The sequence below is a fragment of the Oxyura jamaicensis genome, chromosome 2 (assembly GCF_011077185.1).
Source record: "Oxyura jamaicensis isolate SHBP4307 breed ruddy duck chromosome 2, BPBGC_Ojam_1.0, whole genome shotgun sequence".
Taxonomy (NCBI): Eukaryota; Metazoa; Chordata; class Aves; order Anseriformes; family Anatidae; genus Oxyura; species Oxyura jamaicensis.
The window spans coordinates 16,637,784-16,926,141 of NC_048894.1; the positions used below are offsets into that span (position 1 = coordinate 16,637,784).

The window sequence follows — 288,358 nt, forward strand, 5'->3', positions numbered from 1 at the left end:
GGGGCCTGAGGACACAGGGAATGCCAGATCAATTTCATATTGCAAGCTGAAGTCCTCCTTTTGTTCTCACTTGCAAATGTTTTGCAGATACAAACCTGCCAGTCTCCACACTGTAATAATCCCATTGTATAACTCTGTGAATACTTCTGCCTACTGACCATAAGATAAAACCTGGCAGCATGTTACTTCCTTGCATGAGACCTGGTAAACTCTGCCCCAGATCTGAAAGGAGAAGAAACTTCACAGATTCTCTTTGAAAATTCCTTTTCCTGCTTGTCTGTAAAGATCAAGGACACAAAGGTGTAAGAGTCCAACCTCCAGCACTCAGAGGGCCCGGGGAAGCTTTTGATGTGGGGAATCCCATGCAGAGATGTAGCTCCTGCCTTTGCAATTACTTTCCACTCCCATTAAATTCTTTCAGGTTCATCCTTTCACGGGCAAAAAGCCTCTCTGGGGCCTTGTCGGAGGCTGAATGAATCTTTGCATCTCCTTTGGAGAAGTCGCAGCACCTGGTGGTGGGAAATATGGGAAGAGCTGCTGCCTGCACCACTGTCATCAAAGCAGAGGGGACTCTCGGGCGCACTGTCTGGAAGGAAGAACTACCTCGATGGAAGAGGTCCAAGAAAAAACTCTACCTGCCTGGAGCAAAACCTGAGAGAATTTGTGATGCCTCAGCCCAAACGAACAATTGCAAAAGGCTCTGTTTATGTGCCTGAGTTTATGGGCACCTGAGCATCATCTGTATCTAAACTTTTCCTGCCGCACCTGTCCAGAGATGCAGCCATGTTGCTGAACTGAGCAGCTCCGTGTCTTCCCATCTATGAATGCAGAAACCGTGACCACTTTCTTTTCAAAACACACCAGGGAGTATCTTCTGCTGTTGGTGTAACAGCCCAGAGGGCAGGGCTTGTGCTCTGGAAATAAGAGACCATTTTAATTCCCTTCTCAGCTGAAAGGATTTAAATCAGTGGTTCCAAAAAAGTAAGTCAGTAGGCTACAAAATGATACAGGAAGGGAACAAAGTCTACCTCTCTTTTGTACTCTAGGTCACTGCAAGTCCAAGAGTGACATGGTTGGAAGGAGGGGAAACATAATGGAGCCAGTCTGCAGCCCACAAGTTAGCCATTGAGCTGGGAGTGCAATCCCAAAGCAAAAGACATATGGGAACTATTCCTGTAAAAATACATAAGGTATGTTTCCATGGCCTTTGGAGACCAGATGTGGGTTTGTACTGCATTGCAGAAAGCAAGCTCTTTGTTGAAAGAAAATTCAGAAAGATTGACTGGCATTATATCAAGAGGTTAGAAACTCTTCAGAAGTCATAATGTAAAGTCAAATCCAGCTTTTTACTGCAGAGTTCACAAACTCCCAGTTGGAGTTCATTTTTTAAGACCATGTCCCCCTTCTGTTCCCTACAAGCTCTGTATCTGCAGCGCTGCAGCACGTCAAGTCCTCGCAGCCCGCAGCATCTCAAGTTCAAGAAGGGTTAATCCCAATTTTTGGGTTACTGAAAGGCAACACTGATGTAAAATAAGCAAACAGAGTTTCTAGGTCACGTGGGTTTTTATTTCCAGCTCTCAAATCTTAGAAATAAAATGCCTGAGTACTTATTTCCAAAAGAACTGCAATTAAGGAAGAAAAATCAAAGCTGATTATGGGAAAAATATTTATAACCTCCCTCATGGATCCCTGTTGCATCTCCAGAACTTGGATTGTGTACTTGTAAAAGCCGTGCATACTTTCTCAATGAGAAATTTGCTCCTGGCCTGTGCCTTGGTAGTCACAGCACTCTTGAGCTGCTCCAGCAGTTCTCAGTCGTGTGCTACTGATGAGCATGGGAGGGAGAACACAAGGGCACCATGCACGGGCTCCACTCCTCCTCGTCCCTGCCTGACTTCATAGAGCTGTGAGCTGTCAGACCTTACCCTTCCTGGGTGCCTCAAGGCACTGCTGGAAAACTCCACGATCCTCTTTGAACTTCTGTAATTATCTATGCTTTATTTCCTTTTAACGTGACGAGTGGGAAATGAGCTGTCCTTTTTGAGCTTCCTCCTGCCTGATGGTCCCAAGGGAGGTGGGAGAAGCTGCTTTTCATAGACGGGCAAAGTGCTGGCTCCAAAACTCACACTGCTCCTAGTGGGCTGAGATCCAGGCAACCCCCTGAGCACGCAGGATGCTCTCTGTGAAGCTGTATAGTGCAACATTCACCAGTCACGCTGCTGCAAGCAGAAGGCCTGCTTTTAAAACACAGGCTTCTAAAAAGCAAGCAGTAGAGGTAACGTAGTAATAATACTGCCAGGCTGTTATTTGCTCTGAAATTCTCAATCGCAGTTATCGTGTGTCTTGAAACATCATTCTAGCTGAGGCTGGTGTATGTGATGAGGGACACGGGGCTCTGGGGCTGTCAGAGGCTCATTTACCCTTTATCTGTGGCAGTGGGCAATGAAAGCTGTGTCTGTGGCTGCTCCCTTACAGAAGTGCCAGTGTTATTGCACTCATTGTAAATTCATAGGTTTTTTAAATCCATTTTTTTTGTTTTCTTTTGAGAAATGCAGACATGTTTGAACCAAGACATTCCTGCTTCTTTCAGCTGCCGTTACAGCTTTACCCTGCTGGTACAGCTGTATCGCTATTTATTATGGTAACAGCAAGAATTACTGCACGTCAGCCTTGGCACATCCGTGAAGAGGGACTGAGCTCTTGGCTCTTTGGCTGCAGAAGCCACGTCTTTGTGGAGCGTGCAGGCACGGCTGGACCAGCTCCTTGCTTTCCCCTGGCACAGCTGCACGCGGCCAGCAGCAGGGAGTCAGCAACCAGGGGCCTCAGCCACAAGTTTTTCACCCAGTTTTTTTCCAGTTTAGTTTCTGAAACAGAGGATTTGAAATCGCATGTGAAGAAAAACAGGAATTTTCTCCTCTGGGTTGTTAAGGGGGACTTGGCCAGGAAGATTAAGAAAGGAGCCATAGCTGACACACTGGGGCTGACCCTGGAACAAGAGGAGGCTAAACAGCAGTATAAATATCCGTTTGCACAGGCACTTGAACCGATCACACACAGCAGTTCTCACATATAATTCTTCTACACAATACCTTGGCAGTGAGGAGCCCCTTTTTATCCCACTTTCCCTGGGAAATGCAGCCTCTATGCTCCGGCCGCCTGCCTGTCACTTCTCCCCCGCCCTCCTCCTGCCACCCGTCATTTTTCTGCTTGCTGGCTGTGACACAGCAAGCCTCAGAGTGGGAAGTTCAGCAAAACCTGGCAGTTTACAGCACAGGTGAATCCACGGCCTCCTCAGAGGGCAGAGCTCGCCCCCAGAGAGGGGGCACCCGGGGATGCTGCAGGGAGGAGCAGTGGCACCGGGACACGGGAAGGAACTGGGAGGGTAATGGGAACGCAGGAGAGAAATCCGTAGGAAACCGGCTTTCACGGGCTCCGCTGCACACAGCAGCCAAGTCCTGCACAGGACAGGCTCTAAACCAAAGCCCTTTAAAGAAACATGTATTCTTTCCAAAGTATCTGCTGATAAAATAAATCAATCCGGTTAAGCTAAGCTGCCATGGGGCAGCACCGCTCTGATTCACCAGTCTGCTCGACAGCAGCAGGCAACGTGAAAGCAGCGTTTCAAAACATAGGAGATTTGATTTTGGTGGCGCTTGACACGCTGTGCACAGATCCCTGCTTTAAAGAAATGGGGAACGTGAAGGTGTCCGCTCGCCCCTGGAAAAGGAAATAAATATTAACTTATCTGCACAATGCGCAAGCGGATCTAGCCCTGTTGCAGGAAACTCATTAATCTCACATGGAAAATAAATAAACCAGGAGAGAAAAGGATGGGTGGGATTTTAACTTCCTCTATTTCCGCAAATCATTATTTTATATGAACAGATGCATGCCAAGGGTTTTTAAAAGGAAAGTTACTGCAAAGGGCAAATAAAGGTTCTGGAATCGTTTAAAAGATTTTCGGTGGGGGATAGTTTTGGGTGGTGTTGGGACAATTCACCTGCTAACTGCTGCCCGGTAACTCCCACTGTTAGATCACATTTTCCACTGCCTATAACATTGTCAGACTCGAGCCACCAGGACGAAGATTTCCATGGCAGGTGCCTGCTGGAGGCTGGATAGGTGTGATATGTGTGTACGTGTATCACGAATTGCCTCAGGCTGAGCACGTATAAAAATTTCAGCCAAAATGGGATTGCTTTTCAGCAAGTGCAAGAAAATATGTGCTGTTCCCCTCATATTAAAAAAAAAAAAAAAAAGGCAACCTCTTCTTTAGACAGTCCCGAAGGCCCTATAGTTGAGAAGAAAAGCTTGAAATTTGGCAGGACAAGTGCTTCAGTCACTCTGGAAATTCACCTCAGTCTGACTGGCTTGAGAAAGATCAGTTTGCTCTGATAGAGCCTCGGAGCTCGGCATCCCAAATATCCTGGCTTTGGTGAGGCTGTGCTAGCCTGGGGCTGGCCGAGGAGTTTTTCTTCTGCCAGTTTCTCCTCCTCTCCTTCGGAGCCTGCTGCTGGTGTCAGGCAGCCCAGAACTGGCCACCCACAGCAGCAGGGCCAGGCTGTGGAGGAGAGGGGAGAGAAGAAATGGGGGGGTAGGAGCAACGTGGGACGGGGGAGGGAGGCCAAGGGGGAGAAAGCAGGGATGGTGAAATAGCTGAGCTGGTGCAAGACAGGATGGAGCAAAAGAGGCCTGGGCTGGGAGAAACGCCCAGGCTCTGGCTGGTGTACCCAGAGTGAACAACAGGTCTGTGTGCCACAAGATAAGATAGGGGCAGCTTTGTTTGCTGACAGGGAAAAAGTAGGTGGCCACTGGCAGCCCCCTCCGAATTACACCATTTGGAGAGTGGCAGAAAGGTCAGGGTCATTCTCAGTACAACCACGGAAAAGTTGCACATACGGCCTTATACAGAAGTGAGAAGAACTGGGAAATGGACGTGGTTGACCCTTACCTTCCAGAAAAACACCACTTTGTATCTAAAAACAGCCACTGCATCCTTGCTCTTCGCAGGTGGGGGAGATTGTTGTCCAATGCCGTGAAAATTCCCTCACTCACTTTTATTTTAAAGCCTTTTTATATGGCTTTAACTGCTGGCTTTTCCCAAAGACGGACATCTGTGACCAGGGTGGTCAGCGCTGCCACCATCACCCCTGTATTGCTCAAGAAGTTTGCAGAATTCCAGACTTGCTACCACATCATTTGCAAAATTAGAACCAGAAGGGAAACGCTGTGAGCGTTATGCACGCTGACTGACTACCAGGTCTCTCTCTGAGCCCCGCAGTTTATTCTCTGATCACTAAAGCAGCTTAAACCCGAGTAATTTGTATGGCATTCACCAAGCCTATCCTGCCAGGACGTGTCTCTTTCTTCACATTAATCTATAATCTTTGGCAGTCCAGGATTTTTAATGGTAGTAATTTTTTTTGACAGCAAAATATTGCTATAAATACTCTTCTTTCACGGTTTACGATGTCCCGACCATTATGGACTAAGGATCTCGGAAGATATTTGTCAGGATTCAGAGTTATATTTTTATAAAGACATAAAGCTTAGAAAAACAAGCGGTTTTAGAATATTTATGAGAAACAGAGAATGGTAAAATTAAGGTAAGGATTTTATTAGTGAGAATGCCTATTCATGGTCAAAGGATGGGTGCAGCACTCATTTAGACAAATGTGGTCCTGGTAAGAACAGGGGCTGGAAAAGGGAAGGAGAGCAAGTGTGAATGAGACACAGATAGCCTTAGGTGAGCGCAGGAACAGTGCAATCAAATTAAAATAGCAAATAGCATATGACCACAGGACAGTTTTTTACAGTACATACGCAGGAGAGTAGGCATGAGGTAGTTGAATTGTTGTTTTGGATGGCAAATGTACAAAATCTAATTCAGGTTCCGTACATTTCTAGGCTGGAATGAAATTTCAGGGGTGCTACTCAGGGAGCCTCAGGACAGCACAAGGCAGAAAGGAGAGGGGGGCACACATATGTAATGGTCCATCTTTGCTTTTATATTGGTCAAAGAAATGGCCATAGCACAACAGTCTCTAAACCAAGCATCTGTATTAATTGCCCGTTGTAATGGGTTTCCATCCAAGCAAAGCTCTGACGGAAGCTTTTCTTATGGTTTGGATGCCGAGAAATGTTGCTCCTCCAAACAGATCCCCTGACATTTAATAATAGTCGAGCTCTTGTAGCCTTTTGGTGTGGGATCCCCAGTTTGGGTGGCTTTCCTCTATCAACCTGCTAATTTCATGAAACTAAAGCTACCTGTGAGTAAATGCAAGCCTGTCTTTGAGACCTCTGTCAACTCCAGTCGATAGAAACTTGCTAATAAATCTAAGAATTATTGGGAATACACACAGACACATATGCCAAAAATAATAAGAATAATTACAGTCTTTTCCTTAATGTCTGAATATATAACATAAGTTTGTAATATTAGCTAGATGTAGAGTTTAAAATAAGTGACATAGTTTTGCTGTACCAACTATTTTGGTGAGGGATAAAAAAACCTGTGTCTTACCCAGACGGGTGGATATGACTGCTCTGGGTTTCAGCTGTCTTTAATTTAGAAAATTTAAAAAAATGAAATTAACTATACTCTTAAGTTTTTGATCTCTATCTGGAGGATCTCTGTGAACATTATCTGGTAGATGCATAGTGCCGAGTCCCACAACAGAGGAACTGGAACTTTTACTCAGGGGTGCGCGGCTCTTTGATTCAGGCATAAATGTTTCCGTATTTATTAAAAGTGGGCTGGGGGAAATCAAGAATTCTTGGAGAAGAAATTTTACATATTTCTGATCATGTTGATATATGTCTGAAGCTACTATTCCCAAAACAAAAATGGGTAATTAAAAGTTATGCTTTGTGACTATGGAATTTGAAAAAAAATCGCCAAGAATCTAATTAATGTCTGCAGGATTACTTTCATGTCTTTTCTCCGGGCTCAGATATTTATAGCCACACACAAAAACAAGAAGAGGGCTTAAGGGAATGCAAACAAAACCCCACCACCCAGCACCTTAAGTGCAGCATCTGCAAGGCAGCGATCATGGAATACTTGATGAAGTGCTGAAGGCAAGGAAGGCTGATAATGAGATGTCTTTTAAGTACACAGGGCAGCACATTAAAGAGACGCTGCCAACCTGATTCTGAAGGGAAAAACATCACAGAGCACTCACGAGATGACTTTGTTTTTATAGGAGAGGCTTTTTCATCAGCATTTACCAGGGTCTAGAAGAGCAAACAGGTTGAGCAAGCAGCATATTTGGTCCACGAGTTTCCCCCAGTGTTTTTCTTCTATTTGTCCACCTTGTTTGTAATGCTTCATTTACAGGTCTGATGCTGTGTGTGGCCCCAGGGAGGAGAGTGGAGCTGAGCTCCCACTCGGTGCAAAAAGCAGCAGCTCCCTGAGATGTTGTGCAACCTTAAGCAGGTTGCACCAAAGGCCACCTGCACACGTTGACACCGACTGCATGCAGGGTGTGTCAGGTGCACAGCTCCAACAGCCGGGAACCAGACTGTTCCAGCTCCTCTCTGACCCACTCAATTTGCTGCAACATCTGCTCTGGCATTCCAGAGTTACACGTGAGTTAGCTGGTTGAAGAAAAGTCTAGCTGGCTTTTTAAATCTATCTGTAAATACTGTTTTGTAAAACAAAATAATATTTTACTGGTGCAGAAGCCTTGTATAGAGGGACTATAACCTTTTTTTTATAAAACTGCTGAAGTGTAATCTTACATTTATGCCAACATAGCTGCTTCTAGGAGCTTCTCTGTACAAATGTCCTTTAAGCCTTTCCATTTGGCTTTCCCAATCTAAATGGAGGTGGTAAGGCTGGCATATTCCAGCTGCCTGTGTGGACTAGTCCAAATTAGCACAACCTTCCTGTTTTTTCTCAGCATCCTCTGGGAAGAGAAAGAACATGAGCTGACAAACATCTAGAGGACATAAATGCAGCTGTTTTCAGAAGAAAAAAAAAAAATGCATTCAGACAACACTACTAAAGTCGCACAGCCAATCATTAAAACTTGGGAAAGCTAATTTTGTAATTGTAACTTTTAGCGTAGTTTCTACTTACAAAATCACGTTAGCTTTTCAGTCATGCTGTGGGTATGGATCAGTTTCTGAACCAAAAGCATCCGTTGCCTGCCAGCCCCTTGTCCCCGTTACTGCTGAAACTGGAAAACGAACAGTGAATGATACGGGTGTAAGGCAGGAAGAAACATGATTGTTTTACAATTAAGATAGCAGGATGCTTTCGCTGGAGAACTGCAGTCTGCTCTGCTTCTGCTAGACAGTAGTTGCAGAGGAGTGCTCGTGTTAGTCTCTAATTTCACATCCCTCCTCCTGGTGCCAGCTCAGTAAGCTGGGAGCTGATTTGCAGACGCCCTCGGATAGCAGTAACCGGGGTGTGCAGGCACTGCTCTCTAAACATACAAGGTGATGCATAACCCTACCCTAAGTACTACCAAATAAAAAATAATTTTAAAAAAGGTCCTAAGTACCACAGACTGAAATTAGTCTGTGCTTTTCATCTAGTTTAATGTGCCGGTTTGATGACATTACGCTGTAATTGCTGCGGAAACTGGAAGAGAAACACTCGCACCGCCTGTCTGCACACCCAGCTCACGCTGCCAAGCTGGATTCCCAGGACAAGGCAAAAAGCTACAGAAGGCAGAGAGGTGTGAGGGTGGGCTTTCTGCTGCCCTGCCCGGTGCTCCCTGGGCTGCAGTGACACGTGCCCTGTGCAGGTGCTCCTGGCGGGGGGATATGCACCATCCCTGGAAAGGTCTTGTGGGTGGCATCTGTCAGATTTCCTGCCAGAATGAAGCATCGTCAGGGTCCCGTTTGTTAAATATGTTAACAACTGACTGCCAGGAGAAAGAGAAAAGTGAAGCTGACTGCACCTCCGAGTAACCCATGGTACCCCCTGGCATGCTAGTCCGCTGGTCAAGGCTTGAAGTCGTCCTCCCTCTAGGAGTACCAAGGACAACCGAGGTGTTACTCTGCAGTAAATGTTTTCACAGGACTGTGGGAATCAAAGCCATCCCCGGAGCTGCAGGGCAGTGATTCCCACAATGCTCCATGTGTTTTGGATATTCATAGTCTACAAAGCACCACATAAAAGAGATTCCTAAATGCTGATGGTACCTGGTTGATCTTGAATGACAGTAACTACTGAAAGACTGGCACGAACCCAAACGGTGACAGGTCACTGCAGAAAGAAATGAGGACCCATCCCTGGAGGTGCTCAAGGCCAGGCTGGATGGGGCTTTGGGCAACCTGGTCTGGTGGGAGGTGTCCCTGCCCATGGCAGGGGGTTGGAACTGGCTGGGCTTTCAGGTCCCTTCCAACCCAACCCATTCTCTGATTCTCTGTTTCTGTGATTCTGTGATGCTAAGGCAAGCATCAAGTATGCCAATGTCTGTGCAGGCTAACATGCTCTGGCACACAGAAAGCCTGGAGACAGCTGGAGTTTTTGTTAAACACAATCCGGAGTAAGAGGATCAGCCCAGCCTGAGCACTCGCAGGTATGGTCATACCCGTTGGTCGGAGGACGAAGATCAGGAGCTATTTCCAAAACAAGCCGATGAGTCTGCCCAAGAAGGCAGCACTAGGTACAATAATCATTATCTGCTGGTCACGCAGTGAGTCCCGTGGCTCATGAAAGATTTCAGCCACAGCAGATTTCACCATGTTTATCTTACCGTGATTATTATTATTATTGGTAGATTAAGATCAGAAAAAGCCATATAGTTACCAAAACCTCCCCACTGGTACCTGGCATCAGACTGCATCCCCCAGCTGTGCACACAGAGCAAGGACAGGTCCTGGTTGTGCTGACAGATCTGGAGGAGCCTCCCTGGGAAGGACGCACAGGCAGCAGGTGACACCTCCTCAGTTCGCCGTGACACCGCCACCAAGCCTTCCACGTCCCAGTCCCCCAGGCACACTGGAGGAGCCTGGTGTGGGCACGCACGAGGTATGAGAGGACATTTAGGGGACATTTTGTGTTCTGGCTGGGCCCCCTCTTGCCTTCTTGGACCGAACGCTGGGCAGCCTTTGACAGTACGATCATGGAGCTGCTTTCAGTTTTGTTGCAAGTGCTGCCTTATTTGTTTGGCTCGCCAGCATATGTTGAAAACAACCCCTCATATTCAAGCTCCCCCTGAGCCTATGCTCCCTGTCTCCTTGGCCAGGTAATCCTAATTCCCTCCTGCCCCTTCTCCCTGGCTCTCTCCCATCCCACTCCGTACACGTGCTGATGCCACCCTCCTCCTCTGCTTTCCAGTGCCAGTCCTGCATGCTCCTTCCCTCTGCATCCCAGCCTCCTTAGCAGCTTCTCTCACTTGTGTCCCAGTTTTCTTGGCAATTTGTTTCCTCCATCCTCCGTCCACCCCCACCAGCCCCGTAGCCTACAGCCCTAACATCTGGAGCTTCAGCCTCTGCCCGTCTCATTTCCTTTGCTGGCTTCAAAATGCAGTATTCCTGTCCTGCCAATCCTGCATATCTGCCTTCCCTGCAGGTCCCTGTTTTCATCCCACGTGTTCCTGATTCTGGTAGCCTGCTGGTTCTCCTTAGATCCAGCTCTCATCCTACCTCTGAATCAGATAGCTTCTTCCTTCATGCTGCCTCGATGCCAGCAGAGAGGTCACCAAGAGTGCAGCAAAGTGTCCCTGCTCTCGGTTCGTTGCTCAGCTCCAGCTCCACTCGTAGCAGCTGGAAACAACCAGTACTGGGAAATGCTGTCTCCATCGTGTAATCCTGGGCTGGGGTGTGTGTGGTAGCTTTGTGAAGAGAGTGCGTGTCCGGGTGCGGGGCTGCGAGAGCCTTATGTGAACCGTGCATGACCAACAGGACTGGGACTGCCACAGGCATAAGCTTGCTCTGGGACATTCTTAACCCTTAAGTAGCAGCAAGTGTCTCTGTAAACTGAGACTTAAAATACCCTAAAAGTTGGCTGAATTTGAGTAGATTTTATTTGGAGCATTAAACAACTTCTGACAAAAGCCTCCTTTGCTCAACTTCAAAGCAAACTTTTTCCATAAAACATTTCATTCCTTTTTTTTTTTTTTTTTTTTTTTTTTTCCCTATTTTCCTCCTGAAAAACAATGTACTCTTCCTGTATTTAATTCTGAAATGCCAAAACACTTTGGCTGATATTTTCCACAAAGAAGCCCCCTCACCATGCAGACCATCAGTGTTGGTGCCTGGACCGGTGTAGCCGTGCCGTGGAAGGGGCTGCCTGGGCTGCCCCTTAAGCCCCGCGAGCTGCTCACCCTATCTTGCTCCTGCCTTGGGAAGCAGCTGGAGGGCTGATTCCCAGCAAGCTGATTTAAATAGGATTCCAGCTTAGGGAGAGAAATGGGAGAGCTGCTCCTTCCTCCCACCGCTCCCTTAGATGTGCGCACACATGCACCAAAATGAGCAAAAAGGGGATAAGGGCGCTTTGCAGGCGGAAAAGACTGCTGCTCTATGGAGGCAGAAGAGCACTTTTGGCAGACCTGAAAGGTAATAGAGTTTAACTGAGTTGAAAATAAAAGACTGATAATGAGATTTTGCACTAGATCGGCTGGCTTGTGCTGGCAGGCAGTGAGCACAGCCAGCCTGCTTACAATTCACCCTAGCTGAGCTACCCAAAAATAGAAACCGAAGAACCACAGTGCGTTATCCAGTCTCGAGTGGTAAAAATGTTGACTTGGAAATACCCAGACGAAATCAGAGCTCCGAGCTGCAGCCGCTTGCCTTTTTCTCAGTGATGTTAAGGTGGTAGCAGTCCTCCAGGAGCAGCAGGAGCCCCTGCCTCAGCCCTCTCAAGGGCCGGCACGAGGGGAGCATGAGGAAGCAGAAGCGCGGTGCTCACCAGCTCTGGTCTGATTTACGGTCCTGTTTCTGCTGGTCCCAGCTGTCTCACAATCCTGGTGTGTCCACATCTCCTGCCCAGGCAGGAGCTCCTGCTGGAGCACGGTGGAGGAGTTCTGGGAATTTCGAGAAGTGATGACTGCTTTACCTTGCAGGGAAGAACAGATTTGCCAGGCAGTTTAAGCAGCAGACACCCACGATCCACTTCATCCTGGGTGTTAGCTCTGCTGCAGCCCGAGCTCAAAGCATCTTTGCTTATACTTAGGAAGAGGTAAAACTGAGACTATCTCACTACTGCCCGCGAGGCATTTGCCTGTGCTTGAGTCATCCAGATCAAGTGAATGAGCACAGGAGCTGGTGCTGAGGCATCTGGCACGTCAGGAAGCCATTCAGCTTGCACTGTTGTGGCCTTTTGGTACGAAGTGTAACACAGCTGGATGCAATCCTGGCTTCAAGAGTAGGCTTGACTACACCTGGCTAGGTATGTACAAGGAAGGTGTAGATCTTGCTAGGTCATGGAGGAAAATTTATGTTAATTTTTGGTGTCTTTCCTGGTATCTGGAGGATTACGTGGGTCTCAGTTTTTGTGAGGCAGCTGCTGTAAACATCAGTTTAACAATTTGGTACAGAATGAGTATGCTTTATAATAACTGGTAGCACAGCAGATTGCTAATGAGCATCTTACCGGTAATAAGTGCTCGTTTCTCAGCCTGAAATATCCTCTCACTATGCACTAAGTGCACAAGTGCTGGTGGTGCATGTCAGGCATTATGGCTGCTCTAACTTTGTTTTTAATTGGGAGACATCCCAGAGCTGGTAACTTTTGCCTGTTCTGCACTGCCCTCTCCCCAGTTCTGATATTCCCCAATGTTGGCCACATCCAGAACATTTGTGAATGTGGAGGGCCAGGTTAGCTCCAAAGCAAACATCCTTCCTCTGGAACAGCTTGCTATAGGCACTCAGCATCTGTTACTCCATTTTCCTGTTAGCATAATATCACTTGTTTAGTAGAGATGTTTTAATTTCGTAACATGCCATAATTGTGTCCCAGGTTGTGAAAAAATATATCTGGCTCCCTGTTCTTTATTAGGTAATGTGCTTTTGTGAGATTATAGTTGTATTTTTCCTGTTATTCTTGGTGGCATGTCTGTACCTGAGCAGTTGCCTCTTTTATAACGCACTCCCTAAAGGTTATGCTCAAAATACTGACAGCTGCATCTAATGATAACTTAAGGTAATGCCAAAGGGAAATCTGCTTTCCATTGCACAGCCGCTCACTGCCCAAAGGGGAAGGAGCAGTGGCTTGTGCTCCTTGCCTTAGCTCTGTTTGCACAGGTGTTCTGCACTCTGCCTCCAGGCTGCAAGAGGGGATTACGCAGGGTTTAGGGGAGAAAAAAAAAAGGAAATTAGATCAGTTTAGAGGAGAAAATATAGGGAAATGAGATTAGGCAACCAGATAGCAAATGAAAACGAAATGATAGCTGCTCATCCAACCACAATTTAGTTTTCTTCCTTCTTCTGTCTGCTATGCAAAAATTCATGTGTGACTGGTGGATCACGCTCCATAGCTTCTGACGTTGATCTCTCAGCATCAGAGTTCTCTTTATTCTGTGAGTGGAAGAATAAAATGCACACGCAGGATCAGTCATAAAACTGCACATTCTTGGCTTGCAGCCACATCCTAATTCATTAATAACAGTAGTTCTCTGTAACTGCCAGAAATGATAAAGAAAGCAGTGACATTTTAACTATATTGTGAAGCAAACAAAGCAGAATAAAGCGCAACACTAATTAGGGGTGATGCATCCTAAACTTCCCATTCGTTATGCTTTTAATTCTTTCACAACTCCTCCATAAACTCTGAAGTTGTCTTGAAAGAAACTTTAAGATCAGTGTTTAACACAGAAGTACCCCTTGTTTAGAAGAAGAGCAAACACATTTTTGCTTCTCTTAGTTTTAACTGTATGTTTTTCTCCTCTCCAAGCACTGTATTAAAATATAGTATGAATATTAAGAAGTATAAGGGACATGCGTGGCTTTGGTACATCAGTGCCCAACATGGTTTGGTGGCGGTAGGAGACTTAGGCAAATCCAAACCATTAAGCAAGATATCAGTAGGTGTGCCAGGGATCAGGAGGTGGCAGCAAAACTCTGAGGAGAGTTTTGATCTCTGCATGTCAGTAGTGGAAGTGTTTTAACTGCAAACCAGAATTAATAAATGATTAATTTGTGAGATTCTAATAGGAAAAGCAAGGGATGGTCAGACATTTATGATACAATGAGGAGTAGTATGAGAGACAATTAAATTATGTGGATTAGATGGATAGAAGATAAGAGCCTCCATTAATACCTGAAATAATATTCTTAATTAAAATAATTAACATTTCAGAACAGGATAATTACAAATCAGAGAAGGCTCCAATATAAATTCTCAGGTTGGATGGAGTAGCATCACTGGATGTATTGCAAAATTCAGCAAAATTGAACGGTAGCCTGACAATTGGGCAAGTTTCTATATGCTTATATATACATATACACACATATCAGATGCATGTAATTGTGTGAAAGAGAATATGAATTACAGAGCAGTTCATCTGGCTTGGAAGCAAGATCATGAGAAAAACATACATGAAAGCTTTCAAACAGCATTTGAAATATCAAGCTGCCAGTTAGGATTCAGATTTGGAATCGGCATGAGGGAAGTTGTATTTCTGCTTCGTTGACTTTATGTCGTTTCTGCTTTGTAAGTGAGAGGTTGCTGGAGAAGTGAGAACTGTAGAAAGGGTAAGTGAGAGCAGTAGAAAGGATATCAACATGGTTTGCCGTAAGGAAAACTGTAAGTCTGGAAAACAAAGAAGAAGAGGTATTTGGCAAAGGGAGAAAATCTGACTTTGGTCACATCGAAACTATGAATATTCAAAGTAGATTATGCACAGCAAAAACAGCCAACGCAAGCTCATCAAGCTTCGTAATGAAGGAATTATGGAGGAAGTGTGGGGTGGGTGAGCAGAAAGGGAGGTGGACTGAGAACTGGCTGGATGGCAGGGCTCAGACAGAGGGTTGTGCTCAGTGGCGCAGTCTAGTTGAGGCCTATAGCTAGTGGTGTCCCCCAGGGGTCAGTGCTGGGTCCAGTCCTGTTCAACTCCTTCATCACGGACCTGGATGATGGAACAGAGTGCACCCTTAGCAAGTTTGCAGATGACACAAAGCTGGGAGGAGCGTGTGCTGGGAGGAGGGCTGTGCTGCCATTCAGAGGGGCCTGGACATCCTGGAGAGTTGGGCGGTGAAGAACCTCATGAAGTTCAGCACGGACAAGCACAGGGTCCTGCACTTAGGGAGGAAAAACCCCAGGCACCAGTACAGGCTGGGGGCTGACCTGCTGGAGAGCAGCTCTGTGGAGAAGAACCTGGGAGCCCTGGTGGATAGCAGGTTAACCATGAGCCAGCAGTGTGCCCTTCTGGCCAAGAATGCCAATGGTACCCTGGGGTCCATTAGGAAGCGTTGCCAGCAGGTCAAGGGAGGTGATCCTGCATGGTGAGGCCGCTCCTGGAGTGTTGTGTCCAGTTCTGGACTCCCCAGTACAAGAGGGACATCCAGCTCCTGGAGCAATTCCAGAGGAGGGCTACTGAGATGATGAGGGGGCTGCAGCATCTCTCATATGAGGAGAGGCTGAGAGAGCTGGGCCTGGCTTGCTTGGAGAAGAGAAGACTAAGAGGGAATCTTATCAAAGTGTATAAATACCTGAAGGGAAGGTGTCAAGAGGATGGGGCCAGACAGTTTTCAGTGGTGCCCAGCATCAGGACAAGAGGCAATGGGCACAAACTGAAGCACAGGAGGTTCCGGCTCAATATGAGGGGGCACTTCTTTACTGTGAGGGTGACAGAGCACTGGAACAGGCTGCCCAGAGAGGTTATGGAGCCTCCTTCTCTGGAGATACTCAAGACCCGTTGGGAAGCCATCCGGTGCAGCCTGCTCTAGGTGACCCTGGCAGGGGGTTTGGACCAGAGGTCCAGATCTCCAGAGGTCCCTTCCACCCTCTGTCATTCTGTGATTCTGTGACAATAGTTGTGTCCTGAAGAGAAATATGAACATACTACAAAATTGGAACCATGGTCTCACAAAAAAAATACTGAAAATTCAAGACAGCGAAATTTCACAAGATGAAGGAGAGAGGACTGGAGAAAACTGATGTAATTTGAAATTTTTGTAAATATAATGAAAAAAAGAAAGTTAAAATTACCTTGAGTGTAGCTAGAAAAAGATTCAGAAATTGCTAGGGTCTCATAGACAGATTGTTCATGAACATTAAAATATCATAGCCCTGTTTCCTTAGGAAACTAGCCTAAAACAACTAAAAATAATGTTTAGCATATTTTAGTATTTATTCGTATTAATGTATTCAAGCTCCATATGCCCTACATAAACACGATAGGTTTCTACCACATCAGCCAGAAATGTGGAGCCTCTAGAGCACTCCTTTGTTTTTACAAACTAGGATTTAACTGCAGCTGTAATAGGAAGACCAGGCAAATAATGTGTATACATGAATGTGCATGTTCTTGCAATAAAATCATTTGCCTAATTCATTTACTGTACGTAGATGTACTTCAGGCTTTTGCTGAACCACAAGTTTCAGCTTTTGCAATTATAGTAGGAAAAAGTGTGAGAAAACAAAATGAATACGTTTTCAATAAATTCATCTATTTTACATATCTTCAGGTTGCAATGACTGAAACAGACTTTTTGCTGGTTCCAGTTCCATTCAGCCAGTCCTTCGTGCCAGTCACAAGCCTGTCTGTTGAATACCACGAAGATGAAGCAGTAACACAAAAAAACAGCAAACATTTTCAATGTATCAAGAAAAAAAAGTCCAAGTTCACTTGCTCCAATATTGCTGGAATTTGAGACAGAAAAATAAATAATATTGATCATGGCTTTGTAAGACTAAAATCAAGGAATTTAAAAAAAAATGCAGACAGCTGTCATTTATAAATATTATAAAAATTTTGGGAGCCATTCAAATATACGTGTTTAAAAAAAATCTGTTCTCTAGGAAATTCTCTAAATAATCAAGGTTGGTAAACTCTTCTAAAATGTAATGTGATACAAACTGTGTGCCAAAATCTGGAAAGGAACACGGCTCAAGTGCTCTGAAGAGAGTGGGAGACACCTGAGATGGCTCTGTTAAATTATGCAAGAATCTCAGCTATGCACAGCAGAAGTGCCAGTGTCAGGAGGTGAGCACCAAAGCAGGCTTTATACACACACAACTAAATGTATTTAAAATAGGAGTCCTCAGAGTTCTCCCAGGAGTTCTGGCCACATTTTGTAGTGAGACCATCTTACTTTCATTTCCCATTAATGATCATAAAACATCTGTGTGCCAGACACGGCAATTGCCTGCATGGAAAAATAATTTTAGGAAAGTATTTAATACGTTTTAGCTGCCTTGTATCAACAACTTAGCAACTGCAAAGAGAGCGGCCAACACCTTGTGATCGGCTAGCTCTTTAGAGACCACCAGGAAGGTTCTGTGGGTCCTACAGCAGTCTGCAGACATGGAACCACCTGCGTTGTCTTTCTGCGGCTGCATTCCTCCAAGAGAGATGTAGGATGCTGTTTTTGCACATTTCCAACCAACCCTGTCAGCAAAACAGAGGAAAATCCCTCAGCCACGTCAGTCACGTTTAAAGTGTTTTGAGCGCTAGAGTGTCACAGCAGCTTCTCTAGTGCCTTATTCCTTCTCATCCTTTTCCACCAGGGAAAGCCGTAGGAGTAAATCAAAAGTCATCTAACTTGCCTGAATTTAACTCCATAACTATCTTTTGCTAATCTAGCTCTTAGACGTTCAGACTTGGGACAGATTTAATGACACTGGGATGTTTAGTTCTTAACCAAAGTTGTGCTAGAGAACGTCCTCTGGCGACAGTCATCTCCCTGGGTCTGGAAAGAGCACTGAACTGTGGAAAGCTCTTCACTCTCCTTAGCTACACCTCCTGTGCTATCAAATGGGAGTGGTCACCTTGCTGGAGCTGCTTTGTGCTGGGTTTGTGGAGAATATGCCCTTTTTCAGAACGGATGGAGGGCTCAGCCCACTCTTGCCAAACACTGTTTCCTATAATAGGAAAAGAACGGTAATACTTGGATGGGTACGATGGCAATTCATCTTTCTGGCTGGAAGCCTTGTTTTGGAGTTTTGTTGCTTAGAATCTGTCAGCGCTCTCATCCCGAGGAATTTAACTTTCTCCTACAACAGCTTGGCCTCAACTAAAAGCTTGCACACAAAGTGTCAGAACTCAGAACCTAATTTGCCAAATGAGGTTAAGTCTGCAGAAATGAAAAAGTACTTGGGGGGTAGTCAACATAAAAAGAAGGAAATTATTAGCTTGGCACTTGTTTAATCTTGTTTAATTTATTTAAAAGGAAGGTGAGACGAATATTAAAAGTATGGTCCTGAAAAATGCAAAAACTATGGATTTATCCTGAAACTGGGCTGTATTTCGAAGTGTCTAGCACCTCTAGGCATTGTAATTACTCTACATTACAATAATTTATGCCCAAACTAACCTTATATGTTCAACCAGTTTCCTTTCAGAAATGCTTTAGATGCTGATGGATCACAAAAGGAAGGACCACGTCCCAAGTCTTTGAAGATATGGATAAGAAGGAAGTAATTGTTAATAATTTGCTGATATAAACCAAAAATGATGGAGAACATGAACTGTGTAGTTCTGTAGAGTGCCAAAGACTAAAATGATAAATTGAACAGGAAGAACAGAGGAGGTTGAATGAGATTAGTTGCATTATAGTGATAAATCTGCCCCCAAACCAAGAGTGTTCGGCAACTGCTGATGCAGCTCAGTGGGCTGTTGCCACCATCAAAAATGTTCCTCAAACTTCTGCTTGAAGACCACCCTGAAAAGCCCCTCTCCGCACGGAATTAAAGCTGCCCAAAGACACCTGCAATGCTGTATCTCGAGGTGAGCAGAAGCTAATCACACCAGCACAGGCTAGGGCTGCCCTTGTGCGAAGGGGCCCCAAGTGCTGGTCGTTGTGTCCTTCGGACAGCCGTGCTGCTGCACACAGGTGCCTTTGGCACCCTTGGGTGCTTCCTCCACTGGAAGAATCCTCGCCATGATTTGTCACCTAAAAAACAACCCCAGAAGGCAGACACCTGCCCAACACACATTGATTTGCGTAGAGGTGGGAGCACAGTGTGCCCTGAGGAGGCACAGAGCCCTGCCCCACTGTGCCATGGGCAGGCACACGGCCCTGCCCCACGGACCCCACACACGCCACATGAGGGGGGCTCGGTGCCGCCTCAGCCCCTCACACCGCCCGTCACTCACCGCCCGGGAGGCGGGCCTCAGCCTTCCCCATGGCCAATCAGCGCTCCGCTCCGCACCGCCCTCCCTGCCCTTATCCAATCAGAGCGCGTGAGCCTCTCTCAGCCTGGCCTTGCGGGCGCGGGGACGAGCGGCCGTTGGGCTCTGCGCGCTCCCGCCGAGCCCGACCCCCGGGGGGCGGGGCCCGACCCGGCCCGGCGGCGGCTGCGGCGGCGGGGCTGGGGCTGAGGGGAGCAAGGCGCGGCGCGGCTCGGCGGGCACAGGGAGGGCGGGAGGCTGCGGAGTGCTCGCCGCCACCAGGCAGCCCGGCCGCAGGTAGGAGCCCGGAGCCTCCCCGGGGCCTGGGGGGGTACGTAGCACCGTGTGGGGGGGATATGGGGGGAGAGGGGAGTGGGCGCCGGTGTTGTCCCCCCGCTCCAAGATGGCCCCCGCGGGGGGACCCCGGGTGCTGGGCTGTACCGGGGGCGCACCCCCACAGCGCACTCAGCCCCCACCAGGTCCCCGGCACGGAATTTCCTCGCCTGTTTGTCACGCTTTATTTCTTCCGAGCCGGTTCTGGAGTTCTTATTTCGAGTTTTCTTCGCTCCAGATCCCAGTTTTAATGAGATCTGCTCATAATGCGTTGTTAACCCCATCTTCCATATATATCCATTGTAAAATAGTAATTAAAATTTCACTGCGATCCATTATCATCCTCCTTCAGGGATGTTTACTTCTTGGCAGTATTTACAGGAAGGTCTTACTTAATTTACAGCTTTGTTATACGCTTAATGAGAGCAAACAACACTTTGGGGGATGCGGATGATTAAATCTCTAATCTCACGTAGGACCGGCATGCGGATTTCGCTACATGTCACCGCTGGGTTGAGCAAGGCTTGTTGTGCTCCGAACGGCGATTGCACGCAGGTTCTAAAAGCAACAGTTAATTTGGGTTTTAGGATTTAATATTTTCGGGCTAGGGGCATAATAGAGGGGACCCATGGGTTTCTGCTCTGCCTGTGTATTCAACACAATGGAAAGAGTAGAGCAGCAACCGAAATGGTGAAAAGTTGATTTAAATGATCTCAGACTCAGAATAGCCTCGGAGTTTAATGTGAACATCTTTCTACCTTCATATGTACGCTGGAAAGGAGGCGGAGGAGGTCCTAGAGCCGCACATTGCTGTCAAGTGGCAGGGAGCACTCAGGAAGCGTTGCCGTGTGTTTGTGCTTGTTCTCTTCTTCAGGCATCCATCAGCAGTCCCCATTAGAGGCAGGACACTGTGAGATAATGTACTATTACATTAGATGCTTATTTGCAATTTTGTTCAGATTTTCAGGACTTCCCAGCTCCTGATAGGAAACAGTCACAAGTAAGCTTGCTAAGTGACAGCTTCCAGCCCTTTCCTGCGTGCCTGGTGGGAGTCCTGTGGTTCTCACAAAGATGCTGTTGGAAACTGCTGGAACGCCCATCTGTTCTTATGATGTTGCAGCGTTGCCTTTCACGGAAAACTGGAACTTTGGTTGTGCTTTCCTGTGCTGAATCTCTCCTTTTTATGCAACATGCACCCGGGCATGCTTGAGCCTTTCATTTATCGCTAGCATATGGAAGGGAGCAGAAGGGATCTAAGAAAAGAAGTTCAGTGGCGTCTTTCCCCCTTAACTGGTTCTTCCGTGTTAAGGATTACTGTAGAACTTGCTATGATAATAAGTAATAGTAGGAAAAAATCTGGTCTTGCTGCTAGCAAAGTGTCTGTTAGCTGTCTCCCACTGTGCCTCCTCTTGAAAGCTGTTGCAGTGAATTAAGCGAGTTTCACCACCTAGAGCCAGGTGAGTTACGTGTAGAAGTCCTGAAAGCTTCCTGCATAGTTGTGCTAATACAGCTTAATCCTAGCCCGTGGTGTATATATTCTTCCTGCTCCATCTCCGGGAAAGTTTTTCTCCTGGTTGCTACTGTGCATGGTTCATTAAGGCAAAAATACAGTATATTCATTTGTCCTTCCCTAATTTTAGTCTTAGAAATATATAACAACTAGTTTATACCTGCTTTCAGTGGGTCATGGGTATTGACCTCACAAGCAATATCATACTTATGTAATATTTCTTTGACCTGTTTTAGTACTGAAGTACAGAGGCAGGGAGCAAGCATTACTTGGTACATTTCAGATAACATTTGCAGTGCAGTGTCCTTAACATCCCTTGACAGCTCAGAGCACTTGCTCTGTCCCATGTGGTTATGGCAGGTCTGAGAACAGCTTTGGCTCTGCATTGGTGTATTTTCCAGGACCATTTTGAGGGTTACCATGAGGCCTTCAGGAAAATTCTTTGACAAGTGAGTTTCCAAGGACAGTGATTAATGTTGCTTCAACACGCTCTTTCTTTCAGTTAGCAGTCTTGCATTTAGGGGAATACCAAAAATAGCTCGTCTGAAGATGCACAGAACTTTACTTTGATGTTTTTAAAAAATATCTATATATTCTTTATGCCTAACTAGCAGGGAATATAAGTTAAATATCCCCCCCCCCCTCTGGAAGGATAACAAATCCCATGTGTTCTTCAGCAATAGCATTAAGCAGACTAGTTTTGTGGCCCCCAGGTGTTGTCCTGAAAATGGTTTAACAATCTACATTATGAATCACGTTTAAAATGGACTTCATGTCCCAGTTGCTAGCTATGGAGAAAAGATGAGCAGCTAATGTAAAAGGATTTCAGTATCTTTAATCCCTTGGGATCGCATCTTGTTACTGTAGCCCATGTCTTATTTCTGAATTTTCAATTCAGTGCTGTGAAGGCTAATATGAGCCTGCTATTGCTGTTCTTGGGTAACTTGAATAAAAACACAAGTCAAGTTAAAATCCAGTCTCAATAAAAAGATTTGGACAGTGAACCCTTGAAGTATGTAGTATGTTATATCTTAATGAAAGAAAGAGTATTTTAATAGAAAAAAAATAATCAGCTAGGCAATTCTTTGTTAGTTTTAAAGAACAAAACCTTGAGCTTTCACAGATCTTTAACGGTGTGCAGTGTGGTCAGCGGTGCAATAATTCTATCACATACCTGCAGTGAGAAGCTCCTGAAATTAACTCATTATTTACATCTGGCATAACATCTGTATTTAAAGGTAATCACTGAAAGAATCTATCAACTGTACCTACAAATGATACTGTAAAGCCACATAGATTTATACAATGGGAGGTGCGATCGCTGTCATAAGCAACGTGAGAAGGACATGATGAAACAAATGCTGAAAGAGCAGCCCTGTCTTGAGGTTTTCTGCTGTTTTGAGTGTTAAGCTCTTGCCTTGCATGTAGAGGTGTTTGCTGTGGTTCTTTTCCCCAAGCACCCTCTGTGCTGTGTTACGCCGCTGCTGCTCCTGCAGCCCGCTGCCAGGAGGGAACATCAGGACTTGGAACATCAGGTCCTCTGTGTCTGCATGAGGAGTAGGCAGCACACGATGCCAGGTGGAGCGTTGAAAAAGAAACTTGCTAAATGTCAGCATGCACAGCTAGTGATGGTTTTGAGGTTATTGCTGACTCTCCAAAGCAGAATAATTAGTTACCATGTAGCAAAGGAATGAGCACGTTTACTGTAAGCATCAAGTCACGCATGCTTGAAGGGTATTTGAATTTGGACTTGAAGAACAGTAGGAGAAGGCTAACCTGTACTAGTTTGTACCCAGACTTGTGGTGTTCACGTATAAAATGTGATTATGTACATATGAAGTCTTCTGGATGTTTATAAGGTAGACAAACCTTATCTATGCATATTTTGAAATAAGTTTAATTGCTCCTTTAAGATGAATTTGCCTAGGATAGGCATGGATGGAGAACAATTTGCAGCTCCTCATCCCCCCACCCTACTCCCTAACTAAAAGTCTCTTCTGACTTTTCTTATTTTTGCAAGGCTTTGTAGAGAAATGATTGTTAGGAATATATGCTCTTAACTTTTAGAATAAAAGCATGAAGATACTTAATGTTTCCAACACTAATGTCATAATACTTTTCCTTTTTTCTTCAGGTTCCATAGAATCTACAGTCTGGAAAATGTGTATCTTAAGCCCATGTTGAAGTAAAGACGGCCTTGCAGGTAGGATTACTTTATGAATACTCTTCTGCCAATAGTCTTTTGATACTGGATTAGACAGTCATTTGTTTTCTCTGGTCCTCAACAGTGTGTGGATTAGGATGAGAGACCAAGAATAGTTTTATATTCTTCTTAGCATTAATAAATATAACTGTGAAACACTGGTGTACCAATATGTGGGATAAGAATTCTTAATTCTAATGGTGTGCTGCTTTATTGTCTTATAGAGACAGCCTCTTTAAGTCAAGAATGATTACGTTTTCCTATGGTATTTCAGTGTATATGATGGAGTAAGTTCTGAAAAAGTAGGAAAGCGTGTTGCTAATTCAGCCAACTGTTAACGATGACTAACTACAAAATAAATTGTGCTATAAATCATACAACATGTTCAAGAGTAGAGCAAAACTGCTTCAGAGCTACTAATTATTTCTTAGAGCTTGGAAATGTCTATATCCATTTATATAAGGAGCATTGAAAATCTTTATTGCACTCATAATGTATTGTTTGGTGTACTGAGCTTGGCTTCAGCAAATGAATCTGTTCCAAAAGGAACAATATTGTTTCGTATATGAAACCCAGAAGTGCTGTTTCATTGACAGCACACCATGAATGCTATCTAAAGAAATGGAACTGACGTTGTTAATTATAAATAAGAGTTGAGTATAAATATTTCACATACTATGTGTAGCCAAATCAGAAGCTTCAACTGGCTGGTGGAGAGGTTTATTTTTCTTTATTTTTTTATTTTTTTTAAGAACTTGCAAGTTCAGCTGATAGAAAGCTTTGTGTTTTTATCACAGTTTATAAGTCTTGCAGAAGAGAACTGATCTAAAGCAACAGCCTTGAATTTCTTCTCAGGGGCTTAACAGATGCAGTAATGCAGTTTTTCCATGGTCTAGCAGATACAGTGATAGAGGTTTTCAATGAAGTAGCTGTTGGCGAGCAGTTAATTATCTCATTGTAATCTGGGTCATTTGGGAAGCTGTGAACACAGTTAACTTATGTGTTCTGACGGCATTGTGAGCGAAGTGTGCACACAGGAGGAAGCTGAAGCTGCATCGTCCTGACACTAGCAGTGCTGGAGAAGTGACCAAAACCACCTTCTGAAGAGCAGCTTACTCTCTTACTAAGGTGTACAGAGGGCAAAATCTATCAGGGATGTGAAATCTGGGTTGTGTGTGTGTCGGATCTCAAGTTCTCACTCCTTCTCTCTTGCCCTCACTCCCCACTCGCCCTCCCACCAGCCCAAGGCGCGGCTGCTGCTGCTCCCACCATGGGAACAGCAGCCCTTTGTGAGCTGCCTTGTCTGGGCACTCCCTGCCCTGCCCTCCCTGCTGCTCTCTTGCCATCTGTAGATCACGCAGGCTCTGAAAGGAGCCCTTTGCTGCTTAGTATCCAAGGTTATCTGGTTCGATAGCTCCTGGTACACATGTAGGTAATCCGGAGTTTTGGGCAAGCCAACCTCAGTGCTAGCAGGTTCTTTCTGATGGGGAAAGGAACATCCACCCTGCATCACTGAGCTGTTGTAGGTTTCTTATCCAAGGATCCAAATCTGTTAAATAACATCAGAATTAGATGCTAGATTTTTTTTCTAGTGCTAAAGAGACCCTACAAGTGCTACAGCCCAGTAGTCTTACGCTGCTCCAGTCGTGAGTGACTCCCTGCTTTGAAAGCTTGTTATGTGTTTGAAATACGACACGAACTGTGATATGGACCACCGTCCAGCTGCCACCACCAGTCCGAGGGAGGGCATCAAAATGGCAAACGAGCCTCAGGGGATAAAACTGTGAATGGCATGCTTTGAGTACAGGCTGAGTGGTGCGTTTGGCCGTCATCTGACGGCCCTGAGTGTCATGCGGCTGGGCGGCGAGACATGCAGCAAGTCAGGCGAGGTGAGTGTGCTGCTTCTCAGCGAGACCTGCCAGCTTCAAGAAATTGGGATGTTTCAAAAGGAGACCAAAAGCAGCCTGCAGCAGCTGAGTGGTCGGTCATCAGGCAAACTGTTTTTTGGAAGGAGTTTAGGAAAGATGCATGCTGTCACCTGTGTGGAGCTGTGGCTACACCCAGCAAGTGCCAGGAGTTCCCTCTGTTTGTGTCTGCTGCAAAACACTAGCAGTGCTGGAGAAGTGACCAAAACCACCTTCTGAGCAAGCAGCTTGCTCTCTTACTAAGGTGTACAGAGGGTAAAGTCTAGCAGGGACGTGAAATCTGTGTTGTGTGTTTGTCGGATCTCAAGTCGTCGCTCCTCCCCTTGTGCGCTCACTACTTCTGACTGATGGTGTGCACCCAAACCAACAGAGAAAATGTGACCAGAAATAGCTGACTCCAGGACTGTGGCAGTGGAGGAAGATTTCTTCCTGGGCAACTGGACCTGGAGACTTCTCAAAGTGCCGCAAGGGTGGCAGGGAGTAACAGCAAGGCAGTTACTGGAGGGAGCAGCTTGACAACGGGGAGGAGAGTTGAAAACTTCATTACACCATCTGTAAACAGCTTTTGCTTCCTAGAAACTGAAAAACGTTTTAAATGTTTTCTAACACTGTATTGTATTCAGTGAGTTATTTGAATTCCTGATTTCATGATAAATACATGTTTATTACTTAAGAATGAATCTAAATGATCTTTATTAGGGTTTTTCACTGAACTTTCCCACCATGATAAATGCAGACTGTTAAGTACCTTCATTTCATCAGCGGAAAAAAAAAGATGGGGAGGGAAGGGTGTTAAACCCATGCAGAAGCTTGTCAGAAAAGAAGAGTCTGTAGCTGCCATAGCTGTGGAGGAAGAGTTCAAGTATTTTAGGTACAGAAAGACATTGAAACATTTAACTAACTGGAAAAATACACAGGAACCATAATAACTAACGTCTAATACAAAGACAGGTGATCTCGGTCTGGGAACTCTTTACCAGTGGTTAGCTTCTGTTCAGCAAATGAAAGGTAGTAATAGACTTATTTCTGTTACAGTGAAGAATTAAATCATCCTGTAGGAAGGTGGTTTTTAGTTGAATACCCTTTTTACTGCTCTATGAGTAGATGCAGACAGCATCTGTAACATTATGCGTAATTCTGTAACTTGGTTGTGTAGGTGGCCGAGTGTAATCGATGATGACAGTTGATTAAATGCCACTTCACTAATGCTGAATTTCTATTTTATTCCTCAGACTTTGAGCTTTATCACACTACTTAATGAGCTCTGGCTAGTGGTTTTGGCTTCCTATGGGTGATGGCAATTAAATTTGAAAGAAAACAGGCGACATTCTGGGTGCTTTACGTGAGTAGTGAACTCACCATTTTGCATACTGCTGGCTTACTTCAGGGAATTAAATGCCCCACCTTAATTAATCACTTATTCTAAATTCCCTAATGCTTTCATCTAGCTTGGATGTAGCATTAATATTTAACATACATGTATCAGTTCAATAGGTACATACATTACATATCAAAACACTGCAGCTTAGTAAAATCAGCCTGCTGTCATCACAGCTAAAAGCCTTGGGGATGACGTGGAGCCAGCAGGTGCACTGCATGTATTCACAGGATGGAAAATGGGGCCAGTGGTACTTCAGGAGAGAAAACCTCTTCATTTTATGAATGGAATATTTCTAGGCTCCTGAAAACATTGCATGCCCATTGATACAGTCTAACGTCAGGCTAAAGCTAACACGTGTAATGCCACACTCCAGGAATAGGAAAATGTTCATTTAAGTAATTGGACCTCGTGTGGCTGCTCAGTGTCTTTGTATTAAGTTTCTAATATGTCAGAGCAGTTACATAAGAAATCTCAATTAACACATTTGCCCAGCCTGCAAAGATCTAAATAGTAAATGAAGTTACTCCCAGTTGTCCAAAAAGCAAATGTTGTCTTACAGTTTGGTGCTTCTGGCTAAATATTTGCCTGCTGGTTTGCAGCTCGTGCAGTTCCTCAGCTCTGGGATGAGAGGAGGAGTGTTGCCAGTGTCTGCACTGGCCATGGTGGGAGATGCCGTGGTCTGTGCTGAGCACTCAGCACGCTTCCCGTGCTCCTGGCTCCCAGGCTGTAAGGCAGGTGACTCTGGGGAGGTCCTGGAATCATTAAGGTTGGAAAAGCCCTCCAAGATCATCTGGTCCAGGCATCACCCTACTACCAATGTCACCCGCTAAACCATGTCCCTAAGCACCACATCCAGCCTTTGTGTCTACATGTCTTTGTCCCTTTCCTTGCAGCCAGCTGCTTCTGATTCCCTGGCTGGTCAAATGCAAATGCTGATTTCCCTTTTCTTTAAGTGGAATTGGGAGTGCAATAAGCACAGTGCTGAAGTTTCCCTTTGTGTCCCATTAGCGTTGGCCTTGTGACCTACATGCTCTTCTATCATTTAAAGCATATGTTGCCCTCTTTCTCACAGGGTTTCATTCTGCATTAACAAATGTTAGTGCCTCACTCCTGTTGCTGCCTTGCATCTTCTAATGAAATTTTGTTCTCCTTCATCTCTTTTGTTGCCATCAGAGAAACAGATTTCTGCGTTATTCTCAGAACACTTAGAGACCTTGTAAAATGTAGTAACTACTGTAATACTAGCCCACTAAATGTAGTAATACACTGCTCTGAATTAGTAAGTAGTGACTGGGCCTGTTCTTCTCCAGAACTCATTCCTGAGCAGTATGCCCAGATGTTATCTCCACACTGGAATGCAGACTGAAGAGATGAGCTTTGGTATGGGCATAGATGGCAGCTGACAGCCTTGTTTCCCTGGCAGAGAAGTGAGAATGTGCCAGAGCCAGCATGAAAGCTTCATGTCTGGTTAGTTTTTGCCAAATGTTGCATTGTTTTTTTTATTTTCCACATTATAATCTTAGCTGGATATAGACTGTAATAGAAAAAGTAACCTGAAATCTAGTGTTTGCATTGTTGCAGAGACACTTAGAAGTTAGTGTCCAAGTTAGAAGTTACACATACATTGGAAGCTACACATTTCCTCTTAGTTGCAATTACATTTTTTTCCATGAATGTTGGATGTTTTTATGTATAAACTCCCTCTTGCATGCATTTTTGCTGTACATAAACATTATTTTATAGTGTATGTATGTACTCAAGTACAAGACAGCACTTACTGTAAGGAGCATGGATTTTTTTTTGTGTGTGTGTGTACAACTCCTACTTTTGACCTTGAAAGTTGAGATAATTGTTGCACCACTCCTCTCTTACTGATGAGTCTTCCCTGCCTCCTTTGGCAATGAAACATTTCCTAGGCCAAGGTGCTCACCATTCTTTTGATAAAATCAGCACATTTCAGGAAAAAAAATCGTTGGAAGAGAATAGTTATACTGTATCCTTGGAAAAAGTAAAGCTCAAGGGAAAGCTAATGTAATCTATTGGATCCTACATGAATCTTGTAACTAAAAGAGGGATGGTAAAGACTTTAAATAATAAAATAATAATAATAATAATAATAATAAAAACACTTTAAAAAGAGTCAAGGGATGAACTACTTTGGTGTCCAAGTAAGAAACTGGTTCCAGCTCTAGCGTTTGAATTCTGGTTATGAATTAATGTCACAGTACCGCTGTCTAGGTCAGTGGTTCCTAGTCAGTGACCCATCTTGTCAAGGGGCATAGTGTTCTGCGTTTACTTTTTTGTGTTAGGCAACGCCAAAGAGAACAGTATGAGCAGGTTGGCTTGGGCTTCTCCATAGAAAGTTGCTGATGTGATGCTGAGACCTTGTCTCCATGTAGCTCAACCAGGCCGTGTTCTGGAAGGCAGATTTCTTTTGCTATTTCTTAACCCTCATCAGAGGGTCGCTGGTTTGACATTTTGGTGTCGGAGTCTTTAGCTTGTGACTTGGCATGCAATTGTACCAGCTGCCAGAATGATCTATGTAGGTCTGGGAGCTTGGTATTAAATACAAATGAAGAAGGGAAAAATAAACTTGGTATTAAAACTGCAAGTTTACGTGACTTTATCAGCCTGACACTTGGCGTAAACAACATGCTTGAGATCCAGAATTTGTGTACAGGAGTCACCCCATTCAAGTTTCAAAGATGGTATTTCTGAAAGTTTTGTTTCAAAATAATATACTTAAATACACACACAAACACACACCAAATAACCAAACTTGCCACGTTGGACACAGGTTTTTGCTGTCACTGCAGTGACATAGCAAAATCCTCCAGCCTGCTGGAGCCTGGCCAGGGTTCAGCATAGGGTAGTAGGAAGGATGTCTGAGGGGGAATCCTGTAAATTTTCCATGGGTGAAGCCTGGAAGAAGCAGAAGAGGGTAAGATAGTACTTTTCAGATAGGTTTAATTCTTACTGCCTGAATGTTTTCCAAGTGCTAAGAAGTTAGTTTTGTATAGAGAGGTTTTCCTTTTAATTGCTTTGTAATGCTTACAGTGTTTCTGAAGAGTTCAGTGTTTATGTTTTTAGTACAAACATGGGTGAGGACCCATGGGGTAAATAAAGGCAATTTGTGATCCAAAATACTCTTTCTAACAATTCTAGTTTAACTTAATTTTGTGCAAAGGTGAATTACGTTTCAAGCAATTTGTGTGCTTATGGGTTTGTAATATCCAGAGGAATGAAAGCTGTCTGAATGTAGATTTTTCATCATACATTTTAGCTACTTTTGGGTCAGACTGTCAAATGTAAATGGTGGCATGCAGTTATATGGTATTATAGTAATTCTGTAATTTGGTTTCAAATCCTATAGCAAAATAACCAAGCCAGTCTCTGAACTCCTTAGATCTAAAATTTATCGTTGTATCCCAATGTATGCCGTTCTGTTTGTCATAGGGAGCAGTGCAGCTGAAGCTGGGAGCAGTAACCCTGCTTCCTGGTACCAGAGATCAGCTTCTGGACTAAGAGGAGCCTGCTGCATAGGCCCGGAGCACAGGTCCATTTGGTACTTTCAGAGGAAAACTGATCAAAGGCTGGAGGTGGAGCAGCATTAAGGATTTGTAAGTGGTCACTTGAGCTTTGCATCTGTTGCTGAGGTCCAATTTACTGAGATTAGTAGGGTAGGTCAAGTAAAATATGTCCTCTTACGCTTAGCAGAGCCAGTGGGAAGTCCTTGGTAGTATCTTCTTTCAGCGTACTTTTTTAAGCTTGTCTGAATTATACAGTCATATGTCTGGAATATACTATAAATCAGATCTGCAGGCACTTACAGTGAATGTAAGTGTGTGCTATTCTGATGACAAGTCTAAAAAAGTGTTGGTATTCTAGTATAACCATATGTACTGAAATAGTAGAGGAAAATGTGGTGTGATACAAACTAAGAATGGATTGTAACGTTCTCCTGCAGCTACCTTGCTCTGTGCTTCACCAGCAGAATGAAGCTGAAAAAATACAGTTATATTTTATGTAAACTTCACTGCTCAGACACAAGCTTTATTCTTGTTCTGCTAAACTTTTCTGTGTGTTTGACCACAGCAGTTTTGCAAGGGAGTAGGGAGAGGGGAAATCAACTGCAAAAAGGAAGCTGAAATGGTGTGTTAACGAAGGGAGGTCTCCTGATGAGAACGTAAGAGCTGTCATACTTTCTTCAGAAATGACTGGGAGAGAATGTTTAGGAGTAAAGAACAATAATGGCTATACAGCAGCCTGTGTTTTGGTGTAGCAGCCTGGCTGCTGACAAGGATTGTTGTCAAAACTTTAGGCTCTGACAGGCTGTGTCTGCTCTGTTCTGTTCAGCAGCCACTCAAGGACTTGTTCTCAAGATGTCTCAAGTGCTACCTGAATAGACAGGCTATAGCTATTGTAACTTAACCTAGATATTGTATAGAAAAAAATATTTCCTATAGTTTGCTCTTTTGGCAGCTGCCAGGTAATTTCCTTGAGTGTCCCGAGCTTGCATTTTATAAGAAATAGAAAATAGTTGTGTTTTGGTTTGCTTTATGTGTACAGTTCCTGACGAGCACTCATGCTACACCCTCAGTTGCTGCATTTCGGTATGGGCACATAGGAGGGGAACAGTAGATGCGTGATGTGCTCAGTGACTTTGTGCATAAACAGGTGGAGCCAATCAGCCAAAAATATTGTGCTGTTTGTCTTCAATTTCAGGTACGTTGCAATAATAAACAAAGATACGAGATCCTCCTCCCACTCCCCACCCCCAGCCTGGACCCAGTAGGGTGAAATGGTCTCCTAGCTTGAAAGACTCGTAGGTGGAGGCAAATACTCTTTATTAGACCAGCTCGCGTACTTCGTTATGTACATCTTAGATGTCAAGCAAGTGGAAAGGTTGGTGATCCTGAAAGACCATCTGCTCTTCAAATGCTTAGTCTGAAAGAATATGGGGTCTCTGTGAGCAGATCCTGTCTTACCAGGGTGGTCCTACACCACAGTGGTTGCGGCAGTTTTCTGGTTAATGACGTGTGCAGAAATGGCTGTGTGAAGCCTTCAGTAGCAAAGCAGGTGCCAGCTGGTTCCGAATCATCCTGCCCAAGCTGAATGGTGAGTGACTGCAGCAAGCAGAGGGACTGTTGGGTGTGCTGGCCGTAACGTGGTTGTGGGGTGGGTGATCTGCTGCGTGTGTGCAGGATACTGGGCGTGCAGGTGCTGGGGCTGCTAGCTGCGTGAACAGCTAAGCTGAGCGCTTCCAGATGTGGGAACGAGAGGTGTGCTGGGTGCATCTCGTGTTTGCAAAGGGAACAAATAAATTTCTGTTACGAAATTACAGGAAGCGTGGTTGTGAGTCTAAGACATTCGTGAAAAGATCCTCTGTGAAGTTTATTCTTGTCGAAGTTTGTCCTGCTATGACATTCATGTGTTTTTGCTTTCTCTGGTCTAATTATTGTTTGGTACTGCCTGACAGATGGTTGTATCTTCGAGCTGTATCGGAGCGATGCTGTTTGGTTGACAGTTATTGTTCTCTGAGGAATGTGGGACAGGAAAGGACCTCCCTATTCATCAAGTTTATTTCCATGCTCTTGCAAGCTTCAGCATACAGCCATAGACATATGGAGCTCTGCCTCAAAACCAGCTGGGCCTTTTCCCCCACGACTTTAATTAGAAGCCTGTTCCAGAGCTAAATTGTGCTCAGCATGGGGAACCTACTTGCAATATTCAGCCTCAGTTTGTTCAAGATCAGTTGGCAATAACCAGGTCTTGTGCCAGGATTGTCCTTTTAGTTTAATTTTTTTTTCCTTCTTCTTCTTTAGGAATTACCTTGCTGTGTTTATGCCCAGGCCTTGCTTTTCTGCTCAGCTTTTCCCAGCTAGGCTAAGGCCACATCCCTGTTGAAACGTGGAGCGAGGTGAATGAAGGTTTGGGTGCTTGCTTGTCTGCTCTCACATAGCAGGTTTTTCCAGTTGCTTCAGCAGGGTGTGCCTTACTCTTTGTACTACTGCTGATAAAAGGAGCAAATAGTAGCTTCCTTGTTGGTGTGGTGTGCTAATGGAGACAGGAAGGTAGAAAAATCTGTATTTTAAACTCTGAGACTATTGCCTAATCAGCAGGGACTTGGTGAATGTCCTCTCACTGAGAAATGCAGATGATCCTATGGAAGTGTTCAAGGCACCCCTCCAGTGCATGGGTTCCACCTTTTTTCCCCCTCAGGCTGTTAAATGTTCAGATCACTATTCTGTGGCTGATCTGTGCAGGCAAATTCCTTGTGCATTTATAATGAGTTACTGCAAAAATCTGTGATCAGAGATAAGCCAGACCTAGTACACAGTAACAAAAAAATGGATTTAGGCTTAAATATTTCTCTGTATTTATAGATGCTTGCTACTCTTAAGGCTTTTGATAAATTGAAGTGCACTTCAGAGGTTTGTATTCTTAAGATGTTAATGAAAGATGTAAAAGGCAGATGCATTTGGTAGAATTTACAGAAAATAAAGGTTGGAAAAGCTTCAGTAGGAAAACCTGACCTACTTTCCTTCTACTTAAAATCCTAAGCGCTGATGTGTTGGAAAAAGTAAAACAAACACTTAGCACTGTTTATAATGCACTGGAAGGTTTTATATCCCAGGTTTAAAAAAGAGCTTAAGTCTTCTAATGTTCAACACTGCAGCTCGTAAAGATTAGGCTCCTGGCTACAGAAGTACGGAGGCCGGCACATAAGGGCATATGCTGATGGGACTGATGGCTTGGCTAGAATTTGACATCCATACTGCGGAGTGCTGGGGCAGTGAAGCTGGTTAGTAGGAAACTAGGCTGTACCTTAGGCATTCATGTAAGCCTTATATTAATTAGAAACTAAATTCCTTACCACTTCCTGCAGTCTTGTGTTAGGAAGATGCTTTTAATACCTGCATGTTCAGGCTATAATGGGAGACCCAACTATAAAGCTACTTCCCAAGTTGAAGAAACGTTGTTCTTTGTAGTTTCTAAGTGATGTAATACTTGTGTGAAAAAAATCCTTCTCTCTTCAGATAAAAAAGGCAGGGTTACCGAAAATGGGAGATCTTAGAAGGGGATAACCTAGCTGGGAAACTTATTGGCTCTTAAACTTCCAGAGCATTGACTTCCAAAACCAAACTTAATGGGTGTGTTTTCATGTATGTGTATCTCCACGTTGCCTGCTCCCTATGTGAAATGGGAGTTTCATTTGGGCAAAGTTGTAAGAGAATGAAATTCAGCCAACTTTGGCTCTTAATGGGTTATTTACCTTGGAAAAAAAAAAAGTTAACAATTTTACTCAATGAAACCATGGAAATGTTACCTATTGCTTCTTAGCTGAAGCCTATTAGATCTGGAGTTCTCAGTGGGAGACAATAGTTGTCTCAGTGAATGAATAATTTCTTTAGCTATACAATTCCTGCATGCTATGAAACATATGCTGTGGTATCAGAAAAAGGTGCTTTGGCTTTCTGTGACAGTGTGCACAAAAGGTGATGGGATTGTCCTTCCTTACTGGAGAAAGGTGGTGTGTCATGCCCTGAATGGTTCGTATGGAACAGTTGAAAACATGAGGACGGAAACTCAGAGGCAGAATGTATGGGTTTGATATGTGCCCCAAAATTGTGCAGCTCTGAGAGAAAGTGGCATATATTCAGCTTACCTGATTCCCAGGGTCTGTTTATTTAGTGCGCTGCAGCAGGATGCATTATTCATTTCATCTTTGAAAGATAGGCTATAAAGTAAGTAAAGAAGCACTAATGAAAATTACTGTGAACACTGGTATGAGTGCACCCTTTTGGGGTTGGCTGTGATGTGGAAGGAAAATGTGTGCATGTGGAGGGGCATTGTGGGTTTGTTTTTTGTACCCTGTGTTGTCTGGAGTATGGAGCAAGTGCAGTCCATACATCTGACCCGTGAGACATCTTACCTTAGCGTGGTGTAGTTTTCAGAGTTGGCACAGTGCATTGCAAGGAGCACATGTGCAGTGTCTTAGATACCTCAACACATCAGCTTCTGCCAAATTTCACTCGTGTTTCCAAATGTAATATTATGCTTGTGTCCTATCCTCTCTTTGGCACCGGATTCAAACAGCACCTGTTAATGTTAAGAATAAATGAAGTTACTGTAATGTTGAGGATAAAGAGGTTTTGGTGAAAGAAAATTGGATACGAGATTTAGATTTCTTGCATAATTAAATATTTCAAGTGGAGGTGTTCTACTTCAGTTTTACTTACAAGTCAGAAAGTGATACTTTAATGTTAGGACATGCCTTTTTACTGAAATCTTCCAGGAGCTGATGTTTGCTGATACACAGTCCAAACACTTTTAAGTAACAACCTGAGACACACTGGAACATCACTCTTCCATGGGGAGATGAGTACGTTTTCTGGAAGCTTGTAATTCTGCTGTACATCGTCTGATTCTCCTTTTGCATTTTAATCAGCATTTACAGATTTATGTGGCTTATTGATATTCCTCTTCAGTTTGACAGCTGAAGAATAACAACTGTAAGTATGAACCTTAGGTTAAGGCTTGCATTCTGTAGCCAACAATAATTTGTTCTGGCGCTATACAGTAGAACAGTAAAACAAAGCTTTTTTGCTGCTTCAACCAGTGAGCGTTGGGGAATTTATTAAACTCAGTACTGCTTTGGAAACTACAGTGTGAAACTGCTTAAAACCAGGGAATGTCTGCTCTGTGAATGCTGCTACTGCGAGCAGTGGAGGGTGATGTTATAGATGCGTGACTGTTTTTCTGTCTAATGCTCTACCTGTCTTTTCAGAATACAGTTTTAAACTGATGTGTTCTCTTTAAGATTGAAGAAAATCTTAGAAAAAAAGAAAACGAAGTTATGAAGGGTCGTAGATAAAGAAGCATAATGATCTAAGCACTCTTCTGTCTCTAATGGGAGGAAAGGAGCATGAAGGAGATGATGATAACCCTATCAGGATGTAGGCAAGGAAAGGGAAGAGGGCACTGCTGCTCAAAATCAACACTATGCAGCTCTTTGGATGGAAAAGGAGCAGTAGCTGGTTGTTTAGGACCAAAAGATGTAACTGGATCGTAAAGAAGTTGGGCAGTGTCTACCATGCACCAAAAAATGTCATTAATAAGACAGATGTTCACATAAGTAAATCACAGAGGAAGTTGTATTGGCAGAACTGATGTAACGGTGGAGAGCTGATTGCATTTCCAATACCTTCATCTCTTAATAACCATACAAACATTTGAAATTCTCAGAAAGAAATTAAGAGAACTAGCAATTTTAGCTGAAGAACATTGTTTTTAGAAGTTCTTGTAAATGCACATTACTTCCATTGGAATAAGTGGGGTAGAGGGAACCTCTCCCACAATCTCTCGTCATGATAGAAATACCTTGCTCCCCTCCATAGAAAACTAGGCTTACTTCAGTTTGATTTACTTGTGCCTGGTTGTGTCCTGTTCAAATGTCAGTCCTAACTTAGAAGCTCCAGAGGCATCCTCTCCAATAAATCATTAATTGAAAGTAACACAGCGCTAGTTTTATTTTTTATTTTTTTAAATTGAAATGGATCATGATAGACAGATACTGTTTTAAGATTTCTAATGGAAGTGCTTCCTCTTCCTATTTTTTCAGTTGTTCACTCACTGGAGACATGTGAAATAAATGTATTGGATTAGTTGATCTGTTGGGATACAGGAAAAATAAGATAATGGATTCTAGCTTGATCTGAAGGAAAAAAGTAAAAAAAAAAGTCTTATATTAGCCACATTTTTAGCTTTTCATTGAACATAACAAAAGGATAATAATATTGCTTTATTTAATTTCATGCACAAAAATCTGTTTAATTTAGAAAGACGTATTGATTTCTGCCTCAATTTTCCTTGATCATCACTAACACTCAAACCATTTTACATACCTTCTGGACTCAGATTGTGAACTTTGTTCGGTTGGTTTTGCTGCATTGCCATCTTGCTTCAAATTCATTCTCCTGACATGTAGTCAGTAGCTAAAACTGAGTATACCCCTTACAAAAACATATAGCAAATTTTTCATTGGTCTGCTATGTCTGAACGTGTATTATCAGGTTTTCTAAAAAAAAAAAAAAAAAAAGTTATTGTCAAATTGCATTGGAAGATGCTTTATTAGTATTAGTTCTTACCATTAGCAGAGGAAATAAACTATTGGAAACTTAACTTATGATTGTTAAAAAAGCACATTACTTGCTTTCTTGAATAACACAATTCATGCCACAATTTTATCACCATTTCTAAAATTCCTCTTGCGTCCTTTCTTAATTTGCTGTGAATGATGCCATTATTCTGTCTCTCACTTGAGCTCATAAACAGGAAGATGTTTTCCAAATTCAGCATCATGTCAAGGCTGTATTTAAATCCTACTCATTTCAAATCACATAATAATAGCTATGAGATGTGTTCATTCTTATGCATTTGAACATTGAAAACACTTTGGATCGCATTATCTCTTTTGTCTGTTATTGCAGCATTTGTCTCCTAATAAGCAGCATCTTGCCATTCTTATCTCTCCAACGTAATTCAGCTGCAGAGATTTCAACAGGCTGTTGCTTTCATTTTGTCGTTCTCACTCTTCTCTTCTGCAGGATTCCTCTTTCTTGTTGAAGTAAGCTAGCTTGACTCCGACTTAACTTATGTTCTGCAGTGCAGTACTGAGGGATGGTCTCTGCACCTTTTCAAAGCACTTGTTTTGTACGGCAGTCCCTAGAGCATCTTGCATAGCTAGGTAGTTGCTTTCTGATTACACATGTATTTTGGGTTGCAAGTAATGTTGCACTGTAATTTTTAGGGTGTGTACTTTAATTTTGTAGTTCTAATTAACTCTTCCAGCTTTTCAAAGGTGGGCAGAACATAGCTTGGAATTTGAGCGTAATCACATGTAAAATTCTGAAGGAGATGTCTTAAAGCTGCTGACCAAACGTATGATGTCTCTGCCTAAATCTTTCATAGTCAAGGGATCTGAAGTCACAAGCTGCAAAATGAGTTACAGATACTAAGTGATTAAGAATCTGAATGTTTTCATACGTAGAACATAATTGCCTTAATACAACTCCAAATCTAAATTAAATTATTGTTTTCAAATAGTCAACTAAGTTGATCAGGCATGGAAAAAACAAGTTAAGATATACTCATAATTTCTAGTAAATCATATAAGTTCCAAGAAATGAAGCATGGACCTAAAACAGGAATTTTCCAATTTGTTTTCTAACAGTAATTTAAGTAACTAGCTGGTTTTTGATTCTTTTAATAAACCTAAACTTCTATTAATTCATATAGGAGTTGGTCACAAGTTTAACATGAGTAAATGTGTAGGACAGATGGAAAAAAGTTAATTATGTTTGCCATGCTGAGACATTCCAGTTCAAAACAAAAGTACAACTGCAGGGGCAGACTTCTTTTGCATCATGATGTCTGTGTATTAATGGAATTCGGAGAAAAGAAGGCAAACTTAATTTGCTAAGATCCAGTGAATAGATGTATTCAGCTTCCTATTAAGTAATTGCATAAGACGTTTATTCACTTTAATGAGCACTCTGAATCCTTTCTCTCTTGTTTTTCTCTTTTCCCATTAGATATTTACTGTCTTAAATGTTTCTTATCACCTTCATTGATATTGCGTTTATTTCTTTATCAATTAAGTGATTGTAGCAGTAACTTGTAATGACTAGCTTAAGGCAGTGTTGAATTTCAAGGACTTTATTATGTGGTGGAGAGCTGTGGTTTAACGCGTGAACTTGTTAACATCTTTTTTTCTAAAAGGAGAGAATGTTCTCAGGCAGAAGCATCTTAGAGAAAGGATGAAAAAGCAGATCTGTGGTTGTGAGCTGGTTAAAAAGATGTTATGTTGGTCAAAACTTAATATTTAAAGATAATTTCTTTATCATAACATTAATAAAAAGTACTCTGGAAAGATGGCTTGTTGTTACAAATGATCTTGGTCGTTGTCTTCTAGTCTTCACAAGCTATAGATGCCGATTCCACATTTTGTTTGCCATGCTCACCAGACATGCCAGGGAAAACGACTTGTACATCTATGTTTAAACGTATTTCAAGCTATTATTTTATATGTTTATTTCACAGCTGATGACTGTGACAACCTGCATGCTGATACTCGCATTAGAGTTCTTCTGACTGTGATGATTTTCATACGCAGTTAGGAGTTACCGCACGTGGCACCATTATGCCGTCTCTCATCCTGCTGTAAATGGGTTTGTTTCCCTTTTATCTGGGTAAACACAGAAGAATTTTGTGTATGCTCATATGTGTTTGGCTATACAAATGCTGCTTTCATTTAACTTATTTACTACTATCAAAAGATATTTTTGAATTGCACTGTAAATAAGAGCCCCCCATTTGCTATTCTGGTGACAAGAAATAGTTGTGGTTTCTGTTTTTTGTTCTAAAAGGAATTAGGGACAAGGAAGACAAACTGAAGTAGGGTGGTGAGGCTGTGGGCTCTTTCTTTTTCCCCAGTGAGGAAAGACCAAAGAGGCACTGCATCTTGGAATCAGAAGTGGAGCATGTGTCCCTGTTCCATCACCCAGTGCACGTCACGTGAAGTGATGGGTGTTGAATTTGGTGACCTAGTTACTGCGTAGGGGCAGGGACTGGGCCCCGTCTCCTGCTCACTTGCAAAAATGCTGGGAAGTTCCTGAGCTTTTGTACAGGTGGATGGGAACGGAAAAATCCATAGCCTGTTTCTAAAATCCTGGGCAAAACAATATTACCACCAAAATTTTGTCAATGCTTGAACATTTGCATCTGCTCTGGGACTGACATAGTTCTAAGTGTCCTGGGGTATTTAGCCAGTGTAAATGAAAAGTGAGGTTACAGGCTGCATCAGAAATAGGAAGTGCCTTCTCCATTAAAAAAAAAAGAAAAAAAAAAAAGATCCAACTAATTTTGGTTTGGAAAAGGTATTTGAAGGATTACATGAAGGATAATTACAAATAGTGGAAGGAAGTTAATAGTAGATTATTTATTCACTATATCTGAGAACTTGGGGTACCAAACAAAATGCAAGGGGTGCTTTACATGGGGCATAAGTTATAGAACTAATTTTGACAAGGTGTTGTGAACAATCAAGGTTAAAAGTGGCCTTAACAAGGAGCTGTACAAATCTGTAGGTATTATTTGTGGTAGATCTTCAGGAGTGCCCTTTAGTCGAAGTATTGAAGGGTTGGTATTTTTCTTAGTTACTGTTTTTATCTCCTTTTAAGAGGTTGGCTGAAGAGCAAAAAGGTAGTGTCAGGCCTTTGCTAGCAATGGAAGAGTGTAGGTTGGTGGGTTGGGTCATCAAAAACGTTTAGATTACCAACATTTTTTATTATATACTGAGAACATAGAGCTGACTTTCAGGTTGTGTGCATGTTATTCAGAGGTGGATCAGGAAACAACTAAACAGAAACAGTGTAGTGATGACATCGGAAATAACATTCCGGTTCGATAGAAGCCTGAAATAAGTTCTGAATATCTGTAATTTTGTGCTAAACTAGAAGTCAGATATTTCTGACTTCTAGCCAGGCATTTTACTTCTCTTAACCTCCGTTTCCATAAAATCATCACATCAGAGTATTATAAGGACAACTGAAAGCAAGCACTTTCACTGCAGACCCGGAACAGATGTGGTTTTTATCTCTGAGTTCCAGTTTTTCCCAGGGACAGAAGAGGCGGCCCAGCAGCACACAAGCTGGTTAAAAGGTTTTGATCAGCCTTCCTGCCGTACACACCCAGCACTGAGAATTTGGACTGGCAGGTTCAGAGGAAAGACTAGTAATTGTTGTTTCATTAGCTGCATTTCAGACTAGATGGTGGCTAATGAGTGCTGCCTGAACAGGCAGTGTAGGTATTTTACACTCACTAGCATAGTATTTTAAATACTGCTTGTTAGGAGAAATTTTCACTTCTGCAGTATGATTATACTGCTGCTGATTAGAGACAAATGAGCTTGTCTCTAGTGATGGCTGAGTCTCTACACAGCAAAATGCTGTACAAAAAGCTACATAGATGAAAATGGTTAGAAAGCGCAGAGATGTTTGGTGTGCTGACTGGGTAAGATGCACAAGCTTCACATCTGAGCAGCGTGGTGCTTTGCTGTGCTTCTCCCAACTGTTAAATCAAAGCTTGTTATGTAGTTACTTGAATTACAGGAAATACAGAAGATTGGGACAGCTGCTTTTAGGGATACTAAACAAAGTTTTTGTCTCCGAAGTACTGAGATGTTCCTGTGTATTGAAGACGGTGTTTTTAATGCTCAGCGTAAGGAAGGAAGGAGAATAGAGACACCTTGTAAATAATTAATACTGGAATCTATTTTAAAGGGTGGTTGTTCAAATGTAAAACATACTTTTGTTTCTGAGGGTACTTGAGCTTGTCCTAAAACAAAAATGTGTTGACAGAAAATCCAGTTTTTATTCAGTAGCCTTTCTTCCTTGTGCTGTTGAATCCAGCTGCAAAAATAAAATTAAAAAAAAAAATCCCAAACTTCCTGCTTCTGGAGGAGGGGTGGCTTCATGGGAAGATACTTGATTCATAACAAATCAGCCATGAATACGGGATTCAGTTCTGCTTGCATGCTACTCTGTCCTCAAAACGAAATAAAAAAAATGCAGTGGAGGATGTGAATGTGGTTGAAGGAAGCAGCAAAAAGGCTTAGAGCGATTCTGTTCATGTCAGATATTTTTTGATAACTGGGGCACATTGGCAAGAGATTTGTCCTTTTAACAGTGATTTTAGAGAATAATTTTCAACAGAGAGCTTAGGAAAGCTACGATACACGATACAACTATTTTAGGAAATGTTTGTCAGTGGATTCATAGAGTTCTTAATCCCATGCTTGTGAATGTAGTTTGATCCCATCTTTAGGCTGTAAACTGATGTCTCTACTTGTGAAATTAGAAGTAATCCTTTTTTGTCATCTAAGTTTGAAAACATTTTCAGAAGATGAATAATTTCCGTTTTCTCAAAGAGGCTGATGATTTTTGTTACTACATTAGTAATTGACTCGGAACCAAAACGTTTTCATATGCGGCTTTAAAGCCAGGAGTCAACAAGTATTTTCTCTTCCTCAGAGAATTCAGGTTTCTGCTGTCTGCCGTTTAGATAGGAAAATTCTGTTACGTGAACATTTTTACACTTACTTGATTTTTTTTTTTCAGTTTGTGTAACAATTTCACTCACACAGCAATTGAAATGAAAAATGCAACAAGTTCAGGAGACAAAATTCTAGGTTGGATGAAAACTCAGACCAGGTCACGATTTGACCCGGTCCTCAGGGGGCATTCCAGAAGCACTTGGTAATTTGGGTGCTTTACTCTGAAGTTTCTGTTGTGAATTCCCATCCTGTGATACAAATGGATGCTGTGGGATTCTCCATGGAAGGTTCGGCTTCTTGGTGTGTGTCAGAAGGTCAAATTAAACTGCTTTTGAAACACTAGTGTTGAGCTCTGACATACAGGCAGTTTCTTAACATTTTCCTGCACGGTGTTTCCTTCGGTGTGTAAATCCAGGGTTGCTCCCTGGGGTCATCATTAACTTGTTTGTGTGTTTGGATTAACTAACTTGGCTCCCTCCCAGTGCCTCCCCGCAGATTAGTAAGACAGCAAGTCCCGTCTTGTTTCTCAGTCCTTTCGTAACTTTACGTGGGACTTGCTTTTTGCTGGTTGTCCGTGACTTGTTTTCAGCTGGTCTTTTAGAGAAGACATGCAGTTTCCTGCAAGTAGGAGAACTTTGTGTCCTACAAAGTAAGGCAGCCTGTGTATGGCAGGTAAACCGGTCTGGATACAGTTCTCCCCCTGCCTCCGGTGTTGGGCTGATTTGTGTAGTCTTTGCTCTTTCCCACTGCAGAGCTGAACATCCCACAGACATTTGGAAATACAGGGGAAAATAATGTATTTTCTCCATTAGTTGGAACAGATTCTCCTTTTCAGTGCAAGGAGGGCCTTGGACACCAGGAGATCACTGTGGACTATCACTATTATTTAGGAGCAGGCTAGATTTTTTTTTGTCTTTTTATGTTTCTGATTGCACCATATTTCCATTCTTTATATATATATAGTCTATGTATGTATATATAACATATATACAGTTGGTGCCCCCTCCCTGCTGAGCATGTTGGCCAACACCTGATGCTGGTTGCTGTAATGGCAAAGACTCCTGCAAAGGGTCATGAACCACACAGGTGTGGCTGTGTCATACCAAAGCATGCCTTTTTCATACAAAGACTGTAGGAAACTGTATTGCTTCATGACCAGAAAGAAGATAAGTTAAAAGCGGTAAGTCAGGTGTGCTAAAATTGGCACTTAGAGCTTAATTCAGTCCTGTTTGTGTAAATGTTTTGAGGGTCCTGAATGGCACCATTTTCTCTTTGAGCAGATGCTTCAGTTTCGGGTACTGTCAGGGCTGTGGGGCTTACAGCTATTGCAGAAGACTGCGAGCAGGGGAAGGCTAGGGGTTGTCGTTAGGGCAGTGCATTACGGGAGTGGGGAACTGCACTGTGTTCTGCCTCTGCAACAGAGGTGTTTTCTGATTTTAAATTAGACTTTAATTAGTGTTTCTAGGTAATTAAACTTTTCAGGAGTTACTGCTAAATTAACATATTTCAGCTTGAGATCCCGGCGTGAGCCTTTGATAGCAAACTTTCAGAAATGCTCTGTGTGTTCAAGGGTTTATGTTAGTCGTAACTGTGTTTTTTTTGCAGACACGGGTGTTCATTAAGGTATACTTCAATATTAGAGCGTCTCAAAAAGGGCAGTACAGGTTAATCAGTGCTTGGGGGTTAAGTACAGTGCTGTCTTGCATGAATATTTTGAAAATGTATGAAAACAGTAAAACAATAGCATACTGCAGAGCAGTATACAGCAAGCAGGGTTTGCCCTGTACAGTGAGTGAGATGGGGGAGTGGGAAGGGAGGGAGAATGATTACTTGTAACTGTAAAGTATGAGTTTGGATGTGGGGTAACTTCTGTATTAACAGAATATATTCTGTAAGTTGTTTCAATAAGGGCTTGCTAGAGTTTTAGAGGAGGAGCAACCTCCTCTTCGAGGCTGGATTGTATGATGAGGTTGTTGGATATTACAGTTGTCCTTAGTAAAGTTTTCTTATAAACTTGATCACAAATTCAGCGATCATACTCATTTGTTCTATGGTTTCAGCACCTCCTTGGCTTTCAGTGACGGTGAGGACTTCCACCCCCTCCCCCATCCATTTACTTCACGCATTCTCTTTCCCCCTTTCTCACTGGAAGACTTCGTTTTGCAGATTGGCTGAAACCTGCAGGCAAAGGTGGGTTTATTTGGGGTTGGAAGATAAGACAAAAGAAGATACATAGGAAGTATGAATTCATTGTATATATACCTATATAGGTATGTGTATGTGTATAAATATGCATCGTGAGGAATTAACCATGCCTTGTGGCCTTCAGCCTACCATCAAGTGACATCAAAGTTCCTGTTGGGGAAGTGTTGGACAGAAGCGTTGGGTACAGTTTGTGGGATTCAAAAACCTTCACCAAATCTCAATGTGATGCATTTGTAACCTTACCTTTTAGCTCTAAGGACTTTTGACTATGTGACTACAGTAGATCCCACCACTTGACTTGCTGAGCTGTATCTTAACGAAGTAGCTACTCATCAAAGCTCTTGCTTTTCTTGATTTGGTGAAGACCATCATTGGCCTTTGCAAGTCCTGCTTAGGCACTTTCAGGAAGTGATGGCTGCTTTCTGGTGTTGTAAAGCACGAGGGATGGTGGTAGGGCTGGTCACTGCTGGCGTTTTGGCTTCAGGAGTGAAGCTGATCTGCTGCTGGCTGGTTGTCGGACTCCTTGGGTCTCAGCAAAGGGAAGAGGAGAATGGTGGCTAGCTCTAACTCAACCCATCTCCACCCAGTGCTGGGCAGCATTTTTGGGTGCTTTTAATGGTTATGATAAACTTCTAGAGTGCCTGGTTGGTGTGTTTAATTCCTTTGTTTCAAGTTAAATTTACAACTAGGGGCTTTGCTATTTCCATATCCTTTTATTTCTCTTTTTCCGAGTTGCCCCTCATGCAGTAGCTTTCAGACAGGTGTACATTCTCACTCCGTGCGAGCACACAGCGTTACTAGTAACCTTGGTCTTACTCTCTTCCTTTGACATGCCACAGCTTTTATGTCTTTTAGTCTTTTGTGCTGTAAGTACTATACACAATTCTAGTAGTGGTATCATGAGGTGTCTAGGAAAGAACCATGTGTGTGTTAGATATTCTGCAACACCTGTTGTTACTCTCTGACTGTGGGAAGCCTTGATGCCGGACCACGTCCACTGTGGTTACTCTAATATTATTCATCAGTACAAGAAGCGTGTTGGGTTTGCTTTTTTTTTATTTTTTTATTTTATTTTTATTTTTTATTTTTTTTTTGTTTTTCCTTTTTCTGAAAACCACCTATCAGTACAGTGATTCATTTGTGTTGCTAAAACTCCTGATATTTTTTGGTATGTTTGTAGTTCGTGAGGGCCTGAAGGGATTTTGTGTGCAGCTAGAAGAGAAGAACGAGATTAAGAGCTCTTGCCCATCCTCTTTTGTGTCAACATATATGATAAATGTTCAACACAGAAGCATGCTCTGATCTTCAAAATGCACTGTTTCATTATTTACATGTACTTACCTGTATATTTTGTGTGATTAACCTTTGTGGTTTTTTTTTCTGCTTTTTTTTGTTTGTTTTTATTAACATTTATCTATCCAGTTATATGTATGCTCTCTACTTAAATAATATGACATGGCACATTAAAAAAGTTACTACTTTAGTAAGGTGGGATTATATCTACAGCCTACGAAATTACAGGTTTCTTTCCTTCCAACTTGGGACCACTAAAAACAGTGTGAAAACAGAATTTTCTTTCTTCCTCTTTCTGCCTCATTACTTTCCCAGCTGGGGGCTTCCTTGTGATGCGACTGTTGGATATTGCAGGTGCCTTAGCAAAGTTTTGTCAGACCAGCTCTAACCAAACCTGTTATTCCATCTGCTTAACAGCGAAGACTACCAGATGTATTGTGATCGTATTCTGTGTGTTTGGTTGGTTTTTCCATTGGGCTGTTGGATGTGAGCATTTAGAGTACACTGAAAAACTCTTACAGAGTGCCAGATGTGCTTTTGTGGTTGGGTTTCCTTGCCCCTGCCTTGCTGATGGCAGCTCTATGGCTTTCAGCTGAAGGTGGTATCTTGGTTTGGTTCCAGCTGGTGGGCCAGATAGTGAGGAAATAACTGCTGGTATCCGCTTAATAACTTACAGCGAATGAACTCCCAGGCCCAAGTGTTTGTTTAAACTAGTTTATGATGTTATGAGTAAAAATTAAAATATTTGTGGAAATTAAGTTGCATGTCAAAACCTCCTTGGTGTGTTTTAATCACACCACCATACCTGAAATGAGCTGTGACAGTGATATTTTGGCAAATAATACACCATGAAAAATAGTGTATACTCTGTAATATTTTCCGTGTATCTGAAGCCTACTGATGAGTGAGACAAGTAATTATGTAACTGTATGAAATGTAGACTACATAATTATATTGCTATGCTGTAAAAGCTGACAGCAATGTGAAATTTGGCAGCAAATATTACTGCTTATTTTACCCTGTTTTTCTTCCTCTTCTCCTTCAGCACCCCAGTTAAAGGTCAGAGCAGATACAAGGGGAATTTCTAAGCATGATTTTTCTCTCTTTCTGGCCAAATTTCCAGATTTTGTTGAACAGACTGTTGCAGTTAGGCTAGCTTTGTCGTTGATGACTAGATCCCAGCACATATCAGTTCTGCTTTTAAGCACAAATCATTCATTCAAGAGTATTAAGACAGACCAGATGGCTAATTGGTTGCTGGAATATGATGATGCTAAGTTTTAGATTTCTGATTAAGCTGAGAGTTGTGTGGGAAATGCTAATACAGATTTCAGTAAAGAGAAGAAGAAATTTGCTTTGAGAAGAAATCCATTACGTTGCCACTTTTCTCATGGAAAAATGAAACATTTCAAAGTCAGTTCACCATCCACGAGAACCCCAAAGGTTGAGGATCTTAATCAAAACAGCAGGAAAGGACATGAGTGGGAAACCAGAGTGCTTACCTGGAACTCAGCCCAGTGAAGGGTGAAGTATGTGATTCCTATATTCCCAATAAGTTGCATCCTGCATCTTAAAACCTTTCCTCTTGAAACTGGCATAGGTCTTCTAGAGATAAGTTTTCACAGATGGTTTCAATGGGAACAAATTTCTTGGACTTTCTTTACAAGACTTACAGGTTAAAAAAAAGGACAGGCTCAGTCTTGGACATTTGTGTTGGGTTTTATTTCATTTCAATAAATAGTTCTTAATAAAGAAACAGGAACATGCAAGAATTTCTCATGGATGAGTTTATTTTCACTGAAACAAAACACAGGTTATTTCCACAAGTAAGGTATGCTCAATTGCAAACCAAAGAATTCACTTTGTGTGTGCCCTTTGAAGAGAAATGACTTCAACATTCACTGTAGGAAGATCTTTCAAGTACCCAACCCATTATATTCCATAATATTCCATGAATTTTCCCTCAGTCTAGGAAATGTAACTACCAGATTGATCGCAGTGATACCAAAGTCTAAGGAATGTATTCTGATGAAACAGGCTATGAAAAGTTGTGTTTTGTCCCCTCTGACTTTTTTGTGGTCTGAGCTCATTTTGGATAAATATTGCCTTTATTATAAGGAACCAGACCACAAAATACTTTTCATTTATCTTCATTAAAAGAGCAGAAAATGAAATGATTTATTGTTAACTGTTCTAGTTTGAGCCATTTCAAAAAACACTACCTTAAAACAGTTGCAAATATTTAAGCAACATTTCTTCTGTTCCCAACTTTCTTAAAATTAGCAAAATCCAGTTCCTTATTTCTTCTAATGGTAGATAAGGCTCGTGTTCAATTTATTCAGCTTTAAAAGAAAGGTAGGAAAAACACCACTGTTAGAAAGTTCTGTGGGTTTTCATACCTATCACCTGTCGTGTATAGGTCGGGTGCCTTCTACTGATTGAACTGGTTGCAGACAATGTGATTGCAGCTTTGCAGCGCTGTGTACATGATATGAAAATGATCAATTTTACAAGGAGCAGGGGAATAAATCTATTTTAAACATTTTTGATCTTTATCAGTCATGCATTTGCGTTAGTTTCATATTGGATTCTTACTGTATATTTGCTCCTTAAGTGACCAGATGCAAACGTGTGGCATGTGATTGGAAATACTTTCTTGCTAAAGACAAGATTAAATCCATGCTGATTTATTTGTAAAGTGCAGGAGCTCCCTCTTCTGGCTTTGGAATGCTCTAACTTGAAAGTTTATGAGAACGTGCTCTATCTCATTTTGAATACTTATTTGCAAAAAAAAAAAAAAAAAGTTTTTCTGGTGTATTGGCACCCATGTTTTTTTGTTTGATCCTCTGATAACTGTTTGAATTCTGCTCCGTGTGCAAGAGGGATTCATGAGCAGAGCAAACCAGCCCTTTCTTAAAGATGTTACCAAGTTATTCTGATTTTAAAGTACAGAATATGTTAAACCGTGTAGAGAGGCAGCAGCTCAAGAGGAATTAAGAATATTCAATCTTAATTGGTGCAGACAATTATTTGGTCTAATGTAAGATGAAGCTGTTACATATTGTAGTTAATTTCTAATTTGTTTCTGGAACTCCCCATAGCAAACAGCAACTTTTGAAAAGGCAAATATTATTTAGTCTTGCTCTGTACCATCACAGATAGCTGTTGATGTCACATTGCTGTTATGGTCATGACAGCAGAGGTTAATGTAGGTGTGAGTTGCAACTCCAATATCATCTCTTTATATAAGTCCCACCTGAGCTTTTCACAGCTGCTAACAGTAATTTAAGCTCTTGGTTGGGACTTGGTACAAAGCCCTAAAAATTGCTGTAGGTTTAGAAAAGCAGTCTCTTAAGCTTGTGTAAAGCTCTTTACATTTATATGTGTTGTGACCCCATCCCTCTCCTCCCGTCCATCCAGGGAGCAGTAGGTAAGAGGAGGCTTTCTGGCTGTTTGTGTTTTTTCAAGCATTCTCCTTTTGTGGCCTCTTGAATTTTGCAAATCCTCAGACACCATTATAGTTCTGTTGATATTTAAGTTTAGAAGAGCAGCATCTGTCTTTCATGCAGCATCATTCACAGGGGCAGGAAGCTGACTAGAAGATTGGCACTGGGGAGAGACCTGTTGCCTTAGCTGTTAAACAAACAAACAAACCAAAACAAACAAAAAATGACATGGACAGTGCTGTATCAGCATGGATTTCCGTATGAGTGGAGCAGCAGTCTTATCCCTGTATTGGGGTCTGCCTGTGTGCCAAGAAGTGGATCATGTTTTGTTCTGCATAAACAGGATTATCTCCAGCGATTTTGCTGGTGAGGCCATCTGCCCTGCAAGAGGAAGCAAATCTACAGAGCAGGAGGGAGGAGTGCAGAAACGCCCCATGTGTTGATGAAGTCGGTAAGGACAGAGGAAATATCCAAGAAAATAGATGCCTGGTTACCTAGGCACGCACTCATGCTAAAATGTCACTTGAATGAGCAATAAATGACTGTTATATTCCTTTCCTTGGTACTGCCTAAGTGTGTTGCGGGTGCCATTTTAATAGGTATTAGTCAATCTGAATTACCACCACTGTCTGAGATGCCGGAGTGTGTCCACGTTGGGTATTAGTAAGTCAGTTAATTCTGTTCTTTCTTCCTGTATCCTCCTTGTAAGCCTTGGATTCAGAAGTGTCATAGCCTTTATCTTCTTTCTATTTGTGGCAAGGTATCATCCATCTCATTGCCTCTGTGAAGTGTTTAGGAGTAGCAATTTCTGACTGCTGTCTGACCTTTCCCTATCCAATTCTTTCTCCCCATCCCTAAACTGTTTCACTGGATTTTGCAGATCCCGTAGGTTGCTGCAGTCTAAGGGAACCGTAGCACCTCTGGTCTTGCCGAAACAGTCACTGATGCTGTTCCCAGTACAATATTCTGTGGGCTTTCATTTATATTAGCTTTTATGATCTTACTGAGACATTTTAAATATATATTTCTATTTATATTCAACTGATCTCTGTTAACATAGTGCCTTTAAATCATCTGTCAAAGTAGAAGAGAGTGCCAGATCAACACTAGCCACTGTGTTCAGCTCTTTACCTTCCCATCTCAAGGGTACTAATGCAAGGAACACCAACAGTATGTACTGGAAGAGGCCAGTTACCTTGTAGTAACTATAATTTTTGTACAAGTAGCTGCACTTCAGCTGAATTCAGCTACCCGCCATCCCTCCATTTTTCAGAGTTTCAAGTTATTTTAGCTTTTGAATTTAGAGGGAAGATTGGACTGCCTCTTTTTTACCCTCCCATAAGTATACATTAACTGCAGTTTTCTGTTTTGAGTGCTAGTAGGGAATCTACAGTGACACCATCTCAAATCAATGTTTTTACTGTAGAATATTTTCTTTTGCTTCATCAAAATTTCTGTATTCACAATATTTTGATTTTTAAAACATCAATTTTTAAGACGTTTCTACACTTTCATTTAGCTACACTTGCTGAAGCAGGTAAGCTTACTGATCCGTACAGCATCACCACCTTCATGATTGTCTAATAAACTGAAAGATATGTAAGATGGGTATGCCTCTATGAATAACAAAAAATGTCAAAAGCTCATTATCAAACTGCTTAACTCTCTGATTTATACAGATTCAGACAAAATAAGGAAAAATACTTTGGTATCTGTAGCAAATGCCAAAATAGAATCAATGCAGTATTGTTCACCTCATTGAAATTGCAAAATCCAGGAAATGCAAACATTAAGTTTCCAACAGCAACATTAACTTGGACTCTTTGCATATCCTGTGTTTTCCTGGTATACATTAAGGCATAAAGTAATGTATTAAGCTGTGAGTTGAACAAGAAAAACAGAAAATTCTTCATGTAGGTAACACTGCCAAGTTAAGTACTGTTACCATTTGTGTTTATTGACCTTTTATCATTTTAAATGATTTTCTTCATAAAGATTAAATATGATGTTTTTGGCCAAATGAAGTGAAATCTGAGAGTTTGTCTTCACTGAAGTGTGAACTTGACATACGGTTTACCCCTTGCCTTGAATCTGACTCCTCTTCATTCATCCCTATCTCAGATTTGTATGAATTGGTTTTCAAACTTGACAATAAGACTTGAATCTCAGTGCCTAGCACTCCAGTTGCAGTGGGACTATAATCTATAATTTCGGCTAAATAGGTTGGCAAGACAGTTGGCAATCTTACAATTAAGTCTACTCTATTTCTGCCAATTAAGCTCCTACATAACTGCAGTGTGCTGAGTGTCTGTACTCATGGAGTATGTCAAGCTTCAAGCGTTGCAGTAAAGCTCTAACTGTGTCTCTTTGTATTATAATGTGTAACTTTGGAAATGACACGATTGATTCCAAACTTGTGGGGGAATATTCCAGATGTTACTGAGCATTGATAAATATTTAAGCCAGAACATTGGAAAGTATCTGAGTTTAGTTAGAGCCTGGAGATGGTACGGGGCTGCAGGCAGAGGAATCTCCCCATCTGCTACCACTTCCACGTTGTCATAAATTTGAGGTTTGGAGGGTAATAAACTAAGTGCTTGCTAATGAAGAATAGGTTTGGAACGTGAATCTAGGATTGGAATGCAACAGTGTGAAAAATAGAGTGGTAAAGGGCTGAGGCAGTGGAGGGGTGAGTGGAAATGGAGACAGGAGAAAGTAAAAACTGTAGGGGAAGTGAAGACAAACTGTGTCATGTCAGGACGCAGGGATATTTGTGAAGGGGTAAAAGGACGCTTTGTTAGTGGAAGACCATGAATTCACAAGAAGAATAATGAGGACACAGCTGTGCCACCCAAGGAGGGAGTAAGAGGGATTGAGGCCTGGAGCACAAGGAACTGCAAGGTAGAATTGGGACATTAAGGGGGGACCTTCCATTCTGGAAAGAAAAAAAGGAGGAAAATGAAGGCAATGAAAACTAAGGAAGTGTGTCCTGGGTGACAAATCACACACTGGACTAGGTGGAGTGGTGCTCCCAGAGCTTGCCGAGAGGGAGGAGGCAGGGGAGGGCATGAGGAGAGCTTCATGTAGGTATTGTGGAGTCAGTTGTAACCGAGACTGAAGGATGAAGGGCGGTCATAGGGAAGAGAAGGCTGCAAGGAAGGCCTGGTGTGCTTGGTGCACTAACAGTCCAGAGGCCCTGGGAGGTGTCATTGCTTAGCCATTGAGTTTCAACTTTTTCTTTTACAAACTCAAGCATCCCGTGGCAGTTTGGCTCACAAAGCTTGTAGAGTTCTGGAAATTAAATGCGCATACTTCCTCTGACTAGCAATACTTCACTTTTACTGTGCACCTGTACATGTGAGGAAGTTTTTTGTTACTTATCAAGATGCAACTAGTAAATTAACAGTTAATAAATCAAAACATTTTCCAAAACTGAGCTAAAAGCATATATTTTTCATATTGCTTATATTCAATGTTAAAACTTTAATGTTAAAAAAGCCTGAAATTGATTACATTGGAAATTATTGTAGTGACTTTTACGGGGATAAAAATATGTTGAGAAAGTGGATTCTGCTTTTGCTCTCAGAGAAAAAAAATACATATTGTTTACTTTTTCATTCCTGTTCTCCCTCTCCAAATTTTCTGTTCCATCAAAAAAAAAAATCACATATCGACAGAAATGGATTATGGAAAGTTGTGCTGAACAAAGGATAAATGTTTGGAAGATGAGGTAATCTAGAAAAGATGAAGTGGACACAGGCTGTCTCCTGTAAAAACAAACAAAATATGGAAGCACTGTAAAATACCCCCTCAACACATTTGGCTCTAGAGGTGTAAGCATTTTTGAGTTTAGAAAAATAACATGCTAATATTTTGGGGGATGTTTTTGACTTTGAAATAATAGTATTTGTATATTTATGTATTTCTGAGGATGATTTTTTTGGACATGGCTGTTTAACAGACCTCAAAATAGGTGCACAAATTTTTTGAGCCACAGGACTGTGAAATTCAATATATTGCTGACACAAATACTTTGCTAAACTTGACACAAAAACTTTGTGAATACTTTGTAAATAATAAATGAAATATTTATTAATTTATGAAGCATGGCATTAACACTGTTTTTGTTTCTATCAATTGGAGATTTTCCATAAGCTTTGTAGGTGTGGGATCAAACTGCATTGTAATAATCACAGAATATCCTGAGTTGGCAGGGACCCACAAAGATCATCGATTCCAACTCCTGGCTCCACACAGGGCCACCCAAAAATACAGAATCATATATATAATACTAAAATATGGATTATATTTCTAAAATAGGAATTGTAGACCCCTTTGGTACCAGACATGTATAATTGTCTGTTAGGGAGGGCTGAGGTTATCAGATAGCTCATTGCTGGAGGTTTTGCTGAGCTTTCTCTTCTATAGCAGTAGTTATAGTTGTCATCATTTCAGCATTTGGGGGGACTGGTAGGGTTTGTCATTTACTTGAGCTTGCTTAATTTTTTCAAAAAGGCTGTCAAGAAACCGTGCCAGAACAAAACTTTTTGTGCAGGTAATTAATGGAGAGACTGTGGTACCCGCTGACAGGTATTTTCCAGGAAAAGGAATGGTTTGCAGCTAGGGGAAAAGTGTTAAGAGTGTACCCAAACCAGTAACTCAAACCAAAAGAGCAGCCTTTGATCTGAGACATAGTTTAGGTCACATTTTAGTGAATAGCTTTATTAAACTAGTTTATTAAACTAATATTATTCTGTCAGTTGGTACATTTTATTTGCAGAAAATTGGATCTGTCTAAGGATATCTGACATCAACTACACTGATGCTGTTTTAAATTAAACTGTTAGCTTTAGTGTATGTATTTAAGGGAATGTTTTCAAGCATTTGAAGGAATGTGCTCAGTTCCAGCACTGACGTTTAAAATCTGAGGCTGAACAGAGCTCATATTTTGTGTGTGTGTGTTAAAAATGGGAGGTGCAGATTGCAAATGGTTTTGCCACTGTAGCAATTTTACCTAGTGCTGCTTTTTGAGTGTATTTCACACATAACATGACTATGTTTTAAGACAGCAACAATCGAAAACTTCTTCTGTACAGTATATAAAATAATATTTGACATCTTAGAAGCTAGATTGGAGTGCCTTCAAATGTTAGTTTGACTGAAGATCTCTGAAATCAGTGAAGTTTTAATCAAGATCACGAGATTAAGTTTTTGAACCTTTTTTTTTTATCTGAATATAGGTAATAAATCCTTTTTTTGTAGGTAACATGTTATTATTTATTTATTTTATGAGCGCTGGTTATTTATTAAGCATGGAAGTGAATCTGGATTACATACATTCAGGAGACCCATAAACATCAGCCATGGAGGCAGTGAACAAATCTTCCCCCAAAGATAACATATTTGACTGATCAAAAGCCATACTTTTTGATAAAAAATTCTGTAACTGCCCTAGAAAAAGCAAGTCAGTTCACTTCCAAGTTGAGGCATTTATATAATTTAAAATACCATTTGCCACATAGGCGAGGAAATGAGTCAACATGAAGACAGCGTTATATTTTACAATGAAGCGCCCTCTTCAGAATAGTGTCAAGGCAGGCTGGTTAAGCTCCACTGAAAAAAAGTGTTCGTTCTGTGATACAGCTAATTTGATTTCTCCTCTTCCTTCTCTGAAATGAGGGAATTTCAGTTGAATTTAGAGATGCTGGGAGCAATAGGAACCACTAGGCTGAATCAAGTATCCTTCCCAACTGTGCTTAGTTTGCACGGAATAATGTGGTAGCAAATGAGCAGGAGTTAGATAAGTGTTTATCAAACTCATTTGGTCAACATTGTATTACTTGGAGGGTAAAACAGTTCATTCTTATGCTTTTACCTTTTGGCATGTGGTTAGCAGTATGTGGACAGGGTCCCTTCTGTGAAGATTTTAACCATTTTAATTCAGATGTGTGATGGGATTCAGAGTCATTTGGAGTTCTGCAAAAACATTGCTCAGTGGCCCAATTACTCTATTTTTTACACTGATCTATATTTTATTTGTATTTTTATTTTATGTTAGAGTGGCTCATTATTAAAAGAATGTAGTTTCATAGTTGTATTTAGAGAGGGCTCAGATAAAGGTGGTATGTAGATAAACAGGTCTTATGTTATGGTTCCACTCTCAGCAAAGCGATAGCATGGGGGAAAATCAGTCTGGAGGAAGAAAATGGGGACATCAATTTCAGTGTTGCTATTGGAGTGTTTAGGTAAGTGAGACTCCTGCAACTCAGGTTTAGCTCTTCAGGAGGAGGAACATACTTGTTGCTCAGGTTCTGAAGGAAGCAAATCTTATGCTCTACTTTCTCATCTCCCTCTCCTTCCTGTCTTCTGAGCCCTTTGAACAAATACAGTCAAACAACAGAAGAGTTCACAGTGTATCTGGCAAGTTTTCATGAGTGGGTGATGAGATAGTGATTGGAGTTTTCTTCCGGTAATGACCCATTGAGTGAAAGATCTAGTGTGAGCTCATCCTTTATTCTCTTCCTCTTAAAGGCCTAGACACCAAAATTAGGAATAAGCCTTGCGTCATTCTGGTGTTCATTGTAATGAAACCTGAACACATTCAGAAGTAGCCACCAAGCACTAACAGGGACTAAAGTCTTGTTTTTTATTCTCAGACTGTGGTTGTATCTAAAATCCTTATGGTGTAAGCTGAAGATTTGCATAAGTTAAACAAAATGGAAATCACTGATTAAGATACCCTAAAATTCTTCTCATGGTTGAAGATACAATGGCAAGACCAGGAGGATGTCAGTCAAGGCAGCTATTGTCCTTTTCAATTTGGGACACATTTGAGATTACATAGCTCTCATATGCTATGCAATATTTCCAGCTGATTTTTTCTGTGTGTGTGGGTTCCTGCTGGCAGCGTGCACATACTGCCTATAAGGGCAGCTGACCAGTTTTGGATGGCAGTCGAAAGCCACAAACGGATTCCAGTAGTCTGTCAGAGACCCTGTTATGGAGTGGGTGGAAGCTTCCTCAGTAAGGATTAAGGATTCAGTAGATCTCATTACATCTTCCAGAAGAGTAGACCACCATTTTCTGTTCACATTTTGTCTACCAAAGCAGATTTACTTCCCCCAGTCTAGAAAACCTCCTTTGGCAATTTCCTGTGCTGACTAGGTTTTGGAGACTTGTATACATGTCTCTAGTCATTCAATTACTGGAGGCCCCACAATGAATACAAGACCGAATGGCTGTCAAATTTCCTGTCTCCACATGAAATCTCTATCTGGAAGTTCAAATACCATTTGCAGGCATGCTGTTTTAGTTCTGGAAATCCAGGTTATAGTCTTCATAACTGTAGCATCCTTTAGAAGAACATGTTAAGTGTGTTTCTTGTATCGAACAACCTGTTTTTTATGTTTTTTTCCTTGATTCATAACATTATTAGGCTCATACTTTTTATACTTCTAACTGTTTTAAATCAACTGAAATCATCAGCCTGCCTTTTAAATGTGAAGGAAATTTGTTTATATTCATTAAAGTGCCAAAAATATTAACTTATAAAATAACCTTTCAGAGAGAAATATGAAGTTCATTGAGGTTTGGACGGGGAGCCGAATGTAGAACCAAGCCTTGATGCATGCCGTCTCCAGATGCATGCTGCTTGCTATAAAGATAAATTTGAATTGGTTTTCAGAGTAGAAAAAACTAACTTGATGGAAATTAAGTGTACATGTGACTAATGGGGTTGCTCTCATTCAAAAACAACAGGTGATGCTAGAAAGAAGCCACTAAAGCTCGGGCTATGCGCAAGGCACAGCACGCCTTAGCGCTCATGCTGTGTCTCCCGCCCTTGGGTTTGACCTTCCTACCGCTGTCCGTAGTTATGACATGGGTGGCGGGGAGCAGGATTTACCCCCTTCCCCTCTGTCTGTGGGTAAGGGGCCCCTTATTTGTGTGACAGGCAGAAGAACGGTTCCCTTGGAGAGCTGTGACAGTAGGATTTTGCCTTCTGAAGGGTGTTCCCAGGAGGCTTCTGCTGCCCTCCTGGCTATTTATAGCCGGGGCATTTGGCACCACGCTATGTTGTGTTACCGTAATGAACTTGGCGGGTGAAGTGTGTCTGGTTTGGTTAATGTGCTTGTATAGCGTGCAAGAGTTATGTAAAGGCAAGGAAACACATTTTTACAGCCATCCAGGTTTTTTTTTTGCATGTCTGTAGTTCAACCGGAAAGCCCTAGAGATAGGAACGCCCTTCGCCGTTGAGGTAAATACACACACAGTGAAAAGCATTAAAACATTTCCTAGCGTTTCCAGAAGCCCCTTTCCCTCTTGAGCCTGAAATCCCTCAGAAACCCGGCCGTGGCAGCTCCGACCCCGAGCTGTGTGTGACAAAGGCCGGGCATCAGCGGCGGGGCCGGGCCGGGCCCGCAGGCGGCGGCGGGCCGCTAGGTGTCAGGAGCGCCGCGGCGGCCGGGGAGGCGGCCCGGGGCCTGGTGGAAAGTCAGCCGCGTATCGCCGGGCTTCGCATATTTCACTGTTTCCACATGGTGGATGCCAGAAGAATCTGATACAGTGTGATATATAGAAGCAAGGTACAACTGGAATAATGAAATTTCAAAAATAAGCCCTTTTTAAAGGCTGGTTGTAACGGTCCTGTTGGGTATTGTAAATGCCTCAGGTGCACTTGATACTGCTGTTACGTTCCTGGCTTTTGGTTCTAATTTTTATGGAAAGATGGATTGAACTTCAATTTAAGAATATTCGGTAATCCCTCTCAGGACATACTGTAACAGCTGGTATTTCTGTGTTGCAGCAAATCGATTCCATACAGCAGTCAGCAATGCCTATGGCTGGGCTCCGACAAAAACTTCCAAAGCATTTTAAATAAAGTGAGCCAAAGAAAATAACATCATCACTGCAAAAATGTAGCTTAATTTGCAAGTTAGAAAAAAAAAAATCCCTCTTCCATTCCAGCAAAATATTAAGCATTTTACTGGTAAGGATTTCATCAGGTCATTTATTTTTCATTAATATATATTTAGGATCTGGGGGGAATAACTTTATGCCATATATAAGTTTCTTAAATAATAAGGAACTTGATTTTTTTTAATATCAAATGATTTACTGTGAAATAAAGAAAAATAAAGAGTACAACTGAGTTCTGAATACATGACATGTAAGTAGATCATCAAGACTTCCCACATTTCACAATGATTTTCTTTGGAGGCATCCGAGTTTCTAATCAATCCTTACTAATGCGAATGCTGTGCATGTTTGGATGGATTTTTTTAGTAGACAGTGCTGCGTGTAAATTAAAGATGGCCCATTAGCAGGAAATCATTTTGTTTTAACCAGTTTCTAACACACTTGAAAACCTAAAGTGCTTCCATGCGTCCTACGGCTGTAGTCGTGTGCTCACTCTGGGGACTGTAAGTGAGCCTGCAACAGGAGTCCTCCTTTATGGTGCTTGTATGTGGTACAATAAAAAGAAAACAAACAGAATTAGCGTAAAGTGAGTATGTTTGCTCTTAATTTGTACAGTGTGTCCTTGGCTATGATGTCTAGATTTTTTTTCCCATTTAAACGGCACCCTGGCTAGCTTTGCATATAGATGTTTTACAACTTTGTCATCATAAGTTTATCTTTCACTTTGAAGTGCTCCCTTATCTCTGTTTTAAATTTAGTTTAAGCTAATAGACTTTGTATTGTTTTAATGAATATTGATTTGGGAGGAAAATGATGCTTTTTGGGTGAAAGCTTTTTTCTTTAACAAAACCTTTTATAACTCCAAAACCAACAAACAAAAAAACCCAGCCCACAACCAAAACCATCCCTAAAACAATTACGATATATATGTTTTGAGTTTTATTCATTCTTTTTAATAGTAGAAAAAGTTATTTATCGCTGTAACTTTTATTATGCTTACTTTCTTAAAAAAAAAATCCAGAATCACTGGGGTTTGAAAGCTGACATGCAAAATCTTTCTTCAGGTAAAATGTTCAGGGGGGGGGGGAAAAAAAAATCAAAATGTTGCCAGACTATTTAAACTATAGGCTTACACAGAGGGACAAGTTAACAACTAGCTTGTATCTAGTAATTGGTTTAAAAAGGAATGAACATAATCTTATGGATGGCCCTTAATATGTTGCAATAGTTTTTAGCAATGTGTGGATTTCTTTTTTTTTTGTTGTTGGAGAAAGAAACTTTTGAACAGCGTACAGTGTTTACAGCACCTGTATATTACTCTTCCATGAGACTGTTGCCAACTACAAATGTGTCCAAAATATGGACTTTTAGAGCCAAGATGACTTCAAAAGTCATTCTGATTAATATGAATGTGTTTAAACAAAACAAGCAAACAAAACCAACAAAAATCAAATCAGCAGCAGCAGCAGCAAAATGCTCTCTTTTTTGTTTAATTCCTTATGCTAAAACAGAACTATGCTGCTTTCTTTCTTCAAGGACACTTTTTGTTTTCTGAAATCTGAAGAAAATACTTTATTTTCTGTAAGCTTCTACTTCACCCTCTCCATTCCTTCTCCCTGCAAACACATCAGCCCCTGCCCTGCTATTAGTAAACATTTCCAGTCCTGTGCAAAGAGTTTGAGTTTCTTTCAGTTTTATATTTTAACATATGTTCACTTAATTTAAATATGTTCACTTATATTTGAAATTAGTTCATACTTTCGTTACATTTTCTCTGAATTTTCCTCAAGAACTGGTTAAAACAAAAGAGCCAAATTTAATGTCTGTAGGCCTGTGCAATAATTAAAAACTGTATCTTAAAAAAAAAAAAAAAAGTGACTTCATAGTAATGAATTACAGGAAAAAAATCTTTATATAGTTTGCGTGAGAATGATGAGAATGGCTCCATAAATCCAGTTGCCGTTTACCCTAGATAAGTGTTAGCTACAGTCCTGATTTTTATAATTTCAGTTAAAATTTAGTTTATATTTCCAGATTACAAATAAAAATCATATGTCAGATCTTAAATGTACTGAAATGGATTGAAAGGAGTTTGAGTAGAAGCATGGAATAAATTAACATGTAAGCATTTTTTTTTCTGTGAGAAGTAGTAACAAAATTAGAGTGACTTAAATTATTCACTGTTTTTATTTAAAGAACACTTTATTTCCCAAATACCTGACATGCTAGAGTTAGAGTATAATTTACATGAGAGAAATGTGTGAAGTTATTTTTACAGCGGGATGGGATTATAGACTAGACTGAAGAAAACAAAACGTGTTTCACCTGGGGAAAAAATCTTAACAGTTCTATATAAATGCAAAGGGTTTTGTTGGTTTTGAGCGACTTAAATCAAAAGCTCATTTTGTGATAATGATTGGGTTTGGTTAGCTGCATTAATTTACAGTTTAACAAAGTTCTTAATTGTAAAATTCTGTTTCCGTTCTTTCTAGGAGAAACGGGGAGATTGCATAAATCTTTGTAGACAACTTGGCTGCAAGCAGTTAAACCAAAATTAACTTCTGCCTTCTGGCCGCAGAGCACTAGTCTGACGTTCCTGCGTGATACTCTGCAGACTAAATCATGCCAGCGTTATCAACTGGATCTGGAAGTGACACAGGTACGCAAGCCAAGGAGTACTGCGTGTTTCCTCCAGAGCTTATTTGTTAAGTCTACAGTCTCTATTTCAAGAAATCATCAAATAAGATAATTAATTGTGGTCTTAACAGATGCGTAAGTTAGCACTTTAAACATAACCTTTTCTTCCTGAACTTAATGTAAGTAGATGGAACACTGCAGGTTTAATAAAAATAATAGATTACTTTTTAAAAGTCCCACCATCCTTTTCTCCCTATCCCCAGCCCCCAAACAGATACTAAATATGGATCTGAAGAATTTGGATTCACCTCAGAGTGGTTCCTACAATGTTAACTTTAAAAAGGAGGAGAAAAAAAGATGATATCATACATGCCTTAATATTTGCAGCAGTCTAGACTATCCCCTCTGTGAGTTAGTTATCAGCGGAGTTATTTCTGAACACAGACTACTTAGTTTTGACACTTCTTTAACAAATTAGGAGAAGAAAAATACTGTCTCAAGTTCTCTTCCTTCCTTTGCCTTCCAAATCAGAGTCCGGTTCCTATCACCGAGTGCAGGCAGTGGGAGTGCAGATATGTAGCTTTCTGTAGTTTTAACCTTCTTTGTAGCAATAGTAAGCTACATTCAAAGGTGAAATCTAATCTTGCTGTTGTGTACAGTCTCTCTGGCAGTATTTTTGTCTCTGTTTTAGGGACAAGTGGAGTTAGTATTTTTTCTCAAGGGTGTTTGGTAAATAGGTCATCCCGCTGAGATTACAGTAGAAAGATCATTGCTTTCCACCCCTCTGCTTGTTATTCTAGATCACACAGTTTTATGCACAGAAATTAATAGCAAGATTTTGAAAAGGAAGAGGGAGGTTTCAAGTCAGGAAACCAAAAATAATGTAAGGAACTTGACTGAATTATTATTTTAAATAGACTGCATAGTGCAGTGATCTTTTTTTTTTTTTTCTCCCTCACACATCATATACATGTGAAAAGATGAATCGTGAGAATTTGTTGTTGTTGTTTCTTTTACTTTTTCTCCCTTAGTGATGGAGGGGTATGTGTGTTCCTGTGTTTGAGGGATTTGACTACCATCTTCCCAAATCCTACCTATATCTTCCTCACTTTTCTTCTCCTTCCCCCATGGAAATATGTGCTTCACTTCTGTCACAGTTGAAGCTTTTGAGTATACTCAAGCTGAATTTTGGAAGATGTTGTAATCTAACTTAGGCTGATTTTCCACAGTGGAACTTTGCTTCCTTTATCACACAGTCTTTTGTGTCCTTCCAAAACCTGCCATATACTTTTTTTTAGTATTACATGGCCAAATGCTTTCTGAAGTCTCAAGAAAATTTTAAGAGGAATTGTAGGAGGATGTGTGATGACAAGTGCCTGATGCTAATAATATCGCTAGTTTTATTATTTAAAGAATGTTGGTATGTCCAGAAATAATAGCAATGGACATGTTTTCATAATAATGAAAATTATTTGAACAAATTAGAAAAAATACTAATGTTTAAATTGGATGTCTTAGTGTCTCAAAACCCAGTCCTATTTGATGTCCTATTTACTGTCCTATTTGATGTGTGTGATACACCAAATACATCTTAATAAATTACATGGGATAAAGATCAACTATCCTCCTTGTCCCATGAAATCTATAATAGTAAAGTACAGTATGTATCATTAAGATCTCGCTGCTTATATAATACTGAGTGTTTGTTAAATCCAGTTTGTTTTCCACTGCAAGGTATAAAATTGTTTATTTAAATAAACCTTTGCATTTGGAAGGAAAAGAGAATTACTTCTTTCTTTCTGCTTTCTTATTGCTTCTCTTGAAGGGGATGATAGGTATTATTATTTTTTTTTAACGACTACATCAAACTGTGGTCTCTGTCCTGGTTATAGGACAGATGTTTTCTAATCTGCAGCATGATCTACCTCAGAGCCCCGTTTTTCTGGTATAACTCTCACACTTAGATTAAAACAAAAACAAAAACAAACAAACAAAACTAAAAAATGGATTTTCTTTTTTTTTGCTGCTCCTTGTTGAAAGGTGGGTAGATCCCCTTTCCTCTTGCTCTTTCATCCTCACTGCATAAACTGGTGGTGTGTGTGTGTTCATAGAATCGTTAAGGTTGGAAGAGTCCTCCAATGTCATCTGGCCCAACCATCCCCCTACCACCCATGTCACCCACTAAACCATGTCCCTAAGCACCAGGTCCAGCCTTTCCTTGAACACCCCCAGGGACGGTGACTCCACCACCTCCCTGGGCAACCCTTCCCAATGCCTGACTGCTCTTTCTGAGAAGAAATGTCTCCTCATTTCCAACCTGAATCTCCCCTGGCACAGCGTGAGTCCATTCCCTCTGGTCCTATCACTAGTTACCTGTGAGAAAAGGCCGACCCCCAGCTCCCCACACCTTCCTTTCAGGCAGTTGTAGAGAGCAATGAGGTCTCCCCTGAGCCTCCTCTTCTCCAGACTGAACAACCCCAGTGCCCTCAGCCGCTCCTCACAGGACTTGTGCCCCAGGCCCTTCACCAGCTTCGTAGCCCTTCTCTGGACACGCTCCAGGGCCTCAATGTCTTCTTGTACTGAGGGGCCTAAAACTGAAGGCAGTACTTGAGGTGTGGCCTTTGAAAACAGGTGATTGTTCACTGAGAACTAGTTGATAGAAATGCATCATCTGTGGATGTCAGAAAATTCTTATCAAATGTTTAAATGGAAATAATTCGTATGAATGACAGGTTTGTGTTTGCACCCACATTTCTACATACACACATTAAATAGTTTTACTTGGTGACAACAGGCAGGTGATCCTGCTCCTCTCTTAAGGTTTATTGTCCCATCACTGTTGGGTCAAAGTTATCTCAAAGCAACCATCTTGACTGAAGGGCTGAGCTCTGTGGGAGACTGCTTCTGAAGCTTGATGTATTTGTGTTCCACGGTTGAACTCAGTGTGCAAACCCATCACATAGAGTTCAAAGACCGAGAATGAAGATTTGTGCAGGTTTCGCTCATGCAGGTGAGGCAAGTCTGTGAGATCTAGCATTCACTTACCTGTTTAAGAAGATTTGTTTGCTCTCCTGGCTTCACAGTAGTTGATGGCAGCTTCCTTGCTGACTTTGGTGGAGCCAAGATGACATCATTGTGCTTTGTGAGGTGGTGTTTTAGTGTGAAAAACACAGTAAAGTTGTTACAGATTTCTTTCTTCACAGCCCTTTAGTGAACTTGCTCAGCTGACGAGTTTCAAAATGCTTTTTCTGTTTGTCCTTAAAAACTAGCATGAGAATGTGCAAAGCAGACGCTGTGTTAGTGATTCATGTGTTGTAAGCAGGAATATCACACGGAGTGGCCAAGTTTGGTCCCCAGTAAAACTGTGTGAGATTGCTTAAATATAATGAAAGTCAGAAACAGTTCTTGAATTTGAATATTTTAAGTTATAGACAGTAAAAATGTGCAAGGCTTACATTAGCTCCTTCTTGAGGACATATTAGCAGCTAAGACTGTGCCAGATAGTGTTTTCTTTTTTTTTCCCCAATATTATAGGCATATAAAACTGAATACATACTGGTTGTTAAATGGGAAAAAATCACGTTTGTTGCTAACTGAATTGTAAGTCCACACGGCCTTAATAGACTCCCAGTTTTGGTGTTTTCTCTTTTGTAATTATACAAAATAAAGCTGTGAAGCTTGTTTGAAATGGGTATTTCTCTGTGATCCTCCAATAATTACTTACACTGCTAAAGCTGCATACCCTTGATGTGGATGTAGTGAATAATGGTACAAATGCTCTGCTAGACCCTTATGGTGATTCGATGTCTCCATAGTCTGTATCGGGTGTGTGCCAGTGATGAGAGAGCAATGCAAAATTCAAGGATGATTTTTGCAGTCACCTGAACATTGAAAGATGCTATCCTTGCTTTTACTGTTTTGGTGTGGACGTGTTCCCTTTATTTACTACTAACACACTTTAATGAGCTTGCCAGCTTTAGCATAATCTTAACTAAGTGGTTGATAACAAAACGGATAAAAAGGGGGAGAGAAGAAAGAAAAGTACCAACAGGCAGAGAAAGCTGAGCAATTGGCTGAGCCGAGAGGGGGACATGAGAAACGTTTGTCGGGGCTGAAGGGCGAATGAAGCTGAGGTGGCTGCAGATTTTAGCCTTTTCTACCAGTTGCTAGCAGGAGGAGGGAGCTACAAACTAGGGAGTTCTACTTTTACAGACTTCTTAAAAAATGCAATAAAATGGTGGCCAAAGATCTGGGGTTTTGTTGTTACGAGATGAAGAGAAAGGGAACCGAGGAGAAGGATGAAGGAAAGATCTGGGGAGTAGCTGTTCCGCTGGAGGCTGCCAGCGAAAGGCTTGCGGGGCGGCAGAGACCAGCTCCAAGCTGCCTCTGCTTCGGCGCCGATGTGTGACGGGCCCAGTGGCCGGGTGAAAGCCCAGCATGCACGGAGCAGAGCCTCGACGTGCCCGCTGCGCACCGCAGCGCCCGGCTTGCATGGTGGTGTGCCGCTGCGCGCGTAGCGCCCGAGCCGTTGGCTGCACTGCGATCGCAGGGCTGCTTAAATTGCTCCCCGCCTTGAAACGCACAGATGTGGCTAGATTTCATGACAGCCAGGACGTTAGCTGAGGCAAAGCTTGCACTGTTACTAAATAGAGCCAATATTTTACCGTGCTTTCTTGAATTCTCCCCATCTCCAGCTGCCAGAGGCATTAAATGGCTTGTAGGCTAGCGTTAACGTGAAAGATGTGGGAAAGTATGAGGCGTATGGCTAGCTTTAATTGCTATCAGGTTTAATTTTTAAAAATATAACTTTCTGGTATTGGGGAAAAAGGATATTTTGGTATCAACACATTTATGGTGAGTGTTGGAAAATTTGTTCAAAGGAGAATGAAATTTCTCTAAACTCTTCTGTTTTGGCGTAATGCTTTATATTATGCTAGACTGATTCATCCGTGTGGAATCAGAAAATGTGTGCAGTTATATTTACTGGTGGTAAACTCCTTAAAACTGTTACAGTTCTTGGACACAAATTTAACTTCAAATGGTCTGGCAGCAGGAACGTAACTTTTTTTTTCTCTCTTTTTTTTTTTTTTGGTGAGCAATGTGTGTAGTTTTGCGGTAAATTTGAAAGTATGTCAGTCTTTATTGTTTCTAACCAAAGTCTTAAATGTATAGCTACTTCTGTTGGAGGAGAAGCTGTAATTACAGCGAGGGTTGACAATTCCCACTTTTGCCAAAAGTCCTCTGACAAGAGCAGACTGCGATGCTGTAACGCACACGTGCAACTCTGCCAGAATCCAGCTCGGCTAGTGGAGCAGATTGTGTGCATTTGCTGTCAGATGAAAGGTTCCGTGGCTTCTCAGCCCAACGTCAGGTCAAGTATTGCCTGTTTTAATAAAAGCTAAAGCTGTTAATCTGAAGGAAATGTAGTACTGCTTTGAGGTAGTGAGACACTTCCCTGCAAGCAGTTGTTAGTTGCGGAACATGGGTTCAAGTTTGATTTTGCTTTTATGGTAACACATTGGTTGAAAACAAACTAACAAAAAACAAATATAAAAGCCAAACCACACCTCAGTGCAGCATATATTTTAGGGGTTAAAATACGAAATTTTGCCATTCCTAGTTTCCCTTTTTTAGACTTACCTGTGAGACTGCAGAGATGTACTTGACTCTTCTTTATATTCCTATATAACTCTGTAGACTCGTAGATCAGTGTTTGTGTACGTGTCTGTGTATGAGGGGATGGTATAACTTGTTTGGGGCATTAAACTTTAAACTCAGTCACATTGTGGGACACAATAATGCAAGGATAGACTGACTTTAAAGTATTTTTTGGGCATCAGCGCTGCCATCTCTGTCAGACAGATTGTAGGATGTTGTTATCCATTCTTAAGACACAGTATGGGAGCCCGAGCTACATTGTAATCAAATGGTCCTTCCGGTATTTTTAGGCACAACTGAGTTAAAAATAGTCTCGACTTCTGTTGTCTGAAGTCTTCATTTGGTCTCTTAATGAGATACTGCAGCCTCATCTTGCAGATGTAAACCTTCATATTTGGGATTCCTGGCCACTCCTCCCCTGCACCAGGTCCGTTAACCTTGCAGGCTGTGACTGAAGAGTTAAACATGCCGAGCATGCCCGGTGATTCTTTTCTGACATCCTAGTGCTGGAATGAGTTCTTTCCTGACTGCCTGCCAGATACTTGCTATTGCCTCCTCTAGTGTTGATGAAGATCTAGATATAAATACTTAAGACTCCCCAGGCTGACGTCTGTACAAAGGACCAGTCAGTTAGTCAAGGTTATTCAAGGTGTCGTAGTATGCAGGCTTCTTTGGAGGAGCCAAGAGTTTTTGCAAATACGCACGTCAGATCTTTGTACGAGCTCTCCACAAGCTGCTTGTTAATCTGGCTTGATAGGTCGCTTTAACTCAGCTTTGTGTTTGTATTATTCCTGAGGATAACAGAGCTTCTTAAAGCTTGTGAGAGTATTTTTATGAATTTTCAAAATATCTTTGTTGATGGAGTGCCCTGTAAGGATATTTTGAGGGCTTTCAGTTTTGAACCAGGTTTGATGAGCTGTACAAGCAAGAACTTGGTCTCGCACTACATGAATGCGAGTAGGGATCAACTGTTTAACTCGAATCAGAGCGCCGGTATGCGGTATGCTAAATCTGAAATACACATGTTGAGACAAATCCTAAAAGACCAATAACTGTTTCAAACAACTGCGGATTCTTTAGCTTCTGCGGCCAAGTTCCAAAACTAAAGACTTTTCCATTTTGAAGGAAATAATATTTTAAAAAGTGATGGGTTTAAACGATTGCTTACTTTCAGCGTTTTCTGTCATAATGTTGCTTTAAGGCGGGCTAACAAATTACTCTAGCTTGGAGGAATAAAAATTGGGTACAATTGTTAGTTAAAATACTGTACTGCCCTTACTGAATGTCTAATCTCGTTCTCTGAGGGTATGTGTTACAAAATTCTTGTTTTCATTAGGAAAAAAAATAGAACATTGACATTTTAATTGGTGCCAACTGTAACAATTCTAGCATTTTGCTTCTTTGTGAATTAGTAAATAAAACAAAATTGTAAGTTTTTTGGGGGTGCTGATGGCCTGCATGTTACGGTTATCTGGTTACTCAGTACTCTGTATCTTCTGGAAATTAGATCAAATATTTTTTATAGGACACTAAACTGCAAAATTTAAAAAAAAGTACGTGATAGAATCAAATTGAACAATTTTTCTTAAAGAATCAGCAATAAAGTGTTCTTGCAGTGTCAGGAAGCCTACACACTCGGGAATTAAGAACATACAAAAGAACTATTTGTAGCACATCGGACTGAGCACCCAGTGGTCATCGTACAGCTGGAGCATGATAGGGCAGTGGAGTATGTTTGTCAGATAATCCATATCTGCACAGAATGTTTTTATTTGAAGCTGTTCATGGATACTGATCTCAAACCCGAGAGTGCAACAACTTTCAAGATTCGGTGTTAGTGACTTTGATTTTACTGTGCAGCAGCAGTGATGTCAGAACAAGGGTTTCTGTTGCAGGGCTGTTTGCTTTGTGTAAGGAGAGTGTTGTCTGATCCTTTATTGAACTGTAAAGTACAGTTCAAATGTGAAAAAATATCAGCTTCTTATAAAAGGCAGCAAATGGTGCTGATTATTTTACCTTTGACAAAGTGGAAAATTTAAAGGTTGGTGTGTCCCGTTTTATTAATACAATAAAATTTTACAGTGTTGTTCTGGGCTTAGATATATGTTCTTTAGTGTTTATTACCCCTCAGTTACAGTAAAAATTTTTGATTTGAAGTCTGGCATCGTTGTCCAGAATGCTAATTCAGGAAATTAATTAACATACGAAAGCAAACACACATCCAGTTGTCTCCGTTTTTTTCCTTATGCTAACCAAAACAAAGTTGGTGTTTTCTTGTAATGTGCAGGAGTGATGGAACGCAGAGACCATATTTTTTATCATTTAGCGCTAGTTTATAGCTTCCACAGACTTGTCCTAATAATGAAGCTATGAAGGATATGACAAGAATGGTGATATTAAATTTCTCTAGACTAACAGTAAATTTTTCCATTCTGATGTCAAGAATGTAGAGCATCTGGAATCCGCAGTGCGAGTGGTTCAGTCCGGGAACACTTTCATCAATTGCTTAGCCATTTATTCTCCTCCTAGGAACAAGCAGACTGCTATAGAATATAACACTCTGAAGGAAGCAATTTTCTAGAACTGGAAAAATTCTTTATGTCCTGTTGTTTCTGATTTAAAAGCTTTCCATTTCTTCTCAGTCTTAAATCTCATTGCATGCGCAAAGTTAGGTTAAACATTTTTAAATTGGGATTGTCATTATTATACACTCTGTTCCTCGGATCTAATAAAACTAAATTGTATTAATTAAGCTTAGGAAAAACTGAAGATACCCTGAAGACGGGAGCTGCTTAACTGTGTTATTAGAAAAAAAAGTGTGAAATCTATCGATTACCTTTTTAAGCCGGGACAATGCTGTATTTTCAAGCATAGCTGAATTTTTCCCTTGAAACTGTTTCTTTAGTCCAGGCTGGCAGAGAGCTGCAAGCTTTATTTTGCAGCCATTTTGGGTTACTCTGTGAATGCAACAAGTCTAAAATCTTCAGAGTGGTTTCTCTATCCATGGCAAGCTGTTGTAAATTTTAGTTTAGGATATGTGTGTGTATTAGGTTATTGATGTGAATATAGTTAGTAGGGATTATTTCTGTGAGCAAGGTTATCTAGTCATTGTTTTTTAATTGCCTGTGTTCTTTTTCTTGGATGAAATAAACTTCACGGAAAGTGTATCGTATGTCTGGTATTAATTTATTTCTTTATTCTTGATTGAGGCAGTTGGGTTTAATAGGCTATCTAAGCACCTCCTAACATTCCCCAACCCCTTCCACTCTTACTAGGGCTTTATGATATTACCATGTGCAATGCTTGCCCCTTTCACCAGCATTGCCATGCTGCAGGTTTTACTTAGTTCACATCTTAGTTCAACTTAGGCACTGTATCTAATTTATATAACACAAATATAAATATGAGCATACTGGTATCTAAAACTAGGAGTTCCCTTATTTATCTGGAATTGACTCTTATTACTGCCATTGCCTTAGGTGCCCGTGTTTCATCTAGAAAGAGCCCTCTTTCCTCCTCCCATTCAGTGATTTGGGAAAGTCCAGGGGTGATTACATGGTGATGTGAGATTTTTTCCCCCAAGTTGTAGGACTGACCAGACTTACTTCCTTTTTTATAGTTGCAAAATAGTCTTTCATCTCCATGCTTAAACTCATTGTTAATTTTTGTAATGTATGCTCAGGTCATTTGAGACATCTGGGTAAATGTTCTGCTTTTAAAAATAGAAGTAAATGAGTTTTTCTTTTGTAAGTCATGTTTACTTTACTGAATTTTGACACCTGAAGTATTTTGATACTAGAAAATCCCAGTGGACATGAGATTCCTTTTAAATATAAAACTTGCTTAAATTTAGCCAAACTAGACTAAGAAAAATTGTAAGAACCTGAGTAGAATAGCAACATTGTATAAAAAATATTTTCTTTTTTTTTCTTCTTTTTTTTTTTAAAAAAAAATTTTTCAAGGCTCTTTACAGTGTTGCCAACATCAGGCATTCAGAAAACCCATGATTTTTTTCAGCTTTTCATGATTTTTGCTTTTTAAAACAACTTCTAGAGCCTTTTAAAAACTTTTGTGTGTGTGTGTGTGTGTGTGTGTGTGTGTTAGTTTAAATTGTAGACATCTTTCCAAAAATGTGTGCAAAATACTTTTTTTTACTAAGAGCTCCCTGCTTTTTGGATGACTTGGAGGTGTGAGAAGAAAACATCGCCCAGAGACTGATAGCCCAGCTGAGGGGCTGGCAGCCACGCGCTTAGGACAGCAGTGTTCAGCTCTCGGTAGTGGAGCTGTGTCTCGTCCCATGGCTACTGCAAGGAAAAAGCATTTTTAATTCCCATAGCAGCCCGTCTCGGTACAGGGGATATGCCTATGACTATGAAGTTCAGTGCAGCAGCATTTCAGTATTTCTAATTTTTACTGGAAGGATTTAAAAACAATAATCTGCTTTCAATAGCCTGGCTGCAGTAAAACCAGTGAGCTACTTACACTGATTGCAGTGGCCTCTGACTCTGGCCTCCAGAAGCACCTGAGATGCTATTTAGTAGCTTTGCAGGGATCAGTTTGAGGGTGGGCTAAAGCACAGTCTCCTGTGTTAAATTTGGTTTGCTGACCTTGCTGCATGGAAGCAACTCCACGTAGTGACAGCTGCAGGGCAGCAGAGACTTGATTTTCTACTGTTCAGGTGTCAGAAAGGTGGATATGACAAGTTAGCGGTCATTTCAATGAGGCCGCTATGTCTGTATTCAACTGAAGGCATTACTGATTTATGGCAGTCTGACAAATTATTTGGTCCCTGTCCTTACCACAGAAGCACTTGCTTTTAAATCCCATTTCCTAGCAGTGCTCCAGCCACACTTGTCACTACTTCTTTGCACTTCAGTACATCAGAACAATGCGTTTTGTCCAACTGAGACACAAATAAAATGCCACGTTTTAGCTCTTAAGGAGTTGGTGCAAGGGGCAGAAGAACAATATGCAGTTTTTCTTTATATATAAAAACCTTAATGCACATCTGAGAAATTTTGATTCCATGGCACTGGGCACAGCAGAACAAACAAACAAAAAATACACTTATGTGAAGCTAAGCCCTCACAGGTACCAGCACCTCTTGCTGCTTTCACGTTGTGTTTAAAAAGAAGGTAAAGCTGAGCTGGATGTTGGAATTTCAGTATTTTACCTTTGGTCTTTACCATCTGCTCTCTCCAGCTAAAAACCTCAAGTCTTCTTCCTGCTGAAGTTTTGTTTGGTTATTATTTTATTTTATATTTCTGTCTACATAATGCTCGGTTTAAAGAGCAGTCTAAAGAGCAGGCAAGCGGTGTTCCCTGGCACGCTGTGTGGCCGGGGCTCTTCTGCTGCAGAGAAGAGCTGGATCCTGATTTTCTTCACCTTCAGGGTGAAAGCTACAAACATTGAACTGCAGAGCTAAAGCAGGGCAGCATTTGAAACATAACCACAGTATCAGAAAAAATGCACCTGCCTAATTTTCTTCGTTACTCCAGAAGAGCTGCATAAATGGGGTACATTTCCAAGGAAGGTAGCGCTAGCGCTGGTGAGACACAGCCACCCATTTCCCCAGAAAGGGCATTCAGGGCTCTAAGAGTAAATGAAGCCCACAGCAACTTTTGAGCTGGATGTGGAAGCCGTAAGGTATGCAAACACCTGCAAGATTCCTCTGTCCTGGATCGCAGGCAGTTCTGTGCATAAAACCAAGTCTCGTTACAGGCAGACTCAGTCTCACCCTGTATCGCTACTGTAAGAATAAGTCCATCAGGAACCTTTCATTTTCACCGGGCGATTAATTATCAAAGGTTTGAGGGGCAATATTTACCAGCATGGAATAGTTTGACAGTAGATTATATGTGGAATTTAAGCCCTTCATCTGTTGTGCATCTCCAATGTGAAGGGAAAGGCTGAAGTTAGTACCTTCTTTCCTCTGAACAGCACATGTGAATTGTTCCTGAAGTTAGGCCACCGTGTAAGCTTGCCTTGATTTTTTTTATTCCATTTTTAACAACCTTCAGGTTATTCAGAGGTAAATGCATTTGCATTAACAAAAGTGGCCATGTGCACAAATAAAAGCTGAGTGTAAAGAAATATTAATTATCTAAATGAATTTCTCAAAGTAAATATAATTAGTGATAACTTTTTTATTTTACAGTTTTAATATTTGTTCTTCCTATGTACTTATTTCCTCACCTGAAATACAGTTGATGTCATTTTTCAGCTACTTGACATCCAGAGAAACTCTGAAAAAGTTATCATTAAGTTATTATTATTTTTTTAACAAAGTGCTGAAATTCTAATATTTCATAATTCAGACTTGTGTTCCTTGGGTGTTTGTTCAGTCATTGGTGGAGTCTTGGTAGGCAAAACTTGGGTTCCTTTTTCTATCCATGCAAAATTGTAGTGGTTTGAGTTATATCCTCTTTTTACAGTATTTCTGAAGGATAAACATGAGCAGATTTAAATAAAAGCAAGATTCTAAGAAAATGAATGTCAACCACCAAAACACTTGGACCACAAAAAGAATGTATCTGGAAGGAACTTTTTTTTTTTTTTTTTTTTTTTTTTCCCCAGAATATTTTACTGAAAGGCAGTAAAAAGACGAAAATGTTAAATAATCAGATCCCGAAGGTGCTGTATGTAATTTTGAAGGGGATACGTGGTGCCTGGAAAGGCTATGAAATTAGGTTTACTGATAAATACTTGAGATCGAGTTTTAGGGAGATAATAGGCATAATAATGACAGGCAGCCTATAACTCACAATAACCTTCTTTGCTAGTAGACTGTCTTGTAAATCCGTCCTTGTGACGAACAGCAGCACTTACTCAGACTAAAAATAATAGCAGGACCATGTATCTTGGATCCCGGGAGACTATTGGTGTTTTTGTAGACAGCAGACAGGAGAAAAAGGCATTTTGTCCTTTTTACCCCAAGTAATCCCACTGGAAAATTAAACATGTGCTATGAATTGATATCAGCTCATGCCAGGTTACCTCCCTAAAGAGGACTGCTGCAAACACTGTTGCTACATTTCTTGGACAGCAGCTTGATGGCCTGTGTGCATGATGGATATTTTCTGCTGCAAGCTACTGTGGAACACTGCGCTACTGTCTGCCCCTCGGAGCCCGCTGCTGAGGTGTGCCACAAATAACTGGGAGCAGCGACTGCTTTAACCCTACGCAGGGCCTTGGATACCTGCAAATTAAAAATGTTACTGAACCATCGCTCTGGGGGGGTGCCTCCGGGAAAGCTGTGCTGGGTTTGTTTTTTAAGGTGTAGTGCTGCAAAACAGAGCGGTTCCTTTTGTCTTGCTATAGGCTCCTACTGAACACGGGATAAAAAAAATATTAAGCAATATATTAGCAAGAAATATTTAGAGAAACCACGAACCCTTTTTTAATGGACCACCCTATCCAGTTTCTGTTCTTTTAAGGAAGTTTTTCCTATTCATGACTCATTTCACTCTTTGGCTAACATCAAGGGAAATGGAATAACGATTAAGCAAAGGAATGTATGTTTTTTTCTCGTTTTGTCTTTTTTTTTTTTAAAAAAAAAAACTTTACGAATTTTCTCTGTAACCTTGTGTAAATATATGCGGATATAGAAGCTTGACAACTGTGACAAGGTAAAAAGTACAGTGCTAATACTTGCTTCTTAGTAATTTTTTTAAAATGTTCCTTTTGGTTCTACGAGTTAATGTTACGCTGGGTACTCCATACTCCCTGTTCAGTTAAAATGACATGCTCCAGGCAGCCAATTACACAGAACTGTTAAGTGAAATTAATGAGATCACCCCTAGATTACACTCTGTGTTTTATTTTCATTTTATAGGTCTGTATGAGCTGCTGGCTGCATTGCCAGCCCAGCTGCAGCCACATGTGGACAGCCAGGAAGACCTGACCTTCCTCTGGGATATGTTTGGTGAAAAAAGCCTTCATTCATTGGTGAAGGTAAACCACATTTAAGTCAGTTTCTCTTTGAGAAGAGCATATGGAAAAATGTTTTGAGCGCCATCTAGTAAACCAGTGATCAAACTTGCTCAGCGAAAACAAAACAGCCTTGTTTTAACTCTGTTTCTGTCAGGGGTGGAAGTTGTTAAATAATATTCTACCAAAAATACATAGATGATTTCATTTAAGAGTGATGTTTTGGCAGTATAATGCTAATGCAGCAAACATATGTTGTTTGCCCTTGTTTAGAAAAAGAGAGTACGAAATAGTAGCAGGAAATCTGAGCCTTCTTTATGGTCAACATTCAAGACCTGGAGTTTAGCTTAAATAAATAAATGTTCACAGCAAAAATTAGAAGGAATATATTTTCTGAGGTCAAGTATGGCAACAGTTCAGTAGCCACATTAATTTAAAATAATTTCCTTTAACAAAGTCAACTGAAATTCTAGTAAGCTGTTTCTTTTATTGGCTTGCCTCCATTTAAAATTGTTTTGCACATAAATATGTTGGACTAAAGTACAACCTAAAATAAGTTTGGAAGAATACTTGAGTAAAGTGTCCTGCTATGAAAACGATCAGCAACAAAAAACCAAAGCATGCCACGGGAGTACGCAGAGCAACCCCAATAATGTTAAAATTGCTTGAAGAAGAAAAATGGGGCCAATCAGCTGGTTACAAACGTTCCACTCCTACAACATGGTAAGTGTGGCTCAAGTCTCTAGTACGGAGCTAATTCAAGCTGTAAGGAAATTCTGAGGTCTCAAGTGAGTCAGTAGGTGGTGGTAACCTATACCATGAATATAGCCAGATTGCACATAATTGAGCAGCGTTTGTTACAGTTGTCTGTCATTGTGTGAGAGGAGGCTTAAAACCGAAGAAACTGAGATTATTTTATGTAGATTTTAGAAGTCACCTTTTTCCCTTTCTTTCAGCTATCTTGTTGCAGAAGAAGAAATTATAATGTTGTACTTGGGCAGTTTTTAAATTACCTGCAAAATTGCATATGAAAATAAACACAAGTACTGTCTGGTAGTAGATACACAAAAGCAACAAGCAGCAGAGCAGTGCTTTTCAATACTCGTTTGCCTAAAGAATTTCATCGAAGTTTCTGAAGCACAGTGATTCCTACACTTCTTACTGCTTTGATTCAGCTGTCTGCTCAGCTTGCTAAGATCACCACTGAAAGGGGAGCACTGGTTATGTTTCAAATATAGGCTGACGGTCGTGTGAATCTAAATTAAATGTTAGGTCAGTAGTTAAGTTAGTTTTCTCTCTGGATTGGGAATTAAAGAAGTCTGGCTGAAAATGAGTGTGGATCTGTGAAACATTAAAATTTCAACATTTGCTCTTAATTTTGTATTGAGGCAAAACCAAAACCTTATAACTCATTCACTTGCCCCCTTTTGCCTGTCCTCAAAAGAAAACAAAGTTAGCATGACTGTAGTAGCTATTACACTCATCTCCAGTGTACTCGCGGAGAAGTTGGACTCTCGTACTGGCTAGTTAGTTGCGTGCCCTAATACTGTGTTGTTTGTTACTCCAGTGTAGATTGGTTTTACCGGATGAGAATTGAATGAGAAAGTTTTCTTGAGGCAGTTGGAAAGTTCTGGGGGTCAGTAAGTGGACATTTCCCTGCAGCTACAACAAGAAGTCCAACCATCTTTATTATTTATCATGCAAGTTTTAGGGCCAAGAATGAAATATGTATTTAACTCCTAACCCATGAACAGTTATGTTAAAGTCTTATAAATTTAATTTATTAATTAATGAAATAAATTTAATTCTTGAAACTGCATCTTTAGTGTTCACTAGTAGCACTTATTCTTTAATACACCGTACTAATTTCACTCAAAAGACAGTTTTTCAATTATAAGCACTGAGACTATTACCAACCTCTGGTCTAACTCAGTATGTGTCATGGGGTATAAGACCTCACCTTTTGATTTCTGTGTTGTTCAGTTACAGAAAATGGGCATGAAGGGCTTTTATAAGGTTATCTAGTTCATACTCCTGCCCTTAGGCTGTATCTGAAACTTACAGTATTTGTTTGACCTTTACACATTTTAGAAGGATTAGCCAGTGTGTTACCAAGTTTCAGAGAAGGCAGTGCATGGCAGTTTGGAATGAAACTAAGAGCAAAAGAGAGAATTTCATCTTCCATAGCTTTTCCCTATTACAAGGCTTCAGAAGTGCCAAGCCTTTCTTTCTGGGTTCTGGTATTGTATTTGAAAGACTGTTTTTTCTAGCAGTAACTTCTTAAAGTCAACTATACTTGCAAAGACAAATGTTTTTAATTCCTTAGGCAGAGAATGATGACAGATATTTTGTAACAGAAAAGAAGCACTAGCTTAGAGCCAAGGATGTTGTGATCCTGCTATCTGTGGGTTTTAAACTTCTTAAATAGAAAGAAAATTAGCACTGGTATGCTACTAATTAGGCACTACTATTTATCTATTTAAAATAGGCACACTGTTTCACAAAAATTTCAAAGCTGAACTTCTTACCTTCCTATTTAATAATTGCAAATAGTAGGAAAGAGCCGTTTTCTAAGTTTTAAAATGGATAAAGTGCTCCAAATTACTTGAAAAGTTTAAGTATAAAATTAACTTTCTACCTTTTGTACAGATATTCTGAATTTTATGGGTATGTAATAGTCACAGTGTTTTCTGTGTGGCTGTACGCGATGGCGTATGGTTTGCTACTCTGGTTCTCTTGATATTGAAAAGAAAAATCCTTGCCTTGGATTTCTCTTCATTCAGTGCTGTTGGATAGAGATCCCTTTGTGAACTTGGATCAGCCTGAGCTGTTCTAAGAAGTCAGAAATGGAAAAGTTGTATTAGATCATCCAGTCCATTCCCCTGCAAATACTGGATTGTTCCCTACAGTACATTCCTGTTGTAGTAAGTAAAACCGGCAAAAACTGATGCAACTGGTCTTGCGTTCTTTTCTCTCAATAAAAGAATCTGTTGATTAGATTTTAGTTTGCAAAGTACAGAGAAGAAGGAACCCACAACTATTGTTGACAGTTTGGAAGAGAAAGCTGGCTCTGGATAGTGAATGTTCAAAGTTTGTCTCTGCTTCACTCAATTTATTACTTCCTTGTCTTATTACATAACTCTCTTAAGTTCAACCAAAAATCTTCAACCTTCTCATTACTTTTTATATGGTTGAGATCCCAGTAATTCTGTAGAGATTTATAGAAAAGAACTAAGAAAATACGACTACAAACCTAGCTGAAATTTCAGATAGTTCTCATTTACTCTGGTTGTGTCGGTGGTCATTTTTTTCATGTTTTTGCCCCCCCCCCCCCCCCTTTTTTTTAAGAGGAAAAGGTATAAATAAAGATCTGTTCTAACTTCTCCTTTAGCTCATTTTCAGAGGAGCTGCAAGAGTTTCCATGTGTGTTTGCTTGCTGTTAGTGCGCTGGACACATTCTACTGTTTGTCTGCATAGCTCCAAGATGAAGCGTCTACTTGCACTGTAGCCTTGAATGTTTCTTGTTGTGGGTGTAATGCTCAACCACTGAGTAAGCTCATCTGTTAGGCTGCTACCAATGTGCTTTTTAACCAATTGCAGTTTACCAGTTGGCTTTGGCCAGCTCAGAGCATGGACAGATCTTTAGCCAGTGCTGTACTTTGCATATGAAAACAAAGCCACGAGTGGTGTTGTTACTCCCCTTGATAGGGAGGAGATCAGACATCCAAAAAGCCAAAAAAGCAGTATGTGGCATTGGAGAACAAACAAACTACAGCAAAAAGTAAGGAATATTTGGTGAATCTAGTCTGATTTAATTATGCCTGCATAGTATTTTGGTAGCTGGCCCTGCAAAACCTTCATTTGTGCTAATTTTCTGTTGGTTTTACCTGGATGTGGCTTGGCTTGAAGTTCTGAGAAAGTTTTTGCATTGCATTTTTTGCTATGTTTGTGTCCATGACTAACAGCTTTTTCTAAGCAATTTAATCTTCAAAATTAGAACAGTCAAGAGTGTATCCCGATGTAAATTCTTGGCATGCAAATTCAGTTGTGTGATTACATAGCCCAGATTTCACAACTGTGGTGGTTCTCCTGGAGCTCATGGAGGGGGGGTCTTCTGGTGCAGCTTCCCCTGCCCCGCGACGTGTCAGACGTCCTGCAGCCCACATCCAGGTATGCACCTCACACATCTTGAGCATTCGCCTCCTGTGTCACGCACCCGAATGGTGAATGTTTCTGCATGGGCATGTCCTCAAGCATCCCCACAACTGAATATTCCTCCTGAAAGAATATAGAGCAAACAGACTTGTCTCTCTGAGTAGTTCTGGTGAGTTGTGTGTCACAGCTGATTGTTCTGAACACGTGACACGGATGACCCATAGACTAAGGGAACAATAGCCGTGTCGGCATCAAAGGACAATGACGGTGGTGATGGATGAGAAGAATGTATTAGAGTAAGATCTGAGCATGACACGGTATGGAAGACAGGAAGGAGATTGTGCTATCTGGCTGGGATGGAGTTGGCTTTCTTCATGGCTGCCTGGTGACGTCGATGTTGACTGCTTCTGGACTTCAAGCTACTATGGAAATATTTTTTACTCGTAACACAAGTTATTTACTTTCTGATTACTTTGTTCTTTGTGTGCACTTTCTCTAGAACTAATATTTACACAATCTTCATATTATTGTTTAGAGCTTATTGTTGGAGCTGTTTCTGCAGCTCACTAAACCACTTCTTTTTCTGTTAACTGCTTTGTTGTACGGAGACAGCAGGCTGTGTTTGTGGGGTGCTTTGGTTGCTTTCATCTTTGCACCTAGTAAGGGAATGGCGAGAGGGATTTCTGATTTCAGGGCAGACATAAACAGGTACCTCGGGAGGAGCTCAGAGGAGCTGCCTTATCCAAGAGCAGCAGGCCTGGAAAATGCACCAACAGAGAACGTGTGGGTCAGTAAGTGGGACTGGAGATCAGCAGGCTCCAGGCACCTAGCCTTAAATCAAACGGAGCGGATTGTGGTTTGAGGGGAGAGTGTTGTGGAGCTGGAGAGATGTACAGACCACCTCGGAGTGGGTGGAATTATTGAAACTGATAGCTCATTCACTGAAACGGTGCTTTGGTCAGAGTCCTTCAGGTTCCTCGCTGCAGAGTTCTCAGTCATATTTATTTTTAAAAAGCTGCGCCTCCCAGGTACAGGGAATAGGCTGTAGTTGTGTAAATTCACGGGGAGCTCTTGAAGTGCTGTTTGCTTTGGAGATGGGGGAAAAAATGAAGGAAAAGGCAGTGTGAGTAAGCATTTACCACCTGGCCATCTGGAGGAGGAGGTGGGAGTGTGGTGCTTGGCAGCTGGGAACAATTCATGGCCAATGAAAAATAATTGTTCTTCATGCTCTAGAGGAGAAGCGGGCAAGATTGCTTCTTACGTTATAGTTTACATCTCTCAGTCAGAGAAGGCATGCAAAGCCTACCGAAGGCCGGAGTTAGGAATAAAGCTCTTGCCCTTGTCATGCAGGCTGGCCAAACAATGTGCAGATGTGGGCAGCTGGGCACGTTTAAAAGAAGGAAGAAGGAATTTACTCTAGTTGGGCTAATGAATATTGATGCACTAGGTCATAGGTGGCAGTCCTCTGTCGTTGTTTAAATTCAGATCATCTTTGGGTTGCACGCATAGACTGTACGTGGAGCAGTGGTAGTGTTTCAGTGTTCTTCTCATCCAAAGCATTCATAGGTAATGGTCTAATTGGTATACCAAAATAGAAGTTTGCTCATATGCTTCCTGCTTACTTAAAGTTGAAAAGTGTTGAAAAAAATAGTACTCTGTAAGAAAGCCTGATACTGTCTAACAACAGTTAGCAATATTTGGAGTAATTACCCCCGAAGCATTGACTCGTTTTGCTTCCATCCAAATTATTGCATTCAGAAAAGTGTTGTGCAAGGTGTTATTCCATATGAAATGCCGTGTGAATTTTGAGTGTTACTTTTGAAGCCAAAGTGATTTTTGGAGACTTGTTCAATAGCCAGCAACTGAAATCTGCAAGTAGAGAGATCACTCTTAGCTGGAGGCAGTCAGCTGCCTTTAAACTTAATTTCCATGGGAACAGTGATCAGATTAATCAAAATAAGGTAATTGAAGTTTTATAGAAAATACTACAGGATCTTTATTCAGCCTGATACTGTTGCCATGGAAAATGTAAGGAAAAGCTAGCCAGCAGCCAGGCACCGAGCAAATGCTTCTGTTGTTGAGATGCAGTTTCTGGCTCAAGTGTGTGCGCTGACCCCTTTCACTTGTCTGAGCACTTGTTGTATAAAAGCGTAGGACATCAGGTAGTAACTGAGCAAAAGGAACAGAAATAAAAATGGATTCCTGCTTTAAATCCTACCTAAAACCCCAAAGTGTCCACATACTATAATATGTAATGGTTTTAGTTTTTCTTCTCTGATTAAGGATGATGTTGTTTTGCTTTGTGTGTTGCTATACACATACTGGTGCTTATTTGTGCCTTTGAAGTGACAAACTGCTCCTCTGCCTTACTGAAGTGGCCAGGTGTAGCAATGGGCAATGTAACCTTGCTTCAGAGAAAATGCGCATCAGGTTAGTGCCAAATGGATGCAGTAGTGCAGCTGTGGTGAAATACGGATCATACCTGATGATGCAATTAAACGTATTTGTACCATACTTGCTGGGAGAGAGGCAGCCAGTGGACGTAAATCATCATTTTGTCCTGAAGTCTGCTGAACGGGTTCTGTTATGGTAAATTCTTTTTTTTTCATGTTTTATTTTGTACTTCTTGGTAGAAGTTTAACTGGGTAGAATTGTGGAACAGTTTGGGTTGGAAGAGACCTGAAAGCCCATCCAGTTCCACCCCCTGCCATGAGCAGGGACACCTCCCACCAGACCAGGTTGCCCAAAGCCCCATCCAGCCTGGCCTTGAACACCTCCAGGGATGGGGCATCTTCCAGGATGGGCTATCTCGTGCTAACTTTTGTCAGCAGTTTTGACATTCGGTATCCCCAGCATCTTGCAGCTCCTACATCAGAGCTGCTAATGTGTTTAATAATAGAGACTTACACGTTTTCATCTAGGTTTTTGTAAGGAAGTCCTGTTTCTGTCACCATCTCCTCCTTTCAGCCCACTTTGTTAATAACAAAAAATTCCAAGATCAGTTTCCAAAGCAGCAATTAAACAGGCTTGTTGACAGTTTAGTCTCATGAAAGCTGTAGAAGCTGGGCTAGGTAAGAGTTTCTGCAGGTACGGGTTACCAACAAACTTTTGAAATGAAGAATAAAATAGATAAGCTTATTAATTCAGAGGTGTGAAATGTTGGTCTATGACTGCTTCTTGAAACTTGTGAATTAATCAGTGCTTTGGAATGTGAAAACACTTTGGTTTAGGTTAAACTCCAGACGGAGGCATTTTTTGGATCAGTAGTAATTGATTTAAAGTTTCTGCTGGGAAACCTCCAAAGAGTAGCAGAAATCCAGCCAAAATGTCCTGGACATTGAGAAGGAAGATCTAAATCCTTCTAAGAAAATAGTCTGTAATTTCATTGTTGCAGAGGGTGTGATATACCAGCCTGGTGACAAAACTTCTGCAGCAGGCCAAAGAGAAGTTTGAGAACCCAAATCCATGCTCATACCCAGATTTTTCTTGTCTTATGGAGCTCATGCAGTATTTATTTAACCAAAGTGATACATTTTTTTGTATGATACTGAGGCCAATCAAAGGTCTCGTAAGCTGCTCAGTAGTCTGATAAATCCAAGACATCCAAGGATAATGTCATTTTAAACTGTTTTTCTCCAGTGTTCTTTTCCTGTGGACCAGCAGTCATTTTTGTGGCAGATGAAAAAAATTATGTTCTGTAGGAGAACATGTGAGGGTGTGTTTCATTTTTTTTCTTTTGTTCCTGTCTTTGGCTATTTTTCTTTTAGGAACAGAAAGTTTTAACTACGCAAGTAAGCCTCTGCAGTGCAAAAACATCTAAAGTTTTAAGAAGGATGGGATGTGATAGTTGTAAAATCTTCTTGAAACATTGAAACTGATACAATAAGATTTAATAAAAATCTTAAAAAATAAGATTTGGTACAAATGCCTGTGTATTATATCGGCATGTTTTGTTACTGCTTAGGTTAACTTCCCATCTTTGTAAGCCTTGATTTTATCCTCTCTCCAGATAATCCTCTTGAAGTTAATTTGTAGTGCTCAGTAATATGTGCTATTACACATATCCTCACTGTCTTTCCCCCTTTGTATGGAATTCACACATACACACACAGTTTTTGCTCATCTTTCCTTTTTCTGTTCCCCATTTTTTTTTTCTTCTGTGCCTCCTTAAGCCCCTTTTTTAATGGTTCTCTTAACCATATGTGGTTTTTCTAGTAGCTGTTTCTGTGCATCTTTGTAGCATTCAGTCCTCTCTTTGCAGATGTGGTGATGTCAGTGGGAAATCTCAAACGTAAGTCGTGTGCAGTTGAGAACTCCGGCATGTGAGCGCTCACCAGGCTGGTGCTGTCCGGGTGGTGCGCAGACGCTGCAGAGCAGCCAATAGGGAGCTGCAGAAAAGTGATTGAAAAGCAACTTAATGCTTACTTGTCTGTGCAAGTCAAGGACAAGTAATTTAGAATGTGCAGTTAATACAAGTTGACTACGCCTTCAGTGCACTAGCAAAACTTAGATGTACACATTAACTTTGACGTAGCAGCTTCAGCGTGGTGACATGTTCCGTTTCCATGCCGCGGAGAGGAGTGTTTTTGCTAGCTTGCTCCAGCTGAACTGCTAAAAGGTATGCAAGACACAAAAATCGGGTTGAGCACACCTTTCCTATTCCTACAATGACAGTTTTAAAAACATTGAATTGTCTAAAGCTAGAGCTGTCTTGAATTTTTTTTTTCAAAAAGCACTGGTGCCTCAGTGGGCAATTTAGACTTGCACACATTTGGATTATGTTCATGTATTTCGCAGCTGTCTTCCCGCTGCTCCACTTAGTTAAGACCAAGTTTTTCCTCAGTGTGCCTTCCTCTGTATGCCTGCAGGCTTCTATTTCCCATCTACTAAATGATTAGATTGGATTAATTCCTTGTCTCTTAGGAAAGTTAAGGCAGTGAGTGTATAAAAGACATATACAACATATTTAATCCTTTATATTCTATCAGTGCTGGACTTTGAGGGTGTTAGGAAAGTTGCCAAATGCAGCAGACCCCAGGACTTGAGGAATCCTGTCTCAGCTGAAGAAGCCCAGTCCAGTGCTCACAAGGATGAAGAGGTTCCTCAGTCCCAATCTCAGGGAGGTGGTCTCTCTTGTTCCCTTTCGCAGGTGAAACAAGTGGTGGGGCTGGGTACCTGTTCCTAGGTGCACAGCTGGCCAGAGCAGCTACCACAGAGCAGTGCCTGTACCTACATAAGTGCCATCAGCCACATCAGCCATACAGAAAAAAAACAGACAGCTTCGTCCTCTTTCTCCTCTGCAGCTGATTAGGGCTGAAATTCATCAGTGAAAATGCACACACCTTCATGCTCTGGATTTATAAGCACACCCACATTTACAGTCTCCTCCAGTATCACTGGTAGTGCTGTGGGTGCAGCTAAACAGCCATGGTGCTTTACCCAGCCGATGGTTCAGACCGTGACCCCTTTGACATGTGGGTCTCCTCACACTGGCTGGTCCAGCTTAAAGTTTGTGAAGTTTGGTACAAGCATGCATGTACCTGCACATGTGATCAAATTCATTAATCATGGAATCACAGAATGGCTTGGGTTGGAAGGGGCCTTAAAGGTCACCTGGTTCCAACCCCCTGCCATGGGCAGGGACACCTCCCACCAGACCAGGGTGCCCAAAGCCCCATCCAGCCTGGCCTTGAGCACCTCCAGGGATGGGGCATCCACAACTTCTCTGGGCAGCCTGTGCTGGGGCCTCACCACACTCACAGTAAAGAATTTCTTCCTAATATCTAATCTATATCTAGCCGTTTTTAGTATAAAGCCATTCCTGCTTGCCCTATCACCACACCCCTGACACAGAGGCCCTCCTCAGCTTTCCTATCCTTTAGGTACTGGCAGGCCACTGTAAGGTCTCCCCAAGGCCTTCTCTTCTCCAGGCTGAACAACGCCAGCTCCTCATCCTGGCCATGCAGGAGAGGTGCTCCAGTGCTTTGATCATTCTTGTGGCCCTCCTCTGGACCTGAAGACAGTCCTGGAGGTGTGATCTCTCCAGAGCTGAGTACAGAGGGGCAATCCCTGGTCCTGCTGGCCACGCTATGTCTGATGCAGGCCAGGATGCCTTTGGCCTCCTTGCCTACCTGGGCACACTGCTGGCTCAAGGTATTGATGGCAATGTTATTGATGCAAGGGAATAAAATCATAGAATATAGTCAATAAAGCCATCAATTCTTACTACAGAATTCTAGATCTTGTTCTTAATTCCATTATGCTTACTTTCACTCACTCTGCTAGCTGCATCAGTACACCTCTGATGCATCCGCTGGTCATCAAAGACACATTTTGTGCTTCAGAACTGTTTCTTTCAGAGAATGTTATGCCAACTATATGCACTTGCTGCTCTCTCCTTCATTTGTGGGTTGGTTTTCCTCTTATTTCCCTCTTGCTACCTTTCCCCATCGCCCTGTTTCATAGCTCTGTAACATGAAGTCATTGCTGCCGAGAGGAGAAAGTTCTGAGCCTTGGAGTCATCGGTTCTTCTCTGCCCCAGTGGCTCAGGTATGATGTGACTCTCCCTGACAAATAATTGTATTTATTGAGTGGTAGGGTCAAACATTTTTATTTTGTCCGTTCTGCAACAAGTCTGTATTGTCTCCCTGTCTCTTCCAAACTTTTCCTGTTGTCTTCTGCTAGAAGTCACAGTAAGCACAAGGTGAAGTGACAAGTGGTGTCACATTCACAAATGTGACTTTGCCTCAATTATACTGAAGTTAAAGGGTTAAAAAGGAAAAAGAAAACCTGCCAGCTGTAAATGCTAGCGATTAAATATAGGATAGCTTCACATTTACTGCTTTACATTTACTATGGATATCATCTTCATAAAGTATCTTGAATTTTAATCCACTTTGCAGATTGGGTTTCATGGAAGAGAGCAGTTACTGCTGAGATTTAGGGATTAAATAATCTGGTAATGACACTACAGACATACACGGCTTTAATCAGGATCAAACCATAAGTCGGTACAATTTGGAATTTCCACATTTCAAAGATTCTAGGAAAAAAAGTAACCCATGATTGTAATCATCTTAATCTGGCAGTTGAAATACCAAGCTGGCCATATTGAAGCTTGGTATATCATTAATCGCTAACTACAAATCATACCATAGCACATGCCAAGCAGCAAAATATTTGTAGTTGTATGCCTGCGCTCTTTCATCTCCAAACATCCGCTTTCTACCAATTTCTGACTAACTCTAACTAATAATCTGCCCAAGTTTTACTATTATTATTGCCTTCTCCCAAAGGGGAAGCAATGTTTTGTTCTTTCCTTGTTGTGTATCAGGTAACCACTGTGGAAGACCTATGGCTTGATTGCATCTTCTTTCCCAATTCTGTGCTCTCTCTTTGTTTTCTGAGTATTGCTATTTAATTTAGAAGTGGATTATTTTATATTTACTCTCATACTGCTAAATTAGTTTTAAATCGATGACAGATCTTTAATTCCCTTTATGTTCTGTGCATCTATTCTCCTTTTGTTATTCCTGTTAACACTTTCTTAACCATTCTGTCATGCCTTCTCCATGGGAATGTCATGGTGGTTTTTACTTATTTCAGTTTTTCCGCTGATTTTCCAGACTTCTAAGAATGTTGTTAAGAGCAGCCTCTTGTTCTCAGTCTAACTGAGACTGATCATCCAAAGACGGATACACTTAGAGGGTGCTTCACTGTATTTCAGTTGACCTGGGGCAGTTCCATTGAGTTTAGGTGGATATTTGTAATTTCTTAATTTATTAAGTGCAAGAAAAATCTTCAAGTAATACAGAAAGAAATATTATTTTTCCTTTTGTTCTGTTAATGTTAAAACTCGTCTATGCCATAAAATGGTGCAAAATACTACCTGATTTTGTGATACTTCTTCCTGATATTATTTAAACTTCTGTTTATTGCTAGTGGTGCATATCCAAATGCAATATAAATCAGGCTAAATCATGCTGGCTGATGCTTTGGGTGAATCCTACTTGAAATAAATGGGGCCGGGGTGGGGAGTTCCTGTCTGGAAACTATCAGGAAATCTCTTGGCATCCCAGTAGTTGATACTTTTGTATCACCGGTTTGTATTTTCATAGATCCTTATTTCTTGTAGAATAAAATTGCTAATCTTGTAGTCTTGTAATCTATATATTCTATTTTAAAACGGTAGTGGCTAGTAGTAGCTCTGTTATTTTTGTTCCTGTCGCCTCCTCCATCATGAGGCAATTTCTGCTGTTACTCTACCTGCTTGCCGAAAGTTAAAGCTATAGCAAGGCTGTAATTGTGTACACCTGTACAAATAGATTTGTGTTACTCCTGATATAAAAAAGAATGAATGTTTGCTAGATTTGAAGGTTCCTTTAAAATCAGTTTGCATGTTTGGATGGTTTGGTGCAAAAACCTGAAGTGAAGTGACTTGAAAAGGTAAGGAGAAGAATCTCTCCTAAGTTATTGCACAGTTTTTTCAGTATTTTGTTATTATTTTTCACATTCTTCTTTACCCTACAACTCACATTCCATTTCACTGTTGGTGTTTCTTTGTCCTCTGCAGGAAGATTTGAGGGAACAGTACTATCCATTACCACCATTTCATTATCTGGTTGTACTTATTTGGGACATTTTATTCCTAACACAACTCTCTATCCTTTTAAATGAAATTCAGAGGCTGTCTTCATTGTTATTTTAATGAAAACTTTTATTATAACCCTTGTTTGGTTTTGTTTGTATTAATTCATTTATTAGAATCTCTTTATTTCTGTTTAGTTTAAATAAATTAGTTGTACCCTGACACCTGGGTGTGCTGTGCAGGCATCTTCATCTTCTCTTCTTAGATTTCGTGACTTGTAACATCCTCACTAGAAATCTTCCATTGCTGTTTTTATTGATCTTATTTTTTTCTGCATATTTACATATTTACCTCATATTTTTTTTTTCTGAATTTTTACTAAGTTTACCATTATTCTCAGAAACAAAAATAAAACTTACCCCTAGCACCACATGTAGTAGGGATAGCAGGGAAGAACAGAAGACCATCCTTTACTAACCAGTATAGTGTTTTTTTTTTTTTTTTTTTTTTTTTTTTAATGGTCTTTTACTTATTTATTTAAGATTTCCAACTTAAAGTTTTCATATTGCCTTTAGGTCTGGGATTTCAGCAAAGATGTCCCTCATTGTCCAAGTTCCACTTGATTTGTTGTGATCTGTTTGGAAAATTGTTAACTGTCAATTACTTTTGTTTTAAAAACAAATTAAAGTAGGAATGCAAATCATTGCCTTGTAGGCATTCTTTGTTGTTTTCATGGCCACGGTTTCATTAGAGCGTTCAAGCAAGTGCTTAAAATTCTTTCTCCTAGTACTATTATTAGCACATGCTTACTTTAGTGATAATATGCTTTTGTTTTCTATTTTGTTTTGTCTTATTTATTTAATGTGAATTGGAAGCAGGCACAGAGAGAAGGGAGCAGTAAGACCTGTAGTTAGCTTGCCGTTGGCAGCTGATAGATTCTGCCTGGCGTTTCTCAGTGTTGCATTTAAGCATCCTCACATGCTGCTGCCTTGATTTTTGAGGCTTTCTTGTATACAGTTGATGCACAGGGGACTTCTAAAGGTAGCTTTTGCATTTGAAATTCTTCAGCATAATTAAGTTTGCACAACAGTTAAGTTGCATAACTTAAGTCCCCACAGCTTTTAATGTAAAACTGACCAGAAAATCAATTTATAGTGTTCATATTTGAGAAATAGGATAAATGAACATGGTTAGTTCTGAGTATCAGTTTTTAGTGTAGGGAACTTCTCTCAAATTAATTACTTGGAATTTTTCAATCTGTAATTATATTGGCATTTTGCATTGTGTTTGTGACACTTTGATCTGATTTTATCAATACTTGTGTTTACAACATAATTATGCTCTGATGATGAAGACCTTATTGTTCTTTAAATAAAAGTGTTCTCATTGTTTGCATGCTTCAAAGTAGCTTCTTCTCAATGAAAATCTACCAGTCTTTAAATAGGAGAACAGATGAGTCAAAATACAAAACAGTAATGAAATAGTAATTGTGTTTTGCGTGTCTAGGAATGTCTAAAAGTTTGTTGTTTTTTTTCTCCCATGAGTAAATTTCCATGTGTATGTACTTGTAGCTTTCAGTGTCAGTACTTTTCTTAAAATGTGATTTGTAGTGGAGTAATACAGTGCTATGAATTAAATGAGACAGTTTTTTTTTTTTTTTTTTTAATCTGAATTTCATTAATTATTTGACCTGCACTGAATCATAACATGTTGCAGAAAATGTAGAAAAACCTGAACAGTGAGCTGCATACTTCTCATATCGCATAAAATGTACCGACCCCACTAGATGGTGCTAATTGATAAATATATGTGTGTGTATATTTAATTTTATCTCAGAGGATATATGTCCCTATCTGTGATTAAAGTTTGCTGAGTTTTGAGTAGTGTAATTATGCATCATGAACCGTATAGAAGCAGTCTTCTCAATATTATTAGGAATTTAGGCAACATGAATGGAATTGGAACTAGGACTAACTTGCATTGACTACAGGACTGTAAGGATGTGTTTACTACTAAGCAGGAATAAACTGAACTCTTCGTTATTTAAATGTAGCGCGCTCTGCCTGAGTAGTGACAGAGAAAAAGCACAAGCCTGTGCCAAGGTTTTGCAGTCTGTACGCAGAGAATCCTGTTTGTCTATTTTCTTTAAGTAATATTCAGCGGGCATTTCTGTAAAATCTTAGATACACAAAGAGTGGAGTAAAAAAAAATCTGCCAGACAATGAGAAGAACAGTTTAGCTTTCATTCACATTAGAAATCTGTTTACTTGCTAAGCATGGTTAAGAAAGTTTTCCTTTAGATTCATATTGTTAAAAGAACGGTGGGGATCACTTGCTTTTGGAAAAATCGCTGGAAATCAGGTTCTGTGTAATGATGCAAAAGTAAAGACCTCAATTCAAATTTGTGATGAATGCTTTAAAAAAGTAGCATTGGAAGAACTGAAGATTACAAAAACAAATTGTTTACAAGTAAAATGTACTTTGGGGCAAATGAGAACCTCTTAGTGTTTATATAACCCTTTTAATTTCTGAAGGAAAGGACAAGGCATTTTTGAAGAGAAGTATTCTATCTAGGCACATACTTCTTCTGGTTTTAGCATCTAAATGACATCCTAAACTTCGTTTTCAAGTCTACTAGCAGTGATTTTGAGACTACGCGCTCTGCTCTTCTTGTGCAGTACTTCTTCCCATTCTTAGCAGGCTTCCATCAACAATTCTCAGCTTTCAGTTCTATCTCACTTTAAAGCTTCTTCATCTGTAATTACTTGACAAAGCAGGACCATACAGTCGTTCATTTAAAAGGCATCGTGGTAGCTTCTTTATTTGAAAATCTCTGATTCTTTTGATTTTTTTTTTCTTTTGTTTTAAGCACTGTCTCCATATTCTTGGCATGTTACCTCTTCCGTCCTCACTCTGACTCCGGGAATAATTTAACATGAACTGGTATTAGCATGAACTTTAATTAGCATTAACCAGTTCATTTAACATGAACTGGTATTGGCTCAGAAAGTATAGTAAATTTCTGTTCCAATTCACTTTATGTCTCTTTGCTAATCAACATACCAACCAACATAAAGCAGTGGGAAATAATGGAATATTTTTTTTTTCCTTTCAATTTGCTGAATTAGATAATCAAATTTAATGGCATGTCATGAAATGTTCAGGCTTGCAGTTTTCCTAAATGTCTTTCAGAAGTAAGATGACATTTGTTGCTCGTACGTTTTGTGCTTAGAAGGATGATAGCATGATAGCATACAAAAGATACTCAGTTAGCTGTTGATATCATCTTTCTGTTCTTTCTAGCTGCATCCAGTTTGTCTCTTTCCCTTCTCAGTTCATGTTAAGTAGTATAATTATTTCTCTTTTTAAAAAAGATTTTTTCTTTGAAATATGCAAATCTGATATTCAAATTCAAGAAAGATTATGTTATTCTGTAGTAAAGAAAGCAGACTACAGAAAAGAAAAAACATCCTTCTCTCAAATTTAATAAGATCTGGAGTTTTAAAGTATCATAGCAAAAGTTTTGCCCTTTGGGCTATAAAAGAACAGTAACACTATACTTATGCCATTAAAAAAAGTTTGTGATAAAGCTAAAAAAAACATTATGTTTCTTAAAATCTGTCAGATACCAAGACTTGAAGAAAATTTTCATTTCTGATGTTTTAGATCAATTCTTTCTAATATTTCTTATACATAATAATTCTAGTTGGTTAGGTATACATCGTGCAAGTCTTTGTTAGTCAACTGATAACTAAAAAGGAAATTACAAGACTGTATTTAAGTGGGAAAAAATAGATTTTTTTTTTTAAAGAGAGGAAAAAAGTTTATTGTTATAATGTGGGATTGAAATACTGTAGACATATGTATATATATTCTGATCAGTCTAAGTTCATCAGTGTCTTGAATAAGGTAAGTTTTTCCTCAACTTTTGTATTTAGAATTACTGTAGAAACATAACCCCTTTGATTATTGCGATAGGGATTATTCCATCTGTATTTAATTACTTTCTGTGCAATTTTACTGAGTATTGTTTCTCATAACTGAAGGGCTTCAGTGTGAGTTGCAATGTTGCTTGCATGAAGTATTCTTCAATTAAAATGGTATCTGAAAAGTAACTTAGATATGTTGTTTATATGACAGTCATGTCAGGAAAATGCTGTAATTTGTTACGTTATTCGTCTCACTATCTGAAGTTGGAAGGTGAAAAAAAAAGTTACTTTTTTCTCATTAGAAGTCATTCTAGAATATTTAAGAACATTTTGTGTCCATGATTAGCCATAGAATCAGAGACTATCCCAAGCAGGAATGGACCCACAAGGATCACCGAGTCTAACTCCTGGTTTCATACAGACCACCCAAAAGTCAGACCCTGTGTCTGAGAGTATTGTGCAAACACTTCTTGAACTCCGACAGGCTCGGTGCCGTGACCACTGCCCTGGGGAGCCTGTCCCAGTGCCCGACCACCCTCTGGGTGCAGAACCTTTCCCTATCACCCAGCCTGACCCTCCCCTGTCCCAGCTCCATGCCGTCCCCTCGGGTCCTGTTGCTGTCCCCAGAGAGCAGAGCTCAGCGCCTGCCCCTCCGCTCCCCTCGTGAGGGAGCTGCAGGCCGCCATGAGGCCTCCCCTCAGCCTGCTCTGCTCGGGGCTGAACAAACCCAGGACCCTCATATGTCTTCTCCTCTAGATCCTTTGCCATATTTGTAGCCCTCCCTTGGAGGCTCTGTGCCAGCTTTATGCCCTCCCTGGCGCACCCCAGGGCACGGCTGGCCCTCCTGGCTGCCAGGGCACACGGCTGGCTCGTGGCCAGCTGGCCTCCACCAGAGCCCCCAGGCCCCTTTCCGCGGGGCTGCTCTCCAGCCTCTCGCCCCAGTCTGTGCGTACAGCCGGGGTTGCCCCTTGCCAGGTGCAGAATCCGGCACTTGCTCTCGTTAAATTTCATGAGGCTGGAGATTGCCCAGCCCTCTAATTTGTCAAGATCTCTCTGCAAGGCCTCTCTACCCTCAAGGGAGTCAACAGCTCCTCCTAAGTCCTTGTCTTCCCTTTAATGAAGAAATTGATGCTTAGTTTCTTCAGCAATGTGCTCTGAAATCTTTAGAGAAAAAATGGTGCCATAATCCTGAGTATTATTACCACTTCAAATTGCAGTAAAGGCTGTATGACTTTGACAGTTTTGTTCTGTAGGTGATCAATTTACTATGCAGTGCTGCACAGAAGCCTTTCTGTGGGTCACTGATACAGCATAAATGCTGAAGCTTTTTATGCAGAGTGAGAGGAAATTTGCTTTTGTTAAAAGATTTGGTCTGTTGTTTTGTGAATGATGAATCCTTATTGTCTTCATGAAAGGAAGGGTTAGAAATAAAAACACTAATGTACCCCACCGCAAAATATGTTTCTTTTCAATCTGAAACTTTCATTCATAAAGTTTTTATTAAAGTAGTGATACTTAAATAAAAGTATTTTATTAATGGGAGAGTGGGCAAAGAGTGCCACTGAGGGACAGTATGTAGACAGAAGGGTGAAGAGACATAAAGTGGAAAGGGCAGTTTATGAGTTGGAGTCCTAACCAAGTTCAGTATTGCTGTTCTGAAACTCTTCCTGAAACTTACACCAAATTTCATGTAGTTTTGTACAGGGCAGTGTGTACTTTTCAGAAAAGAACTGGTATACTTTCAACAAATTCAAATGGGAACTTGATAAGTTTATTTTTCAGATTTATGAAGGGTAGTGCATTAAAATTGTAGAGTTCTTTCAACATCCATGGACTCATGTTTGAAGGCTGCTTGTTTCAAAGGATAAAGTTTGATGTTCTTATTTGTTCTCTTTTTAATGATAAAAATAAATTTCTGTTTGAGAACTTCATGTCCTTAGCTTACACAAGAGAGTTGCTTCATTCAAATTTGGAATTGTTCTGATGCTCCTTCCTTTAGAAACAGGGTTAAAAGTGCAGAAAAACAATTTTGGAAATACTGTATACGGTAGCCATGTAAGCTGTTTGACTCTAAAGGGGCAGGAAAATTTATTTTGGAGCAAGTGCAACTTGTTTGGCTTTGGTCTGAACTTCCTCTGTCTATCTAGGGACCCTCTTCCTATAAGCAAAGTCATCAAAACCTTTTCTTATTACTGAAAAAAAAAGCGTGTTTGAATGAAGTCTGTGAAATCTCATATAATAGCAGCTTTATTTTATTGTATAAGGAACAATGAATTCAAAGTGAAAAGTGTTTCTTACAGAAAAATAAACATTTTAAGAAACTCTGCAAGGAATAAGTGGGGTTGTAGCCAGTATTTAATCTGTTCTGCTTGACATTGCAAAAATAAAATAGCTAATGTATTAGTTTTATTAACACATGCTTTCATATGCATTAAGACCAGAATTTTCCTATTCTTTAGTCCTTTATCTTTTTTTTTCTGGGATAAAGAAGACAAACTTTAGCGATATTAAATATGTGTATATATATATGTAAAACACTAGTTTTTAAAAATTAAGGAAGGAAAAGGGCAGCACTTCACAAGATATGCTATAAAGGGGTTAAAGTCACAAAGATGTTACAGTACTTTTTTTGTAAATGGCAGTGAAGAAGGAAATGAAAATGGCATATAATTGCCATTTTAATCTTTAACCTTATAGTAGTTTTACTTGAATTACAATGATCAGCTCTATGAAAACTAGATGACATACTCTTGATTATCAGTAGTTAAGAAAAAAAGCTACTAACTGGTCTTAGGTGGATTGCAAACTATATGAAAGCAGCAGCCACATAGGGTAATACAAATAGGAGACAAGAATTATTCCTTTTTCTCTATTCAAGAGTAGGTTTGCCCAGTAATTAAGTAGAACATAGAAATTTCAGAAGAGAACAGTTGAAATGGTCACTGATCTGCAACATATGATCCATTAGGGGAGGCTGGAAGAGTTTAGGTCTAGTTTAGAAATGACTGGAAAGGTACCTACATTTTTCTGTTGAAGAGGTTATCAAAAAGACAAAGCAGATAATTTGTTCTCCAGGACAGGGTGAAAAGTTTGGAAATCAATTTACTGAAAAAAAAAATAAAAATGTTCCTAATCGTAAGTGCAGTTAAGATCTTTCAGAGTGGGCATTGCGAGCAAATGTTAAGCTGTTAAGTACAACTGATTTTTCTTCAGGTCGTTGGATGAACTTCTATGACCCCTCGAAGCTCCCTGTGGCCCTGCTTTCTATTAGAGAACGTGCTCTGTAGGATGGAGGGAATACTGATTCTTACTGAACTTCTAGGTCATGCTGTATGTCTCACTGCATGAATGAACTGCACAGCACTCTGTTTATAGGGTATGTGACTATAGTTTTATATACACCACAACCTGCCCACGTGTTTTTTCTCCAATTAAAATGTTCTTGATTAGGAACAGCACTAAAAAAGGAAGGAAACTATTATAGGTAGTACTCCTGTGGATGAACAGGAGCTTCAGCAGAGCATACCAAGATGTAGACATCAACCTGTCTCATGCAAGGCTGCTGCTCCTGTGCCTGTAGGATAACCAAAAGGGGTGGGAGCCAGGTTTAAGGGCACTCCCCTGAAGCAGCTAGACCAAAATATTTGCCTGTTGAACATATCGCATACTGCAGTGAGTCGTTCTCAGGTGCCCTGGCTGTTCTGTGTGGGGTACTTGCTCTGCTCATGGCCCTGAGGAGATGCCACAAAGGACTGCTGGCAGAGTACAGTTTCTCATACCAGAAGTAGTTTGTATTGCTAGAAATCTATAGAACCTATCTTCGGTTACCTGGCTGTGGGCAAAGAAAGGGTTGGGTGAGGTGTTGCCATTGTGTGTATGGCCTCTGTCATCTTCCAAAATTGTTCTGCTCAATTTCTGGATGTGCATATAGAGAGGTTACATTAGTCAAATTTCCATATTAAACCAAAGCTTTAGGATACATCTGTTCATTTCTTCCTGATTAATGTGTCTGCACTTCATCAGCTACCCCAACATGTTCCATAGCACCCAAACAAATGTAAATTTGTGGCACGCTATTTTCAAGGCACTTACTTGGTCTTGCTTTTAACCGTACATTAAGTAAGGAAATGCTACTTTTCCATTTACAAATAGAGAATAGACAGACTGACATTCATTTAGGAACATGGCAGTGAAGAGGAAATTGGTTGCTCACCACCTTGTAATAGTCTCATACCCCAACTTTTACTTTAAAAGGACTACATCTGGACTAAATACTACTGATGAATTCACGTGCCACTAATTCCACGCCTAACTGCATTCACACCTTTTCTTTCTTGTCTGTTCTTGTCTCTTTTCAAAATGGCCAGTATAAACAACCTCACCAGTTCTCCCTGTCAGGTGTTTTTTCTGCATTTAATCCATACTGACAGGTGTATACTTGCTTGCTTTCCAGACTGGGAAAACAACAATAGCTGTTGTTCTGAAGTGTTCCCAATTAATGCGTCTTAATTTTGATAGCTCTTATCTCATTGCTTTTGAGCAAAGGAGATGGCATACTACATAAGGAATGCATTTAATAATTTACATTTGTGTTCCTTTGGTGACACTAGAATGAGAACACAGTTTTTCCTTCTGAAATTAGGAGTATCATGAGACATAGATACACAGGCATACCCTCTGTTCTTGAAGGACATGCTTGTTAAAAATGTCAACAGCTGGATATTTAACAATAATGAAGTATTTTTTCCTATAAAAAGGAATGTGATAGGAGAAGGTGCATGTAGAAACATACACAGTTCAGTACACAGGGAGTGTGCATAAGGCACAGAGAAGCACAAGCAGGATCTCCAGGATCATCGACTGCTGACTTAAGGTCTGTCTTGGTTTTCTCAACACAGAAAAAGTAAAATAGATGCTTTTTTATTTTAAAATAAGAGACGTTTGCTTACAGGCCTGAGATTTTCATCAGGAGATTTCTTTAAGACAAATGAAATCTGTCAGTGCCTTTGTGACCTTGTCAGACTAGTCTCAGAACAGGTCACTCTTGCGTAGTATTTCAATTGCTTTCCCTGTGCGACTGTCTCAAGTAAACCTCCGAGTGCCAGTGTTCTCGCTGCTTCTTTCTGAGGCACCGCATTTTCGTTGTCACGATCATCTTCCTCAGATGCCCCCTGCACTTCCAGGTCAATCAGGGATGAAGGACAGACAAATGAGGCACGGTGTTAATTGATTCATGAGGAAGAGAGATTCTCTTCAGATCGCCTAGGCTGGCTGGTCAGTCACAGATGGTGCCTCAGTGTCTGTCCAATCCAGTACTGCCAGTGTTGACATACAACATTGGTTTGCTCCGTACAGACTTCCCACGCATAGACCACGTGCACTGGACTTCCTCAGGGTCTTTGGATGCCTGGTTGTTGTCCAGGTTGCTGCAGATCACCTACCACAACTAATTCCTTCAGCTATGGGATGCCTCCCTCAGTTGTGCTCAGCTTGCCTTGGCAGTTAAAGAATGTGTTTCTGTAAGTTCAGAAAAATGAGATGACATGCCTGACGTTGCAGTTCTTGTGTGGATCCATCTTATGGGAAAGTGATCCATTTTGGAGCTCAGTCTTAAGTTTTCCAGAAACTTCACAGGTGACAATTTTCCTGTTGGATTGCTGATAAATCTCAGACTGCATTACAGCTACAAGCTGCCCTTTATGGAGCCGGGTGTGGAGTTTGTGGCTTCTTTGAAACGACTGCATTGTTCTGTAAAGCCTTTCAGAAAAGTCCTGCTAAGACAACTGTATCAGACCCCACTAAATACTAGTAACACTATTCTTCTATAAAGGGGGTTCCTTCCCAGAAGGAGGTGGGGTACTGAAAACTGATGTTACCATTCTGTGTATATACTTACCCCCTCCCCTGTGTTGTTTTCAGCCAAAAGATACCGCATCTGTACCTGGAATGTAAGAAATCTGAAAGAGAAAGTAGGCTTGCTTAGTAGGATTCCTTGCTCAAGATACTGGCTCTTCTGACTCAGAAAGCTCTCTGTGGCTCTTGAAATAGTCCAGGCTGGGGACACTGCAGAAAACATATTTCTCTTTACTTTGTTACAGAAAACTTTAATTCAGTCTCTCTGCGAAAATCCAGACACAATTTCCCTTGCCTACAATGTGCCAAAATTGCATAAATTTGGAAATGATTATTCTTCCCTCTTGGGATATTTCTCCAAAGTAGATTGTCAGTTTGTGGAGAGCCTCAAAAGTCTACCCAAGGTACCCCACAGTGAAAAGGATAGGTAGTCATAAATAAAGCATGATATAGGCCTAGACTCACCCTAGGTTTCTGCTAGAGGGATGACAATAATGTTAAAATCACTGGACATGTACTATGGCCACAGAATACAAGACACATTTGCTTTTCACGTTAAATAGAATTCCTTAGAATGAAGCTCAAACAAATGGTTGCAAATATGAAATGGTTTATCTTGCATAGTAAATGCTCTCTCTTCTACTGTATTGAGACCACTCCCACTTCTCTCGAAGTATTTCAGGATTATTTCAATCTCTACTACTGTTTAATTTCATTGAGTGAGATTTCCAAAGGGGCAAAGGACCTGAACTGTCCTTTTCTGCTTTTCAACTGGGTTTGCAGAGCTTGAACTATCTTCAAGCTTTCATCAATGCTGTCACTAAATCCACAGATTTAAAAATTAAATTCTAGTTATGTAAGAATTGAGTTTTGGAAATATAATGTTAGTTGTGGATATATTAGCAGGATTTACAAATTTCATATTTAGGAAAATAATCAGCTGAAAGGTAGTATGTGGAGAAGTTACCGCAAATTTCAGCAGTGCACATTGCAGTTTTTCTGAAGGTGGTAGACATGAATGCAATCATCTGTCACCATGAAGTCTGGGGAATTCAGAATCTACCAGGTGAGTTTGCAAGTGTGCCCAGTCATCCTTGAAAGATAACAGAGATGAAAGGCAAGTGCTGCACCCATCCTCAAAAAAAGGCCAAAAATACTACGTGGGGAACTACAGCTCTGTTAGCCTAACTGTGATCTGTGGGAAAATCCTGGAGCAGATCATCTTGGCACGTATTTCTGGACACCTGGAGAAAAGAAGCTTCCTGAAAACATATTTTTGCCTCGCTGGAACTTTTGCTTTGTCAGTTGAATTGCACCAAATCTCCTGTCTTACTGCATTCAGGAAGCTATTATGTATAAGTGCTGCATATATTACGAATGCATCGGTTATCCAGAAGTTAGAGGTAGGCGGTATCTGTAGGAGAGCAGTAGGAAGTAGCATTTTAATGTTATGATGGTAATTTTATACTGATCTGAAAGGTAATCCTTGTATTGTGCTCTGATTGCAGCTTTGTGCACAGACCAGAGGGTTTTTTGGGTTGTTGTTGTTTTAAATTTGCTTATGCAACTCCTTCAAATTACAAAGAGCTGAAAGATGGATTTTGCCTCACAAAGATCTGCTAAAAAACACACTAAGATTAATTTAGCAAACAAAGCAAAATACTATCCATTAAATCATGTCAGATGTTTTTAGAAAAAGACACCACCTGTACTGCAACTTGAATGGGAACGTGCTGAGTTTGCTGTGTCTTTTTTTCCATAGAACATGTAAAGTTTCTCACTAGAGGCAGTCACAGTGTCAGTAAAGTAAATTAATAAAACTTCTACTTCCAAGATGTAGCAAAGCCTAAAATGCAGAACCATTTCATAATTACAGCTCGATTTTCCTGCTTCCTTGATTAGCTTCTGTTGTTTGCACCAGATTTGTTTAGGCAGTTATTCTCCACAACTCCACTGTAATCAATTAAAATCGTAATGATTTCCTTAAATGCTTAGTTGAATTCTGGTAGCCACTGTTAGGAAAACAAAAATTGGTTTTCAACCTTTTGCAGGTTATAGGCAGAGCCAATAACTTGTTGAAGTTGCATAGGACATGCTCTTAAAACCCCATTTTTTCTAGCATTAATTTACAATTTTATTACACTTCTTCCAAGAGAGGTTGTGCAAGAATGCTGTGGTATCGTTGTAAACTTCACTGGTAAAGACACTTTCAGGTTGTCCAGGGTAAGAACAGCTCCATTGGAAGTGGCTCCTCTATTTTCTTTGAGCAAGTAGAAGGTAGCAGAGGTGACTGCTTTTAACCTCAGAGTTGACGGAAGCTCAGCCTGGATAAAATCAAGATGTTGGCTGAAGCAATCAAAAAATGATGGATAGGAGACTTTTTGATTTATTATGCCTTTTAGTTACTCAAGTTCACAGTCTAAGTAAATCACAAATTTCAGCTAAACTCAGGGAGCTGCAGCTCCTTGTTTTGTTTAGTTTCTGTGCTTTGTAAGCTAGAAATATGAAGTTTTCCAGTCACTTATACTTTGTCACATCCAATATGGATTACTCTTACTTCTCAGAGTAAACAATGTCTACATAAGCTATGTAAAATTCAGACTCTCGTTCCAGAGAAAATAGTGCTTTGCGCTGATGGTCTAGATGAAGCACTAATCCTGGTCAGAATGGATCCTTTTACAATAGCAACTGAGCGACTGTTTTGTCTTCGTGCTTCACCTTGGCATTTCAGAGCTTCAGCATCCTGTGGCAAACTACTTGGAGAATCCATCATACCCGGATTACAGAAACGATGAAGGAATCAACCGCGACTTAGATCTTGTTATGGCACATGGCGTCAACACAGTATCAGATGGCCTTCACTTCAAGGGACCTTTAGTCCTGTAGTCTGTAGGAGCAGACATGTTATGGGCTGTTACGAAGCCAGCAGGAAACAATAAAACCGGCAAGCATCACTTGCGTAGCATGAGCTTGTCGTGGGTGTAGTTAGGAGTTCGGATTGAATCCCAAAGAAGGGGCTGGGGAGAAGAGCAAGGGAGTCCTGGGGAGTGAGAAGAGCGATGATGCCGGGTGAACGAGTCAGCGGAGGAAAAGCAAGTGTGAGAGGAGGGGAGGCTGGAGGAAACGGTGCAGTGCGGACACGACCCCGTCGATGCTGAACGCTGCCGGTGTGCAGAGAGGACTGCTTGGGCTGTTCTTTCTTTACTGCTGTCCTGGCTGCCCAGCCACTGAGCCAGTCCCCTCCCAGTGGAGCGCTGGGAAAAGATAAGGTATCATCGGGGTTCCCATACCGCTAGGACACGAGGGGCTCTTCAGCCAAGCTCTGAGCCCAGTGGTCCTTGCCAGACCTCATATTTCTCGTCTTGCCAAGCACAGAGATTGTGTCTGCAACTCCTCCAACCATCTGGAGCCCATGCCTCCTTCACAGGAGCGGGGCTGCAGCAGTAACCTAAGGGTGAGGTGTGCTCGCATCAGTTCAGACTGCTGTCGTCGTTTTTTCTTTTTTATTATTTGAATTCATATTGGTGTATCTGTGTATCTTGAGGAAAATCGTGTAAATGAAATTGAATGTTGAATATGTTACTTCATGTCATTCTGAAATCACTTGTAAGAAACTTTTTAGAAGCTTTAAAATATTTTGGCTCGTTTAAGCTTTCACACTGGAAAAAATCTAAATTTTGAAATGCATGACTTGTGGAGGAGGGAAGAGGCTGTATATTTAAATGATGGTATATCCTTTCCCCTTTTGAAAGAACCAAAGCACACTGCATTTTTAATGTTGATGACTCCTCATTAAAAACTTTAAATGCTCCTAAATGACTTCAGCTTGCTGAAGGACTGCCTTTTTCTTTCAGATGTGTTAGAATTCATATTAGCACTACTTTGCCCTTGTTTCTGAATTATTTTAATGACGGCAGCCGCTCCACCAAGCTGTCTGTCAAGATGTGGGTGGCAGGCTATTATTTCACTTCATAAATCATAATTTACAGGGTTTTTTATATCCATCTTGGGGATAAACACTTTATGCTTTGTGTTTTCAGCAGCAATATAAAATGTAATTGATACTTAAAGCAATATGTTAGAAATATGGACATAGAAAGCTGGGAGAGAAAAATCACAAATGTTTAGTTTTTCTGTGGGTTGGTCTACATACTGAGCATTTTTTCCATCTGATTTCATATTCTTAGCACTTCAACAGAGGATGATGATGAATTACATGTACATGATTGCTGCCTGTAGGTTACTATAAGGATGTTTCTCTAGTTACAGACACTCAACAGATCAGTTAGCTCAACGGGGGTATTTTGTAATGGTTCTCGTGCTGCTAAATAAACTTATCGTTTTGTGCTATTGTCTTCTAGATCCATGAAAAACTGCATTATTATGAAAAACAGAACCCTGTGCCCATACTCCACAGCGCAGCAGCCTTGGCAGATGATGTAAGTGTCCCCTGCTGAGATCACTGGTACCAAGTCTCCCAAAAAACTGTCTGCAAGCAGAACTCCTCATAGTGCAAACATATGAATGTAATCCTCTGAGCTGAAATCATAAGAAGCTGCAAATGTTTCCAAAGGTGCTGTCATCACTGGGCTTGTTGCTGATATTACTTTGATTTTTATTCACTTGCCTGTTATAAAAACATTGCATCTTAGATAGCCTCTTGTTCTGCTTTGGTAACTACGTAATAGAAATTACAGGTTGGAATTCTACGGGGAGGGAAAAAGCTGTCAGCTATTAGTGTTTTGAGAAAGTCACAGACAAGAGGAATGCTTTGGAAAAATAAAGACAAATGAGATAGCAGTACCGCTGACAGAACATGAAAAATGACAGATAATGCTACAGAAATGAGGCATATGAAATGCCTAGGAAGAAGGCTTGTTAAAAAAAAAAAAAAAAACACAACAAAACACACACACAAAAACTATTTAAGAAAAAGTACAGTAGTGATTTATGGATATTGGAGCTTTCCAAATTACCTTCATAACCAAAAAATAAATTGTAAAAGTGGTCGGCATTGATGGAGTAGTTAATTTCCTGTTACTATAATTTTTATTTTAAAGAAAAAAATCCAACCTGCCATTTCTTTCTATTTGGTTAATTCTACGATTCAGATGAATTGTGCACACACCTGTATAAACTATGACTGAACTTGAGGTAGGCCAGGACAGAGAAATGTTTAATAAACTGTGGTTTAGGTGAAATCCAGAAATCTTTGTTGCACCTGATGATTTCACGTTGTTTTTTGAAAAAGGTAGTATGTGTTAGGATCTGTTTCAAATAAAGCCTGTTGGAAACTTCAGATATGGTATAGATGTTTTACAATCTTAACTATCTTTTTCTATAATTGATATCGTTTGATTTTGAAATTAGAGTAATTGTTCACGTTGTGAATAGAGAACAATAACATTTTAAAGAAAAACTAAATTAAACATTTGAAGTCTATTGAAAAAGGTATATAATGTAATTTAATCACGTTTCAGTAGGAAGGGAGCTATATCCTATAGCATACTAGGTATAATAATGCATTAGCTTTGACATCAGGCATATATTAGGAATATTTTTTTAACCATTAAGTAGCTTTGAATAATGTTGATAGTAATTTTGAAAATTAGAAAGCTGGTTGAAATTCTCTTCATTAAGTTCCTGATGACATATTAATAATCCTTGTTAACATTTGCGTTATGGATCTCTGGGCTAAAATTCTTAATAAGAATCATTTCTTATTTTTGGATGCAGAACCTAGTTCTTGATATTTTCAGAAATGCTGAGCAACCTCATTCTTTGTTCAGCTCCATTTAAATTGTATAGCGTTGGAAATCCCCAAATTGAAGTAGTCTGTCACTCTTCAGTTAAGAAGGGTCAGGGTTTTTTCTACCCTGTGAATGTATTATTATGTATATATGGTAGTATTTTTAGAAAGTACACGTGTCGGGACATGAATATCTCTAGACATCTGCCTATTTTTTTTAAGCACAGCTGCTTTTTAATGATCCTTTTGCAGGCACTTCATTTTTTCATAGGTGCAGCTGAGCAGCTGCTTTCAGGGGCACCGTCCCACAGACCAGGGATGTCCTCTAGCAGCTGAAGTCAGGCTAGCGTTTGGCAGGATTTGGTATATTTCAGTAGTTATCAGCAAACTTTGAGGAAGTGAATTTACATGCAGGGTGTTTTGTAACGCCAAAACCCATGGAGTTTTAGGACTAAAGTGCTGTTCAGTTTTTGGCACATTTCTCTGACTAATTGTCAGCGTCAGGGACTGAAAAGCATGTTGATGTTGACATGCTTTTTTTCCGTAGGCTTTAAATTAACATTTTTTCCTAATGATAGTAGGTGTTCTATAGTTAAACAAAGAAGGAGATATTCTTATTACCAAGTGTGTATTTCCTGTTTGATTTAAAATCTAAATTTGAGGTTTTGCTAATGCAACTAAAATGTTTAAGGCCTGTGTTTTTACTCTTCCCTTTGGTACTGATTTTTGAATCAATTTCAGAGATAACGGTTGTTACGAGGCTTCTTGTCTAAACATTTTCATTTTCCTAGCTGCCAATCCTTCTCACTCTTCACCACCAGTGACTTTTAGACTGATTTTTCCATCAGAGATTCTGTTTGAGTTTTATTTTGGAGCAGCAGCGTCCATTGCAGGAGTCTAGATTCCATGCAAATCAATTAAACATTGCTGGAGCAATGGGTATAGACTATACATAAGGCCTCTTGTACTGACGAAAGAAGTCAGAAGTTTCTCAAGAAACTCTAAACTCTCAGGTCCCAGTGTTCCCCATATCTGCAGCCTCACTCAAATCTGTGTCTCTTCATTGTTTGGTTTTTCCTGTCCAGGAGAAAAGTGGGAGCTTTTCATAAAGACCTTGCTAAAATGTTAGGGTTCCTTCCACAGAGAATCTTGGAAGAGTTTCTCTGACAGCTCTTCCTGCAATCTTTGGCATATGAGGTGATTAGCATGATATCAGTGTACCCAAAGTATTCCATATAGCTTGTACAGCTGCTAGCAGCTCTCACAGATCTCTGCATGTCAACAACAACAAATAAAAAGCCAGACCTGGACTGCCAGAATCCCAGTCAGCAGCTCTGGTGATACCTGTCTGCAGATCTGGAAACACAGATCTTCTTGCTGTCTTCCTGCTTCTCTGGATAGCACAAGGTATTACTACACAGAGCCTTGAAGATTCTTATGGGAATATTTGGAAAACTCTTGTAAACGATGTGAGTGCAAACAAATTTTTAATTTTTTCATCTCTGAACAGTTTTTTCTTTTTTAATTATGATGAGATTCAAACATCTGTTAAAGCAATAACAAAATATTCTTTGCCTTTCTCATTGTTCTAAACACGATGTACCTGCATTTATGTTTGTACCACCAAAGCAAATGCCAGCTCTGCTGAATTAACACCTGCTTGTACGCATTTCATCTGAGAGAGAAATGCTGAAGCAGTCATTCTTATGGAGTGATTACTACTCTTGATCAATAACACATGAATAGAATTTATTCTGCAACGAGTAGTACAAGCTAAAGAAGGAAAAGAGAACAAAGGGGAGCCCGTGTCATTGAACTGCTGTCATTCCTAGCACAGATCATTTTCAGCTTTGCAGATCTTTGCAGAGTTTTTTCATAGAATATGCAGGCTAAATTGCAGGCAGATTACCTCAAGACTTGGCTTAGATATATGAAAATTTTCCATTCTGACCTTTCCTACAGTGATTGTTTCTTAATCTTTCTGTATTAATGCACATATATTGGTAAGATTAACTTTGATGTATTTGATGAACATTCTTGTCCATGAATAAAGGCTACGGGAGTGTAGGTGATCAATTCTTCTTTCAGTTCTGTTAGTTCTGTGTTAATTTGAAGGTTAAAAAAGAAGCATTAAAGCTATGTTTGATGTTGTCTGTAACTGCTTCTAGGCTTGTCTATAATACATAATTATGCTCAATGTACTTCTATACAAGTTTATTTTGAAAATTTATATAACTGCAAGTAAGACTTTAAAATTAACCTAGATGAATAAAATTACTTGCTGCAAATAACCAATCTTTCTTTGAGACATTTTTATGATAGTGATTTAGTGCAAAGAAAATAAGCGATTATCTGAAATCACGTTTTGGATTATGAGCCGTGTACTTCAGAATTTTAAACCAAAGTTCAGTGCTGTGAAATATGTTTTAGTTTTTCCTCCTTCTGGAAAAATAGTTGACGTCTGAAATCCTGTAGTAAAATATGCCTCTTGAGTCCAAATTAGTTGAGAATGTCGTGATAAGAAAAACTAAAGGCATGAGCCAAATAGCCATGGGATTAAATGTTAGACTGCTGCTCCATTGTTCACCAAACCGCAATTTTGTAATATAACCAAACATAAATTACCGATCTTGTTGTTAGGACAGAGTTTGTGCATTTTAGGGGCTTGAATTGCTGATGACCTGTTACAAACTATATTATGATTAACCTGCTTCGCGTTTAACAAGCTGCTTCCACTGTATGTGTAAACATAATAAAAGGTTCAGATTGCTTGCGCTATAGGGGCACTTTGCTTTCTTATCCTGCTCCTAAACAGCACAGCTACTGTGGGTTTTTGGAAGCAGTGTGGATTTCACCACCTCATTCGAAACAGTTTTTTATAGACAGTGTCAAAGTTTGATCCAGTCATTTTTACAAGCAGTCCTTTGTCTGCACGCGAAGGGCCATTCACTTAAATGAAGTGCTGGGATTTGCCCTCATTGCTATAAATCAGAATGTGATCTGGCTGCACCCGTGCCAGAAATGATTACTTGTGTTAAACTGAGCCGAAAGGCCTGGCTTAAATCTGGTCCGCTGAGGGCCAGAAAGAGAAGCACGGTGATTGATGGTGTTTTTCTTCATGCTGGCTTCTGTTTGAACACACTGGAAAGTAATAACCTTGAACAAGATAGATTCTAGGTTGTCACTGATGCACTGGGTAAAACAATGCTTTCCTAATGGTCTCTGTGTCAATTCAATCTCCCCCACAGCTGGCTGAGGAGCTGCAGAGCAAGCCGCTGAACAGCGAGATCAGAGAACTGCTGAAACTGCTGTCAAAGCCCAATCTCAAGGTGAGGTTGCATTGCACCTGCAGAGAGCTGACTGCATGGGCGTGTGCAGCTGCTTTCTAGGGCTGCATGGGTTTTTGTCTGCTGTAACAAATCCATGCCTTTCCAAGAAACAGACACAATGTCAATAGGAAACATCTTTCATGAAGAAACACCCCTAGTGTTGCCTATGGGTTATTATGCTGTTACTGATATTTATAAAAGAAAATCTGTGGAAAGCCGTTGGTTATTTGCAACACATATTCCAAAAAGGAGATGCTTGATTTTTCTTTTTTAGCTAATTTTTATTGCACACCCTTCATACATTTATGTAAAAAGTGCACTTACTAAAAGATCATCAGTCGCGTCATTGATTTAATCACATGGTGCTTAAATGCTATGACCTGGTACTTAGAAAGAAAGTCCCAGATGTATGTTATTTTCAAAAAATTATAATCTTGAAAACTTTCTGCCAAAATCCTGGGGTTCACTGTAGTGCAACTGTCAGTAGACTATAGAACCGTAGAGTCACTCAGGTTGGAAGGGACCCTGGGAGGTTGTCGAGTCTGTAGTCCAGCAGACTGCTCAAAGCAAGGTCAACACTGAGTTCAGAGCAGGTTGCTCCAGGCTTTGTCCCACCAGATCTTGGAAATGCCTGGGAGCAGACATTCCACAGCCTCTCTGTGCAGCCTGTTCCAAGGCCTAATTATCCTCATAGTAAAAATTGTTTCCTCGTAGCCAGTCAGAGCCTCCCCGTGTACTGTTGTTAATGCACACTATCTCATTATTTTTCCACTGTGAAGAGAATAAAGAACTCGGTGCTCTAGGTGCATTTTGCAATGCTAATTAAATGAAGCAGTTGATAAATTTAGAGGAAAAACTGTGGAAAGGAGCACTTTTTAAGGCACAGTTGCTTCTTTATATTCTCTGTAAAACGCTGATGTCAAAACCTGACATTGTGGTATCTTTAAAGTGCTACAAAATTTGAAACCAAAGATCAATTGTACCTCCTTTTTAAAGATTTTTGCACAGTTGGTTGTTCCCTAGTTTGCAAAGTGACAAGCCATTTTTTTCTCTGAAGGGGTAAGCGGTGGCAATGGTTTAATACAAGAGAAAAAGTCAGTGCATTAAACTGCAGAGACTGTAAGTGTCACTGCAGGTATTTCCTTAATGACTGTTCACGTGTGTCACACTTCTGAAGCTTTAGTGTATTGAGTCTGAAGACAGCTAATTTGCTACTGCCGTGTTTCTCCCTCTCCTTCTCCCTTTCTTTCTCTTTTTCAGTCCCCCTCTCTCCTCCCTTTGCTGTCTCGCCCCCCTCACTCTCACTTGAGCTGTCGTTTCCTCACTGCTTTGCTGTCTCTCTGTTATATTTAAGTTGTTAAATGCAATGTGGTAATCTTAGTAGGATTTTAGGTGGAGAAATGTCTTATGCTCGCTATACTGTGCTTGAACAAGTGCAGTAACTTAGCAAATATGTTCCTTGGCTACAGGAGGAGGAAGTGGCCAGCTGTAGGGTACCAAGCCCTTTGCATGGTCAGACTGGCTCAGCCAGCACAAGACACAGGTTTCCCTGTCCTGCATGGCTTGCAAGTGTTTTTACATCTGAGGAAAAAGAACTGACAGTATGCCTGATATTTCTGCCATACCTTATTTTCTCCATCCACCATCTCCTGGCAAGCATTACTGGGAGAGATGGTGAACATCACTGCCCTCTCCATCACGTTGTGCACGTGCAGGTACACTGCACGGAGTCACAGACTTTAGGTTTAGATGCTTTCTGCTGCTCTCTCTTGGGCAGGAAGGGAAATGAACAAAGGAGTTGGGACTCAGTTTTTCCAGTTGTTCATGTGGGATTCTCTTGAGTTTGTTCAGTTGTATCTGAGCTTATGCGGTACATTGCAGAAGATTTTCTAGCCCTTCACTGCAGGCTGATGCCTGGAGAGGGTTTATTTCTTCCCATCTAGAATCCTGGGGCAAAACGATGTCTAGAACAACTCTCTTCCACACATCTGAAATCACTTGGGATTACTGATGCATGTTTTCCAATGATGCTGGGTAGGCTTTATCTGAAAAATTGTATGGCTTAATTTGGGATTGACTTAAGCTGGCTGTGTTTTACTCTGCAGGGGAAACTTTCCTCTCCTGACCTGGCTTGTAACTACAGTGCTAGCTGGAGCCAGCAGGAGTGCTTCCACTTTCTTCCAGCTCTATTGTAACACGTTCATGGCATGATGTGGAATGGCTAGGATTAGTTTACTACACTACATTACTGCTTCCAGACTTTTGGTTGTGTAAAGGGACAGGTCCAGAAAGGTGACTGGAACTGCACAGGTTTGGTTAACATGCAGAAAAAGACTGGGAGTGGTTTCCAGCAACTGTATGATTTAGATTAATATTTACATATTCTCCTTTTAGGTTACAGTATTGTTTTGTTGAATATCTTTCTGAGTGTTTGCATCTGATTTGTAAAGTTTTTATTGTATGCGTAATGTTTTTATTGTTCCATGGTTTTCATCCATAGTAAGAAAATAACTTTTCTGAGACATTTACATTTATCAGACCTGAGGTTTTCAAAATGTCCTAAAAGTTTTTCCAAGGTTTTTTTGAATGCAATTTATTTTGGGAAAAACAAACAAACAAACAAATTGGGTATTGTTGTTCTTTTAAAAACTGCATGCAATGTCCAGCTACACTGCTTGTTTTTTCTTGTGACATCCTTTACCACAGTTATATGAACTAACAATGGTTGTGGTTTATCTCACCTGATTAAAACAGAACTCTGGATGTAGAGCAGAGCACTTAGCTCCAGGAAGAAATCAAGTGGATTTGTTTATCTGTGTGTAAGATACTGCATTTGTGTTGTGGATTTAAAATACAGTTGCAGAGTCCTGTGGACACAGGCCAGCAATGTCTATTGTTTTTAAATTCCAATGGGTAGTAAAGACTTGTAGTTTACATTCTGTAGGCACGCTTTACCTTGCTATGGCTAACAACAAGTAGAACAGTATTTCCGTACCTTTGGCCATGAATTGAGTTGAATGCAGAGTTTCCAGTCCAGAAATGTATCTCTCATTCAGAAATAATAAATACAGCAATGCGTATCTTCAGCCCTTGCATGTCATAACCCCAAACATGCAGTCAGATCAGCTGAGGAAGATAACTGGTAATAAATGTGTGTGCGTGCAGCTATAACAGGTCTACTGAGCTGGTTCTTAAAAAAATGCTAAGAGTTTAACTTGTGGAAGCTAGAGTGATGATAACTGAGTAGAAATAGATGTACTGAAACTTACATTGCTGTGATACATCTATGTAGATGTATTGAAACTCAGGTCGCTGTGCCTGTGTTCCCTATAGCTGTGCAGTATGCAGGGTTTACTGGGATTTTATCTGTGTGGTTTTATTCAGTTTCAGTAAAGAATACACCTTAAAGATAAGCCTAGCAGGTCAGCTGTAGGCAGAGTTAATTCCCTGCAGGCAGCTCTGGGCCGCCCAGGCTGGCCTGCATGCCATGCTGCACAGGGCCTCGCGCTGGGGCCTCCGCAGGGACATCTTGAAATGCAGGCACACGGCGCTTGGATCTGCTTGCTGGAGGTCTTGATAAGCATTTCCGATTTCCAACCGTGAAATGTCTGTCTCCCACTGCTGTCTTTACCAGGCAGTGTAACAGCACCGCTCACAGACCCTTGTGTTTCAGTGACACGTGCTCGGCCATTTCTGTGCCTCGGCAGCCCCTGCACTTCTCCTCTCTTCCTTGGGTCTCACAAGGCAGCTGAGGCCTTGAAGCACCGTGGCAGCAGTACAAAGCTTGCTGAGCACAGACCCTGTTTCCTGGCCTTTATTCTGACTGTGTTAGGGCTTCTTTTTGTCCTTTCCATTTGTTCAACCCAGGAGCTGGTGCTTTAGATTAATTGCATATTAGTCTGTGTGGTGTTATGCCAAACAGCTACCCACCATTTTCATTATAAACACTGGGGAGGAGGGTATGTTTGTTATAACCTCCAGGGAACGGGACTGTGTTGCTCTCTGTAAGCTCTTATTCTGTATAAATTAGGGTGATGAGCTGCTTTTGAAGGTGGTAATTCCTGCTTCTGGCTGGAAGTGGAATACTGCAGCCTGCTCCTGGCTTTCTTCTCTGTTCCTGGAATGACTTTTAAGACTTCCATAATTCCTGACGTGTAACTATGAATTAGATTATTTTTCATCCTCCTTCAAGCTTACCTTGCTTATTTTATGAAGGAAGCATTTAAAATATGGTTTATGTTTTCAAGATTTGTGTTTTACGTTCCAGTTTTGTTGATGGACAGGGCATTTACATTGAAGTTACATGATTTTATACATGGTTAAATAAAGCACAGTGATGAACTTTTGTATCATACTGTTGTCCATGTAAGGAACAAGTGTCCCCAGCATGCTGTTCTAACAACAACATTAAAGTTACTCATTGTGAGCTGTAAATACATCACACATGAAGTTTGACATAACATAAAACACGTCTCTTAAAGGAGGCTTAATTTTCTTCTTTCTATATTTTCTATAACATGAAAACTAGATTATATAGTGAGATTACACATGAGAAAATGATCCGTCTGATTTAAGGGAAGACGCTCCTATGTGTTCTTTTAGAAAACATGAATAATAGGATAAAGAGGTAAATATTCTCAGCTTTAATAGTTTATAATTTGGAGAGATTGAAGGAGTTTATGTGATAGGAGATAGAATGGATGTAAAGAGAGGAGTTGTACAGAATTGTGAAAGTTATGGCAGAAAGTTTAAAAATGACAATGTATCAAGTAGCCACCAGTGCAGTTGAAAAGGATGTGTTAATACAGTTATTTCGCTTTTTTTAATGTATCTGGAAGTATTGCTGTTGTCTGAGAGCGCTCATTTTGGGGGAAAAAATTAGGTGAGATAAGTAGATAGAGAATATTTTATTTTTTGTTATTATGCAATTGAATAAATTGGAATGAAAATATTGGAATATATATAGGATTAAAATGCTTGGAATATATGAATTGGAAGACTGACATTCAAGATACTAGCACAAGGTATATTTTAAAAGGGAATTTAATTCCAGACTGTAACGGGCCTGTCACAATCCAGTTAGCAAAATGGTCTTATGTGTCAGCAGGTGGGAACGAAAGTGGGCAATGGAGTTGCAGCGTCAGTCATGTGGCAGAACCCCAGAGACAGATACTGTAAGAAAGCAGATCTAGTAAATATGAAAGATGATCAAACTAAGAGTGAATGAGTTCAGGAAGCATTAGAAAAGAGATCAAATTAGCAGAAGAGGAAAGGAGCCATGTAGCTTGATGGAAGAGACTAGGAAGATGAAGGTTTTTCAATGAGCACTTGGCAGGCATGTCATGCGGAATTCTGCTAGGACAGATACTTGTTTTCTTGAGCTTACAGCTGGCTGAATTAACCTATGCTCTAATCTGTTTATTCATTAACAGTAAAATTAAAAAAAAATTAAAGAGTAATGCTAGGATTTTGATCCCTATATTTTTTAACCAAAAGTGAGTTTAAAATATGGATGCTTTGTGTCCTTCCGTCATTTAAACATGACTACATGTTCTGGACTCTGGAAAGAGGAGTTGAGGTGAGTGTGTTGAGCATTGACTTGCTGTTGAGAACTGCCCCACTATTTTGTATGCAACTATTTTGTATGTACACTTTGTATGTACACTTTTGTATGTACACTTTGGGAAACCTGAACTGAACAAAATTGGTAAGATCCTATTTCTCAGTGTAAGGTAGTTGGTAAGGTCTTTTCTTCAGATATCAAGGAAATGACATTATATGACTTAGACCTTAACTCTGCCTACAGTTCTAACCTGCTATGTAAGGAATATTGACCATTTTTTTTCCTTAAATTATTTCTGTTGTAAATATTTGCATCTTTTTTCAGTATACATTCTGCAGTTCTTAATACTAAAACAGAAATAACCCTAAATACTAAAAATTTAATATTAAAACATAAATAACCGGAGGGCAGTGTTATTTACCAACAAAATTTGCTGTGCTTTTTAGAAGGAAGTAGGACAAATGTGTGCGTACCTTTTTTTTCTCTCTAGAAAAATCTCTACAATTTTTTAAAGACATTCAGATAATAATTTGAACAAGGAAGGTGAATTTGCACAGGTACATATAAAGCTAGTACTTTCTCTTTTAAGAGCTGATCTTGCATCAGCTGGGATACAGGGGGAGAAAATCCCTTAATAAGTATTTGCATTTAAACTGAATAATGAATAATTTAGTAAGTTCCAGTATTCCCAGATTTCTGATATATTTACGGGGGTATTTTACATCAGTGTCGATGTTTGTCTTGTTCTGTGCTCCAAAATCTTTACAGTGACTTTTTTATGTTAGTGTCCTTTATACACAGAAATCAATATCCTAATAAGTAGGAAACAAAATGCAGCATTGGTTTCGTTTGCATATTCCGTATAATATTTTAAAGCTTTCAAATTCTGTTCCACTTTTAGTTAAAAAACTTTCATGAATAGTAGCTCTCAATTCATTTTCTAACAAACTGGAAAAGGCTGTGTTCTTTTTGGAACAGTGCCATAGCACAAGAGCATAATTGTTATTTATTTTTTTTAATTACTTGAAACCTGAAAAAACAAAGCAATCAACTACAGGAATGAACATTTGTGGTACTTTTTTGTTGTGGCTGTAAACTAAAAGGCTATAAAAAGAAGGGACGGACCATTCTTTAGTCCACTGAACAATTTTATCCCAATTACACTCAGTTTGACCCAGACTCAGGGTAGATCATTCATATCTCACTTGCTCTTAACTTTTTGTTTATAAAGGCAGTTACATTCCTGATCATTACATATTAAAATGAGAAATTTATCATTTGAAGTCGCTGTTATGGTAAATTTAGTGTGTTTTAAATTTGTATAAAATACGTCCTTTGTGGTCACTGGTATACTAAGCAGAACAATAATTATTTTAAAAGCCTTTGCCACAGTGCTAAAACTGTTTTGAAGGATGTTTATACCGCTTGTGACCTGGAGGAAATTAAACTTTTTTAACCTCCAAAGAATGCCAGTGGTGGTTCTGCCTATTTCAGCAGAGTTTAACTTCTGTTTATGTGTACTGAAAGGATTGCCAGCTGCTGGTTTGAAACATGAAGCAGGTACATAAACAGGGACACAAGGCATGACTGTGAATCACTTCAATGCATCATGGTACAAGAGAATGTAAATTATTTGGAACACTTCAGGAGCTGTACCTGTAGCTGTGCATGGAACAAGCCGTGGACATTCTTTAAGTATTTTTCTTGGCTTCTCTTTTATTACCATAGAATGAATAGAATTTTGGAAGTATTCTCAAGATAACTTGCAGAGTAAAGGGAAAACCACTCTCGTATGACTGGGAATGTTTTCAGATTAATTTATCCATGGACAACTTCAATATGTTGTTCAGAGAAAATACAGATTCTTTAAGCTAACTTGTTTTCAATTTTTTTAAATTGCCTTGAAATGACAAAGATACATATGCCAGAAAACTGTATATAGGATTTACACTTGCTGTTTTATTTGCAATTTATTGGAAATGTATTTGAATTCCAATGTCTCAAAGCATAAACAATTTGTGTTTGTAAACATTTTCATCTAATAAGTACCTCATTGGCTTTCCTTCAGAATATAATCATGACTTAAACAAAACTAAAGCTGCAGATGGTGAATCCAGGGCAGTTTGTATTCTTCATATACCCATTCCTTATATTTGTTTACGTTTCTTTAAAAAAAAAAAAAGTGCTTCTTTTAGCTTGAATGAAGCATACTTTTTAGTTGTCTTATCCTGTTCTGTTTTTCTTACATTTTCTGAGAAGTTTGTAAAACTCTAGCCTTTATTTGATAAACTGCTGATACCATCACCTGTGCCATCTGAGGCTTATCGGATTTGCACAGTGTCCTAATAGACTCCTCGGATCACAGTGCTACTTGTTCTGTTAAAAAAAATTAACATTTTAAGCCTTTATCAGCAGAGCTTTATAAAGCTGCCTTACAGTTACTGGCAAAAATTGTCAATATAATTTACTATGCAGGAAGCAGCAGGCATTTTTCTACAAGAACTTTAACATACAAAGTACTCAAGGAAAATATTGGGCTATAATAATGTAAACAAAAAACTGCTTTTTCTTTGAAAAATTTATGAAACATTTCTTGTAACATGTAATTAAAAAAATCTTAACGTAAACCTTGTCCTCTTTCTGCCATTTCCTTTGCAATTAGACTTGCTGAGGATTTTCCATCAGGGATTTTTCATTGAAATATGTGGTTTCTGCAAAGTCAACATTTTCCACTGGAAATTGTTGGAATTTGCCTACAACTGTTCAGGTTTTGCATCTGGAAAAGCCAAACACAAATTTCAGGTCAGTTAACATCTGAGCTCCATTTGTGCTGTTAGTGCATCCCAAGCACTTGGAGGACCTTTTGGCTCTGTTCCTTTTGAGATTTGTCTTCCTGACGGAACCAATGTTTTCTATTTTTGCTCATGTCCTGGGAGACTGTTCTCTTTATGAAACATTCATGGTCACGTATGGTAACGCAGACTGCAGTATCTGTTTAGAAATCATAATTGTCCACGATTTATAACTATTTATTTGTCAGTGCTCTCTGAGGTTTGCTGATAGGACTGGTTACAGGATTTGTGTTCTTACATTGAAAGATTTTACTATAAAGTAGTTTAACTTTATTAATATGGTGAGCTGGAGCATGGTGTTCTTTGTATGTCAACTGAGAAGTTACCTAAAGCTTGTTTTCAAAATCAGAGGCCTAAGTAAATCAGCAAGTACATGCTTAATTTTGGATGGTATGCTGTCAAATACCAGCAGTGAGAGAGAAATATTTATTTTCCACCTAAGTAACCTTGGAAATTTTCATGACAGTAAGCAGGGAACAAAGCACTGGTGGTGTGGTAACACTGATCGGTGGCTAGCCTGCAGATGTCCTGAGCATAGCCCGCAGGTGTCCTGAGCACACCAACCATGAAGATGGGGGAGAAGGACAGCGGACAGCACTGGAGAGACTTCATTAGGAAGTGAATGAGATCCTTCTACCTAGTTTTTCCTGCCTTCACTTGCAAAAGAAAGAGACAAGAAGAAGGGCAAGGAGACAGAGGTGACTCCACACACTTACCTTAATAGAAATGTCCCCATTGTTTGTTTGGATAGACAGATTGAGGGCTAATCTTATATGTGTTTGAAAATTTATCTTTGTTCTCTCTAAGTCCTGGTGCCTGTGTTCTGCTAGAGGTTGAACGCTGCTGTTTTGAAGGGAGGAATGGCTATGGGTTTGATGGAGAAAGGAAGTGAAATTTTAAGGTTGATGTTATGTCTGCCAAATAAAATGTTTTTAATGCTCTCTGATAGGTGTGTAAGCTGTGAATGAGTGAAAAGGTGGGTTATTCAATTGAATTTTTCAATTATTATTATTTCCTACCATTTGCAACAGGCTGCCATTTGGGGAAGCCCTCCCTCTCACATTTTGGCAACCTTGTTAGAGGGAAGATAGGTTCTATACTTAATTCTTCAGTTTTAGAACTCAACTTGCTATTTGTATTGCCACTTGCAGCCTTAATGTAAAGGAGTTTTTTGTAGAAAACCTTTTTTGGGTGGGCAGCTCTGGGAAAACATGTTGCCATCTTTATTTCTGGAATTATTTTGCTACTGTAATGGAAGAAGTAAAATCAAAGTTAATAGCAAAACAGTCCTTTTAAAACAGCAAGAAAAGCCTTGATTTTTCACACCTGACAGCCAGAGAAAATTAGAAAGCAGTTGTGGCACACTCATTAATTGTTAGGAGCTGACAGAGCATACGTATAACAATATACAACATATCATAAACGTAGATATAAAATAATATAAAGGAGATGAAAGGATAGTGCATTAATATCAGATTGTGCTGGAAATGTTCTCATTTCCATCTCACGTGATAACTGAGCTGGTGTCAAATGGACAGCCTGTGTTGCAATCGTCTTAGATGTATAGAAATGAAAATGGTCACTAGCAGCCAGCGTATAATAAACAAAGTAATAGATAAAATAAACAAAAGTAAAGCCAGACAGGTTGGCAGGAGAAAATAAAGAAAAGGAAAAAAAAAAAAAAGGCAAATCAAAGAAATTCTTTGGCTACATATACAGACTTTACTACATGAAGTAATGTTCTGTAACCCACGCAAGATTTCTGAACTGCATACATGGACCTATAACGTTCACCTACAGCACCTAAAAGTTGGCCGCATAACTGAAGCTGAGCGGGACAATCCCTTCCCTCAACCGGCAAGCCGTGCCTGGCGCACCCCAGGGCACGGCTGGCCCTCCTGGCTGCCAGGGCACACGGCTGGCTCGTGGCCAGCTGGCCTCCACCAGAGCCCCCAGGCCCCTTTCCGCGGGGCTGCTCTCCAGCCTCTCGCCCCAGTCTGTGCGTACAGCCGGGGTTGCCCCTTGCCAGGTGCAGAATCCGGCACTTGCTCTCGTTAAATTTCATGAGGCTGGAGATTGCCCAGCCCTCTAATTTGTCAAGATCTCTCTGCAAGGCCTCTCTACCCTCAAGGGAGTCAACAGCTCCTCCTAATTTAGTGTCATCTGCAAACTTACTTCGTATGCATTCAAGTCCTACCTTCAGATTGTTTATGAAAACAATGAAGAGAACTGGCCCCAGAATGGAGCTCTGAGGAACCCCACTAATGACTGGCCGCCAGCCTGATGTAACCCCAGTACCCTTATGAGCCGGATGTAACCCTATATACCCCTTTGAGCCTGACCCATCAGTCAATTGTTCACCCATTGTTTCAGTATTGTCAGGGTGCTACCACTTCTTCAAAAATAGGAATGCATAAAGGATTGCCAAGATGCAGGACGGGTGTTGATGTGTAAGCATTTTCCAGTCTGCAAACCATGTATTTTGTGCTCTTGGAAGTTACTTAAATAGGGGTTTACCAAGCCCTATTTCAAAAACAGTCAAGAACGATTTAGCTACAGGAATCACATTGTGAATGTAAAAGACTTTATTCAGATTCTTCAGCATTGGTTTAAAATCAGAGGTTATTCTACTGTGATCCATTGTTGAGGAAAAACATAGGGCTGTCATCTGGAAGAATATTAACACCTTTACCAGATGACACGGGCAGGCTGTGTGCTTCTGTGAACGCTGAGATAGTTCAGCTTTGGAAACATCTCCAGAGGCTCCAAACAATGAGCGAAAGGAAACGGGAGTCTGAAGATGCAGAAAGTTCAGTTTTCTGCTGGCTGTTGCTGTCTGGCTACCAGCTGCAGGTAAAGCCATCAGTTCAGATTGGTGAATCTGAAATCAAGAAACTGCATTTTCAGGCAAGGAAATTACCCTTGTGTGAAAGGAAGTTCGTATAGTCAGGAATAAAGTCCTCCGTAGTAAAAAGGAAAAAGTAATATGTATTTAATAATGATCCAACCAATAAGTTGTTGTGCTGAGAACATTGCTATGTGGTAGATACACAAAACTACTTATGTATGGGATGTGTTTTACATGTTTTGAATCACTCCTGTGACCCAGGATTGATGAAACTGGAAGAGAGAGGGATTCAATTGCCAGCTGGACAAGCTTGAACTGGAGGGCAACCCTGTTGTAAGTACAGATGGGACAGGCACACACGTGGAATACTTCTTCTCTTTTGTACATACCTAACTGCTGTCTTCTCAGACAGTGTATCATTTCTGGGCCATGTATAGAGGACATGTAGGAAAATATAACATTTGAAGGAAGAAATAAGTAAATTAACCACGATTTTTTCCCATGAATTAATACATCCATTGGTTTTCTGGTTACAAATTGAAAATCATACTTAAATTAAAGGACTTTATTTCAGTTTTCTTACTATCACTGTCAAAGTTTTTTTGTTTTGTTTTGTTTTTGTTTTTTTTTGCTTATGTTCATTGAATACTGTAAGTGATTCTCAGCAGCAAAGGTAAAGGATGTTCATTTCTTTGGAAATTAACTGATTTCTTCAATGTCATTTACTATGTGTATTTAACTTGGGGAATTTTATTCAGAGGAGAAAATCTCAGATTCTTGCAGGAAAGCTGCTTAGATTGTTGCACCTTCAGAAGGAATTTTAATCCTTTGCTGCCTGGGACATGGTTACTGGAGCTTGTGTACTCACACTGCTTCTACTGCCAGAAAACCCCAACCTCACTGTTATCCCAGCCATCCTCTGTTCACTTCAGCAGCACTAGCAAGTTTCTGCTGCCTGTAGTTTTATTGCTTGCTTCTAGCTGATGCTTCATGTTTTAGCCGAGCTCAGTTCTACTGCCATAACTGCTCTTGCCCGTTAGCTCAGACACCTGCTGGGCTTGTGCCCTCTCATCACACTCACGGTGATTCCCATGGCCCTTGCCCTGCGTCAGGCCTGGGGTTACCTGCGCTGCCCTTTATAGTGGCTGTTGTACTGCCCATTTGCTGGGGAATGGAGCTAGGGGATGGCATTCATACATGCCTACACTGCAACAATTCACAGTGCAGCCTATGTACTTGTGACAGCTTGAAGACCAGTTCTTCTGCAGAGTTACTCTCATAAATCAGTCTTTCAAGTGCTGAATAACTTTTCCACCAGTATTTTCAGTTTGTCTTTTTGTATTTCTTCTGTAACCTTTACAAAGGAAAATCAGATAGGGCTGCAGCCCTCTAGCATAAGAGCCCTGGTGAGTTGAGGGGCACACTGCTCTGCAGGGAAGTTAACTTTCTCATCCTATGTACTTCTCCACTCCAGCCTCAGTGGAAGTAACTATCACCAAAACAAAGCAAAGAGGTGGGAAAATGTCTGTTTCACCTGCTGCAACTCAAGCTATCAAACTGAGCTGCCAGGAAATGTGGCCTGTGCGGGTGATCCAAGCTGTGGACTGACAGCAAAGTCACAGGTCATTCTGTTGCATTTTGCTGACTCTGCTGCAAGGACAGCAATCTCCACCAGAAGCGAGGTAATGAGCAGCTGGATTGGCAATGTCTTAATCTGCTGCAGCTGGTTGCTTTCCTGAAGGTTAGTTGGAGTGCTCAAAAACTTTATTTCTAAAACCTTGACTATTAATTGCTTAATTTTCTAATATTACTGTTTTTCAAGTAGATAAAGAAAGGGGTTCTTTTGTTTCTTTGTCCTTTGTCTTCCATCTTTTTTTAGCTTGCTGTTTTCTAAAATGTCTGTTCTAGAGTTGCAAATGCAAAATATTTCTGAAAAGTTGAGCTTAGAGATTTTTTTTAAATAGTGAGAATTTTAAAACTTCAAGGATCTGTGTTCAAAAGTTATGGTTACTGGAGGTATTTTTATTCTTATGGCTCTCAAAATATAAACAGAAGAAAAAAATCTTACAAAATTTGTCATTTTAGAGGAGCAAAAATGTATTCAGTGTAGTTAAATGATACACATTTTTCAAAATACAGAACTGTTTTCATTAACAACATTCTCAATTTAAGAAAGCATTTGAAGTTTCAGAACAGTTTAAGAAAAAGATCCGTGAATGTTGTTAAAGTCAGATTTTCTTTGTGTAAGTTGATAGTGTAAAATTTCAATTTATAAACTGTGAAATGGCCAGTGATAGTTTTAATATGAAAAATATAGCACCAGTTATTAGACATTTCAGAGGTCTGATGAAAGTATTCATTTCCAGCTAGATCATGTCTAAGAATTTAGCTGAACATCAATATTTATATTTAGGTAGTGCAGGAGTTTGAATCATACCTTCTTTCAAGTTCTAAATATGGCCCCTGTTTACATTAGTGAATCATAAGCATAGAACTTAGGGCTGAAATAAAATCTTTTTCTCCAGCGGTGATTAAATATGCATGACCCTCATCATATGTGCATAGTTCTGAAGATTTGTGTATTTCAAAACAAAAATGTAAACAAAAAAAATGTCATCTGCACGTCTTGCAAGTTTCTTGTGCTAGGCAAAAATGAGTATCATGGAGTGTAAATGCAGTAAGTTGTTCACTTCTTATGTACAAAACGAGAACATTACCAGCTTTACCTTGCCTTGTGCATTCCCTACACCATTATTCTGTGTAAATCTTGTTCAGGATAGAATCCAAGTTTTATTTCTTGGCACTTGTAATTTGTTTGCTCTTTAAAAAACAAGTTCCAAACTTTTATATATATAGTCTAGTCTGATGCATAATTTTTTGGACTAAGCTTGCATTTTATTAAATGCAGAGTGCTGAGAAGCTGCTGAAGAAACGGCCCTTTACTCTGTGAATATGGTCATTTTTTCATGTGTTTGAAACGTATGGAAGTTCTCCTGAGGACATACGCCAATCATCTTTAGCTGAAACATTAAGTGAAATAAAATAGTTTTATAAATTTTGCTTGCAAATTAATCATTGTGCCATGTCTGTGTTGCTGACACTATTCACTACAGTGAACAGAGGATACAGGATACTGTGTTAAAAGAAGCAGCGATGGAAGATAAGCAGGAAAGAAATCTTCGTACGTTCAGCGTGCACCATGACCAAGTTTGGGATGACAGAAGCTCTTCTAGAAAATTGACTGAGAAGTGCTTTCTGTGCTTTGTGCGCATACTTCAAGCAGGCATCTTTGCTCTGAAATAAAATGATAGTAAAGTTTCGGGAAAGCTGTAGTACACAGTGGTTCGATGTGTTTTTCAGGAGGATGGGGGAAGGGTTTGATAAGTTCCAGTTGTGAATGAAGAAAAGCATCATAAGGACCAGACACTGATTGGCATTGCTTTGTAATACTTGTGCTGCAGGGCTCTTTGGCGTGCTGTGTTCAGAAGCCTGATCTGGCAGTAATAGCAGGGAAGCATCTTATTAACACTGATGGCATCACTCAGTTTGGTATTGGATGGAGGTTGTTTTGCAAGTTTTATTGTCGGGGTAGTTTCTTTTGAACATGTTTTAAGGTGCTGCCTTTTACTATGGAAATGGTACGTTAGATCAGTTTCATCTGTTTTCTCTATCTGCCTGACTGATTTTAAGCTGCAATATAGAACCTCATTAAACCAAACCAGTCTGTGAATGTGCCCTAGCTTTATGTGGAAAAATGTAGTTGCAGAATACTAGTTTCAGAAGACTTAACTGTAAGTAGCTCAAAGTAAAAGCAAACACTACTGTTTTAGTGTATCTTTGATATTTCACATACATCTTTAGAGGATCACATGTGATTGCCTGGATTTTACATGTGTGAGGCTTTAAAATACACGTTTCCAGGAGGAATCATAATTGCTAGCCTGAGGTTTTTAGCTCAGACCTGAAGTAAAACTCATCTTTGGTGGGAGGGAGCTGGTGGATATTGATGGTGCATAGTACAAGCTGATAACTATCTTGGGAAGAAAAACAGAAATAATTAGTTATAGTGTTAAAATGTTTTTATCAAATTGTGCAATATGGATAGAAATCAGCAAGACAATAGGAAATTCTCATGAAGCAGACCTGATCTTCTGTGTTTTTTCTGCTGAAGACCTGATTTCAACTTGAAACTTCAGAGTTTGAGCTGTGTGCGCTTTCTTGTCTGCTTTTGCCATGATAATTTGTAGCATTGCCTGGAAATTATTTCAGTTGTTTACAATCTCCTTCAATAAGGAAAAGAATCCTGGAATAGCATAATAGAAGTGTTATGTGTTTTCTAAAAACATTCGCATCACCCTTGAGAACATAAGGTTTCAGATTATTTGTATACTCAGTCTAATGTTAGCTACTTAAGTAGAAGGTAAACTAGTATTAGAGAAATGAAGCCATTTCCCATTCTTCTTTATTAAGGCATTTTTTCTTAATCACCATTGTAATTGGTATAATAGATCCATTATTGCAGTCGTTGATCTGATACTTTCTGATGTCATCCATGTCACCGAGGTTGATGTGTTCTGCTTAACCCTAAACATTTCAACATTTTCCAGAACACTTTATTTTTATGGCAGGGAAGGTTTTCAATTTGCAGATCACTTCTGCTTTTCAGACTATAACTTTTGTAATATTAACGCTTTGGGCAAAAATGTCAGATCAAAATAAGATATTCAAGTGTTTAGGAACAACTACTTGAAAACAGACGCAACTGAAAGCAGTAACTGCAGTAAAAAGCACGGCTGTTGCTGTTACTCCTGTTGTGATGCATAGTTTCCACCACAGAAGTAAATGCATTGCTTGACCATTGTTCACCAGTCTAAAAGGTATTACAGATCATGAAGACTTTTCAAAATAGAAAAGAACTTGAAGAGTTCTTTATCTAGAAAGAGATTTTTCATTTATTTTGTTATTATTATTTCATCCAGTGAATTTTTGATTACGGGGGAGATTTTTTCCCAATATTGACCCCTAAGGAACACCACGCGTTACTGTTCTCCAACCTGGACATTGAGCCATTGACCGCAACTCTTTGAGTGCAACCTTCCAGATGATTCCTTGCCCACCGAGTGGTCCATCAGTCAAATCCATGTCTCTCCAATTTAAAGATGCAAGACAGAGTCAAATGCTTTGTCAAATGTCAAATTGTATGCAAACATTGTATTTGCTCTACCTCCATCATGTTAGTAGAGCTAGTAGAGTCAAGCTATGAATAATAGTGTCTGCTTTGTCTTTCATGAACTTTTCAGGTGCCAGATAATTTACTGACTGTCAATATTTCCAGGCTTTGCTCTCTGTGCATGATACTGTTGCTCAGAAGAACTATGATCCTGTCTTGCCTCCCATGCCTGATGATATTGATGAGGAAGAAGATTCAGTTAAAATAATCAGACTTGTCAAAAACAGGGAACCGTTGGTAAGTCTTCCTGTCGTTTGTTTCTGTGGGTGTTTGTGTGCAGGGTGTGGAGTATTCAGATTATAAACGCAAATGGGTAAAATTAATTAGAAAAGTGAATAGACAGGCATTGTGCATGTTTATTCATAACATTCAGTAATGCACTTGTGTATTCTGTTTCCAGTTATTATTAATAAAGTATGTGAAATGAGTAATAAGTATTTGTTCATTCGTGGTGTTTGAACATTATATATGTGGCTGGTCTGAGCTTTTATATATGTAATATATTCATCTTTTATCTTGAATTTGCATCATGAACTTGTTTTAAAATGAGAGGGAGAATGAATCCCCAAAGAAATCTTGACCTTTGTTATGAACTGTGCCTGTGAGCATTTATGTAAAAAAAAATGTGACCTTTTGATACACTGAAAATAGAGCATAAAAACATATTTTAAAATGCTTGAATTGAAATCTGGGCAAATTTAAGATGTCTGTTGTTGTACTTTGGATTATGAATACTAGAAAGTTAATATCTTCATGGGGATATCTGGAAAAATGAAAGGAGTTAACCTAGGTTGTATTACAAGAATATTAAAATGTTTTACTTGATTTGGTTATTTTTATTTGCTGTAGAGTGGGAGTCATCTTGAATAAAATTTACCTGTGTTCTTTTTCTCCTGCAAATCAGTAAGAGCTTTGTTCTATGCTATACTGAATATTTGTTTTAGTGGATTGCAATCCTGAAGAAATATCTGCAAAATAACTTTGAGAAAGCAATGATTCTGCATTTGAAATGACAGCGGGAAAGTGATTCCTCTGTTAGACATACAGGGAGAGCATGCCTCTCAGTAGACATCTTACCATCATTCTTGATGGATTTCTGGCATCAATAAACTAGAAATAAGTTTTGGTAGTGACTGACTGTAGATGCCCATTGGCATAATGAAATGTTTGATCACATGGAAAGTTTTCACTTTGTTTTAACATATTAAACTTTTTTTTTTTTTTTCCAAATGTTTAAATCTTAGCTTCAAGCTTTCCTCTTTTTTTTTTTTTTTTTAATCTAAGAAATTATTTGAGGAAAAGAACAAACTTGCTTTAAGATTTAGTATCAGAAGGAGTATTAATTTTGAATGCTGTGAACAAAAAAGAAAATATAGTATGAAATGAGCATATGAGAGAACTCTGTTTGTTAAGACTGTTTGATTTAATTAGCAACATGAAAACAGCCTTACAATGGAATCCATGGTGGACTTACTGCTATGTTATATCTGTAGAAGGAGGCTAATGGCAGCCTACAGTTACTTGACAGCAGGGAGCTTTCAAGGACAATAGAGTCAAACTTTTCTCAGCAGTGAAAGATGCTAAAACACAGGGAAGTGGCCACAAGATACAGCCCGAGGATGCTTAGACTGAGAATTAAGAAAAGCATGTCATTAGATGGGAAGTACAGCACTGGAGGAGACCCACCAAAGATGTTGTGGAGTCTCCAAACTGTCATGAGTCAATGGCTGACCTGATCTGCCTTGACAGTAGTCCTGTGCTGAGCAGGAGATTGGCCTCAAAGACTTATAAAGCTTCCCTTCAGTCGGTGTTTCTAAGGTTGTATATTATCTGTATGGGAAAGGAGTGTCTGTGGTCTCAAGTCCCCAGCCTATCTTTCTGTTTTATTTTCGTTGGAGAAGAACATATGGTGAGTTCTGGTCTGCATGTTGTTTGCTCTCCAAGAAAATTTCCAAGAATACTGTGTGGTGTCCTCCTCATTTTCTGTAAATTCCCTTCATTCCATTTTAACATTATAGATGTTGATGTCATGTACTGACTTTTTGTGGCAGATTTATGGTCACTTACTGTTATGCCACCATCACAACAATACATAACAAACTTGTTTGTGTTTTTGTCTTCACGTGATTGTTATCATTTTCTTAAGCATGAGTGAGAAGAAACATGCATGGTAACTCAGATAAGTTACCAGTTAAATTACTTATCAGAGTAGGCACAGAAGAATAATGAAAGACAGGTTTTTGCTAGGTATTTTAGAACTGTTGTGTTTAGATTTCCTGAAGTTGCTTTACTAAAGAAAGGATACACCGTGATCCGCCTTTACTAAACTATTTAAAATTTCATTTTCTATTTATTTCCATGTCTTTTTAATATCTTTCTCTTCAGAGATTGTTTTAAAGTCTTGCATATTCTTGGCTGAGTGCAGATCAACAAGTCTCTGTTTGTTCAACTTACCTATTCACACTACTCCAGTGTCATGGTTTTGGCTGGGATAGTTCACTTTCTTCATAGAGACTTATATGATGCTCTGTTTCGGATTTACGATGAAAACTGTGGTGATCACACACTTCTGCTCTGCTCATGCGTGCGGCTTTTGCTTTACCAGGTAAACTGCCCTTGTCTCAACCACAAGTTCTCGCACTTATCCCTTTCCAGTTCTCTTCTCCATCCCACCTGGGGAGTAAGTAGCCTTAAGTAAGTAGCCATGGGGTCCTGAGCTGCCTGCTCAGGGCTAAACCACAAGAACCAATCATAAAGGCTGACTTCCACTTGCACAGATACATCAGAATTGTTGCTACTGAACTTGAGAATGGAGGTACCATACAGTGTTTTTTCTGGGGTGGAAATTGCCTGGCTTCCTGACTTGAAGATACTGAGTTCTTTGAACTTTCTTTCACCTCTGATACCTTTTCTTCCTGTGTTTGTAAGCAAGCAGCAGAGATTGCTCTTCTGCATAGCAGTTAGCTTTGCATCAGCTGCAAGTCCTGGAAGTTCTTGACTTTGAACATCTCCTTTGGATTACTTTCAGCAGTATTCTGTGAAGTGAATTATGCACTCTCTTAACTTCTTTGGAGTGTATCTAGTGACCTTTTTAATGTAAAATTACACCACATTTCCTCTTGTATTTGTTCGTACTTGTCTCTGAGTTAAGCAACTCTCACTGGTGTTAATCACGTATTAACAAAGCCTGAGTTCCCAGGAGTAATCATCTCACAAGAGTGGGAAACTGGGTTTGTGGGAGGGCCTTCTGTTTGCCAGATTTCATCAGTTCAAAAGTCATTGCTGAACTTTTCTCCAGTTTTTTTGCAAGAGATGATTTAAACTTTTGGTTTGTCCATCCACAGGTTTTTTTTCCTTCTTTCTTTTTTCCTTAATGCTTTATTAGCAAATGGGATTCTAACAGCTTCTCGCTCAAGTGAGGTGAGATCATGTGTTAGGAGGTTTTACCTAAACAAAGTAATTTAGAATGTCTCTGAACCTTATAGAGAGAGAATTAAGAGACATTTCTTTCCAGAGATAGTTCAAAATTCCCCTGACTGTAATTTGTCTTTTTGTCACATAGCTTGGAGAGTTTTTACTTAAACCCAGAGTCCACTTCTCTAGGACTTCTTCAGTCATTGCCATTTTCCTGGTTAGCATTCCTGATACCCAGCATGTACGCCTGGGGTATCCAGAGTTCAGCTTCTGGCCACTCACTGCTTCCAGCTTTGAAATCCTGGTCTGTTAGCACTGTCATGATCTTATTCTGAACAGGATCCTTCGTCATGTCCAGATGATTTCTTCTTCATCACGTAGGTTCATATCACATAAATTTAGCCATTTGGAAAGCAATGATCTGTGCTGTGTCTACAGTCAGGAGAAAAATAGGCAGCTCCAGAATGAGCCATTCCATCTGTTCAAGATGCCTGTCTTGAAGAAAGGATGATTTCATTCTCTGGAGCTGCCTGTTTGTTTTCATTAGCTGCAGGAGGAGCCTGGACACCTAGCTTGAACTAGATACCTGATTTCCATAGCTGAACTTGGGTGAAACAAATTGTGGTGATGAAAAATAGTTATTTACATGTTCTGCCAATGCAGAATCCCCAGTTCTTCCTCTAAGGCCTCATAGCTTGGTTCTTGTCAGTGAATAAACCCGACCAACTATTTTATAGGTGGTGTTAATTTGCGGGTAGGGAAAGCCTTGGTGTGCATAGTCTGCATGTGCATGGGCATCCTTTCTAAATAACCGTTCAGTGTAAGGCAGGTAGCTGCTGCTTGTATTTGCATTTCCAATAAAGAATTAATTAAAATAAGTCTTATTGAAGTAGTTAGTTGCATTCAACATCCGTACGTGATTTTGTTTAATAGAAAAGTATGCAAAAATATTAATGATCTTTCAAACTCTCTTATTAGTAACTTATTTTACAGGCTAGTCTTTTTCTTCCTAAAAAAATCAAGGCTTAGAATGTTTGTATTGTGGAACCAGCAGATAAATGGGTGAACGAATAAAGCTTACGTCAGTGAAACCCTGAGTGGTGCTTACCAACCAGTTTGACTACATTAAAAAAAATAAAATAAAATAAAATAAATGGTGAAAGAGTCTTGCTAAAGGAGCTTGTATTTTAGTGTTTTTGCATGGTATACCTTTAAACATTTTCTCAGTCTGATCACCATATGGCTCCCAAACTCCTTATTTTTCCCTTTAAAAGTATTTTAAACTGAGCTATGCTATTACATCTGTATATGTCTCATTTAGGGTAACTTACACTTTTGGCTAGCAACACTGAAAATATTTTCCAGCTCTCAAGGTCCAGCCTAACCTTCTTCCATTTTTAAAGCTCTAAATGAGGAGCTGCACTGCACATGTAACCAAAAGTACTGGAGCTGAACATCTCATAAGGAGAAATCCTTGCCAGATTATATATACCTCATACTTTAAGCAGGGCTGGCAGCAGTACAAGAGAAGCTGCTTTTTCAGAAAATCAACTCTTCAAGTGCTCAAAAAGAAATCCATTTGTGTTTGATGATTTCTTTTTAAGTATTCTAAATTTGGAGTGAAGGAGAGGTTAAAGAACCCTCTTTTTTCTTTGTGTGCCACAGGTACAGCAGCATACGTAAACTCGAATGGTGCTGCCTATGGGCCTCACGCTGAGATTGCCATAAAGAAGTTGTTGGCAGTTACCTTGCTTGGGTTAAATAATTTTCCTGTAAATTTTAGCTTGATTTTGTGCTTTGTGTGAAAATTCCCAATTACCTTTTACATTTACTGGGACATTTTTCAGATCAGCTGTTGTGTGCCATGAGTTCATTTTGTGCCGGTATAGAGGCAGTGGTACTTGCCTAAAGCGTGAAGTGACCACTCTGCTGTGACATGAGCCTGATCATCACTTCTAGATGTCCCCTTGGTCCATACTGCAAATTCCACACGATTCTTTTTCCAGGGTCTGTCCAAGGACAAAGAGAAGGGAAGTAACCATGTCCAGACATTGGCATGAGGGGACACGGTGGCTGGGTGGTGGCAGTGGCCAACTGCCAGGCATAGCTTGCATTTTACACCAGTGAAGTTTAACAGTGTCAACATCTGGGTAAAAGGCCTAGAGTCTTTCCTGTCAAGGCTTCTTTTCCTGATGAATGGGGGAGCCTCTGCTTTATGTGGACAATATAGTGGAGGTGTCCTTTGTTTGTATTTGGCTGTAGCATCCTAATGCTTTTTTCTTTCTGATGGCTATATTAAAACCAAACCCAAGATATTTTATACTTTTAAACAGATGCAACTTTCCAGGTTTTAATAATAAGCATTAAATTTATGGCCATTGCTGCAAGGTCGTACCTTAATACTGAGATCCAGGCTGGAGGGGTTAATGCTGTGTTTGATAGATTCATACGGCGCTCTGTTCTTTTTGCACAGAAGTCTAATCATGAGTGAGATTGCAGAGTAGGGCCAGCCTCTCCCCACCTCATTGCTCCCAGTCTGCCTGAAAGAAATGCCACTGCAACTTCAACAGTGCTTCGAGGCTCCAGTTCCCCTTAGTTTCTCCCTTGTCCCTGCCACTACCTGGTTCTTATTCATTGCTTCGTGCCTCTCTGCAGAACACCCTCACAGTTCTGGTTACAAAGGCATTTTTCCCCTCTAGACAGCTATTCACTGCAAATGTCACTACATAATGCAAATTTTACCTAAATGTCTTGCTTTTGTGTGTGTGTGTAACATATGAAAACAGGCAATGTTCAGCTCCTCTGCGTTGTGAGCTGGCCCTTGTGTATTCCAGTTCCACAGGAGAGCTGAAGTGCAGGGGGATTTCTTAAATTTTGGTTTACTGATGGCACCGCAAAGCAAGATAGGGATCAGTATGTGCATGGGCAGTTCTCAGTGTGAAGTGCAACAATTACAAACACGGATAAACCTTTTATAGCTGTAGTATATAACAACCCCCTCCCCTACCCCTCTCGTAATACAGAAACAACTTACCAATTCTCAGTAACAGTTTTAGTACACTTTTAGCAGCGGACTCAAATAACATATGCTACAGTAAACATTAAGTTGAAAAGTGAACTTTTTGTGCCATTTGTGCTTTTTTAACGCTGTGTATATACTGAATGCCAAAGTCACTGAATGGAAAAGAAGTCCCATTTTAACACAATGGTAATAGAGCAACATACCTCTGAGCAATGTACTTTGCATATTCTTTACATGAGCAAGTGTCATTTTGGGTTATTCACACATCAATACTATGCCAACTTTTTTCATTTTTGTGTAGCAAATATTTTTTTTAGTGTAGAGACTTAAATTTATGGTAAGACTAACCAAGAAACATTTTTTTTTTTGAAGGGGGCTACTATTAAAAGGGATGAACATACTGGTGCTATTGTGGTGGCCAGGATAATGCGTGGAGGAGCTGCAGATAGAAGTGGTAAGGTGTTGCTTCTTGGTACAAGCCATTAAAGTTATAACATTTAGAAGAAGATGTGATAAAATGGGAGTATTTTGTACATATAAAATACTTCTGGACCACAAAGATATTTGGAGTTTGGACAGTTTTCCAAAGTGATGTTTTGATACCAGAGGAAGTATTCATGCTGAATTTTTTTCACCAATTCACTTGCAATGAGGTGTCTTTTGAGTTAGCAGATGGAGAGGTTTTTGTTATTGTTTGTTTGTTGATTGATCATGATTTATTTCCAGTTAAAGACATTCATTTAGAAATGATGAGATAGTCCAATATTATACCAATTGATGAAGGAAATCATTATGGCTGCATTATTTTATGTTACTACATTTGGAGTTTGCTGGTCATTAGCAAAATACCAGCCCATCCTTGACTCCCATTGTTCAGTTTGGGATGCTCAAAATCTGAAATAAATAAAGCAATAGATCCTGAATTATACTCTTAACGTGCCTCTTTTCATTGAAGACAATCTAAGACAGCTGCATTTCACACTTAGGTGGGATAGTGGAGTAAATCTAGATAGATATCATTAAATTAGGAAGCATTTGTACCACAAATTAGCACTCATAACTTAAGTCATCTTTGCAGTACTTGCAGCTGTGTAGCAATAGGAAAGTAGTATGAATAGAAAAAGATTTGGCACAGACATTTTTCAAACATCTGCATAAAAGTCTGGAAAAGTCATAGAGTACTGTTTTTTGGGAGGAAGGAAGGAAGGTGAGTAAACCAACCATCTCAAACTTATCTATGGGGACAGTAGTTGTAGTTATGCTCAACATATATTCCTGTTTTTAAGTTAGTCATTAAAGTAGATGGACAAGGGAGAAAAAAGCTGAACGTTGACAGCTCTTTTTATATTAGACATAACATATACCATTTAACAATCCCTCTTCTCTTTCTGTAGGTCTTATTCACGTTGGTGATGAACTGAGGGAAGTCAATGGGATTCCTGTAGATGATAAAAAACCTGAAGAAATAATACACATTTTGGTAAATATAAAACATTTTCAAACTAATTTAGGAGAGTCTAAAAAAAGTAATTATAATTGCAATTTCTGATGTGTTTCTTGGTAAAAAGTATATTTTGCAGTAGTTCTTCTTCATCTCGTACCATCATCTACAAACCTCTATTTCCTTTCTCTTAGAGAAATGATTTTCCACACATTAGATCTATGCAATTACAGATGACTTGTAATGGGTTAATGACAGTCACATGGCTGTAAACATCTTGCAGGCCTCAATGTATCATCTGCAGTTTTTAAGATATAAAATGATCCGTTGAATTCAAACTGATTTGTTTGTTTCTAATGCATTAACTTCACGTGAAGATGAATTCATAATGTACGCACCTGATAGAATAAACTAACTGGGTATGGTAAGAGTATATCTTAATTTGTGTAGAGTGATATATATATTTATGGTTATACTTCTCTGAACTACGCAATCTCTAAAGCCAGTCTGTTTAGTTACTTACAGATTCCAATTGCAAAATAAGAATTTAGACTCTTCCAGAAAGGTTTAATATTTTTATACCAGAGAAACTGGTTAGGTCATGACAACTCTTTATATTCATGGTATAGTCATTTTTATATACATAAACATATTGCTGTCCTGCTGAATTGAATGGCTGTCTCACAGTTTTGGTTCAATTACCAAGATGATTCATTTCAAGTGTTAGCCCAGCAATATTCATACTGGCTTTATGGTTTTGTGTTCCCTACAGAAACGTATTTTCCTGCAAAAATTAATATTTAAAAATCTCTAGAAACACAATAGCACTAGAAAAGGTGTGAACAATTTCCCCATTTACCTCCTTGAGGTACAATATAAACATCAAAAGCTATTTAGACCTTGTTTCAAAAGTAACAGAATTATTGATTCCAGTCCTATGGCTGGTGAAATAAGAACTTGGCTGCTGCTTGTCAAACAGTGAGCTCTTGGATCGCAGACATGCAGGCAGAAGTATGTCTCACTTGGTAGTGGACAGGCCTGTTTCCATTTTGCTTAAATCGTTGGCTGTCTGTTGTACTCTGCGAGTTTTATGAAACTTGTCAGCTGCATGCAATAGTAGCAGAGTCTCCAGCTGATTAGCACTTCCTTCAATAGCAAAATGTCACTGAGGCAGTGGGAATATATTGTGGTTAATAAGTAAAATGCAGCCAGACACACTTTAAGTGGGATATAGGGAAAGATGAATGGATGAGGTGGTTGATGATGGCTAACTTGTTTTAAGATTTATAGTGAAGGGCTTTTTTTCCATTTAGTACACGTAATCTGTTCAAAAATGTTTTTTTTTTTTTTTTTTTTCTTTAACTTGCCAAAAGAATAAATCCCCCCAATAGTTTTATATGATAAATATGGCATAAGCCTATTTGAATTTTTCTATCAGATTTTTTTCTGAAAAATGAAATGTTAGATTTTTCCAGGGATGTCCAAACTGTGCCAGGAGTCCAGCAGTTTTTTTCTGATATGTGTATATTTCAGCTGTAGCATTTGCTCCTGCTTGCAGAGCAGAAGTGGAACCTCTGAAACATGCAGGTTCCAGGTTTTAACAGTCCATCTGTAACCCCAAGTGACACAAGTAAATCATCGGGTTTTAAGTGAGCACTTGTAACTTTTGCAATTCAAAGTTCTGTGTGGTGAAGCTGTCAAACTCCATGGATCATGTCTGAGAGAGGATAGATTCATTATATTTTGAGTATTTTAATTAAATTGGATTTTCTTTCCTTGTAAGATTTTATTTGAAAAGTAGAGTTTAATTCTGTATGCATTGTCTTTTAAAATGTTCACTAGGCTCAGTCTCAAGGAGCAATTACATTTAAGATTATACCCAGTGTGAAGGAAGAAACACCAGCAAAGGAAGGCAAGGTAGGCAAGTTCTTAAGAATATTTCTTCTTAGGAATGTTTCTTCTAGGAGTTAACTGCTGAGGATCAGTATAATTCGCTTAGATGACAGACCCAAGGCTGTGACTTATGCCAGTTTTTCTACATGATACTAACATGCTGGATTTACAGGTGAGGTTTACATGGTTCTTAAGCCCTAACATTCCAGCCATGAAGTTGGCATTGGTAATAATCAGCCTTCTTTGAGCACCTGGCTTGCTTCCAAGTATTCCTCCCATTGTAATGTGGACAAGACACTTGACAGCACCTTAGTTCAAAACTATCTTATCTTCCGTTCCTCTTCTGTTTTCCTTTTCTGTTCCTCATGGACACAGTGTCCCACTGCAAAGCTTGAAGTTCTGTTTACCTTCGGGAGTTGGATCTTGCAGCCTTTACTGCATAGCAATTGTGGTTGCAGGAGCAATGAATAAAACATTCCTCTATTAACTTCTGATGTTAGACTTCCATAAGGATGTTTTACAGCAGTAAATGTTTATTGCTTTACATTATTTAGTTTAGTTTAGTTTAGTTTTTGAACAGTGAAAGCAAAAATGGGAGATACCTTTGGATTACATATTAATATTTTGATTCTAAAGAAAAAGCACTGATTTTTGTTTCAGATGTTTATCAGAGCCCTATTTGACTATGATCCTAATGAGGATAAAGCAATTCCTTGTAAAGAAGCTGGACTTGCTTTCAGAAAAGGAGATATCCTTCAGATCATGAGCCAGGATGATGCGACCTGGTGGCAGGCCAAACATGAAGGTGATGCCAATCCCAGAGCAGGCTTGATCCCTTCAAAGCATTTCCAGGAGAGGTGAGCTAACGAGAAGCATAGTCTTATCTTTTATAGTATTATTTGCCGAGTTGTTAAGTTAGCATAGTTGTCATACATATGCTCATAGATTACAAGGGTATTATAAACCTGCATTTGCAGCAAGACAACTGAACTTGGAACCTGTTGCTGAAATACTTTGGATTTCCTTATTTGTCTGGCCAGAATTAATAATGACAAAAACTGATAGGGATAGCACCGATCCAGATTAAAAGAAAAACCATATGGAAAATAGCACATCAGTATCTGTATTCACACTGATGTACTATGCAGGAATAACAACTGCAGCAGATTTTGGAGAGCTTACAAAAATTTGAGGCTCAGGATTTAATTTTTTAGTAGATTGTGAGTAGATTTCATTGTTTTAAATTAATTTCTTATAAAGTCTTCTGGATATTTTGCAATAGTCTCATGATGTTAAGTGTTTATTAATCCCAAATTTGCAGTGAAAACTGAGGAGATTTTGTCTTTCCCCTACCAATTCCCATTTTATAGGAGATTTGCACTAAGAAGACCAGAAGTGCAGATTCAGCCACTGAAAATTTCCAACAGAAAATCATGTAAGTCTTTTAAGCTGGAATAGAAATCATACTCTTGATCTGTAACCTTATCAAATAGCAGTTTGTTTCAGCCCTGTGACTAGAGGATGCATTTCTCCAGGGCACAATAGCTTCCTGATCACATTGGTATCAGTAAGAAAATAGATAAATAGAACAGCTGAAATTAAAAGCTTTAAAAGCAGCAACAATTATTCCCAACCCTCTGACTTTGTTTTCAAAACACTGAGCCCAATTAATGTTTTGATATATAGTATTTCAAAGGTTGAGGAGTGTTCTTTTCCTGTTGAAATAGCGCAGAATTGGCTCAACAGTTTATATAATTTGGACTGCATCAATATGGTGAAATTTATATTGAGAGTGAGATAAAAGGTCGGATATTCTCCCTTTCCTTCCCCACATAGCTGGTAATTTTTTATGTCGTATGAAGTAGCATGAATTTTTAAAAGCCAGGACACTCAGCTCTTCAGCAGACTTTCATGAAACAATGTACAGGTTTTTAAACGAATTCATACTTAGTAGTTTCTGCTTTTAAGTACAGTAGTTGCACAATATAAGAAAAATAAGCTCTAAGAAAGTGCATACATCGAAACAAATATTTTCTTTCCACTGGAATTTACATCAACATCTGTTTTAAGTATTATTGCATATTTTACTTGACCTGTTATTTCTTTCAGTTGTACAGACTCATAACAAAGTGAGTACAATATAAGAAACTATCACGCTTCAGTAGGATCTAAATCTTAAATACAAACATGTTTGTGAGTTCAACTACAAATATTCAGAAAGTGGTCTAAAATTTCCAACCATCTTTCATTCTCTAAAACAAAAAGTGTGGATACTATGGCAAGCGGTGGATACTGGCACACTCTATGCAAAACTAAATGCATTTAACCTTAAAACTTTTCACTGAGGTTTTTGTTGCTATATTTCTAACTCCTTTCTATGGCTTTTGTGTTCTGAATTTTGATGGTGACTGTTGGTTTTCTAATAATCTGTATTTTCTCTCTTTCATTCCATTTCACATTTTTTTTTTTGCCCTAAATCTTATATTGTATGCCCTATGGTATTGTTAACTTGAAAGCCCTCAATTATCTTCATATTTACAGTAAGAGATTATATGATTGCACTATAGCATTTCTAATTTGCATAGGTCATAGAAACAAAGAGGAGCTCCTCCAGTTTATAGTAAATCTGTTGTTTCTCTAGGTTCTAGGTGAAGTTGCTCTGCCCCAGTTTTGGAAAAGTGTCTGGTCCCAGGGTATAGTTATTTCTCTCTGTCCACTGTTCTTGAATCTGGATAATACCCTCAACAAGAGCCTTCAATTAAGGTGGCACTGGTGCTTTTGAAGAGGTAAATCAGCTGCTGCAGCAACACTGCATGATTCCTTTTATAATGGACTGCATCTTTTTAGTGACCTTCATGTGAAAGGTTTTACAAGATGCATCTCACTGTTCCAAATCGGCAGCCTGAACGTGATTGGAAATTGCCAAAATTATAACCCAAAGAAAACTCACAGTGCAATGTCTGTGATTTTTGTCTCTGCTGTCTTTATTTGTTCTGACTTACCTAGAGTAAACAAGGGAGAAGAATTCCTCTCTTCCTCCTCTTTCCTTTAGAACATGACAGAGCATTCACGTAATGCAATATACCTGTTACCATTCTCTTTTAGACTTTCTCCAAACAAAGCTAGGTCCAGATAAATATCTAGAAGTCTGTGGTGCCTCTTGAAGGAAGAAAGACAGAGGAGTAATAGAGATTTATCATTTTCTGTCTTCCTTGTTTCTTTGGACAATCTGCTGCTACACCTGCCAGATTTCCATGGGAAGAGTGGCAGTGCTGTTCTGAGTAGATGTCCAACCCTTTATTCAAAGACCAAACATGTTTTTAGTGTTGGGAGGGAATTCACATCCTTCCTAGAGAAGGCATTTTAAAGACCAGAATTCACCTACAGAAAAATTTTGTGACTAGGATGTTGCTTGAGTTGCTCTCGGGAAAACCTACCACTTGCTTGGCTTTTCAAGAAGATACCATGTAAGCTGAAGACTCTTCACCCTTGTGATCCTTCTAAAGTTAGGCATTTTTTTCCTGTTACCAAGCACAGCAGTGACACTGTGAGATGTGGAGGCCTTGTCTGTACTAGTTCACAGCACTCACCTTGCCAAAACTGGGAGATGCTGAAAAACCATGCATACTCAGATGAATGAACAGAATATTGCCGATATCAGAAGTGTGTAAGGAAGGTGGCATAGAAAATAGAAAATTGGAAAGGACTGCATGGTCTGATTTCTTTTTTTTTTTTTTTTCTTTTTTTGATTAGGCATGGCCCACTGATTATTGTCCTCTAAAGTTTTATTTAAAATCCCAGGTAGAGAGGTAGGAAGTTGGTAATGCTTGATTTCATGTGATTCTTTTTCAGCCCATGCTATGGGCCTTCAGCATGATACAGGGTTCTCCATCATTTGGATGGGTAGTTGTTCGGTGAAAATGATGGCCTGTAGATCTTTCTGAAGTAGCTATACATTGAAAGGTTGTTTGCTATTGTAGTTGATCTCACCTACTTGTATCACCCGAATTCCCGGCCCTATAGCTTCCAAAAGACAAAAGGCTATTGATTTCAACATAGCTGCTAATAAATGTCCTTTTCGAGAAAGGACTGCGACTTTTGCACGAGGAAGCTTTCTTGAGACATGGTAACTAGTACTGGATGCCAGCCTGCTCTGCTTAATCAACTCATTCCCCACATCCCATGTTTTGTAATGAGGAAGAAATCTATAATTGATAAGAAATACTCTGTTTTCTTGAATGCCAAGAAATTATGAATCAACTCTGGTTTCTTATGTGGGCTTCCAGGGTAGTAGTGTCTCTCTACTTGAAAATTAATCTAAAAATTAGTCAAAATCTTACATAATAACTATTTTACCACTTTTTTTCCTCTCTCTCCTCAAGCCAATGTCGGGAATTGGGGAGGGCAGTTATATTTAACTAGAAGAAGAACTTTCTGAAACACAGTCAATAACTATTCAGAGTAACTAACATCAGGATTGCTTTTTAACGCAATTAAATATGTTTCAAATGCTGCGGGAAACTAGATTACATTGCTTTTTGAAAGCCTTTCTGTTTCCAATTTTGATTTTTTTGTACTTTTCAGCATAGCATGCATATTGTTAAACTGCACACTGATTTGTGTATCATAAATTTGGAAGCAAAAAAAAGGTGTTTTTTTGGTGATACTGACCAGCTTGTATGTATACACATCTTGAGGACAGGGAGTAGAGGAAATTTTCCACAGATCATTTTCAGTGATAATCATTTGCACTGAAGAAAACAGAAGCCTGACCTCATTCTAGATTGTTAAAATAATCAGTTTACAATGGAAATGCCAAGTCTTAGTTTCAGTTTAATAGCCAAGTCACCTGTTTTATTGTGTCTATGTGTAAAGTGAATATATGTAAAATTAAACACATTAGCTTTCTGGAAGATAATATCCATACATACACCTCTCCCAGAATCTAGCCATCTTCCTAAAAGAGATAACAGAATCATTCTTGTATTGTACGATTCGAAGTGTAAAACCTTTAGTATGTATACTGAGGAGAGAGCAAAGCTATGTTGTATTGAAAAGTAAGTGAAAACACACTTTTATTTGTAGGTAGAAGAGGGTGCAAAGTTTGATGGTATCTGGAAGTAAGGTGATAATATAGATGGACCCTACGGTGACCAGAGATGATTTTACATTCAGAGGAAGACCCAGAAAAAGTCAGAGTAAAAAATAAGGGGAGAAGCATGGAAGCAAAATTTAGTATTGAGGATGTAGAAAAGGAGAAAGTATTGGGCAATGGGAAAAGAAACAAGAGCAGTGGAAGAACAGATGGATGGAAGATGTCCATTCATCAACCTGTTAGGCGTAACCCCAGAAAGAATGGGATTTGAAATGATTAAATAAGTGTAACTAACAGTATTATGCAAGAGCACTACAGTAGTCAATATTTCCATGATAGTTCAGTTGTTTCTTGGTTGTTTAATTCAAATACTAACATACTTGTTTTGCTAAAGTTTTAGAAACAGTGAATGCAAAAGTTACTAACTCTGACCTCTTTCAGTTTATTATTATTGGTTAGAAAACCCTCTCAGTACTTTCAACAATAAGATTTTAATTTTTAAAAGCATGAGGTAAGTGGCAGTTAGATGTGCTGACCTGCTGATAAAATTGATAGCATTATTTCTGAAGCTCAGAAATGATGGAGGGATAACAAACCTCTTAAGCCTTTTCAGCATTCCTCTTGATACTTAACAGTAGTTTCTTTTCAGCAAAAAGCACTGTTGCTTGTGCATTAATATTATGGGAAAATTACACTGGAAAAAAATGTTGAGAAAAAGCAGGATAGAAAAGAAAATGGGAAAATGGAATGAAAGTAAAGGAACTGAGATGCATGACATTGTGTGAGTAGGACTAACCCTGCCCATGCTGGGACAGTGCACCTGGCACAGGGTATGAGGGGATTCTGTGGGATGTGGAGGGAGGGGACAGTACAGGTGTCTGGCTGCATGAAATCAGCTGAGGTATATCTGAGCTTATTAGCTGTAGCTGATTGCCAGCTCTGATGAAATCTGCTTCTCTGGTATTCCTGAGCTATGCTTAACGGCATTCCTGGCTTTATGAGCTCATCTTAACTTGGGCGCAGCTTTGTAGCCAACATTGGCTCTGTGAGCTCTCCTGCCACTGCATCCAGGCCAAGGAGTGCCAAGAGACTCAGTACAGGGAAGAATTAATTTATTTAATTGTTCCCAGCCTGCTAACTTGAATACAAAGACTAATCATAATCTAACTGTAATAGTCACTGCCAACAAACATCATAATTCTTGCATTTGTAGCTTTAATCTGTAGATAAAACATTGATCACCTGTTTGTTTGTTGTTTTTTTTTTTTTTTGAGGGAAATAATATATTTCTTTAAATAACAAGCAAATAATTTACCATTCTGCAGTTATGAACTACAACAATCACCCAAGATATTTTATCCTTTCAGCATAATTGTGCTTTCATAGCAGTTGTATTATATATGTGTTGTCTCTGGTATGAAAATTAGTGGCAACTTTATATTTTATACTAGTGTAGCCTGTAACTTCTGTTAACCTATGCAGTGCATGCATATGTATATATGTATATCTGTGCCCTGTGTGTATATTTACATATAAATATGTTTATGTATGAAGCATCTAAGACAGAGCTGTTCAGAGGTGTCTTTTCCTTGAAAATACATTTGTTCTGTATATTTAATGCAAATGTTAATACTTACTGTGGCAAAGTCATCATTATTTAGTTTTTCTAGGGCTTAAAATATATTTTACTTTCAATTCTGATTTACCATATGTGATTGGCATTGTATGAGCAAGAGGAAATATTTAACTGCAGCCAAATGGTGTTCATTCAAACAAGATGTAACCCACTTTATCCAGAGATGAGTGTCTTGTGAATTGAAGATCGCGTACTGCCTACAAAAGAATTTAAACAGGCTGAAAGAATGAAGGCTTTGTACCACTTGTACCTGAAGACCAAACATTTAGGATAAATGTATTGTAGGACTCTTTTGCATGTTATAATTGCTGCCCAAGATTAACTATGCCTTTCTTCTCAGTATTTTTCTGTGTTCATGTTTGATACGTAATTGCCCACCTGGAAGTAGTTAGAGGTGTAAAACCAAAAAATACACCAGATCTTTAGAGTTAAATTAGCATCTTTGTTCAGAAGTCTTCTGTCCTTACAAATACTAACTTCCTACTACCACAGAAATTAAGGAAACCTGCAGCTGGATGACATTTGAATCAAGGTCAGATGAGACAGAAGTGGAAGTGGATACCATAAATCTGCTCTGTCCTTCACCGCAAGACTATCCTTCTACATTTTCCAAATTCTAGAGATACTGTTATCTGATGATGTTGTGAGAGGATTAAATTAGATCACCTTAAATTTTCTGTAAGATGAACATGTGTTTTGTTTGATCTATAGAACCCTGTAGGATTCAAAACAGTAGAAATGCCCATTGATATGTGGGGGTGTTCCACACTAAAAAAAAAAAAGTGTTTAAAATATTCATTGTAATGCAGATTGTTGTATATCACAATTTCTTGCTTACTAGAGTGAAATAGAATTTCAGGGATTATGTAATGTGAATGGAGCTGTTGGATCTAACTTTAGCCTGAGAAACATTCAAATAAGATTATTTGATGGAAATATTGTTGGAAGTCAGCAAGAGTTAAAATTTTTAATCTGCTGCTGGACTGTAGTTTAGATGAGGCCCCCCAAATCAAATCTAAATAAATTTCAGTTACAATACATACAAAAATAAAATGTATGTACTAGTGGTTTGCATTGTCACAGTGTAGCATATTGGCTATCCTGAAATCTTTCTAAAATGAATAAAAACACCTACTTCCTAAGCTTTCATTGCACTTGTGTTTCCTATTTCTTTTTTTACCATTTCTATCTATTTTGGTTCTACTTCACTGTTGTTTCATTCCTATTCCACAACTATTTTCTTTGTAACTGCTCTCCCTTATCACACTATATTTAATTGATAACATTTCTTCTTTTCTCAGTTTTATTTATTTTGCGTTGCCCTGTTTTTTTTTTTTTTTTTTTTTTTTTTTGGTCACTGCTTTTATTTTCCTATTTCCCATCAGATTTCCTCCTTATTTTCTGTCTGCTTTTAGTCTCTTATTTTTTCCTTCCAGATAAACATCTCTGTTTCTATTCCCACCCCACTTCAGTTCAACAAAACTGTATTGGCCTGAGAAGATACACCCCAACTTTCTGTATCTCTAAAGTCCAGAGCTTTTGGCATGTATCTGCAAATATCTGCTGCATGCATACAACTGCTTCACACACACAGCTGAATTAGCTAGTGGTGAATCCTAATAGGACGCTTACTGGCAAATAATGTCTGCCTTTAGTAGGGACAGACAGTAGTCCTAGTAAAATTCCTGGTAAAATTCAAAATGGGAGCTACATGGCAATGACTGTTCCATAGCTGAATTAAGTTATGAAGATCCACTTACTTCCCACATCTTTTCATTATAAACTGTTACGTTCATCCTTAGGAGTAGCCCAAGAAGGCCAAGAGCAGTATTAAGAAGGAAAATTTATAACAATAACTAAAAAAAATACAAAAATAAAATAAAATTGAAAACTCCATCTCAGCTTGTAAACATTGTGGCTTCTACACTCTGGCATTACCAAGCTCACTTGCGAATCCTAACATCTTCAATTTATACTTTTGCATTAAATGAAGCATTGAATCAATTAATTAAGACCATTACCTTTTTTATCAGAAACCTGGGTTCTTTTCAGCTGAGCTTAGCTTAGCTATGCTGCTGTAGCTCCACCGTTTTCCATATGTGCACGGGGTTGTGTGAGTGTATACCTGTGTGTACATACAGACCTCTTTTTCTCCCGGTCACCTGGAGTATAGAAATAAATTGTAAATATGATTCAGTAGTCTTCCAAATTAATACATTTTTAAAAATAAGTCCTCAAAAAAAAAAGAAGTATCAAGAAATAATTCTGGAAAACCGTACTCTTCCCCCAGCAGAAAAGACTTTTGTACCTATTTCATGGGATGAAATGGGAAAACTCTTCTCTTTACTCATACAGGCAGGAGATTTGTGACCTAACCTTTACTTGAAACATAAGTTATGCACGATGGATTTTAAAATATCTCTTGAATAATTTCTCCGTGTTCTGAAAGAAGACATGCTTCATGGAAACTTAAAAATATTTAATATTTTAGACGTATTTATCCAAATTTCAAAGGAAATTTTAATAAAATCTGGATTGTAAAATCTCTATAAATCTAGACCTCAATATATACTGTCTCTGTGAACAAAAATCCATTTTATATATATATATATGTTGTTTTTCTTTGCTAGTCTGAAAATGATTGTAAAAATACTAATTTTCCCTGTCAAGGAGACAGAAATTTATTGATTTACTGTGGGTAAACAGAAAGTCAAGTCTGTTATAGTAGCATAGTGTCAGGGAAATAATGACAGAGTATAGACATTCTTTCGGCATTTTTTCAGCTACAGCAATAGGCATCCAAAAACATACAAAAAAAGTGCAAAACACAGCTCTAAGGGCAGTAGCAACTGTTGTAAATGCAGAAAAATACTGAGATCACATTCATGGTAGTGATTCTTAGAAATACTGGGTTAAGACTGATACAATGGGATTAACAAACACTGCATTTAATACAAAAGAAATCATCCATAAGAAGTGCATAAGGACACTGCTACCAAATAAATAGCAGAAGAATCTCATGCAGGAAACATGCAGCACACATGATATTTCAGGGTCTTTTTAGGTCCATTTCTGTCTCTGAGTGTAGTTAAACATGTAAGTTGAACTCAGTTGCTGGTATGTTGGTATATACCTCAATATAATAGGTGCTATCAAGAGAATTTTAGAGTAGCTTACATAGCTACATTTTTTTTTCTATTTATGAAGTATTAAACAATAATACTTTGTTTTTTTGGCTGTTCTAAGATGAGGAAGCGGTTGAGTGTGGTAGGTGCATTTTTCTTCTTAGATTTAACTTTTCTTTCTTAAGTTATGCTTTCACTCCATTTAATGATTTCCTTTCCTATTTTTCCTTTGTGCTTCTCAGAGGAAATTGAAGGTACATGTACAAAAGTTTCCCTGCATAGCCCAATAATTTTATTTAGAGAACATGTGTTTAGAATTAAATTGAATATAGTCCAATGTTTCTAAGAGATGTTATATATATATTGCTTCTATATTGCCACCAAATATACTGAATCATTTTAGAAGTAGATAAAAAATACCAAACTGTTCCTAGTTGCTTCATGAAAAGCTCCTTAACGTGGACTGTTGTTTTAAACTGTTTTCTCTCTTTTTTGAACTGTTGTAAGATATGTATAGAAGAGGAGTGTCATAAAACTGTAGTAGCAAAACTTGGGTGGGCTGGGTTGGAAGGAGGTGGTTCTGACTTAATTACATGGCCATGAGAAGTCTTGCATTTCTAATTAATACCAAAGAAGTATTTCTCTGAGACGGTAAAAAGTTCATCCATGTAGTATCATCTTTACTGTTTTCCCTCTGAGTGTAGCCTGTTACTGTTATGCTTGCAGCATATGTTAAAGTAATAGCAGCTGATCTCTTGTAATTTTTTTTTAAACTTAAGAGGCCTTTGTTTATAAAGGCATTAGAAATTGTAGCTCATATTTTTGATCAAAGGGCCTCTGGCATGTAAAAATATACATTATAGTTATTTTATATCAAATGAGAGGATGTGTTTTTGATCAAAAACCTTTCTGTCTAATCCAGTGAGCCAAAACTTAAAGCTAAAGTCTGATAATGTGTAATTTATGAAAAAAGAAAAAGCTTGATTTACATCAAATACATTTTGCTTTCTTTTAAGTGGCATCCTATTTTCTATTAACTGATAAAGTGTGAATAATACAGTGTTAGAATTCTTAGAATGTTCGCCATCATCAAAATTTTTGCTTGAAAAGGTAAAAAGATCAGTGTGCATGCTGCAAAATCCCAGAATATCTCCAGTTAAAATATAAAACAATAAATGTTGTTTTATGTTTTTAAGAAAGTGGCTTATTGAAGGCTTTCTGATGCTATGCTTTGTACAGTTGTCATTTTTAAGTACTTTCTTCTGTATTTTTTGCTGGGCTTCTAACTATTTTGCTTTATTTCTTGGCTCTTATTCTGTATGCTTTTACCCTTCGTCCAGAAGATGCTGAATGTGCTGGTCACAACAGTGGATCCTATCTAGGTGAGCAATTGGTTACAACAGACAATTTCTTTCTTTCTTTCAGCTTCTTTTCCCTGGAACTGCTGTGTCCACTTTGCTTTTGGGGGTAATATGCATACAAGTATCTGTACTGTGCATGAGAAAAGCATGAAAACTAAGGTTTTAAAAATGGCTCATTGGATTTGACATAAAGGATTTGTGTAGTGTAGTATGCCAATATCTGGTTAATCATAAGCTACTAAAATGCTGTACTGATTTTAAGTTTAAACAAAAAATATACATAAATTTGGGAGAAATACTGACTTTTTAGGTGTATTAACTCAGCAATGTGTTCAATGTAACAATAAGGTTACAATATCATGAAAAGTTTAAGACTTTAAAGACACGCTTTCAAGGTTTTATCCAAGGTTTGCTTACCTATTCCTTCTTTGTACTTGTCTGTCTAACAATTCTGGGAGGACTGAGTGAGAGTACAAAGCAAATTTGCAGGCACTGGTTCTTTTTCCACATTACAAAATAAAATAAGTCTTAATAACTCAATGGCTTAAATTTAGCTTTAAAGCTAGTCTGAGCTCAATGTATCATTGTGGGGAGGGGGGAAGAGGAGGGGAAGGAGTCCTTTGGCTTCAGCTTCAGCATTCCGAATTTCAAACAAAAGTAACATTTAAATAAGGTGAATGTTCCATAATATGTTTCAACTTTTTAATTTGTGCCATTTTAAAAGCTATGTAAAAATATTTTAGTTGAAACTGTCCAGAATTCCTGCCAGCTGAAGGCTGGCTGGCGTGGATTTTGTGGCAACCAGCCCTTTTCCCAAGGCTTTCATCCTCCTACTACAAGAGGAGTGGGAAGAAACATGTCAAAGTGCTTTGGTACATCCAAGCAGTTGGGCTCGCTGAAACACCTTAGACCAGGGCTGTAAATCAGAGATGGTTTTCATATTGTAGTGTGCTGCTTCTAAACATGGTATATAAATGGCACCAGGAACAGAGAAGCTATCCAACTGAAAGGACTTTGACCTCTTTCCAAAAGCTTAGTGGAGTACAATTTTATCATGTATTTGGTAACTAATGGTCATCTGATTGTGCTGAAAATTAACTGTTAAACTTGTTAGTAAATGAACTATATTTATATTAACGTTGAATTGCAGTTGTATTGAGAGGTTGAAGTATACTTGAAAGTGGAGTTTTGGATGTGATTCCAGATGAACTACATTTTTGTTATCAAATCTTCTCTTTGAAGACAAAAAGGTCTTTTTTCCCATCTTTTCTTTCTGGCTGCAATGCTGAAGATCAGACTATCATGGTTTTGCAGTCAGGTCTTAGTGGGCTGCTGCTGTATTTGAGGATGACAGCAACAAAACAGAATCCATTGTCTTCATGCTGTTGCCCATTCCATGAAACATTGAGGTCAGCAGGTACCAAACGGCTCAGTCATCTAGGAAGGAGATGTCGGGAGGAAGAAGCTATTGTCCTAGATGCAAAGAATAAAAAATCAAGATGATGTCCAGTTAACTTAGGCAAAAACTTTACAAAAATTACTGGAGATCTACTGTACAGTGCAGGCAATGGTTTTATATTTTGAGAGCTTCCACACGCTGAAGTGCTGCCATCAGACCTTCGGCCTTCTGGTGCTGGGTCTGTGCCATTGGAAGTCAGGTGACAGAGATGAGGGCTGGGAGACAGAACAGCAGGGAGAAAAAGATGTGTCTAAGGCTAGGAACAATCTTGGGGTAGGCACACAAGTATATTCATTGATTGTAAATAATTAGATACTTGGTTTAGAAATCAGAGGTTTCTCGGAGCTCTTCACTCCCCCAAAAAACACCAGGCAGTGAATTTGTCCGATTTTGAAAACACCATAATCTGAATGTCTGCCTGTGTTCCGCAGTACTGGTTTTTGGCATGAATCCTGGGTATCCCATTTTTCTGAATATATATGCCCTTGAAAGATGATAGACATTTATGGCTCTCCTTGCTTACCATGTAACTAAATTTCTAGGCAAGTCTTCAGTTTTACAGCATAAAGTCTTGATTAAACATACTAAACTGAATACAAAACCTGAAATGTTGTCACCGAAGGACTTGGGTCACCCCAACAAGTTCAGGATGCCTGTCAGTGCGTCAGAACCTATTACAAGAACAAGGTAGTCTGAATTAGTTTAACTGGTAACGAAGGAGCTGAGCTGTATCGCCTTGCATTTACAGCAGCTAATATTCACACACATGAACTGTTAGCATCAGCTGAGTTGAAGTATGGTATATCTTTTTGCATGTCAAAATTTTAGAAAAGGTTTTCAAAGTACAGATGCACTGGCAACTTCCTAAAATCAAAAAGAGTAAGTCATGTTTCATTCTGATTTTAATAGCATGTAATCACATCAAGTGAACTGCAACAATTCTATTTTTAATTCTTGTTTTTAATCCAATTTTCTGCCTTGTTATGGGTTTAGGGCTCTGTATGTGTTCACATTTCAATCTGAACCAGGATGTTCTCTGAGTATCAGAACTCCTCTGAAAGGGTTTGTACTTTAGATGCATATGAGGTGGTCATGAAGAGTAATCGATAGAAGAGACAGCTTTAAGAAAGCAGAATTTCTCTACCTTTTGGATTCAGATCTTTTATGTCCAGGGTTAACCTACTATTAATCTGAACACTCCCCTCTAAAGTGGCTCAAATAAATTTCATGATTTTTCACCAGTTCCTAATACTTAAGTTACACTCTTGTGTTGTGTGTTTCTGCCTTAATTTCCTGAGAAATTGCTGGGGAGAACATGAGGAGTTTGTCTTTGCCAACCTTAAATTCTAGTTACATTACTTGAACCTTTATGAACATACAGTAAATATAGATGAATATCATCTGTTTACTATTCTCAATTTCGTCTTAAAAATCCAGACATAATCTAAATTTTTATTAACCCTGTCTAAATGTGCAAGCTGGGAATCCGTCCAGAAGCAGGCAGAGTAAGAAGTCTGCTCTGTGTTTGTGCAGTTCCTGTGTAACAATAGAAATACTCAGGATACGAGCGAGTGTAAAAAATCCCAATATTTTGATGGGGAAAAAATATCCAGAAATATCTAATAAAATATTACAATATTTTACAGTATTTTCTTACAAACCTTGGTAATGACCATGGTGCTATAATTATTTTTTGTTGCTAATATGGATACTAAAAGTACATGTAAATTCATTTACAAATACAATTTTTTCACTAAAAGTTATGTAAGATTAGACTAAATTCATCAAAGGATATACATAATTTAAACATATACTTTAGCCCTTGTTTTATAGAATGAAAATAAACAGGGCACGTGTAAGTGTTTTGTGGGATTCTGGAGCCTTACTGGTGAATTCGTGAAGCAAAGCTGAATTTAAATTATATTTCCTGTTAGCGTAGCTTCTCCAAATTTGAGAAATTAGCTTTCTAATTTCATGAACATATTTGAATTTAAATTCATTCGATGTAATCACAAGCTTTTGTTCACTTCTTTCAAATTTTATTCCTAAATCTAAACAAACACAACATTTTACATTGGCATCTTTTAAAAATATCTCAGGGGGTACAGGATGTGTTCGGGCATTGCCAGTTTTCAGTTTGGGTTTCTGCATGAAATCCAAGTGGATTTCTCTATGCAAATGTAAGGATGTATATTGCTAGTGATTAAATGAATAAACAGACTTTTCTTCTATTTTTTAATTCTTATTCTTAAAGATGTAAGTAGTTTTTCTTGGATTGTCGATGGACCTTAATTAAGTTTATTAGTAGCAGCTTCTGATTTTGGTTTCATGTTGAGAAGTGTTTGGAGACTTTTGTAGCTGGAGAACATTTGTTCTTCATATTTTCTTCCCGGCGGCTGTTCCTATTTCACCAAACCTGTTACATTCCAGGGGTGCCTCATGGGTTAGCATGTTCAGTAGGCTTCTAGTCACAGAGCTGAAACCAGTGCCCTGGTGCAAGCTTCTTAATGTCCAGAGTTTTGTGTTGCTGTGGTGACAGAATTTTCCCCTTTTATTTTATAGCCTGCATACTTGGCAGCTAAGGTTAATTTCTGCTGATATCCATATTCCGCAGACAGTATAGGCTGTGACTCCTTTCACATTCACTGAATTTTATTTTATCAAATATCCTGGGCAAGCAATTCTTTTTCCCTCTGTTCTCTTGTAGAAGTTTACTTTTAAGCTTAATCCTTTTACAGAAACTTCATTTTTCTATTGTATCTCAGTCTTGCTTTTGTTTTTCCATGGTGATTTTCACTATATTTTTAATAATGCTCTATTGTTAATTTAAATATATGGAGTTTGGTTTTCATCTTTCCTAAATTGCAAAAGATGCAAACCTAAGCAGGATTTTTGTTTTGCTTGTTCATAGAAGTATTCATACCTTGCAAGCACAACGGTGTTTCAGTCAGCTTAATCTTTCTGCACAGTCATAGCTGCCCAGCATCTAATGTGATTATACACGCAGAGCTCGATAGAAAACATTTATTAGCAGATACTTAGAAAATAGCTTCTGAAGGTCATAGTAAAGTTAAGCCACATATGTGTGGATGTATAATGGCAGATGTGAGAGAGGGAGAGGCATGTTTCCAGGAACGCAGTAGCAGTATCATAAAAATGTGGGATATAATTGAAACAGTCTCATCCCTTCTGTCTGTATTGTACTTTCCTTGGATTTGAAAGCTACTTAGAGCAAACTTTCTTGGGGCTTTTCAGATATGCTTTCAAATTGACAATTGTCTTCAAGTAACAAAGCAGTCCCCATGCCACAGGTTTTTCATACTCAGTCATTTTACAGAGTGCTTTCACAAGCATGCTGCAGAGAAATCAGTTATACTGCAAATTGCCTTTGTTATCTCTGACCCCCGTATTTGTGTGTTCTTTTTAATTAATGTAATAGTTTTTCTGTAACCTATAGGTGAACTTGCTGTTGAAACTTCTTAAAATATAGGAAAATGCTACTATTTTCATGTTGCCAGTGAGTTTCAATCTGAGAGATGTCGAATGTTTTAATCAAGGAAGCTCACATTAGCAGGGAACCATGTCACTGGGAGTCTTGGTGATGCTTTATATGTAGCCCATAAAAGTGACAAGGGAAAAATCTGTCTCAATATTGCACCGAAAACTCTTTTTTAAAAAAAAAAAAAATTTTTTTTTTTTTCCTCACACAAAAGAAAACACTGCACAGTTTTGTTCTCCTTTAAGAGGAAAGATAGAAAATTCTCCAACAACCCAAGTCCTGGTAGTTTGGTTTTGAAATCTGAATTAAGTGGATGGAAGAAAAAAGAACGAGTTACAAATCATCTTATTAAAACCTAACAGTAGAAATTGAATTAATCATGATTTTTTTTTAAAAAAAGGATATTTTTCCAAAATATTTCACATCTCAGCATTTAAGCTGACGTTAAGAAGCTGTTGTTAAACGCATTGTGAGACATGGCTCAGAGGCATGGAGCTCAATTTTCAAGAACAATTTAGCTAGCTTTTAGGGCAGTTTTTTAACCTGAAGCCTTTTAGATGAGACCTCAGGAAATTTATAACCTCTTTTCACATGTCTGTATTGCTAATGTTACTGTTAACTCTTCTTTATATAGTTTCATAATACAGTTACCTGTGATTATGTAGCATCATAAAGGACTTTCACCCCACTGTGGACAGGATCTCCTGGGCTCGTGGTTGTATGTGCTTATGGTTATCAATGCTTTGACAAAGCTTTTCTCACTGCAGTCACATCAGTGTTAGTATTCTTTTTTAAATAATAAAATAACAATTCTGTTTATTTAATTATGTTTTCCTATCTTATATTTTGGTCACTGTTTTATCTCAGTCCACCTCCTTCTCTGTCTAGACATACAGTAGCTCTTAAAAATGACATTGTCCTTTTTTGTGGCTGTGGCTCCCTGTTCATCAGTTTTGATTTTACTTAATTCATATTTTAAATATGAATGGTCAACATCCCTGTATTCTCAAAACAAATTTTCCTTCCTAGTTTGTGTGTCTGTATGTATTGTAAATTCGTATAGGTATAGGGACTCACATCAGCAAAATAAGTAGGTTAACGTGCTTTGTGATCCAGGTTCTGCAAAGATTTATGCTAAGTGGAACTGTGGGTGTGCAAAATGCTAAGCCTGTAACAAAGCTTTATAGGATTTTGCTTCAGATCTGGTTCTAAGTATTTGCAGAACTGGGTCTTGAATTTGCCAGATACTGCCTTTGAAGAAGAAATTGTAATATGATTACTTCTCAAACACCTAAACATAAGTGCTTTTACAAGTTTATGAAAACATATTGCTGAAAAATGTGGGGTCACCAAAAGTTTACACGTGTTTACTGTCTTATGAAATATTCTTGGGGGAAAAAAGGTGTTGGGATTTTTTCAGTAATTTTAAACCGTTGTTTGTGTTTTACTATATTACCACCAAATAATGAAATCAGCTTTGCAGCCCTTCTTTGCAGTCCTTTCTGTAGTTCCTTCTAGAACAAAAGCAGTACAATAGAGATACCAGTAAAATTAACGTAAAGGATTTATTTGAAGAACTGTAAGGTAATCATTAACACAGGAGTAAATTAGGTTTTAACATATGGTGTTATAAGGGGGGGGGGGGGAGGGGACACGACAGTGTTCTGCTTGAAAATGCCTATGATAATCTGTTTTGTAAATACTTAATAGCTATCTCAAATTTCCCGTCTTGCAGATAGGTACTGTAGATGTAATTCTGTTGATGCAATTGTAAATGCAAGTTTAATAGGAATATTAACTTTCAATTCCATGCTAACATATCCATAATACAGCAACTGTGTTGTCTTAAGATGTTTCATGGTGTTTTGGAATTTAACTGACAGTGTTTGGTTTTATTTTTAAACATCTTCGGGAAAGGTTCAGTGCGCTTTTTTATAGTATCAGCATGGTGCCAAGCACAAAAAATAATTCAAGGAATTAATTTTCATTAACTCTTTCAACCACTAGATGTGTTTCTACCATATGTTGTATTTGATGTCTGTGCCATGATGATTTAATGCAGATGCATTAAGTATGGTATGAGAGTCCAGATTGCATGAATGTTTTCCTTGTGTATATCTCCTAATGTATAAAATACTCAAATTTTCTAAATATGTTAACAACTTAATGTAATTATTTTTTACAGCTTGTTGTAACTGTGATGATTTTATTGAAAATCTTAATTTTGCAGTTTAAATAGGTATCTGACATAGTTTAAAACTGTGGGAAAATATCATTCTAATGACATGGCTTATTAAATGTACACTGCGTTTTTTATTCCATGCACCAATCCTTGAGTGTTTGGAAGAGACTGTTCTCAGATATTTCGAGGAGACTCACTTTCTTATTTTGAAAAGATCCTGTTCTTATTGCAGCTGGTTTTAGAAGAAGCTTTCGTCTTAGCAGAAAAGATAAAAAAACAAACAAATCTATGTATGAGTGCAAGAAGAGCGATCAGTATGACACAGCAGATATCCCAACATATGAAGAAGTTGCAAGATATAGACGACAACCTAATGACAAATACAGGCTTGTAGTTTTGGTTGGTAAGTTGTTTTTAAATTAACATTAACCTTATTTTTAACCTGGTAAAACAGAGGACTGACAATTAGCATAATATATACCACAGACTCATTCATATGGAGGGGATCTTAGGAGGTCACCTCCTCCAACCTCCCACTCCAAGCAGGTTGCTGATGACAACAGCTTTGAGAATTTGTCTTCCCACCGTGTCTTTTCTTGTCTTCCCGTCATTCACCTTGGTAAAGAGGCAGGCTCCATCTTCTCAACAAGTCTTAGAAGGGTGCTGTTGGGTCCTCCTGAAGCCATCTCTTCTCCAAGCTATCCAAGTCCAGTTCCCTCAGCCTGTCTCACCTGAAGGTCATACTTCAGCTCTTGATCATCTTGGAAGCCCTCCACTGGCCTTCCTCCAGTTTGTCAACATCTTTCTTGTAACACGGTGCAACATGGACTGATTATTCCCCAGAATCTAACAACTGGGAAGAATCAGTTCCCTCAGTTCACTGGCTATCCTTTTGCTGATGTAGCCCAGCATGTTGGTAGCCTTCATTGCTGCCAGCATGTACTGGGGACTCATGGCTAGCTCAGTAGCCACTGGAGCTTACCCTTTGAGCATGATCGTTCATTTAGTTTTTCACCTGTCTTGTAGTCCACCGGTCTAGATGGGCTATCCTGATTAATGTATAAGGTTGCTCTAGGAGACGATGTTTACAGCCTTGCCAAAATGAAAAGAGTTGATGTTAAAATATAGCTACCGTGGTGACTAATCTGAAGCTGGCAGTCAATCTGTACAAGAACTCCTAAGAATTAAGTCAGTGCTCTGCTCTTAAAGATCAATCAGTGTAGCACTATAGAAAAAGAAAAAAAAAATAGAATAAATATCTATGGTCAATCAAGACAGAATATATAAATGGACAGTAACAAAATCTGCTGTGTTAAAATAAGTAAATAAGTAGGTTGAGAGAAAGGTAGATGAGAGGTGGACCTCTGTGTGCCAAGAGCAGATGTAAATATAGCTGCAGAACATCAAAGATGTCACCCTTAGCTTTCTGTTCCTCTGTAATCTTTCACCACCGTAGCTTCACTACAGTATTTATTATCTAATTGAAATGTATTGCTTCAATGTTCTAAAAAAGGAGGAAGTATATTATTTTAAATTTTTCAAAGGTAGCCATTGGAGTACCAGTGAGTAACCAATACTACCAATGAATAATGTCTCATTACTTCTTGTTTCTTTTGCAGTAGTACATAGACTGATGCTTCATTAGTAAAGTTTCCTCCATTCTAAAAGCAGAGAAATATGACCTTCTATCAGAGACTGTTATGAACTGTTGAATAGCTATGTTTTTATATCACTCATATCCAAGGGAACATTAAATTTAGTTTTTAATAAACAGTTTTGTCACTCTCCAGCACTAAAATTCAGCCACCTACTAGTGTGATCACTGTGAGATTGTGGGCTATATACAACAAGTAATAACATGGTTGAGTTGATTTTACACTTACATCAACAGAGCGCAGTGCAAAAGTGTGATAAGTAGACTTTTTATAACAAATTGCATATGTCTGATCTAAAGAATACCTAGAGATTTCATTTGATTTTTGTTGTAATAAATCAAATGAAGAAAGTGTGCTTTTTCAGTAACAAAAGCAGTTCAGAAATTTATTGCAGACTTCAGTAATTCTAATGTTTTTCTCTGGATATTAAGGGCAGCTTAAGTCTGGCCAATACCATAAAAGTGTCTTGTGCAAAATGTGGAAAAAGTAGCAGAGCTAAGCAGCACAGGTATAGTAGGAGTGGATATATTCTAAAAGCTTTTGGTGTGCCAGTAGCAGCGTACAATATAATCTGTCAAACATAACTTGGGTATTATTACCAAGAAACAAAGGGACTGATAATGAATTTATAGCTGTAATTGGTGGGGACACTAAATGTCCGTTGTGTTATGCTGAGCCTAAATGCATAATTTACTGTTGGAAGGCTTTTGAGGTTTTGTTTTGCTCTTTTTTTAGGGAGAGGGAGTTTGACAACAGTGAAGTGGAAATTTCTTTTGGCCTCATTTTAAATTGGTCTAGTTTCATTTACAGAATGCAAATTGCATACATAGTAATTTTTAGCGCCCTGTAGTGTGATATATATTAGTCTCAGGTTCAGCTAGATGTATTAGTTTGTCAAGCTTTTACCTTGTCTGCAAATGTATGCTTGTGAATAAAGTCCTGCATATCCTTGGGGCTAAAATAATGGATCATCTGCAGTGCTAATGATACAGATGCTTCTGCTGTGCTGTCTTTTAGGTGTTATGAATGTGATGATTCTGCTAAAAGCAAAATTGTCCAATATCATGTGACCAGTGTTGCAGCCTTATCAAGCTGAGGCAGAACATTTTATTGTGAAACATATTGTTTAGACAGTAGAATTTACATTTACTTTAATGACTAAAATGTCCTGCCCACAAAGGCTTCTGCTTCAGCAATTACGAAGGCCAAACTAGCACAAATTTTGTTTCTTGAGAGTCAGAATGGATGTGCCATATACTGCAATTTTACATGGCATAGTATCAGCTAAGACAGAAATTTCTAAAGGGGGCAGTGCTAGGATTAAGCAAGGTCAGTAGTAACAAACCACAAGCATGTACCCCAGAACACACACGGTTGTTTACATACAGTGCTGTCATCAGAGATGTAAAGCCTTCCAGGTGCATCTGTGGTGTTGCATCTGCCCTGGGCAGTGATGGAAGTAAGGACCAGAGGTGTGTAACCATGAAGGAACAGTTACTAGCATGTGGCACAAATCAGAAAGGGGTCTCGTCCCTGAACTAGGCTGTCAGTACTCCCCATAACGGTTTCCTTCTGGTTACTACTGCAGAAAAAATGAATCAGGGACTGGAAGAGTTCTCTGTTGTTATATTTTTTATGTTAAAAAATAAAAAATCCATCACCTTTAGTTTTATCATGAAGAAGCTATGCAAAGACAAGGTCTGTGTCGGTACAAACAAGGATGAAACAGAAGTGGCTCCTAGCTTTCCACATCTCTTGACATACCTTTAGCATCATGTTCACTAGCGGCCTGCAGAAATTTAATAGCTCTACAGCAATGCTGTAGGAAGATAGTCTACTTTGACCATACTACTCCAAGTAAACCATCTGAATGATGAAGAAGATCAAGAATTGCTATGCTCATTAAACCTTCTGGGCTGAATGAATAGGTAGGTCAGCATGGTTCAGAAATGTCTGTTTTACAGAGGATGCAACATCTATGTTGGCGAGTCTTGCCAATGAGAAAACCGGCAAGAACTCCCTGATCCTGCTTCAGTGAACAGCAAATCTAGAAGTACACTCCCACTGCTAGTTACAATTTACTGAAAAACAGAAAAATGATATTCTGCTTTTCTACCTCATATGTCATTCTGCCATAGTTCTACGTGGCGTTATAATGGTCCCTTGTACTAGAAAAGGAATAACTGACACACAGAATGCCCATCAATGCATGTTTTCTACTGGGTCTTTATAGTCCCAGCAGAGGTGATGTCACCTAACTTCCAAAATCTTTTCTGAAAGACCATTTTCTTTTTTTTCTTTCAAATAAATAGACTTCTAGGTGATCAGTTTGTATCTGTTGGTGAAGACTGACTGCTTGGGTTAATCTTCCCGAGACCTGAATTTACATCAAACAGTTTTTCCCGTTTTCTTAAGACATGTCTGAATGGTACAAAGCGTAATGCAAATTTTAATGATCGGGGGTCCTAATTCTGCAAGAGACTGTCTTGCAGCAAGGTAGGCACTGCAGTTCGTTTGTGCAGGATTCAGCCATTACTCAGTTGACAAGACTTAACATGGAACATCAAGCAACGTAAATGTTCACTTAAAAAAAATAAAGTATTTCTAAATCTGTCACCGTAACACTAAATATTGCTGCCCGGGGTGATTTATAGTAAACTAAAACTATGCTACAGTCATGTGTCCCACATGCCTGGCATTCTGCAATAAGAATCTGGACTGTCCTTTCCAATCCTGATGCTTTTTTCTCTTCTTGAGTTCAAATCATATTCAGATTCATAATTATCAGAAACCACAATCTTCCTCTGCAGCATGAAATGAAGATTCAGAATAGAAGTACATTACACCTGGGAGGTGTGGGGGAAAAACGAGCATTATGGATGGCTTTACTTATTAGGAATCAGCCCCTAATGTACATGTGCTACAATTATGAGAGTTTTGTGAAGACAGCACTGAAAAAGAGGAATCCACAACTTTCAGTAGTTATCTTTAAAGATGAGTTTGAAATGGTAACCTGGAAGGGGAGGCAGAGTAGTAATGAGGTATGGGTCTTAAAACAGATTTGATCTAAGTTTCCAAAGCATCTGTCACAGTAAATGAAGCCTGGATTATTTATATATAAATAGAGCTAAAAGCGTATTGTTGATTTGACAGTGCATAGGCTACGGAAATAATATTTGTGTAGATTTGATGGGATTTTTTTTTTTTGGCTTTAGAAGAATGCAATGATTCCTTTTTACTCAAATTCTACTTGTTTCATTCAACTTTGCTAGAATATATTGAGAATTTTAATTACTTTTCCTGAAAATAAAAATCTGTTTGCTTAAATAGCTATACTATTAAAATAGGATTTTTTTTTAAATAAACACAAAAGCAATGCCATTATCTGCATGACACATTGCTTTCCTCTGCAGACATGCACCAGTAGAGGCTGCTGTACACCATATTAAATAAACATTTATACATACTGATAGATTAATTTACAGGCGGGTCAGAGATGGAACTTGAAATGTAGTTGTGTTTTTAACTTACATAAACATATAAAATTATAAATGCAGAAACTCCTAAGATTTTACAGAGAGACTGCAGTCTGGGGCTGGTAGCAGGCCTTTGCTTTTCATTATTATGTGTTTCTAACTTCAGACAGGGTGGACAGTCATTTTTACAAATAGTTACCTGAAGGTGTTGTAGTGTCAGGCTTTGTTTCTTGATACCAGACTCAGTAGTAATTAAGCAATATATCACTCTTTCATTAAAATGTGTATTAGGTTTTGTATTTCTGATTTCTAAAATGTCTCTATTAAAAAGCATTCAATGCACATATGTATCCCTTTTGCTACAACATCAAGAATTTTCCTTAAAACCACACGTATTATCCATGGTTTATTTGGGATGTGGTTCAAATTACTCTCCTCTATGTTCTGCTCTTGACCTGGCTTGGCAGAAACAAGGCCAGTACACATCAGAAACTCCTGGACACACACAGCTATGCTTCCTCCCTGAACATATCACCACAGCCCCACCACCAAACGTGGTATACAGGCTGGAGCCCTGCACAGAAGGTTCCTGGTGCCAAGGAGCGGTTGCCACATGGAGCTTCTGAGACCTCACAGGACAGAGTGCCCTCAGAGGAACCTCAAGAGTCATTGGCAAAAGGCTAAGACTTAGGGAGAACCCCAGAATCAAAAGCAATGTCTCCTCAGAAACTTCTAGGACAGCAGTACTCAAGTGGAGCTGGAGGAGATGGGTCAAAAAACTTCCATGCAGTCTGTTTCTTTTTGCCAACTTCCTTCCAAGAGTGGTCTCTCTTTGGCAGCCACACGAAGAAGGAAACGTTTGTTTTGGAGCAGTTCAGACAGCAGGCAGCATACAAGCAGAGTTCAAAAGAAAATCAACAGCAAAGAAAGAAACAAAAGCGCCCCAGGCGCGTTGTGACCTGGGGAGCGCTGGGCACATGGAGAGGAGCTGCCCTTCATCCCTGTCCCCGTTCAGTGCTGCCCTGACTCAAAAGGTGGATGGAAATGGCCCGAGGCCGACTGAACTCCTGCCTGCAGCAGGGGCTGCCAGGAGCGGGATTCCCAGGACGTGGGGAGAAGGTGGGAGCAGTGCTCCTCAGGGAAGGAGTGCTGTGGGTGGCTGCCGTGGAGAAGAAAGTTGGCTTTGCTGTCAACTTTTTCACTGATTTTTTCCTCAGTAGTAAAGTCAGAACACAATAACTGCCAGCTAACTCCCCTGAAGTTTGTCAGCGCTGTATGTTCAAGGAGAGGCTATATCCATGGGTGTTTCTAAATGACTGATTAAAAGCCAGTTTGTATTTTAGCTATGTGCTATGTGGACTTATCTCGGGGAGTACTACTTGTGCCTGAAGACCAGAGAGACTTGGCTGTGGGGAAACAGCACCATTTGTTTCTTTCAGGTCCTGTAGGGGTTGGACTGAATGAACTTAAACGGAAATTGCTGATCAGTGACACCCAGCATTACGGGGTAACAGTGCCACGTAAGTAAAAACACACTTCTCTTAATGCTATACTGGGTTTCCTTTATTATTGCATTAACTTAAGGCACTTTCAGATTTAGGTCTCTAAATGCATGCTTGGCATCCAAATTACTTTGCTAATTTCTAAAAGTGCTGCTGCAGTTGTATTTTAAATAGCATTGATTAAGTTGATAGGACGTTTTGGCTCAGAGGCATTGCAGTGGATTTTTACTACACATATAACATGATCGATGTGAGTGAGGTTTAGTAAATGAAACTCTGCTGAAGAACACCCTGGATTTAGCTGTAAAACAGTGAAACATACTCTGTTACCAATGCTTGCTTTCAGCAAAATGCCCTTTATACATTAGGCTGGAAAATAAAGACTGATGATAAACAATTTCGTCCCATGAGTAAATGATTTAAATCCCTTTGATTAGCTTCAGAGAAGTCGGTTTGGGGATTTTTTTCCCGTCTTTCCCCCTATCTGATCAAGTAATATAATTTGTATAATAATGCATAAAATTGCTCTATATTAAATTCTGCAGTACTTTACTGGGTTTTCTTTCATATGGAGGACTTGACAGTCATAGTTGGGCTTTCATTCCTTGGTCTGCTTTGTACTTGTAATTTTGCCTCCTATAGGGATCCCTCAAAAATGTGAGTCCAACATTCTGAATTCAGGAGATATTATCACATTTTTTTGCAAGTACACGTATACTATAAGGTATATGTATTAAATAATTTTCTAGGTTGAAAAGTGAATGCATTTGTTTTCAGCAAGTCATTACATTTTCAAATATTTGCCTCAGCTGGATATTGAAAACTACAACAAAAAGGCAGATGTTCCCAAATATTTAACACATTGAAGCATATGCAATCATTTGCCTAAAAGTATTTCTCTAAAAATTGCCAGTATTCACCAAGCTAGCTGCCTTTTCTCATTTCTCTTCCAAATCTGTGGTTATAATTTAAAATAAACAAGTAAAGTAATCCTTCTCCCTGAAATTCAGTAAGTTGGAACTTGCAGGAGAACTGGAGGTCTTGTATTGGAAATGTTTCTCTTTGTCAACCTAAGAAGAGCATGGCATCAAGTGGCATTTAACAGCTGGGTTTCTGCAAGCAGGTTGTATATGTTCGTATATATGATGAATACATGATGCTGTAACACACACCTTGTGTTAAATGGGATTTTTAAATGAGTTTGTTATCCATAAGTGGCAACCCCACAAGGAATTTTCATGTGTAGGTAAAAACTTTGTGCCTAGTGCTTGAAGGAAAGTAAAAACTGCAACTAATAATACAACACTATTGAAAGAAAAAAGAATCACCAGGAAACGAAAAGCACTAAAACATAAAATTCACACCCTGTTTCTTTACTATCATGCTTTACATACTATAGCTGCGAGTGTTGTTAATGAACATAACATGTTATAAATCAGGTTGGTGAACTTTGTTTCCCTTTATGATCTAATATGTTAATAAGTTTAACGAGTGGCAAAGTTGGGGTAATTGTTATGGACTGCTGCTCATTTTTATTATTCAGCTGTCCTCATTTTATTGGATTTTTCCACTGGTTAATAAAAATGATAATCTGACACTTGTCCAGTAGGTTTTTTTTTTTTTTTTTTTCCTATGCATGCTTTTAAACTCAATCCGATCACGTGTTGAGCTCTGCCTACCAGAGCAGCCTTATGTCTGTCAAGAGTAAGGGAGCCACTACGCTTAGTACTGCACAAGGGCTGTGCGCTTTTGAATGTTTCCTGAACTGGTTTGCATTATATTGTTCTGTACATCTCTTCTTTTTTTCTTTTAATTAAACTGCAGACACTACCCGACCAAGAAGAAGCCAAGAAAGTGATGGTGTTGAATACATTTTCATTTCCAAGCACTTGTTTGAGACAGATGTACAGAATAACAAGTATGGTGAAGAGGTTTTAATTAGAACTGTAGTTAAAACAATGGGCTTATTGTAAAATGGGGTTGGTTGTAACTTTAGATAATAATTCAGAGTGGATGTAAGTTGCAGTGATTTGAAGATGTGTTAGAATTACATTTCAATACATAAACAGTTCACAGAAGCTGAAAGAAACACAGAATTGGATGCAGACACAAATGTTTCCAAGCTTCCAAGTGGTTTCAATACTTCAGGTCCTCAATAAGACTTGAAACTGTAGGTAGGAGTGTGGGGGAGCTCTCTTTTAATAGGGCATCACCTTTGATAGCAATAAAGCATTGCAGTGCTGGAAGAGAGGGGTCTGGAAGTGCTGCAAACGTGCTTGAATCAATGTTTGTGTAGTTCCGCTCTTTTTCGGGACAGGCACTTCCTGTGCTTTTGAATTTAGAGACCTACAGGGAAGCCCCTGCCTGTAAACCCTCCAGAAATTAAACTAAAATGAAGACAATGGTAGCATCATGCTCTCTAGCAGCCTGTAAAATATTGTAGCTTGAAATTTTGCCCCAGTGTTTCAGAGGGCAAAAGTGTATTAGACACAAAGCTGTGGGTTTTATTGAAACTTCAAACTGTGCTTTGCTTTTTTGGCAACTTGTGCTTTACTTTTATAGTGCATAACCAGCCGCCTCGGTTCCATTAGCACCGTTGTAGCTCCTCCTCCTCTTCTGGGACAGAATTTGGATATTCTGTAGTGTGCAATGAAATTTCAGTAGTTTCTATTGTTTAGCTTATCCACTGTTTTATTGCATTGCATTAGTTCAGAAAAAGAGGTGATGGAAAACATTAGTGGGCTGTTGGACTACAGTACTTTTTTCTCTTTAACTGTAATACAAGCAGGTGTTACTGATTTGAACGTGGTAAAGTAGAAGATTTCTTAAAATTGACATGTTGAAGTACTTGACAGCATTTCCTTTATAAAACATAGTAAAACTCAAGTGTAAAGTAAAATATTTTTGCTTCTGAATTAGATCTTATAAACCAAACTGATAAGTTTTTGCTGGAGAAAATGGAAATGAACCTAGTTGCTTTCACCTTCTCCACAGGTTTATCGAGTATGGTGAATATAAGAACAACTACTATGGTACAAGTTTAGACTCTGTTCGATCGGTCCTAGCTAAAAACAAAGTCTGTTTGCTGGATGTGCAGCCTCATGTAAGTAAGCACTTCTGTAATCTTATAGTTCCCCATGTTGCATATTAGGATTCCAGGAACCTGTTTCTAAAAAAGTATATTTTATTCCTTGCTGAATTACTATTGAGTGGGCTTGCTGGGTAATTTTATCGCAACAAGGCTTGGTGAAAGGAGAAGAGGAAAGAAACTTCAATACATATTGCGAGTATTCAGCTCAGTAATTAACTGAATTGAAAGCCCACATCACAATACCAAAGATGTAATTACAAAGTGCTCCCATAGCTTCATTCAACTTTCTGCCGTTTCATGTTAGAGCTTCTCTCCAAAACTTAAATTTCAGAACACCTTTGAGCTGTCACCCAGTCCAGCACTTCTCTTCCGCATTTCGCAGTATGTCCATGCAAAGGGTTTCCATGCAGGGCAGACACAAGTCAAGGAACACATTCAGTGTGATGTTGGCTGGATAATCGCTGAGAACATTCCTGTCTAAACCATTTGTTCTCGTGCTGACCTTCCTTGTCTTTCAACTCAGCTGAACAGCTCCACTGGGATTTTTTTTCTACTAACTGCAGTGCTTTCAGGACCACTTGGTTTAAAAGTAGGCAAGGTGTTTCATCTCCAAGGGTGGCCAGCCTGTGTCTTCTGAACCCCAGCAGGTCATGAGCACTTCCTGGTGCAGTTTCAGATGTGGGGCTTTGCTGTAGAGCAGCAGCAAGAGGGCTGTGCCAGCAGAAGAGCATTCCGGGCAAGCCAAACCTGCACCAGGGGAACTGGGCAGGGGCTCCTGGGGCTGATGCTGCCAGATTGCTTGGCCAGACTGTTGCATGTCCAGCATGCCTGATTTTTCAGTGAAATACTAAATTTTCCAGTGGACCCAGGCTTGTGAGCCCTTCTGGGATACACTTCTGCAGGGTCTTGTAGACTCTGACAACATGAAGAGGACAGAAAGCTGGCTTCTAGATAGCCTTTCTGAAGATAGCCTTCTAGAAATGCTTTATGGGTTTATTTTGGTGAGTGGAGAGTTTCTTTCACTACAGTGAATTCCATTTTGAGAAATAAACTAATCAATTTAAATCTTTACTCTTCCCAGACAGTGAAACACTTACGGACATATGAGTTTAAACCATTTGTTATATTTATAAAGCCTCCACCAATTGACCGTTTGAGAGAGACCAGAAAAAATGCCAAGATTATTTCAAGTAAAGATGATAGGGGAACTGCAAAACCCTTTACAGTAAGTTTATTTAGACATGGTAAAGCATGAAAACTTGTTAAGAGTTTGTTTGTGGTGGTTAGCATACATGTTATTTCCCTGCCTCTGTCACCCTAAACTTGCTGTGATGTTCTCATTGTTTGCTGTGCTCATGGGTATTTACATTTCCATCGTGCTCTATTTGAGTTTATGTAATTGAAGAACCCTCAAAATGCAAGTATATTTTTATGACAAATAATGCTGTGGATTTCCTTTAAAAAATTTGCATGTGGGCTTAAATGTTTCTATTTTAGTATAGGAATTTCCTTGTTTTATCAAGTGTATTTCTGAGTCTAAATTTATGGGAAACCTCAAATATAAAGCATCAGTTGAAGAAATAAATGCTGCTTTAATAAAAAGAACATAGTTTGGGCTAAGAGACACAAAAATGTTGCAGTGAAATAAATATTATAAGAAAGAATGAAAAAAAAAATAAGTAAAAGTAACAAATGCTGCCTTTTGTCAATAATCAGAAAAGAAGGAAAGAAAAAAAAAATAGTCATGTTACCCAACAGTAACTTACTTACTTCCTTGAAATACAATATAAAAATATTTTAATTGAGACTAAACCAAAGCCAATCATGGTTAGACTTTGTTTTCTGCATTTAAGGGGTGTCTCATTTTCTCTCACTCAAACGTAAGATGTTATTTGGGAATTTTTAGATTTGGTTTTCAAGCTAAGTCACGGATAGAGTCACAGAGATTGATGTAAGTCTATGTATAACTGTGTTTGTAGAATATGCTTTTGAAATAGTTTGGAAATAATGCACTACAACAACACTTCATGTCATATAAAATGTAAGAGGAGTTCATTCTTAAGAGCAAACTTCAGGATATTGTTTACTTAGGACAGTTTTATTATCTCATAGTTGTGTAATCAATTAAATTCCAAGGATTTGTTCCCTCCCCAAACATGAGCAGGAATCCCCTGAACCAGGTCTAACAGGGCATAGGAAGACAGCTCCTGCCAAGCTCTTAAAAGAGTAAAGGCTGCACTGTAATAAATTGCTTGCTGATAGCAAGCCAAGACGTAAGTAATGAAATTTTAAATGTATCATCAAAGTAAACAGCTAGAAACATTCTCCACTGGTGTTGCTAACAGAAAATGTCTCTCTAATTACCACGCGGTGACCAACTGTGTTACTGCAAGGGCAGAGGTTAAAGAATTGCCTGTTGAACAAACACTACTTGTGAGGATGTTCTCTGAGATGATTTGGAATGGTCTTTTCTATTTTTTTTAAATAAAAAACAGTGTTTTTGTTTCCTGATGAGATAAATAATAAACAAGTAGCTTCACATTTACCACAGAATTAGTTTATATAATGTTTTTGTGGACTGACTAATCCTTGCACTGATCTTATTAGGAGGAAGATTTTCAAGAAATGATCAAGTCTGCCCAGGTGATGGAGAGCCAGTATGGCCACCTCTTTGATAAGGTGATAGTCAACGATGACCTTGCGACAGCCTACAGTGAGCTCAAAACAACTTTTGACAGATTGGAGACTGAGACCTTCTGGGTTCCTGTCAGCTGGCTGCATTCGTAACGTTTCACATACACAAAGCATCTGACGTCGACTAAGTCTAAATCTGGTGCATGGTTAGGCAATACTTAAGGGCCATTTTCTTGGTAGGAGGGCTTTCTAACTCTACCTGAGAAGCAGGTGCACTCTTCACATACTTGGCACTGGTCTTGTTTTCCTGTGTCTTCAGTCTTCCTGTTCATAATTTTGGGACAGTACAGGCAGGTCGAACCGAAGTCTTACTATGCTCAGTAAAGTGAGCTAATACTAGTATAACAAAACTGCCAAACACCTCTCTATCATTCTTATGTCCATTTCCAAGGTAAGCTTTTTTAATGGAGAGTTTGCAGAAGATAGTAATTACTACTGGAGATCAGCACTTTGACGGTTTTAAGCATAACTGCTCTCATAAAAAGCACATCAGCACTTGGAAGTTATTATCCGTTAAGTGCTTGAGAGAACTGAGGCAGGCAAAAGTGACCAACAGTTTTATGAGGAAGACATCCTATCCATAAAAAGATAAGTGTTTTTACTTTTCTAGATGTGAACCTTGTCTTATATGTACAGAGTGATTTTCGTATTCCTTTGCACTTGCGTAGTCATGAAAAAAAAGATATATTCAATGGCTTAATTGTGAAAAGCTCTGCTGTGAGCATGCATGGATTGAAAATATTTTCATGCATGCTTTGTGGCACAACAAAACTCACAGGAATATTTATTTAAATAGGGAAAAATGTGAGTTACTATGTATATAACTTCAAAATCTTTGGGATTAGTCATCTGTAAAGTCAGTGGCGAAACAGTATGAATAGCAACAAAGTAAAGAGTTTTTTTTTTTTTTTTCTTTAAATTGATTACAAACATCTTTAGCATTCTTTAGAACAGATTTCCCTTCAGAAATTTTCAAACAATTAGTGAGGAAACCTTGAAGATCTGGAAAGCAGTTGCAATAAGTTAACTCTTCCTATTGTTCAGTGTGTAATGCTACTTTTTTTTAGTAGTGTAACAAACATTTTGTTTCCATCTAAAAATAAATTAATGCTGTAGACTTCATTGTAAAAAATATATTTGTCAGTGGTCAGACACAGTTGGAAACCTCATTTTAAATTTGACATGGCAGTGAAAGCTAATGTATCATAGACTATGTATTTTTAATATAGATAATTTGGTATTTTTCTTTATTTACTACTGATATGCAGAAAATGAGTACATCTGTAAAGACCAAGTAACACCCATGTGTTGTGTTGTGAATATGTCTTGTAAGTACAGAATGTGTATAGGAACTTGCTCAATTCAGATCATCACATCTGTGGCATTCAAACAGGAAACAGTTATTTCATGTTAATCTGTAAAGAGAATATAGATGTCTTGTTTAAAGAGTAAAGAATTTAGTGAAAACTTATATATTTATGAAAGGGTTGAAAAGGGATGTTAAGTTTTTAAATTTCTTGTCAATGTGATCATTTATTAAACAGATTACTAAGACTGTAATTTGAAAGACCGTCTCTGTAAATTGAGCTCAACATTCCATGTAAATATTTTATTTCAGTTCATGTGCTGATCAAGCCATCGGGTTCTGCAGTTTTATTCTAAATGCATATTTAATGTGTGGGTCATTGCATTTGACTTAGAGTTGTATTAAACAAATGAAATGCAAGCAACAACAGCAAAATCCCTAGGAGTCTGGAAATGTTTATGCAAGAGTTACAGATGTACTGAATCTCGGTATGGATAAATGCTCTGTTTGAATGGCTGTAATGTAACTTCTGTCAAATTTCACCATTTTTCAGGTGGACTTAAACCTTTTTGTAATATGAATTGAGATTTGTTGATGAAATGTATTGCATGCAGATTCTGTGGGTTGAGAAAATGTTCTCTTTTTTTTTTTAATTATTGAAAATCAAACTGTTTTTCAGGGGATCTGTAATTCAGGCTGTTTGCCTTTGTCTGCAAGGTGCCGAGTGCCCTCACCACCTCTTGCAACCAGTGAAAACTGAGTGGGCACTCTGCATCTCTCAGCATCTGGCCATTTCCAGGCAGAGGAGCTTTAGTCCTTAATGAAACACTCTTAACGCTGCTTCTAACCCACGGTGTCTCAGAACATCAATGTAAAATAACTCTCCCATAAGGGACCTGCTTTTCTCTTTAAGAATTAGATGCTAGAATATTCTCCAAAGTCCCTGTTTGAAACAGTTCTGGCTCTCCTGCATGCTGGTTCTCCTGTCCTTTTGAGAAGATTTTAATTCCCATTCCTGGGTCAGTGTGGTCTAGGAGGACCTCTCCAACATGCTTGCTGTGTCGGGCAGCAGTGAGCAGCACCGTGCTTTGTTGCACTTACAGAGACACCGACTCTGATCCTCAGCACAGTCCTGGCAGGCATATCCTAGATGGATGGCTGCCTGCCCCGTCTCCAGGCCAGAAGCTAAGTCCTGAATTGTAACACCTGCAAAAGAAAGGGAATCACAAAAACATAAGTCCAGCAGAGCAAAATGTGCGTGGAGTCTTTAATGAGTGAGAGGTAGTTATAGTTAAATTACTAGACTGCGTTTGAAAATCAACATTATCACGCTGTTTACTTAAAAAAAATAAATAAAAAAGAAAATAGAAGCCACTGCAAGGCTGGCAGGGATGATATAAGCCCATGGCAAAAAAAAAAATGTCTTAGTCCAACAGTTTTGACAGCACAGAAACCTGGTTATCGTGATGGACTTTGAGCCTGTGTACTGAATTGTTCTGAGGCACCTACGGGGAGGGCTGTGTGCTCCCTTGGACACCTAAAACTTGGGAACGAAGACGACTAAACATGTTTTCAATATTCCACATATTCAAGATGTGCTGTGTGGGTTTTTAGAGATCTGTATGTTTTGACAGTCAAGTCCAGATGTTTTTATTGTGTTTTAGCTGTTTGCCATTGTCAAACAAATGTTAGTATTTTTTATTATTGTACCAAACTCGATACTTGAATTTGCCATCAGGTCATTGGTTGCTGTCTTACCTGGATTCTGATCTTATCTTCTTATGCAAAATAATAAATTATTGCTATCACTGAAAGTGTTGATTTTTTTTTCTTTATTGTAAATAGCACCGTAAAATATAGACTTTAAAATATATTGACTTTAAAATAAAAAATGCTCGGGAAATAAGTTATTTCATAGGTCTCTCTATTAACTGTAACATTCAAATTATTTTTACATGGAAGAATAAACCTAGAGCGTCAAAGAGTGGAATTCTAAATTTTTCGTGTTTGCTGGTGAATTCTGCTTCAGAACATATGGTCACCCTTTCCTGCAGCCCACCCCCAAGTAAACCCTTTTCGTTCTGAGATGGATGCTGAAGGCAGAAGGTCAGGCTGAGACACTAACTCGTCTGTGCTTGCGAAGTGCTTGGATCGACGGCCAAGTTCCCGACCCGGAGTGTGTCATCGGCCCCATGTGCTCCTGGTCCATTGGCAACTCACACGGGAGGCTGTGTTCTTTCCTAACACTTAAAGAAGGTAATACTTCAACTACTTTTTGCACTTTGTTACATCTTTTCCAGGAAAAAAAAAAAAAAAGCCTAACACATACTAGGATTAGAGAGAACATTTTAAAACCCCTTCTGTTTTGTTTCAGTGCCGTATTCTGCATTTCCCACATGTATTTAGGTTCAGGTTTCTCCTGTGCATGCAGATTTTTTTCCTCAGTAAAGCTAGTATTTAGTTGTTGTGAGATTGTTTCAAAGGGTGAATAATTTCTTCAGAAATTTACAATTAAACTTATAATTCGAGTGCGTTTTTTGCTGCTGCAGTCTACAGACATTTCCCCACAGGAATAAGAGTTTTCTGTATATCAATGTTTAAAATTCTTTGCACTTGCAATTTACCCAAGGTGCTCTGAAAGTCATTAAAGTATTTATCATATATTACCATGATTACCGTGTGATACCAAGCATTCAACAGAAAAGTGTCTGAAAACAAAACAAAAGGAACACGGCGTGTGTATTTGTTGTTTAAGATTTCTAGTGCTTGATAATGGTTAAAGGTTTCGGCAGAAACATACACAAAAACATTTGGAAACAGTTAAAGTCTGGTCTTAAATCTTGTCTTATGTTAAATGACAGTACAAATGCGAGAATTTGGAGTTCTAGACAGCTGGATACTTTTTCCCCCTTGGTATCTTTGTCTGAAATACAAGTTGGATGTTTGGAAGAGAGCATGGAATTATTTTATGTCTCTATAATACAATACTGTAGCATTTTGTGTAGCTGATATCCAACACTTTAACAAAGAGGGTGAATCGTGATTATCAGTCCTTTGGTTTGCATCTATAGTACCCTGTTGTGGTTTAACCCGGCCAGCAGCTAAACACCACACAGCCGATCGCTCACCCTCCCCCCTCCCTCTCTGGGATGGGGGAGAGAAACGGGAAAGTGAAGCCTGTGAGTTGAGATAAAGACAGTTTATTAAGACAGGATAATAATAATAATAATAATAATAATAATAATGTGTATGAAACAAGTGATGGACAGTGCAATTGCTCACCACCTGCTGACCGATGCCCAGCCCAACCCCGAGCAGCCGGTCCCCCCCCAGCTAGCCACCCCTATATATTGTTCAGCATGATGTCAGATGGTATGGAATACCCCTTTGGCCAGTTTGGGTCAGCTGTCCTGGGTCTGTCCCCTCCCAGCTCTTGCTGCACCCCCAGCCTGCCCATTGGCAGGACAGAGCAAGGAGCTGAAAAGTCCTTGGCTTGGTGTAAGCACTGCTCTGCAACAATTAAAACATCGGCATGTTATCAGCACTCTTCTCATCCTAATCCAAAACATTGCACCCTACCAGCTACAAGGAGGAAAATTAACTCTGTCCTACCTGAAACCAGGACATAGCCATACGTATATGTCCATTTAAACACATTTTTAAAGACTTGGTGGCACAAACCTGCCAATTACACTTTTCAATATATGAATGGAGACAAATATATTCAGGATTCCCAAGAGGGGAATGGCACAAGCAGTATTTGAAAACTTCTCGAAAAGGAATAAATAGAGAAATTAGGTCACAATTTCTTTTCTAACTGTTTTTTCTTTTGAGTAGTTGTATTGATATTCAGGATTTGAGTACGCTAAAAAGCCAGAAGGCATGCTTTAATTTTCCTCGTGAAATTTAGATTTGTGGTTTAACAGAGATGTTACAAGCTGCCTATAGTATCATGTTCAGACTTATGGAAGCATAGTTTTGAGGGATTCGGTACATGTTTTAAAGGCAGCAAGTCTGTGGGTATGGTAGAGAGAGGGACTGAGAACATTACAAGTAGGGCTACTATCCTGGAAAGACTCTCTATTTTTATCAGTCACTGAACAAGGAAGTTAGCAAGTTGGCTGCTAATGTGCTGTGTTTCTGTTCCCTCTCTGGTAAATATAAATAAGCTCCAGTAGATCATCATTGGTATGCAAAGCCAAAATTAATTTTGAGAGTTGAAATGCAGGGAGTGCTGCTGGTCCTGGTGGTGGCAAAGCTGTTGCTCTATTTTCTTCTGATTTTGTTAACTTTTACAGGAAGAGCACAAACTTCACAACTTTAATAAAAGCTTACCAAACTCCACTGGCAATTGCATTCTGTTTTTCCTCTTGGCCTTGTACAAACTTGGTTTAATAATCTCAGGGGGGAAAAAGAGATAATCATCTAATCTTGAAGAACAGTGAGACAGCTACAGTCTGACATTTTCCTCAGAGGACGTTTTTTACTTGTCTCCCAATGGACACAGGAGGTGGTGTGTTTCTGAAACCCAGAGGTGAAGAGCATGTGATCCAGGTGGGGAGCAGATGAACGGTGCTTTGTGCCATGAAAATACAAAAGCTCTGGGAGAGGCCCCTGTGGCCCGCCTGATACATAAGAGCAGTGTGTGATAAAACAGGCCAGGAGCAGTTCTAATTTTATGCAGCCAGTGCTGGCTACGGGGTCCTTGTTTAAGAAAATCACAGCTTGGAGGAGTTGAGTTTATTGGGTGCACAACCTCTGGACATTTCATGATCCCGCACCCTTTCCTAGATACGTATACTGGCCTATTCTTACGAAATGATGGTTCCCTGAATTTGGGCTATGGCTTCCAGTGCTGGGAGTAGTCACCATGTTTCGTGATCAGAAATTTCCACTTTTATGGTGTGAAAATTGCACAGATGCAAGCAGGGGTTGAGACCACTCCATAGGGCATCTCAAACCTTCATAATTTACTCTTCCTTTGTGTTTTGTGTGTGGGTTATGCTTCCCCATTAAACCTACTTCGATCCAGCCTCTGGAGGCTGAATCCCAAATTAAGATTGGGCTGTGTTAGGCACTGTACAAACATGGAGATAAAATGCAGTCCGCCCTGTGCTGGTTAGAGCCTGGGCATGGTCAGGGGGTAGCAAAAGGTTGGTTTCCACAGCTGTGAGGTGGCCTTGTCAGGGGGAGAGAGTTCAGCTGTGCTCCTATGGGCTGTGCTGGGCGGCCTTCCTTCAGAGCCACGGCAGCTCTTGTCCTGTTTTCCTTACTGTCAAAGACGTAGATGAAGTCCCATTTGCAGCCCTGGCTGTTACAGGGAGCGGAGCATAACATTTGGTTTGTTCGCTTCTGTTGTTGCTGAGGGCTGGCCTGGACGTCCTGTTATTATCGGTGCTATCTGGATAGTATGAACGCGCAGCCTCGGTTATTGGCCCTACCGGGGCAGCGCTCCAGATGTTTTTCTTTACACAGCTGTTAAGCAGGAAGTAAAACCAAAACCAAAGATTGATTTGAACCATTGTTTTGTGAAAAACCAGAACTGAAGCTGAATTATTATCTTCTTGTGACTTCATTGAATTCAGATCATCGTTGGCCACAGCTGGATCCAGCCCAAACCCCGACCGAACTGAAACACACAGACCCGTACCAGGGTTTTGAAGAGGTGAGACTTTGAAGGCCAAGAGTCTGCATCTTGTAATGAGTGCAGCTAATGTTACCTTTATGCCAATACCAATTTCATTTTATCGTGCATGTGAGCATACATATTCATATGTATGTATTTATCAAGCGCTGTTGTGTACACATCATTTTAATGAAAAAAGCAGGCTTACCAAAAAAAATGCTTACTACTTAATTGGAAGATTAATGAAAGGTTAAAGAAAGAAGTCTACCTGGTAAAATACTGAGGTTTTAGCAAATAGATCTGTAGTTTTACTCATGCAGGACTTGCACACAATTCAGACAGCCTAGATTTCCACATTTCAGCTCTACTGCTTTCCCCCTATTCTGTGGAAGGTAAAAGAGCTTGATTGAAGGCAGACGACAAAGTTGTTCACTACAAACCAAGTTAAACATGAAATCTTGCCGGGATTAGCTTAATTGTTCTCTAAATAAAAAGGCTGCTTTGTACATAGACTATAATTTTATGCTTGCCAGATAAAGAAACGTGAATCTGTCAGGAGAGGCAGGGATCTGTCCGTGTAGGAGTATCACCGGGCCAACTCTCCTGCCTTTTATGTGATGCTGTGGCATAAAACACTGCTCCTCTGGTTTTGTTTTACAGAAAATAGTCACTGTGGTGGCATCCTGTGGGAACTGAAGTATCAGGTTCTGTTTTCCCTTCAAACATCCAACTCCATGCGTACCCCCCCTCCTGAAACCGTGCTCTCAGCTGCTGTCCGTCCCCCGCATGGGCTGGGGAGATGCTCTGGCACCACAGGGGGCTGCAGGGAACCCTCCCCAAGGAGCAGGAGGTGCCACTCTATGCCTGCCATGGCCAGGTAAGGCAGTGTCTGAAACTTGGGATGTGGTTTGTGATATGAGTGGAAAAAAAAATAGTTAAAATGGAAAATGCTTTATTGTTTCATTTGTAATCTTCAGAAGTTTATTTTACACTTCTGATTTTCAGGCAATCTGAATCCCAGTTCTTCTGGCTTCTCTACTGCCTGCTTGAAAGCAAGAGTAATTAAAAAGTAATTAAAGCCTTTATTCTTTACATAAATGTAACCGCAAAAGATGTGAAGCTCCTACCTCCCATAGCTACCAGACCAAGCAAACAAAGACATTTCTGCAGCTGCTCTCAAGTGACCTATTCTGTTTAATCTCGTTTCCTTTCCAGCCAGTCTTCTCCAAACGCTTCCCCATGTCAGGGGCCAAAAGTTTAAAGAGGGCAAACGCAGAGCGGAGAGGAGAAAAGAGGAGAGGAGAGGAGAGGAGAGGAGAGGCTGGCTGGGAGCCGGGGAGAAGCCAGGGAGAAGCTGGGGCTCTGACCTGCTGCCAAGTCTGCGGGCCTGCCGCACACCTGAGCTCAATGAACATCACAGGGAGGTGATTTAAGTGGTAAGGTGTCGTTCGCTCCTTCTTAACCCCAGGAAGGAGCAGTCTCAGTGCCTCTCACTCAGATGTTTAGCAGGGAGCAGTTATGTTGCCTCCCTGCCAGGTAAGGCACTTCTTGACTCCACAGGGGCAGAGGCTGCACCTTCCCAGGGTTGCGGTCTGCACACATCTCCTGCTCACCTGCTTTGTACCTGAGGGCTGCTGGTGGCCAGGATTAACTGCTCCCACCAGCAGTTACACGCCTCCTGTTTGCCAACTGGCCTTGCAGCCACATTAAAGCCCCCCCATGAGACACTCGTGGGCAGATTTTCTGCAGGAATTCCTGGGTTGCTCCCAGCTGTGGTAGCTCGCCTGTCACACAGACCTTAGTGGAAAACACGAGGCCAGATTCTCTGTAAACCTGCAATCTGTTACACCATGCACAGGGAAGCAACTGTGCTGCTCTGCACAGCCCCAGTTAGAGCAGTGGTTTCTTGGCTTGGCTTCACCACTGTCATGTAAAATCCTTATGGGTCCTCCTGGTTCCAGTGTTCAGGACTGATGAGTCTTCCTTCTCTCGCAGCATCTTGTGGATAACTTAGCATTGTTTTTTCATGCTAACGCAGCTCCCTCTCTTCCTGGTAAATTGCCTCATTTTGTGCTATTGGGAAGTGCTTAAGTCTGGATTGCTTCAGCGCTAGCATCTTACAGCTGCTGCTTTCTGTGTTACGGGCACGGGACAAGGACGAAATACCAACAGATACCTGACACCACTGCAACCTCAAAGTGAGTGATAGTAGGAGCTCTTACAGCTACCCTCAGATGACTTTCATCTGCACCGCTGAAACACACGGGATTGTTTTTGCAGTTAAGTGTGACACTGATGAGATGGCAGTGGATAAAAGTGAGGCGCTATTGAAGTTAGGAGGAAAGCTTCATTCTGATTTTAACAGCACCAGGGTTTTTACCTCTGGTCTTTCTGTGCCAGGGAAATTGGGAATGGTCTTTGCTAAGAAGACCCTGTCATGTAATGCCAGGTCCTGCTAGCTTTCATTGTCGAGCTTTAGCTCCTCGTTTCATGGGTGGTCCCTGTGACTTCGACAACTGCTCGCACAGCGGTTGGCAGCTCCTGCCTGGGAAAGAAGTGGAGGACTTCTCTGGGCTCAGGGTCTGGCTTTGAGATAAGATGCAGTCAGCAGAGATGATTAATGGCTGTGTGAGTAACCAAACGTGAAGCTGTTCAGGTACTATCTGTGGATTAATACCTAGATTAAAATCTGGGAGTGAATTTCAATCCAAACACATCCAAGTCCTGACAAGCACATGACAACAAATATGTATTTCTGATAAATCTATTGATTTTTTACCTAAATTGCATAATGTAAGTTGTAGGCTTGTGTAGGCTGGCATGCCTTTTGCTGCTTAGCTGTTCGTCCCGTGCTGCATTTCTTGCACACCTGCAGTGTGATCCCAAGCACTCCTCTCACGTGCTCCCGAGTAACCTCCCAGGTGCTCCCAGAACGGAGACAGCAATCCCTCCTGATCCCCGAGCAGTTAGTGCTGAATTCTCTAACATAGTGTTTCAGAGCAACTAACATCAGTTAACCTTAAAAGATTTCTGAGTGTTGACCTGCACGCCTGCGAGGTGCCCGTCACACGTTGGTGAGCTCGGCGCTGTTGGGCTTTTGTCGATAAACCCCCACAAAGCGAGCTCTGCCCGCTGGCTCAGGCACAGGCACAGCACCATGTACTTCAACCTGTAAATTGCATATCTTGTTTTTTCATTAATACATTTCTGTGCAATACTTTCCAAACTCTGCTTTATTGTGTTCCACATTTAAAAAGCCACCTGGATATTCCTGCTCTTGTTCTTTTTTTTTTCTTTTTTTTTTTTTTTTTAACTATCTCTAAGCCTTTCTGCGTGTTTTTGTAATGTGTAAGGCAGACTCAGACGACAGAGGTTTCAGAAGACTTGTACAGCTGGTAGCCTTTTTGATGATTTCATTTCACAAATCTTTTGGAATAAATGCTGGTATTAACGAGAACAACGAGAAATATGTCAGTTGTACTAAATATAAGTGATGTGCTTTGGAAAAATATTAACAGTTTTGTCAGTTCAGTGACACCTGTGCATCATTTTTACTACAGCAGAGTCAAAAATAGAGCCTAACAGATGTATGGTAAGTACACAAAAGGGGTGAACCAAGGAAATATCATAAATCCTTTATACTAGAACATTTTGTAAATGCTTTAAAGAGTAGCAGATGAGAGTATATCCAGGTGTTCTTCAAACCCTGCTGGCTGATTAAAGCCAACAGTAAAAAGCTGAAGTGACAGGGTTGAAATACGTGAAGATACACACACGGCATTGGGATTTAGACAAAGGGAATACCTGCTTCATAGGAATGGCAAGACTGCCAGGCATGGAAAATAGAGCCTGTGAATACTTACAGTTTTCTCCAAGTGGGAGAACTGGTCGTGGGGAATCTCTGTAAATACCTTGTTACACAAGAAGTAAATTTTTACTTGTTTATCTAAAGTAAAACATTCACTGCTCTGCTGAAAGAAAAATGAGAGAAATGATGAGTTGAAAGCATCCAGCGATCCTGCCAGCTCTCAGCAGCGTCTAGGGTCCTCATGTAGCAGTGAAATACTGAGTGCTAGAAGAGGATAATCAGTTTTATGCATTTTTAAATTAATACGAAATGCTACTCTCCCACTTTTGCTGCACAGCCTGGGTTTTAGAATGTCAAGAAACTATTTGACATTTACAAGAGACTGCAGGCACTAATACAAATCATTTCTATCCATTTATCCATTTTAACCACCATGCTGAGTGAATTGTTGGCTCTGTGCAATTAGTCTCTGTGCTCTGACAATATAGCCACAGATTATCAGGAATTCTATTAATAACACAAGGTGGAAGCTCTGTTCTCCAAGCCTGTTATTTTACTTCTAGAAAAAAAAATAAATAAAAAATCTCATTTCTTATAAATCCGATATAAATAGGCCAGCTGACAAGTATCCCAAAAGAACAGAGTATGCTCGGAATAGTGAGATTTGAACTGACGTATGTTTGGCCAAAAAAAAAAGTTATCCAGGCTGTACTTGTCTGAAAGTTTAAAAATAGGAGCTTTTGTCATCTGTGGCAGGAGAGGCCAGGTTGAGTCATGATTGATGTCACTCGAAAGAACACTTTAAGCTTAGAAAATGACATCAGAATCATCAGAATTTAGGGAGATTTAGAGCGTTCCCTGAAGCCAGGGTGCTGGGGATTCTGGAAGAGGCTTTGTGGATGATACACAGCGTGCTGCCAGACATCATCTGAATGGCAGCCAGGAGCCACGGTGCTTTCAGATTACATTTATAAATGATCGGTATAATTTGTTTTAGTAACATTCGTTTTTAGTTAAATGCATGTTTCAAACCGTTTGCAGTTTTTCAGCCTTGGTGCGAGCCCCAGATTCACGCCGGAGCTGTCTGTCGCTCCCTGACCTTACACGACAAGTTTCCAAGAGCAGCCCGGAGCGCTTTCCCTCTCACCGCCAGTCTGCACACACAGCGGGGGCTCTTTCCATTTGCTTTTCTCCTGTTTTAGTGCTCGATCCCCGCTGACTTTACTACTGAGCATTTAGAGTCAGACTGGAACAGCCCATGGGCGTGTCGGAGGTATTTCGTCTAGCTCCCAGGCTGAAACCGAGCTGTCCGTCTGTCTGCTACCGCGGGTGCTAAGATGGAAGGAACACAGCAGACAAGGTGCTTGGGTTTCGCCGTGTCACAGATAACCAATAAATTGTGTGGCGCTGGCTGTGCTCTCGGTCACGGCGTGGCTGTGCAGAGCTCCTGTTGTGCACAACAGCCAGCCTCCTTGGACGACTTTCTTGCATTTCTCCACTGATTTCCCACACAGAGCAATTCTTTGCTCTTTAAAGTAATTTCACAGTGAAAACGAAGATATTTAGTGTAAGCGCGCGGTGCTACTTTTGGTTGGGTGAGACCTGTTTTGCTTTTAAATAGCTTCCAAGTGTAACGAAAGAACACTGCAAATCCCATTTCCAACAGATAAATTTGTACTTATTACAGTTAGAAGCAGCATCTTTTGTTCCTAAAAATGATAGGGATTAGTGACAAAAGGAGTTGTGCGGTTGCTCGGCTACACGCCTTTGACAACACTTAGTGCATAATCAGCTCTCACCCAAAAACGAGTTAATTCCAGGAAAAGTTCATCATGCAAGGGACTCCGCAAGCAAAGCTCATTTGTTCGCTAATTGCTGCCGCTACCTGCCATTTAGATTTGTGCACTCTACTCCTTCCTGCTCGGTTTGAGGAGCCGAGTGATGGATGAATTATTCTCAGTATTCCTGGCTTTTGTTTCAAGCCAATAATCACCTCTGCAGGACTGGTCTGCGGAGCCGTCCATCCCCGTGGAGCATCTGGGCAAGCCCCAGCCCGGGAGCTACAGGTGCTCGGGTCCCTGCCCTGGCCCTGCTGCTGCCAGCGGGGCCCCATGAGGTGCAGAAATTGTCACAGGGATCCTCCCCCCTGTGCACCAAACCCTCGTGGTGGTGGAAGTGGCAGAAAAAGGGAGGAGGACTCAGGTGGGCTACAAGAGTGGTGAGGGAGAGAGAGGTGCGAGCTATTCTTTGAGAGAGAGAGGAGCTTTCCGTAGGTTGCCTGTGTTATTCGGCATGTTGAAAAGACCTGCTCTGGAGGATGAATCACTGTGTAGTAAAAGTGTAAGACTTGTGGAAATGCTTTGTTTGCTGCAGCCCTCGGGACGTGCGTAGCGATGCAGCAGCCAGCCTTAGAGAGGAGAACATGTTTTCATGATTAAGGGACAAGCGCAGCCCCAGCAAACCAAATCGTATCCTTGCCTTTGCCACATATTTCCTGTGTGATATTAGTCACATCTCACATGTGGTTGTTAATTGTGTTTTTCTTGGTGCTCGGTATTTGTAGGAGTGCTGAGCACTTGCAAGTGCAGGCTGGAGGAGCGGGAGCTGTGCGTGGCTGCAAGCGCTGTCCTGCCACGGGTGCTGGGGATCCAGGCACCACGCATCACAACCGGGCACTCAAGGAAACCCGAGGCAGAGATTGCAAAGATAAACCTTCACCAGTTTGATTTATATGGCTGGAGAACAGCCTGTAGGGGCCTGTCCTTCCTAAACTCATCCTTCCTTGCTCCTAAAACAAGAACAGCAAATTTGAAGCTGACAGCCACGGTGTTTGTGAACAACGCTGAGTTGAAGATGCTTCTGCGGATCTGAGGATTAGTAATGTTGTCAGTCCACCATCCCTCATGCTTTTTTAATCTTTTAAATGGAGATACCATATCACCGCCCAGTCACTAAAGACCATCAAAAAAGCAATATTGTGAGTACGTTATGTTTTTACTGACTATATACAAAGCAATCACTAAGGATTCAGTAGCCTCTGTGTTTTTTTTTCCTCATAGTCTTAATGTTGTACAGCAATTAGACAACACTAAGAATACTACACTTCTCTGTTGGTAGAAGTTGGAAAAAGACACATTAAGATACTTTACTGAAAATAATCCTTGAGGTAAAGAGTTACCTGTCTGTTTATTCTCAAAATAAAACACAATGCTTTATATAATGATGTGGTGTTATCTTATAAAATCACAATTATATGAAAAAAAAAAAAAAAAAGTATACAATTGATATACAGAGCTATCCTTACGAGGGGAAAGCAAAAAAAGAAAAGCAGGTTTCATACAAAGCCAGAACAAGAACAGGGAAGTGTGTAACTGCAGATTTTTGTAGCATAAATTGCTTTGCCAGCTTAAAAATACTTTGTCAGTAACTCCTTGATCTCACATGCTGTAATCAAATGCCAAGGAGAATTACTTCTTTTTTTAAATAAATGTGCCATTTATTAGTTTACCATATGTTTTCAGAAAACTCTTCTATCCCCCTCAGTTAGTCTCACCTTTATAAAACATTGCATTGGGAAGTGTCTGTTTTATGTAACTACAAGAGGTGTGCTCAGTTCCACCGGAGGTGTTAGTTCCTTAGGTGACTAGAAAATTGTATGAAATTTTTTCTTCTAGGACTTGAGATCGCATACTAAAATGGAAAAAAGCATTATTTATTTCCTTCATTTTGTTTATTTGAGATGTAGCCTATATTTTCGTTGGAACGCAGAGCCACTCACTCAGGATGCACGTAAGGAACCGAAAGTGGAGTTCAGGCAATCCAAATCCACAAAAGCAATTCAGAAAACCTCTGCTTGACTGACTGTAAAATCTGAATTCACTTGGCTATGCTGTCCCAGTCCTGTCAGCCTCCTGAGTACCAGTGCTTCAGTTTCTCTTGACTTCTAGCTCCAGCGTCTTTTAATCCCAGGGAAAGACAGGTCTGCAACGCGTCCCCTTCAGCCCACGCACCCTGGATGCACTTTTGGCATCACGGGCTGTTCCCACCTCTGGCTCAGGTCCCGTGCATGCAGCTGCATGGCTGCTGAGAACCAGTGCAGCATTGCATTATAACCTGAAGTGGAGAAGGAAAAACAGCCAGGTCATCCTTTACTCTTGTCAGCATGACAGACAGCACGCAGCACGTTCAGTTAGCACGTTCTACTTCTATACAGAACAAAATTAGGCTGAACTTCATTGTAAAGTCTTCTTACAGGGAGACAGAAATCATTTTCTTCCCTTGAAGATTGTACTTGGTCCCCCACCATTTGGAGTATTTAATTCCAGTTTTGCTTCCGTCAAGCTGAATGGAAGTTTTGTACCAAATTAGGGCAGCGAAGTCCTTCCACGCAGAAAACTACTGAGCTCACTGGATACTTCTCTGTCGCATTGCCAAACCATACAGCAATCACGCTGAGGATATGGATGGAAGAAAGGTTGCTCTGCACAATAATTCCGTACAGGAATCACCATTGATTACAGAGAGGATACTTTATGGGTAGTGGTAAATTATGAGGTTTCTCTTGTAAGTGAGAACATTGATTTACATGAGTAATGCAAAGGCTCGCATGTAAGCTGAACTCAGACTTTCACTGTCAGCCCTAACACATCTATTTATACCACAGATCTGTGCTTAGCCACTTATATTTAATTATAATCAGTTGTGGTGCCTCCATTTGCTGTGTTTACTTAGAGAATCGCATTTCTGAGGTCAAATGCAATGACAGTTATACTGTAGTTATTTGGAGACATGCTTAGTTGTACATTCTGCATGTATCTGAAGTCAGATATTTTGGGGGGAGAAGAACGGATGGGTACAATTCATCAGCCCTTCCTTACACGAGTCCTTTTCTCCCACATCAGTTTTACTCAGGGAATAGCTGTGCTACACAACACAGCGCTGTGGAGAGGTGGCCAAAGCAGTTCGAGAGGAGCCAGCTTGGGTAGCTGGAAGCAGTTTAACCACATCGCTTAGTGCTGCCTCCTGTCTCATTTACCCTGTTTCTTAGCAAAGTAAATTAGCTTTGGCAAAGCGTCGCACAAATGGGCTAGCCTGCTTCCAGTGCATGAGCTAGCTTTGGCATCAGTTTCTACACCACACTCACTGTGCAGCACAGCATATCCAGTAGGAGATGCAAAAGGCTTCTGGTGTACAAATGTGAAGCTTTGAGTCCTCAAATTCAATTCTGTGCTTCCTCATTTAATGGCACAAAACTTCTAGCTTTTACATCTCACTGCTTCAAATGTAGTGGTGCTACCAAACCAAAACATCAAAAGAAAATGCCATTATAAATGACTCACCATAGCAATGCATTTGTATGATTAAATATGCTTATATTTCCTTACTTGACAGCTGGAGCAAACTGCTAACAGGCAGTAGATTCCTTCAGGACCCTCAGCCTTACTGCTTCCAACCGTTGTCATACAAAGACCATCCTCATTTCCAGTGTGGAGGGCTTTACCAAAATCACAATATATCACACACCTTTTATATTGAAACCTCAGCAGAAAAATGTCATTAATATAACTAACCTATGTTTCAGAATGTCACAGATACTAGGTATTTTGAGAGTCTGGTAACATCAGGTTTGACTATCTGCTGCCTGACCGTATTGCTGATGGACCAAATTTCTTCTTCCTGTGAAATCTACTGACACCAACGGCAAGGGGAGAGGATACTAAAGTCTTGCCAGGTATGATTTTCCAGTGGGGATGGAATCCCTTTCCAACTCAGAGAAGTGATTTCAAGCCACCCAGTAAAACAGTCCTGGCATCATAATCAGCAACGTTTTCAATACCAAAGCAATAGATGCTAGCTTGATATTCCAGGAAAAATTACATTCAAAATATTCAGTGCCGTTCTTCCCAGTCTAAACACAGTGCATGTGTTTGCATTTTGAAAAAGTGGCCTGCTTCATCCCCAAATTTTACATTCAGAGTTGAAGGCTTGCTGGAAAGCCACATCTCCTGTAAAAATAAATAAATAAATAAAATAAAAATAAATTGAAATATTCATGTATGCATAAATTGGATGTAAAAAGAAGAGAGCATTTTGCAAAACAGATAGTTTTAATTTCCATCTCTGCTTGAACTAAAAAATAAATGAAGATACAACTAGATGCAACTCTTTCTACAACAAAATAACTACACAAAACACGAGAGGACTTCAGATCCTCTAAAACAACCGTAATGACTCTACATTTCAACTAAAATGCTTGATTTTCTACAGTTATTACAAGAAGAAGAAATGGAAAAAATCAGAGGAATAAATGTACCCATATGGAGGACTCTAATATCCATGGCACAGATCTTGAGAATAATACCAGAAAATTGGCTGAATTAACTGTATCAGAATGTACACTATGCAAGAAGACATGTATATGTAACACGCACTTCTGCTTTTCTCAATAAAAATAATTTTGATAAAAAGACAAATTTCTTCCCCAGTTCGAACTTCTACTGTAAATTGATTTGGAAGGGAGCTATTCCCATCCATACAGCACGTATTTTTCATCTTCACATTGACAGAAGATGTCAGTATCATGAAATATAATCTATGGACTTCACAGAGGGTTGCTTTCTATTTTTGTTTTGTTCAATAGCTTGCATAGTACAATCACTATGAAGCAGAAACTTAGATAAATTATTTTTCTACCAGGCACTGGATTAATGCTCAACCTTGCAACATCCAACTCTTGCTCCATATTAACTTTACAGCCAATTGCTGCTCGAACCCTGTAGCAATTTGGCTTTACTCTGGTCCCTACTCCTCTCAGAATTTCACATTTTCCCATATAATATTACCATACCACCATAAATGATAGAAGCAGTCTCTTCAAAACCCGTGATTACTCCAAGGTGCTTGAATTTCTGCCTTAAAATGACCTACAAAGAAGAGAAAGCACCGTGATGTCTTTTTATGGCCTTATTTCTCCTTATATAATGGGGGAAAAGTGATTTAGATTTTTTTTTTTTAATCTTAGTTTCACAAGAAAAGTATGCGGGGAATTATCCAGAATTACTATTGGTGATTGCCTAGAGAGCGAAATGGGGCTATCACAGCGATAACAGCAAGCTGAATACCTGAAAAATATTTAAAATTCTCTCTCTCTCTCTCTTTTTTTTTTTTTTTAACTATGTAGTGTAGTATCTTTTGCTTGTTTGTACCAGTGAGACACTGGTCTTCATGAAACAGCCAAACTCTCTTTCCTGATTAATATCTCCAAGTTATAGTCCCAAATACTTTCCACTGATACCTCTCATTTTTCCTCTAGGAAAAGAAAACCGTAAATGGAGACTACTGATGCTTCTAGTTTTAAAACAATCTGCCATTCACACTCCCACCCCAAAACAAACAACCAAATTTTTTCTCCCTTTTCCTCCTTGAATAAAGAGGACAATTTTTAAAAACCACTAGGAAAGCAAAAGGCCTGTGGGCATGTCGGTAGCATGCACTTGCAAAGGTTTATGTTTGAAAGTAGAAAACACTCTTCGATCACAGTATGGGACAAACTGGTTTGAAGTTTACATTTAATATCAAATTGTTTCAAATGTCTAGCACAACAGTATAAACATATTAACTAATAAGTGTAGCTGGCAATTTTTCTTCCTACATTTTAAAATTATTTCTCATTTTCTGTTTTACTAACCAGAAATTAGAAATCTTTTCTAAAGTGCAAAGGGAGGTTTATAGGGTTACCGCTTTGTCCACTCTTGATACAGGCTGTTTTGGGTAAATATATATATATATATTTTGGTGGAATTTCTACTGCTTTGGAGAAAAATATCACTGTTGAAGTTCCATTCATTTTTATAATTGAAACTGGAGTGTCTGATTTATATTTAAGCCTTAACAGATTTCTGCATCTTTCTGATGACTGTGCAGAAACCATATTCACTTTTTACTTATAATCCATTGATAAAAGTAATTCAACTACTGCGCAAGTTTTTAAAAAAGTTAGGAAGCTTGTGTGAAACTTAATTGCCATGCTCAGTCAGAATAATTAACTAGTTCTAGAATAAATTAACTAGTTCTAGAAACAACAACAACAAACCATGTTATATAAACATCAGAATTATAGACATTCCTTTTACCCAGAAAAATACACACACAAGCGAAATATAAAATTTTGATGCAGGGAAGCATCAATCAGAAATGTGAAGAGAATCAGCCATTAATCTTGTCTGTGCACATAGGACTGTACTGCTACATGGACTAGATAAGGTAGCTTACGGTGTCAGTACTTCACTGACTCCTTCTGTGAAATCAGCATTTTAAAGCAAGTCATGACTGATTCATATAATCAAATAACTGTGCTCCAGAATATATTTCTTCACAGCTTTCCTTTTCTCTGTTATTTATATTCACACATTTTAAAAGGAGAAATTTCAAGACAAAATATTACTTGAAGAGGGTTGAAAATATTACTTGAGATTGAGGTTGAAGATGTAGAAAGATATTGCAGGAATTAGAAAGAAAAATCCTTGAATGTAATTATACCCCAGTTAAGTATTTCTAACTCACCATGTTAAATCCCATGATAACCTGAACTGTATCTTCTTCTGATACTGCAAAGAAGACATATGAATGAAGTACTCTGTCTTTGAAAATCACAGTCTTCTAACCTGGTACTCCAAGTCTTACTATGACATAGTCACAGTCATGTACTTATTTCATTATTTTTTTTTTCCAGATTATACTCACAAATATTAAAAATACTGGGGCAGTACTAACCAGAAATGAACAAAACAAGAGAATAAACAACCATCTAAAAGTAGAGGGAATCACAGTGCAGTGATGAGGCTCATATTCTGAAATATTATATAATTTACTGATAAAAAACTTATTAAATCACATTCAATCTTGGACTGTAGACCATGATTACCATCTGGAAGCCATTTCTATAAAAGAACAGTAGAATCTCTGTTATTGTCATTGCTGGGAAAATAACTATCCAGATATTAATCTATAACTTACTAACCAAAACATTTTCTTGCTTTATTTTCCTTGAAGACTTCTGAAGGAACTGTCTCTTTGCCAGACACCCATGCACAAACCTGCATACCTTTTTGTCCCTTGCACTGACTCCTATTTGAAAAGTGGACTTTGTTATTTTTAAATTTTGATAGTCAAGACGGTATACATTGCACAATGTCCAATCTTTAATAAACCTCACTTCACATCATTTGACATTTTTGAAGCACATAATTACTCAGAAAACAAGAGGTAAGTAGATCACATCATGGAAACTGGAGACTCGGTGAAAAATGAGTAGTCAGTTGCTTTCTAAGGATTAGGTTTTGAACATTGTCTTCCATAAAAAAACATGCTTAAAGAAGACATCAACAGATTCATCACATCCTCTCTCTTTCTGTGTTCTCACATAAGCTCTGCTTGAGCTGAAACCCTGCCTGTTCGTAAAACATGAGCATAGGAAACTCCCTATTTAAAAAAGATGTAACAATGGGTTATAAGATTTTAACATGCATTACAAACGTTCATTACCAACTCTAAGCACCTAAATATTGCATTTATACATATACAAAGTGAAGTAAATGCAGCACAACTAGATTTTTTATTTCCCTAGCTGAGCTCTTTTCACCAAACACTAGGACTTTTATTTCTACTGTGAATGCCAAAAATATGTAAATAGTTGCAACAAAAGCAAGCTAATGAACAATAAACAGAAAGTGACAAATATGATCTCATTTTCTCCTGATTTTCAACTTGTCTGACAAACTGCCTATGAATAGCAAAACTGCTATTTAGCAGAAGGAATAGATGATATTATTTACCTTGAATGGCCTTTTGATTTTATGTAAGCTTCGACAACTGTTTTTTACAACTTGTGTTACTGTTCTACTTTAAAAGCAATACTCTATGCCCTATTCCACTATAATGTGAGGAAAAATATACAAGAAAAAAATGCTTACACATTCTGGCTTCAGCTCTGAGATTGTAAAAAATTTTCCAACTGCCTTTCTCTCCATGTTAAGAAATTCTTCATATTCCCCATTTCTTTGTGCCAGTACCTAATGATCTCATCTTTGACTAAGCTCAGGCAAACATTTCCCCTACTGTTTTATAAAATGTCTTTTACATTAAAAATGACTTAGAGTAAAAAGTCTTTAGTACATAAATGTGCTACCACTAGTTTATAGCACTAGCCAAACGGTGCAAATGCCATCTCTTGGTGGACTCAGCTCCTGAGTATGCTGGTTTTCAGGGCAAATTAGAACTTTATTACCTGGAAGGTTTTGCACTGGTTTTGAGTCACTGCAAGAATGCTTCCACACTTCTTTATGTGATTACTTGAAACTTGAGCTGTCAGACAAAATTTTCTAAGATAACCATTTATATTCTTGTGCTGGGAGGTATAATAGCACTGTTAAATCAAACCTGCTAAAAGCAAAAAAGTGGTATTAAATAAGAATATCCTTCAGTCCAGCTAAATAAGTGAGTTCCTAAGTGCTTGGTTTTCAGTGACAGCTGATGTAAGAAAGCTTGACTTCTTGTAATCCAGGAAGACAAGCCCAAACACAACCAAGGGAACCACCTGGGGCTTAATTACCAATCCGATTAACAGCAGCAATGACTTGTGACAGCCAACTTGTGTCTGAAAACCTGCAAAAGACTACCGAGCATAGAGACGATGAGCAGAGAGCAGGAATTGTTCATATCGCATAAGGGAATGAGTGAAGAGTTTTAGCACTGAAGAATGCTGCCCACAGGACCCAGCAAGGGCAGCGATCAGGTAGAGGGCTGCAGACCCATCCTTGTGTGTGAACAGACTCCACCTGGCAGGGCCTGCACTCACAAACTCTGCCTAGGCTCCCTAATCTTCTCATCTGACTTGAACCTCTGGGAAAGAGTTCACCAGGCAAAACTGCCAGTAGGATGCTGCCCATGTCGGACGAAGTTGCTCTCAGAGACCAGGTAAGCCAAGAATCCAATTAAACCTCTAGACATCGTGCAGCATTGAAGGGATGTTTGTGTCTTGCTGGAGGACTGGCCACAATCTTCCTTGTGGTAGAAAGAATACTTTCAGGTGGCACTGCAATGTAAAGAGGATAATAAAATGATATTGACAGAAGAAACTAATTATTCCATGAGCAGCAAATGTAATGAGGTCTGATTTCTTATTGAATTAGGGGCTTTGTCCCCTTGCCTTCTGCTGCCTTCTCCATAAAATGCCCTCTAGACCAGGCTGAGGTTACTCATGTTCTAACTAGCTAGCATGGTAGAAACAGAATGCTTGGCTAGCTGCTTACTGCAGAACATCATCTTCAGTTTATATGCTTGCCTTTACCTCAGGAAAGACATTAAGTTTACTTTCCCCTCTATTCAAATACCCCAGGTTTTACAAAACTTGTAAGACCTTAATTACTTCTAAGATCACAGTCCTCTGAAACGAGTTTGAATTTGTTGTCAGAACCAAAAGGTAGAGACAGCATATGATATGATTCAAGCATATGCTTGAATCCTGAAGAAAGCTACAAATTCATTGGCTGAAAATAAGAGTATCAAAGAAACAATTGGTTGTATTAGTCATCTTCAGGAAATGACAACCCCTAACATGATCTGAAAAACAAATGCAATCCTAGATTGCAGAAGTTGAGGAACTTCCAAAAGAGACGAAGACTATCAATGCCACTGTAAAGGGTCCTGGTAAAATATCCTTTCAAATACTGTCATGACCATTTAAGAATAAAAGCTCACTCTGGAACACAAGAAAATAAGGGATACTAAGATGGTAAGAGAAATCAGTAACTTGCAAGCAGAGACTGGAGGAGCTAAACTTGTTTAGCCTAGCAAAGTGAAGCCCATGGGAAAATATTCTAACTGAGAAACTGGGTGTAAAAACTAATGAGGAAAAATAGCTGTTGAGAAAAAGGTAAAGGACCAGTGCTGGCGCAAAACCAAATAAACACAAATGTAGCTAGAAAATCAACCAGGTGGTTTCCAGTCTTCAGAAGAGTTGGGATCTCAGCAGTCTTCCCATGAGAACGGCTGAGCTACAAAGCATAAAGGGGAAAAGTACCTCCAACCTGTAGACCATCCATAGCTCTACTCTCTAATACCAGATTCGTTGTTGCTGGCTTGCAGGACGTGTTCTGCATGTTCGTTTTTTAACTTATCTGCCCACAGGAAGCTCCACTGGAAACTGAGCCAAGCTCCTTTTATGGTCAGTGGAGATGCACACTCTTTGAGGGCAAATCATCCCATTTATCTTAGCCACTGAAATATCTCCCTTTCTTGCTGTTCAGTAGAACAGAGTGATCTCATTTAGGAATTCTATTTCTTACTCCACCGACTTCTTGCTTAAAATACTCAGCTCTGTGTGAAAACTCACTGTCTTCACTCCTCACCGCCCGTGGTAGAACATACTTTTATTCCCCTTCACATTTTGCTGTTTGCACCTTCTGCCCATCAAGTTCAACTTTTAAACGGTCGTTATTTCAGTAAAAAGAGGAGGTTTAATCTTTTCTGGAAAAAAGAAAAGAAAATACACTAAGTCTTTACCCAGGCTTTTTACTAAAAATGCTCTTTCATTTTCACCTGGTCAAATGTTTTCTGCCTTCTCAAAGTTATGCAGTGAAACAAGAAAAGCCAATGTTACCCTTAGGTCACCATTGTGCAGACTGCATGTACTCATCTGTAGTTATTGCTGGAAAGATTCAGTAACTAAAATGCACATGGACAATCATCTCAGAGAAAAAAATGCATGAATCCCACACTGTTATTCTTTGAGATACATCCCACATACATTTCCTGACCTTCCTCATTATTAGTGGTTTCTTACCCCGCTGAGTTCTCAGTTGGTAAAATAATTCCTGGCTGCATTAACTCTGTGCTGTTGGGACAGCTGGGCTCTTGTCGGACTGTCCTTGAAAGGACCATTTTCTTACGCCTGCCGAAGGCCACACGTACTGGGAAGCTGAGCACAGCTTCCTGACCTCATCTGGCTCTGCGCAGGGTTAAGCCAGTGGTGGCCATCTGATGGGTATTGAGACAGAAAATGGAACTGGGGATGGATTTATAGGGGAAGGGAAGGGAAGGATGCTGTTCTTATCTGTCCAGCGCTAAGAAAGGCAAGCCACATAGGAGTGCAGCAGCAGCTCTATTATTTGCAGGCTCACCCATGGTGATGGCCTGTGCTTTCCCTTCTGTGTCTGAGGGTGCTGCACTTGAAGGTTTGTAGTTTTGTCCCATCCTTGATATGTGAGGACTTTATCCATTGGCACTGCCTACCCTTATTTCCTCTACTTCTTTCAAGAAACCCTCATTTCACATTTTAACATAAGCACTTTGCACATCACCTACCACACTGACCCAAGAAATGAAAACAGCCTGCATTAACCTGATGAATTAAAGCTGCTCTATTGTAACGACCGCAAGCAGGGAACGGTTTAAGCCGTGCCCCAGCGCCGCCGCCCTCCCCTCAGCGGCCGCCCCGCCGCCATTGCCCTGTGTTTACCCGCGGCTCCCGGCAACGGCCGCCGCGGGGCCCGGCCCCGTAGCAACGCCCGAGGCCCGAGCGGCTCGGCGGGGCGAGGTACGGCCGGGCTCCGGGGTGCCCGCAGCCGCGGTGCGGGGTCCCGGGGTCTCCTCAGCAGCGGGGCCTCCCCGGCTGCCGGCTCCTGCGGGTTCGGGGCGCTCGCCTGGCAGCCCTCGGCTTGAAGAAGGGGTTTGGGGGCAAAGGGGGGTCGTTGGTGGGTGTTGCGTGTCTGGGCTCCCCTAAGCACGCAGGGCTTGTAGCAGTGGCATCGACCCCTCAGTAAGTACCATTGGTTCTAGTCTGTGTCACCTCCCTCCGTTTCTAATGGAATTAATAAAAATGAAAACCCTATTTTTTTCTGTCCCATGAGACCAAAAATTTGGTGGGTTCTCAGTCCCCGCTTCCCCACTTCAAGGATTTACCTGAAGTAAAATAATAATTCCCAAATGTCTTTATGTCTAATTATAGACTCCAGAGCGTGTTGTAGGGGTGATTCCTTTTGCTGGTGTTCCTTTTTATTGGGTTAGTACTGGTAAAACAGTATTGTTAGATGATACAAAAGACAATTGATGTTTAATGCTGTAAATTTGCTATGAAAAATAAAAGTGTCTAGAGTTATAAATTGATTTTATTAACTGAAAATAACTTTGGAGATTGTTTTAGCTTTATGGCTTCTGCTAATGACCAGCATATAGCAGAGCTGGACCTTCTGGGCACAGAAGTGAGGTAAAGCACTGCAGAGGGTAGAATCACAAGGACTGATGACAACGTCTGTGGTGGGCACGTGAGTGGGAGGAGGAGATATGTCAACTACCCAACTTTAGTGGGTGACATCAGTAGTAGGGTATGGTTGGACCACCAAGATGATCTTGGAGGTCTTGTCCAACCTTAATGATTCTGTGATTCTATCTGAGAGCTCAATATGGTCATTCTCTGACTGTGTTTACTCATTAAGGTGTCCACCTTCGATACAAGGCAAGGCCATGGGAGCAGCGTTGGCAAGGGCAGCTCAGTGGACTGCTGCTGGCTCTGGAACCGGCACGCTTGAAATCACCCCTTTGAATGAATCTCTTTTAAATCAAATTATTAAGTTTGCAGAGGACTTCGGCACTAGACATCCTCAGGAAGCAGTGGTTGTCTTCAGGGAGCCCCTGGAGTGGAAAACGCAGTTGGGCTGTTCAGCCTTTGGAGAGGGTTATGAGATCGAGTAAGTCAGAAAAACAGTGTGTTCTGAAGTGTTGAAGATGAAGTACAAAGCAAAATTTTACTCATTTGGCATTAAAAAAAGCTTTAGTGTACTTGGGATGCCGAATTAGGTTGGATTTATTAGTGTTATATATCGATTTTTTTGAGTTAAAATGCGTTGCTTTTTTGGAGAGTTTGACTATTCTATCTTGGTTGTGAATACAGACCTGTCCAGTTAGCATTTGTACAACTTGCACTGTCTATTCCTAAGGCTTCTGACAATGTGTCTAACTGATTTTTCCTGCGATATCTATGAATGTTAGAAGTTGCTCCTGATTAAGCATAGGTTTTAATGCTGCTATTGAGGTGGATTAACAAGCAAAATCTTGAATTTCAGCTTCTTTGAGAACTGTAGTCACCAAGTTATTTATAAGTAGGCAGTGTTAATATATTAACATGGTTTCGGTCTTAATCAACATAGCAGTTATAGTGCTATAACTTAATTATCAAATACACTTAACAGTTCTTTTAGTATTTGAAAATGAGTGCGGAAAAAAATAATAAGAGGTTTATGCTTGTTTTTCAATCTGACATGAACTGGCTTTGCAATGATGCCTAAGACTTATGTGACAGTAACCCTACATAACTTTTGGATTCTTTGAACAATGATATAACAAGGTGACCCAGATGCACAAATTCATTTTTCTTGGCTAAATCACAAAGCAACTGGAGAATTTTCAGAGTTTTCCTTGATAAGTAGACAAATGCCATTCAATTTAGGTAATGCAGTAGAAATACCCTAATTCTGAGAAAATATTTTCTTCCTTTACACCACGTAGTTCTTTCCAAATAGAAATATACACCTAATGCATACATTTCCTAAGGGGCTACCCTGTATCATCCATTACGTTTGGGGGGATTTTTAGGCACTATTTTTTTTTTAACATTTTTTTTTTAGAAATCTGAAGAGAAAGTTCACTGTTCTCAACAGCTAGTCTTTAGTTCAAGTATAGTCATAATACTTAAGCTAAATAGTATTTCCCCCAGATAAAATTCTGTATATGTACACATGCTTATATATATATATATATATATATTATAGAGTCTTGGAACTTAATCTCAGACAGAACAATTAGTTATTTTTTTTCCCAACATTGAGTATACTAGAAACCATTAGATGTCATTCAGTTGCATGCGTATGAGCAACATAACTAAAGTTTGCATGAAACATCATGCAGAAGGACAGCAAGTCTTAGACTATAAGCTAAAATTTGTTTAAGTCTTTTATCTGCCAGTCATTTATATGAAACTTCAGAGAATTCATTAACCTTCTTAAGGGAAGTAGGTTACTGAGCTATCAGCAACTGAGCTATCAGCAATTTTCTTTTTCTCCAAAAAATATACAGGCATATAAATATTGACCACAACAAAGATCCAAGCATTGTACAGAAGGGCTTGTCTGGCTGTATTTTTAGCATTGTATATTGAAGAAGAGAAGTAGAAGCAGGAGACAGGAAGTAGCGAGCTTAGTAACCTGGAAAACATGGTAACCTAACCCTGAAGAAAGGATTTCCTTCAGAGGGAGATTCTGATGGATGGTGACGGAAAAAAATCTGATTTGATTCCTCCTGTGGTAAACAGGATTTTATACACTGTAAATTAAAAATGATGGAACCAAATAAGTAACTGACATTATCACTAACTTCTCTTAAGAGAAACTACCTACAATATTATTTTCATCTGTTTAGTTATATCAGAGTTCAGTCTAGTTTCAGGATGGATAATGCAGGAGTTACACTAAGGATGGTCAATTGAAGCAGGATCAGAAAAAAAGTTGGAGGCTTTGCAGAATAATTGTTTACAGTAAGGAATCACGGACACACAAAAAAGAACTAAAATGGGAGTCGGAGGTATTACAAAAGGATTTAAAGCACTGTCTGAAGTTACCCAGAAGAAAAAAGGTGAAAGTCTCAGATATAGATTGAATCAGTGAGGTAATAAGCAGCTTGGATGTCACGGACAGGAAGCTTTCTCTACAGTGAGAAGCAAGCAAGCAATTTTGTGCAAGTAGATGTTTACACATGTGCTATGCAAAGGGAATTGACATAATTTATAGGGACATTTAATACATATAAATACTGTGTATTTACTTCTTGTAAATAAAAAACATTTATTTTTATATGCAAAACAATTTATAATTCAAAGACGGTGGACGTAACTCAGAGAAAATGGGTAAGGTTAAGGCATTGTAAGGTCTTAGTCAAAAATGCTTTTGATAATCTGTAGAGGCAAAGCTTGAAGGTGGAAGAATCATTCCTACATCATTCCTACAGTTCTTGCTTAAATCTTGGCACTTAATTGGTCTCAAGTAGAAACAAAGTCTCAGATAATCCTAGAACAGGGTTCGAAAAATGTAAAATCAGAAAATTTGAGCCAAAGATTGCATACTCCTCATGCTAGCAATATGGATCATTTGTGATTTATGTCATTTTAAATCAGTTATCAGTTCTGAACTCTGTAGTCAGAAAATCACTTAGCAGTAGTTGAACATGCAGATGACAAGTGAACATTTTGTGAGACTAAACAACAGGTGTGACCAGTCCTGTAAGACTCCTTTTTCACAAATTCATCCTGTCAAAATTCTGTTTAAAGGTCTTGCCAAGGTCAAGCAAATGAGTTACAGGTGTCTGATTTGCAGTGAATAAAGTGGTTTACCTTGGAAGTTTTCTGAAAAACAGGTTAAAGAAATTGTAAAACTTTATCTTGTGAAGCTTACATAATATTCAAGATTCATCTCTAAAATTTACTGTTTATTAAAGCTCCTCTTTTTAAAATATAAAATCTATTTTTTTCCAGTGGAGCAACTGTTAAGTCTGAAGCCAAAGATGAGGATGGCCAGCCCTTGCTTCTCCTCACTGCATCAAATCTTAGAGTTCGCAATTTTGACCAGCTGTCACGTTTGCTACAAATTGCTATGGAGAAAAAGTTGAAGGAAGCACAGGCATGCCTTGAAGGTTTAATTACTTTCTTTTTTTTTTTTTTTTTGTCTTTATTTTAAGAAGCCTGTCTTCTTGAATTTGTGCTTATGAAATTTGAAGAAAGAAATGCATGTCCTCATTTTAAGTTATGAAAAGGTGTTGATTCATGAATGTGGCCAAGAGTTCTCATCCGGGACTTAATGAAGTTTCTTTTTCTTCTTTTGTTTTCACATAAATAAGTAACGAAATATGAAATGAAGTTAAAATAAAACTATTGATTTTCATATAGAAATTCACGCATACTCAGTAATACACCAGCTATTGCAACAGACAGTAGGCTTAAATTTCAGAGGAAGAATGTCTCATTGGAAGCTTAAAGCAATTTTTTCTGTGATTGCAGTTTAACCCACTTTTAAAATGTTACATCCCTTAAAATATTCAAGGAAAAAAATAATTGTATATGCTAAGGACATTCTTACCTGCACGATGTTCATGGTGAACATTTCCAGATCCTTCTCACAGAAGAATATGACACAATAAAAGTACCAGTGCCTGTATTTCAAAAGCAAGTCCTAGTTTTACAAACTGACAAGACCCTTCATATCCTAAACTGGATATCCTCCTCTCATTGGAGGCAGAAGAGTTCAGTAATATTCCTTAGTACCATTAGTAGAAATTGGATCTGCAATACTAAAATATCAATGCCTACACTGGATCAAACTTAAGATGCACCTAGTCCAGGGTCCTTCACTGGGAGTGATCAACCATGAATAATAGGGAAGAATAATATGGACTGAGTATTGTGCTGAGACATTCACAGCTGCATGGGACTTCATTTTCAAGAACAGGGCAAATTGTTTTTGTAAAACCCACTGACATGAAGCTATGTCACCGTTTACCAAAAAAAAAAAAAAAAAAGGACAGCTGGCATAGCTGAGGGAGTAATGGGACCATTGGGAATGTTGCTAGAAAACTTTAAACATGTTCGTTAACACTAAATCATATTTTCCAAATGATCCATTTTCAGTGAGTTAAGCCCATTGATTTCCTGTTTTGGTGATCAGCAGGGCAATTTTACACAAAAAGGGACTGTTGATAATATTTAATATTTACTTCTTGGTTGAATGAATCTTCATCTTTTTTTTTTTTCTTTTTCCTTTTTTTTGGTTTTGTTGTGAAAAGCAGTTTTGTAAATTAATAGCATTGAAACTATTCAGCAGTTGAGATAAAAAGTGTTACTCTTACCTCATCATTTTTAATATAGTATCATATTATACAGATTCTGTTTCATGTTTATAGCTAACAGAGACCCTATAGTGAAAATTCTTGGCCCCGAATATGGAACTATTGAAGGAGAAGATAAGTCCATGTTGCATTTACTTGAAAAAGTGAAAAAAGGTGATGACCCTGAAACAGAGAAGAAAATGAAAATTTTTATTCTTCTTCATCAGCTGGATATGCAACTTCTTAATAGTTCTTTAAAACATATTTCGCAGTAAGTGCTTTTCAAATGCAACCTAAGTATGTCAGCTAGTGCATTTATTGTTTTATAGTTAAGCTAGATTGTTTTCAACCCACAACATGTGCTTTTGGTGTGATATAAAGAAATTTATTGAAATGACTTTCACTTGAAAAAACACTTTTTTTCCCCCAAAAAGATTCTGATGTAGGTGTGGGTATGTGAGTGTGTGCCTGCAAGTGTTTTTGTTTTTATTGCATGTGTTTTGCATTTTGGTAGCAAATTGAAGTAATTTGTACAAATAACAAAGTAACAGTTAAATATTTTCAGGGAAAAGTTTATTTCTTCACGAAAGCACTTTGAGTCTGGTTCATAGTTACAAGGCCTTCTTAGCTGTGGAACTAAAATATCTCTGAACTAACAGATAAAAATCAAGAAAAAAATGTCAGATGACCCATCTCCAGATTTTTGTTGCTGCTACTAAGACTCAGGGTACAAGAAAAACATCATATAACATTTTCCTTTGATATCTTTGTGCACGTCCCTTTGATGATAGATTTTGGACCTTTTCTATTAATTGCAGAGACGTAAGACTAAATCCAGCTGCTGTAAATAATGAAGTGAATCTTCTCAAGAATTTCTCTGGGAAAGGAGAAGACACAGTACTGGAATCACTGGAATATACATCAGGTCCAAATTTTATCACATCTAACTTTTGCATATACCCTTATTAAAGTACTTGCCTTCTGTGTGGGATGTGTTAAAATAATTGTGTTAATAAATATAAATAGATTATCTTCACTTTAATGTTATGAAGTAAAATAAAATACATTTTCAGATATGTAATGGTCTTCTTCAGCCTTTACTTACAGAAATAATCTCCAGTCTTCATTAGAATTAGAATAAATAAACAGAGTCCCTGATCCTGAAAAGTGCTAGGCATAGTTGTAGTTGCTTGTTGGACTGGACCATGGGTCACAGATTTTTCATGATTGATTCCCAACTGAGTATGAGTGCTTAAGAGTAAGATACTGTTTTGGGAGCTTGATTTGTTTACATTATATTAATCAGCAGGAATAATTATCAAAATATACTTTTAAATTGGATAAAAATACTTGTGCTAATTGGTTACAGATTACACGTTCTCTAATGGATGCAGAGCTCCTCCCTGGAGACAAGTGCATGGAGAAATTTGTTACTTAATTATCAAACCACATGACACTGATCCCTTGTGTATCACTTGCAGCACGGCAGGAGTGTTTTTGAATGGAGTAAGTAATAATGAAGGCTACCGTGAAGTGACAAATATTTGTAGGTGCTAAAGTCAGAGATCCATCAGGTTTCAGGGAGTGGTATTGAAGCTGTAAAAGATGCAGAGTGTTTATTGGTACTAATGGAGAAGGAACAGTAATAAGTGTATGCTAGTTTTCCCATACTTTTAGAGCTCTTTTTCTTCAAGATTTGTACCAGGAATGTGTTCTGCAATTTCTGCTAGGTGTAGTTGTTTGCATGTGCCCGCACTGTTCTTCACACTACTCCTATTTAAAGGTACTGAGGGACCGGATGCCTCTCTAGTCCCTTATTGCTCTTGATCTGAGGTGTGGCTAATATTGACACATGATATTGTCACTCATACCTATAGCTTGCATTTGTTTGTAAATCATAAGCAGTTCTTTCTTCTTTCAATGGGACCTTTTTACAAACTTTTGATTTCTTTTTATCTACTTTTCATTCTGGTTACCTCTTTCTTTACAGATGGGTTTTGTACAGGCATAATAGTCTCCTATTATACAGCTCAAGCATTAACCAAAACTTTTAAATATATTTTGAAGGGAGACTGATGTCCCTTGGGTATAACTCTACAAATTGCTTTTCCCTCAGTCTTTTAGTCTCTTTATTTTTTTTTTTTTTTAAATATCCTAAAAATAAATTTTCTTTTTAATTTTTTTTATAAAAAAAAAAAAAAAAGGAAATTTTGATTTAGGATATTTTTAATGGATAAGATTAGTAAAGCATAGGCTGAGTCAGGTCAAGTTATTGATCCTTTTAGCCATCCACTGCAGTGCGTTGGAAGCTCACATTTAGCTGATTGTTTGCCATGAGCCCTAAACCCTTTACAGCTGAACTGCCTACAGTACAATGAATTTTACTTGATAGTAGTTACTTGCAGAATTGTGTATAAGATCTTGATTATTTTGGGGATCTGTGGAGGTGATCCAGGCACCTTTGCTGACTGTTACTGAAGTCTGATGCTGATCATGAGGCTTCTGCACCTAATTGTTACAGTGTATGATGCCTGTGCTCTTTAGCAGTATTTTATGATACAGATTAAATTACCCATGTAAGGTGATACTATTACTGATTTTATATTTATTCTTTTTGAAGGGTGAGCTAAAAAGTAAAGGTGACATTGACTATGAAAGAAAAAGTGACATATATAAAGATATTGTCACATTTTTAAGGGAGAGATCACCTAGATTTGTAGAAAATATGGCTAAGCAGGTACGTATTTACTGAACTACGTGTATATTGTACTTTGTAATGACATAAATTGGTAAGAATTACATTATAAACCTGTCTGAACATTTACATTCTTTATCAAAGTTAACCCTTTGATTAAATGCAGAATTTTAAAGATTGAAATGCCTTTATTTTACTTTTTACTATATTATTTACTATATTATTTACTTTTTAAATTTTACTTTATTATTAATGCCTTTATTATTTTACTTTGCATTTTTCAAAGTTTCTACTAAATATATTCCTTTTGTAAATAGCTAGCTTATCACGTAAAAAGACAGTTATTCTCTATTAAAGCAGTAAACTTAAAAATATTTATTCACAGTACTTACACTATGTTGCTTTTTCAAAATCACTTTCCCAAGAATGTGAAGAAATATTTCAAGTGTTTCATTTATTTGTTTTATTTAATTTTACCATTTAATGTATCTCTGTTGTCAAAGTACTGTCCAACTTTCCCAGGAGAAGCAGTGTACACAGTTTTATGTCTCTGAAGTCCAGGTTTAATCATCTCTCTACAGCCCTTTCATCCTATTGTCTGTGATACAATGTATGAGTTTCCCATTCTGTCTTTTAAATTCTATCATTATAAGCCACGACTGAAACAAAACTCAGAAGAGTTTGTATGAAAGGCTACATGCAGACTGTACCACTGTATCTTATGTATCTGGACTGTCCTGTGTTACGTTTCCTGAATTCTATCACCATGTTTTAGTCTATCTGTTACCTGTCTGCAAGCATCACCCATATTCTAATCACAGGTTGAGCTCAGACTATTTCTTATGCTTCTAAGAAGAAAGTTGTAACCAACTAACTATTCTGATAATTGCAATGTAATTGTAATTTTAAGTGCAATAGCTGCCAGTTTACATTCAGGTAGTTGCAGGTTAGAAAGTACTGACACCACGTTTTATGGACTGTCTAAACCTTGTGTGAAATTAGTTTGGGTTTCCCAATGAGTTAGCTCCACTGTTGTGAGCTGGAACATACAAGTCTTACTAAGCAACAATTGTTAACCCTTGCAAACATGTAATCCTGAATAAAATATACATTTGTGTTCAACAATTTATGATAAAAGCATGAAATGTGTGCTTAAAAGAAAGTCCCTTGTTAAGAGTCCTAGTGTCTACTTAAAAAGCCTGGAGTTGCCTGGAACTCAGAGTTATTTGGGGAGAGAGCTTGTACGACATGGCCTGTTTCTCTGTAGCATAGCTGCTCTGAAGCTTTGCAAACACATCTCCCGCCAGGAATTATCCTGAATGCCCACTGCTGGAGCATAGACCTCTGATGGAAAGTAATGAATCTGGAAGCCATGTGCAACTAAATAACGGTTCAACTGGACCTAAGTTCAGCATGTTTTAGCAGAACCCCATCCAATGACAAAATGACAAATTATAAGTAATAAAGGGACAAACCACTCTCATATGTACATAAAAGTTTTCCAGGGGAAATAGGAAGCTTAATATGAGCAAAGAGAACACTTACATTGTACATGACACTTGATAAGTACTATTAAAACTAGACTTCATAATACTTAATGTTATTAAAAAATGTTTAAATTTTGGAATCACAGAGTTTTTTTCCCCATAATGTTTTGTGTTTGAAAGCAGATAACATGCTATTTTATTTATCATTCTATCATACAGTATTATGTGGTTTGATCCAATATGTGAAGTCAGCTTCTAATTTTTGCATAAAAAAATCTGCTTGTATTCTGGTATTATTCTTTATGGAGCACTGGAAATGTTAAAGCAGGAAAATATGATATCCTTATGGAAAAGGTCAACTTTTTATGACAATATTTTCCTGTGATCAAAACCACTTGAATTTTTATCTTCATTCTTTGTGACCCAAATATAAATAATAGCCCAATGTTTTTACAAGAACTGCCTGATTTAAATTTCAGAGCTAAGAGTTATGTATCCAGCTTACACAGTTGCTGTTGTTTCAGTCACTCAAAAATGCAACGGTTTCTGGCATTTACTTAAAGTGCTAAACTAGGTAGAGTGTGGAGCATCATGTTTTGTCTGTTACAAGAGAATCACATAGTACCACTACAATTTTAGTTGTTTCATCATTTCTGTCAAAAAACACTTCTTACAGACTTCTCGTGTGCTTGTAACAGATTAATAACTTTGTGGTAAAATTCATTACAGGTTAAAGCCTGTCAGAAGATTTGTTGTGGTTATTTATATTCAATTTTAATTCTTGTAAGGAGGAAGTCATTAACAGGGAAACTTACATTTCCTTAGGTTCTGATTTTGGGGGATGTAGGACTGATATTTAATTTTTTGAGATACAAAAGCTTGATGGTTTTGAAAAAACAGAGCATTTCAGATCACACACAAATGCAGTAGCTTATAGTAACAGTAATGGAATTAAATGTTAAGTTCTTCTGTTCAGAAGTGCAATGAGCTCTCAAATGCATTTTACTTATCCTATATGCAAATATTTCTTTAATGTTTTATCTACATATTGGTTTACATTTCATAAATGTGGCAGTTTATGAATGTTTTACATATAGTTACTGCTTGAATGTATTTTCAAAGTGGTTTGACTTCATATGATGGTCATGGAAGCTAAAATAAGGTAATATTTTAAATAATTATTAATAAACATTTAAAATAATAATTGTAAATACGAATATGGATGTTAAATAAAGTGCGTACCCTTCTTTACTGTTTTTCTGCTCTGCTTATAAATATAATGTAGCTATTCAAGAAATGTTTACATGCTAGATAAGAGTAAATAAATAGAATTTATCCCATTTTCCTTCAGTTGTCATATAGAATCATATAACTCATTTATTCTGTATTTCCTGACTGTGTAAATTACTGAAGAATGTAAACTATACCATTTTAACAGTTTACAAATATCATATCCTATTGCCTTTCTGATGAGCTAATTCAGTACATTATGCATTCTAAAATTAAAATTTAAACAAGTTTAGACTGTAGAGCTGCACTGCATTTTATTTAAAGGAAAATCAGCTTTACTCTAGAACTCTAAAAGGTACAGAAGTATTTTCAGGCTTCCCTGTATAAAATAAAATATGAATAGAAATAAATTTGATTGATTTTCTGAGGAGAAGAGAGCTTCAAAAAGCTTATTACATATGCACTTACTGCAAAACCAATTAACTTTTATAATATCTTGTTTAAGCTAACATTTAGAAGTGCTGTGTTGGTATATAGCACTGTAGGAAACATGCTATAAAAATGTGTTTAGCTGGTCTAGTGACAGCATCAGTTCCCTCCTGGTTTGACAATCATGGTAAATTGTCTTGTTTAAAGTATGTTTGTAGAATGAGAGAATTAACAAGAATTAATTTATGATTGGGTGGTTGGGTCAGCAAGCCAGGAACAGCCGATTCTCATCAGAGACTAATCGAAGACAGACCATGCTGTGACAGTCTCCTTAAAACTGCCTTGAATCAGATACATAAAGGAATGTCTTCACCTTTCTGGTAGTGACAGCTGCAATAATAATAAGTAACGATCATATGCTGTCTTTCCTGTGAAAATTGAATATGTTCCAATAGAAAATAACAGTTCACAAGAGTCCTTTCTGTTCTGGATATTTTTGATCAGCCATGGTACCAGACACAGACAGCTGAAGGATTCTTAGGTGCCACTCAGCTCCGTTCTTGCATGTAACTTGTTCACCAATGTCTTGTCCTGAGAGACACAAAATGAAAAAAATTAAATGGATTATATTCATATTCTGACTACAAAACTATACTAAACTATATCAAATTAAATTACTTGGAACTGGAGTCTAGCAGTTTATCATAGCCTGTTTTCAGTTTTATGTTCATTATTTTTTCTGTGGGATTTTTTTGTAAATCCTTTATGCAGGGAAATATTTTTTCATATAAATGGTCCATTGAAAGCAGAATGACTGACTCTTAAAACTCATTTGGAATTAGGTTCTATAAAAGTGCTTGTGTCACAAATTACTTAACACAGTAGAAATTGAACAACACTCCATATTCAAGTATATTCAAGTTCCAAATTTAGCTTGTTCGTTTATTTCAAAAACTTTAGTTTGCATACAGTAACAGATACTTTTCAGATTAATTTAACATTTCATTCTTTTAAAGGTAATCTTATTGAATGCCTATAATTTAATTCCGTGTTTAATACATACATGTTTTAATCACTGCATCCTGGAATTTTGCTTATAATTTACTGTTTCGATGTGCATTATTCATATAGCAGTATGGCTGACAAACCATGTATCCTTCTTTTGTTAGGAATATACTTTTTTTAAAGAACCAACGTATGAGAAAAATTATCAGCATGTAGAAGTAGTTGATGCTAAGGTCTCTGGCCAATCCCAGAACCGTTATGATTACACAGAAAAGAACATTCCTGAGAAAGCAAAAAGTTCTGCTGCAAAAAGCAGATCCACTGACAAGAAGAAATTAGAACCATCTATGAAGTGGAAGAAAATTGGGCTTTCTGCTGCCTGCAGGTAAGTAGTTATCACTTTGTAACTGAATTTTCAATAGATCTCTCTAACGTGTGCTAGTGATTGGGCTACCTGTTACAGTTTGCATTATTATCCCAAGTTAAGAGCAATAAAAGTCTACTGCATGCAAATGTCTAAGGAAAGAGACCTGACTAGCAGAGGAATTTCATAGAATCATAGAATATCCCAAGTTGGAAGGGACCTGTAAGGATCATCAAGTCCAACTCCTGGCACCGCACAGGTCTACCCAAAAGTTTAGACCATGTGACTAAGTGCACAGTCCAATCGCTTCTTAAATTCAGACAGACCTGGTGCAGTGACTACTTCACTGGGGAGCCTGTTCCAGTGTGCGACCACCCTCTCGTGTCTCACACTTTCATACTGTTCTCTCCTATTATATAACAATTTTGATGATGTTACAGCAAGACAAGGCAGGGAAATTTCTTGTAATCATCTGCATTGCTTGGTCCATCAGGACTGTCATGTTGTCATAGTTTTGGTGCAAAGTGCCCTTTAAAGCAAGAAAGAGTAGACAATATAATCTGAACAACACTTTCTAAGGGAGGCAGAGGATATCCAGGATGAAAAACCAAGATGAGTCTTAATTATAATATCAATTTTTAATGTTTCCAAATCATATGAGCTACTTTTCTAACTCTTTTTAGCAATAGTCTTCACTGATGGGGCTATCTCAAAGTCTGGACACCCAAAATAGAGTATACATACATTGGATACTCTATTTTAGATTTTTCATCTGAAATCAGAACCCTATTTCTGATTTCATAATTTCTTATTTTGTATTAATAGATGAAAAAGAATAAATAAAAGGTTTTGATTGCCATCTTACAAAAATAAAAGAGGTTAATATCCTCTCAGGTCTGCCATTTTGACATGTCGACATGTTGCAAGAAATGTTTTATGACGTTTTGGATGTGTCCTACAGTCATCAGTTAAAAAAAAAAAAAAAAAAAAAGTGGTTTGCCAGGAAAAAGAGCTTATTTTTTTCCACAATCATTATTTCAGTCCAGATGTAGTGAAATTGGGTGTAATCATACTTCCATAATCAAACCATGAGAATTCTCCCTTATTGTTATGACTGGGATAGTTTGACCAACCCAGGCTCAAAAGGACATTTTGTTTTCACGATATTATAAATTAGGAACAAAAAAAGTACCAGTGATTTTGCCCAGCTGGGCCTGGGACTCCTCTTGGAATATGATGGAAGGAAGATGTATTGTATGCACCATGATCAAAGCTATGGAACAGCTCAATGGAAGAAAAAACAACTAGACAAACTAGAACTCTTCTGCTTGAAAAAAAGACGCCTTGGGGACAATAAGAGAGAGATTAAAAAAGACTGAAGAAGGTGTCTGTTCTAAAACAAGAACACAGGACATCAAATGAAATGAGCCTTGATGAGACCAGTTCAGAATAAAGGGACATATTTTTCACAAAACATGTGGTTAAGCTCTAAATTTATTTATTTATTTATTTATTTGCCACAGGAGGGTAGAGGCTATTCAATTATGTGAATTAAAAAAGCAACCAAGACAAAGTAATGGAAAAAATATCCACCCAAATCCATTAATGTAAGGACACTTAGGATTTCCCTGAACTAGAATTTGCTGAGGGATATTATGGGGGGGGAAAAAAAAAAAAAAAAAAAAAAAAAGTATTCCTCTGTTGTTCTCCTGCTGCTACCTAGATAGATGCTATTGGTTATAAAGATGGTAACCTAGGATAGATGGACCAGTGGTCTGGCTACATATTCTTCGGTCTTGCATTGCATACAGGTCAGCATAATGCAAATTTTCTAATATTCCACTGTTTTCTTGAAGCAAAATTAGTTACTTGAGACACAGAGCACCTTCTCTTCAATGAAGGTTATTGTGCAGGTTCATAAACTCATCTGTTGTGATATATGTGTCCAACCATAACTTTTGGTTTTATATATATATATATATATGTAAAATAACATCTTTTTAAAAAAAAAAATAAAAATTAATATTTTAGTGCCAAAGCTGCAAAAAAAGTTAATGAAGAACAACGGAGAAGTAGTAGTGTGTCTACAAAAACCAAAAAGAAAGCCACTGGTATTTCTTCTGAATCTGTTAAAACACAGTCATCTCTGAAATGGTATGGCTTACTTATTTTTCTTCTTTCAATTTTTTATTTTTATTTTCAGTATTCACTGTATTTATCACCATACTTAATATTTGGTAATGTTAATTACATTTTGCCAATGCTATTGTTACACAGAGTTGTCATATCTATTTAAAATATGCTTGTTCATTTTACTTTATAGCTGGGTGGGTGATGCTCTTTTTTTACTTTTAGTAAAGTATCAAACAAGTCTGAAGAAGTTAGTGAAAGTTCCTCAGAGACTGAGGAAGATGAAGAACAGCCTGTACGTCATCAGGAAGGAAACACTGATTTGCCATCAGAATACTGGGGAATTCAGAAACTTGCAAAATATTTAAAGGTAGGTTAGAAGCATTTTTTTGTTGTTGTTTGTTTGTTTGTTTGTTTTAAAAAGGCCACTTTTTCCCTTCTACATCTGAGGTCACCAGACAAGCTCCTCATCCTTTTTTCCACCCTTCCTTAGTTGCTCTGCTATGCTGCATGTTCAAATCCTGAAGCTATGTGTTTTCCTATCACCCACCCTTTTCTCCTGCATTTTTGATCTGCTATTTTTGGCTTATGTAGACCCTTAGATTAAGTCATCTGTTCAGTGTTATTTAATACTTAAGATGGTATAATTTCTTTATTAATTATTAGATTTCTGTTTTGCTTTTTGAAACTTTCCAAGATATTTCTTTATGTGGATAATAACTTTCAAGAGTTTTTATTAAAACTGAATACTTGCCTAAAGTCTTTCATCAACTATGATTAACACATAACTGAAGTAGTTCTAACATGGTCTTGTGTCTGTATAGTTTCTGTTGGTTGGCAAGAAAGTGTATGATAAACAGGCATCCTCTAAAACAAACAAACAAAAAGACTTTTTAGACAGACCTGTTGAAAATCTTTTGGAGCCTATAAATATATATGTTTAGACTTCAGTGTATGTCTGGAGAAAAAAAAAACAAAACAAAACAAAACAAAAAAAGGCCTCTCCACCATTCTGGAAGACTCTAAAACTAATCATGTTTTTGCCTCAGGAGAAATTCCTTAACAAGTTTGTACAGGAATTTAAGTAATGTAAGTTACTAATAAAAGTACTGTCTTATCTGTTTCTTGGAGTACAGCTACAGTGTATGCTCATCTGACAGATAAAAACGATGGGGCTGGCATTTAGTTCAACAGATATACTAGTGAGGAATAAGAAGAGTTTTGTCTCCTTCCAGTCCTTTAACCATTGTAGAAAAGTAACTCAGTCATATAATGCACTCTCAGTATTTGTTCTGAGTTTGTCCATGTGGGACCTATACTATTTGCTGTAGGACCTATTCTATTTTCTGTAGCCAAAAAAGCACAGAAATGCATGGATAAATACAAGTCCCCACAATTAATTATACCTTATCATTTCTAGGTTGGAACTTTATATTCTTGTTACTGTGGCTGTGCTAAAATAACCCTTTGCAAGTTCAATCTGGTGTAACATTCAGCATTTCACTTGTGCAGCTATACCCTAATGCTAAGCAAACTACACGTATACTTTGTGTGATGGAAATTTTTCTACTTGCATGTAATTAGAGTTCAAAACGTTTCAAATCTTTCAATCAATCGATAGCTTGCTTCTGTCTGTTTTGTGATCCACTTTTTTGTAGTCTGTTGAGAGGTGAGAGGAATAACCATGTTACAGAGATCCTCCTGGAGAGCATACTTGAAAATCCCTGCTGTTGATAAATTCACAAAAATATTTTAATTGGCCCATCTGTGGACCACCCTCTTTACCAAAGGCGTTAAGGCTCTTCTCTGCTGATAATATATTTCTCAAGCTCCCTCTCCTCTTTAGACTCTTCATATAGGCGTGTTTGGATTTTAGTATTGGACATGATTCAGTACTGAAACATACCTACACTTGTGGGAAACCATTTTGAATGAAGTGTGAGAATAGCAAATAGGAAAATCTATTTTTCATGCTCCTCCATTTTAGAATTGAGTATACATTGTTCAAGATGTCAACAGGCAAAATTGCTTAATGGCTTAGAGCTAGAATTAGAAAGGGGAGCACTTTTGATCATGTTGTGAATACCTGTTAGTAAGTATTTGTAACATAAAATTCCATCGTATGAAAAGGTTTTGTTTTGAAAATTCAGATGTATACTTGTAGTCATGCACACCCGTGTCTTCCTATAGCTCTTCAAATTAGAAATAAATTAAACAAAGTACTTGAAAATACAAAAATTTTCTGTCAATTCTTAGCTACGTAAAGCAAGAAATCCCTAGTGTCAGATAAAGCTGAAAAGAGATGCCTCTGTGCCATACCACAGACAGTGGTTGAAATGCTTTATTGATGGAGTGCTACTTTAGCTTGCACATGGAATTCATTTTAATTCAAGTATAAATATTGCATTTCTGGCTAGACTTAGGAGATTTTTTGGCATTCTTGTTGTTCATGTAGGCAAGTGTTCATGACACATGCAACATAAGAGACAATAAATTTATGACTATGTTATTTAAGTATCTACAAGCATATTTATATAGAAACACATTTTGGAAGACTCGTGTGTTTTCAAACATTGAATACATTGTTTGCACATCTTAAAAAAATCAAATAAAATACCTTAAATAATAGATGTTGGATATACCAAGTTAGAAAATACAGTAATTCATAGGTGCAACAATTTTTGAACGTCTGCTAAAGTAAACAGGATTCACAGTTCAGCAAGACTCTAAAACAGATCAATTTGCAAATGCTAAACTTCCATAAAACCCGAAAGATACGTAGGTTTTGTACCACTCTTGGATTGCTGTCTTAAAGAGACAGTTGCTTCCCGTGTAAAGCAAACTTGCTGGGTCCTGTGATCTGTACTTGCAGATGGTACAGTTTTTGACATGGACAAAAATCCAGTGCAGGGGAAATTCCCTTCTGACTTTTTGCCCTTCCCCGTTTCCCCTCCTTTCTGGGAAAGAGCAGCCATGTTGGAATTGCTCCACTGGGAAGCAGCTGCTTCTGTGGTCTGGCTCCTTGTCCTACCTTCAAGCTTCCCAGGGCTGTGAAACAGAAGATAGAACATGTGTGCTCCTGCATGTCTCCCTATCGGCTTAGGAGTGGGCAGCAAGGGGAGAACAGTGAGCTTGGCGATGGTGTTGTGTTAGGCATCTTTTGGGGCTAGAGTAGATAAAATTGTAATGAGGCAGCCTGTTGATGTTTATCCTGAGCGACTCTCGCTGTCACAGCCTGGTTCAGGTTTTACATCGTTTATTAAAATAGTCTTTCTGAAGTACTAGGTTTCTGGGGAAAGAACTACATTTTACATTTGAAAAAAAATCAGGAATAGGGTGAAGAGGCCATATTTTACAGTGGCCTTTTTGCTAGAAATGGGGATCATGGGGTAGCAGTGCAGAATCTTCTTTGTGGCAGAGCTGGGGTTGTTCACTGAGGAAAAAAAAAAGAAGTGGTGAGAGCTGGGCACTATGCTTCGTGCTGCCTGCTGTTGAGCACTGATTATTGCCAGTTTTAAGATAAAATTGAGATGTTGAGAGGTGAACTGGGGCTAGTGACTGTGCCAGGAATAACTCTAATCTCAGAATAAGTCTTTAATCCTTTAAGCCCTCATGTCACTCAGTTTTGGTTCCCTGTAAGGGTGTGATTAACATGTACTCCTATGCCAGGGTGAGCTCCAGACAGAGGTCTGCAGGACCATAGCAACTACAGATTTCTTCCTTCAATTTCTACCTGGAAAGTCATTTTATTTTTGGCTCTATTTCAGGGGTACACTAGTGAAACCAGTCAAGTTTCACACTTCTGTAAAATATCCACTGATTTTGTTTTTGTTTTAAATGATTCCAGTCTGAGCAAATCCTTTCCTAGGTTAGCATTGTCCTTTTTCTACTTCAGAATCATAGGTGAACAAACCTGATGACTCTCCCTAGCTGTTTTCGTCTTGTGCCAGGTCCAGGAGCTGGAGAAAGGCTGTGGTGTGCGTAGGAGCTAGGGAGAAGGTACCTCACATACGGCCTTGAACACCAGCTCCCAGGTGCAGATGTGTCCAGGTGCTGTGTGGAAGTGGATGGTGGGAAGGAAGGACATCTGTCACGTGCCTCAGTGAAATCTATTTCACTGGACAAGGAGAAGTTTGAAACAACTGCTAGATACACTGGGTGGATTCAGGACCACTCCACAGCTGCATTTTAGCAGGACCTTTGGAAGACTGCTTTCTTCAAGCAACATTCCTAAAGGTGGCAGAAGGCCCATCTGTGTTGGGCTTGCCTTATGTGAAGATGGCAAACAGACCAGGAAGACAAGAATGTGTAGGAATATTCTTCCTGGTCTTCAGTCCTACCCTTTTCTTTCTCCCCAGCTCCCCCCAAAAGTCCTCATTTATTTCTAGGCAACTTGCTCAGGGAAATGAAAGTCAAAGAGATCAGAGCTATGGGTCTAGTTCTTCTAGTGCATGTGTTCCAGTGAGAATTGGTTGGGCAAGAGCTACAGCCCATCATCCCCTTCGCAGCATGAGCAGAGGCAGAAGGCTGTACTGTGGCTGCTGTACCACAGACAGAATTTATTTATTTTCTCAGGGAGCTCAAATTTATCAGTTAGGGAAATGCAGCTGTGTGTTGGCTTGCAGGAAGGCACAGTGGTTCCCTGGCTGAGCTTTTTGTACATGGAGGGCACTAGCATTCTTGGGAAGAAATGTACAGGTTAGGAATGCAGAAAGTCAAATAGACGGTGAAAATACGGAGGGAGGCTCTGCCAGGAGCTAAGATGAAGGATTTGGAATGAGAGGTTCACGTAGATATTGTTGATAAACAGTGTGGGAGGGTTTTCTTCCCCTGGAAAAGACAGAAAGGCATCTGTAGATTGAAATTTAGGGGCTGGGGCAAGACAGAGTGCAGGAAATCCATGTGTGCATGAAAGTTAGAAGTGTGGACAACGAAAATTGAAACTATTACTATTTCATGACATTTGAGGACCACGATCTTAAGTGGCAGAATTGTATGTGTGGGGGATACTTTTGCAATCTGTATGCTCAGTTTGCAGAGTGGCTTTTCTCTGCTCAGAGGGGAAGGAGGAGGAGCAAATGATTCACATACTTCCTTACTATGCATTAGTATAAAGTCGATCATAATTTGTTTCTAAGCTGAGACTTGTCATATCTGAGGTCTAACATTTTAGCTATCTGAAACTTCCTCATAAAATTTTGTGACAGAAAACATCCAGTCTTTCAAAATAATTGATTCTTTTCTTGTGCAAATGAAAGATTAGCCAAAGAGTGTCATGTAGCAATCTTAGCCCTCCTGCAGTTTAGCAGGTGGTGTATACAGCAACTCTTTTATATGAATCAATTATAAATTTATGGCACTGGGGAAGACATTGATGTGACTGATATATTTTTTTCAAAATTTGTGTGAAATAGAAGATAGACATGGTATTTTTTTTAACTTTATAATGGAAAAGTATAGCTTTCTTAAGTTACAGTGGTGTTGGACATGTTCCATATTATTAAGATTACATTAGTTCTCATTATAAAATTTTAAATCAACTTCATAAACTATGCATGGATTAAGAAATCAATTTTGGGAGTAGCAGAACAGTGACTGTTTTATTTTCAAACACTGAACCTCAAAATAGACCTGAACATTTTAGCCTGAGGAATAAAATGTGTCTTCCAATGCTAATTCATTTAAAGTGAAACTAATTAAAAGTTATTTTAAGTTGTATAAGACAAGAAAAAAATATTAGTGTTACAGTGTACCCACTAAAGTATTTAATTTCTTGCTTCACTTATTTTACACATTGTAATACTGCTTTAAAGCTTTCTAGTATTCATAGAAAAAGTCTAAACTGATGTTGTCTGATACCCCTGAATCATTTGCCCAGAGAGCAAGTATGATTTTTGATGAACTAACTGTCTTTCTTAATTCGGCTTCCATTTTATCAGGAAGATTTACTGTTGGGTAGAACTTTACAACCATAGCTGAATACTTGGATAGTTAACAGAAAAGTTATGAATTTGGGTAGATATGTAATCAACTTAGAAATTATTTTGTGTGCAATATTATCAAAGAAATTTATCAGTAATCTTGGAATCAGGTCCTAGATGTGCAACAGAGTCAAATATTAGAACCTAATAGCAGTAGCAAAAATATCTAATCTGTTTAGGAAATATATTTCACATTATATTTTTTTCATAATCTGTGGTTAGGAGTTAACTGCTTTTCCTTTATAATAATATATCAGCAAGGCTTAGATGAAACTATATTTTAGCTACTAAATAGTAAATAAGTGTATATGAGGATATAAAAAACAGTTTCATATATAAAATAAGTTTGCCATTGTAATGCATTTTTCAGGACTGATCAAATTTGCAGATATTTTAGACTACCTTATTTGCAGAGTATCTAACAATAAACCTTTTATCTTCCCTTACAAAACTATATGTTGGGAGAATATGAAGGAGGTTATTCAACTGAATTGAAGGATCAAGATGAAAAAATAAATTTGCTGTAGTTTGGCAAAGGGGTAAACTGATTTTCTTCAGAAAATACCAAATATATGAGCCATAATCATGTGCCACCTGCTAGTGTTTCTAGGCACATATTTGGCTAACCTGTCAGCCTTGGCAAGTAATCTTTTTATATCCCTCTCTTCTCCACTGTTTGTGAATGTCTCTTGTTCCTATCTTTTGGTATTAGCCAAGATTTTCTTTTATATTTCTGAAAAGAACATGCTTGCTGAAAAAAGAGTGGGATAAAAACATGGAAAAACTACATTTTATAGTTAAGATATGTATTTTTAAACAATCTAGCCAGTGCCGATCATGAAAAAGAAATGTTTTTAATGATAAATTTAATGGGTAGAAAATATTGGCAAATGGAGAACTCTCAAATTATTATTATAATTGGCAACTCTGAAGAACTTGCATAGCTCTCTCCTCAAAATACTGTACAAATAATCATTCTTCATCATGAGACATATAAAATACATAACTGCCAGTTGATTTTTGACCATAAACACTGATTCTGAGGAATTTCTGTGTAGTGGAGGTTAATTAATGTTCTAAGGATCACCCGTTCTTAAGTGTTGTGTAGCTGATGAGATGAAAGGCAAGATATACATAAAGAGAAAAACTGGAAAAAAAAAAAAAAAAAAAAAAAAAAAGAAAAAAAAGTAGAATTCAATGGAAAACGTGAAAGAAGAGATGATCTGTCAAAAATTCAGGGCAAAGGTAAAGAATGTAAAATAACTGAAGTATGATTCTCCCCTTTCCATGGAATTGTATTCTATTGTAAAAGCAGGTATGTTATATAAATTAATGTGTACTGCTTTAACACTATAACTACTATACCTGTAACATAATTGTAAATCACCGAATCTGTCTGTTTGACTTAAGATTTTATAATCATGAAATAGATAATCAAGTTGTTGTCTTTCCTAAAGAACATGATTGTGGCTGAAAGCTACCAAGAGTTTTAAGAACAACATTCCGCATTGGTCTTAAATGTTCCACGTTGGATATCAGCTCAATTTAGTATTCTATATACAGTTATTACAGAAGCATGCCTGTGCTTCTGCCATGTCCTCATCTATATTTATTTTTCCTATGCTCTTACTGACTTCAGTTTTTAATATATTTAAAAAAAATATTACATCTCCAAAGAACATTTTTCTCTTAGATTTTCACAAACTATTGCTATCATTTTGTTTTTCTTTTCCTTTTTTTTTTTTTTTTTTTTTAATCTGGTTTTGAATCATATTGTCTTTCCCTTTGCTCACTGCTTATGAAACTTAAACAGCTTTGCTAGCTCTCAGTAGTCTATAAAGGCACAGGTCTTTCTTAATGCAACCTCATTAAATTTTCTTCATGGGTTCACTGTAATAACATTAAGGCTTTTATTCTCTTTGTTAGCCAAGTGCTATGCAACCTCAAAATTGCTCACGTGGGTCTGACACTATCACACATGACCTACACTAGGATATGTGTATTAGGTGCAGCATAGGTCACATCTCCAAGAATGTGATCAGGATTTAAAAGTATCAATGTTAAATTAAAAAACAAGACTGTTGTTTGTGTAGGCTGCTGCTTCTTTTAATTTAATACTAGGGCCTTTTTTCTTTCCAATTCAACCCTGCTAATTTGTGTATGTTCTTTTAAAAAATATAAGTGACCAAAAGTAGGGAGAGGGCTATATCTTTGTTCTAGTATCAAGACATAGAAGTCAATACATAGATTATATTCAGCTCATCTATCTCTAAATATAAACAGAGTAGGCATTTGTAGCTGAGCAGGTCATTCAACACTACCTTTATGATCCATGGAAAAAAATAGGCATTTTAAGGATGTGATTCATCTGCTATTTTAAGTATCTAATTCAGAGTGAGATGTTTTCAGCTTCACTGTTGACCTGATCTGAGTTAACAGGAATGTAGGATGGCTATAGATGACTCAATGTTAATTGTCAGGAATGTAGGATGTTTGTAGATTAGTGATCTTAGTCAGACTAGTGATCTTAGTCAGACGCTCTTGTGCATTTGAAGTCTTCAATAAGTATAATAGGAAGTAGTCTTTTGAATGTTTACTCATATTACAAATTCTTTAAGTATTTGGAAATTTGGGATTGAATGTTTTTTGGCCTTTTAGCTTCAGAGTACTTTTCCAAAGATCAGCCATTTTGTTAACAGAAACAAATTGGCAGTTCTTAATTAGTGAAAATCAACTGACAAGCACCTGCTAGATAGCGATGCTCTAGCTTTGGGCTCACCAGCTTGGTGACTGTGGTTGAGCTTTGTTTACATGGGCAGTATCTATGTGATCAGCACCTTACAGGTTTGTCTTGCTACTGGTTCTTCCAAAGAGTTTCAGTAGATCAGACCTAATGGCTTTGCACAGCTTTTTACTTTCTCATCAGCATATGCTACACTGTCTTAGGAGTTCTTCCAGGAGTGGAATGCAAAGTATTCTGTCATTTCCAGGATGGTTCTTTTGACACAGTGGTGGTGAGCAGAGGGAGAAACTATCAGGATTCTGGAGAAAAGCAACAGTAAATAAACATCTGGAATGAATTTGCAAGAATTAGCTGTCCAAATAAAGCAATGTGGTGATTTTATTACACCTTCCTGAGACTGATGTTGAGTGAGCAATAGGAAAGTAAAAATATCCCATAATTTCTACTCAGATGCATTCTGCCTTCTGATCACTAAAATATGTCTTTTCTTTGAGGAATTTTATGAATTTAAGTTATTGGCATACTGTTCTATGAGAGAAAGCACATTTAATCCTTTTACCCAAGAATCACTTTTAAGTTTATGTCTTGGCATTCTGACTTACCTTAGTCTATATTAGCCCAGCTGGCTGTTCTCACTTAGCCATACTGGCACATAATACCTCTGAGAGCCTGTTTGTTTTTCTTGCAAGCCAAATCTAGCCATATTTAGCAGTTCTGAAATATATATATATATTTTTTCCTGAAATCTTTTATTCAGTTAGTACCTTTTGGTACCCTTAGCACTGTTGTTTCCTCTGTTACCAGCTTCTTTTCAGTGTTTCTGATTCTTCTTCCCATCTCTCTTCACTCCAGCACACCCACATGCAAACAAAGTCTGCAAGAGGGCCATTGTGTAGACAGCATAAAGGGCATTCTTATGAGATGGGAGGGAAGCACAGCTAAGGATATCAGCCCAAAGTGTTTGCTGTTCATGTCAAAGAGACACTGTGAAGGCCATTGAAGCATTACTCCTGGGTAGTTTGTATCAAGAGCTTGTGAATCATGAGCATTGCTTATGACTCCAACCAGAGACTGAAGGCAGAAAGGGAGGAAAGAAGGTGGGTAAAGACTAATGATGGGGGAAGCCTGTACGAAAAAATGTTTGCATGTAACTGTGCTCAAATATTTAAATTTAAGGGGATAGCCTGCTTGCAAGAGGACAGTATAGCACTGTGGCAGTTTTAGGTTGAATAAAGTTATTCCTGAATGCCATGACCTGACTCCCTTAAACTTGGTAAAAGTACTCCTTGCCAGCCTTGCAGAAGCTGTCAAGTCTGCAGGAAGCCTTGTTCAGAATATAGAGTATCCAGATACTTGTTTACATTTAAACAAGTCATGAAGTGTCTGAATGTAACTGTGTAGTCAGCCTGTGTATTGTTTATATAGGCACTATTGACTTATGGCAGTATAGGGTATTGGGGCTTACCAGCAACACAGGTATCCTACTGGCATTGATGTACTCTAGGTCTAAAGAGAACAGAAATGCTGCAGACTTCTGTGTGGTGCACACTCATTCTATCCTATATTAATGTCCCAGATGGTTCTCCAAGCTCTATTACAAAGAGAACAGTCTTTTTATATATAGTTATCATCCCTTTAGAGCAGGCAGGAAGATGGAATATGAATATATTTTTCAATCTCACAATTGAAAATGTTTTGTCAAGTTGGGAATGGTATCAGTCATGTTTCTGATTCTCGTCAGGCAGGTCAAGTATGTATTTGATGACATTGCATGTAACTGGTGCCTGTAACTTTCCAAAAACAAGATCCTTTCATTGAGAATACTCAGGTACATCCCTTCTTCAGGGACTGCATCTGTGTTGGTGACAGTGGCAGCTGAAGGCAGTGCACTGCTGGAGGGATTAGATGGTACCAAGAACCAAGACCAAGGAAGGTGACTTACCTTACAGAGAACTGAGGAATGTCGTGGTTTGTGCATGAAGTCAAGCAATGTGCATATGCTGAAAGGACCTGTCATGGTGGGAAGAAGTCTTTGATGGCTGTTGAGGCTGAGTTCTTTCATGCTGGAGTGTCATTGGGAGCCTATGGTTTGAGTTGGAGATGATCTAAGATTTACTCCATAGATACAGTTCCCTCAAGCTGCTTTGCCAGATAAAGTGAACTCTGGTATGGATACCAAAGGTACTATAGGTGGCCTTTGGTAACTAAAACCTAAGCCAGAGCTAAAACTCAGCATGATTTAGTGCTTACACATCCTCTTGAATAGTTAAATTTTGCAGTAGCAGTAGCTTAGATTAAATCTCAAATTAACATCTGTTGCAGTAATCTGATCTAGAAATCACAGTGGGGTGGTGGGTTTGTTGTCCACATTAATTTTTTTCCCCTCCAAATTTATCTAGGTTTGAAAAGACTGGTCCATTGTCTCTGCAAAATTGTCCAGATGCAACTGGTGAACAAATACACTGCTAAAATGAAAACTTCAAAAATGAAAAGATAACCTTGCATTTTTAAGTTATTATATATTACCTTGGCCAGGTTTTCTGGGTTTTGGGGTCAGCATTTCACTTCTCTCCAACTGTCAGGATTGAGAAGTTACTGGGAAAAACATTCTACTGTTCCTAGTCCAATGAAGTAAAAGTTCAGATGGTTGCATGTGAACTGCATTGACTCTTAATCTGCTCTATAATTGAATCCAATTTCTATGCATCAGAAAAGGAAAGCTAACAGAATGGATACATGTCTAGAGAGAGTTTTCAAGAGGGAATCAAATTCTGGTTCACTCAAAAAAAATAAATAATAATAGACTTTTTCTTTTGTTTGAAAAGTCATTTCACTTTCATAAAATATCATGACAAGTTTAAGTCAGTGTCTGGGTCCTAACATATATCTCACTTCTGCCACTGAGACATAGAGGCAGGGTAAAGGAATTAATCTGCAACTAAAACCATGCGACTTCTGTGCACTAAAACTTGTAGTCCAATATAAACGTTTTGGATTTTGTGATTTTGTGCTGCCTGTGATTTTCCACTGGCTTTAGTTATACTAATCTGTATGGTTTACACGCTGCCAGGCTGGAGCCCAAGAACTCCAGAAGATTCAGGAAATGGGGCAGGGAATTATTCCATAACTCAGTTATACTTGTCCATAACTCATCTCTAACAAGTTGCAGCTTGTATGTTTTATAAACTAAAATGAAAAATTGGAACTAGTATTTAAATCAAAACGATACTCAGAGTGTTTAGAGGTTCACTAACATAGAAAAAATTGCCTTGCTGAAGCATACTATGCATATCACACTGCAATACTCAGTCTTTCATTAAGCATTATCAAAATAAGTTTTTGAGCTATAAATTGTAAAATGATCTGAGGTTTGAGAGTCTAGTTCAATAGAAGATCAATACATCTGAAAGGTGTAAATGAAGAATTCTGTTTTATAGTTTACCACTTAAATTTTGACTTTACTGTTATTATTATGAAAGTGGCAATTTGGGCTTGGAATCCACTTCAAAAATGTTTTTGTTCTATGATTATTTTCATCCCATTAATGGATTTTAATTAAGTAATTTCTGATATCACAATAACAGTCCCAATAATTTGACCTACTTTCTTTCAGATAACATAAAATTATTGGTTTTGTTTGGTATTTTCTAAAACTATATTGACTTGATGTGTTCAGTTTTAATTTTTTCAAGTATATTGTAGTAAGCATTTAGATTATATATACTTATAATCAAAACGAGAGTATTGTTTTACATAGGAATGACAAAACCACCCACCAACAGCAATTTTCATTCCTGTTTTCCAGTCATAGGCATACTATCACATGCACATTAAGGTATCCATCCAGTACTTTCCTGATACAGTAAATAAAATGAACTTTTACTGTGGCAAACTAAATTTCAGCCATAGGTCTAAAGAGAACAACAACAACAAAAAAAACCCTGGCATTGCCCTTACAATTTAAAACAATATTTCCTTTTCTGGAAAAAAGAAATATATTAGCTTATATATTATTAAATACTATTTTATATTCAGTCATATTCACTATAAATCCACATACTAAATGAATACATTAATTTAAAAAACCACCACCAAATAGGTACCATATTTTTAGAGATGTTTGTGAGCCAAAAGTTGTTTAATTTTCATTTTATTTAATCTTGCTTTCTTTGAGAAAACTGAAATGCACTGCAACTTCATTGTAATATTTTTATTTTTCCATGCATGTACATACAGTTTCCTATGAATTGGACAATGCAGTTGGAATCAATCTCTTTATAGTCTTGTTAGTACTTTTATTACTTGTACTCCAATAATGCCTTTAGATTTCAGTTGAAAGCAGGGAACAGAGATGCAGGGAGAAGGAACCTGGCCAGTAGCAGACAGGAATTCTGTCAAAGGACTCAGAAAGCTCACTGGTATCCTGAATCTAGACATGGTGCGGTGCCTTTCTCATAAAACCAGCTTTTCCTTAGTCTCAGCTGTGACAACTCTAAACTCCGATACAGGTCCCTGCTGTAGGAAGATCTATATAAAATGTTATCATACCTGTCAAAGTAGTACAGTTATGCCACAGATGATGTTGGAGGGTTCAAACAAAAGGAAGAGGACAACGCATGCCATAATGCGGACTGTACCAACAGACAATAATTGGGTTTGATGTTCCATAGGTCTCCTGTACAGCTCCTCTACTGTCTCAGCTGTCAGAAAAGCTAATGTTTCTGCCTGCTGGCAGAAAATCTGCCAAAACTTTAATGATATTTAACCGTTCCAGAGATGACTCTAGAGGAAATTTTAAATCTTTCTGCTTTAGCTTTACAGAAATGAGACCATGATTTCAAAATTTAAAGTTTTGTATTGACTGGGAAGAGTTTTACTTAGGATGGGATATGTGATATTGAAATCTTAAGCCTGCATATTTTGTTATCTGTTATCTGTATCATCTCATTATTATGGATCAATATTTTTTTAAAAGAAGAGAAGGAAATCAGACATTTTATATTTACAAAATTTCATGATAATAAAAGTTAATAAAAAATAAATAATAGAAAATAGGTCAGGAAGATATTTACTCATTCTGTTTACTCACAAAACAGATTAACTTTTTGTGTGTCAATTTTTGTGTCTTTTTGACAAATATTTCTGTAACTATTCTTTCATGCAATGGAGACTTCATAACTGCTGGAAGCAGTATATTCCAAAATGCAAATATTCTTACAATTTAAAAGATTTTTCTAATACCTAGCATAAATCAGGCATGATACCATTTAACCCCACTGCCTCTTGTCTTTTCCACAATGGACATGCAGAACATATGATTGTATTTGTAGCTGTTCTTTGTGTGTTTTTCTGCCACTGCTGTTGTTGAGAAGCCACCAGAATGTGAGATCTTTGAGCAGAGTTTTTGAGGCACGCTGTATTTGAATGTGCTTCTGCCAGAAAGTATCAGGAGGTAACTGAATACTTCAAATGCAGCATCCAACATTCTCTGAGATCCTAAGGAACAAGTTCTGAAGGCCTGAGAGTTTTGAAATGGAGAAAAATGGGATGCTAAATGAGCTAGTGAAAAGGGGACCTAGATGCAAGCACAAGTTTGTGCATCTTGCTTAAGCTTGCATCTTGTGCACTCAGCATGGAGTAACTGATGCATAGTCATATCTGGGGAAACATCACCAATAAGTTTATTTCCAGTATAGAATTGACTAAACCAAACACTGGTTAACTTTTTTTTTTTTTTTTTTTTTTTTTTTTTTTTTAGAGTTATGGATGTGAATATGAAGTTACTCCTGAAAATCAAAAATGGCAAAGAACATAGAATAACAGGACAGGCTCTCAAAGACAGATCTGAATTGCTTGGCAGGGTGTCTCCATTCACATTCAATGTGTTTCATGATGCCCAGGTGTGAAGTTAAATGGGTGGGCACACAGAATTCAGAACATGCCTGTATGGCAAGGGGCTGTTTTCAGGAAACAGTTACTCTAGAAATTTCTCAAAGTTAACATGAAAGCAACTAAGAGTTGCTCAGTACTTCTAGGGCAAAGACAGCGGGTGCTCTGTTTCATAAACAGGAGCAGTGAGTAGGCTTAGGGAAGAAAGGTTACCTAGTTGTACACTGTTGGTAAGACTGATTTTTAACCAGCAAATCTTGTTCTGGTACCCACATTTTCAAAACATTGAAAAAAAAAAAAAAAAAAAAAGTGATGAAGTCAGACAAGCTCATTATTTTAACACTAAAGATAATTAAACTTCAGATTTCCTGTTTCTTGATATCTTAAATCAAGACCAAAAGCATTCCCTAGGCAGATGGAAAGTATGTCTTATTCAAATGTTAGTTATTTTGCATTACACTAAAATAAATGGATAAAACTTAGTGACCTATTTTTAACAGGCAGTCAAACTAGTTGGGTTAATATTCCTTTTGACATTAAATCTTGATTTACCTTTTTAAGAATGAAAAGATTATTCAGCAACTTTTGCACGACACCTCTGTAGCTTTCGTCATTCCTGAAATGCCCTTTATAGCTGGGGAAAGAATATAAAGGCAGGCTCCACACCCTGTCCTACTGTAATGGAGAAGTTTTATGGGGAAGTTCTTATACTGGTCTTTTCCTAGTCTTTCACCCACCCAGCACAGAAAGTGAGATCAAACTCATAGATACCAAAAGTGTATAAAATCTAATCATTGTCATAAAGCTACCATTGTATAGATAAGTTTTTATATCTTTATAGTTCTGTAATTCTCATCTGTGAACTCTGAGTATCAGAAAAGAGACATTACATTCGTTTCACGGAAGATGTTTTACTGGTAGTATAACACTGATACTCTTAAAATTTTCATTTAATTTGTGGATATGTATGTTATACCACCATATAGGAAGAGAGACAGATTTTAAACTAAATCTGTGTTTAATTTGAAGCCTTAAAAATGATTGTTAATCTGCCAGTAGAGTTTATTTTGTATCCAACATATCAGATTTCAAATGTTATAACAACATGATGCAGATTTTATGTCAACTTAATGGAGAGGTAAGTATTTCCATGCATGTTAAATCTGAGTTGTAAGTACTGGAAGACTTGCTGTAATGATGACTTCAAGAAAGAAAAAAATAATTTTTGAAACCGTTGGTATAATTTCTTATTTTGTAGAACTGATGCTTCAGAACATATGAAAAATATTTTTATGTGGTTTTACTTTAAAAACATAAGTTGTGCATTTTCAGCTTCAGTTTTGAAGCTAAAAAAAAAATGAATGCATAGATGTATTTTCATATACTGTTCTATAAGAGAATTAAAAGTTGTTTATTTTTTTTAAACTTGTTCCATATTAAATATCTCATGCCAGCCATTATACATATAAGTGAAATATGAATTACTACATTATATATAAATGTAATTTCACTACAGGAGAAGCACTTCTCAAAAGAAGAGATATAATTTGTCAGGTTAGTAATGTATTTCTTACAGTTATATAAAATAATAAAAAGTGAAATTGTCTCTTTAAACACTTGTTGCATTTTTTTTTTAATTTTATAATTCAAAGCAAAATAAATAAAACTCCTATGCTATATGAAAAGACCATAAACTTCACTAAAGAACAACTGTTAGTTCTTTTGAGCTATAGAATATTCTGTGTAGTTTTGCAATATTTTATAGATTAAAAAAATAATAATTTAAACTTTGAGATGTGGATAAACTGATTTATAGGAAAACATTTGAGAAATTGCTACAGTATTTTATTCTATAGGAGATACTGTACAAAATAGATCAAAATATGTTCTTAAAGCTAGGCACAAATGGCATTTTCTTCTGAAGTCAAGGTTATAATGACAGTTAAAAAGATTAAATGACAAATTTGTAGAAATCTTCCTTTAGGACAACGTATGTTACAGATGTTAAACAAACAAACAAAAACTTTTAAGCAATTTGCTGTGGAAGTTCTGTGGATATCTATAAAATTAGCTATGAAGTGCCATCCACATATACTTCATTGATTAACAGAAAAGTTTGGTCTGATATAACTTACTGATCTCAAATTTTAACAAGTATTTTTCTCACATTCATGTTGGATGCTTTTTCTCACTCTCAGTTCTCTGCTACCTTTTATAGTATCTGTTGAAGAGCATGTTAAATTTAAATAGTTTTTCACAGTGTATCTGTTTTATTCCTATGGTTTACATTTAAGAAATATGCTGCAAAATGTCAGTGTTTTGGTTAGATCTACTTGTTTCACATTAGCAAACATTACTCAGTTTTTCAGTATTCTTTATTTTGGTATGATGTACACAGATTAGCAAATTATTTTCCTCTGGAAAATCTTGGCTCAAAGTCTTTTGACGGTTTCAAAGGTGTCATTTAAAATAGATGGGCTTGGGCAGCAGAGTTCAAATCTGGGTGTGAGCCAAAGCTTCCTTGGAATTCAAAGGCGTTTGGGAGGTGGAGACAGTAGTTTGATTTACTATGTGCACTAAGTTGTAACTTCCTCCTGAGCACCAGTTGTCATTGTTCATGCACTCCAGCTTCTTTTGCAGCTCCATGATAGCTCAACTTTCCCAATTCCTGTGCAGCTGGATTCGTCTCTGATTTGATTAATAGTAAATCTGTGTTATAGGTTCAAAAGAATCTATTGTTATCATATGGTTTAACTTTCTGCCTACAACAGGATGTATTCTTTGATCTTTTTCTTGGTCTTAGTCTAGTCGCTGTGGCTGAAATAGAGCTTATCTTTTAGAAAAACATCCAATCTTGACTGAAAAATTTCCACTGCAGGAAAACTTATCGTCACCCTAAGAAACTTCTTCCAAAGGATAACTAACCACACAGTGGAAAACTTGCACTTTACTTGTCATGTAAATTCAAGTACCTTTTACTTCAAATCATCAAACATCAGGATAAGCTGCAGAGTGCACTGTGATCACATTCCTTTTCCTCATAGATGCATTCTTTCACTACGAATAAATCATATCTTAACTTACTCTTTAATAAACTAAATAGCATTTCTCATGTCTGACTTCATGCAGCAGTTTTTCAGGCTTACAGTAACTTTTCTTTCTCTTCTTTGAATCATCTCCATATTTTCACTTTCCTTCAAGAACTGTAAAAAGGAAAATTGGACACACAATACCTGTAGTGGCACAAGTGCCTAAAAGGAGCTAATGCCTATATTCCTATTCAGTATATTCACTTATCTACCCAAAATATCATCCATTCAATCAAATGATACACTGTCATATCAAATTCTTCTTTGTCATCACAAGTCTTTTTACATGCCCTGGTTTCCAGTATAGAACTCCTACATCGGGGTGTATCCTGTTTTCATTATTTGTAAGAGCATGACCTTTAATTTGGATGTGAAAGAGACTGGTTTGAGGCAGATCATAAGTCAGAGTAGCCCAATATCCTGACTGCAACAGGAAGGGAGACAGGATAATCACACTGGAAGTTTTCTGTGGTTAAAGCTTTTCTCATGCACTCTAGATAGCCTAACCTCTGATTTCCTTAAATGTGGGAAGCTTCACTGCATAACTTGTAGTAGTGTGAAGCTCCACTTGTGTTCCACCAAGGAAGAAGAAACCCAGACCAATAAACAAATGCCCAGGGCAGAGTAGGAACAGGGCAAACACGAGTGTAATACTCCTCCAGCCCCTACCCATTTTTAGCTTAGGGAATTGGAAACTGAGTGAGATATTTATGGTTTTACTGACCTTCAATGGATTACTTTTCATGAACTCATTGAGTCTCTTCTTAAACTCATAAAAACTTTCAGCTTTCATAGAATCCTTTCTCAGCTAGTTCTACTTGGAACCATTTTATTTTATTACCTTTTTTTTTTTTTAAGAACCTACACCTTTTTTTTAATTATTATTTTTAACCTTTCATTATTAAAAAAGTTTATATCTGTATTAAAGGAGGCATTGAACAGTCAGTCCCTATTTATCCTGCTCAATGCCATGCCTAACATTGCAGGCCTCTTATCGTATCCCTTTGCTTATCCTTCTAGACTGGAAAAGCCTTGCATCATCTTTGCTATTTTCTCTGAAACATTTCTGGTGCTACAGAAATCTTGAAGCTGAGGTTGCAGAAATGAAAAAAGTTTTTAAGGTGCATGTGAAGCATGGGTTTAAACAGTGTTATAGTGACATTCTCTGTTCACTTTTTTTTTTTTTTCTAAGTCCTAATATTCCATTTGGTTTTTGATTGCCATCTACCATAATCACAAGATATCACATCTAATTTTGAATAGTCATTTGAAAACTCATCATTTCATCTGTGGATATAAGATTGTGTTTTGTTTTTGTTGTTGTATTTTATCAGTTCTCATTTTGTCATTTGCTGTTTTATTGCCATCTTAGCCTTAGTAGATTCTTTAGCAGTTTGTCACAACTGGACCTCAATGTCTTAGTTTAATTAGTAGCATAGTATCATCAGCAAACTTTGTTGCTTAACTAGTCCTTTTGTTTTCCAGAGTGTTTATGAGTATGTCGAATTTCACAACTTCAACACATATATATGGAACTCCAATAAATCAGTCCTCTTCATTGAACTGACCATTTACTCTTATTCCTAGTTTCCTATCCTTTAGTCATAGTGGCTTAGTTACTATGAAAGCTATCAGGGATTTTGTCTAAAGATTTATGTAGACATATCAACTGGTTAGACATATCAGCAAGACTGGCATTGCCACAAGCTTTGCAAGTTTTTTAAGGCAGGACTTCTTTAAACAGGTCTATGCTGACTCTTAAGTATATCATACTGTACCGAGAATGTCATATTTAGGCAGATGTCTGTTAATTCTGTTCGTTATTACAGCCTACTGTTTTTTCCAATACAGATATTTGGCTAACAGTTCTTGGGTAACTACTGAGTCCTTTTAAAAGACATTTGTTTTTACCTGGTACTTTGGTGATCAGGTAGTTTCCAGTGACCAGATACATACCATTTGTACTCAATCAAGTATTTTACCCTCCGTTTTCTTTACAACTCAATTGAATGTTATCTAGTAATGGCATTTTTTTATTGTTTAATATGTCAGGATTTTTTAATAACTTTTTCAACAGTAACTTCAGTTTCAGGCAAATCTTCTGAAATGTCCTCCACAAGGAATGATTCCAGTTTGGAGTCTCTTTGATTTCTTCTAGAGTGAACACCAATGCAAAGAATACTTGATAGCTTCTCTGAAATGTCTGTATCTTCACTGTGTGTTGTTTTGATATGTGCTTATACCAAAACTTCTAATACATGACTATCTAATTTACTAGTCCATTCACATCAGGTTGTATTAGTCATAACTCATCTATGCTATTCATTCTCACTTTGATCTATATGTCATTTGCAGACTTGATCAATAATCCCGTTTCTTATTACGTCTATGTCATTTGACAACATAGAATAAAAAATAATCTAACAAGTTTCTCCTTTAGTATTAGTTTTACTACTACTAGTAGAAGAGATTAAGTTTTATATTAAATACACTTTTTATATGTTAAAAATTTGCTTTATTTTAGGGAGGTAATCCAACAGCTACAGTAATTGCATTGTGTTCAATGAGAGATTTCAATCTGGCTCAAGAAACATGCCAGCTGGCCATCAGAGACATTGGGTGTCTTGAAGTGTTAATTAATTTACTTGATACAGAAGAAATTAAATGTCAGGTATGTAGCTTTGTTGAAAAGAGCTGTGAATATACCTTTTCTATTAGCATATGTTTTAAATTTTAAAGGTTATATAGGATGAAGAAAACTTTTTTTTTTTCTTTTTTTTTTTCTGTATTTTCTCAGTTGCGAGGACTTCTTTTCAATTGCCTTCTTCACTTCTGATTTGATTTAAAAGTTAAAATGTTCTATGTAACCATTTTATAGATTTTTCTGTTTATGTTAAATAATGTTTAATATCTGTTATCTTCCATTATTTAGATTGGTTCATTAAAAATCCTGAAGGAAATTAGTCAAAATACACTGATCAGACATGCAATTGCAGATCTTGGGGGCTTAGAGATTATGGTGAAAATATTGGACTCCCTGGATAAAGATCTAAAATGTTTGGCAGCTGAAACAATTGCTAATGTTGCTAGATTTAAACGAGCGCGAAGGACAGTAAGGCTTCATGGGGGAATCAAGAGATTGGTAAGTATATTTTTTCCCAAAGTGTCATTTTTTTTTGCATACATGAGTCTTCAGATAGTATATGCCATCATTAAAAAGCAGCTTAATATGAAACATACTTGTAGATATTTAAAAAATGTGTTTTTTTGTTAGGTTGGATTGTTGGAATGTACTTCAGTGAGATCAACTGGTCTAACACCATATCAGGCAAAAGATACTGAAACAGCACGCTGTGGGGCTTTAGCACTCTGGAGCTGCAGCAAAAGTACCAAAAACAAAGAAGCAATCCGTAAAGCTGGAGGCATTCCACTATTAGCTGAATGGCTCAAAAGTTCACATATAAGCATCCTAACCCCAGTTGTGGGGACACTACAAGAATGTGCTTCAGAGGTAAGTAAACACATACAGCTAAGGTATTTCCAATCATTAAAACAATTGACTACTAAAAAGAAGCATTACATTTGACTGTCATTTAAAAATGAAGCTTCTCCAGAACAGTTACCGGCACAGTTATCCCATCAGGAATTTTCCACTCTGGATGTAGATACTCTGTGCAAAGTTTTTTTGAGAAGGTTAGAGCTTGTAATAAAGACCACATAATTTTTTATTTTAAAGGCTAAGAGTAGTTCATGAAAGAAAGTACATAGAAATGAAATACTTAATGTGTTTATTTTTTTTTTCACTGTACTTGAGAAATGAAATTTGGGAAATTAAGATGTTATATTCTGATTAATCAGTACATTTAAATTCTACAAAGCTAACCTGCAGATGTGGCCCAGAAGATCCAATGCAATACAGAACAGTGTGTTTTACTGTCTTACATAATTCACAAGGACATATTCAGGGCAATGCACGTGACTTGGGCTTAAAATAGAGTACAAGGCTTCACAATATCAAAGCCTTGAATTGTAGTGCTGTGTTGTTATTGTGACTAGTGATATTGACTGTAAATATACATGTACAATTTGTATTTTTAGCCAAGTTACAGACTTGCAATAAGAACAGAAGGAATGATTGAGAACCTTGTGAAAAATCTGAGTAGTGAGCATGAGGAGCTTCAGATGCATTGTGCTAGTGCCATATTTAAGGTAATCGTATTAACTTAATCAGTAGATAAAAGCCAGGATTAGCACTTTGTTTTCATGTAGTTTACACATAGTATTTCTCAATTTTACTATTTCTTTAATGTGTGAGATACTACTTTGTAAAAATGTTGATGATCCTTGGCTTAATTTTTATGAGGATGTTTTAGCTGCATTTTGATATTGCAGTCCCTTTCTTACTGCTCTTGTGTGCAAGCCCTAAATTCCAGTTAGCCAGTGGAGAGAGGCAGGGTTTATTGTGCAAGAAGATGCATGTTTTTATGTTTATTTGCCCACAAAGTGGACAATGTGACAGTGTCAACACTGCTACAGTAGCTGTTTACTGCCTAAAGTCCCTTAGTGAAATGTTAGCCTAGTCAGGCACTTTAATAAAATATTTGCATTTTCATCTGTGTTAGATTTGACTAGTTAAAAAATAATGCACGTAACTTTTGAAGACATTGCTTTACATATTTTGCATAATATGTGTATTTATTTTTTTGTATAGTGTGCAGAAGATAAAGAAACACGTGACCTGGTTAGACTGCATGGAGGTCTACAACCACTATCTGTTCTGCTTGGTAACTCCGAAAATAAACAACTTTTAGCAGCTGTGACAGGAGCAATCTGGAAATGTGCAATCAGTGGAGAGAATGTGTCAAAGTAACAATTTAGTTTTACAAATATTTATTACATTATCATGTTTTGATTTTATGGATCTCTATTGTTTTCAAAATATTATGTCACTATTCTGCAAAACCATGTTTTATGATTAGTTGGACTTTCAACTTAGGTTTTATTGTACCAAAAACTGCTGGTGACCTCATCAGGGTGCATTGGAAACAGTGTCAAGTTCCTGGAATCTTAACAGTTAAAGGGGAGAATTGGTGCCTCTGAACAATAGTTAAGATACAGAAGACTGAGCCAGGAGGTGTATTAACACATAGAAAATATTTTTCCATGTATGTGTATCTGATATCCCCACTCTTCTCTTTCTTGCAAACTGCAATTATGGCTGCACAGTAGAGTGTAGTCAGCACAATTAGCTTAACATTTTAGGTTGAAAGAGAGAGTGAACATTATCTCACTCTGGGGTAGGTATCTAATATCCATTAGGTCCACTTGCTTAAAAAATATACTGGATGCTAGGATAATTAGCCTAGATGTCTCTCTTCTTGCTTACAAAAGGCACTCAGAAATGTAGCTTGGTCTGGACACCCAACTTCTAAAGGACTGCATTTAACTGTAGTGAGGCCTACCATAGGTACTTGTATATTCTCAGTATCAAGGTCCAGAGTGGTTATCTAAGAATGTGACAGCAGAAATTATCACCCTGTCTTTTATGGAATAGCTTAATGACTGAGAACACTTGGCCTCTCTCAAATTAATACATCTGATTTGTTCATCTTACCTCAAAAATGCCTGCTCTACTGGAGTATGTGCTAGGCTTCCTGCTGAAGTTATGCTGCTCTGTACAGACAAATGAGATTCACAGACTGGGAGGAGAATCAGTAAAAGGTAACCTCTTCCTGCAGCCCTAATTTTAGCGTACTCTGCTGGACAAGCAGATATAATAGATAACTGCTGGGTCAAAATCAGAAAGACATCCAGTAATCTCGGTTTACAGTATGGCTTTTTACTGTCCTAAATTAGTTCCCAAACTGCTCTTATGCAGAGCCATGGTCTTTACATACTATACTTCTGTCTTACTTCTTTTTGCATTCCTCGTTTTACAGTTACCTGGATTTTCAGAAAGGTATATCCTCCTTTTCTGTGAGCTTTGGGTGTCTGCACAGAGGCATCCTGGTTCCAGATCAGTGACGACATGAAATGAGTGGATCTGTCTATACTAGTAAATTAAATAGGACCTAATCTCGGGTTCAGTCACTATGTTATGGTTATCCATGCTGTTTAACTGCTAGCACAATATCTTACACAGTTTGGCCTGTGCCAGCAAGAGCTCTTCCAGACAATGCCCAGACACCCCTTGGGAACAGCACAAGCGACAGATTGTTTCCATTAGGCAGAATGGGTGAGGCCACCCTGAATTGTGAGGATAAGAGATTTTAGCCATATGGATGCTATGCTGTGCTTCTTGTCTTCAGGGCTCCAGAATGAGCCATCGCCTGTTTTATTTATTAGTGTAGTTGTAGCCAATAATTCTGTGCAAATGCAAACAGATTTTTGCTGGGCTACTCGCGTATCTTTGGCAAGGGCTTGAAGCTCCATGAAGGTTACTAGCCAGGCACAGCTCCAGACTTGAGCTGAATTCATGTATAATGAATACACTGCTGAGTCTGAAGCAATAAACCCAATCAAAAGTCAGGATAGGAGAACACAACAGAACAGGGAGGAAGGATGATGTGAAATCACTAAGTAGATCTGGGGGGATGACTTTAAGTCTGGCATGAGGCTAGAACTAACAAACCTTGCTGGTTCCTGCAGGGCGACTTAATTATCTTCAGACTACTCTGCAGTACTTCTTGTACCTGAAGTATATTGCTGAGATGCTGTGCTGACTTAGCAGCGAGCTGGTACAAGTGCCTACGCCTGACTAACTCAGATTCCACCTTGTTTGCAAGCAGCCATACTGCTTCTGGACACAAGATGGCCTGAGCCAACAACTCTGTCAGACTGTAGCCTGCCCATCACAGAGCCAGCTGATATTATTCCATCCATGAAGCAGTTTGTCTGCAACACTGTTAAAATAGTCAGAGAAAACCAGTATTTTTCATTTTGAAATTGTTCACTTGCTTTGTTGCTCTTTTTTCTTGTTGTTGGTATTTCCTCTTTAAAATTATGTATATATATATATATATATAGGGACACTTCCAAATTACATTGAACAAAGAAAGACTTTCTCTTTATGCAAATGTGTATCAGATCCAAGCAAATCAGAAACAAATAAAGTTTCTAATTTCTTGGTATAACACTAATTGTCATACAGATAAGCTATCTTGGAAATATTTTTTTAATTGAAACAGAGTTCTAGATATGCCATCAGAATCTCAAAAATACTATTTTTTTGTATAAAAGAAAAGTCACGTGTACGGCAGATTCCTGGAAAATGAGGAGTAGTTGTAGTTCAAGTAGACATTTGCAGAAGCTAGGGGACATAAGAGGAGCACAAGTGAGAACTCAGTTCTCAGATAATTTATCTTTTTAGGAGATGAACTGTATATTTACACAAAAATATATAGCAAAGCATAATTAATAGGTGATATACAGGCTAGATCTAGCTTGATACACTAAGTGGAATTGTCAAGGTGTATCACAGAAAAGGTGTGAAAGGAAAATAGGATATTTGTTGAGCATTAAGAATCCTCTAAGTTCTGAACAAAACAAACTTAGAAATAGGGTGGCCCCAGTGCTGAGAACTAAAGTACTGTTCCAAAAAATTAAATTTGCAGGTTTAGCATGCATCTGTTTGTAGGAAGGAGCATGCACAAGAAAACTCCAGGATTTTTACAAACTTGTTTTTGATCATCGGTACCAGAGAGGTACTGATGATCAGAGAGGTGGAAGAGGGTCAGGTATACTCCTGCTCTAGCTATTGTTAACATGGCAGGAAAAAGAAATGGAAGTTAGGATGCCACTGTACTTGCTACTCTTCCAGTATGTTTACATCCATATGTTAAGTTTTCAACACCCCTCAAGCTACTCTTTGGATTTCTAGAACAGTAAAATAGAGAAATACATTTAAAAAGGTAAAGTAAGAAAGGATGCTGTATGTTGCACTTATAAGAACTGATTGGAATGGTTTACCTATATTGTGATTTTTTCATCAAGATAATTTAATTACAGAAATTAAGGATTGTAGTAACATACTGATGACAACTTTTTTTTTTTTTTTTTTTTTTTTTTTATTGCTGTCATTTAGATTTCACGATTATAAAGTCGTAGAAGCTTTGGTAGGACTGCTCACTGATCAGCCTGAAGAAGTCCTTGTAAATATCGTTGGAGCACTGGGAGAATGTTGCCAAGAACCGATAAATCGAGCTATTATCCGTAAATGTGGCGGAATACCACCCTTAGTGAAGTTACTTACTGGAACCAATCAGGCACTGCTTGTGAATGTAACAAAAGCAGTGGGAGCCTGTGCAACAGAACCTGAAAATATGATGTAAGCCATTCATATTGACAGCATTTTAAATATCACAAAATATATATACTTTGAGTAATTCTGGCAGAAATATTATTAATATTTGGGGGAGAATATTCAAGGTTCTTATGCAGTGAGTTAAAATTTATTACAGAATATTATAAATATGTCTCTCTGCAATCAGATAAGATAGAACTGTTGAGGTTGGAAGGGACCTATTCAGATCATCTAGTCCAACCCCTCTGCTCAGGCAGCTTCAGCTAAAGCAGGTCACCCAGGACCACATCTAGTCAGGTTATGAATGTCTCCATAGATGGAGACTCAGCAGCCTCTCTGGGCAACCTGTTCCAGTATTTGGACTTTCTCACTGTAAAATAGTTTTTCCCTGTGTTCAAATTGTATTTTATGCCACTGAAATCACAGAATAGTTATTTCATGTAATACCGATGTTTGAAAAGGTATTTCCAGTTTGTGGTACTTTAACTCGGGGGTTTGAGGACTATCTACTATACTTCTATCAGTTCATCAGCATTAGTAGTAGATTCAATTTCAGGTTAAATACTTTAGAAGGTTTTAGTTTTGTCAAGTATAATCTGACTTAAAAGGATATTTTACTGTGTGGATTAGTTATTTCCTACTGTAAAATGAGCTAAATAGCACATTTTTTTCCTTGAGAAAATGTATAAAACATAAAGCTTTTGTGTTTGGGGGTAAATCAGATAGAACTATAGTGAAATTATTTTTATTAAAATTAAATTTCAAAGTTACATAGCACCTATTTACAAGTTCTGTATGATGGGTACCTGCTTATGCTTCTCTTCCTTTTACATCTGTTCTTGAATCATAACTAATTTCCTAAATTAGAGAAAGCAATTCCAAAAGAAATGTGTGCATGTACTGTCATGAAAAATAATCTGAAAGTTTTTGAAAGAGTGTTATTTGTATTTTATCTGTTCTGTTCCTCTTCATCATTCCTTTTATGAATTCAGACTTTTTTGCAACCTTTTCTTTCCTCTTACTCCTTTGCAAAACCAAAGAGAAAGACTGCCTTTTTACTCAGAAAGTTGCTGCTCTCTTTGGTTTTGTGATGGAGATTTGTACAGCTTACAAAGATCCTTGAGCTTTATGATTAAGTGTTCCAGTTAAAAGTTGAGGTGAGCATTTACTGTGCTTCCTGTTCCCTTCCAGGGATATTTACCTCAAGATTCTCAGCATATTTCCCTCCTTATACATATGGAAGGTCAGAAAAAGAGTTTTAGTAAGCTCCTCCTGTTCTGATTTGCATAATTCACTTGATATTCATATAGCAGTGCAGGGAATTCTTTTCCTGAATAGGGCTTTTGTTTCCATGCTTTGGCTGTCACCCAGTGGCAAAAGGCTAGATGGTACACAACTGTAAACATGGGTTGTGTGAACAGTTAGCCATGTAGCAGGAAAGTACACATAAATGAAATCATCTTCACTGTGTATCTCAAATGAAGAATACTGAATATCTACCTTTGCTGTAATGTATTAACAAAATTAACTCTGTAAATCAACCGAGAAATTTCAAAGCTAATAAATATAAATTGGTATTATAAAACCTCAGACATATGCCAGTACTCAGGACTACCACGTGTAATATCCAGTATGGATAGCCTCACACTGGAATGTGGTCAGCACAAGCACCAAAAATAACACAAGTTGCTGCTAAAATTGTGATAAAACAAAGTCCATCTTGTTTTTAAGGAGAGAGTGCAGGTTGTTTGGGAAGAAATTTGAAAGATTTTGCCAAGAGTGGGTAAAGGATTGAAATGTTGAATTCAGTTCATATGGAAAAAACCTCTATCAAAGGTTCTCAACATTTGATTTCTTTTTATTTATTAATATTTTGAAAATATTTTAAAACGGTAGCAAGGAACTAATTCCAGGAGCAAAATATACTTTTTACTCGAACAACAACAAAAAAAACACTCACAGAGAAATTACTTTCATTACTGTGACATTTACCTGAAGTATTGTGCTAGTGCAAGTTCAGATTCACAGCACTAGAAGAGATAATGCAATCTTTTCCAGAGGTACGATTCAGCCAGGTGCCGCTAAGTTTGATCCTGATCCATCAAAGTGTTTAAACAATGCTTAGTTTAAACATCAATATCAGTACAATTACTCACACATTTACATGATTTGTTTGGTTGAGGGCTCTGCCTCTTGCAGGGTTAAAGTATTAGATTCCCCTCTTTCCCCACCCCAAATCATGGGCCGTCCATTCCTCTTCTGTCTCCTCCTCCTTAGACCAGTATAGCAGGAGCTGAGACTGTAACTCCTCATACAACCCAGTCTACTTTTTGAGAAGAGTGAGTCACCAAACACATGTAGGATACATAATCTGTGGTATCACTTTGTTCTAATTGCAGAATTTGGGACTCAGACATTTGTTTCTGAGATTTTTTTAATTTTTTAACATTAGAAAATGCTGATAAATTGGTGCTCAGTTTATAAATTAGTGATATGAAAGCTCCAGAATGTGAAGACTGTGTGCTAAGGATGCTCAAATTCCAAGCATGTGATATGTTGTGTTTTTGTGACACAGTCAAGGCACTGAGCTGCCAGAGTTCAAGAAGCGTTTGGACAATTCTCTCAGACGTGGGGTCTGATTTATTTATTTATTTATTTTTTTATTTGGGTGGTCCTTTGGGGACCCAGGAGTTGGACTCAATGATCCTTGTGAGTCCCTTCCAACTTGTATATTCTATCATTGTATGATTATATGATAAAATAGTTCAGGTGCTAGCCATCCTACCATTCCCATTATTACCTTATTTATTCCTGTTTAATCTTACCAAAGTATTAAGAGACATCTAAAAGACCCACGTGGTAGAAAGGTACCTGGAAGCATTTGTCTTCCTACAGTATTAATAACTTTAATTTGAAAAGAAGAAGATGCACAGCTCCACCATTTCATTCCCTTTTATACCTTACACTTTTTTTTTCTCGTTGTTGTTTCATGAGTTGCTTTGTTGTGCTAAGAATAGCTGTCTTGAAATACATCTGAGAAATGCTGTTTGAGCTCTTATAATGCTTTCAGCTCTTTACAATCTATTGCTCATCTTAACAAGAATGTAGAGATCTTCCAAGATGTTCTGGAAAGAAGCAAAGCCACTTTGTAGCCTCTAAGTATATACACACGATGACTTCCTATTGGAGTTTGATACTTAGCTGTTTCTGGTCTTCCTGGTTCAGCTGCATGAACCATTATTACATTCCTTATTTTGTAATCATTTTTTCACATGGGATGTCTCGATGAATTCTAGGAAATCAGTTGTTCTTTTCTATTAGCTTTTCTCTTGTCAATTTGGCTGTTAGGTCTTAAGGCTTGTTTTCTTTGTCACCTGGTTAGGACAAGAAGTGTTTAAAGAGATTCTATTTTAATTTAGCACTACAGAAACACCTAAAAGTATGATGATTCTTATGGATCCTACTGTCATTGACCTTGATATGTACTAGAAACCCAGAGCAAAGCAGGAAAATTTCAAGTTAGTATCTAATTCTCAGCAAGGACTAAGAATTTTCAAATATATTGTCACATTCCATTAGCTGCATGTGCTTAGTAAAGTTAGCCTTAGAGCGTTTCAGTTGAACAGTCTTCTATTTTGACTGTTCTTATACTTGCAGCAGTAGGCATGTGGAAACCACACACACTGAGAGGGTGGAGCTCATGAAGTTTCTGTGAGTGATTCAAGGGTATGTAATGAAGAGAATGGGATCCATGTAAGAAATAAAATGTGATTATGGATTATAAAAAGAGAGCATTCCATGAAACAGTGGAGTTAACTATTGAGGGAAATAATGTATTTTTATCATATGTTCCATGGAAGAAGCATGCATAGACAAAGGAAGAAGAATAGTAGATTGGCATAGGTGAATCCACATCTTCTGTATAAAGAATGGCAACCCACTTCTCTTGCAGCAAAAATAAGCTGAACCTGTTTTCCACACTCAGTCTGCTGCACAGCATTGACAGAGATGCCTCTGCATATCTTTTATGGATATTTGTCATTTTAAAGAACTTTCACAGTTATTCTTTTTATGTTACCAAAACCAGAGTACTAATGCTCATTCTTTAACCGACATTAGATTTTCATTTGCACTTTTCATTTGAAAACTCATAGACTTCAACTGTAGTATTCAAAACTGAGGTTTTAGAATATTATAAATTAAAATGTACAAATATTTTAGACAGACAGATGGAATTGAAGACATTTATTAAAGCACTTCAGCAAATAGTGAAAGTTTTAAGAAACATACTAAATTGTGGTTTCAGAAAAGAAAGATTACATCCTGCCAGAATTAAACCCTATAATCTAACCAGTAAGCACAATACAGACTCAGTATAACTTTGTTTATTTATATCTGTATTAGTGGTCTAAATTGGAAGACAATAAAACTGGACATCTCAAAAGTTCTGGCAAATAATACTGTAACAGAAAAAGATGATAGATATGACAAACAGATGCCTAGGCTCTGTGTGTGTGGTGTTTAAGCAATTCATTTTGAAGTTTCTACTGGAAAGGTGCAATATTAAATCTGAATTCTAAAGAGAAGTACTATTTCAGATTAACAGTTTTGCTAGTTTCAGATATATTTTAGAAAACAATGTAAATTCCTAGAATTGTGACATGATTTTTGCAGACATATCATGAGGTTCAGTGATGCTGTGACATCAAGATTCATAAATGAAGCAATGCAAAAAGCTTCTAAACTGTCATCTATAAACAGTCAATGAAAGTCATTCATAAAAACTCTCTTGTTAAATTATCTACACTGGTCAAATGGCAAATACCACTGTGTACTTACAGTGAAGCAATAGACAGCAATCACCTATAATAAAATTAATATTCCTACTTTGTGTGAGCTTCATGCCTGTTAAAATTTATACTATTGTGTTCTATACATTAGATTATTTAAGTACATACAATACAGCTGTTGTATAAACCAGTTAAATATTTAAACTTTAAAATATTAAATAGTAAGATTTTTTATATCATCTAAATATCACATTATGTCAGCTTTTGTGGGATTCCCTTCAGCTTTCAAAATGTTCTGCCTCTTTATTAAAAGACCTCTCCTTTAACAGTCCCATGATTAATACTGGTTTAACTGTAGCTTAGTTTTGTCTTTGTTACATCAACAAATTACTACAAAACGTATCATCTAAGTGACCGTAACCACAGGGCAGCTAATGTACTAGATATGAATGAATGCAGAACTGAAAGCCAGCCAAAGGAAATTTTACAGTTTGTTTGTATTTATTGTGATAAGTAGCTATATTACAGTGTCCTGCTAATGATGCTGTAATCAATTTGGGGATGAAAATTAGATGCAAAAGCTTTATACAAACAAATCTGAATGTTGGTTAGAGTGATGCCATCAGAGCTCAAATTTTCAAGATTACAGGTCTGTTTTCCTATGTATGTCTTTGTTTATTTGTAAAGAAATTTGAATGTATATTTTTGCCCACTTTAAAAAGGAATATCCATATAAAAAGGAATCTAACTTCCAAACACTTTTATAGAGGAAACACTTTTCAGGGCCATTTATTTTAGTGTTCCCATTGCTTTTATAGCAGATATGCTAGTTTAACATCGTTTCTTCATCTGCTACACTGAAACCATGGAAAGATTAAAAAAAAAAAAATGGAATTGAGAAGGGATTTAGTCACTTGTTTACCAATGCTTTCTTTAGTTGGCAAATATATATTCTTGGTAAGATGAAATAAAAGGGCTTGTGCTTCTGTGTGACACAACCATAACTCTCCCAGTATGAAAATTTGAGAGTATCGTTCTTCTGCATAGAATTCATTTCTTTTGGGTTAATCTAGTATAAATGAGTGAAACCAGTGACCAGTGATCAGTGATGAAGAATGTAATTTGGAGGTTTGTTTGTTTATTCCATACCATTCTTTGTTTTATGCACATTGAATGGACTGAGGACAACACTTTCAGATATTCTGAGCTATTCTGTTGGGCCAAAAATTTTCTTTAGAAAAGGAACCATAGAGTGAGGATAGTTTGCCTTGAAAAGCTTGGAGAAGACAAGAAAACTGAGAAGAAAGTAAATTTTAAATTGGAAAGAAGGCTTTGGGGAGAAAAAAAAAAAAAAAAAAAAAAAAAAGTTAAATCAGCCTAGAGGTTGTTTTCTTAAACATGGTAGAAAAATCTGAACTCAGTGTTTGACATTTATCGCTTGATTTTTATATACTGTTTAGAATTGGGTCATTTATATTTAGCCCCTCTTGGGAGGAAGTATCTCATGTTGGTAAGTGATCAGTACTCTGCTTGACTAGAAGAAACACTCGTGGATCTTTTTTAAATTAAGTCCAATATAGGAAAAAAATCTATGTACTTTCTGAAATGACAGGAAAGTATTATTAAAATTGCTTGAAAGTGTTGGGGATTTGGAGAGATTTAAAAGCTTGTTTGACATTTTTACTGAAGTCATCCTTATTATGTGGACATGTATATGTAATTGTGTAGTTTATGATCATGCTGTTCTAATTTGTGTTATGATTTCTAAGTTTTTCCTTTAAATGATGATATTCTTGCAGTTGATTTGGAAATGAGTAAGTAAAATAAGCTGTATTAAATGAGCAGATCAAACAAACAAACAAACAAACAAACAAACAAAACTTATGGTTTCTCAGCTTAACCAGCCTTTTGTGCAAGAAATTATTGTTTTGAAAGCATAGTTGTTTAACCTGTTTGCATAAAAATGTCCTGATTGAAGTCCATGGTTATTTTATACAGAGTCAATGCCCATAACTATTTTCCTCATTCATGTGATGGTAGAATTGCATATAGAAATGATTTTATAATAAGTTTAAAAAATTCCTGTCAAATGTATTTACAGTGAACACAAATAAGATGTAACCTGTATTTTATTTCTCTTATCTTGTATTTACAATTAAAGATGTAGACTTGCATGTATACAAGAGAATTTTTTCCTTCTGAGGTTAGAAAAGTGTACCTGCTTTCCTTTATCTTCAGCTCATCTGCTTTGGGTTAAATATATCTTTTTGAAAAATATGAATGTTTGTAAATGCTGTTAACTTTTGTTTGACCTTCCTTTCTATTTAAGGTATTCGCTGTACCCTAATGTGACGTTATGATCCCCAGGCCTGATTGATATGTAAACATAACACAGATGGTGTAGAGATGATTCTGATGATAATTCATTTCTCAGCTAGTCATGAAGATACTTTGATTACAGTGTGTTTAAGTAATTATAACATAATATTCAATGTTAGTCTTGTTGGTAAGGAGCACATGGGAAACAAGTTACACATTACTCGTGGCCAACAAAGGGTACAGTGTGGTGTGACCATTTTAATTTCTAACGCTAGATTAGAAACATAGTACCTTAAAATATGTTGTACAGTAAGGTAAATACATTAAGCATAGACTGAAGAAAAAGTTAAGTACATAGTTTGGGGCATAAATATTTGTTTTGGAAAGTATTTGTTACTATATGAAAGAAGCTAGTATGCTTGAATTCAGATTTCAGTTTACATGCAGATCGTTAAAAAGTCACATGCTTACTTCTACTTTTACATGAGTTCTGGTTATAATGCAGTTCATTTTATCTTCGATAAGCATTTTAAATCACAGTGCTGATAAAAAGGTAAACACTCATAAGATTTAGTTGGAAAACATATTCTGTCTTTACATAATTTTTTCACACCCATCTGCAATAGCAAGCAATGTTTACTGTGTATGTTGATGGCAGTCAGCTGACAACAGAACACAAGCACTTATGTAAAGCAAAACAGAATGCTAGAGAAAAGCATACCAATATTTCTTAAAGTAGTTTCTCAAACATATAATCTAAAATTTAGCATTGTGTACTCCATAATTAATTATCTCGCTTTTCTGATCAATTTCTTTGATAGGATAATCGACCGTTTAGATGGAGTTCGTTTGTTATGGTCGTTGTTGAAAAATCCTAATCAAGATGTTCAAGCAAGTGCAGCTTGGGCTATTTGTCCGTGCATTGAAAATGCTAAGGTGAGAAAGTATTTAATAGCTTTGTTACATATATATTCACATACTGTTTTTATATTTGGATGACTTGTAGCAATACTTTGCTCTTTGCCACTTACAATGTATTTCATTCCTTTAACTGCTTTAAATAATTGATGTGTTTATCTGTTAAAAATAGAGTAGTAGCCCTCCATCTAGCACTCATTTTGTGTTAGATGGAGGCATTCTGTTTTGCCTTTAGAGCACTTAACATGTTTGGAATTATTTTAATAGCTTGTAAGGATCAAAACTTCCTGCTCCCAAACAAAGTATGCCGAAAAAGCCAACCTGACAATGCTGGAAACAGAAAGCTTTTACTCATGGGCTATGAATAGCACAGGTAGTTGTAGCTGTTCACGACTATGAGGTACTTCAACTGCATTCTCAAGAGACTGTCTTTTGGTTTCAGAGCATATTTCAGTCTCAGTGCCAATGTAATCCATAGATTTTCTGCTGAGACTGCCAAAAAAAAAGTGCCAGTTGTGAATAGTGGTTGTTGTGCAGGTCAGTTTGCACAGAAGACTGAACTATTCATGTATTTCGTGTCAGTTCCAATGTAGAGATAAAATGGCGTACATAATCTGTAACTCATCTTCAATGATTTCTTACCACTGACCTGTGGTAAAATGAACGTGGAAGGTTTTGTTTCTCATTAAATGTTTCCTAGAATACTACGTAGACTTTTATCCTCAATCTTTTTACAGTAATATCTTCCATTTCTAATTTACTTCCATATTCAATGCAACTTTTGTATCTTCTCTCTGCTATACTAAAAATACATATCCTTCTACAGTTTGAAACCTGACTATGTAAAGAATGGAAATTTCCTTAAAAAGATAGTTATCCTTAGGATCCTTTGCAGGCAGTTTCCTGTTTGGAATTGAGAACACCGTGGCTGCTATTTATTTATAAAGATAGATGTATGCATAGACATGTGGATGAAGGTATTTTAAGAACATTTGCTCCTGATTTTTAAAACTTAAGCATTTTCTATTTCTTCACAATGATTTCTACAAAGATAGCTTATGTGTCATTTTTCAAATATCCTGGTTATTCTGAATTATCTTTCCATCTTTTTTTTTTTTTAATTAAAAAAAAATATAATCTAGTATGAAAGTTTTATATTACCTGATGATAGGGTGCATACATATCTCTTCTGTCAAGATCTGACTATACCTGCCTCTCTCTTGAACAATATTTCTATAACTAAATTTTAAAATATTACTTTATCTTAGTACTCATTATGCATAGGACTCCATGACCTGTACTGCCAGAGTAGAGCTCTGCATTGCTAGAGCTTTGACGAAAAACACGTTTTCAGAAACTAAAGGGACAGAGGACAGCTACTGAAATTACAGACTACATAGATATTTTTTTTCTCTGTTTCCCTCCCCGGGGTATTTGATGAGTGTAAGCTATGTACATCCTTAGTGTAGCCACTCTCCTTTCATCTCTCTTGGCTGCCTGCCCAAATGCTAATCTGTGACCCCACAAAGAGTCTTTTGTGTGAGACTGAGGCAGAGTGGCACACTGAAACAAACCTACCAATAATACCCTTTCCTCTGACACTGAATGGAAAGAAATATGTATAAAGCAGCAATTATAGCCAAGCTGTGGAGATGCAGTAACTACTATGTAAACAAAATTTTGATTTTTTATTCACAGTTAATAATACTCAACAATTTACATGATCTTCCAAGAAGCACAATTTGGTTTATGCAGTGCTTGACTCAAAAGCAGGAATAAGTATATGACTTTAAATGAGTTATGTGCACTCTGGATTTTCCAAGCTTGTACTTGAAACTGCAAAGTATGTTTCCAATAGCTTTGAGCTTGAAGTCTGGATTTCCTTTGTTTTGTTTTGAGGAAGCTGTAGTGGTTGTCCTCTGTAGTATGGAGCTTCACAGATGAAAAAGAACGTGTTAACAGTATCCAAAACAAATTTTATAAAATTTAATACAGCATCCATTTTCCTGCACAGACATTTTGTGTATATACAACTTAAACATTACTTGCCATGATACTTATAAAATCATAGAAGCTAATCTATCATACTGATATGGCTCTTATTGCCAAAGTGTGTGAGTACATGGACATCTCTCTTGCATTTACTCCTGCCATAATCTGTTTAAGATTAGAAAACCCACCACTTCTGTTTTACAGTTAGAAAGTAATGAGTCACAAAATGCCCAGGTGAATTCTCAAAGATGTTTTTGAGCATTAGGGTCTAAATTGCCTTCTGTTAGGCAGGAAGTTAATGCCAAAGGAGGAGAATCTAAGTGCCTATATTTTTAGGTTATATAAATTAACAGTTACATTATAGTAGCTGATTCAGAGTATTTCCCATAGAATAGTATTGTAGAATTGGGCTGACAACATCGTTGATTACATCAGTATGATATAGAGAAATGAAATTGTTTATTAGATCAATATGATTTAGATCAGTGTTATTTGGTCTGTGACAGATTTAATACTTTTAAAATAGAGGAGATAAATTATACATTACAGTATATAAACTGTTATAACTCTGACAGTCATAATATTGGTTTGAGATCAGTCATGACCTCTTTATGCCAGCATTATTTCTAAATAATTTTAGCCTTAAGAGTGGCTTGTAGAGTGAAGATCTTACAGGTAGTTTGGCAATGGCATAATTTAGGTGGTAGAACTTGTGAGAAAATTTGTACTGCACCTAACAATGCTACTTGTTAGTCTTAGAAAAATATCTTATGATTTTGGATAAATTAAGGTGTACCTTTATTTAAACTGTAAGGCTAAAAGAGCTGCATCACTTATTCAAATGAATTATCTTATTAGAAACATATTCTTATAAATTAGTTATTTCCAAGAGGAAAAGTTACTACTGCAGGCACATTGGTAATGACAAAATGTAAGTATACTGTCCAAAACCCACAAATGATTATGAAAAGTTGCTTAGAAATATCTACTCAACTCCGTTGATGTCGGAACAGCAGTATTTGATTATGATGCTACTTTGAAAAAAAAAACAGTATTTATAGTGTTATTCCAAAATACATCAGCCCAAACAGAAAAATTGAGAGAAACTCCACAAAGATGTTATGTGGGTTATCATAAAATTCATCCAAAGGCATTATGGTGATGAGAGGAACACTGTCAACTATTTCCTCACAGAGGGATGTACAAATAGTATGATTTGAAATAATTTTAAAAAATAATAATAAAGTTTTAGAGGTTATTTTCCTTCCTTGTATTTAATAGAGTTTTGGGTGCAAACATAATGTAAGGCCTCATCCTTTCCTCTGTTTTGTCTGTGTTTGCATTTCAGCTTTCAGTTTTCAAAGTTTAAATTTTAACCTTTGTTATAACTACAACTGTAAAGGCTTTCTTAAAGAACTTCTGGAAGTCAGGTGTGTATGAAGTCTGTCAAAATTATTCAAGTAAACCATCTGAGACTGGGGATATGAGAGAAGAGAGAGGGAAAGTTTTTAATCCATATTTTCTTAAAATTTACTTGTAAAATGACATCTCGCTTTTCTGATAAAGTGTAATCCAACCCCTCACCCCCCCCAACACACACATGCTTTTCTTCCTTTTCAGTCCTACAATGGAATTTCATGGGTGTGATGAAGGATGATCAGCCATCTAAAGATGATTGTGTATTTCCTACATAAAGGGAAATGTCCATGTTGACATACACACGTGCGCGCACACAAAAGCAAAACTAAATCAGGTTTAGGAGGGAAAGGTCAAGAGATGAGCATGTGTGATGGTCAAGTAGCCTTCACTTTTGCAAAAGTATTATATGCTAAGGTAGTGACTTCTACTGGAGACAGCAGTCTGGAGTTAACATGGGTGGAAAATATGCTGCAGAAGACCCATGCTGTTTAAGATTTTTATATAAATTTTGCATATTGAGGAAATCTTAATGTAACCATATGTATAAAACTAGAATGGAAATTTCTGTATTAAAAGTAACAAGGAAAGGTAGTTGAACTCTGAAATTCTTCTGATATTTAACAATTAGTAAGATTATTTGCCATTTTAAATGTTTTAAGTTACTTTTCTTTTTACACATTTTACTGATTAATAACTCCGGTGTGTGAAGATTAGTAGTTCCCCATAATGTTGTTCATTTGTTTATATTTTAAAAATTTTACTTAAATAGTACTAATATATTTTTTAATGTACTTTTCTTTGAATAAGCCTGTAACGTCAAAACTCCTTGCTTGAGTATGTACAGCATTTTCCAGTTTCTTTGTTTTCCTTGTTATGCTTCTTGTATTTGTATACAGAAATCTTGGCAGTTCAAACCTAATGCTTTTTACTGATCTCTTTCTATTTGCCTATTTGTTTTCTCTAGACATTATCGCATTTTAACATCATTCATACCTACTTCTCTACATTTGATCTCATTTCTATTCATTCTTTAATCCTTGATATCTGGATGTAGACTACAAATTTTTAGGCTTTTCCTACAAACTAACTTCAAAAGATGTACTATAAGAAAGACAAAAAGGAATTTTTGGCTTGCCCCTCATACCTTTCAGAATAGCAGGGTCCTTGGAAATTTAGGAAGCCTACAAAGTCAGCCCTGGCTCGGTGAGTTCCTGGTTGAATGCCATACTTGCTGGGGCCACAAAGAGCCAACCTCTCCAATGACTCTTGCCACAGGCTGCCTAGAAGTTTAGTGGACCAACTGTCATGGAGTGTTTGGGCTCCTACAGACATGCAATCCTAGATACGGAATGAACTGCCATAAATTGCCCTGAGGTCCTTAGGAGCCCAGTTCCTCCTGTAAAACACAACCTGAAATCTGGGAAGCAACAGGAAACTGAGAGCATAACCTATGTCTCCCTAACTGGGGAGCCTCAGATCCTAAGTGCAAAGCAGCTGCCTGAGAGCTTGAAGAACTTAAGCCAAAAAGCTTAGGAGCTCCTGGAGACCTGGCTTTCCAGCTGTTTGGCAGCCTATCCGGCAAGAAGTCAGGGATTCTGTGAAAACCAGAAGCCAAGCAGCCTGGCAGGCTACTCACCAGCCATCTGGCTGACAAGAGAAAAGATGAAGAGGCACGTTGGTAATTTAGCCTGCCTTTATGCCTGGTTTCTGTCAAAACTTTTCAAGAAGTCGTGTTCTTATGGAAGGTTTTGGTTCCATTCCATTAGCATTTTCTGATGGAATATTGTTCCACTGGAAAATATTTGACCAGCTTTTCTTGTAACTTAGTTTATAATAGCTACACATACTAGTCAACAGCTTGTCATGTAGCTTCTGTACTTTTAAATTAGACTTGCTAATTAGATTTAAAAATCTATAAAAAGCTTAAACCTCATCTTCCTCCCTTTTTTTTTCCTTTTTCATCTCTCTTTTGTTTTTCCTTCTTGTCCATCTCACTTTTTTTCTGTCTTTATCCTCTCTCTTACCATATGGGACTTCCATAGATTTTAAGGCAAGAAAATAGCACGGAGATCTTTGTGTCTCATTTGCTGCATAATACAAACCAGAAAATTTCAAGCAATCATTTTATCTACCCCAGAAGCTTTTGATTGAACTATAACATATTTTATACTTCATGCTGCTTGTTCAGATTCTCAGTGGTCTGTAATTGTAATTGATAAAATATGATATGATTGCCTTCTCAAATACCACTCTAATTTATGGAACCACGCCAGAGCTGCAACAACACAAACAATAATTGTTATAATGATTTATTTGTTTGTGTTGTCACTGCATTGATTGTTTAGCTAGAACGTCCTCAGAACATTTCAATATTACTTTCTTGCAATGCTACAATATTAAATGACATTAGTACCAGCTATCTCACAAATATGTTAATAATTATATGAAGAAGTTTACTTAGACACTTATTCAGCTTCAATGTTTCGAGCACTTACTTGGATTCAGTTCAACACAAATCCAATGGAAACAATGTTTAGTTTTTTCAATTAGTCAGTGTCATCAGTTTCTCATGCTTCCATTATTATAATGCTTTTTAAAATAATCTAAAGCAAATCATGACATTTTCGCCACTGCGGCCTCAAAGGATTCTCATGATAGTAGTTTCACTGCTTCTGTGAAAAAAAATAGGATTTGGCAGTTATCTAAGACTGAACTTCAGTAAGAGTTGTGAGGAGAAAAGGGGAGAAGTGGAGAAAGAGTCGGTGTAGTCTGCCAGGCTGAAAAGTGAGGAAAACAATAGACGAAAGGACTTCCAAAATTTGTGTGAGTGACTATGAAGACTTGTCTTCCACACCAACTTTTCGAGGACATTCATTACATGCCTTCTTGGGCTATACACTTGACTAATGGACTTTGCCATTATTTCTTGAAGCTATCAATAGCAAATATACATGCCAAGTATTCAGCTGTGTGATGAACCTAGTCCTGAAGAGCGCAGAGTAAGGGATTCTGCTCTTCTAGCCTATTAAGTAGCACTGGAGCTATGTTAAAACTACTAATGTAACATTAAGCCTGCTCTGGCATTACCTCCTTCAGTGAGGTGAAGAGGACAGGAAAATGTGTGTTGTTTGTCTGCTCTTACTTTCCAACAGATTGCATTTTCCCAACACACTGTGCAGAGAAAGACTTGTGAAATGTAGTAAAATAGGCTCATCTTGCAAGGGGTTCTTCATCAGTTCCGCTACAGTGGAAGCCTCCACAGCTCTATAGGAATAAAATTAGTCTTTGAATATAAAATAATTTTAAGCAATATTACCATTGTGTTGTTTAGTTTGAAAAATGAATAGAAACATCCTTACACATTGTGAATAACTTGTTTTTTCCTTTTTTTTTTTTCACCTGTAATATATAAATTTATCTGTTGCACTTCTTTATTTTGAATTTTTAATTAGGTTGTGCATTAGGATAAGTAATTTGGTTGGCAAGAGGGCATGGAAATGGACTGCTTCCTTCATTGAAGAAGAGGTAGTTTAAAGATGACTCTTGCTAATTAGAGTTTATTTGCACAGCCATACCATCACTTTTCTGGGCAAAAGCATTTCAATTTGACAAATCAGGTTTGACACCTTAAGCTTTTTAAGATGTTCTGAGAGTGAAATACTACTTGTTTTTAGTGGAGAAACTTTTATCTTTCAAGTGGAGTATTTTTAAAGATAAACACAATGTGTTTTTGTAATACAGTGTTTAGCTTTAAATCTTTCAAATAAAGAAACCAGTATTCATTTTGGAAGAAGTAAGAAGGGAATCCAGTTATAAAAGAACTCAGTAGTGCCTGTTCAAATACTGTACGTCTCAACTTAAGGCTGATGAACTTTATTTACATAATGAAAATAACCACTCACACACACACACACATACACAAACACACAAACCAAACAACCATATAATATGATGACAAGAGAAGTAAAAATTCTCAAATGTTCTTCTTGCATAAATACTGCAAAGATCAAATGATTTTTCCAAACCTGTCTTTTCTGCAAATATTGTAATGCTTTCTGCTCCCAATTAAAATAAAAATAAAAACAACTGTGTAGAGCTGGTCTATCTCACAGTATTTTTGCTCTTGTAGCCAGTATAGAAATATCTGAAAAATTAATTTAATTTTTGTTGATAGTCATACTCTTCAGGATGGAAATATATGATTATGAATAACAGGATGCAGCTTTATTAGTACTACAGGTAACTTTGCTGTCCTCAGCATGTATGCCAGATATTATTTTTACTGCTTGAAATTGCAAACTCCTCCCTTTGAATACAGTTTTGAAATAATATTTGTCATATTTCTCGAGGATAAAAACTTTGCTGCCCAGTAGTTAGGATAAAGATGTGGTCATGTGAGGTCATGAAAAATCCTATCACCTCCTCCCATCTTCTTCTGCCATGTAAAAAGTAGTTTAACAGACCATATTTTTTTCCGTATCTGTCACCTTAGGTTAAATATTACATTAAAACTTATAACAGTGATGATCTAAAATGAAGATATTTCCTATGCTCTTGCTCTTTCCCCAAACCATTTTAGATTTTTATTTCATCTTTAAATGTCTCTGGATTTGGGATCTTATTTTGTTCAGCCTGGGAAATATCATTGTTAAACAGATGCATTTACCTCTCACTAACACATGCACTTAGATGTTTAAACTAAAACTATTTTATTGCTTATTAGTGGGACTGATTTTATAAATATTTTTGTCTATAAAGGCTGTATCTTGGACTTCATTTTTACAAAATTGTATTTAAATTGAACTGAGTAGTATTGTGAGGACAATAGAAGTAAGGTTCTGTCCCTATAAGTAAAGTAAAGTGGGGGTAAATTAGCTAAATTAGTTTAAATACGTTTTTTTTTTTTACTTTTTTTTTTTTTTGGTATAGCTATATCTAAGATGTCCTTGAAGCTTTTCAAAATACTTTAAATTTGTTGATTAGCTTCATAAGTAACATGAAAGTAACTGTAGTATGGTGGCTTTATTAATAGATCAGAGTTTGCAGTATATAAATGCTAAGTGTGGCTGTAGTCTTGGGCTGGAAATGGAACACTTTCCACTTCAAGTTCAATACGAAAGTCATGTTATTACCCAGTAGTAACCAAGCTGTACAGCCCAGACTATGAAACAATGCCATTTTAATTTCTGCAGTGAGTTTTAAGAACTACAAGTAAATGTGAAAGCTTAACACACACAAATAGCTGGAAATGACAAATCCTTTGGGTTAAGTCTCACAAAAAAAAAGTCGTGTTTTGATTAATTTATAAGGTCAAATTTAAAGATAGCTTTTCTTTCTACCTGAAAGGAAAAGTACCAAAATAATTCCAAAGACATGTTATATATTATTTCTTTTCTCTTATGTTACAAAAATATAGATGGAAATGCCTGAGGGAACTCTTTGATTTGGAAACTAAAATCACAGAAATGTCTTTAGACTTTACAGTATGGACATCTATCTGATAATTAATATAAGTATACTCAAAGATTTAAAAGAACTGAATCCAGACCTCTGCAATCAGAAGGACAACTTCATATAATTTCCTCATATGAAAGTATCTTTAAATGATGACAATTGTATATAATAAATGCACATTTCAGTAAAAGTTAACAAAGTAGAAATTTACTGTACAAAGCAAATATGTGGTTTTGCTAAATGATATCAAAAAGATTGCATTTGTTGTTTAAATTCTTTGAAAGAAAAAGTAACATAATGGATTTTAAAGCTCTCATTTCAGTCCTTCTTTCTGCTCATTGTTCTTCAAATTTCTTGCTTTTTTGCTTTTCTCTTTGTCTTGCACAGACCACCAGACTACACCCACAATCACACTTGGGAAACTTTCCTGACATGTGGTTTCTGCAGTTTCCCTCTGCTTTTCATCACTGGTAGAATGTTCTGTCCTTGTGTTTAGCTGGTTTCACAGACGATTATTGAAACTCCTTTCTTTTACTTACTGCTTGATTGTTTATATATTATTCTGTCAGTTTAATATGCCCATACATTTTAACAAAATGTGGAAAATGCAAGCTTCTCGGAAGAGAAATTTAACAAATAGGGTTATAATCATCTGGAGAGAAAATATGTACAGGTAGCACAATGTAAGATTTACATGTTAATTCATTAGGGTGGGATACAGTTTATCTTCTTTCTTCACAAAACTTCTTAAAAAAACATGAATAATACACAGATATCTGAACCGTCCAGAAGAGCGGGATCATTTGCATTTATAGCTGAGCCCCTTACAAATCTCAGACACTGTAGAGTTTACTTGTTGAACAGAATCCTTTCCCATTTATTGAGCCAATATTTAAACACAACTTCTGGAGTAAGTTTCAAGAAATGTAAGTAAATGTAAAATATACATTATTCTCCTGTTTCTAGCCATTTAGCTCTTTGATACATATAGTAAGAAATTTATTTGTAGAATTTTTCTCTGTGAGACATTTTTTCCTGCTTTTAGTCATTTTAAAATCTCATGTTAGGCATGAAAATTCCTATCAAGAAATACTGTTTTTATTCAAGTGATTGTCTGTAGGTTTATTTACACTGTGGTATATTCATAGTATACACTAGCATTGATAAACTTTTATCCTAGAGCATCCATTGGAAACATGCCCACCTCCCTTTACATGCAGCTCACATGGTAACAGGATTGGCAGAGTGCTGCCCTTCCTTTGCTGCTTCTCTCAGCTGCTTCTCTGAATCACAAACACATGTTGTCCTTCTGCATAAATATCTAGATCCCCTTTTAATTTCTGTTAGGACCTGTATTGTTCATTCTGTTAATTTTAGGATTTCAGCCCAAAGTTTGCTGTTGGATATTACCTTTCTCCACACGCATTGGCTTCTGGTTTTGATCCTCAAACTCTATGGCTTTAACTTTTCCCTTCCAGTCTCAAGAATTTCCCTGCCTGTGTTGGAAAATATTACATTCCTGATGGGGATACCCACTGCTTTTGCTTTCTGTGTGAAGGAAACATCACAGCTAAGAGTTCTGTTTAGCATGTAGACCCAGAACTAAAGAAGTACAAAATTTTATTTTTCAAGTCCATGAGCAGTTTGATGGATTTGCTCAGCAAAACTAACACAATACAATTGGAGTCATACTCTGCTAATAAATCAGCTCTGAAAAAGAAATAAATATAATCAAAACCATTCTTGGTCTTATGGTCACTCCTTAGCCCTAGGAAAGTGCATACTGTCCATGTTTGCACTTTCATGAAGTCCTAAGACCTTTCAGTCCAAAAGGGTTTCAGGAGAGAGTCTGTTAGATTTTATTCAAAATTCTCCTATTGACCTGTTGAGGGAAGCATATAAATGAAATTCCAATGTGTAGCCCTTTCTTTCCATCTCTGCATTTTTTACCATCACTGAAGTGCACAGGCTAAAATTTCTTCCACAAATTTACTTCTGACCATTGAGCCAGTCACTTTTACTCTCTTTCTGTGTGGTAACAGTTTGACATCAGGTCATCCAATGCCACCTTTGTAGAGCAAGATGTCACCAAGAATCTCCTTGTATCTATTTTCTTCTTCAGAGTTCCTAACTGTTCTTTTCAGAAGAACATGTCCTTGGTGCTGATAGATGATTGCAGATCTTTATTAGAACTAATAATAAGGTTAGCATTCTTAAACATATTCAGTCGGATCAGGTTTTGAATCCATGTGCCTTCACTATCTTACTTTTGCCTTGTATTTCTAATGTATTATTGTCATTCAGCCCTGTATTTCTGTATCCTGGCCGTCAGCTCTAGTAAAATCCAGTGTCATACAGAGTTTCATAAAAGAGGATGAGTAAAATGTCTCATTCCAGCAAGTGACACAAGTTTTTCCTTTTCTCCTTCCTTCCAATTTAATAACAATGGCAGCTGCTGCCAGAGGAAGGTGTATATAGACCAAAAGAGTCACTATATCCACTAGGTTGATAGAAGAATTAGATAATCACTAAGAAGGATTTTCAGTCAATGTCTGTTCTTCTTAGGTAACTTCTTGGCATTATCTGGCCAACTGCACCTACAAACATCTTACCTACATGAATTCATTTTCAGGCCTTAATCTACCTGAATTTAGCAATAGTATTGGCACCCTTCTTGAAAAGAGTCAGCAATACTCTGCAGCTACATGCCAGGCTGATTGCAAGTAGTATAGTTACTTAGAGGAAACGGTCTTATTTTTGTACCCCTACCCTATGCAAAGACCTGCAATGGAAGACTTTGCTTTTGAAGGTCCTTTTTTATAGCAAGGAGCTCTGTAGCTCCCTATAGACAAGTTTTTATACTTTAAAATAATTGAACAGCTATGCTAAGATCCACTGGAGTGCTGCAGTTCATTTTTCAAATGCACTACTTAATTTAGCTTCTTACAGTCCATAATATCTGTTGCTTCCTAGCCCTCTCAAAGTAGACACCAAGGGTTCTTCCAGGATACAGTGCTCTGGTCATCACTGCTCCTCAGCACCAAGTACTTCACATTGCTCAAATGCAAATTGGAGATTCAAGGAAATATCATCATTTACATATTTCAGGACTAGGACTTCTTAGGTATTGTTATCAGCAAGAAGGGTTTTACCTCAGAGCCCAAGATTAGCTCTTTAAGTATATTTCTGACCAAGTGGTTGGAAAGGTCCTGCCTGGGTATGGCCCAGGCAGTTTTGAATTCAGAACCTTTCAAGCGTCTCTATCCTGAGTAACAGAACATTTTCGCTGTTACCAGATTTACGTTTAATGTATTTCACTTAAATGCATCATTAATGCATCCCCTCAATCAAAACACCTGCTACCTGAGTGTGTGCTTATCAGATGTCCTCTAAAGCTTTAATAAGCCCTGCTAATATCACTATAAACAGCAAAAAAGAACCATCGCATACAGCTGTCTAAACAGTATCAATGGAGTTCTCAGAGATAGTGCTCTCCAGTTTTATCCTGATAGTTGTCTTCAGCTAGATATACAGTGTAAGAGTTCCTGCCTTTCTGTTCTTTCTTTTCCTATCAAACTTCATATAGTGATCATTTCATTCTTGTACCCTCAAGTTCAGGATTATTTTGTTTTCTCTTACCCTGCTTCTAGCAGGTTTCTAAAACTCTTAATCCAATAGTGCTTCCTTTTAGGAACCGGATCCTTTAATGGGATTGTATCTAACCCTGTCCTTTTAATGCAAAAGATCTTTGATCTTGTTTACCATACTGGCTGTTCTAGTTGTTCATAAAAACTGTATCCTGGTGACTAACCCTTTTGCGAATAGTAAGATTGGGGCACTAGTGGCATACTTTTGGTAAATAGTTTTCCATAAAAATTAGATGACCATCAAAAATACCTAAAGTTTTTGCCCACAGTGTTTCTGCCTTTTATGTATTTCTTTATCAACAGTTCATTTGCTTAAGTTTTGCTCTACAGAAATCCTTGTTAGCCACAGTGTAGTCATTTGCTGGTTTCTATATTCACTGGACAACGAACTTCACAAAAACTGTTCATCTTTCCATATCAACACCTGAAAGATTGAAAATTTACCAGAAAATGTTGGGCTGGATTATAGAATATGAACATATTTAAACATATAAATATATATAAAGAAGTGGTAATAAGACACATATATCTATGCTCAGTATAAAGATCTACTCAACTAAAGTAACTGAAGGGTCCATTCAAACAACAAAGTGATTTCTCCAGATTACATTATAAAGCTTGATATCATCAGGCTATGCACTTGAAGTTCCATCCACTCCTTTGCTAATTATTATACTTGCAGTAAAGTTTCTGGAAATGATGCTGCATTTTGCAGTGCTGTCTCTTAGGTTTTGTGTAACTAGGCATCCTAAGAACCTTTCTAGGTGGTTGGCAGAATGCTGCTTGGAATTACCCACAGATTGAATAAACATAAAAAATCGTTGGAATAAGTTGATGTTTTTCTATTCTGTCATTGTTTCTGTCTAGGAGGAAGCTGAAAAGAGGTTGACTAAAGTCATGTAATCTTACATGGTGGAACATCTTACCAAAGAAATAGCAATATGTTTCTTTTCAGAGATCTCAGTTTTTAACAGACTACAGTGAATCTTGGTGTACAGCATTGGTCAGTGACTATGTAATTTAATCAGTTAAGAAACTGTGCTTAAACAAACTTAGATTTATATCCTGTGTGCTTTTAAGGGTACATGAAGTACTGTATGCTGCATGTCACTTTATCAGATAACTGCCAGTTCCCATTTGCCTGAGGCAACCAAATGAATTCCATACCTGTTAGTTCAGTCTTGCAGTGCCAAAGCTGATGGTTTTCTGTTTTACACATTAACATGTAAACATGTGCTTGCTAATTTGAGTTGACTAATAAACACAAAAGTGTGAGAACAGCCAATTCTGTGCTAGACCAGAGTAACACTCACCCAGTATTCTGTTTCTCATACTGGCCTACGAGGGATGCCTAAGGAAATGTAGAAGAGTGGGGCAAACTTGTAGCAGTGGCTCCCCTCCGCAAAACTCTCTCCCACCATTGAGAAATCTGTGGCCCAGAAACTTTTCAGATCAGAGGGAATACTTTTAAATTAAATAACCTTTTTTTTTTTTTTTCTGTAAATTTGTCTTGTCAATTTCAAACATAAAAGCTTTTAACATCTACTAGAAGCAGCTGAGGGAACTGGGGTAGTTTAGTCTGGAGAAGAGGAGGCTCAGGGGACACCTCATTGCTCTCTACAACTACCTGAAAGGAAGCTGTGGGGAGCTGGGGATCATCCTGTTCTCACAGATAACCAGCATTAGGACTAGAGGGAACAGCCTTAAATTGCACCAAAGGAGATTTAGGTTGGAAATTAGGAGAAATTTCTTCTCAGAAAGAGCAGTCAGGCATTGGAATGGGTTGCCCAGGGAGGCTGTGGAGTAACCATCCCTGGGGGTGTTTAAGGAAAGCCTGGACATGGTGCTTAGGAACGTGGTTTAGTGGGTGACATTGGTGGTAGGGGGATGGTTGGGACAGATGATCTTTTCCAACTGTAATGATTCTATGATACAGTTCTGCTGCAAGGACTTCAACATTATAACTATATTTTGTTTGAAATTAACTTTTATTCTGAACATACCATGTTTAGTTTTCTATTTATTTTCTAAAAGCATACTTAGACATTCTTCTAGAATTGTGTTTGTATCCACTAGCCACATTTTATGTTGATCATACTCTGAAGTGTACCTTGGTTCTCTCAGTTGCTGTCAAGACTTGTGTAACTGCCTCTTGAATAAGTTTGCAACTATTCCTGAATAGTCATTTGCATTGGTATAAGAAAAGAACATTACCATTCTTTTGTCTTAGCTGTCAGACTTCATGTGAGAAACAGAAGACAGTAGTAGAGCCTAAACAGGAGTGTCTATTTGGTCTTTAAGGTGCCCAAGGGTATATGAGGCACATGCCTGGCAAGTACAGCAGATAAGATAAACTTGCACACCATTGGAAGTGACAGCTTGAGGTCATAAAGAATACCGTGTCATCTAAAATGGCACTAGATACCTTTATTTAGGCATTGAATTTCTGCTTAGATGGTGCTATTCAAAACAGTCTAACTCTTATCTGTCAGTCAAGAGTTTTGAGTTCCAAATTAGCCATATTTCTTGGTGAAGGTGACAGAACACTAGCTGAAGTTTGGAATAATTATGTCATGCCAATCTCTTTTTTTTAACAGTCACATAAAATATATATTGAATATTTTAAAATAATGTTTCTTACGATTCTTGTTTAGGATGCTGGGGAGATGGTTCGGTCCTTTGTTGGTGGCTTGGAACTGATAGTCAATCTGCTAAAATCAAAGAATAAAGAAGTTTTAGCAAGTGTATGTGCAGCCATTACAAATATAGCTAAAGATGAAGAAAATTTAGCTGTTATAACAGATCACGGAGTTGTCCCTCTGTTGTCTAAACTAGCAAACACAGTAAGTAAACATACTATATTAAGTATCATACTAAACATACTATATTAAGTATCTGAGTTTCTTATATCAATCTGCATTATACCCAACTAAAAGGTTGTGACATGAGTGATAGATTTTGCAGCAGCTATTAGGAAGAGATGCAGAATTCCTCCTCCATGAGATGTATATTGGACATGAAAGCACTCTGTGGCTGGTACTAAAATTGCTGTGGAAGATGAGCTTCATTTTAATAATCACTGTTGCTGAATATTGCTCTTCAGAAATGCAGCTGCTGTATGGAAAAAGTACAAATGGTTGAGAGAGCAATAAATCTGAAATGCACAGAGAATCTCAGTGATGGGCTATATGTTAAATTTTAATGCTAATCTTACCTAATTTCCAGTCAGTCTAAAAGCACCTTTAAAATAATATAAAAATTCACTGCACTTCTTCCAAAGAGAGTAATAAGGGCTCCATGCCTCATAGTTCTCTCCAATTTTTAATTGTAGTAAATTAAAATAGGGCATAAAAATGTTTTAGAATACAGTACTGCTTTCCTATGAAATTTTTATTGTATTATATTGTTTTTAATTTATTATTTTTTTACCTTTTTCAGAACAATGACAAATTAAGACGTCACTTAGCAGAGGCCATTTCTCACTGTTGCATGTGGGGAAGCAATAGAGTTACCTTTGGAGAGAGCAAGGCTGTAGCTCCCTTAGTACGTTACTTGAAGTCAAATGATCCTTTGGTTCATAGAGCTACAGCTCAGGCTTTATATCAACTTTCAGAGGATCCCAGCAACTGTATCACCATGCATGAAAACGGAGTGGTGAAGGTGAGGTGGAAATTTTCTTATTTGGCTTGGTCAAAAACAGACCTTTCTTTTGAAATAGTTTTTGAATGCTGCTGTGTACCTCAAATATTCTGAGCTTTCTCTTAGAAAAGTTTGATTAAGTAGTGGAATAGGGAAGAGTAGTGCTAGAGTTATCACAGCCTGGTGGTTGTTGTGATGTGGACATTCACCTCTAGAGTGCTTGACTTGACTTGACCTCAGCTGCTAGTGACATTACATCAGCATTTTATCATCACAGAGAGTTGGCCAGTATGACAGAAAGCTACCTTGGAACTGAGTGTAACTGGATTTGGGAACAAATTAAAATTAAGAATGAAACAAAGGCTTAGCTTACCTGGAGCCGTTTCAGTGAGTTCTGTATTCACTTATAGGAAAACATATTTTAGGAGTAAAGCATGAGAATATTCTCCAAAGGCCTTTCTCTAAAAATATTTTTTCTGTCTAAAAGATTTCTATCAAAGTTTTATCTCACAAGTTGAAGCCAGTAAAGTTATTTCACAGGAGAGAGAAGGATTATGGCCTTAGAGATAGAAATTTTAGGAATTGCCATTTTTTGCTAATTTCTGGTGATGTGCTTTTATAGTAATTCCATCTGAGTCTAGATTCATTTTCAGTTTTTAGTCCTAGTTAAAATATTTACACCAATTAAAAGCATTTATTTGCACTTGCAGATAAGTAGGGATATACAAAAAATAGCATAGGTGCTCTCTTTTTATATTGTTCACAATGTTCTGGAATTACTATAGTATGTTAAAGGGGAGAAAAGAGACCTGATAAAAGGAAAGATGAATTATAAAATAAATGAACTTGTATTAACTCAGTTGCATCTAAGCATTTTGCTCAGGGTGTGCTTCCCTTTCTGTGTACAAGAAACTTGTATTTTTGTAATGAAATAGACAAGTGTTTGATCACATAATAGTATGTGGCTCCAGCACAGAACCAAAGTCAAAGTTTCTGCCACCTCATAACTGATGGATGGCCTAAACATCTGAGAGTGCATATGACCAATTCTCATCAAGTGGGCCAGGACAGAAGTGCATTTGTATCATAGAAGCAGGTATACATTATTAATATGACAGGAAGCAGCTACATTTTGGTCCATCGCAAGATTAACTACCAGGGTAGCAGTGGAGCTGAAAAGGACAAAGGGGTTTGGTTCAGCAAGCAGAACATGAGCCAATAGGGCACCCTGGGAGTGATAAAGGCCTGGGAGTGATATTGGCCTGTGTTAGCAGCAGCATAGCCTATCAGTCAGAGTTAGTGACTTAGCACTTGTTAAATCACACCAGGTGTCCACTTTGGGCTTCCACTTCAAGTAAGATGTGGATTAATCTGAGCAAATCCAGAAGAACACCACCAAGATGGTTGGAATCTGAAGTGCATAACTTGTGAGGGAACTGAACATGTCTAGCTTTGAGAAAGAAGACCTTTGGATAGAGTTCCGTAATAGCAACCTGCCGATATCTAAGAGAAATTTAGTGAGGGAACACAGGCAGGCTCTTTACTGAATTGCATGATAGGAAGATAAGAGACAGGGATCATAAATGGAAATTGATGTGTTCCATCTGGATATAAGGGAAAAAAAATCTACCAGGAGGGTAATATAGCACTGGAACAATTTCCTAGAGTGGTTGGGGAGTTTCCATCCAAGAGAATTTCAAGACCTGTCTTGACAAAGCCATCAGCAGTGTGAATTCAGTGTTGACCCTGCTTTAAGTAGTAGGTCAGCCTAGATGACCTCATGTGATAGCTTCCAATCTGAGTGATTCAGATCATCTGATTTCTAGCAGATGAAAAATAATGAGTGAGCTTTGCAAAACCCCTCTTCACTATGTTTTGATAGTGAAGCAGCTTCTCAGAGTACTTTATTGATCCATACCTGTAGCATATCCAATTAGCAAAAATAGCCATATCTATCATAATAGGCTTTGCCATTCAGTATGCAGAAGCAGCCACTCTATATAATGTTGATGAAACTACTTGGTCAGGTGGGTATCTCAAAAGAAATATTGGTAAAGGAATAGATACAATCACTCTGTTGTTTAGGTAGTTATGGAAATTTGTAGGATAAAGTGTCTGAATTCCACTCTTCATCATTAAGAAATGGAATATTCATTCCATGAACACAAAATTCACTTGAATTTTAGGTCTGCTCTGCAAATGTAAGGAACTAAGAGATGCAGTGTTTTCTCACCTGCCTTGAAGTATTCCAAAACTCTACAAGGTTTGACTAATCCTCCTCTGTAGTTCACATGATCTCAATTTTGGGGGAAAGCAGTTTGACTGCAAACAAAACTGGTTCCATAACAAATCTTCAAAAGGCAACTAAACCTGTTTAAGAATTAAGAGCTTAAAGAAGAGCATTAAGATGAAAACACCTGTGACCACACTGCCATGAGGGACCTGGAATAATTCTTCATTTCTTCTAAGTATTGCAATGTGCGAATGTCTTGGGAAGGATTTTTGGAAGTGATTTAGTATATAACGTTATAAGTATATAACGTTCAAGGGCCCCACTGTTGATTCATGCCATAAGCTGTTCACTTTGGTAAACTGGAATCTTCTCATAGCTAGGATGTGACTGTGAAACAAATGCATAGGTAGGAAAACACGATTCCTTAGTGCTCAGTTTGCTTATTGGTAGTAAAAATGAGCTGTGCTTGGCACAGCAATTTACCTGAAGGATTAGCTTTTACTAGCCCCCACCAAAGCAAAAATAAGGGAAGTTTGGCATAGTGTTTTCTCAGATAAATTGAGTCAAACTAATCAGATGGCTGATGCCATCTATACCAAAGACTGTCAGCCAATGCAAAGTCAAATGTACTAAGTTACCATAAACCTGAGATCTGTCCAGCTCTTCAAGTAAACTGTCTTCTGTTCCACGTCCTACTGCAGTCAGTGTGTGTAGCAAAGACTCTGAAGTCCCAGAATCACCCACCCAGTTTGTAGCAATGGGAAATTTATTATTGTAATATGAACCTTTAAAACAAGTTTGATGCTTTTAAAGTTAAAATAAATGAATTATTGTAAGAAATCCATCCAGCTAAACAAATTCTTTAAACATGTCTCATACTTAGGGCTAAGAGCTGTACGTAACTAGGTAAGCTACATGTTTTTTGTTTTTGTTTTTAATTCAATGCCTGCACATATTTCATTTTTCTGTGTGTTTGTTTTCAGTCACATTCCAGTGAACCTTCATGGAAGTGCTTAATTACAGATGCCAGAGACATTTAATCTGGATAACAAGAAAGTAATTTTACATACCTAAACAACACACTTCACAAACAGTATTTCTGTATTTTTTAATTATTCAGATATTTTAAAATAACATTTTATGGAAACTTTGTTCTGAAATAATGACTATAAATGCAGCTGTTATAAAAGCTCTATTTGTTTAAGTCTGTAAGAAATCATTAACACAAGGTGAATTGATAAAATGGGTAAGCCTAAACAGGGGGACCCCTAGAGCAGTTCCCAGCTCTTGTGTCCCGGTGCACAGCCTGGCCACATGCTGACTGCACATTGAGGCTAAACCTGGATGCACACCAGGACTCTTACATTCTGGTTTGTGCAGAAAAAAAAAAAAAAAAAAGGAAATGCAGAAGAAAGACTGGAACCACAGTATGTATGAACAATTGGGAATCAGGACTCCAGGATGTACTGCAAAATTAATTTTGCCTTTCAACTAGTATATACACATGGAGAATCCACTACCAGAGTATGCATTGAAGTTAACATGGCTCAGAGATCCATGTTAATAAACTGCAAAAATCTTTAACTCTGTTCCATTCTCCCTACATCATAAAGTGACAGATGTGCAGTGAGAGGTCATCAGACCTAGTTTTCTGAGCTGTCTTGAGATTTCTTATTGGTATAGCTTTGTTAGCATGGAGCTCAGTATTAGATTGGCCTTATTCTAGTACTATAAGGCAGTATAGACTTATTCATGTTTTTTTTTTTTTTTTTTAAAAAAAAAAAAAAAAAAAAAAAAAAGGTGTAGTTTGTTTTCAACCCTATCATTTAAAGGATGGAGTTCTCCCAAGCACAAGAGGAAAACACCTGAGACCATCTGGAACTTCTAACCCTAAATAAAGGGTGTTTAAATTAGCAGTTATCCTGCTGTGAGATTTCCAACCTTTTTCTAATGCTTATATATATTGTGTTAAATACCTGGAATAGCCGAAGAGCAAAGCAATGTAAAACAACAGACAGGCCTTTTTGTAGGATTTAGATACAAGGGATATAGCAGATCAATGAGACATAGCGGCTCCTATCTAGTGAGGATGATCATATAATAGGTGAAGCTTGGTGGGCAGTTTGAGAAAATATGTTCTGATGGACTTAAAGCAGTTTCTCCAGAAGTTCTAGCAAAATTGGCTTTGTCCAGATGTTGCCAGAGCTGAGCAGATCATTAGGCACAACATGGACATCATGACAGCTGGCCAATCCAGCAATACTTAGGAACTTGAATTGCATGCTGGCATTGTTGGAGTTACCATCAGGAATCAATTACTGGAGTTTCAGAAATTCCCAGATGGAAAGGAGAGTGGGTGGAGGAGGTTTATTAAATCAAATGGAAGAGTCAGTACAATGCTAAATCTTGCCTGATGTATTCAGTTGGTCTGCCAGGCACAGGTAAGATTAGTTGCATTACTACTCTGTCTGTGCTATTGGGTACCTTTGCACTGCACTTCTGTACCAAGATGATCACAGAATATCTGGGAGTTTTCATTCTTCTAGCCCCTCCAATGAAGGGCTAAATGAAAGCATTCTTTTGTATTTATGCAGGGACTGTTGTGTTTGGAATTTTCCATAAACCATTATATTTTTGCTTCTGGAAAATTTCTCTGGGTTCCTTTGATTTTTTTTCATCCTTTTACCAGATTCTGGTAATTTGGTAATCATGCCTGGTTGGATTAATGGCACAGCTGCTGTAGTTCTGACTTGGTTGCAGTACATGCAGACTCCCAGATGTTTCTTAGCACATATTCATGAGCTGTGTTCACATGCACAGAAAGTCTGATGCTTCAGGGAAACATTTACTCTGCATGAATGACACAGTTGCTGAGTGCTTGAACAGTTGGCCAGAGACTTTCTCAAAGCACCAGACTTCTGACTGTTCACTATGTAATCTGTATGTGAATGACACCAGGAATAAAAATATATAGGGAAACTAGTTTCAGGCAAATATTCATATTTCACATTTTTGCCACTGCTGCAAACAGTGTTTGCTAATCGCTCATGTCAAAGCAACAGGTGTATGTGCACAGCTGCGGGAGAAAGCCAGTGTTCCTAGTTCTCACCTATTCATGGCGTACCCAAAGTACAGTCAGGTTTCTCATGCAAGGCTATGTAACAAAAATGTCAGGAAATACTGGTGTATGTCAACTGCCATGTGAAATTTTGAGTGGGAAACCAAGATGATATTGGAGGAAGTTTAGAAAGGCAGTTCATGATTTTTTTCTTGTATGTTCAGTTCCATGCTCAATAGTCTTATGGCTAGGAATGGAACAATTGTTATGACCTGTGAGAGATGAATCAATGCTTTCTTTCTATCAAACACTAGAAAATATTTCCTCTTTCTAAAGTAAAAATGAATGTCTGTACTGGAAAATAAATTTGTTTTTACAAAGACCAAGTAATGACGTGGGACATTAGCACACTGGAGAAATTTTTAGACATTAGACTAAAGATCAGGCATCACCCTGTTTTCAAGATGGGAAATAGCTGTCCACAGACCAAGGAGGAAGAGAAATCCAGCAGTGTATTAAGAGTTTATAGCCAAGATAAGCAGAAGCAGGCAACATTCATCACACTTGAGTCTCTTACAATTGAGAGAAGAGAAATAGGAAACATCACAGACAACTAGAATTCTTCAGCAATCACCACATTCTCCATGGATACAGCAGAAAACCCCTCACAAAATGTAGCTGTTGCAAAGGGACAAAGATTTCTACCTGTGGTTGAGTGCCGTTGAAACCTTAGAACACACAAAATTCTCCATGAAAAGATCTCAGCTAAAAAGCACAGTTTTTTACAGGGCTGATCTTTTAAGGTGAATTGTAGAAAGTCTGTTCCGCAAGGTGCAGACAGATGAGGAAGTACAATTTCTTTAGTAGTGAAAAGATGAGTCTAAACATGTGCTAGAGGAAGAATTCAAGTCGTGCGAACATCCTGAAAAAATATTTTAATCGTGGGCTTTTCCTAGAGGCCATGTCACCATATTAAACTAATACAACAATTCTGTGTGTTAGAGCCACATTTTTTCTTGGCTTTCTTGGCAAGTTGTAGAATGGGATATGCTTTTGAAGTGGATGAGCTGGGGTGGTGTTGTATATAGGCACTTATGAAACTGCTCATAATATACCTTCTAAAATACTTCAGATAGTTGGAAAGATATAAAGAAATATATGCAAGTGAGAAACATGTAACTGAGTTTTCCTGGGCATTCTTACTTTGCAAATGAAGGAAGATGAAAGGTATTCTATTGTGAAAGTGGATTTCTGGCTTCGTTTTTTTGTCAAATGTGATTATTCTTTCTGTAAAGATGGCCTAGGGAGCTTGAATGGCTTCATCACATACAGGGTCGAGGCCAGTCTTTTATAGTGAGGCTAATGAGACTTCTGAGGAGATTATCAAAGTACAGAAAAAAAAAAAATAGCATAAAGTAAGAACAAGTGAAAATAAGCACCCAAGATCACGATGTCAAAGAAAAAAATCCATCATTCATCTTAACTGTAAATGTTTATGCTGTGGACAAACCCATCTGAAGTAGTCACCTAAGTTCCTGTAATAGTCAAGGAGGAGGAATAGATTCTTTACTGTGTTTCATCTCTCCTAATTTAGACATACATGCAAAGATAAGGCACTTCAGTCTCTTCCAGTACTATTATCTGGTCTTGTTTGTTTATAATGAGAGTGCAGGTTCAAAGATCAGATCTACACATCTGCACTGTAGATATCTGTGCTTAAAGGGGGGAATCCCTCCCCAGGGCAGTGGAGAACATAAATTCTCTTATTCTTAAGTGGACATAAATGGCTATGCATCCAGTTCATTATTAGATAGGAATGACAGAATTCTGAACAATAGCAGAGTAAGGAAGAGCTATTCAAAAACTACTTTATTCTTTTCTTGGAAAAATACAGATGACATACATTTATGATAAGATTGTGATGAAACGCTATCGGCCCAACAGTAACTGAAGCACCCTTTAAACGTGATCTAATAAAGACAGATGCTTTAACTTAGTGGATCTAACTTGAATCCAGGAATTTTGAAAAAGGTCTTTGGAGTATTAAGTCTGGATTCCTTTCATCTAACTTAGGCCACTTTTAGGTATGGAGTTTAAAGTAGTCTTAACTAAGACACCTTCTGTAGCAAATGGAAAGAGAAGCGCACCTGTAGACTTATGCTAGCTGAAAATAGATGCCCAATATCTCTGGAAGGAATAGACTCATGAAGGTTTCTAGCTTTCTCCATTGAGTATAGATAGAAAGGACCTAGGTGTCTAACTCAGACTAAACAGCTAGCTTTCAGACAGCTAAATTTGAATTAATATCCTCCTGAATGTTGATTTTCAGCAAGCTGTGCAGTACAGGGAAACTTGCAGGGCTGGAAGAAAGGTAATGTGCCAATATTTTAAAAGCCTAAATAAGATTATAGTCCCATAAACTGGACACCATTTTAATGTTGAATAATCATAGATACACACAATATGGTACTACATTGTACACTATAATACCAGAAGAGACCATTGTAATGGTCTAGTCTGACTAGCGTTGCTCATACAAACCAGACATTGCTTCAATTTATTTCTGTTTGGAATAGAGTATATCTTTTAGAAAAACACTGACTCTTTACTTAAAAAATTCCAGCGATGGAAAATCCACTGGAGCCATCAAAACTTTTTCCAGTAGTTAAATACCTTCCCCATAAAAACATTTGCACCTTATTTGTAGCGTAAAGTTTGTCTAACTTTATCTATGCCATTACATGTATGATACTGTTGCTTTGTAAACTGAAAAGCCCTATATAAGTTCTGTTTTCATCTACATTCTTATAGAGTAAGATCAAATCATTCCATTGTCATCTCTTTAATTAACTAAATGAGTGTAATCTCTCGTGGAATCTGTATCTTTTCAATTCTTTATTTTGGTGGGCCAGTTCTGAACCTTTATTTCTGAACCTTCTTTTTATTGAATATCACCATACTTCTGACCAGGATTCAATATTACAGTAGTAGTTGAATGGATACTTAAAACAGGTAAAATAACTTCCCTGTTTCTATGTAAGCTCTGTTTGAACATCAGAGATTTTCATTATTCTGTTTGGCCACAGTATTGCCCTCAAAGTTCATATTCGGCCAATTTTCTACTTTGACTGTTTGCCAGGTAAGACCTTCCTGTGCTATAATGTTGGCTTTCATGCACAGGGATAAAAATTAACATAAGGTAATATTGCTAATGTAAATCACCAGTGAATTTAGAACTTGCGAAATAAATTGGTATCTTTTTTTCAGGAGTTTAAATCAGGTTTTAATAATTGTCAATATACTTTGTAAATCTCAGATGAGTTAGCTGTCTTTTAGATATGAATAATTCACAGTTTAAAAGCAGGCACAAAATTTATTCACACATTTTATTGTTTTAGAGAGGAAAATCTTAAGAGACAAACACACTGACCCTTCCTACAATGCATATAAAACAAAATATTGCCTTCCCGCAATGGAAGATTCCATTTTTGGCAGAGATATGATTTATTAGAAAACTGAAGTTCACTGGCTGAGAGTTGAATTATGTAGACACAAATGGATTAAAATCTGTGAAAAGAATACCAGTGGTTTCAATTGTAAAGTATGAAGCTAAAAACACCTATTCTGCTTGCCAATGAATACTCTACATTTGTAAGCAGCTGATCAGATGGTACATAAGTATTTTAAAACATTCAGGGATATCTTCTCAGTGAGGTAATTTCCAGTATCTCATCTGAGAATCTCCCAGTGTTCTGACTTTGAGTAAAGTTTGTGCTTGAATTCACAACAAATTAATTAATAAGTAGCGTTATTAATTTGCCATTTATTCATTTATTTATCTGTACTTAAGAGTCTGCACACGGATGGTGTTTAAAGCCGTTGATCACAGCTGAGTAGTTTACTTTGCTGGGCAGTGATGTATAGCTACATCAGAGCAAGACCTCAGAATTCTTGTAGGGCACAAGGTGGAGGTGAATAAACAGATAGGATTGAAATGGTAGAAAAAAAAAAAAAAAAAAAAAACTGTAGAAAAATTATATTACTCATACTTGATAATTCAAGCAAAACAAGATACAAGCACTGCTAATTCGTAGCTGCAAATCAGTTGTCATGAGGAAAGTATAAATACAAAATACTGATTATAAGCTTTTTGTGCAAATCAAGGCAGCAGGGCTACCAGATAGTATCCAGTCACTCAGACATTAAGGACCTTAACTCATATGAGAACCATAGCTGGTACTATTTGCAGTTTTCTGCTGTCTACAGATAGTCAGAGTGCATTAGCCTCTGTTGAGCTCTGTTTTGTTATGAGCTGTTTTTGTTATCCAGATAAGTTCATGTAAAGATGGTATTTTGTCCTGTACTGTGAACAAGTCTGTTTTCTTCTGTTCTTATTCCATTGCATATGAGCATGTTTGGGCCAGAGGAACCATTAACTCCATAATTACAGTGCATATCTGAAATGCAGATCAGATTTTCCATTTGTGAACTGACCTTTTTTAATATTGAAAGTGTCTATCCAACCTGCCAGTGTATAGAACTGGTCTTTAGCCTTTCTCTGTGGTCTCATTCATTGAATTACTTGCACACCATAGAAATGCTTAATTTTCTTAATATTATGAAGTATCTGTAGATACTTTCCAGAATATTGGTTGTTGTAGCTAGTAGGAACTTGAGCAGGGATGCTGAAAACTAATTTAAAGTCTTTAGTATAATAAGACAGCAAAACAGAGCCTCACATTTCTGAGTGTATAATATGCTTCTTGATGTGTATACATACATGCTTATAAGTATGAATATATATATTTTTAATTAATCCATCGGATCCATTCTTGTCTTCTCGTAGTGCTATAGCCTCAATAGTTGCATGGTTGCTTTTCATTTTGTTAACTTTTATTTTCTCAAACAAGGTATAATAGCTAGAATGTATTTTCTAAATTGTTTTATGAATTAATATATGAAGTGTTTGTGCTTTTTGATTTCTATTCTTAATGGTAGAAAGGTTAATTGATCACACATAGGCTCTTCAATTCAATGTAATACTCTAATATATAAGAATAGTTTAACTGTGATTTATGAATGTTATTGTGAGAAGCAGATTTACTATTTGGAGAGTTCTTTTATACTTTCTTATAATGACTGTATTAAAGAATACATTTTCATATTTTTTACTACACAGTGCTTCCAGAATATTGGTCTTTGTTTGCTAAAATCATAAATCCCTACTAATTTTTTTGATTTTTTTTTAATGTGAAAAGACTTTCATAAGACCATCTTTGTGAAATAAATAGATGTGAATTAAAAAATATGGAAGAAAATTGCTAGAAATTTCTGCTGAAATCTTTCAAAAAACATCTCTTTGGCATAAGCCATATATATCTGAGGTTCAGAAACTGAAATGCAAAAGCACTGACACCTACTTCTTTAGAAAAAAATTGATTTGTTTGGAGGGGAGCATGGTCTGTGGTGGGAGCAATGAGAACAAATTATAGTTTTATGTTATTAAAAAAGGTTTAAGAAAATATATATAAAAAAAAAAATCCAAAATATTTAACATGTCTATACATTGATATTATCTATGTACAATACACATATACTTGCATATTCACATATTTACATTTTTTATTTCAGTTTAGAAGTATCCTCTTTTTAATCGCCATGGTTGCCTTACCCAGGCTCCACAGTTCAGGCTGGAGACACAATGTGTTTGGCACATACTCCAAGCTGGTTGGTGCCTGTTGCTTTTTGTAAATTAGTTGTTGCAGTTCTTGGATGCTAAGAAAGAGGGTACTAGATGGCAAAATCGCTGCATGACTGTTGGCTGCAGAAAGTATGCCCAGTTCTTTCACCCACAAATGTATTGATCACATCACACTTTGAAATTTCATATGCATATTTCATATGCAATTTCCATAAACTAAGTCCAATACTGACATTTTTTGTTTTGTTTCGGAAGGATTAATGATAACTGACAATGTTACATCACCACAGTTTCTGTTGTGTTGGCAGCTGCCAGGTGCGAACATTTTCCTTACAGTTTCAGCTCCAGGAAGCAGAACCCAGTAAGCCTCTACCTCCATAACAAAGCAGAATTTCACCATTCATAAAGTAGGGGTAACTTATACGTAAAACATTTTGCTTTTGCAACATTGCCAAAGTTTGGCTTCAATGTAGGTTAAGCCTCAGACTTGAGGTGATTTTTCAAAATTTCACACTACTAAAGTTTATGATACGTAGCAAGTGTTCTGTTAAAATCTGGCTGATTCCAGATGGGAACAATAAGCCGGCCAGGGGAGATCAGCTTATCTTTGCCCAAACCCTGTGCTTCAGGAGACCTCTAATTTAGTAACGTTTGGATAACAAACCTAGAGGCTGGCATAGAGCTCCTCTTGGCACAATTTAAACATCTTTTAGTCTTATAAAAAGAAGCTTGTCCCACTAAGCTGTAGGTTTGTTGGAGCTGTTTAACAGTAGCTGTGCCCTGCAGCTCTTTTAGTGATAAATGAGCCGCTTAAAATAAGTGTGATTGCAGCCAACTGTGCAGAAGGAATCATTAAAAAAAATTAAATAGACATATTTGAAGCTTAAAAATGCACAAACAAAGTATGTTAAACCAAAATATATGCTGCTTCTTTTAATGGAAAAGATTGCTACTGGCTAAGTCTGCCAGCTTCAATAGGTGTGCCAAAAAGCCAAGGAATCTGGCAGAGTCCATAGATAGCTGTTCCATCTTTCATCTATATTTCTTTTCTGTATTTATCTTGCTTTAGAAAATTCAGAGAATGTCTTTTCCTTCCGACTTGGCACTATTTCTAAACCACAGAAATACACAGAGCAGCTTCTTGCAGTTGTTTAGCTCCCTGTACCAAGTCTCATCCTTGTGACTATGTGAAATATTTCTTTATAATTTGGCAATAATAAGAAAGAAGAATATTGAAATATTTTAATATTTATGGAATAATAGCTACATTGTCAGATATTAGAATTTTGAATTCTAATAATCAGAATATGAGAGTTACTGGGCTTAATGCACAAGGGCAGAATGCCAGGTAATTATTTTTGGCATTCAGCTGATCAAAAATAGTTTCCTTTTATGTAAGGAGCTATTCAAAGAAGATGAGTATAAGAAATAATAAGAACAATATCTACACATATGCATAGATTCATACTTATACATATATATAGAGGCTGAATTGTCACTCAGGAGTCCTTAGTGGACCAAAGTATGTGTTCCATGTTGTCATCTATGAAACCGTCTTTTTTCTTCTTTTTTCCAACAGAATCTATCACTCAGTTATAATTGGCTTTGAGCCCTAGTCATTGTAATCTCTTTTATGTTGCCATTTCAAAGAGCACTCTGCACTGTCTTTTAGTAAATGGCACATCTTATTGCTGTCACTTTCAAGGTATAAATTCTGAGAAGTCCTTTTGTAATGTGTAGATTATGAGATGAGTCCTAGTGTTAATGTTTCTGTTCAGTGTTCTATATTTTGGCATAGTCTAAAGACTTGACCATGCTTCTAGGGAACATGAGCTCGATGAGGATTGTGTCACGGACTTCGGTGAGGGCTGGATCAGATTGTGAATCATAGTTGTAATGGTGATTATATAACAACCCTTTGTAAGTAAAAGCTAAAAGATAACTTCTGCTAGACACATATGACTTAATTTTATTTAAAATCTCATTTAATTTTGCATTTATCACCAAGAATCTTAATTGACTGTATTTACCTGTTACTAGTCAGTGCAGGATTTCTTGCAGCACTTCATGATAACTTTTAATCTCTGGAAGTTCTGAAGAAAAAATGAATCTTAAAGTAAGAAAATATTGGTCAGTATTTCTAGTCAATTACCGAAGGAGCCTGATATATTGCAAATTATACATTATCTTCCCATCTGGGGAATCCAGAAAGCTAGATAGTAAGTGAATTTAGATTGTACCTAGTCTACTCATTGCATTTCTGTTGAAAATAAAGGTAAAAATCAAGAAACTGTCCATGGTATAGAATTGAGAAAGTAGGCATGCGTAAAGGTACTTCCAAACTGCCATGCATGTATTACAGTTCCAACCACTGGACTTGGGGTGAGATACATAATATAGGTTCCTGTGGCAATGTGCAAGCATTAAAGATCTCCAAAACATATTTAGAACACCTAAAACCAGAACTGCCCTGGGGAGGTCCTCTCTTTCACTACCACTTGGCTACTGCCTGTCTTGATCAGAGGTATGTGGGATGAATCCAGGTTTATTTGCTCTTTTTATCTGTATACATTGTACCTGTGAAACCTGAACAAATCCAAAAGTCATTAGATTGGCTTACCTCCTATACAGAAATGCAAAGACATAGTTGCTGGACTCAGCAAGCATTATAGGCTTAATGGAGTGTGTATATATCTCACTATGGTCCATCATACTTTTGTCCTGGATTTCTTGGACATTCACTGTAGAGATAATGTTTTATTAGTATTTTGCTTCATAAAGCGTTTCATCTTCTCATCAGTTGCCATATAGTTTTATCCATGTGCAGTAATCCTCTTGTTGTTTTTAAGTGTTGGATTTACCCCTCTTGGGTTTTAAGAGGGCATTAAACAGAACTGTTCACCAAAGACTCGTAAAGAAATCAAACTGCTATGTCACAGGGAAGCAAAATCCTAGAAAGGATAAATAACTGGCTAGAAGTGAGGACTCGAAGTGTAGGAATTAGGAATTAGGATCAGGTTTTGCAACCAAGGGATCTTGTCATTCAGTATTTCAGAAACGATAATGGAAAAGATGGTAAAAGGTGAGATTGCAAAGTTTGCTGACAATACTTAGTCCTTCATGGCAGTACAGGTGACAGCTGATTACAAACTGCAATTCACAATACTGAGCCATGCCAAATCTCCAGTGCAAGTACATTACAGCTCAGTGCAAAGTTTTTATCATTCATGAAAGTATTGCATCTACTACAAGAGACCCTATGGCACACTACACATGTGCAGCAGATGCAAAGGGACGTTCGGTAACAATTTGTTCGCACTAAAAATAGGTCCATGTTTGGGCAAGGCAATAATGTCCTTGGACAAATAAAAATCCTTTGTAACATAGTGTTAAGGACACCCTGAAGCCCGGACTTTGGATCTTGGATTTGCTTCTCATTGTTCATGCTGTTTCCATTAATCTCTCTGCTCTTCATCTCATTATCCCAGAATCCTTGTGCAATTTGCATAAGAATTATTTTTCTTTAAATTCATGCAAACTTCCTAGGGAGTGGGGAGAAGAAGTGTTATTTTGTTTAATTCTTGAGTATCACAGATGTGTATGAGAGAATTGTATTTCTAGAAACCGCTTGTTATCAAATACTAATCTGCATAAAAATGGAAGGGTTGGTAAGTGCCTTATTTTTATCATCATTCAAGGATGTCATAGAATGTTTTCCTGAAAAAGTAGCTTTTTTTCAGTTGTGAACCAAAGGATGAAAAAGAGCACATTCATTATATATGAGTAGAGCTTTGTTTTACACTAGCTTCCCATTAGTGTTACAGTTAGGCTGCAATGTGCCCCAAGTATTCTCACCCCAAAACATCCAACATTCCGTTAATAATGTGCTTGTGCTAACATAAGCATTATGAAATAATATTTTGGGTAGCTGGTAAACCAACCTTTCAACCTTTTCATGCTACCTGGAATACACAGCATCTACCATGCAGAGTGCAGAGTATCAGTAGGGATTCTGTTTAGCTTTCTGTTATGGTAGCATTCTTCTAGAAAGTCCACATGATTTTTTTTTCTTCCATAATAAAGTATAAGTTTGCATGTTTTTAGAAAATTAATTTTCACATCTTCCCCCACATGTTTTAACCAGCTATGGCAGAGCTTTTATACTTGTGCTACAACCTCCACTTGCCCAAGCATAACTAGAACTTTCTATTTAGAAAACTAAAAACGCCCAAACAAATGAGCCAAAAACATCCCCAAAATTTGAAGCCTGGAAATAAAGTTGAGCAATTAGTAAAAAGGTTGAATAACAGACTTTTTTTCTCTAATCCAATGAGAGTTTTAGATTTAACTTCTATTAATGTATTTATAATTCCCTATGTCATAGTTATGTCCTTAGAAGGTGAAGGAAGCAGATGAAGGTCCCTGGTATTTCCTGACAGGCACACACACATAAGGCAGGCAGGTATTATTGTCTGCTTGCAGGCTATGCAGTGTCTTTAAAAATCTCTGATCACACAGAGCTTCAAAAAATCAGCAGCCACTCAAGCAATGGCCAGTGTGAGTCCTGAACTGGTTTTGGGGAGATGTTTCTTTTTTTGAAAAAATTCTGTCTAACTTCACTCTTGTGAACTATATGCAACTCACAAGTAGGTTAGTTGAAAATGACCTGGAAAAAAAAAAAAAAAAACATATGTCTGTCACAATAAGTGTCCATGGTAATGTTTTTCTACAGCATACCCTTTATGAAAGCATACAAATTTCCAGCACTAGGAAATATATTTTATGGTCACTATATCAGACAGTGTTCATAAAACAATGTTCAACTCATTCTGAAATTTGGGTTGATTTAAGGAAGTTGAATCCTCAATGTAAAATAACTCATTCCTTATGTTCTTGTCTAATAACAAAATAGAAGCAGTTTTACAATCTGAAAAAGTAGTAACTTCCACTCTGTGTTCATTGTTGCTTCTATTTTTTTTTCCTTGATACCATACATTCAATTCTCTGTCTGATGTCCTCCATACCTCAAAAAAGCAGTGACAAAAAAAAAAAAAAGACTAATACAAAAATTGTTAGTGTATACACACTTTGGCAAATGTGAATATCAAAAAAACTTACAAAGTAGAAAACAAGGAAGGAGAGGTAGTTTTTGAAATTTACAGTTAGGAAAAAAATGTGGACTATACACAGACGTTTATCCATGAAAGGTCCCAGGTATTTTTTTTCTTTCTTACATTCAGAATTTTGTATTTATATGAATAAAGCTGAGCTGTGTTCATATCATCTATACAATCACTTATGCTGTGCTATTTTTTTTTTTTTTTTCTGTGTTTAATGTAACTGCTGTTTACTAGGTATGCTTAGTAGTGCCCTAACATGAAAGAAGTTAATACAGGAAGACCAACAAAAAAATAATCAGTTCAAATACACATCTCATATTTTGACCTAAGATAAATTACTGTCTTTCTAGACTGGAAGACATCCTAGTTGTATCCAAAGGGATAGTGTAGTTATATATGTGTTTATTTTATTTTATGTTAAATATGTTTTGTTTGGAGAAATTAACTTCAGTTAAAAAGGAGATCCAAATGTGAAGAATTAAATAAATTAAATAAATTAAATTATTGTTACTAAATTCTACACTTTCATCTTGGAACCTACCCAGAAAATATTACAAAAGTCATTTATTAATTTTGACTATCTATATATATATAACTGTGCTAGTTTCATAAAGTGTTCTAATTGAATGTTCTCTGGTACATTTGCTAGTTTAAAAACAGACTATAAATCGAACAATGCCAGTCTTCTTCCAGTTTATGTAAATGTATGTACTGTTGCCACCCACACATCTCAAAACATGAGATTATAGATCAGCCTTCCAGTACACTACCAAAAAAAAAGAAAAAAGATCTTTAAAATACTTTGTCTTGTTATTTGAAATAAATGCTATTGCATGGGTCTGTAGTATGGCTATCTTGCTTTTATCCCCAGACTTTGATACGTAATGTTTACTAGCAAAAGCATCCCACTGGTTTTGATTATTATGATCGTACATAGGCAGCGAGACAGACACTTAGACCATTGGATCTAAATCTATATTGACTTTAGAGATCAAAATCAGTACTTGGAATTGAATACAGAAGAGAGTTTGAAGTCAGTCCAGCAATACCAGTAGATGTAACGTACTTTTAAAATACTAGTACAGTAAGGTTTTGGACCTTGTTCTCAGTCTAAGATACAGCTTGAGATAAAAACTGCAAAGTTTGTCAGTAGTCTGGAAACCGTGGTTTCTCTTTGCTGAAGTTCAATGTTGTCTTTAAAGACAGACTGGTCATGGTGTACTTCAAGAATAACAGGTAAACTAAAGAACCAAATGCACAATGTTTTCAGGGAAGTCGAAGAGAGAGCTGAGAAGTCGTGCAGAACCAGATGTGAGGGTTCCTGGACAGCTTTTTTTTCTCTGACTTGTTCCTGAGAGTTTATTTGCATCTGCCCTCCCTTGGCTTTCGTGAAGCCTTTTTATGACTGCTAGAGACAGACAGACAGAGACAACCTAACAGTATTCATATTAATATTAGTTAAAATAATAATAATTGGAAAACCAAAACTGAATTAGCAGATCTTTCTTCAATTTCCTATACTACCTCCTCAGTAATATTTGGGAAGGAAGGGCAAGGTAAAAGTCATGCTCCTTTAAAAGGAAAAAAAAAAAAAAAAAAGCAAAATGTGAAAGAGCAGGCATAAAATATCAGATACATACTGAAAATAAGCAGGGAATAAAAACAAAAAATGGTTAGGCTGCAGCAAAATAAGGGAAGGATAATCCCCAACATGTTATAGAACCAGACTAAATTATGAAAGGAAAAGAACATCCATGGCATAAGCCTACTGTTTTGAACATCCATTACATGCAGCAAGTAAGCAGACTCCTGTTTTAGTACAATGAATTTCCAGTGAATTGAAAAAAGCTTTTTTTATGTCACTGTATTGATGTTATGAGAAAGTTCTTTATTCTCTCTATCCCACCAAAAGCCTTTTATATGTTAATCTTCTCTTGAAAACTACAATGAAATAAAAATAAAATAGAGAAAGTGGTTCAAATAAAACTGTGCTGTAAGACCTTGGGCTTCATCACTTCTGGATTATCAGATCTGCCTATTGCTTTTTGTGGGATGAATTTCATATCCTGTAAGACTCTTTTGTACGTTGGAATGCTCATGATGATTGAATTCTTTCTTAATATTGTACCAAACTTCTTACAGCTGAATGTAGATTCAAACTATCTGCCCTTAAGGACCCTGATTGGTTGCATATAAGTGTACCTTTTAAACAAAGATTCAAAGGCGTTTTTATTACTAGTTTTATTTAGCTATATTACCTTTCCATTATATGTTTATACTCAGTTACATCTGAAATGGTGGGAAATATCCCTCTGAAGTCCAATGACTAACAACTTGAGATGGGAAAACCTTTCAACTTAGTGTATTTTAAGGTGGCCTGCAAGTTTACAAAGTTTTAAAACCTTTCTGCATTTTATCATATAGCATTTTGTTCACATTTTCCTTATCATTGATATTCAGAATTCTCCGCCCTTTTGTTATGTCTTTGTGCAGAATTGGGGCACCCTCCCCTAAAAATTATATGATTATACAAAATAGACAGGTAATACAGATGAGGTATAAAAAGAGCTGAAGAGTATTTTGTTCATATTTTCTACCTGTATATAAACTTGTGAGTATGTATGTGTATTTAGAGCATGTACTGTGTTATAATTTCCTATAGGCATTCAGGTTTTATGTATTTTTCCAACAAGTGAAGCAATGCCACATTTAGCCTTATTGGACAATAAGAGAGCTATATACATATATATCTATTATTTTATTAGTGTTTGTCCAAGAGGATTTCTATTCAAGAGTGTAGTAAACACAATTCAGATGTGTTGGAGAAAGATGGCCCTTGACCCAAATGCTCTTAAGTTTAGCTGTAATAAGAGGAGGATGAGGGGGAGCTGTATGCAGAAGAATTATAAACTGTACATCTATCATGACAAAATCAGTGGAAGTCCACTCAAACCATTGATTTCTAAAGAAATAGTAAACATCTCATGTGAGTTTACCATAATTAGATGTTCAGAATTCACTGAATCTGTCAAGACATCCTGTTCTTTCTCCCTTGTTTCCCAGCATCTTGTGGGATTCAACTTACCTAAGAGCTGCTTTGTCAGAGGCAGTCACAGAGAAAAAAAGTAATCACTTGCAGAGGGTAAATCCTAAGTTCTAAAGCAGGTGAGGTGATTTAATACCTGGAAGTGCACCACAAACTGTAGACAAGTTTATTCTCACCCTAACATGTCCTGCAGCTGTTTGCAGAAAGGGTACAGGTTTCCCCCTGCACTCTCCTTCACTGTTTTTTGCTTGTTTGTTTGTTTTAAGGAGTAAGGGAAAGACGAGAAAGAAGAGACAGCTCCTGCCCAGCTAGCTGATTGCCACCATGTTCGGGTGTACCTTAGCTTAAGCTGCATCTTTTAGACCTTCTCATACCCTAGTCTGCCTGACTTGACACTGAAGGGATGTTATCCTTTCTCCATGGCTGCTAGAATGGAGATGAGTTTCAGGAGAGAGAGAAGAGGAAAGACAGCAATGAAAGAGGAAAGGAATAAAGAAAGGTGGGATCTTGCTCGGATCTCTCCCAGCCCAGCCAGAGTGTTTCAGTTCCTCCTCTTTGCATTCAGAGTGAACTGGGCCACGTCAGGGGCTGCTCTGACTTTCATCCTGGAGAGGGGAGGTCTTGTGTGAGAGGCAGTCAGCACACTGGATATCTGCCCTGCCCATCTTTTGCCTTCACTGGTACTGGATTTTCTACCTCTACTAACTCAGTGTTCCCTGGCCCAAAAGCTTTACATCTGAAATCTATTCTCTTTGTGTCACATGAGTAAGAAAAAAAAAAAAAAAAAAGAGAAAACACCACAGAACTTGCTTGAGCATCTTCTTCTTAGGAGTCTGTGCTTGGTACATGGGGCATCCTTTCACTCTGCTGAAAGAAGAAATCAGGAAATGGGCCTGAATTTTAATTTAGAAACTGACTTAGCTTAACCTTCATTATGCTTTGATTGTAGAGTATGTTTTATTATTTATAATCTATTTTTTTAAGAAATATTTTCATAGGAATATGTGTAACACAACACTTAAACTAGGTGCTTTAATATTTTCCAGTGTGCAATATGGTGTTGAAAGTTAGCAAAATGCTGCCTGGATCTAGACTGATACTTTCTTGGATAAGCTTCCACCATATGCTTTTATTTAAAGTATTTTTTAGGTTAGGTTTATAAAAAGCATGTGAAAAATGTCTTTTTTGGAAAAAAAGTGTTACGCAATTAGAAAATCACAGTGCTAGAAATTTAGTATCCTTTAGGAAATGTCGCATGTAAAAGAAGTCAGATACTAAATCTAAATTTAAAAAAAAATAAAAAATAAAAATGGCAAGTCCTACCACCAACTGGAAATGTTATGTCAATCTACAAGATGTCATCACCAGCACAGCAGATAGAAGCAGCAGTTGAGTTGAAGTAAATGTCTTAAGTTCCAGGAATTTTAAGCTCTATGTGAACTGACTAGCTTCCCAGTATAGATATGAATCTTATTGAAGGAGTTAGCCCATATTTCCTTCTGATCAAAAAAAATGATCTAATAAAATCTGTTTTACAGGGCAGAAAAATATAATCAAGCAAGCAAACAAATAAAAAAAAAAAAAAAAAGGAAAAAAGAAAAAAGGCATTAAAATTATTTTGATAGTTAATCTTTCTTCATTATTTGGTTTCATGTTCACAGGACTCCAGAGTATAGCTTAGGCTGATCCGTATCTGCTTTGTATGAGCACGGGAACCTCTGTCCAGCAGTGTTGTTCTACACTGTCCACTGCTTTGGAAAACATATAGAAACACTAAGTAAATAACCCCTTATTTAAAGAAGAATACATGCAAACAGTTCTTTCTGAGAACACCACTTCCTATATTTCCTGCTTCCCCCACCTGCGAGGCTGGAGGCTGTGAATGACCATGTCTAAAGGAAAGTAGCAAATGGAATACTTATGGAATATTGTACCCAGGTCATGGCACTTCAGTACCTTACAAGTTTTTGTCACATTTAGGGTTTATTGATGTAAAATTTGTCTGCACTTTTTCTGCATTAAAATCCCCTTGTGCTACTTCTTCTGTAGAACTGAAAAATTCAAAAAGACATTTTCATAGAAATGGGAATTAATAGCCCATTTTTATTACTGTCTTACTTATCCAGGGAAACGTACACATTTTGGAAGGACACTTTTGCAAGTTGATTTGTTGATTCTTGTGTCATCTTGTTTGAAAAAATGGGTTTTCAATTGGATATCTTGTGACTGTAGAGATACTATTGTAAGGAAGCTGTGCTTTCAATCAGTAGAAGGCAGCATCACTGATGATGCATGAACATGCAAGCAAATATTCTGGCTTACCCCCTTACTTCTTACTGTTGCCCTGAAGAACTGTTGTTATGACTTTGGTATGCCAGGGAGCATAAGATGCAGCAAGGAGAATTTTCCAAGCATGTCTGCAGAGCAATAGTTCCTCCTCCCGGTCTGGGATACTACATGAGGTCAGCCTCATGTCAGGAAATTATGGGAAGAATCCTCTTGGAACACATTTCTGGGCACAGGAAGGGGACAACGACTGGCAACAGTCAACATAGATTGACCAAAGGTAAGGGCTGGAGCACATCAATGGGAGTGTTACAAAATTCAGCCAAGGACAAATGCCAGGTCCTACACCTGAGAAGGACTCGTACTTCCACCTGCACTTGCCCTTGCCCTTGCAGTGATGTTGGCAAATGACTGACTGGCAGTGGAGGAGTTTTCTTGAAAAGGGCATGGAGATTTTGGAAGACAGCCTTAGCCAGCAGTGTGTCCTGACAACAAAGGAGACACAGTACTGGGCTGTACTAGCAGGAGCACAGTCAGTAGGTTGAGGGAAGTGATTCTTCTTCCTCTTAGTACTCATTACATCTCACCTGGAATATGGCACCCAGCTGTGGGCCCTTCTGTAGAGGAAAGACATGAATAAACCTGAACTAGCTCAGCAGAGTGCCACCAGGATGGTGAAGAGCTGGTGCACTTGCCCTGTGAGGAGAAACTGAGGGAAGTGTTTTTTTCAGCATGGAGAAGAGAGAGCTTCAGGTGGACTTGATTGCAGCCTTCCAGTACTTACAAGGAGGTCAGTCATCAAAAAGATGTGGCAAAGCTTTTCACAGTGATACGTGGCTGGGGAATGAGAGGCAACAGGCATAAACTGAAAGAAGAGAGACTGACTGTAGGGAAAGCCTTGTCTCTCTGGCACAAACCCTGCAACAGGTTGCCTAAAGAGGCTGTGCAGTCTGCCACCCCAGCGGTTTTCAAGATCAGACTGAATAAAACCCTGAGCAACCTGGTATATAAGCCTCAGGGCTGACCCTGCTTTGAGCACAACCTTGGATGAGAGACTTTCTGAGACCCCCTCCACTGAGTTACTCTGTGATTGCATTACACTAACGCAGCCACACAGTTGTCTGCTATTTTAAAGCTGGGATAGTAATAGCAAAATCTTCTTAATTGTTCTGAATATTTAAATGATTTGGCTGTGTATTACTCCTGCTTTTGGAACCCATAAATGCTACATATGCTCTGTACGTTCTCCAAACAGCTTGTATTTGTGCTTATTTACTGGTATGACGTGCTAACTGTGCAAAAAATTTTGGACCATTGCCTTAGAATATCGATACCTGCCAACTGAAAATGAAGTCTACATAGTACTGCAAATGCTTTCTCTGTCTATGGAAAGTGCCTCTTATGTGCCAGAAAGAAGCATTTATACCACATGCTTTTTACTGTTTCTCACATCTGTTAGCATTTACATGTGTCAGAAAACAATACCTGAACAGTGAAGGGAAGGGATACATGAAGTTCAAGGACATTGCATCAAGAAGAAGGACATGTAACATTGCATTTGTGCATTGGAATTAAAAAAAAAAAAAAAAAAAAAAACTCTCTTGAACTTGTCAAATACATGCAATATGTTGATACAATCTGTGGATACTAGCTATGCATACATTTCCATAGCTGAATTTTCTGGTGACCCAAATTGGTAGTCAATTGAATTGAACCCACAAAAGGGTCCAGAAGTGGCAGTTAGGAAGCAAGAGAATTATACCTTTGCTGGTGCATAAGAAAAGGATAAATTTTTATTTCATTTAAGATAGCATTTATATCCAAATCTTTGAAGTTAGATTCCTAAATTTATAATCACCTACTTACACTGAAATATTTTGCATTTTTAATAATCTTTGCAGTTGTCCCCTTGTTAATATGTGGAATAAATTGACTGGCAAATAGTGCTGTATATCCTCAGTCCCCAGAGACAGCAACTGTATAAGGCTGTGTTTCCAGGAATATTTCTTTGAACTTATATTTTGAAAATCCTGAGATGCTGTAGTACAGGATTTTGTATAACGCGGCAATTCTTATGGATGTTGCAACTGGCAAGTGATTGAGAAGAATGAGAAATTAGAGAACAATTTATCCTTGATCCCCCAAACTCAGAAGGAAAAAACAAAACAAAACAAAACAAAACAAAAAAAAAACAGTTTAAATATCTTTATAAAAATTGCCATTTGCGTTGTTGCATACCACTAATTCTTCAGGCATCTGCAAAGGTACCTTGAATCCATTTCCTGTAATGTGTTGTTCTTTGACACCAAACTCTGATTCTCCAACATGTAGCTGCAATAAAAAGCAGAGACAACCCTCCCCCTCCAACCCCCACCACTGCCATTGTCATTGCTTAATATTGAGCTCACCATGGAAAGTCACAAAAAAAAAAGTATTTTCCCAAGTCTTCTGAGCCCAGAAGTGGTGGCTAAAAGAAGAAATTAATAACCTTGTATTGAGGACACCTAACATGAAGTCATAACAAAGACAAAGGTTTATTTTGACTTTTTGCTATATTTCCACTTAACAATTCCTCTCCAAAATATTAATTTCATGATGAATGTCTGCTCTCACGAACTGATAAAAAAATCTCATGTTGACTTTATTATGGAAGTTTGAGTTGCACACTCTACACTGAAAAGCCTTGCACTAGGTTTGTGAAGATGCAGTGAGTAATCACATATGGCATATAGTTTCCTTGCTCCCAAATTTGAAACTTATGGCATTACCAAAACCACCGTACGAACGGTATGCACATACATATTTTTGGTTTTGAGTCAGGAATGAGAAGGATCTATACCAGTTTTCCTCTGTAAGTTATACAAGAAAGTTGTAAGACACCCGAAAAAGCATTTTAAGTTAATGAGGAATCAGCTGGTGGAAATCAGCAAGGAAGAAAGAACTTCATTCAGCGGTATTTCTTTTAAGGTAGGTGTCTGATAAGACTTGCATTCTGGCCTTTGTGCTGTGTAGGGCAGCTTGATCACTGCACAGAGCCATGCTGCTTCGTCGTGCCACCAGCCCAAGTCAGTGGTGAAACTTCCCCGACTTCACTGGCTGCTAAACCTGGCCAGAGTTTTCCTGCAAATAAAGCCCAAGAATATAAACTTTTCTCATTAATTGTCTTCTTTTCTTCTATACTGTCACCTCAGGTGTAGCCCTTTGGAAGTGTTCACACCTTGAGAGCTCTTATTTAGCTATTTGGACACAGACAGTTGATGAAAATTTTGGGAAGAAGAATTGCTAGGAAAAAAAAATTATTGATGCTTCATTTACATAATACTCTTTTTGACATAATTCAGGCGTATTACAGGCACTCTTACAAGTTACATATAAGGGTCAAAGGGTGAAAAGTGACTGGCAAGATGCTTGTTTTGTACATTTGGCTAACACAAATACTTCCTCAAGTATAAAATGCTTTGATCTCTATAAGCAAATGCCATATGTGTGCAGCTGTGGCCCATGCCTCATGATTGCTGGAAGGTTAGAAAAAGGTAGCATATGAATTTGATGTCTGCATTCAATTTATACTTTTATATTTAGCAGTTCATAATTTTATGTAATATTTTAGCTGTATGAAAAATATGCTCTGGAGTTGAGTGATAACAGATTTCTTTGTGGTTTGACTCAACATTGTTTGGGTGAACACAGAATCCTAAGTATTGCAGACTGAAAATATAGGTTTTAATTAGAGCTGTCTGAGCTTCGAAATACCTGGACGCACATTAAGCTTGGCAGATTTTCAGAAATGTGAGGATTGTGTGGAGCTGATTTAAGCTAGGCAAGAGTCTTCTGTTTTCCAGCATATATTGCAGTTGCAGTTGCATCACTGACTTGCAACACACTAAGGAAAAGAGATCCAAAACCATTATTAATGATTTTCTGATATGTAAAAATGTTTTATCATCAAGGCCTGTGTTATGTCACGCTTGTGTTGAACAGTACCTTACTCCAAGGGAATTTCCACTGTAAAAACTGAATGACTTCCAGAGTAAAGAACTCCACATGACTGAAGAGCTGAATCTGCTCCAAAGGTTTGGTGCCTTTGTCGAGCTTTTGTTTTTTCACTTTTACATGCAAATATATAAGAATGGTATGCCCAGACCTGTATCCCTCAAGCAGTTTAACGTGAGTGCTTTGCTGTGACAATAAAGAAACCTATTACAGTCAATGGGACACGGGGGTCCCTTTCACATGGATCCAGTTTTATGATCAAGGAAAAAAAAAAAAAAAAAAAAAAGTGCACGGTTTTGTTTATTAAAAATCTTGAGCATGTACAAATATACTAGTATGCCCTCAGGGGAAACCATAATTTCAATTAACACATACGCAATTTCTACTTTCAAGAAAAAAATCCAAGTCAGATCCAATAGGCAGTTGTGATAAAATAAATAGAAAATCAGACACGAAATATCAAATTACGGGTACAAATGTGATTAGATATAAAGTGGTGTGCTCTATGTGCATGTTAATACATATAGGTATACAAAAGTATACATAAGCATGTATATATATGGACACATATAATACAATGGTTTTTGTTAATATAATTTTCAATATTTTTTTTCTTATATATATGTGAGTAAATGCATCCAATTATTCAAAATATGATTTGAATACTATTTAAATAATAGCATACATTTTGTATTTCTTATGCTGTTTTTAATATTTTTGTAGCTTCTACTGACTATGGTGGGCTCAACAGATGAAACTCTGCAGGAGGCAGCAGCTGGTTGCATAGCAAACATTCGCAGATTGGCTCTGGCAACAGAAAAAGCAAAGTATGGCTGATGCTTCAACAGCTTTTACCAACACCCTTGTACTGCAATCCAGCTACATCTGAATGCATGATGGCTTCTTCTAGCATCGGTATGTCATAACACAGCTCGTTTAAATTAGAATAATTTAATAACAAAAATTCATCTATGGAAAATGGTATTTGTTTTTATATTGACGATTTGTCACACCTGGGGTTTAGAAACTGCTCACACCTAGTTTTCTGGATCTTTTAGTAATGCATCTTTTAAAAGACTACCAGTTAAGATATGGCTAAGGTGCCTTCTACGATTAATAAGCTTGTATTTGAAACTAGTTGCGGATATAAATGGTTTTGTGTATCTGTGACATTGCAATAAATACATTTTCCATCACCGTGTGTGGGGTTGGGTGGTAATTTATGAATGTCTCAGACAATTCCTTTGTGCTAAATTTGTCTAATCATCCTGTCATTATGTTTTTGCCTGTTTGATCACTTGCAACTCACAGGAGAGGGCAAAATACAGATACATCAATCTCACATCTGGTGTTATATAAGTACTGCAAACAGCTCTAGCAGTAGACATCACTCCAAATTTCCTGTTTCTACCAACATGAAACAAAATAGGGCTTAATTTTATAAGTAGCTGGTGAAATGTGTTTTAATTAACATATGTGTTTAAGTCAAATTAAAATTTAGCAGCTGTAAATAAAAGTAGAGCATTACATTTATGTTCACACATTATCTGATTTTTTTTTTCTAAACTGAGGACAACATTGTATTGAAGTAATTTCTTTATTTTCTGCATTAAAATTATAATCAAAATTAGAGCTAATTTCAATAATCATATTGTTGATATCAGATAATCATATTGTTGATATCAGTTGTTGATATTATAGCGAGGAGACCCTCTCTACATACCATGCTCAACAAATAATGCTAACACTTTCTTTGAGAGCAGTAATGTCTTAATTACAGACACAGACATCTGACAAAACTGGAAAACAAACAAACAAACTACACCAAATGTTCAAATAACTTGTGTTTGTCAAGTACTTGCTTCTGAATGATTTTTTTTACTTCATTTAATAATTAACAATTTTCTTGTTTTGGAAGCAGTTTATAAGTCAATTATTATTCCTCTAACTGGCATGGCTACTAAAAGCAACTGATTTTACTTTTAGCAGAAGTTTCGAATGAAAGCATCATGCAAATCCAACTTTCATTTGTGTTTTCTCTAAAGCAGACACAAAGGCTTATTTAAAATGTCATTTTAGAAGCCCGATATAGTCCTGAGAAAGGAGGATTGCATTGGGCCCTTAGGGAAGGTGGAAAGAGTATCTTTAAGGAAATGAACTACGGGCAGGTGCTGACAGTCTGGAGATCAAAATATGAATCCAATTAGTATTTTTTGGTAAGTGCAAACACCAACATAGTCATGGGGTTGTCACAGGTTCTATCAGCAACCAGTGATGAAGCTAATACTATTTTAGTTATTTTCCAGCTCAGACCCATAGATATGATACGTTATTTTAAATAAATGCATCATACGTTATTTTAAATAAATGCATCCATGTCATCACACTGATGTCACTGCTGTAGTAGCGTAAGCTACATTGCCATATGCAAAAGTACTTCTAAATATTAATTGACTAATTTGGAAGAGGAGAGGCTTGGTATTATTTATTTATCCATTTATGTTCCTGCAAGAGAAGCTGTAGATACAAACAGCTTGTCACTCTCTTGCTTACAAAGATAAGGTAAACTGGTATGTTATTTTTCTTACTGTAGTAGGAGAAAAAAAAACTCCCTGACGATAATTGTTGTCCTTAACATGACCTCTCAAGGCACTCTTGACTGTTTAACATGGATTTCATATGGAATAAATTCTAAAGTAAACTTAATTTTATGATACAGGCGTCAGGGCAATAAATGTCATGTTCCTGACAATTAAATGGCCTCAGCTTGACACTCACACTCATGCTGGTAGGCCGTATGCCTCTGAGCAGTTCATCTGAAGTCTTTATTTTAAGGTCTCAGACAGTTAATCCCAGATTTAAGCCAAATTATTTGTGCTATTTTCTTTTCCTGTGCCATGCCTGAAGTTTTAAAGTTCTATGCAAGGAGAAGTAGTTTTGAAACCGATACAGATCGCCACACAGTTGAAGGATCAGTATTAAAAAGTACATCTTTCTTTGTCCAAAATTCCTGGATTTCACATAATTAATATAAGAAGATTTAGCTGTTGGAAAATGAATAAATGAACCTGGTTTCTGGCTCCCCTAAAGGGAGCAGTACAGCGTGTCCATTTGACAAGCTTCCACTTTCTCCGCAGAGCTGTGTTAAGTTTCACAACACCGCAGCCTCCTGAAAAGGCTGCTCACAAAGCTGGTCCTGGTTCCTGCTCACATCCCCCTCCTGGCAGCGTCTGCCGCCCCATTCAAGCCTTGGCATCAGCTCCAGCAGCCACGGCTGCCCGGGACTGGCATTCCCACCATTTATAACCAGGCAGCAGCGAGCTCACGCTCCACTGCTCCTGTGCCTGACAGGGAAATGCCTCTGTCCCTTTCCCTTTCCACCAGCTGCTGCTTGCCCACGTAAACCTGTAGCCTCCTAGGAAACACGCTCGTGCGGAGTTCTGGAGCTCAATATTGTTTTCAGCGCAATACAGAGCCTTATTTCAGCTGCAGCAGTGCAGTGACAGAAAGGCAGCCAGTCTCTGTGTTCTTCCTTTGCTGTCACTTTCTCACTCCTTGTTTTCTTTCTATATTGTTTTCTGTATTGTCTTGTATAGCTTTTTTCCAGCCCACAGTTTATCTGCAGCTACCATCAGCATCATCTCTGTGTTACCAACAGCAAAGAGTATCCATCACCTTTCAATATTTTGGGAGCCAGCTCCTCCTTTTGTGCAGGGCACCATGCTCCAGCTCACAGCAATAAAGCCAGGCCTGCTCTTCACCAGCTGCTCACTTCAAGCTGTGTTCCTCATGTTCATAAAAATTTCACAAAATGTAGAGGCCAAGTAAGAAAAGTTGTCAGGAAAGTGTTGTTTTCAGTATGGAAATGTATAGTTGGTGAGGAGAAAAAAAAAAAAAAAAAAAAAAAAAAAAAAGGGCAAGAGAAGAAATCTTTCACCTTTATGTAATTACTTCTGGAACCTTAAAGCCCCACCAAATCTTTCAGTCTGTGCATCTGTCAGCAGCAAGATAGCTTTTCTTTTACCCCTCCACGAGTTCATGATTTATTGCTTGGTGACAGATAACCATTATCAATAATTTAATTGTCCCAGGATGTTCAAACTACACATTTAAATCTGGGATTTACGTTCGTTTCCTTGTAACATTCATGCTAATGGCAAGTGCGTGTGTTCTGACACACCATACTGTCTCCACGTTGTTGGGGAAATACAAACTTCACAGCCTGGATGCACTGGATCTGTGATATGTTAGGGGTTTTGTTATTCTGCTCCATCACCAAAACCTTTCTTTGGTGAATAAATGAGCTTGAGATTCACGGGGCTGTCCTGAGACATGAATCACTGACTTGCTTTAGGCTCGCTGATCACTTTGTGTGAAATTGTGCTCTCTCTTTCATTCCACTTCACCTAAAACAAGTCAAATGAGCTGCTGACATGCGGATCAGGTGGGAATCGACCTAGGAGGCCAAACTAGATAATATAATTGAAGAATTTAATCTCTTAATAAATTAAATGGATGTTCCTTAAACATTTATATGAAAGTAATATTTGTTTTACACATGACAGCAGAATGACTGCAATGGAAACACGCAATGTGTTTCTTTAGCAGTGGTGTTCAAGTTTCCGTGCAGAGCTCATTTCCAGAGGCAGAAGCTGACGTCTCCCCAACTGTAAATTGTGGTTTGCCTCTTCTTTAGCCACTTAAACTTTGCCACACACTGCTCAGGATCCAGAACAACAGAAGGAAGCAATGCTGTATCTTAGCCACTGCTAAATTCAGACAACCTGATCCGTGCTTTGGTGACCTGAAACATGCCAGGACCAAAGTGTCTGCAGCTGTAGTTCTGCCATGGGAAGTTACATTACACAGTTTCTGAAGGAAATAATTTTACCAATTATTGTTCCCTCCTCCACTTAAACAGAGATGTTCCTCAATGCTCAACATTTTGCTGCTTCAGGCATTGAAGCCAGCCAAGAGTCATCCATTTTCATGAACCTTTTCCTGGAGTGCAATTTTACACTACAATGTGTGCTTCCCATCCTATTGCCTGGTTGTTATCAGTTCAGTAGTACTTGTTGCTTGCTGGGAAGGATTTCCACGGACAGCATTACCATGGCTTGTGTTTATTCTCTCAAGTTGTTTCTGTGCTATCTGCCAGACACCTTCCAGTTGGCAAGGTCTGCTCTCTTTTCCAGTTGTTGTCATTGGCGAGTTACATGTTTTAACCTAGTCTATAGGGAGCACAGTACCCTTCAACTGTTTGATCTTTCTTTTATGACAACTGCAATCAATTTTGCTTCAAATGCAAATGAAATGTTCATAAACCCACACAGGGTAGCTTTGGCTTTGGTTACCAAATTATATAATGTGGCCTAACCCTATCACTTTTACATCTCTTTGGCAGCACAAAACCATCTCCACTAATTTTATGTGTTTTCATCCAACAGCTGGGAATGCTGATGTGGTGACCAGATAGTAGTTGGCCAGTCAGAACCTCAGCATATTGTCACTTTGAGTGTGTATTGGACAAGGGCCAGAAGAATGACATTATCCCAGTGCCGAACCATGAAACATTAAGTCATGAAACATAAATTTCCAGGCAACTCCCCATTGCGCCAGGACCCCGAGTGCCTTTAAAGCTTCTTCCCTCTTCGTTAGGTGGGAATCTGCCTGGAAGCTTCCAGGGGGCCAAACTGTTCATTAAAATTGTGGTGGTAAATTTTGTCCAGCCGTGCTGTGACACCCCTTGCTTCTCCAAGGAGCTTGGCAATCAACGGAGAGCAACTCGGAGCACCTGTGGTCTGGTGGGCGCATCTGGCAGCGGAGTTTTGCTTCAATGGCCAAACCTTGAACTGCGTGTTCTAATGCCCAGATTAAATAACTAGGCATTTGTGTACTGCTTCTGGGAAAAAAAAGAAAAAAAAAGAAAAAAAAAGAAAAAAAATCTTTAATAAAAATGGTAATTAAAAAGTTACAGATGCTGATAAAATTAAAAACATATGATATGGAATTGAAATGATTTAGTGTTGAAAAATGTTGGTTGATTCAGTAGTAGTTAAACTTTCAAATAACTTGTCTTGAACAAGCAAATAGTTTTAAGTACTTGGCTATGTGTCTTTTTTTTTGAAAAAAAAAAAAAAAAGTGAACACAGATCATATTGCCGGTTCCCTCTACCACAGACTGGTAAAGTCTGTGCTATAAAATTAGTGCAGTAAACCACTCATCTTTCCAGTTGCCGCATTCTCTTCTCCAGTTGACAGCCTTTTGGGGCCTCCTTGGCTCTTCAGCAAAAAGCACCAAGTGCAGTTCTGTTGCTCTAATGAAAAAATAACAACAACGTCTGGGAAGCCATAGAATGATGCAATAACCGTGCTGCTCTGCTTCCTTTAATGTGATGAAGCTTGCATATTTGCCTGGCCCCAGTGTTTCACTCCTGCCAGTATTGTACTGTAAAGAGACTTGGCAGAACACGTTCAAAGACCATTCGTGGTTTTTCACTCAGCCTTAAACCTTCCAATGACGGAAGGGTGGGGGAACCCATACCGGGACAAACAGACACTCAAAAAAAAAAAAAAAAAAAAAAAAAAGATGAGAAGGAGACTGGTGGTGGATGGCCAGCGGTTTAATAAGCCTTGGTTATGGAACTGGGGTTCACTGGGTCCAAGCTCAGTCCCACTGTAGGATGATGCCTTGTTTTAAACAAGTGGGTTTCCTCTGCCCATTTTTCAGGGGGCAACCAACGTAAAGGAAAAGAGCTTCTGATGCACTCAGTGAAGAGACACGTGCTGCTCCACTCTAGCTAAAAGCACACTGTTGTTCATAACTGCGCTCAGTCACAATGGGTGCGATTGCGCAGAGGCTCGTGGATGGTCACCTTTAGTGCTGGGTTTGCCCAGCAATGGGCAAATAGTCTGCCCAATATGGAAAATTCCTTTCCTGTGGCTGCCAGTCTTGCTCTGCAGACCTTCATTACACTCACATATGGCAGACTTTCTCAAGTAGGCCATTTGGATAGCAGACTACCTAGCCCTTACCTCTGTGTGAGGCTAGGCAGGAAAATACCGTGGAGCTGGAGAAACTCTTGGAGAGAAATATGCCATGTGCACTTGCAGCTGAGGGACAAAGTAGGTTCAGAAGCAGAAGTTATGGTCAGATTGATGCCGTCTTCCAGCCCATTCCACAACTGTCTGTGGTGGGGTGTCATGTAAAAGGAAAAATATTTGGGAAAGCGGACATCTGTGGGCCAGCCTTGGTATGCTTCCCAGAATGTAATGACTAGGTGAATGTTTTTCAGCATAGCAACTAAGGAGTATAGGTGACTGCCAAGCCCTGGATCTGATGTGGCACGAAGAGGTACAAAACAAAGAGGAGTGATTTCTCTGAAGGAACTGAGTCTTTTCAAACTCAGCATGAAAAAAAAAAACAAAACAAAACAAAACAAAACAAAACAAACAAACAAACAAAAAAACACTCCCCCAAACCAGAGCTTTCTTTGGTTGCCCCATGTTGCTTTCCAGATTTTTGCATACCTTTAAGACACTTCCATTGTGTAGATGTGCTCATATTCACCAGTCTTAGGGCTGTACAAGCACCAGTGTAGATTCACAACTGTCAGTGTTTCTAAATCAACACAGTTAGTGAGAGCTACGTTATGATTTTAATTCCACTGGCAATTAACGATATCTAATTACTGCTTAATCCATTCTGAATGTTGTAGGAATGTGTAATAGAAACTACTTTAATTTTTGCTAGAAGAGAATTTAAATCATGTCTCATGTTGATTATCACATCCATACCCACCACACCAAAGATATAAGAATACACACTTCAGATATAAGAATAAAACCCCCTTTACTCTACCATGTGCATCCTTGCTCTGGGAGATGGGCAACGCAGGCTCAGGCACCCCTGCAACACCCTCAGAACTTCTGCAAGTCCCAGAGTCTCCATCAGAGAAAGCCAACCCAAGAGAGGACCCCTGTGGCCTAAGAACAGCTATGCCGTATCATGAGCAACCATTACAACCAGGACAAAATGCAGCTGCGATGCTGGGGCCTCAGAAATTGCTGGCCAAATTGCTGAACAGCAGAAGCAGCTCTATGGCTGTGAGGCATCTCTTTGCAATCTGCAGTAAGTGTCTGTGTCCCTGAAAGGGCTGAGGTTGAACACAGAGCTTCTCCACCGTGTTTCCCAGTGCTGTGGGCCCTAAGGTTGGCAAATACAAGTATGTCCATGCCATGGAAGTGTCTCAAAAATAGGCAAAAATCTGAAAAGCAACGTGTGGGGACTGAAGACCTCCAGCGCTGGAGATCTGTGGACATCCCATGGCATGGTGAACAGGCCATGACTTCCACCGTGAGTCTTGCAGGGCGTGCGCTGGGCACACAGAGGCATGTGTTTTCATAGCAGTTCTAAGTGGCAGCTTAGAAGGGCTGACCCAGCCAAAGAAAACCCTGGAAAACCCAGCAGCATGAAACAATAAAACTGTCTAAGAATGTAATCCAATGAGAAAGTTAATAATTGTTAAAGTTCACAAGATTTACATTTCTAAAACTAAACAGTCCAATGATTTAAGAAGATTGTGTAGATATAATCAACTGGTAGCGGTTTTACAAAGCAGTGAGAATGTGGACAGAACTCGGCTGTAAAAGGTGGCTGCCACCTGCAGGCAAGGTTTTAATCAACAATGTTTGTGGAGAAATACATGAAACCTTGGCCTCAGTTCTCACTTCACTTGGGCAGGTAAGATTTTGCATTGGCCAAGCGTGATCTGGGCAAACATGTCCTGCCTGACTGCAACCCAAATGATGGTGCAAGCCATCAGGGGCTGCAGGCTGCCACTGGGAAGGGCCCGATGGCCAAGGGTGTGCTGCAAGCCCAGCCTGCTGTGAGCAGGGACAGGTCGCTTGGGCAGCTCCAGGCGGTAGGTAGCAGCATGGAAATCTGAAGATGGATGTAAAGATATCCATCACCCACCATTGTCTTGCTGCTCCCCTTTCCATAAAGGCTTGAAAGTCCATGGCAATACCAGTTACTCTCCTCACTCTGCTATGAGAAGGGAGCTCCAAAAGTGCTTACAGAATTTTTTCTTGCAGTGTGAATCCCAACACAACCTGTGAGTCAGGTCTCCTCCTTGCATCCCAGCATTCACTGACCTTCAAGGGGATGCACCTCAGGAGGGCATCCCACCAGTCCATCTGAGTCCTGCTGCAGCAAGGCTTTGCCATTTCCCATTCCTGCCAAGCAACAGAAAGCACAAGAGGACTTGCAGAATGCAAACAGGCACTCCAGGGGCTGCCTTGCCTCCAGCTCTGAATAGCTCCTTCTGTCTCAGCCTGATAACTGGGCAGTCTCCCGAATCCTTCTCAGATGGCTGCTATCCTGCAGATCCCAGCAGAAGCGGTACGCGAGAAAGCTTACAAAGGGCTCGATATCTCCCCAAGCAGTCTCGGTCTCTGACAGATTAGCAATGCAAACAAACGAAGGCTTCCTGGAACTAGCCAGAGACTTTTGGCAAACCCGTGTGTTTGTGACTGCTACCTTCATTGGAGACGATTGACACGATTGTGTCCTTTCCAAGGATTTTGAGCATTTCTGCACTATCAGCCACCTGGTTCCAGGGCTGGGGAGTCCATCCAAGGGAGGACAGAAGCATGATGACTGCTTGAAGCAGCTCCATGGGTAAGAACCTTAAAAAGCTGGATCTTTTGTTTAAGAAATCATATTCCTTGGCTGGTTTGTAAATGTTCATTGCAAACTATCTCGTGCTGCTGCCAAACAGAATTACCTTAACTGGGACCTTATGGCTCCATCCATGGAGAGTCTCCCACATAAACATAGGCATGAATTGGAGTGCCTTTTTTGGGGAGAAAGCTCTCCAACCAGGTGCTAGCATCATTGTCACAGCTTTTTACAGGACAGTGGCTGTGATAACATTGGTAAACACCTCATGGTTGAGTTCACTGATCTCTAGAAGGCCCAGCAGCTGTTGAGAGTGTCTTCCTCAAGGGCTCCAGCTTCTTCAGCAAAAGCAGCAGTGTCACTTGTGCTCTGCAAAAGACCCTCTGCTCCTCCCCAGACATCTGCATCCTGACCCACAGAGGGAGATATTTTAGGCCCTGGAGGATGGTCAACAAATGTCCTGCTTCTGTGGCAGAAGTGGTCAAGCAAGCACTTGAAGAAGAGCCTTAAGTCCCACAGAAAACAACAACAACAAACAAACAGACAAACAAACAAACAAACAAACAACAAAACTCTTCCCTGTCCTTTTCTGCTACAGATCTCCATTTAAGTCCCACCAGGAAATGGGGAGTGTATCAAGCATGGGGTCTCCTCAGACCACTGGGGGTGAATCAGCAAAGTCTGCCCATTCTCGGGTGGTTTAGGTGATTTTAACACAGATATTGTCTGGAGAAAGATGATTAAAAGCCTCTACTGGGCTTTGGCCACCCCTAAAGGTAAAAAGCCTTCACTTGATCTATTCATATCCCAAGGCTAGATCCATAAACCCTGAACTATATCCCGTAAGCAGTCTGGTAGTCTGCAGCTCGCCAAAGACATGTTTTCAAGCTTTGGTTCACCCAGCTTGAGAAAGGTGCTGATATGCACAGCATGCATTGAGGCTGTCATTTTGGGAAGAATTGGGAGCACCTCACATTACTGCCATGGGTACCACTATGGGATGGGGCAGGCACAGCCCACAGGGCTGCCCCGGCTCCTGCAGGGCTGCTTGTATGGGGCACATCTCACCCAGGAGGAGCACACACATGCACGTACATATGCACACACACATGCAAACAGACACACACACACCTGGAGCAGCAGCAGCAGGCTGCAACCCCGTGTCCTGCTCACACTCACCGCTGGTATTTACCCTGGCAGTGAGGCAGGTAACTCTATCCACTTCTGCTACTTTGTGGAAATGCTCTGAGGTGACTGGCACCTGAATTCGTTGACAGCTTTGAATGAAACAATTTAATTGTGCAAACCTGAGGCTGATTCTATCCTTATGCCCTTGGGCACTGAATCATCACGCAGACACCTGAGGGCAGCATCTGTCCCAGTGCAGCAAGCACTCACTGCATGCTTATGTCACACCCACGAGGAGTGCTTGCAGAGCCAGTGGGGTAGCTGGTGGGACAGCCAACATTCATGCACACAATCAAATAATGTGCAATTTAGGTCAGAGCACTCTGTCATATTCTTGGCGTGTGTTTAAAAAAAGAAAAAAAAAAAAAAGAAAAAAAAAGAAAAAAAAAAGATTAAAACCCACAAGCAGGATGATTTATTAAGAAAAAACACTGATGAA

The 288,358-nt window shown here is 38.4% G+C and overlaps 2 protein-coding genes across 8 annotated transcripts; both read left to right on the top strand.

Moving 5' to 3' along the window:
- The first annotated feature begins 19,400 nt into the window (after positions 1–19,400).
- Positions 19,401–165,546, top strand: MPP7 (membrane palmitoylated protein 7). Of its 7 annotated transcripts, none has more exons than XM_035317682.1 (21): positions 19,401–19,529; positions 23,210–23,278; positions 60,055–60,221; positions 73,692–73,810; positions 100,672–100,749; positions 105,308–105,388; positions 121,987–122,118; positions 128,690–128,771; positions 129,712–129,797; positions 131,601–131,675; positions 132,312–132,508; positions 133,022–133,086; positions 141,629–141,649; positions 141,750–141,761; positions 142,848–142,889; positions 150,241–150,411; positions 156,579–156,659; positions 158,466–158,559; positions 159,636–159,744; positions 160,814–160,957; positions 162,340–165,546. In XM_035317682.1, the coding sequence occupies exons 3-21, from the start codon at positions 60,185–60,187 to the stop codon at positions 162,517–162,519; spliced, it is 1,806 nt and encodes a 601-aa protein (XP_035173573.1). In that variant the 5' UTR covers positions 19,401–19,529; positions 23,210–23,278; positions 60,055–60,184; the 3' UTR covers positions 162,520–165,546. The 7 variants fall into 7 exon arrangements, with proteins under 7 accessions (XP_035173573.1, XP_035173576.1, XP_035173574.1 ...); XM_035317685.1 differs by having other exon boundaries at positions 142,851–142,889; XM_035317683.1 differs by lacking the exon at positions 142,848–142,889 and adding an exon at positions 142,933–142,974.
- A 21,877-nt stretch (positions 165,547–187,423) lies between these two features.
- ARMC4 (armadillo repeat containing 4) lies at positions 187,424–278,250 on the top strand. Its single transcript, XM_035319284.1, has 19 exons — positions 187,424–187,910; positions 190,745–190,902; positions 192,166–192,361; positions 192,909–193,015; positions 193,460–193,596; positions 194,711–194,827; positions 199,101–199,321; positions 201,332–201,454; positions 201,656–201,800; positions 221,657–221,803; positions 222,065–222,274; positions 222,407–222,643; positions 223,231–223,341; positions 223,844–223,998; positions 227,216–227,458; positions 235,365–235,479; positions 250,628–250,816; positions 251,412–251,633; positions 277,773–278,250. The coding sequence occupies exons 1-19, from the start codon at positions 187,567–187,569 to the stop codon at positions 277,884–277,886; spliced, it is 3,291 nt and encodes a 1,096-aa protein (XP_035175175.1). The 5' UTR covers positions 187,424–187,566; the 3' UTR covers positions 277,887–278,250.
- The last annotated feature ends 10,108 nt before the right edge of the window (positions 278,251–288,358 follow it).

Bases quoted from the DNA above. Each gene is read 5' to 3' on its own strand.
- MPP7 (XM_035317682.1), top strand. From the start codon at position 60,185: ATGCCAGCGTTATCAACTGGATCTGGAAGTGACACAG. The intron at 156,660-158,465 runs GTAAGTAAAAAC...ATTAAACTGCAG, and splicing joins TTACGGGGTAACAGTGCCAC to ACACTACCCGACCAAGAAGA. The intron at 160,958-162,339 runs GTAAGTTTATTT...TGATCTTATTAG, and splicing joins GAACTGCAAAACCCTTTACA to GAGGAAGATTTTCAAGAAAT.
- ARMC4 (XM_035319284.1), top strand. From the start codon at position 187,567: ATGATCTTGGAGGTCTTGTCCAACCTTAATGATTCTGTGATTCTATCT. The intron at 193,597-194,710 runs GTAAGTAATAAT...TTCTTTTTGAAG, and splicing joins CAGGAGTGTTTTTGAATGGA to GGTGAGCTAAAAAGTAAAGG. The intron at 201,455-201,655 runs GTATGGCTTACT...TTTTACTTTTAG, and splicing joins ACACAGTCATCTCTGAAATG to TAAAGTATCAAACAAGTCTG.